The sequence below is a fragment of the Rhinolophus sinicus genome, chromosome 4 (genome assembly GCF_057876585.1).
Source record: "Rhinolophus sinicus isolate RSI-liver-muscle chromosome 4, RSI-T2T, whole genome shotgun sequence".
In the NCBI taxonomy this organism is placed as follows: Eukaryota; Metazoa; Chordata; class Mammalia; order Chiroptera; family Rhinolophidae; genus Rhinolophus; species Rhinolophus sinicus.
In genome coordinates this window covers 4,530,265-4,780,492 of record NC_142504.1, presented here as the reverse complement: position 1 = coordinate 4,780,492, position 250,228 = coordinate 4,530,265, and the positions used below count along the sequence as shown (strand labels likewise).

Below are 250,228 nucleotides of genomic sequence, written 5' to 3'. Positions count from 1 at the left end.
CCACAGTTATTAGTTGGCATTCTACTTTAAGGGAGAGCGTTTCCTTCTTTGTTTGTCTTATGTTGGTATGGAGTCATGAACTATTGGAGTCCGTGGGTTATAATCTGTTATGATCATCACTTATTTTATTATTCAGATTGTTACAGATTTGGAAATCTCTTGGAGCTGGTTCGCATCTGCTTCCTTCTGCCTCATTTTCCCCTCACAAGGAGGGTCTTGGCATCCTGTGCCTGTCACCAAGCGGCCTTGAAACAGCAAGGCCATGTGGACTCTGGGTCTACTTGTGTCTATGGATGCTCTCCCTGAAAGACGTCACATAGTCATATCGTTTCCTCTCTCACTCACAGCATTTTTTCAATCTTTGGCTTCATTTGGCCTTTCCTGGAATGGAATTAGGTTGTAATGCAGTCTTTCCAATCCAGGAGAGAAATCAGTATTTATGTCATTTGAGAATTTCAGCCCATAGACAACTGAAAATTTGTTTCCACAGGTTATTGACTCAACGAAAGATCTAGATGGAAGATTTTTCTTTGTGGAGGTGACAGTTCTAAGCTCTCCTTGATTTTGATCTTAGACAAGTTATTTATAATATATGAGCGGCCATATTTGCCAAACCGTCGCCATCCTCCTGGAGTCTAATCTGGCAGAGACGTGCAGATGCACAAAGAGGGAAAATTGGTCTTACTGTGCTTTCTTCTCATTCTATCTTTTGTTTACTTGTCTTTATTATTTATTCGTCACTGACATCTGAACACGGACAAGGATAAAGAAGTAATGACTAAGTGGAAACAGGGAAGTACCGTTTCAGAGCACTTCCTCGCGGGGCCCCTCACACACATGATTTCACGTCGTGGTCTCCACCAGCCGGCAACTCCTCCTGCTGCGGCTGCGGCTTCGGAGAACTTGGAGTCCACCCCCTGCTGTTAGTTTTCCTGTCCCGAATAAGAGCCCATGCGGTGCTGAGTAAAGCTTGTGTAGACGACAGCTGCTGGGACGAAGGCTGGCTGGGGGCAAAGCCTGTGGAGTGGGTCAGGCCACAGGGTCAGGAAGCAGGACTGGCTGAGCCTGTAAGTGGGAACCCTGTGCTTTCCTGGGTGCGTGAGCAGAGCAGGGCTGCAAGTCCATGTGCCGGAGCCAGGCCCCATCCCTGAGGCGCTCCATCTTCTACATGCTCAAGGACAGGCGAGAGGGACGTCACAGGACCATCAGTGGCAGCAAAGCACGGTGCGGTGGCTTCAGAAAGAGACCTGGCTGCTGTCACATCAATGACTGGGGGAGGCAGACATCCCGGACTTAGGATGACACAGCCAGCTGACTTCTCATAGAATAGCCTGTGATTCTGTCACACGTCACCGGTGGCATTATTATTATTTTTTTATAAGTGAGGAAAGCAAGGCACAGCGTGGTTAAATTCATTGTCCGTGACCACAAGACCACCATGCGGTTGAGTCAGAGCTCCGATCCATTTGTGTCCACGGCCGATGGTCTTCTCACTCTGCCACCCTGATGGAGGTGTTTTTTAGAGAAGAGACAAGCTGAGAAGTGTGGTGAGAGCACAGAAGTGTACCCAGGTGTGGTAGGTGGGAGTCAGAGCAGCAGGTGGGAAAAGATTAAAACGGGGGAGTGCAGGTGGGTGAGAAAACATTGCAGAAGTTCTCTCTCTAGGTGAAAAAGGTTTTCTCCACCCATAAATACAGGTGCACTGCTGCAAAGGACCTCAGCACCCATCTGCTCCTGGCACTTCCTCAGGCTGCAGCCTGCAGGCTCACAGCCTAAGGGCACTGCAGGCACAGCCTTGGCGGGGGTCCAGCGACACATAGCGGCTTCAGCCCAGCCTTCCCAGCGCCCCTCATCTCTGCGGACAGAGCCACCTGGCTCTCCTGTCACCTTGCTGAGGACTTCTGCCTTCAGAAAGTCAGCTAAGCTTTGTTCCAGAATGCCAGCTGGAACCCTGGGGTTTGGGTCTAGCACCCCCGGGAAGCCAATGGCTCAGGACTGTCCCAGGGAGTGTGGTCCACACTTTCTGTGCGTCTGCTCTTCTTTTCTGTACCACTCCTGCTTGTCTTTTATGGGCCAGACAAATGGAAGGGAGGGAGGGAAAGCAGGTGGAGGCAGCCATTGCATTCTGTGCTTCTCAGCTCTGGCGTACTCTTCTGTTGTCATAACTTGGCAGTCACTTTTCACCAGATTTTGAGTTGTTCTGTAAGATCGATACATTCGTTTCCCCAAATTGACATTCAGGTAGCTGTATGTTCTTTCAACTTGTACTTCTTCCCCCCTTATAGGGAAAGAGTCTAATTTTACATAATCCTGTGCAATATATTGCGGTCCTTGAGGGTTTGTGGCTTTCCTCATGTTTGGGAACAGACTGGGGCAGGTAGGCATTCTGAATTGATGAGAAAATAGCTGTGCTTGTGTATTAAAATGTCTGATTTCTTCTCAAGATGAGTTCTTTAAAGATAATAAAACACATTTCCATAAAATCAATGCATATTTTTAGATAGGAATAGAAACACCACAGACTGGTGTTTATTTCTTGTAAACTTGTAAAAGTCAACAACTGGACCCCAATTTCTTTCTCTGTCCATTGAACTCTTCTCAAATAGGTACCTGCATGTGTTTCTTTTATCGTAGACAGACTGTCCCCTCTTGGGGACTTTAGAGGTGTAGACCTCAGGGACACTCTGGTCCAACCTCATCACTGTGGGGCGGGGGGTGGATTCCTCCAAGGTCACACCCAGCAGTGAGGGCGCAGCCCAGATGGGCTCCTTGGAGGAGGAGGAGAAGCTGGGCTCCTTGTCCACCTGTAACATGAAGCCACACTTACAGAACGGGTGCAGAGATGTCTGTCACTTTCTCATTTTAGAATCTGTAGAGTCAGCACAAGCTCACGCTTTTGAAGAACCTTTGTTACTGGGAAATGCATATGGATGGGCTGGACCCAGACAGTAGATTTTTTTGTTTTGTTGGGAAGAAGGGAAAACCGAAGCTCCCATCACCTGCCAATTGGTCTTGGTCCTCCTCCAACCCAAACTTGCGCTCAGTGAAGCAGATTAACAAAACGATGGGGCGTCTCTGGCTGCTGAGATCAGTGCAGATTAAGCCCTGTCTTCACCCTGGAGTTTGCTGGTGATGTTTCTACTTTCTTGGGTGTTTTTTTTTTTTTTTTCCCCTCTTACATTTAAAGGTGCTAGAATCATAGAGCCAGAAGGGACGTTGGTGAAGACTCTCTGGTCCAGTCTCCTCATTTCAGAGATGAGCAGACTGAGGCCAGAGAAGAAAGCCTGCTCAGGGAATGGCTGGAAGACCCGGGACCGGGCCAGGTCATAGCTCCTGCACCAGACGACGCCCCCTGCCATAGTGCTGCAGACACTTACATTTTCTTGCTGAAGTTAGTTTATTAAGACCACGTGGAAAGCAATGAGAGGCTGAAGTTACGTGCATTCAGGACCAAGATAAATGGGACTCGCCATGAGATCTGTCTGTACGGGGACACTGAGCAAACCATGGGGTCCCCTCTCTCTTCGTAATACAGGCTATGACGATGCCATATTAGAACACCAAATTCATTCTTGAGAAATAACATGACCGTGTCTTTTTTGTTGCAGAGCTATTCTAAACCAGAGAGCAATCCCACGGTTTTGACCTATAAAAATTGTCCCTGGGTCACTTAGCAATCCCCTGGCCCTCTGTTACCTGGAGGGCAAACCTCCTGACACTGCACAGTCAAGAGGGAGCCTTCGCCAAACTCGTCGTGCAGGACAGAATGCCGCCCAGGCTAAAAGCAGAAGAAACAGAGTCTGGAAGCCTCATTGTCTCTTGCCTGAATGGAAAAGAAACCACAGCATGGAAAATAAATTAACTACAGTTTGACAGAACATAATACAGAGTAGCAAAAGCCACTCCAGGAGACCACCTAAACTGGGGATTTAGTTTTAGCTTGATGGAAATCAGGCAAAATGAAATAATATATGGTTTAGAAATGCATGCATTTGTCATAACATTTTTTTGAAGCAAGAGAATGCTTAAACACACTATTCAGAATGGTGGTTATATCCGAGAAGCCTACAGGGGGATGTGATAGGAGAAATGCAAGAAATCGGTGACGTTCTTATTTGTAAACTGGGTGGTGGGTCAAGAAAGCAGGGGAGGGGTAAGATAATGCAGCTTCTGACAGAACTTCTGACTTCATAGCAGTCTTGTCACCTTTACTAAGCAGGACACCTATTCCAATAATTTCAGATAATGTGCTAGCAAGAGGATACTCTGTCTTCTCTATTGTTTAGGAATGAAACCTCTGAAATATATGAAGCCCTGTGCCACGGTACCTCACTATTCCTTGTGCTGTAATAATGATCGTCTCTACTCATATGAGGTTATGCTAGATGGAGGCGCTGCAATGTGCAAGAGACAATGAAGTCATAAAAGCAAGTCTTTAGGTCACAAGATAAGTGCACACTTTCTGGTTGCACGATGGCCGCTGTACTCTAAGTCACAAGTGAGAATTCCAGGTAGGAAGAAGGGGGTGGGGAAGGAAGGAAAGGGGTTCTAGATCCCAGCTGTGTGGGGCCCGGAGCATACACAATTTGCGGGCTGTCGTGACTTTCCACGTCCTGGGTGATCCCCGTGGATGGAGCTCTCCTCTACGGAATGCTCTAATGATGCAAAAATAACCCAGAGCTTCCCCCATCTCGCACGACTGAGAAGAATCAAAACCCAAGTCAAGAGAACGGAAAGAGAGTCGTGGGTAGAAGCACGGAGGGTTGTTTTCCTCCATGTTTCCTCCAGAACCACAAACATGGATGAAGCACTCAGGGCAGACAGGTGAAAGAGAAGGATTGTCTGCTCCCTTACAGGGATGGATCCAGAAGAGGCTGATGAAGAACATGAAGGGGAATGGGAGCCATGAGGACTGTGTGAGCCCGTCTCCCGGGCCTTCCCATCCAGCCGTGGTTGCCTCAAGTCAGGTCAGCTTTCACAGCACCTGGTCATTTCCAGCAAGGACAGGGCAAGCAGACAAAGGGAGCCTCCCCCACACCAGTGCGTGGAGGCCACACTTAGTCTTCCTGCTTTAAACTGTGTTCTCAGCATTCCTGGGGTACATGTGGAGGCAACTCGGGGTCACCGTACGTGTACCAAGCCCCAGCTTTCCTCTCTAACGCTGCCTGGGTTCTATGATCAGCTGTGCCTCGACTTCTCGGCTGCTTTCCAGTTTCACCCCGAGGCTGACCCTGGACCTACTGAGCTGGGCCCAGACACCCTGATCCAGTTTCCAGTCCGTCTTCCATGGTTTGGACTCTGCTCTCAGATCCGCATCGGCTTTCCAGGGTCCTGCTCCACACTGGGCAGAATGTGCGTAACCCTAGGGCCCAACATCCCCTGCATCCCCAACATTCTAGAACACACCCCTGACCCCCGGGCACTCCCTACATCAAGCCTCCACCCTGCCCGACGGAAGCTGTGATGGGACCACTGGTCGCCACGCTGGAGAATTTAGACCCTTCCCTTAGGGCTGCTTCCCCACAGATTTCTCCCTGTTGCGTGTACTGGCTAGCATCTATCCAGCAGCTTCTCTCTCTCTTACTTGCCGCTCCAGTAGCCCCAATTGTTTAGGCAGTTGTCAGAACACCCTTGATCTTGGCAGGGCGAGTGGCTGCTCCAGCCTAAATGGATGAAACATGACTGCCCTGTGGGGGTCATGGCACTCTCCTTGCTCTTGCCCAGCCAGTGTTCTGGCAAAGATACACCTCGTTACCTCTTTATCCTTCCTCTCACCTTCTTACCTGGATTCTGGCTTGTTATCTGGAGGCACAGCATCCATCCTGCAAACTAGCACAACGACAAAAGCCAACAGGATAAGGATGGAGGCTAGGAAGGTCTTTGACAGAAGGGAAGGTCTCTCAGGAAAAAGGACAGTCGTCTGAAACTTACCTGGCTCCTCCAGGGCGAAGTGAGGAATCCTAATGGAATTTGCAGACTCTCTGAGTGGGAGGGAGCTTTGCTCTGGCCCTGGAAGGAAGAGACGGGTGATTAGTTATGTGGGTTGATTCTTTAGTGTGGAGGTGGCTGAGTACCACCGGGGCAACCAATAGGGTCCAAGAGCTCTTCTTGGAAAGACTGTCCAGGCTGTGACAGAATCTGCCAAGATATTCAGTTCCCCTCACTGCCACCCCCTCCTGCTAATGACTCTGCCAGGAAACACCAGAGAAGCATTTTTTTTTTCAGGGTTGTCCAGGAATCCCACATCCCTCCTGCTGGTGAAATCCCAGGTTTGCTCCTCGGTTTGCAGGCTCCGTGGGTGGCAGGGAGACTATGAAGTCGGGACTGGGAAACGGAAAGCAGCAGGATCATTCAGATTGTCTCCCTGGGCTATTCTCACCAAGAGCTGGGACTTGGGGCCATGAGGAGGTTGTGAGGGCGTGTGTGAGCAGATGGTGGTGAGTGAGGGCAGCAGACCTGGTGGGAAGGGGACTTAGGTCTGGAAGTGCCAACTGAGGAGCAAGCCTGGGGTAAAAGGAACAGCCTCGTCGGGAGGATGTGTGTAACAGACAGGGCTGATATCCTGAGAGTAGCAGGCTGAGAGTGAAAATACCCTGGAGACAGATAAAAATATGGGAAGACATTTTTACGTCTTTGCGGAAAGGGCCTTCTATCACAAGATGCCCAAAGCAAACAACATAAAAAAATTGATATAAAAATGTTAAAATTATGTTTCACCAATGATAATATTTATAATATACAACGTATTTGATTAGAAGGTTGAAAATGAGAATCCAGGGTACATAATGAACTCTTGTAATTCCATAAAAAGGAGACAGACATTCCAGTAGAAAAAGGTCCGACCCCTCTGGCAGCTGAGGGGAGGAGGTCCCGGCACATGACTCCTAGCCACCTTTATGGGGTGTGTGCACGTGCCTGTGTGCAGCTTTATTCATTCTGAAATGCTACCCTTGGTGTTTCACAGGGCCCAACCCCTGTATTGGCACAGAGCGGGTCAAAGTGTTTGCTGTCGTGAGCTGTGTCTCCTCATGGCGTGCTCGTTTAACTCTGTGGGGCTCTTCAATCACCCAGGGACCGGAACCAATCCTGTCTCAGAGTTGGCTGGTTGTGTGTTTGGAGCCCAGGCAGTGTGGTGAGTGACCTGCAGGAAAATACCCAGCTACGGAGGCTCTCGTCCCCGGCAAGGGTCACGTGATTTTCCTTATGTCCCAAATAGGAGTGTGATAGTGCACTGTACAGGTTTCTGCATCTGCAAGATGGGAAAGTAATTTCTCTCTCATAGTGTCAAAGTGCGTTCAGCACAGTGTCTGGTCTACATTAAAAAAAATCAATATGGATTATCAATTATAATTGTTTCTTTAGTTAATGCTTTCACGGTCCCACGTATTAATTAACGCTTGACTGAATTATTGAGTGTATTTCTTCCGGTTAATGTAGTGGATGATGTTTGGAACCATTCTTTCTCCTGGAATGCCAGCAGGCCTCTCAGCAAGGGTCCCTAGTGAGAATGAAGCCCTTTGGGAAATAATGTAAGAAACTATTGTTACTTAAATTATGTACCCAAGGAGGGTACATAACTAGCACAATTCTAGAAGGGTAGGGGAGACGTTATCAATTACATCCAGTGGACTTCTGCGTGCATCGGGGCTAGAGTCTCTGGAACTGGGACTGGCTTCGGGTGTGCTGCCTTAGGTGAATATATTTAGGGAAACTGCCTAACCCCTCCTGTTCTCACTTTTAAAAACACATTTCAAGTCTTCCTGTTGCTGATGCCTGTAGCCAATATGCTTAAAAATATTGTTTGGTTTCTTAAGTTTTACAATGTTATGTATTGAAACTTTGACCTATGATGACTGAGACTTGGATACATGGATCAGCGTCTCATTTAAAGAGACAAAATCCAAACAGAAATTCCAGGTCCTAGTTGGCGCTCACTGGACTCTCACGAAAGCTCGCTAGCCTTCCCTAGTCTCTCGCATCTTAAAATGAAGAAGGCTTTCTGTTATAGACCGAATGTTTGTGTCCCTTCACCCCCAATTCACATGTCAAAGCCCTAAGACCCCAAAGTGTTGGTATTTGGAGATGGGCCTTTGGGAGGTGATTAGAGTTAGGTGAGGTCATGAGGGTGGGGCCTTCACGATGGATTAGTGACCTTCTAAGAAGAGACCCCAGATTGCTTGCTCTGTCTGCCATGTGAGGACACAGTGAGAAGGTGGCCCTGTGTAGCCAGCAAGAGGCTGTCACCAGAAACTGAGCCCACCAGCATCATGGCCTTGGATCTCTCAGCTCCCAGAACTGTGAGAAATAAATGCCCGTTGTTTGAACCGCCCAGTCTGTGGTGTTTTCTTACGGCAGCCCAAGCTGACTGAGGCACTATCATTCTATGCCTGTGCGTCCAGCCTTCGCCATCCCAAGAACCTGAGCTCTTGGCCCCGAACGCTCCCTGCATGCCACATCCTCCTGCCACCCACGGTGCCCTGGGACTGCATTCTCCTTCCACCAGTGGCCTTCTCATGAGACACTTTCCCCAAGGGATTTTGTTCCAGAGACAGAGAACAGGAAGAAGAGAAAATGAAACAAGAAATTACCAAATGCTTTGTTGTGAGTGGAGGGATGGGAATGGCTGTGAACTGATATATATTAAATTTTGTCCCAGGATGATTGCCCAAGTAATATATATCCATTATAAACATCCAAACAGCATAGAAAACAAAGAATAAAATTCCCTCCTTGCCACTTTATTTCACATTTCACTCCCTACTCACCACAGGTCTCCCCCATTAATGGGTTGAAATTAGTATTTCCAGATTGTGTGTGTATGTGCACACACACACACTGAGGTAGGTATATACACAGATAGGAGCTTTTTAAAAAAACAAAAAGCATTATTCAGCAACTTGCTGTACTTTACTTGAAACTATATCACGGGGACATAGCCTCATAATTTTGCTTACGGATTTATTGTTCTTTTCAACAACTTCACGGGATTCTGTACTAGGATATGCCACAATTTATTTAATAATTTCCCTTTTGAGAGACATCAAAAACTTTCCATTTTTTCCCCTTTATTACAAATCATGTTTTAGTGAACATTCTCATTCATACGTGTTTGTATAGTTGTTTGAATATTCGTCTTAGGCAGCACAGGCTGCTGAAACAAAATGCCATAGGCGGGGTGACTTACACAGCAGGCATGTCCTTCTGTTGTGGAGGCTGGGGCTTCTGAGATCAGGGCTACCACATGGTCAGGTTGTGGTGACACCTCTCTCCCTGGCGCGTGAGGCCCGCTTTCCTGCTGTGTGCTCATGCGGCAGAGAGTGAGTGAGCGCTGGTGTCTCTCTTCTTATAAGGACGCTAATCCCGTCATGGGGTCCCCTCCCTCAAGACCCCTCTAATCCTGTTACCGCCAAAAGGCCCCACCTCCTAATACCATCACCCTGGGGGGTTAGGGCTGCAACATATGAATTTGAGGGGAGACATGTTCAATTCAGTCAATAACGCTATTTTAGTAGTTTATTTCTACAAGTGAAATTGCCGTATCAAAAGATACATTTAAAATTTTGGTTGTCTTCCAGAAAGTTTATGACACTTAATATTCCCACCAAAATGTGTAGTGAAAAGGAATTATCATTTTGTGTTCATTGGCCTTTTCTTGATTGATAGTGAGGCTGGACATATATTTTCAGAAGTATTGTTAGTCATTTATAATTTTTCCATGATATGTCCATTTATACACTGTCAAAGTTTTAGTGGCCCGTTTAACTTCTTTTATGGATCCAGTGGAATTCTTCGTATTTTAAGATATTATCCTTGATATATTTCAATATTTTTCTCCTCATACGAACTTTCCTACTGTGTTTTTTTCTTTAAAAACTAAAAGAAAAATGTAGGTGGCCATATTGCCAATCTTTGAATTTATGGCTTTGGAATTAGCATAACCTTCCCATGATAAGATTCCAAAACACAGCAGTTCCCTTCAGCACTAGTGGTTTCTTTCTTTGATGAGTCGAGGATGGCCTGCTTACATGGAACATAGCATGTAAGAGTTCCCGCTGCACGAGTCACTGGGGATGTGTGGGTGTGGGGGGGAGGTCTTCACAAATATAGGGGAGGTGAGTGAAGAGAGGGAAGTGGCCGAGTCTGAGGCCCCTTCACGCAGGTTGTGGTGCATTCGTCCCTCAGCATAACCACACTTGTTGGCTTTGGTGTTCTGAGGACACAGACCCTTGCTTGCCATAGAAAGTATCTCTTGCACCCAGGAATTCCCTCTTGGCTCTGTGGAGGAGAAGCTATGAAGGAAGTCTGGGAAGGAGGTGAGAACAGGTGTGAAGCGGCTGCAGGAGTGGAAGAGCTCGTGCACAGCACGATGGCGCTGAGAAAAACACACGGGCTGAAGGGCCGAGCGTCCTAATCCCACTCACATGCAGAGAACCTCCAAACATTCAAACGTCATCAGGTCACTTGGGTATGGACGGCAATAGTGGGGGACGCTGGCGGTGGGGGAGGGCAGGGTGGATATGGCAACTACGCACTTTCTGCTCAATTTTGCAGTTTTTGAACCTAAAACTGCTCTAAAAATAAACTTTATTAATGAATTAACAAAATGATCAGGAATGAACATCCACAGTAAGTCAGATATGATCAATAATACCAACAATGCATCGTTAACCAAGAATACAACATTATGTTTACAAGATACTTATGACGAAAGAACAAGGAATAATGTACATCTAATTGTTTAATACTCAATATACAGTCAACATGTTCTGATCAAAGATATAAACCATAGAAAAGAGAATCTTGCCTTTCATTTGTACAAATATTGCTTTCATCGTAGCAAAACTTTACAATATTAAAACGTACCATACATAGAAGCTATAAATGTATTGCTTGTTTCAAAATGAAGTCATTGCTGTCTGTTCAGCTAACCAGTTACATTGGCACCTCTAATTGATAGGATATCTTCGTTTCCAAGAGATTATATTATATAGCAAGATTATTTTGTAGCCAAATTAGGTAAAAAAAGTTCTCTTTTTAAAAAATATAAGTAAATGCATGTAAAATGGATATATTTAAGTTTTCCCTTGTAGCTTTATCTGCTAGGTGATCGGTGGGGATTCTTAGTACATCTGCTGACAATTTGGAAAGGACACATTTACATACTGTGGCGTGCTGTGGTTGTACAGTTATACGTGGAAGAGAAAACAATACTAATGGCTAGTTTCTATCCCAGATATAATCTGTGAAGAAAATATAACAAATGTTTTTTAAAGCAAGAATCCTCTTGTTGGACTCTCGCTTTGATACAAGTCATCCAATTACTTATGCAAGCCTCTTGATGTCTACCCTTTGACTGGAGCTGATAAGCCCATGTTTTCTTTCACCTTGGGAAATAAATGTCACTTGGTTGCTGGAGGGAGGTCAACAAGTGGGTTGCACAAGCAGCAACAATGCACACGATTTTTATTTTACTACCAGGCCACCTTTAACAGAGGAAATAGAAACAAGGTATCTGTTCTAGATTTCCTTCCCTTTCATTGACTGGTTAGATTGGGCAACTGTCCTGGAACTTCCGTCCATCCAGGTTCCCGACGCTCGGCAATGGACGCTGAGGTCTTTGTGGCTTGGCATTCTCTCAATCCTGAGGTATCTACATCAGCTGAATTTGCCTGCAAGTCCACGCACTCGTGGCTGGTCCCTAGATGGCGGTTCTCAAACTTAGCTGTACATCAGAATGACTTTCAGAGCTTTAAAAAGTGCAAATCCTGGAATATATACCCCCAGAGCTTCATACTGAATTGGTCTCGGGCGCTGCTTGCCTCAAGGTTTTCCCGAGCCTGCCCAGGTGATAAAGTCATTGGCATCACAGTCACATTAGTCACATAAGCCAACAAAATGCTGTATTATTTCTCTTCTTACAGTTCCAGGGTCAGACTGACAGATGAGTGGAGTGTGGTAAGCAGTTGGATCCATCCATCTGTCAGTGACAATGGACAGCAATTCTTTTCCACTAACATTGCCCCAAACGGACGTCACGAAACATGCTTCAGACCAACACTACTGTGTTTCCCCGACAATAAGACCTAACTGGAAAATAAGCCCTAGCATGATTTTTCAGGATGACATCCTCTGAACATAAGTCGTAATGCATCTTTCGGGGCAAAAATTAATGTAACACCTGGTCTTGTTTTCGGGGAAACACGGTAAGCTACATGTACTTTCCACCTTTTCTCATTTTATAAAGACACCATTCTCCTCTTCATCAGGACAACGATCTAAGCTTAGCTCTGAGATACACGTGCCTTTTTATTAGAGACAAGACACTTTTCTCTTGCTTCAATTAAATCCCTTTAAACAAAGATGTCAGTTTCAAATTTTGATTCTCTCGCAGTCTTTCTACAGTAAACTGTTTCCTTTAGTAGAAGAATGAGTTTTCCTAAACATACACCTTACAAAATTCAGTGCTACATAAGAGGATAATATTCCTCAAAAAAGTTACAAAAATAGATTTACATTAAAAAAAATCCTGACTGTGTCTTTAATAGTACAAAAGAGTATATGCCCCTGATATGGCAGGTGTGGTGGGAATAGAGGCAGGGGTTTCTATTTAGGCAGGTTTTACAGCCCCAGACGAGGAAATAAACAGAGCATGAACTTAGGTTGTAACAGTGCTTCTCGAAAGAAAGAAATGTGAAGCAGACATTACAGACAATTGCAACAGCTGTCCCTTTGAGTGGGCAGCTCATTCACTGGCAGAGGAGACGGAGTTTCTAACTCACGTCTTAGAAAATGGTAACAGTCCCAGGGCTTTATCCAGGCTCAGATTTGGGTACCTGCCACGTTCAGGATAAGTTAGCTGCTGGGGACAAGGAATTAGAGGCTTTTGGAATGGCCACTCGTGGCCAAGTCTCAGGCATATTAAGGACTGAAAATTGTTCAACCTGCTGCCTCTGGGAATTTTTACCACACGCAGTGTTCGATTCTGTCCTGACTTGGCATAGTATGGACACACAGACTCACACAACCAAGGGTGACCTTAGAGGTGAGGGCTTCAACTTGGGTTGCCCATGAGAGTCACGTGGGGAGCCCCCGAGATTCCAATTAAATTGGTCTGAGGGGACCCCGGCCCCCTCCTTTTTAAGCTCACCAGGTGACTCTAGTGGGCTGAGAGGGTGAAAACTTCAAATCACCATAACCCGACAGCATTGTCTACACTTCTGTACCCAAGGCTGCGGGAGAGAGTTATGAGCGGACGGCCATCAGCCGACGGGCAGGTCTCCCCGGCAGAGCCTTTCCTGGACACCAGTGGTTTCCACAGCTTCCCTGCCCATCAGATAACCCCAGGGAGCTCAGAAAAGTCCCTGGGTCCAGGCCACACCTCAGACAAATTCAATCAGAATCGTTTGGGTTGGGACCTGGGAGGTTCTCAGGGCAGCCAAGCTTGAGGACCTGTGCCTTTGTCTTTGTGCAAGTCATGGTTCCTTTATGTCTGCAGTTTGGGGGGCGGGGGAGGGAGAAAGGGGGGCTAAAGCTGAAAATTAAGAACTTTCAACAATCACCTAAGCCTTGTTATCAACTGGAATGCAGCACGATGCCTCCACAGTGATCTTAGCGATAAAATCGGCAACAACCTGGACTCGGCAAATTTGGAGTTTGGGAAATTCATCTGTTTTACTTCATGAAGTGACAAACGTATTTTTCATAGAGAACGATTATCGGTACTCCTTAGAGATCACTTTAGAAGATGTACATGAGGATGGTGGCCCATCACAAATATTAGCTTGCGATGCTTACTTTTCCCTTAATGGGTTCCCAAGGTTCTAGGAACTGACTGAGTACGAAACAGCAGATAGGCTCGGGGCAGGGTCTTAGGGACTGTTGTCCACGCGGAGGAACCAAAGGGACAGAGGATAAGCTTTGCAATGTGGCCCGTCAGGGCCATCATATGGAAAAGCTGGAGCTCGGGAGCCGCTCTCCTGACCCACCCACAGTGACTGCAGGGCCTCTGCTGTCTCCAGCTCTGAAGCATTTACAAACCCCCTGCACCTCCCTGAACAGATGTAGTGACACTTTGGGAAACACAATCTTAAAGTGAAGGGAATTTATCACCTAGATTTTATGCAGGGAAATTGAAATACAAAGGAAAAGAAACAGCTCGAATCATTTTTGCTGTTTTATTACCATAGTAAAATATTTCAAATTACAAAAATACTAATGTTTAACTGCTACAATTTGACTGGCTATAGTTGCCCTCCCTCGTCAATCACGTGTTCCTTGACATAAGCGCCAGTGGAATGTGAATCATTCTGGTTCCCAGTGCTGAGTAAACACCTACAATAGTTCCCTAAGGTGGGAGGTGAATGAATAATAAAAGTGGTTTCCTGACAATGGCGTCAAATTTCAGGTTCTTAGAAATGTCGTTTAATCTTCTCAGTAATCATTTTTAAATTCCTGATGGGGACACCAACATCCCTGGTGGGGAATGTAGGGAACGATGCCAGCCAAATTCCCAGGATTAAAGGGGCAGCTGGTTAACATGACTTAGCTCGGCCTTGAAACCTCCATTCTTTGCCGTTCCTCTGGCAGAAGCTGTCCTGGTTGGAGTTCCCTCTACTGGGAGAGCATGTTCCATTTCCTCCTTGACTCAGACCCTGGTCACCTGTCAGCCCCTGTGTGGCTGCCTTCTTGAGGAGCCTTCCCGGCCTCCTGGGTGGAACCCATTACTGCTGCTCTGCGCTGTCACAGGGCGTGGCTGGCAGGTCCTGTCTGGCACGTGCCACATTGTTTTAAGGTTAACATTTGTGAGTCCTTTTCCTTTGCTACACTGTGAGTTTCTTAGAATCGGGGATTATGTTTTATTGATTTTTGTATCTTTAGTACCTATGCTGGGCTGGTGGATGTGCCAAAGAGTATTTGAGAACATGATGGAATTAAACTGAATATAGTTTATGTTTCCATTGAGACAAAATATTCTGGTAACAAAACTATGGGGCCCAGCTCCATCTGAGAGCCCATAAATAATTCAAAAGGCAAAGGAAAACTACGTATGTGTGTGGTCAAACACATCCACAGGCCAAAAAACCGTCTGAAACATTTCTTCCTTGATAAAAATGGAGGGGTGGATGTTGACTAAAAGTGTGTAAATCCTGTTTGCAAAGCACTGCCACTAACCAATGAGGTATCCTACCTAGCTGGATCCTCCAATTATAGAGACTTTTTTTAAAGAGGGAAATTGTTTTTTTCTTTGAATATACCTGCAGACGCTGTGGAGGCGTTATCATTAATTTCAAACTCGAGTTTCATTATTTACCACTTGGATTCCACACTCTACATACGGTTACCTTTATTTCCACCTCTAAAGTGTGCCGGCAGTGGGGAGGGCTGTAAGTGCTTGCCTAGTTGCCCAAGAGCTTGAGTCCTTTTATTTACAAAGGGCAAGGAGGGCTCTGGGGACAGCTCACCAGGGAGGAGAAAAGTACCCTTCCAGTAAAAAACTTTTAAAGTGAAATAGAAAGGAAATTATCTTCTGTGAGTGGCCCAAACCGATTCTTTTTGGGGGGAAGGCTAAAAGAGTTTTAATGGCAGCTTCATTTTTGCAGTCTAATATATGCCTGCCCCCTGGCCCCCAAAGGACTTGATGGATTTCCTCAGAGACTCAAATCTGGGGGGATATGTTCTTGTCTGAGCTTTTGCATTGTCATCTTAATTAAAGGCTACTGGTCTGAATACTGATGAATCAAATATGAGCTGATCTGGGTTATTGTTTGATGTACCGTACCCTCTTGCTGATGGGGAAAGCATACTGAGTTTCAAAACAATGGAATGGAAAATAAACAAGGAAGTCTAATGCTTATAATTAGAAAACACTGGTCAACCAATGGAGAGTAAATACCACGGAGACATTTGTATAAAAATAAGTCTGAGGAGGAATTCTACTCCTCTGTTTCTTCCTCGCCCAGAGGGTTCAAAGTGGCTTAATGTCTTGTACCTGGTGGAGGAATCTTGAAGCAGAGCCAAGGGAATCAGGGTTAGCTGGAAGACGGCTCTTGCTTTATGGTCACAGTTGGGCCTGGATCAACTTAAGCAGCAATGGCTACATACGGGCAAGCTTCTTCTTCTTTGGAAAAACCCATTCAAAACAAAACCAGTAATGACAATTAAAAACCCCAAAGGTCCCCAAGCAATGAAACTCCATATAGATGTAGTTCTTTTTTCAAATATACCTCACTGACAGGTCAACTTCTGCCCAAATGGACAACATTCTTTCTGGATGTCCCTTGTGGAAGGCTCACAGGCTGAAGACAAAGGAATGATCTTGCAAATTCCCAAAGTATATCTGAGTAGGGGGCACTTCCGGGATGAAAGGTGGGCCAATCAGAGCAAATACAGCCAAACGCGTCCACAGGTCCAGGAGCTAATGTGGGCGTGGCTGTCAGCACTGGAGCAGCTGCTGGGGTTTGGTCCTGGGGGCTGCCGAGGCTGGAATTGTTATGGCTGGGGCTGCCGCCATGGTCATGCTCCAATAAATTCACTGCTCGGTGGTGCTACCCTTAGGTACTCTGCATTTTCAGCTGCAGGACCTTTAAAGAGGCCGTTTGACCTGGCTTCCTTTCGGAGGCAGTCCTGCTGGTAATCGGGGTTGTCCAGGCTGATTTGGTGGTTCTGCACCCAGGGTGCAGGCCCGTCGAGCCCACTGCTGACGCGGGCAGGATGGCTGGTGTTGAGATACTCAGGGTTGCCCACGGCATTGCTGTGCGGGTTTTGGTAGTGAGGGTCTCTGCCAGGAGCTGGGTTTAGGGGCTGATTGTGGTAGACAGGGTTCTGGACAGAGCCCGCGGGCCTTTTGGGAATGGACTGGTTTATGTATTCTGAAATTGAAAAGAAATGAGAGGTAATCAGCATCGTCCCAGCAGAATTCCACGGCTCCCTCTGAACCCTGTGAATATTCTTCTAGGAGACATCTGCTGACGAGAAGCCTGGGAAGACCATAGGCTCGCCATTGCTGCAAAATAAATGGGTTTTTTTTCGGCACTTCTCAGAGCAATGGGCACATTTATCTTCCTCCTGTTTAAGTGGCCTGCCTTGAGGCATGTGTGTGCAGGCAGGTTGGCATTGTCTGGGGTTAAAGCTTAGGTAAGGAAAACATATGGTCCAAGAAAATGCTTAAGAAAATACGGGCCAAGAATGAGGCCAGAATAGAGAATGGGGATTGAGTCTCTCTCTCTCTCTCTCTCTCTCTCTCTCTCTCACACACACACACACACACACACACACACACACACACACACATATCTGAGCTGTTTGCTTTAAATTCTAGAAAATCTGCAGATTCATTTTAAGAACAAATCTCCAACCAGCCACCTGGACATGACGTGAGCTCAACAAAGGCCGTATTCCATGCCCAGTCAGGTTGCATTTCTCTGCCTCTCACTTCCTTCCCTATGTCCACAAATTTACCACGGTGTCCAGTTCTGGGCCAGCCTGAAGGAAGCAATGGCCTGGGCAGCAGAGCATGGAGACTGGCCACTGCTGTATGGGGAGACTGAGGAGCAAGCCACTCACCAGGTGCCGGGAAGAAACTGTCATTTATGTTGTCCTCAGTCAAGGTGCCAGTGGGATCTGAGCTGTAGCGCTGCAGGAAACTGTCTTCTTTGAGGGGACAGCTCTGCTGGGGAGGAAATGAGGCAAGATTACTCTAGTGGGTTCCATTCAGACTCCAATGTGCATAAAACTTGCCTGAAATCTTGTCACAGTGCAGCCCTGGATTAGCAGGTCTGGGGCAGGGCCTGGGACACTGCATTTCTAGCGGGCTCCTGGTGACAGCCATGCTGCTGGTCCAGGTACCAGAGGGTGGTGCCAAGGTCCCGGCCAGTGCCGTCTAGCAGGGCTGTCCCCAAGGACAGGAATGGCCCATGAGCTGTGCTCTTCCTTGCGGCAGCCACTGGCCACACGTGTGAGCAACTGAGTTTTACATTTGAATTAATGAAAAGTTAATTTAAGTAGCCACAGGTGGCCAGCGCCTTCTACACTGGTAAGTGGGGGTCTAGACCGACGCTTCCTGTGATCACCCGTCAGCACCACCTGGGAGGCTGGTACCACCCGCACAGATCCTGCTTTGGAGGTCTGGGCAATGGCTCCACAGTTTGCATTTTTCTCACAAACTGCCAGGCGATGCTGATGCTTTTGGTTCCTGAGCTGCAGCCTTGACAGTGCTATGGTAAAGCGATAGCTCATGGCTGGCCTTCGGGTGGGGGTCAAGGAACCATTTCGTTGCTTCAGGGAAGCAATGAAACAGGAAGGAAAATCAGGATTCTTTGGGTTCAGATGGGCATTTTCTGCGACCACGAGAGCCCGGAGACAGCTGTTCCTGAGTTGTGGCGCCTCAGGCTTTCATACATACCCCGTTTCTGTCAATGCAGGCCACGGTGGGGTTGCCGCTGGTGGCACTCTGAAAAAGAATGGGACCTGTTGAGGGAGCTCAGGCACCTTCTCACCCATTTCCACAACGGAAAGAGGCGTCTCATGCAGTGGGTGTATTTAAAGGTGCTTAATTTTGTTGGGACCCATCAGCTTTAGAAAAACCAGGTTTAGTTCTGATTTAATTCTGTTCCCAAGGGAAGCTAAAGTGAGGACGTCGGGTTGTCGCAATGCGGTAACATAATACACTCAGTCGCTTCGCTCCGAGTTTGGCTTTGCCATTTGGTTAAAATGTACCTCTTCACCTCTATGTGAGTTCCGCTAGGAAGGTGTCGGTTTCTCTAAAGCTCATTCATTCAATCCGATCGACACAGCTTGAGAAAGAGCAAGACCTCTTACCAGAGAGTTCAGCAGGGGCGTCCGGGACGTGGAGGGGCTGTGGAAGAAGGCCTGCTGCGGGATGAGGTACTCGTCGGCGTCAATCACGTCCTCCATGTCGTCTTCATCCATCAGGGCGCGATAGAAGTTGGAGTCGGTCGGGCTGGGCAAGTTCATTCTCTCATCCCCCTGGGGCACAGATTTTGAGACCATTAGACAGGCCCACAGGGATGTTATTCCACGTCTAGGTCCACTGCAGGTTTGCCAATGTAGATATCAAAGCATGCCCACCTCCCTGTGAAGTACAGCTGCTTCCGCCTCTCCCCGCAATAAAATTAAAACATGAAACATTCCTTGATGTTTAAAAGCCTCCGAATGAAATGCAAACCGCGTAGGAGGGAAAAGAAAGGGATGAAGTAGTAGCATTTCTCGAGTGTGTACTACGCTGTTAGGTGCTGTGATGTTGTGATTTATAATCAGCAATACATATTTGGTCTTGTCTGCTATTCCTGGCACAAAGCTCCTAAAAACCTTGGCATTTCCTCCGTGTTGAGAGCCAGGAAAGTGTCTCTAGTTACGTGAATGGGGTGACTTTAGGCTCACACCTGAGGATGGGGGCTGGTTGCCAGGAGAACCAACCTGTGATTGGAGGGTTGGAACTTCCAGTCCCACCCCACTAACCTGTGGGGAAGGGAGAGGGGCTGGAGGTGGAATCAATCACCAATGGCCAGTGATTTATTAACCAGGCCCAAACAATAGAGCGTCTTCCATAAAAACTGAAAAAGACAGGGTTCAGAGAGCTTCCAGACTGGTAAGCACGAGGAGAGTTGGGGAGAGTGGCGCACCTGGAGAGGGAGGGAAACTCTGGGCCGCTCCCTTCGCCTTATCTTGCCCTATGCGTCGCTTCTGTAGGGCTGTTCCCAGTTACATCCATTTATAACAAACCAGTGATCTAGTGAGTAAATGAGTTGCTTGAGTTGTGAGAGCTGCTCTAGCAAATTAATGGAACCCAAGGAGAGGGTTGTAGGAACCTCTGATTTATAGACTGTTGGTCAGAAACCTAGACTTGCAATTGGCATCTGAAGAGGAAGGGGTGGGGGGCAGTCTTGGAGGTCTGAGCCCTTAACCTGTGGGATGGGACGCTATCTCCAGGTAGTGTCAGAATTGAGATGAATTGTAGGACAACCCACTGGTGGTGAGTTACTTGCATGGTGGTGTGGGGAAAACCTGCCTTTACTCTTTCCCCCTCACCCTTCACACACACACACACACACACACACACACACACACACACACACACACTGGATTGCTGAGCAGAACGTTTGGGTGTTATGCAATGTATTCTGCATATATTATTTCATCAAATGTTTAACACAGCTAGGGTTTCCAGGTGGGAATTCCCGCCTGTTCTCAGGAATTTTTTTCGCTTTCCTCTTCCCGAATCCTGAGATATAAACTGTTTTCTGTGCTCCACAATGAATCGTTTCCACAAAGTGACGACTGATACTACCAACCACCTGGGTTCAAGGAGCCGATTTTCCCGATTTGCTGACCAACTTTTCTCAAGATTCGGGAAAGGAAAAGCAAAAAAAAATTTCCCAAGAATGGGCAGGAATTCCTGCCCAGAAATCCTAGCAATAAATAGGAAAAATGTCTAAGTGATACATTGTGAGTAGTACGTTTATTTCCCATTGTGGGTATTACTGGGTTCAAGGAGCCGATCTTCCCGATTTCCTGACCAACTTTTCTCGGGATTCGGGAATGGAAAAGTGAAAAAAATTCCCGAGAATGGGCAGAAATTCCTACCCGGAAACCTTAAACACAGCTCTATGAGCTTGGTTTTGTTAACCGAAGGTGGTTAAATGGAGAATCAGGAATTTGAAGCCAGGTTTGGCCAACACCAAAGCCTGCTTCTCCATCAGACCCAGCCAAGGCTTTGACGAACTGACATACAAAGGTGATACCTGAAACGGAGTGAGGGAGGCTGCCTGGACACTAGAGTTCAGACGGGGGGTGGCAAATGGAGCTGGAGGGGCACCACAAATGAGCTCTGTTTCGTTTGCAGTGTGGCCTGTGCCTCCCCCAGAGCTTGTTCCAATGCACCGAGGATCTAATGACACAGCCAGGTGACAGTGTCAGCCCCTGAGTGGAGCCCAGTGACATGTGATGCTCATTGAAGGGACTTTTCCCAGTGAAAGTGCAGACTGAGATCTGATACCTGGATGACAAGGTAACGCTGGGGGTCTCTGGCCATTTTGGAGAATTCGACGATCAACTCACGGAATTTTGGGCGACTGTCTGCATCTATCATCCAGCCTGGAGAAAGAATGACAAAAAATGGTACAATCAGAACCCTGAAAAAAAATGATACAAATGGCATTGCTTAAAGAAAGCACTTATGGCGAGATCCTGTTACACAAATAAATGATGAAGAAAGACACCTAATCTTTGGGATAGGCAAACCAGCACTGATTCCTGTTTAAAGGCCATGATATATATGAATCAGAATGACAATAACATCTTCTAATTTTCTGCGCCTGCTCTTCCTAGGGCCAGCATTCCGGTGTTGTCACCTTAAGAGATCCAGCAGCCTTGTTACACGCTTCGCTCTTTGTGAACTGCTCTGATTGCAGGTGCCCTGGTGTCCAGGCTGACAAAGGCCTCACTCGATGGTCACCCTTCTCTACATTCACTCAACAATCTTGCAAGCTTGAAACCACATTCCATTTAGGGAAACTTAGGACCTTTCTTTAGGAACCTCGGGCTTTGGGAACGCCCCACCCTGGTGCTTTCATGGTGTTACAGGCTCGGGAGTCACACGTGCAGTTCATGGGGTACTTCAGTGCCTTCCTTAGGAGGAAGCCATGCCAGTGCAGAGTGATTCCAAGCCGGCAGAGCAGCTATCGACTGGAAACCCTCGTGCCTCTTGAGGGGTCACATTTATTTTCTATCACCAGGATGTTGGGCTATTTTAGGCCAAGCTGCTATGTGACCTTAGACAAATACTGTCACCTTTGTGCACCCCAGCTTCCTCAGCCCAAAGCGAGGAAGTTGAAATAGATGAACCCCGTGGTCTGTAGCTCAGAAAGCCATCAATGTTTACCTTAACTGTGCTCCATCACATTCCCTGGGCTACTTCTTGTGGAAATGCCCATCATACGTGTAACGTTACCTCCTTAGCCTACTGAACTTGTGGTTCTGGTGGAATAAACGCGTCAACCGAGTTCCACACTCTTATTTGGATTAAAATGTTTGCTTGCTACACTGCAGTCAGGCCTCACATAAACCCACTATTTGAAAGGTTTAAGTCAAAGCAGAAATGTTGATTCTATTCGCCTCACGGGGTTACTCATTGTTAGGCATTTCAAAACAGTCTCTCTGGTAACAGCCTTCAAAATGTGGGGCGGCTTTTTCATTGAGCAACTCAGAATAGGATATTTTGGTGTAATGGCTTATGGAGGGCTTTGATTTTATTTATCTGCTTGCAAACACGGGCAAATGTCAGGTCACAATGCTCAATGAGTCAAGGAAGTACTTCCTGAAGAATGTTTGAGGGAGGGTATTATTGGATGTTTCTGGACTTGACTGCCTGCTGTAAAGAATGTGACAGCATTTCTTTGGGGAAATCTCAAGTCTCAATTATTTGGCTGAAGGCAGCAGTGCCTTCTGGGCACAGAAATGCACTCGGAGTGCCAAGGTCCAGCTAAGCAAGTGTGGACGGCCACAGCGGTTACTCACACTTGACCATGATCATGTAGACGTCGATGGTGCATATAGGCGGCTGTGGGAGGCGCTCTCCTTTCTCCAGGACAGTTGAGATCTCACTCGCTGGGATTCCATCGTAAGGCTTGGACCCAAACGTCATCAGCTCCCAAACAGTGACCCCTGACAGGATGAAGGAGCCGCTCTGAGTTGATAATCAAACCTTGCCTTTAGTCATTGTTGATACTGTTTCTAGTGTTTAGAGACTTAAGTTTCCGTGGCCTTGGGCAATTTGCTTCCCTGCTGGAAGCCTCAGTTTACCTCTCTGTAAAGTGGGATAATGAGAGTGTCTGTCTCCTACAATGGTTGAGAGGATCAAGTAAGATAATACAACTGAAATTTTCACACAATGCCAGGAAAATAGTAAGTGGCCAAAAAGTGATAAACTTTAGTAATAAAAACATGGATAATGCAACCACGCTAATAACACAAATATTATTATGCTATGGAGCAGGAGTGACACACTCAGACAGCGGCCCTAAGTGACTTGGAAGTGGAAAGATGGAGATTATAAACAAGGACATCAACTGGGTTTTTAAACAGAGAGAGAGAGAGAGAGAGACAGAGAGACAGAGAGAGAGACAGAGAGAGAGAGAAACAGAGAAAGAGAGAGAGACTTGTTCTTTTGATAAACATAAAAACCCTGTACTTTTTGTTTCAAAATCAATTATCATGATTAAAAAAAAAAATCAAAGCAGTCATAATTTTAGAAGTGGTATTTGTTTTGCAGACCATCCCTGAGTTTTGATGCTCCTTCCATCTCTGTGCTCCTGTGCCTGGAATTCTCTGCTCTAGAAACATACGAACACCTTCGGGAGCTCGTCCCAACCTGGACAGCAAATGTGCCCTTGGTGCCACTAGAGACAACCTCAGTGGGACTGAGCCTGGGTCCCAGACTGCGGAGGGAGGGCTCAGACACAGACCCGGTGGTTTCCTGCTCTCTGGTCAGTCCGATGACCCATTCTTCAGAGTTGGCCCCCAGATACGGGTCACCACAAATCTGCTTGGATTCTCCAGAGGCCATCCCAAATGAAATGGCCTGAATTAATGTACAGGATGCAAAGTTGGAAAATGAGGGAAAGTAATGGTCCAGGCACCAGGAAAGAGATTCTTCTGCGTTTATCACCACTAGTCAACACGGAGTTGGTGAGAGAAGGCACAACCCATTTCTAGACCTCTGAGGTCAACTGATTCTCATCTAACTAGGTTTGAATGTTGTGTTTAAACGTGCATGATGGATCCCTGTGGAAAGGCAAGCTTTCCAGGTTTGGGAACAAATGGAGAAAGGGAAGGGAGTGTGTGTACCTGGTTGTGGGTCATGAGTGGGACTGGCAGATGGTTTGAATGCTCTCTCTTTTCCACTCCTAAGTGGAACGAGCACATGGGTCCTAATTTAGTAAACTATTTTGCCTTGACTGGGGACTGGAGGGTGAAGAAACAGGGGATGGTTTTTAAACTAAAAATTCAGGCTCATGATTTAACAATTGTCGTGCACAGCAGATTATTATCACTGACAACACAATTTACACCGAAATGAAAAACACGCAGCCACGACGGCGACGCTGACTCTCTGATGCTGGCTGTAACCTTTCAAAGGGACTAAGTCACTGAATTGAAGAGAGTTGTCATTTCCTTGACAAACGTGGGCCAGGTGTGAACTGGGTTGGCACAGGCTGACCAGAGCACTGAGGGGGGGCAAGGGGAGGGCAGAACATATGACAGTGGAGAAGCCGTAGGAGCCAGGGCACTCACGGGCTTATCGATACTGGTCAGGAGTTCAGAGTTTATTTGGGACACACTTGGAAACCAAAGAAGGATGATAAGCGGAGAAGGAAAAGTCTGATAGGGTTAAAAATATTTTTTCCTCGTTGTCTGGAGACTAGATGAGAGTGTGTAAAACAGGAAGAGAGAAGACCCATTAGCAGCCCTTGCTGTGGGGTCACTGAGGGAGAGAGCTGGCTTGGGCTACTGCCATGACAAGAAGGTGATGCTGGGCAGGTCCAGGAGTGGGGCAAAAAGCACGTCTTTCCACCCATGTTGGGGGTAGACAGACATCTCTTGAAAGTGACTGAAAATGAGAAGCATCAGAACAGTGTTATTTCCTTATCTTGCTCATTCATTGCAGACCGCTCAGCTCACAGGTAGGTACATGTAAAAATTCATTCATTCATTCACAAAGATCTCTGCCTTTGTAAAATTTGATTCTAAAGAGGTAAACAAAGACCCATGAAATTAACAAAAAGAAAAAAAGCATTTGCAATGTTAGGAAGTTAACAGTGCTGTGGAAAAAATATGAAATGGACAATATCCTAAATGATGTTGTTTTTGTGATAATGACTAAATTCCTCTTGGAAATTCCTTTGAACATTGCTCTCCCCACATACACATTTCTGTGGGGGTGGGGTGACCCTTCCTTTTTTCCCCCTGTTGCTTTAATAGCTGGGGATAGGCTGATATGTCACAATTAAACACAGTATGGAAGGTTTGCAGGCTTTCAGTAGATGGCTAGATGACATGTGAGAACACCTGGACAGCAGTGAAATTGTGTTAGTGACACTTTCTTAAAAGACGAGGCCCTTGTAGGCTCAGGAAATCCTTCGTACAAAGGCCGTGAGGCCAGATGGTGAAAGGCATGCTGGGAACAGGGAAGCTCCTCAGAGGATGGGGCTCAGGCTTGTACAGGTGACGGTGGGATTTGGCACAGGAATTAGAAGCAGACCCTGATGAGCTGGTCCTTACTGATGCTAGAAGCAGTGACCACCTCCCTTTCCTTATTGTGTTCCCACAGTGCATTTCTGTTAAGCCATTCTTAGCCACTGAGTTAGTTCATCACAAAACCTCGTTTCTCTACTGGAAACGCTTCCCCATGAAAACTCATTTGTCATCTCCCTTTGGTTGACTTCAAATTCATGGCGAGAGGTCGAGTTTGGTTTGATTTTGCAGGCACAGGCATTTCCTAAGTTCAAGTTCTCTCTCCCCCGCTATCCCCTCTTGACAAGTTCACTCATCTCCAGTGATACTTACTATGGTAGTTAGACTCAATTTCCTTTGTCGTGTTTTCTTAGTACAAAAGATAGACAGCAACTGTTACGTTATTATTGGTCATTGTCTTGGAAGAAAATACTTGGATGGCAGAGCATATAATGTAAGTCAACAAACAGTACAAGAGAACTGAGCCTCACTACAAAGTCATTAGCGCCAGGATTTTGACTCACCATAGCTCCAGACGTCACTTTGGTGGGTATAAATTCGGTGTAAAATGGATTCCAACGCCATCCACTTGATAGGCACCTTGGGATGACGAGAGATAAAGTAATAAGACAACTATTAGCTTCCCTCTGTTGAAAAACATTAAACCACGCTGGAACAAATTGCAAGTGACAAATGTGGGGAAGCCAGGCCACCGCCTCCCCCACCCCCCAGGCCTAGTCCTCGCCCAGCAGGCTGAGAGCAGGGCTGTTCTGTTAGGCTGAAGACTTGGCATCTGTGTGCAGTCTGGGGCGCTGGCTGCACATTCTGGCAGCTGGGGGCTCTGGTTGTGCCCTGTGGTCCTATCCACCCCGCGTTTGTGGTGTTTGCTGGGGCCAGCTGCTTGGAGCAACGCAGGCTAGAGTGAGACGTGAAAGCGGGTCTATACAGCTGATGGAGAATATTCCAGAGGGCCTAAGAGAACTGTGGCCCTCCCTGCTGGGGGAGAGTCCCGTGGAGAGCCCCCAAACCTGTCTGAGAGGGGGAGCCCACCCCACTGCTGCCAGTGCCAGGCGTGAGTCACAGACACCCTTGGGAGCTCCCGGAACTTGGGAGGTTTCTGTAGTTCTGAGATGTCCTCAACAGCAGTGTGCCACCAAATTAGCTGTACATTCCCCAGCTGTTCTTCCAAAGGGTGCTTTATCCTGCAGGGGAGGTTGAAAGCCACCCTTGGCTGGCCTGGAGAGGGAGCTGGACTCCTGTGTACTGTCGCTGGCCTCTGCACGCGACAGAAATGACAGACCCTCCCAGCAAATCCTGCTCCCAAAGCCGCTCCGGCTTGCACGGACAGAAGACCTCGCTAGACCCAGAAGGTCCCTGACGTCATTTAGCTTGCCGGCGGGAAATGCTGGCCGGCCTGCCAGCCTGCCCCTCACCTTGCCTCCTTCCGCGTGGTATTCCTTCTCCTCGGCACCCAGCAGCTTGGCCAACCCAAAGTCTGTGATCTTGACATGCTGTGGCGTCTTCACCAGGACATTCCTGGCTGCCAGGTCACGGTGCACCAAGCGCCGGTCCTCCAGGTAGTTCATGCCCTGCAAAAAGGGGCCATGCGGTGAGACCGTCACCCCGGGAGCACAGACCCGGGTTTGGGCTGAGGGGAGGCATGCAGAGCTTCTCCATGTCACGGACCAATGGAGCCCATCTCTGTCCTTCCCTTGGTGGACACAGGAACTGGAACGTGGTAAACGTGAGTAACTGTCTACTGAATGGATATAAAGGCAAATGAAATAGGACATAACCAGCTGCTGCTTTGTTAACTTTTCTCCATCCAGTTACTCGAGTTTCAAACCCAGATGAACCACGTAGAAGAGGACAGTGACAGCAAGAGCTCCGCCATCAGGCCGAGACCGGGCTCCTCACCTTCCCTGCACTTAGCCAAGCTGTGTGCTTCTCTGTGAAGTGGCGGCACTCTCTCCCCAACGACTTGTGTCCAGTGCTATTTTCTCTCTCTTTTTAAAACTGAAACCACATGGCTATTGCTTTTGCTTCAAAGTGCTCTTCCCCTCTCCCTCTCTGGTGGCCTCCGTAATTCTGTTGTAGTCAGAATTGCTGTTGTAAGAGAAAGAATGGAAAGAATGGAAAGAATGGAAGGAAGGAAGGAAGGAAGGAAGGAAGGAAGGAAGGAAGGAAGGAAGGAAAAGAGAAAGGAAGGAGGAAGGGAGGAAGGAAGGAGGGAAGGAAGGAAGGAAGGAAGGAAGGAAGGAAGGAAAAGAGAAAGGAAGGAGGAAGGGAGGAAGGAAGGAGGAAAGAAGAAGGAAGGAAGGAAGGAACAGAGGAACAAAGGATGCAGGAAGAAAAGAGGGAGGAAGGAAGGAAGGAGGAAGTAGAGAGGAAGGAGTTAGGAAGGCAGGAAGGACAGAGGAAGGAAGGAAAGAAAGAAAGAAGGAAGGAAAGAAGGAAGGGCAGCTGCGAAGCACCTAACAGTGCCCAACACATAATGAATTGCTGGAAATACTACTCCTGAACCCCAGCCCTTGCCCACGGTGACACTGTCACACGCACTGTCACTTCTGACCCAGCTGTGCCAAGCTCCCTTATACCCTGTCAAGCTCCACCTGCTGACATGAGTGGGCAGCCCTCCCCTCTGTACATGGTTGGGCTGGTAGGATGCAGGGGCCGTGGGGGTAAGCTCTGCAGAGGCTGTTGAATTTCCTCCCACCTACCCGCAAACGCACCTCTCCTCTCTCCAGTCAGGAGGGGGCGCTACTTCCAACTTGCTTTGGAGCTGACACTCCTGAACTCTCTAGTAAAGAGTAGGCACCACAGGAATGCTTCCTGAAGTGCATGAAATGCAAACAAATGGGTTTAGCCAACTCTCTTTTACTCTCTAGGTTGCTTGCAGCTGTGGAGGGAATCTCCATTTTAATGCAAAGGCAGGGATGAAATCCTCCCCCCCACCCCAAATTTTCTGGCAATTTTTTTGCTTCCTTTTGCATAGGTATTAGGTGAAAATGACTAGCTTGTCATATCAGAGTGAAATTAAAAATTTTTTTCTTTCTAGAGCAAAACTAACCATCACAGGAAAAGTAGAATCTTATGAAAACGCTACCAGGAATTAGTCTTTGCGGGCTACTTTTGAGGCCTTTCGTGTTTGTCTTTTCTTGGGAAAAAAGAAGTGATTGTTTCCCAGGTCTCCTTTCTCCCTTGTATTATCTAGAAAGCTCCTGAATTAACGTTGAAGACGCTGTTTGATTGAAGTGGTTCCCTGTCTAAGACTTCTCAGATGCTGGGGGTCGGGGGGAAGGTTAGCGTGGCTCATGTGTGCTGAAGAGGAAATTAGCAGGCTCTCCTCTGGGACAGCACTCGTAAATTAGGAATCATAATGTATGGATGACGTGTGAAGAGGCAGAGGGAAGGACAAGCTGAGAAAATGCTTCCAAACAGGACAAACTTGCTGCTCCCTGTCACCTCTTATACCGGGGGGTCCTTTCTTCAGCTTCAGTCTCCCGTTGGTTCCTGGGACCCCAGGACTGTGTTCTGTGCTGGGTCCCCCGTGTCTTATAAAACAGTAAGGCTTCTATGTATTAAACATGCTGTGCTCTTACCCATTCCAAGAGGATTAATTATGCGTGGCTTCTGGCCTGGTTAGACCAACGTCTGTATTCCAGGCTCTGTATTACCTCGGTGTCCTCTCTCTCTCCCGACCCCGTTGTTTCTTTCTTCCCTTCCACCCTCTGTCTCTGTCATTCATTGCTCCATCACAGACTTCCTGAAGACGTCCTCTGAGGTAGGTATTGTGTAGGTGTGGCAATACTCGTAGCAATAATCACACCTAAGTCCCTATGAGTAGGAAATAGCCACCCTTTCCGTCCCTCTCCCTTTATTTAAAATTCTTGTCTTTTGTGAGTTCATTAAACGCACAAAGAGAACCTCAGAGGGCGTTTCCAACTTCCTTTAACTGTCATCACCCACACTCGTTTTGCCTCTTTCGCGGCCTCACAGAGAACCCGGTGCACCCGACACATGTTTATAAAAGTTTGTTGAAGGGTGAATGAATCAATGATAATGGCAGCTACAGTTGTGAACCCGACGATGTGCCAGGCATTTCAAACACATCTGTGCAGAAGCTTCCAGAAGGCGCTGGCAGTCCTGGCAGCTTCATGACTGCCCTGACAGCCGACCCAGAGAGCCCAGGGGCGGGGATGGTGCTTCACAGACCAAGTCCTGAGTCCCAAGACCACCATCCAGACCGAGTCCTGAATTTCCTGCTGGGAACTCCAGCTGCCACTCGCCTGCCCGCCCAAAGGCTGCTTGGGTTGGAAAGAAACAAGACAAAAAACCACCCCCCAGCCCTTGGCCCTGTGCTTCCCAGTGAGTCCCTGTCTCCGTGTAAATCTAATAAATGGAACTGAGCTCCCCCCCCCTCCCCCACCTCACTGGTCTTTAAAGGACTAGAGCTACTGAATGAATTGGGATGTTTTCTCAGAACACCAGTCTTTGGAGCAGGCCTGGGAAAGGGGAGGAAAGGGCCGTTTACATATGCTGGCGCACACAGCTAATCAGCCAGAGGGGCTTAAATCAGAGACATTTGGGATGAGGAGATTAGACTCATTTGAACTTAGATAAAACTCCCTTCATCCGTCTCTGTCCCACACTACAGAGCAGTTTGAAAGGCCATCTCCATGCCCAGCAGAGTTATATTTTAACCAGTCACCAAAGATAAGAGTCATGATATTGCTCATGAACTCTCAGAATCTAAACAGAGACACCACAGGAAGCACTATCAGCAGAGCCTGGGGGGGCCTTTCAGGAATCTCATTTCCTGGTTCTTCCCCGAGATCCCCACTTCAATTTAGTCCCACGTATTTTTGCTGCTGTTGTTCATTACTACAGGCAGTTAGGACACATTCTGAAGTAATGAGGTTAAGGGGAATTTGACGAGCCAACCTGAAGCCTCAGCACACAGTAGGAGAGCACAGGGACACGCTTCACAACGCACAGTAGGAGAACACAGGGACACGCTTCACACCATCTGAAAGGTTTCTCTGGCACGAGCAGAACAAGGAAGGACTGGGGGTGGCTGGGTTTGACCCTGACATGCTGTCTTCCCCGTGGCTGCCTCATCCTACATCCTTGGGAGGGGTCCAGAGTGAGAGGCTGAGATGAGATTCTCTTTGTTTTATTTCATAAACCGCCACATGGCAAAGTCCAGGCACACACAGACTTAGGGAATATAGAAAGGGCAGAAAGTAGGAGGTGGAGAGGTTGGCAGATGGCGAAATGCTGGTGAAATAAAGTCAAAGTATGGCTTCCCTCCCACTGAGCCCCTGCCCTCAGCAGAGGCAGAAAAGTGTCAGAGATTCTCTTCCAGACAGAGATCATGTGGCACTAACATCCTACTGTGTAGGGCAGAGGACCACCCGGCTCACTGGCCTGTGGGTAACGAGCATGGACGGGGGGACACGGCTGCCTGGGGTCAAATCCTCATTTTGCTACTTACTAGCTTGAGACCTTGGCAAGTTATAAAAACCCATGCCTCTCTTTCCCACAGTAAAACGTACTTCAAACTGAATCCTTTGAAGTAAAAATTGTTTTGAAGTTTATCTTTACTAAGTTTTATCTCATAGATTGAACTAAGTGTAGTTTGGTGCTTTTAAAGTTGTGGTGGGAGAATGATGCCCATATATAAATTTCTTCCTGAGACCATCTCCCTCCCTTGTCAGCTATCTTCAAATCTCACCAGAGGCTGCTCCCAAGGATCTTAAACTTGTATCATTTGTCTGAAAACTCAATTCTGTGAGATCGTAATCTGGGTTAGGTGATAAGAACCCAGCTCTGTTGTTCAAAGGGCTGGGAACACGCTAGCTTAATCAGTCTAGATGGCTTTATTTATGGTAGGACTTTGCAATAACCTCCACGGTGATCTCTAAAGGGGAAGAGTGTGGCACAGCAACAGTGGTTTCCAAACTGAAGTGATGACAGGATCCTTTGGTTTGGGACACTTTATTATATTACTGTGCCTTGTGATATATTTGGGGGTTTACAGGCTGGCTTATATAGCCAGAAAGAATGGATATGCTTTCTAAAGCAACTAAGTTACTCCCAGTAGGTGAGAATCACCCATGATCTTATGAGCCAGGAGTTTAGGAAACTGTGTGTGGTCTTTCTGAGTGGTAGGCAGGTGATGTCTGCCTAAGGTCCTGAGTTTGGTGTTTTATATGGAGAACAGAATCCGTTTTCACCATTTATGGCAAGGGGGTATGGCTTCCTTCTGGCTCTCCCAAACCCATCCAGATCTCCCTCGGCCACTTCCACCTTTTTTCTTTTTCCTTTTGCCTGGGTAATATAATTTTATTTGTCCTCTTAGCAGTTTTGCCCAGACAGTAAACTTGCATGACAGTGGCCAGCTTTCCCGCAATATTTAGGAAACCTCCCAAGATAGCCCATGCCTTGTGAATCAACACAGGGCATTCAGAAGTCAATAAATCCCACTTTGAAAAGGCCAGGAGTTTAGTTTCTGGTCAGCCACGAAGTGTTTCTGGGTAGTTTCACTTTAAGCTTTTACAAAGAAAATTGTTTAATGCTTAGATAAATAGTCACTAAACCAAAAGCAAACTTCTCTCTTTGCAGCTGAGGAAGCCATTATTTTTGTTTCCCTCCAGGGACCACAGCTATTGAAATACAGTAGAATAAGGTGTCTCTTATGCATTAGAAGGCAATTTGTCAGACAAAGAGCTGACAGCCACCATGTGAAAGGACTTCAACTCAAAGTAAAGCTAAACCAAGTACAAGAGGCAGAACAGTGGATTTAAATAAGAGGTTGAAATTGTGAGTAGTATATGGAGGCCTCTGCTGGAAAACTTCCAGGCCCGGAAAACTCCACTCAGGAACTGTGGTCAGTGGGTGCTACGCGAATAGTGTCCCCTCTCCCCCCCGCCCCTGCCCAATTTCATGTCTACCTGGAACTTCAGAATGTGCCCTTATTTGGACAGAAGGCTCTGTTGTGGGAAGCCATCACACCTGTGGTCATTTGTTGTGGCAGCCGTAGAAAACGAACACAGTCGCACACAGAAACAAGAAGCATTTTCATGAAGCCAGGGCCTCTGAGATACACACGCCGCCTTCCAGGACCATTATCTAGTAACGACGATGTAAATCCTCTGCTCTGTGACCCAGGGTGAGGCCATGAGTGTGGCAAGCACACCAGGTGACTGTGGTGGTCAAAGAAGGAGCGGTCTCCACTTCCCGGGGTGCTGGGAGCCCCCAGTGGCTGCAGCTGAGAAGTGAACACCAGAGGGCCCTGGAATGGCCCCGTTCCCTGTCTGCTTCTGGGGGTGGGGGTGGGGGGTGGGGCTCCTGCTGCTTAGCCAACCTGGCCCAGAAGCTCAGTGTCAGGAGGGGAGCCTGCCTCACCCAGGTCACGGCTCCTGGCAACAGCCCGTCTTGTGGCATCATGGGCAGCTACCAGTGGAGCAGTACCCAAAACACATTTGTGTTTCTCTTAGAAGTCACCTGCCACATCTGGTGGCAGTTGAGTGAGCAAGTTGAGAGCACCCTCAGGAGTAATTGTGCAGGACCGAATGCCATTTTCTCCACCGGGGCTGACATGAGAAATGAGGAATTGGATGAGGCCAGGTGGATGGTTTCCTCCCTGGCACACCCCTGCACACCCCGCCCTGTTATCTGAGGGTGACGAGGGGCAATGATTGATGTAGACTCAGAGAGGGGGGCCCTCCCACAAATTCCTCACGTTCAGCTGAGTACAATGTACGTCCATGGTCAGAAGGACATAGAATTAAGCGAGTTGGGTTGCAAATAACTGAGGCAGAGGAAGGTTTCAGATAAAGGTAAAAGTCCTGAGGCCACCTGAGCAGCTAAGTACCTGCCTCTTTGTTCTGTTCCTGTCCTCAGGGCACGGGTGGGGTCACCTGGCCACTGCCTACACTGCCAGCTCCCCCCTCGCTCAAACCCCAGTGAAGCAGCAGAAGCATCTCTCCATCCTCCTGTAACCTACACACTAGGCCTTACACCCAGCACCTGCCCCCCCACTCAGCCATGCTGTCACCTGTGTCCTCCAGGCTCAGCCTGGTTTGCTTGCCTTGTTATCAAGTCCCTGCTGGGTGACTCTACCACAAATCACCACAGTATTCAACAGAAAGTGCACCAGAAAATAAGAACACGCACATCGAACCAGGCTGAGCATCCAACAAAGAGAAAGCTGCTCAAAGGTAGCAGAAGAATTAATTTTCCTCGTGCAGTGGGACCGGCACTGCATCCATGCAAAAGACAATCAATTCGATTTCTTCCAAAAGGAAGTGGGGCGCTCACTAATGACCATATGGTCCCGGGAGGTGGGGGGGGGGGGTTGTGCAGCTGCGTGTCCTGTTTGGTGGGACGCCCAGGGCCGGCCACCTACTCGGTGCCGCCCCATGGGCTGGGCTCCCGGCCAGTCCACTTACCTTGGCGATCTGCACACACCAGTTGAGCAGGTACTGGGAGCCGATGTTGTCTTTGTGTTCACGGACATAGTCCAGGAGACAGCCAAAGGGCATGAGCTGTGTGATGAGCTGGACCGTGGATGTCAGGCAGATGCCCAGCAGACGGCACACGTGAGGGTTGTCCACACTGGCCATCACATAGGCTTCCTGCACGGAGGAGAGGACAGGAAGCCGTCAGAAGGCTCGAGGGAGAGGCAGGCGGACCCCTTTTCAGGTGAAAAAGCATGAACATGATTTTGAATTTCAAAACGTGAACCTGTGCAGCACAAGCCAGCCCACAGGACTTCTAGTGCCATGGCTGTTCCCACAGGACCTTTTGCATGTCAGGCTGTGGAATGACCAGGCACTTGGCGAAGCTGGCACCTTCCTGAGTACACGCAGGGAGCCCCCACGCGCAGGGAACCCCAGGCAGCATCCACCACTGGTGCATGTTGGTTGAGAAAGAGACCTGATGTCTCAAGGCCTCGGCATTGCTGATGTCTTCCTTATGAAGACCTCCACCTCAGGGCTAAAGACGCTGCCGTTTCAAATGTCGTCAGGGTCCCCACACCCTGGATAAGGACTCGCCCACTGAATCTGGAACCCCCATATAGGTACCACGGAGACGTGATCATGGGGGCTCTAGGAGAGGTCACTGAGCAGGCAGGTGGCCGAGGGAGTCCTCACGTCTGCAGAGCACTGCTCCTCACTGTGCCATGGGCACTGTGTGGTCCCAGGGCCACCTCTGTGAAGTGGGCTAGAGGTGTCCTTTCGGTGTAGCCTGTTCAGGTTTTGACATGGACAGAGGGCGTTTCCTGGACAGTGACGGAACCCAGTTGGCTGCCCAGGAGGCATTTGCAAGAGAGGGTCTGTGCTGCTCCTGCCTCAGTCTTGGGACCCTAGAGCCATGCGGCTCTGCCAAAGGCACCCCGCCCCCACTGATCTGGCTGGCTGGCGGCTGCCAAGGCAGGACCCTTTGTTTCACACAGATCCATGAATATACGCTTTCTTTTAACCCTCTGCTGTTCTTGGGCAGAGGAAGCTGATTATTTACGACCATGCACAACGAGGCCCTCCCTTCTGTCTGGCTGAGCATTAGGGAACCCTCCATTTCCACCCATAAATTCTCTTTTCCTTTAAAAGACAAAGGGCAATGACTTTTTATTCGGGGTCCGCCATAGAAAGGCCAGAGGCTCCCTTTTTACATCTCAGCTACTCCTGGGGTCGGAGGGGCAAGCTGGGCTGTCTTTGCAGAAGGGAAGGCACCAGCAGGGGGCGCTCTGAGACGTGGGGGGAAGACCCGGGAAAGAGGCGGGGTGGGCGACCCATACACATCCCTAAACACATACATGATCACATCACTTTTCTGGCCTGAACCCTTCCCCTGGCCTCGTAGTTCCTGGGAAGCCTGGAGCCCTGGCGTTTGGACCCCTCCACCCACAGCACCCTGGGGTCATTAACCCTCCCGCAGGCCATCCCCCGCCCACACCCCTGGCCATGCCCATGGGAGGGCCATTATCTTGAATGCCTGTCTACCCTCTCTTTCCAGGCTGACCCCTCTTCAGGGGAGCCTCCCCACCCGACCCCTCAATCCGAGTTAAACTCTCCTGGCATTTTGGCGCTTTGCCTTGGGGGAGCAGGCTCAGCACTGCCCGGGAACTTCAAGTTAGAGCTGAGGCTCCTTGGGCCACACCGGGCCCACCATGTGAGATGCAGAGAGGCGGGCCTGCGATCTGTTTGAAGAGAGTGCTGGGTCACCTGCACTTCAATATTTGCATGATTTGAAAAACATCCTTCCCCACCAAGCTCTTTGAGGAAAAGACCTGCGTCTCAGCTCCCAGCACATGCCCAGTTGCGCTTAAGCGCTGTATGGCAGTTAACAAACGCTGCCATTTATTGCCTCGGTTTCCCCCACATACAAACGCTCCTGCTGCGGCAGCAGCAAGTGTGGTCCGCACTTTGGCAGGAGGGCCTGCATCTTCCTTTCCTCATTCCAGCGGTGCCTGTCATCTACGTAGGCACATAACGGCCTCAAACACTGTCAGGGCTGAACTACACTGAAATCATGCAAAGCCACAAATTCAAAGCAAAACCAGAGACCATGCCACTTCCGTTAACAACAACAACAAAAATCCTAGAGCTTTTAACTCTGGCTGCAGAACTTGTTGGGATGCTTTCCTGAGTGGTCAGGTGTTCTACTCTCAAGCAAAGTCTGCATTTCTTTTCTTTTATATTGTGAACATAATACCGCAACATTAAAGAGCAGATGTTTCCTACTTATGGACACTCACACATCTCTTTTGTCTTTGAGAAAGGCTAATTATAAAAACTTAGAACTGGAAAGGGCCTGTGAGGGCATTTCTTTTGAGGCCATTATTTGTCTAAAGAGGAAATCGAGGCCCAGTGAAGTGAGTGGCCGACCTGAGACCGCATTTACTCGTGTCACAGCTGGGCCCACAGGCGGGTCTCCTGTTGAGTGCTCTGGTTAAAGGTCCACCAGAAACCTCCAGACGTTATGGCACATATATAAATCTGTTTTGTATTCTCTTTCCACTGCCTGCCCTAAATTTAAACTGGAAAGTCCATGGAAAAATTAATAGGCCATGGGATTGCCAGAAAAAGCACAAATCACGTCTCTCCTCCGAGTCTGGGAAGCTGTACAACCATAACACCGAAGCAATCCTCTGGCTGTTCCTACTTTCTCAAGATCTGGTGGAGATTTGGAAACATATTGTGTTTATTTTAGAGGGGAGAAAAATCTGCAAACCAGAGCAGTTTGTGCAGCCCATCTGTTGTGGGTCCAGCAAGGAGCTGACCTGGCCCCGGGAATCGGGGAAGAGAGCAAGGGTGTGGGTGTCGGGCCACACAGAGGCTGGAGCCCTGCCAGGCCCCCGATCCTATTAAAATCTGATAGCGCACCAGAACTAGGTCATCACTTCCGCCCCACCCCCTCGGCACAATGGGGACGCTGTCTGGTCATGTGTCCTGATCTGTGTGCAGAGAAGTTAAAGTCAGCTTTTGTTCTTTGCTGTTTCTCTTGGAAACGCAAAGGTGCACTGTGACCCACACCAAGCATGCTTGGGATTCCACAACAATTTCTGAATTAGCCATCCCAGCCAGGCGTGCAGACGGGCAGGCAAATCACGCTCAGAGACCCCGGAAGTTCGATGCCTGAGTCACATGGTAGGGGGATCTCTGAGGCTTGGTGACCCGGAAAGTCTATTATTTTGTCTCTGTTGTCGAAATGCGTTGAGGTTCCTTCCTTCTTGCTTGTCCTCATCTGAGCTATTTTATGTCAAGAATTGGGGAACAAAGATTCCACTAGGTTTTAAACTCCTTCATCAGAGGCATGGATCCAACCTTAAGAATAATGAGTAGGTGCCCTACATTTTTGAAACTTTACCAGGTAACTAAGCCATCGATAGCAACTGAAGCCAGCGCTGGGTCTCAGTGCCTGACCTGCGTGGGGATGGGTGAGTGGAACCATTTCCAAGTGCCCGTGAGCATATGAAAGGTACCAGCCCTATGGGGCCTTTATTTTCTCTGTCTTCTACTTCCCTACCTCACAAAAACAGATTCCCTCCAATGTTAGGGATTTTGGGGGGCCTTTTCAGTGAAAACTATTTCCTTCCCAAAGCATAGCTATTGTCTTTAAAATTGCTCTTATTCTGCATTGTAAATATTGTTGTAATTCACATTTCAAGATCATTTTGTGAAATTTATTAGAATGTCTTGAATGAATAGAAAATGAGTTAAATTAGCAAATTCTGCAGAGCTTTTCTTTCTCACCGTAGAGGTGAGGGAGCTAGAGTTGTAAGGGAGGGGACTTTACCCATGGCTTGTCCACTCTATTTCGTGTGGTTACGTTGATAGGAGCTGACATTCTATTAATGGGACTTCACGTTCATTTGCAAACCATTCAAATGAAAGTTAATTTTGTTTGATAAGTATATCATCAATGCGGGAGATATTCTCTTGCACTGTATTCATACGTCATGTCTCATTTAGAAGTGTACAGTGTGTGTGTGGGGGGGTCCCTTACTTGTAATAAAGGGAGGGAAGGCTGCCCAGAGAAACTGAAGTGGACAGCATTTGCCACTGAAAAGCTCATTGTATCCAAACACATTTACTAAAGGTCCAGGTTGGCTCTGCTTACCAGACATTCTGTGGGTTAGATGTAGGAGTGGGGAGTATCATTTTGGTCCTTCTTGGCTGTAAGGTGAACTGAATTCTCTAGATCTTTGAGTCAATAAAGGCAGTCATTTTCCTCTTCCTTTGACTCTTTCCCTAAGCCACGTCTGAATCCCTTCACCCTCACCCCCCCTGGCTTTGCGTTGGGACAAAAGCAAGAGTTTTCATCAGTGCACAGTGGGCAGAGGTCAGGGTCATGAAGCAAGGACCCTGGAGGGCTTGCCCACTGGATCTACCTGAGCACCGACATGAAGTGGGCTCTGCCAAGCTCCAAGATGCCCCTTGCAGCTGCCTCTTTCTGAGGGTTTGCAGCCCCCTTTTTGACTAGTCAGGGTCCAGAGAAGGTGGAGAAAGTGCAACAGAATCGAAAGTGAAAACATAACAATAATCTGTGGACCATTCCAAAACTTCCTCCATCAAGTAACAGTCAGCAGACCCTGGAGAAGAATGCTGAAATTGTTCTTGGGAGAAAGTACAGAAGGTGGGCCCATTTACAGAGTTTATACAGCACCATATTGTTAATTCTAGGCACTTTTAAAAAGTCATTTTGAAGATAAGATAACTTGGTGGAGAAAAAGGAACATGAGTTTCAGAGTCAGAAGTGGTGATGGGCTGGAATCCTGCCCCAGCCATGTGAACCTAAGCAAGTTTCTTTCTACCTCCATCTCTTCATTGAAAAAGTAGCGAGCATAATACCTACACCAGAGGATCACCAGGTGTGATCATGTGTGTATAGCAGCTGGTAACTGAACCGACTGTCAGTTTCCATCCTTGTAGGAAAGATAATAGAATGGAAGAGGTCAGTCTTCTCTATAAGAGAAGGCCTGAGAGGAACTCATACCAACAAGAGCTAGAAGGAAAAAAGGCACGAAAAGTGACGATTTAGAATGCGGCAATGAAAAAAAGTCTAAAACCGAGCAACTTGCTACAGCCACGAGACCAAGTGGCTTCTGATACCCACACCTGTGCACAACTAGAGCACGAAGCAGAAACTCACATCGAGAATCTCCTTGTTGGCTTTTGGAGATGTGGCTTCTCTTAACTCCTTGATGGCCACAGGGATTTTAACCTTCTCGCCCTCTGGGATCCAGAGTCCCTGTGACCGAGAGAGAGGGAAGATATTAACTGGCAGTCATTGCACCAAGCAACTTGTGACTTGTGAGCTGGATGGACTTTATTAGTGACACCATGCAGAAGGACAAGGGACAAGGGGCACAGCTCTGCGCTCCAAGGCCCTGGCCAGGGTGCTGGGAGTCATGACGTCTCAGCAACTGTTCAGCTGTCATGTTCCATGGATCAGAGTAGTTAGATTAAAAAAAAAACAAAACCTAAGCTCGCAGGAGTGTGGGTCATTTCACCCAGAATTCTAAGATACCGGGTCTAGGCCTAACTGAATCAGACTTTACACAAAGAGTATCTACTGTGTTTCCCCCAAAATAACACCAAACTGGATAATTAGGTCTAATGCATCTTTTGGAGCAAAAATTAATATAAGACCTGGTCTTATTTTACTATAATATACGAGTGGGTATAATATAATATAAAACTCTGGGTCTTACATTAATTTTTGCTCCAAAAGACGCATTAGAGCTGATTGTCTGGCTAGGTCTTATTTTCAGGGAAACGGGATAGGAAAAAACGATTTAAGAGGAAGCTGTTTTGACCTGGGCTTTATCTGGATACTGTCACGCAGTGATATGCAATTGTGCTTCAGACTCCATCCGTGCCATTCACCCCTCTAAAAGGTCAATGCCATCTTCCATAAAAATGTTTTTGTCTGTGTACCAGTCTCACAGGGCCACTGATTTGTCACTGTGATTATAAAGATTTCCTCTTGACAACTTGGGAAAAGTGTTGGAATTTCCCAAATCCTCAGTGACACAAAGAGCAGATGAGGACAGGCAAACAGCAGCCAGCAGCTGAGGATGCTGGGTTCGCTCACCCAGACCTGAGGGGCCGCCAACCCGAGCCCCCGAAGCATCTGTGCCGTGTCTCTGGCGGTCTCACCTTGTACACTGTACCGAATGCTCCAGAGCCCAGCACCTTGATCTTTTTGAATTCTGTTTCCTTCAAGATCCTCAGGAGAGCTTGGTTGGGAGCTTCTCCACTGGGTGTAAGGGGCTCAACCAGCTGTGGAGACAATGAGGAAGGGTGATGCTCTCTCAGCCTCCGCACTCTACACCCAGGGTGAGGTGTGTGTCAGGTGGGTCCAGACACAGCCATGTGTGGTGGTGCCTGAGCACACAGAACTCGCCATGCTCACTCAGAAGGAGAAGCAGACCCCTTCTCTGAAGAGCTTCATAAAAGGAAGGACACCCTTTTCAACACATGCAGTTTCTATTTCTGTTTCCTGGCCAATTAGCTGAATTGAGAAGATTTTGAGATTGTGGTCATTTTGATAGGCTGTTGGGTCCCCTAACACACAAGTGCCATTATGCTACGAGCTGCCATGGGCCTCTCCTCCCAGGACTCTGGCTTCCGACACACAGTACTGGACACTAGAGACGCCAGGTGAGGACCCGTTGAAGGGAATCACAGTGTCAGTGATGCCACCAGTCAGGGGCAGAGCCCAGAAAGGCACAGCCACCAGTGTGGACAATGGCATTTTCCAAAGTAACATCTTCTCAACCACAGCACCTTCCCAGGAACTCAACAGATATACCTGTTCACAAGGCTTTCTCCTGTGCACACACATAGGTCCTGTCCTTTAAACAGGACTCCACACAGCTCTGTAACCATGTTGTGTGACTTAGCCTAGAAATATTTGCATTTCACTGGATAGACGTACCAAAATGGAACTAATTGCTTATAATTGGATATTCAAAGATTCCTACTGGTTTTTCCATTACAAGAAATAAAGCATAATGTTACAATCCCATATTTAAGACACAACATTTCAAATGGCAAGCCTGCACAGGAGTCCGTCTTCCTACCTGGGGTAGCTAGGGTTCCTGAAGGGGGCGCTGGTGGGGCACGCGGGGCCCGGGCGCCTACTCACCTCTCTCTCCTGCAGAAGTCTGCGCAGCGTGCGCTTCCGGACAATGTGGCGCCTGCGCAGAAAGAGGCCAATGCCCAGCGCCACCACCACCACCAAGAAGAGGCCGCCCACAATCCCAGTGGCGATGGATGAGATCTTGAGCCTGGAACGAGGTGGAGACACATAGGAAGAGTCAGGTTTGCTGAAAGATTTCATGACATTGGCATTCCCCAGATCTCCTGTCAATACACTGACATCACTTAAAAGCTATCTCAGAAAGTGGAATTACTGTGCAGCTTCTAAAGGGAGAAAAGAAAGCTGACCAACAGTTGTAGGGTAGTGTTTCCAACTCCTGTCCTCACCCCCAGTGCCCGGCTTCTTTGCATTTTTAAAACTGAGCTACTGTCTGGACCTCTCCATAGGATGGTTCTATTTTAATCTGTTGATCAAGAAAACACATACTTCAGAAAGTAACTCAGCCTTCAGTAATGCTTTTCATATGAATTTGTATGTATTCCCCCTCCGCCCCCGCGTCTCTCCATACATCACAAGCATAGCACTCCACACATGAGACATGTATTGTCTACTGGCCAAGCTGGGTGAAGGGACTCTTTCATTAATGTTGAGACTCCTTGAAGGGTCCTTGGCTTTCAAGCTGGGACCACAGCCACATGAAATGCTTTATGAGTGAGCTCAGAGGAGGTTATAAAACGATAGGATTTTGCATAGAAAGCATCACTGTCATAGATAAGGGATGTCCTCATGCAGCCTCAAACCTCTCATCTGCACCCCTGATTTCAGGGACAGCAAAAACTCAAAACTCAGCTCCTAAAGCTCACTGGGGGAAAGAATCATCTGAATTAATAGCTTCTGAATTGAGAATCTTTATAAAGTTATTATTTTTAAGTATCTATGCCATTTGAGCTCCTGGCAAACGTCATCTTTTCAGGTAGAAATGTTAACAAATATCAAAGATTAATTAGTAGCATCATTTGCATGCAAAAAAATAGGCCATTGTCCTTACAAATTTCTCATAAGTGGGTCAAATGTACTTCATGAAAACAATATTTACAACACTTCCTTCTTAGTGAGTACAAAAGGCATGTCCTGCATCATACTATCTCACCAATAATGCAGTTGCAAGCAATGGAGTTTTACTATCTTGAGGGGAACACTGAAATAACATAATAATTTGTTACAGAGTATGTGTTTCATGGGGAGCCATAGTAAGAGTGAGAGAATGAAAAAAATAAAAGAATAAATATAACAACAAAAAAGGCCACTGACTGGTTCCAAGGTGGGGAAGTGATGGAAAATGTCACCATACAGATACTAACAGTATAGCATGAAAAGGAGGAAAAAGTTTGCTGGTGTCCTTAGGCTTAGTGAAGAGGTAGGGATGGGAGGACATCTTTGCCTCTGAGAAACTGCCTTTTTTGTTGTTAGGTTTCCCTGATAATAGGAGGGTTCTGTTATCATGGCTAATTCTGGGGCAGAAGAGTCAGCTGACGTTGAGGGAAGGTTTCATAGGGCAGGGATTCTGCAGACATGACTAGAAATGGCAGCAGTGCCTGGACGTTTGGCTAATGTTTGGGGATGTTAGGATGGCAAATAGGTGTCTTGTGTATAATTCAGATTCCTCTCTAGTCATTACTAATTGGTAATAACCACACTTTCCTGATAAGTGCAAATAGGAACCCCCATTTCGGGTTGTCTCAGTGCAGCATTTCAAGCAACGATGGCAAATTGATCAGAATTGAAATGCTGAAGGAAGTTGTGTTTAGCAAAGGATGTAAGGTGAGAAACTCCACCCCCCCCCCCCCAAGCTGGAGCACTGTCATTGAACAGTAAGGTCATTCAATCCAAGTTTGTGACAGGGCCAATTGGGTCAGTGAGGGAAAGAAAAGAAGCTAAAAGAGGAAAAGGAGCCAACACAACTGGTGTGGCCAAGGAAGTCAGAGGTGGGCTACACAGAAGTGTGGGGCCCCGAGCACTGGGCACAGACCCGCACTCACATCCGCACCCTCGCCCCAGAGCAGGTCGGGGAGCGTCTGCTGGGACGCTCTCCATGCTGGCCCAGAGGAGAAGTAAGGACCTCACAAAGCTGAGGGCGATCAGAAATGCTGGAAAGCATTTTCTTTGCCCACCACAGGTGTGGTCTTTCCCAATAGGGTCCCTTAGACACAAAGGGGAACACTTACCCAGGTCCTGGGCAGCCTTCAAGACCTGGCCCAGAGCAGCTGTAAGAATTGAAAGAGAAATACACATTGTGATCATTCTCTTCTTTAGCATTCTTTCTTAGGAAAGTTACTGAACTGTCACATGAACAGACAGCATTTGTCTTAATGTGACTCCCGAGCACCTGGCAACATTTGCCAATGCACATGTCAACAGGAAAACAAAATACTCCGAGTCAATGGAAAAGACCAACATATCGCCTGGGCACAGAATAAACAGTGCATTTCAGAAGCAGTACATTTGATAACGTTGTACAGTGAAGAGGATTAGGGACGTTTGCTTGGCACGTCATCTGATCTGAAACATTTTTCTATCGCATTCAAAGGGCTATGATCTCTACATTCCATTCGTCTTGGTTCTGAGGATCTCGGCTCTTCCTCTTTTCCACGGAATCGGACTCTGCAGCTTCACCCCTGCAGTGCATTATGGGCCTTCATTCCCACACCAGACACACAGGCTTTTTCAGGCAGTGGGATACACAAACAGGTCTTGTTATTTCACAATCTTTCATTACCTCCTAGGAAAACCCAAATTGTCAAAGACAAAAAAACATTCACTAGTGGATGACTGCTGATCAAATCTGACCCTACTAGAAATATCCCTTCTCTGTTGCCTTTTTTTCCCCTCCTTTAGCCTGGTGGGGATACTGTGCCAAGTGGGTCCAAATGGAAATTGCAAATTTTGGACAAGATGCAGGGTTTTATGCGGCCCCTGAAAGTGCTGCTGGTAAACCACAGGGATTGTTAGCAAGAAGCTACTGACCAACAGGAAACTCAGAGGGAGAGATAGGCCAGTTTCCGTGGGGAGAGATGACTGACAAGGCTGGTGACAGGGCAGATGGTATAAGAGAGAAGCATCTGAGTATCAACAGAAGAGGTCCTTGGGAAAGCCTACCATGATGCCCTTGCATACTTTTGTGGAAATTGGTTATTGACTTTCAAGTAAAACAGGTTTCATGTTATAATTTAATTTTGTCAGGAAAATTATTCTTTATTCCTCCCCTCCACACACACTTGATTTATTCTTTTTGGTTACAGGTAATTAAAATAGGCAGCATTTCATTTTACTTCGTTTAATTTATCGGGATAAAAATTTCAAAGAAAACTTCCCCCCACAACGTACTATGAAAATATGGTTCTATTTAAAAACAGATTTGCTTAAGTTTTCCTTACTATTCTCTTGGGTAACCAAATCTGCCACGGTGGGAATGGCATGGCTTTTAAAGCAGGCCTGTGCCACGTCGGAATCTGAGCTCTGTCAGTGCTGGCTAAGACGTTGTGATTGCTAAACCTTTTTGAGTGTTCCTTTAACCAGACACGTGGTGAAAGAAACGACCACTCTGAGAAATCAATGAGACAATGCATTGGATGATGTCGTGCACATCACAAGTGCACAATAAACGTTTTCTTATTTTCCCTTCCTCCTGTCAGCATTGCGCCGTATCTTAAAAATTAAATCCATTTCTATCATGTGATTCCCATGTAATTAATGACCTTGGGAGAAGTTATAGAGAGCGATAACATGGCTACATACACCTCTATGTTCTTCTACCGACAAAAGGCTCAGAATAAAGAAGATAATCACATGTGTGAAAGATAAAATACTGATGAAACTCTACATGCCAAATGCAGAGCATCGGGATTTTATTTGAAACCAAAGGAGAAAGAGACAGAAATGGTGCAAGGAAATACAAGAGGAAAATCAACATTAACAATTTTTATGTAAACCTCGAGTAAATCCCCTCTTTCTATATTTGGCAAACGGTTTCTTAGACAAGATAAATTTACTGAAAATTCCAACTTCCCTTTCTGGCCCCCCCCTGGCTGAGGCCCGGAGACACACACTCACAGAGACGCTAACAGGTATACATGTTCACTTCCAAAAGGTACGAAAAGGGAGAAAGAGACAACATTTATTTTATACAGCTAATACAATTGTTAGAGAGAATTGGCTCCAAAATTGCTTATTTTGGGGGGAATATGAAAAAAATAGGCTAAGTGAAAAACTAGCAAAACATAATTTACACCACGCTTTGTAGAGTTTGCAAATCGGTCAACATAGCCAGCATGCTGATGTACCCAAAGGGAGAAAATGAACAATCCTAAGTTGCTACCAACGAGGTATTTGATAAAACTCGCCATTACCACCAGCACTGGCACCGATGCCACCTCTGTCACCCGCATCACTGTTTTTACTGCCTCATTACCAGCGTGTTACTGTCAATGCATCGCTGATTGAAAGCTCATGTATTCCAGGCACTATTTCAAGTACAATGAACGTATTAACTCAAGATCACAGAAATCCTGTGAGCTATGCAGCATTATTATCCGAATCGATGGACAAGGAAAGTAAGGCACAGAGAGGTTAAGACAGTTGCCCAAAGCCACATAGCTAGTAAGAGATGGAGGCAGAGAAGAAAGTATAACCAGTTACAAATAAGGCTGAAGATTATGACATATATACAAGGAAATGTGAAATAGTATATATGACACTCAACTTCTCTTTCTGATCACCAAATTTATCATTTTAGTAAATAAGATACAGACATGCTCATTGCAGTCAAAATACTTTTAATTTACTTAGCAATAGCTCAGCCAGCCATAACTAGCTAAAAGAAAAAAGTGTCTTTAAGCAACATTCCAGGAAATGCTACCTTCTATGAATGGCAGAACAAAAATAAAAGAGTCCCACATGAATCCCCGTTATCTGGAAAGACACGGAGGAACGTTGGAGACCTGGCAGGACGTCTGCTGTCATTCCATCTGTCACTTACTCTTATTTGAACGTGCTAGCATTACAGAACAGACCCCTGGCAGGATAAACATCATGACAGGCTGAGAGGCATTCCTACCAGGACCAAGAGCTGCCCATCAGCATGTTCTTGCTGCTGCCATGGCCCTAGGGCCAAGACATCCAAAGCACCTGACTCAGCTACACACCTCTTCGTGTATTGCCTGGACATATTGGAGCTATTTTCAATCTATGAATTTGCAAAAGAGCAAAACACACATTTCGTTCTTCTGCTTTTTTTCCCTAGGGCCAGAGCTTCCACTTACCCGTAGGTACAGTTTGGATGGCACAGGTGACACACATGATTGGCATCTGAAAACTTCCAGACCAGTGTGTTGTTTTCTCCCATGACCCCAGCCGGGCAGGTCTTGACACAGTGAGGTCCGTCAATGTAGTGGGCACACTTCACACAGTTGTCTGGTCCCTGCACCAATGTGGAGAAATACACTTATGTGTGTCGCTTTTCTTTGCAAAATGGAAGTCACTTTTTACCTAAAATACTTATTGTGAAAAAAAAATCAAATAATATAGAAGTTCTTAGAGTTGAAAACAAGTTTGCCTGTGACTGGGCTTGCCTGATATGACCACTGTTAACAGATTAGTATAAAATCTTCCTGACTTTAAATACATATAATATATATAGACATGGAAGAAACCAAACTATACGGTTTATTACTTTGGACTTAATACTTGGGCATCTGGCCTTCCCAAAACAATCTTGATTGGCCTTTATGTCTATTTATACCCGTATTGGTCAGACAGACTTTCTTGCACATCACATTTGATGTTAAAGGGAACCTCCTGGGGAATAAGACTTGTGGAAGCAAATTGAAGAAAACCTCCATCTATGTCTGTCCAGTGAGAAGGTGGCAAGTGTACGTGCAGTGGTTCCTGCCTAATTAACTGTGGATCATGCCAAATGTGATTCTATTTGTCAGACATGGAATGCTGAATTCTCACTTACACTCTCTAAAAGATTATTACGGAACATGTAACTATGAAAGTGAATTTCGAAAAGTTTTGCTAGGTGTTTCTTTAAAAATCCTTCAAGTAATTCTAAACTCATATGACGGAAGAATTTGGTGACGTTTGGTTAAAATGATAAGGCAATGATGACAGATGTCAGGAACAGCAGACACCGGCTGCCAGAACCCCCAACCCACCACAGGCTTCCTTGTGTTGGGGGGAGAGCAGTCGGCATTAAGTGTGAGGATGTGGGACAGAAAAGGTGACACTCGTGCCAGCAGGTTGTGTGAGGACTTCAATGCAATCGCAGCTCCTCTGACCCAGCTGTGAGATCACACGGCCTCTTGTTTGGGAAGTGGGCTGAGGTGGCAGTCCTTAGCAGCTACCGGGTGACATTGGGTCATCGCCGGGGTTCTACACCTGCAAAGATTTTTCCCTATGACAGTGAATGAATAACATCAAATGTGCTGCTCACGTGTCCCGTGCAGGTTACGTTCATGACCTGGGGCAGGCATTCCGGATGGCATTGTATGCACTCGGAATTCTCCACAAACTCCCTGGGTTCCCTGAGAGAGAGAAGAGAGGAAATTGATCAGTGCCGTCCCTGGAGACCTGGCATCAGAATGCTAGGTGGTTACAACAGCCTGAGTCGATCTGTTGGAAATTTCAGGTGACACTAACCACTTCTCTCAGAAATTCACCACAATTTCAGGTAAAAGGCCAACAGTCTGGGATCTGGACTATACCGTAATATGATAAACTGATTCTAACTGAATTCTTGGTAATTCTCTCCTGGATTAGACACATAAGCTTCATCTATAATCAAAACACCTTCCCTCCATTTTTCTACAGGCACAATTTTTGTATATTTAGGTCAGCAAGACAACAAATGGAAAAAAGAAAAGAGTTCTTGAGAGGGACCCCCTCCACTGTCAGGTTCATGGATATTTAAAGCTAAGCTGAAAAGAAATGGTACCCGCAGACTAATACATGCAGGAAAAGGCAGAGGAGGTATTCACATCTGCTCAATGGTTATCACAAAAAACAGTAAGTATGGAGCACAGGTGTGAAACATTTTGCTTGTAATGTGATGTACAGATCAATGGGAAGCAGGATGTCTGACTGAAAAGAAAACGGTTGTGACGGTTGTTAAGACTGAAATCTGACTGGTAATTCACTGCAGGGCTTCACGCCAGGCAGGGAACAAGGAATGTTGACACCCGCAAATGTGGTCCATGAGTCCTCCTGTTCAGACAAAGGGCATCACTTAAACCAAATATGCCACATTAGTTTTTTTCTATGCTGCTTTTTGGGGTTCTCATGCCTGCTGAAGGAGCCAGCCTTGCCCAGGGGCCAGTGCTGCCGGACACCAGGGTTCTCCAGCAGAAAGACACGGGCACCACTGATGTGGTTATTTTAATTACCTCGTCTCTTTAAAGACAAGTGAAAACTAAAAACACGAGCATAGTGTCTATTTGCAGCAGTAAGAATGGCACCAATATTCCTTACTTGTTGAAACAGCACTATTAATTATGCAAATTACTCTGGTTAATGAGCTTATCAGTTAAAGGCTTCCTACAGAACTGAAGTTGGTTTGCTCATCTTGCTCCTAAATATTTCTGGATCCAGACTGTGGCCGAAGTCCTGATAGTGAAACAGGAAGAAAGATTTCCTATAGCCATCTGTAATTCCACTGCCTCTTCCCTATCACAAAATTTCCCTTTTCCTTTAAAAAAATTTTCTTTAAATTAAAATTTATTGGGGTGACAATGGTTAGTAAAATTACATAGGTTTCAAGTGTACAATTCTGTGCTAAGTCTATATGTCACATTGTGTGTTCACCACTCACGTGTCAGTTCTCCTTCCATCGCCATATATTTGACCCCATTTTGCTCCTGCCAATCTCTATTCAATTTTACTTTCCTGTTAATCTGTTTTTAGTCATTATTTGTGGTCATTCAAAGCTTTACACTAATATTAAGATCCCCATAGAATCGACAGACTGTAATTCTTACTGATGGCAAATTAACTCAACAAGCATTATATGATTGTTTATTTCTTTGTCCATTGTTCTATTTAAAGTTATTTGTACTGCTCACTGTTTCTTGAACATAAAACAAAAATTAACCAGGAACTGTAATTTGTATGCTATATTTTGACACATCAGAAATAGTGTGCTGCTAAGGAAAGACCAAATGGCAATAGTCTGGGCCATATGGACCATTTATGACCGTTTATCTTGGGAGCTTAGTGCAGCTTAGATACATAAGGTATTTCCAGAACTAGAGACTATACATTATTGGATTGGATTAAGTAATGAAAAGAGTCTGTTCATTTCCTTTTGTGATTAACAGTTGTCAACAAACCAAACAACCAGGTAACAAAAAAACAAAAAAAACAAAAAAAAAAGGGAAAGGGGAAAAAGCAAGATTCAAATTGAATAACTATAAACCTATAAAACCAATCCTGCCTTTTTTTTTTTTAACCAAAACAAAAGGATTAAACAAAAGAGTGTCTTACCCCTCCAGAATGTTGCATTTCTCCACACATTCCTTGTCACGGCTGACGTTTCGGCAGGACACGCAGTCCTTGGGATCTGGGCCCCAGCAGCCCTCTGACGAGCACAATGGGTGACAGACATGGCCCATGGCCTCTGCGAAGACAGAGTGAGCCACCAGCAGTCAGTTATGCAGGAGAGACCAGTGGTGCTTGCCGATGAATGTCATAGCTGAAGGTGTCTGCAGGGAGGCTTTGCTTGTGGCTGTGTGCCACGTGTAGGCGCTATGCCAAGGGTTTTACACACAGACTTGCATTTAATTCCCTCAACAGCACTATGGTGTGGGAATGGCTATTGTCTCCATTTCATGGATGAGGAAGCCAGAGCCTAAAGATATTAAGTAGACTGATGAAGGTCTCAAAGCTCGGAAGGGCTAGAGCCAGGATTTGAACTCAGATCTGCTTCGTCCAGTGGTCAGGGTCTCAGCACAAGACGATAGCCAGCTTTTGATGGTTTTCAAAAGCTGGCTATGGCTCTAAACACAGAATAAGAACGTGAAATGTTTGCCCCATCATGTGTGTGTGTGTGTGTGTGTGTGTGTGTGTGTGTCAGCTATGGTCGTTAGAGGCTGAAATGAACAGGGAGGAACCTATAGCTAAAAGGTAATATAATTAATACTAAATTTAGTTCTGTAAATCACAAATAATTGATAGCTTAAATCTCAAGGCAGATTTATCCTATGAAATGAGAATGATCTAGAAACAATTCTGATGAACTTCACATGATAACTTTACAATGAGGAATATGCAGACTCCTTTTAATTGGCTTCTTCAGGAATGAGAAAAGTCATTTAAATGCTTGGGAATGGCCCTGCAGTATTCTCCATCAAAATAAATGACCCATTGGAACCATGTCCAGAATCAAACCAAAGTGATTACTCACCGCACTTATTTGTATCCTTATTGCCTACAATCTTGGTTTTCTGACTTGAGGTCCCAAAGAGTTTTTTCCAGTTTATTGTGTCTGCGTAGCACAGTTCTCGGTTTCCTGAAATGATCACATCTCCATCGCTTATCTCCTTGAGGGAGCGTAATCCCAAGGATGTTATGTGTAGGCCAACAACCGCAAGAGAAAACTGACCGCTACATTGGAGAGAAGAGAACTAACGTGAAAAATTATGAAAGTAGAATGCCACTAAAACATTCATTTTGTGTTTTCTGGATCACTTTTGAGTTACTACAAACTGCCTTCCAGTGGTCATGAGTCACATTATGAAAGGTATGTATTGGAACTTTTGAAAATTGCAAGAGTTTTTTCAGCTCCTCCAGGGAAAAGCTAGTCCCCTTGTTCTTTTAGTACCTTTAATCCCAGTGGCAGACTGGGGCTGAATAAAGGCCTTCATGTCATTTTATTTACTGCATTTTTATTTTGCCTGGGAATTGTGAACATGTTTTAACTTCTCAAACATTCAAATAGACTTCAAAAGTCATATGTCCATTTTTCCTTCCATCCATCCATCCATCCATCCATCCATCCATCCATCCATCCATCCATCTATCCGTGTATGTATTTATTGAACAAAGATTTGAAGTAGTATGTGACTAATTCTATGTAGGTTATATGTGTATATCCTACTCTCGAGAAACCCTTTGTCTAGTGGGGATACAATCACATGAGCAGGTAATTTTAACCTGGCCCCATGAGTATAGAGGTAACAGGCACCATGGAAGCAAAGCGAATGAGGATCCTACAAAGTGATCTGATCAATACATGTTCCTCGAATGACTAGATAAAAGTTATTCAGATTAAAGGGAGGGAAGCCTCAAACCACCTGCAGGAGCAGGAAGGTAAGAACGTACATGGCAGGTGCTGACATGTACTGTGGCGCAGCAATGTGGAGGCAGGGAGGCCCGAGAGAGGGCCCCAGGGAGGGTGGGAGAGGCCAGGGCATGGGACCTCGGTTACGTGGGAAGGAGCTCGGGGCTGTTTGCAGACATGGGGAAGCACGGGAAGGGGACATGAGTTCTTAGGAAGCTCACTGGACATCAAGACAGGGAGTGGGCCGGTTGAGACAGTGGTGAGTGAAGAGACTTCATTAAGGCACGAGATGACAGAAGCTCAGAGTATAATTTGGAGACTCCTGTCCTTTCTCTTTCTCTCCCCAACTCTTCTTTCCCTCTCCTCCTGCAACCTGGCTCCTGGGAAAAGAGAGGGGCCCTGAAAGGAGACCTACACCGCTGCTGTGAGGACTCCTCCCCCGACACGTGCCCAGGAAGCCAAGACACTGGGGACAGTGCCGGGGCCTTCCTTGCAGGGCAGGCCTGGCTTTGGTGAGCCAAAGCCTGGAACCGGTGGTCACCCTGCCCAGAAATCTGTGTGTCACTGCACTGCTCACGAAATGTGAAAAGGAAAAAATTAATCCTTCTCTTGTTTAAACCCTTAAAACGAAGCCTAAGGTACACACCAGTAACCCCCAAAAACCTGATCTAAACCTCGCATCTCTGGATGAACTTTGGACAAAAGAAGTATTTCTGAGGACGCAGCACAGAGGAGTCTTTTTGGGCAACAGTGTCAGCTGCGTGTCAGTGTCGGGAACGCAGAGCCAACAGTGTTTGGAAAGCGATGGTTAGTTAACATGTTCCGTGTTCTGATTTTCTTTAATAGTGTGCAATATTATGCAGTCCTTTTAGGGATCAATTATGGGGAACAGTTCTCAGAACCAGACTGTTTCCGAGGCACGTTTGACCAAGAGATTCCCAAATTCCTCCTCATCATAAAATTCATTATTATACTTATTATGTTGAAGATGCTTATTTGTGTGTGTGTGTGTATTTCACTGTTACAGTTGGAAATGTGGAAATGCTGAGAGACATTTAATGTTAAAAAGCCTCTCCAATCCTCCTGATATGATGTGCCAATAAGGACATGTCACCTCAGTGCTATTCTTACCAAAAATGCATAACCTCAATCAAATCACGAGAAAACATCCGCCATTTTACCAAATGCCCGAGAGTACTTTTCAAAAGCATCAAGGCCATGAAAGATAAGGACAGAATAGGGACAGTTACAGATTGCAAGGGGATGTAAATGTCGTGTGTGATGCTGGATTGGACACGGAGACAGAAAAGCTGGCAAAATCCAAATAAAGTCGGTAGTTTTAGGGAAACAGTGCTGTGCCAAGGCTGATTTCTTCATTTTGATACTTGTCCCATGCTTACGTAAGATGTGAACACGAGGGGACATCTGGTGAACTCCCTGTGGCATCTTTGCAAGACTTCTGTACGTCTTATTTCAAAATAAAAGTCTTAGAAAGAATCTGCCAGGCTCTGGCTGGGGTCAACTCACTGTTGCTTTGTCCTGCCTCGGATAATCTCCAGGTTCTCGAAAGCGTGAAGGTCAGTTCTGTTTTCCGGCCAGGCCTGAATCAGCAAAAACCCTGTGGGGCAGAAGGAAGGTTCAGACACACACTTAGAAACTTCTGTTTTGTATGAGGCATTATTATAGGATTCTCAGGAGACTGTAGCATGAGCAGAAGTGTGAACGTTTAATTCTTCTTGTCATCGTCACTGAGTATGTACACACACACACACATACATGCAAGCCAAGGACAACTGTACAATGGGCATCCTGCATCCCCCACGGAGTTCCCACCCCCCAACCCCCACCAAGCAGGCTGTCCCGTGTGCTGCAGCCCCGATGGCCTCACTAGGCTCTGTATTGGGTTCCTCCAAACAGCTTCCTGCTTGATAGTGATGAAGTGGCCGTGTATTGAGCTGTTTTTGCACACAAGGAGATTTGCCTAGTTTCCTTCTTTAGTTCCAATCCCGAAACCAATCTTGTTATTTGGGTCAAATTGTTCCCTTTTTAGGGATGAATGACGTGGGGCTCTGATCGCAGTCATGGACCTGAGACCTGTCAGTGAGGATCAGGGATGTGAAGTCTCGTCCACGAGTCTTGCAAGCCCTGCTGCCCCCCACTGTTTTACCTGCCTCATCCCTCACGGGCTGTCTGGACGGCTGGCCTGGGCTGGGAGGCAAGGCACTAGCCGTGTTCACACATAGTCGGGAAGGACCCGAGTCTTTGCTCGTAGTGTTCACCCGTCACAGGCAGGGGAAATTGCATTTTTGAAAACTATCAAAGAACTAATTACTCATTAACGGTAGCACATCAGAAGAAATGTTTTTATGCCAAAGAGAAGAAAAATGCGTCTAAAAATTCTCTCTAGAAAAGACAGATTTCCCACTGATGTTCCGATGACATGTCTACAGCACGCACCTGTGATTTCCTTCACAGTTTTTAGAATATCCAGTTCCTTCGGATCTAGGGGTGGAGTACGTGTGAAGGAGTCACTGAAACAAGTAACAGAATGGTGAGTGATTAACAGGGTACAAAGCACACTTTGGTTTTCTCTACCTACGCTGGTAACTCAGTCTGGCACTTACCCCTTAAACGCCACCGGGAGGATGTGAAGATCCCCACTGATGGCAGTGCAATTTTTGAAGTGCTTGATGTTTGTAGCGTTTATGGAAAGTGTGTCCTTAAATTCACCAATTCCTATTCCGTTGCAAACTGTGAAGAGAAAGGAGATGTTTATTCCATTCACATGTGTTGAATTAAGCTAGGGTTCCACAGGCAGAGAGCAGGAAAGGAGGTATAGCCGTGAGAACTGTCATCGCCATGCCGTCATTCATTCACTCAACAAACAGTGATGGAGAGCCCGCTAGGTACCCGGAGCCGTGGCGGGGCTTGGGGTTGCAGGGATTAGAGAAGGAGACGCCATTACTGTCCTCCCTGCACTGCGTTCTCCTCATTATTTCCCAGTCTAATGGCTCTTAGCAACGCTATTTCCTGTCCACAACAGTGCCATCCACCCGCTGCTGTGGGTGCTGGTCTCTGCACGGCTCCCACTGCTAGTTCCCTGACTCAGCCTTCACCACCTTTCCATCGTCCTAACCTGGGTGGCAGCTTCGTTTTCTCCTCAAAGAAAAATTACACATAGTTTTTTAAAATTATGAGTAAGATGCATTCATTTAAGAAAATGCTGAGAACAGAATAAAGAGGAACAAAGTTACCAGCAATTCCATTATCTACCGTTAGTATTTCAGAAAATTCCACGGTTATATCACACTAGATACGTAGTTAGTATTTTGTGGGGTTTTTTCCTACTTATTATGCTGTGAACTTTTGTCCTATCATTAAAGACATTCACATACATGACTTTTCATGGCTGCCTGATATTACATCCCAGGAAATACTGTAATAACTTTTATCAGATAATTCACCTGGTTTTCTTCCATGGTGTTTACTTCAGTCAAATGCTTTGATCTGGGTCCTACTGCTACGTCAGTCTCAAATACCCTTTCCTGGACTCCGAGCTCGTTTGTTAATTTATATCCACTCCTGAATTTCCATCTCAAATGTCCTCTATCCTAAACCTGTGGCCTAGTCTCTTCACAGCATCAGGTCACAGAAGAGGAAAGGAAACAGGGGTGGGGCGGGGTACACTGAGAAATGGTTCTTCATTAATGAAGAATACAGAGACAGGACATCCAAATGAAATCCACAATCCTTGACCGGATTCTGGATTGAAAAACAGCTAAATATGACTTACTGGGACAGCAGAGAGAAGTTTAAATTAATACTGTAAAGTAGTATTGAGTCGATGTTCAGCTCGGGATGAGTGTGAAACTGTCCTGCGTTACCTGGGAGAATGTCGCCGTTTGCAGGAAACTAGGCTGACATATGTAAGCGTGAAATGTGATAATACCTGTTATCATCCCATGGTTCAGAAAAGAACCACACATACACGTGGACGCATACACCCATACACATACACACACATATATAAACACAAACTTGGAGAGAGTGAAAGCAATGCGGCAAGATATTAAAAACTGGTGAATTTATTGGAAGGACAGATGGATGTTCATTGTACAATTATTGCCCCATTTCGGGGTGTTTGAAAATGTTCAGAATAAAACATGAAGTGAAGGATAAACAGGGATAAATTGACCAGGGGGATATTCCAAGAACAGGGCACAATATAAAGGAAGGAACAAATTTCTGAGCCTGAAGGAAGAGATTTACTCAAATCTGTGCTAAGTGAAGGCTGAGGGGTCTGGTGGGGCCCAGAGAACCCAGCGTCAGACCAGAGGAAAGCCTAACCCAAGAAGGCCGAGGCGCCTACCTTTGCGACAGGGCCCTTCGCACTTTTTACATTTGCGGACCCCATCTTCCTCCACCTCGTAGCTGTCAGTACTGCAGGCACGGACGCACGACCCGTGATCTGTCACCACGTAGTTCCCTGGGGGAGAGACAACAAAAGGAAGGTGGTGAAAGCAGTACCAGGTGTGGCTGGTGCTCATGTCCTGTAACGGGGCTGATGAAAAGGGCCCATGAGTCTCTGGCTTTGTTTATTTCAAGGACAAAGAACGAAAGGCTGAAAATTGAAAAGGATTTGAGTTCAAGAGTTTTCATAGCTTTCCAGACCATGATATGGAGGAACAAAGATATTTCATCACAGGCGGGAAACAGATGCGCAAGAGACGAAAAAAGCATCGTACCCGCTCCCAAGTTTGAAACACTTCTTTGCAGCTCACGTTTTCCTGTAAGGTTTACCTTCAGGACTTACGGTTAAAGCTTGGATGTTTATTAAAAACACTGTGTTTCCCCCAAAATAAGACCTAGCCGGACAATCAGCTCTAATGGAGCAAAAGTTAATATAAGACCAGGTATTATTTTACTATAAGACCCAGTCTTGTATAATATAACATAACATAACATAACATAACGTAACGTAACGTAACGTAACGTAACGTAACGTAACGTAACGTAACGTAACGTAACGTAACGTAGCGTAGCGTAGCGTAGCGTAGCGTAGCGTAGCGTAGCATAGCATAGCATAGCATAACATAACATAACATAACATAGCATAATAATATAATAATACCAGATCTTATTTAATTTTTGCTCCAAAAGACGCATTACAGCTGATGGCCCAGATAGGTCTTATTTTTGGGGAAACCAGTACATGAACCTAAACAAAGACACTCTTCGACCCATGCAGGGACATTTCAGGTTGCATTTAATTTCTGGGGCTGACACCTCACTTGCGTGGTCCCCTCCCGCCTGGTGGACCACCTGGTTTTGTGTCAAGCCTCCCCTCACTCTTGAACTAATTTGTGTTAATATTAACACAAACATTAACATTCTTCAGCAGGTGTCTATGCTCCTGTTTTGACCACCTCAAGTAGATCTTCAAACATAGTCCCCGGCCATTGTCTTCTGTGAGTTGTTTGCTTTAGCTCTCTTAGGCTCTAAGTGTTCTCCTGTGGATTTCAAAACTCCACGTATTAAGCACTCTCTCAGAGATTATATCTATGTCATAACTGTGATAGTTTTTCTTTACCTTAGCTTGTCATTTACCTTACAATGGCTTATTATTAGATCTCTGTGTTATTTTTTCTGTACAGAATTTTAAGATTTTCATCCCCACACATCTGCTAAGGCAAATCACCCCTCGTAATTGCTCTTAGAATTTTTTTCTTAATCTCCCATCCTAGAAATCAAGATGGGTTTCTTTAATTAGACAACACTATGCCTTCTCTATTAGGAAATAATTCATGTCGCCATTTCCATAAACACAGTAGCCGCCAATAGACTGCAAATACAAAGGCGCAAAACACAGCCCAAAGAATTAAAACAACAAACAAAACTCCCCTGTAGGGCACAACTTTCACCAGAATTGCAACCACTAAACAAGGCATGTCTTGTGACATACTCTCTAATTTAGGTCTATTAAATACCTGCTTGGTACAAGAGCCAAACAGTGAAAGGGTCCAATGGCCATGGTATGTGTGCCAATGAGACGGCTGAATATTCTAGACTAACACAGCAGGACCTCAGTTCTGGGGGCTGTACAACAGGTGTGTTTCCTGTCCTGGCCACCATCGCAAGAGAAATGCTAATGAACAAAAGACAGCAGCCATCACCTGTCACCTGGGGCAGCGACCTACCCCTCACATGCACTCGGATAGGATAGGCCCCTAGTTATATGCCTGACAATGAGGCAAACACACCGACACAAAGACTACCGGAGACATGGCCTCATGGATTCCAGGAGACAAAACAGGAAACCGATGCCTGATAAATAAAGGGTTTCCTATAAGATGCACTCACGGGGGCATTTCTTCACACAGGTGGCGCCAAAGCTGTATTTTCCCTCTGAGTTGACGTCCATCTGGTAGGTGGTGGGGTTGTAGAGCATAAGTGGTGGGCAAGTGTCCTTGCACGTGGCTTCATCTCGGAACCTGCGGCAGACCTGTGTAAGAAAGAATATGAACGGGAACACTTTAAAATGGAATCAGAGCTGCCACCCAGAGAACTGCCCTGCACGTCTCATGCCTCAAACCTTCAGGATGTTAAAACGGGGCAAAATAACCTCTGACTGGCCCGAAAGCAACATTGTGCCCCAAAGAACTGTTTGCAAAAAAAAAAAAAAATAGATATTGTAACTACTGGGCTGAAAATGAAAAACGCTGTTTAGAATGAGTGTCACTATGTTGTTATCTGCACCAATAGAAATCCTTCCTTCCGTGAATGCAACTGCCCCCCTTCCCTTTCTCATGAATATCCCTCGCCTTTGTCTCCTAATTGGGACACCGTTTGGGCTCCTGCCTGAATCATGCGTCCCCAATAGCTGTTCTTTCTTTTGATCGCAAATAAATGCTTGTTGCCTCTTATTTGGAAAAACCTTTGATGTTTAGTGTAACACCTGTCACAGGAGGGGCGACATGTGCTGGTCAAGCTGATCAGGGACACTCAGCACTGTTCTGATTCCGTCAGAAAGCTCAGGTGACAGTTCTTAAAGCTCAGATGTTCGGGTAGAGCTGGAAAATCTACCAAAGTACTGTCAATACAGTTGAAAGTCCTTTCTCTTTAAGCATGTTTTTTCCTAAATATACTCTCCCAGCTATGATACTCTGGATTATGATGATACAAAAATACATCTCTTTCTTAACTGACAAAATGAAAGGAGTTCTTACACTAGGGTGGTAACTATGGAGGGACATTATTTTTAAACTCCATTTACACTGGGTTCCTTTACAAAGAACGCTGGAGGATACGTTTTAGAATTGATTGCCAGACAGCAGAAAACCTTGCGGAGGAAGGGTGGCATGCACAAAGGAGCAGACCAAAGACAGTGGTGGCTGGAAGAATTGCATGCCATATTTCCCCTCAAGCTGCACCTTACAATCAGCCCAGATCAGCTGAGTCAAAATCCTGGGCCAGGTGCAGCCTTTGGAATTTAAAAACCTCCCCGTCTCTGAAACTAGTCTTTTGGCTTCCACCTCAGGTGGGCCTCCTTGTCTCGTCACACTCGGCCCTGCCTCCAGGACTCACATATGCCAGCCCTGGAGTCTCCAGGACTGCTCACAATCAAGGTGCAGCCTACGTGTGGCATCCACAGCCCACGTGGTGAGCAAGGCTTTTTCTGCAGAAACAGGACAAAAGCGAGTACTTCATGACCCTTTGGGGGGCAGGGGAGCAGGCAGGAGGCATCTGGGCTGTGGTAGAAAGAGCAGAAGTGGTGCATGAGGTCCAAACGGAGTCCCAGCCGTGCCACTCAAGATCTGTGTGGTGCTGGGCGGGTCTCTTAACATCTCTGTGTATATCTCAGGGGCCTTTACGGTGTCAACTCCCTAGGTTTGTAGTGAGAATTAAATGAAACCACAAATGGTGTGATGATGTAGCTACTGCCAACATCCCTGACAAGCGGCTCGTATTTATGCTCATTCTATGCCCAGGGCCTAGTTAGGAATGCCACACACGTTATTCCATTTAGACCACTTAACAGACAGGTACTCCATTATCCACCATTGTCAGAGGAGGAAACCGAGGCACAGAGCGGTCCCAGAATTTGCCGAAGGTCACAAAGTAAGTGGTGGAGGCAGGACAATAAAAGGTGCTTTGTTACCTGGCAAAGGACAACATCCTTGCTGCTGCTACTGCAAACGCTAATCGATACATTGCAACCACAGGGAGCTCCTCTGGACCCTGGGGCAGAGAAGCCCCGTACAGTGGTGGTTGGGGTCAGCGCCCAGCGCCTGCAGGCCCCACACCATGGAGTGGAGGCTGCGGGAAGCGGGTCTTACCAGGCAGTCGCTCTCCCGGGGCCCCGTGCAGCCGGCTGCACACTGGTTGTGGCAGCAGTCGCTGGGAGACTTGCCACGACAGCGTCCTGAACACTGCTGGGCACAGATGAGTTTGGTCACTGCAAAGGAGCAAAGGTCACTTGTGAGCTGAAGAGTGGGGACAATGGAAACGTCATCCCCGGGGACCTTGCAAAGCACTTGCAAACAGTGGATGAAAAAGTGAACAGAAGGATGGATTTAGTGATTCTGAGGCTTGTGAAAGTCCCGAAACGTCACATTCTGCCAGATTCAATCGAATCATGATTTTTCTTTATCGCGCCTCTGTTTTTTTCCCCCCCTATTTATTTTTAATCACTTAGGAGCACTGAGTAGATCAAGCCTAGACTTTCCGGCCGGCTAAATATTAGATACTGGTTAGAACTGAGTTCTGGGGTAACACAGAAAGCACATACGAACAGCAGAAATGCACGCCGGGAAGTAGTGTTTAAAGGGACGTCACAGTCATGTCACATAACAGATGATCTGTTAAGGACAGACGGTCAGCTTTTAAGCTGACGTGTCCCCAGATTCCTTGGCCATCCATGCTCCTACACTAGGATTCCTGAAGGAAAAAAAAAAAAAAACCCTCTTGAAAAAAGTGACTTATGCTTCTATGTAGCTGGGTATCAAAGGTGGGGAAGGGTGAGGAAACAAGACGTACAGTGACTCAGGTAACACAGACCAGTCTTCCATTTCCAGGAAAATCTGCCAAACAATGTTCAGAGAATGACTGGTAATGGGTCGCTGGCTTTCACTTACTGATGACAGGCTGAAGTGCCCCAAATAGCCCACACTGGATTAACCGCTGGCAGGGAGATTTGCAGGACTGTCATTCACAGGACAGACAGCTAACATCCAGCCTTACAGTCAAGAATGCTTTTTGGAGTCTTCAAAGGGAAAACCAACATAAGCAGCTAAGTGTAAGGGGGAGGAGGTGGCCACAGATTTATCTGAAACTCTGCTCACTGACTTACGTTTCTGACAGTTTTCCTTTCCCGCTCCCCAGCAGCTTCCATTGGGACAACTTGGGTCACACTTTTGGCCTAAAATATAAGAGTAATAGTTAAATTCATTATCTTAGTGAAAGGGAACAAATGACAAGAAACTAATGGCCCCCTTTCTAAGACCCTAAGCAAAGTAACATTTTAGGAACGAGGAATAGCTTTCTAATGTCTTATTCTCTGTTTGTTCAGCTGGTTGGTTTGTAAGATGATTTAAAAGCCTCTCATAAGAAAAAAAAAGACGAACCACGAACTGCTTTTATTTACATTTCAGCTGTGGAAACTGAGGCAGTGATGATGGACTTGTCACAGGCCACAAAAACTGAGATTTTACTGAACTCAAGGGTTCAGGTTTCAAACCTGCTCAGGCCTGGTGAATTTTCCAGCATCTCCCACAATAATATTGAGTATCTAACCTGGAGGGGTAGGCATGCACCCGCTACACTTTTGCTATGTCCCATCGTGAGTGACTGGATGGGTGAGTCGTCCTGCGGAGATGGGCTCCTGCAACTATAAACTCCTGGACTCTAGCCAGAGAGAGGCACAGATGCGGCACAAAGGGGGAAATGTCCACAGGGTGTACATGTTGTTGATTATCTAAAACCTCAGCTATTAATTTGCAAGTTACTGTCTGAAAATATTGATCAATTTTTGCAGTTTTTATAAATGATGGTCAACTACAAATTACAGCTACAACAGCATTTAATCTCATTAGTTGCATTTAGTTTTTATTGACATCGAGAAATCTGAGGACCAAAGTGTTCTATTGGTAGGTAGAGATCAGGCTGACCACCAAATTTGCTAAAAAGCGAGCAGCCTTGCCACTATCTCTCACCGCAAAGACACAATAACCTGAGGAAGTTGATCTGTGTCCCCAAGTCTCCCCCAATCAGAAGAATTTAGTCTCTGGAAGAATGTATAATAGATGTCAAGTGCAAGAGCTGATGATACACCGAGTGATTGTCAGACCAGGACACCCCGTGAATATGACAGGCAGCTTTGACAACCACCACCAGGGGTGGAGGGCGTGAATGTGAGGCTGATGAAAGACGGCGAGGCTGAAGCCTGAATTGATGAGACTGTACGTTGCAAAGGAAGGGAGACCAGAGAGAAAGGGACAGAGAGGAAAGAGCAAAAGTCATACATAGAAATGTTCAAAGTGATGTGTCTGTATAGAGCTGTCACGTTATTTTTACATGTTACCTATACTTCCCCATATTTTTCAAATTTCTATTACAGGCACGTGAGAAGCTTATAAAAGGAAAAGACTTAAAAATGCTTAATGGCACCTTTGTGTCACAGAGGAAAACATTTGCCAACCAGTGAATTCAAGGTCTGCCTATAACTCCGCCTTCAGCAGGTCTCCTCTAGTGGGCAGATCCTTTGTTTACTATTCTTTGTTTTAGATTAATGTGCCCTCTGTAACTTGGCCTTCTCTCCTGCCACCCCACCACTCTACAGCTCCGCCCCCAGCCCAGGAGCTGGAGGCAGCAGGGAGGCTTGTGGAATACTTACAGCTGTCCAGTTGGTTCTGAAAGTCCATCGACATATTGCTCAGAAAACTGCTGTCGACAATGTCCGACCACTGGATGGTGTCCATGTTGCAGAGGACAGGATTGTTGTTGAATCGCACGGCGCCCTGCAGGATTTCTGTGTGAGGAAGGAACCCGAGTGAGCACAACTGCTGTCCCTTCCAAGCTCTCGAGAAGCAGGCATGCATTTCTTTACATGTCGAACTCAGCTAAAAAGGTGCGAGTGTACAAGCGAGACCCCCCACAGAACTTCTGTGGGGCAGATGGAACATGAGATGAGGGTAGTGCCGTGGAGGAGTTCAGTTCTCCCCTGCATTGGGCCTTTGAACAAACAAATGACCAGAATGTAGAAATACAGGGAGAAAGGAAGGTAAACGCTTGAGTCGGGGGACACGGCATTCAGTGAGTTTGTGTTTCCTGGGAGGCTGATCCAGGCTGCACTGGAATGACCATATGATGTCGATATCTGCAGGGGCCGATGGGGCAGGAAGGGTGGAGGCCATCACTAGCATGGTGGGCTGGCAATGCCAGGAGACGGTGCTAATGCTGGGAGGGGTATGCAAGTGATGTGTGGCAAGAAGGATCTGTATGTGTGATGAAGAGATAGGGCAGACACAGGAATGCAAAGGACATGGAAGACAGAACGATTGTTTCAAAGGAACAAGTGATAGGACATGAAAAATCAAGGGTGATAAAAAACAAAAGATATCAAGCCGGAGAAAAGGGAGAGCATTGTATCAATGACGTGAAATGTAACTTTTACTGAATGACTTAGATGCACAAAATACTGTAGCAAGTTCTGTGTGGGGTCTGCAAACAGGAATCAGACAAGTTGGCTTCTAAGACCGGACATGCATGGGGAGACAGCAAGAACAGACAGTGACCGAGCTCATGCCCACAGAAGGCCACGGTACACAGTGGGGTGAGGTACTGAGCTGGTTGATTTATACGCATTATCTGTGTTAATCCTTGCAATGGTCCTACGACTGTCTGTAATTTAAAGACAGATACATAAATAGTGCCCACCAATCCGCAGGCAAGGAATGCATGTGCCACATGCACACAAAGCACCAACGTGGAAAATGAACGGTTCTCTGCAGGGAGATCTCTGAGGCTGCTGGAAAGAATGACATTTCCCGGGAGGCTGACAGGAGCTGCCTGTAGAGGGAAATGCAGGGAGGGTACCGGGGCCTTGAGGAAGCCAGAGTCAGGGCAGAGGCACAGATGCTGGAATGGTGGGCAGGTTCTTCAGTGCATGGTGTAGAATAAAGGAATCACAGAGGCAGGCTGGGAGGTCAGAAAGGGCTGAACTGTGGAGCTTTGGATGTGAAGTCAGAGATGACTGCAGGATAATCAAGTGACAATATTCACTTGGGACGGAGCCACTGTCAAGTGGATGAGACTCTGACAGAGAGGTCAGAACTGGAAATACAGAATAGGGATGTCAAGACTGCTGTGACAATTAGGACAACGGACCAAGATACCAAGAAAGGCAGTGTAGGAGGAAGGTTGAGGTGGGGCTTTACAGAGCACCTGCCTTCGGCACTTGTGAAAAGGAAAGGTGCTGGAGGATGCAGGTACCCCCACCTGGCAGCTCAGAAGAGAAAGAGGTAATCCAGAGGCAGCCATCCTTTAATTTTTACTTTCAACACTTAATGACTGCTCACTTTGTGACAGGCACTGGGTTAATTATCAATAACAGTATGTAACTAATATTAAATAATCTACATAAAAGAATTATTTAATAACATTATTTTTAATTTATACAACCCCCTACCAACAACAGAAATAGGTCCTACGTGCCTTATCTACAGTAATTCAGAATTGCACAGCACACGGGAACGGTGAGGGATCTGAGGACAGAGATTTACTTTTCTAACTAGTTTGGGGCCTTTGGAAGGTTCCGTTGCCACCATTTCTTTATTTGTAAAATGGCACAGTGTCACACCTGCTTCACAGGAAGGTTGTGGCATTAAATGAAGTGACCCATTTAACATGCCTGGCACTGCACTGTCCATAGAGCGAGGGCACAGTCACTTTTATCTTCAATTAAAAAAAAAAAATCAACTTCCTATCTCTTTTATCATCTTCCATATTTCCTTCCACACGACTCTCACACGTGTTCTAGTCACAAGAATTCAATTCAAACTCTCCTGTAATGCCTTCCCTCTTCTTACTCTGAACATGGTTTCAAACAGGAGTTGATTTTTAATGTATGTCCCTTACACCTGAGGTCAGATAATAAGACTGGTAGTTGATTCACTCCCTAGACACCCAAAGTCTGCTTTCCAGTCCAGGTTGTCTGGTCATACTCTCTTTTTCCCAGAACCTTTCTCATTTCCTACTAACTCACTGGATATTTTTCTGTGAACACCGGAGAACCAGTACCTGGCTTACGTCTTCCCTTCCCATCTCATTGTTTTCCATCTTTTTGGGAACTTCCACGTGCTGTATCTTGCACGTGGCTGGCACGCAATACATTTGTACTTAATGAGTAAAAGTCTTCTCTGAGTGGAATTAAGAAAAGTGACAGGTTCGCTGAATCTCAACCAACTGGCTGTCTGCGTTTACACATTCACAGCCCCCCGTGCCCCGGCCTCTCACCCTGTAAGTTTCTCATGGGCAGCTCCCTCAGTCCTGTTTTGTTTGCACCGTAGTTGGATAAGACTGATAAGGCATGGGTGTTTTCAAAGAGCACATTTCCTCGGATGATCTGCAGGTTTTCCAAAGGAATCCTCTCCACTACGTTGAGGGCAATGAGGACGTAGCCGGCAACCTCCTGGATGGTCTAGGAGACAAAACGTGAACATGTTATTTCTCTTTTGAGGACCTTGGGAAGGCAAGGTCTAAAACGGGTCCAGAGAGCCCAGGACACCTAACTGAACCACGCACTCGAGTGACTGACAAACGTGAAGCACGCAGATGGTTACAGCTGAGGGCACGGGAGGTGATGGGATTCATGGCGATTCCTGCGCTTGTGTCTCTCCAGCCTGCTGGCGGTAACGAAGGGCAATGAGCCTATTTAGGAACGCTGTGACTCGTTTTGCCTGGCGGTCAACACACGCAGATGGAAATGCAAATGCTTTATTAATTTATTTTGTATCTCTCTTGCCTGCTTTCTCACTGAAACACACACACACACCACACACACACGCACACACACCAGAGGTGGGCCAATCCAATCCGAAGTTCAACTACCATCAAACTCTGAGGGCTTCAGAGCTGGCTAGAGCCTACTGCAAATATTCTGGAATTTTGTGAACTGGTTGTTAAACTCCTTGTAGCTGGAAATCAACGATGGTGAGAGTATTTACACCAAGGAAATGGGCAGATGCTACAAAGCAGAGCTTTTACAAAATGTAGAGCCAGTATTCCAGGATACCACAGCTGAAGCAATGGTGAAATGATTCATATCAGTGTCTATGATGATAGTGGAAGGCCAGTCTAGCCTGTTTCTCTTTGATATTCTTTTATAACTTGACACTATCTGGGAAAGTGGCGTTCTTATAAACTTGCTTCTGTGGTTCCCTAGGACTTGAATTGCCACAGCAAAAGCAAATACACATCCACAGAAAGTCTACCAAGGCCTTTATTTACTTATATTTACTTCTATTATGTTTGGGTAAGACAATCACATTCATTGAACTAACCTTTAAGAAGGAAAGGTCATAATTCCTTTGCATGTAGGTAATTTCCAAGTTTCCGAGGACCACCTCACAGTTATTCAGCATCCTTTGGAGGCTCAGGAAGTGGTCTTCATAAGTGCCCAGCTGGGTAAGCTTGTTATTTGTACCTTGACAAACTGGAAAAAAAGAGAGAGAGAGATCACATGAAATGCCAAGTAAAGTGGCAAAACTAAAACAAAACAATATTCACAAACTTCAACTAACTTGGTGTGCTTCAGCGACTTACAATGTTAAATCTGGTCAAAGGTAATTTAAGGCAAACGTGACAAAAAAATGACTCAGTGTCTATAAGGTGCAGTTCATCCCTGCAGTGCATCGACTTGTTTAAAAATGTTAAAGAATCAAAGGGAAACAGATGGAAGTCTATGACAATCTTTAAGATAAAATAGTCTGTAAGAGCTTTAGTAGGCAAAAAACACACATCACGAGGCACATAAATAATATAATTACAATGTTGAGTTAATAACTATGTAATAAACTTTTTACTTTGCAAACAGACAGCATGTCACGTGTGTGTCTAAAGAATATTTATGAACGCAATACACACTAGGCAATATATTCTGACCACATTGTACAACCTAAAATCAATGACGAGAAGGTAAATTAGAACCCAGCTGGCTGGAGATTAAAAATATTCTTCTAAACGAGTGCCTCAAAGAATAAACCAAAGGTCTAATTATATAAGATCTAGCAAATAGCAAAATGAAAACGTACATTTAAAAACACGCTCAGCAACTGAGAAACCACCGCGTCCTCCTGTGTGTCCACACTCTGTGCAAAGCCACCCCACACAGGTGGAGTTTCAATTGCTTTGCGTCCCCTGCCAGTACACAACCTGAGCATACTCAACTCCCTAATGTTCTAAGGTAGCAAACTCAATCCAAAAAAAAAAACTAAATTAGGGGACAAAGGTAGACTCTGGAAATACCCTTGGTAGCAGTCTGTTTTAAAAGCCAAGGATTATAATAAAGTCATATTTACAGACCCAGCTCTTTAAAGGCATGTTTAGGCAGGCATAACAAAACAAAGAGGTTTGGGGCTTTTGAAGCAGGGAGCTTGTTAAGGGACTATACTTTGAACCAAAATTATCATCAGAGTGAAGAAATATGGCCTCTGGCTTTGGAGGTGAAATTCAGAACTGGCCGGGTCCTTCCGTCTGCACAACTGCAATCAGTAAGCAGGTGGCTGGGCACACAGACAAGGCCAAAGTCAACAGGCAGGTACTTTCTTCGGGAACTCTTTCTACTTTACGTTGCTGTGATATAGACTCCTTTGTTCTCCCTCTATGGAAATTGTTCTGAAGAGCGTCATCTGACGATCGGCCCTTGTCTTTCGGTGTCACAGCAGAGAGCACACATTCAGACACCACATAACCAACGCAAAGCATTCACACCAGCATTAGATATGAAGCAATCTTCATCTCCTCTTTGATTCTATGGGGATTTCCCTCTTCTCCCGTTTTGTGGTCTCATTCAAATTCGATGGCAGAGAGAACTGTCACATGGGAACTAGGAGAGTAGACAAGTCTCTATCTACTGGCCCCAAGGGCAGCATGGTTGATTCCATAATTCTTCCAAGCGTAACACTGGGCTGACCTAACACCTCTGGGCTGTTTTCTCCCAGGACCATGGGCTGCTTTGATGGCAGCCTCAAGTGGGAACAGTTGTACACAGTTGGCGGCAACGCATGCCGATGGGGCCAGGTTGGTTTCCCAATCCTCAGGTCCTTAAGGGTGCCACCGATATGGGCACAGGGTTTTGTCAATAGCGCATAACCTTTCAGTTGGCACACCTTGGAACACAAACTGCTTTCCTCGCTGACAGACCATGGTCTCTAAATTTCAGCCTAACGGATTGGCTGCGGTGGAGGTAGCCACACGTACAGGTGGACCTTTGCTCCAGCCAGGTGAACAGGGCCAACTAGAACTTAGGGCTGCAGCACACTTCAGTATACAGAGGGGTGGGAACAGTAACAGTGGCCTTCATTTTAAATGATCAAGGATATCAGCTTGTAAGTCTCTCCCAGCTGAACCAAAGCATTTGTATTATTAAACCTGTGAGAAAAGAACCTGTGTCAGTGGAAAAGGAACAGGTGCCATGTAAGTTTAGCCATTTCATCATAGAAAAAATAATTTCAAAAAGACTGTACTTGTGCTTTCATTCATTCATTCAAAAAGTGATTGGCTCCACCTCGTGCAAATCTAAAGACAAATTCAACGGAATCAAGAGCAGCAGGCCCGGGGACGCGAGCCTGACAAAGCCCTTAGCGTTTTGTCCTCAGATTTTATTGTGAAGACTCCTAAGGGTATAGAAAAGCTCAGAGAACGGTCTGCTGAACACCCTTATAGATCAGCATTTTGCTGTTTGTTTTGTCTTGTTTTTGATGCATTTTACAGGAAGGTACAGACATCAGTACACTTTACCCAGGCATGCCTCTGATTACAGTTCAATATTAGTTTAGGGTTGTTGAGGTAACATGCACAAACTGAGATAATCAAGTTTGCACAAATGCACACACCCACGTAGCCTGCACGCCTCGCACGATACAGGAGACCGTCACCCTCGGAAGCTCCTCACGTCCCTCCCCAGGCCACGCCCACCCCCACACCATGGCCCAGAGCTGACTGGTTTCCACTTAGAACAGACGAGCCTGTTTTAGGATTTCATGTGGATGGGATCACGCGGCATTGCCCTTCTGCATAAGTCCAGCTTCACAGAGCAGTGGTTTTGAGACTCATCCGTGTTGACATGTTGCACTCAAGCTTTTAGTGAAGATTCAGGCAAGCGTTTTGTGGGAAGTTACCTGCGTAATATCCTGGGACATCTAGGGCTGATCTATGGCCTGGTTATTCTTTTTCTCAAGAACACCCCAGTTTATCTTGACTGAAAAGAAAAACAATCTGCCTCCTTTAAGTCTTGAAGTGCCCTTGTTTTTACGGGGTAGGGCTGTCCTGTGTCAGGATGGGGTATACACCTCTCTGCCCACAAGCCTGGGCAGATCTGAAATGCAGATTAAGGTGCAGCGTGAAAAGACGTTGCTCCAGATTTCCCCCAAATCCACTTACACGCTTTTCGGAATTGCCTGAGTAAATTTATAATTGTTTTAATTTGTTGTTTTCTCAAACTACACATTAACGGTTACCAAAGTAGTCAGGCCCTGTGACTGTCTCCCCTTGGCCCCCGAAGCTGTCTCGGGCCATTTTTATCCTTGCCCCATTTTCTGCAGAGCACCTCGGTTTGACGCAGAAATCACACCCCACAGCAGCTGTCTCCTCTCAGCCCCCCTCACTGTCCCAGCCACACCCCGTTTCTCTCCAGCAAGCGCAGTGGTGCCCACTTCAGGGATGGCCCATCGAACAGCAGGGACGCTCTTCCATTTCTCCCAGATCTTTGCGTCTTTGTATCCCTTTTATACTGAGATCCCAACTCAAAGGGCACCCCCACAGAACGGCCCGTTCAGGAACCAGATTAGCTTAAGTAGTTACCATTACATTGTGTCACATTACTCTGCATCTTTTCCTGGTTGGCATTTACCACACTTAGCATAACTACTTGTCTGTGAATATGTAAATGTATATGGTTTATTCATATCTATAGTGGGGAGAGGTGGAATAGACAAACGTATATGTACACACACACGTATCGTTGGACTGACTGCTGTGATGTGTACACACACACATGTCATTGCATTGCTATCAGACATGAAAGCAGTGTTGGCCGAGTCTTGGATGATTTGACATGGGTCTCTGCCTTTCTTGTTCTCCTGTGTCTGATGGAAGAGGTGGCGGGGGCAGGATGTTTCAGAAGTGTGTCAGTCCCTACAACTGTCTGCCTGCTCATTGTAAAATCTTTCTAGTCTGGGTAACATATCTGATTAAGCTTTAAAAGCCAGAGGAGAAGGATTTTCTTTCCACTTTCATGATGAAAGAGTTTAAGAAAATCTCAAGTAAGATGATAGTTACATAATAGATTTAAAAATATTATAAGGAAAGACAGTGTGCCAGAGGTGTCATCGTATCAGGACTTACCATTTCTTTTGCCTTACTGAAATCGTATCATGGTGGTAATTTCAAAATGTGTATGCATAAACATCTCAACTATGCACAGAAAGACGACGGAAAGATAACACACCAAGTTGTTAACAATGGTATTTTATGAATAGTGAGGTTCTGGCTGTTTTTCTTATTTCTTCCTTATACATTCTGCATTTTTCAAATTTTCTATAGTGACCTTATATTTTACAATAAAAATTACTGAGGAGAAAGTTAAAAAAAAAATCTGTGTTGAACAAGGGCAAAAGAAGGATATTTTAATAAAATACATTTTGAAAAAAGAAAAAAACGGAAAAAATGAAACTACTAAGATCCTCAAAGTTTTGCCTTATTCATGATAAAAGCCTTTGTGATGGCATTTAAAAATTAGAAATAATTGACGAACAATGATGTACTACATACAGAAAGTGTTAGACGGGCAAGTAACCAGCTGTAGTTTATTCACTTCATTATTGTTCAGAATAGAGGCATATGGCAGCTCCGGAAAAACACTATGCATTGCACAGAGAGGGCTTCGCTTCAAAAGGTGACGGATTTGAACAGTCCCCAAGTTGCATTTTTCCCCCTGATCTATAAATACATTTTTTAAGTTGGTTTTGGGGAACACAGAGTGAATTTTTCCTATAGACCAATGTTATTAATTGTGATTACAGTACCAGACTAGCCTCTGAAACTTATTTAACCCATGCAACAGTTTGTAACCACAGGAAAGTAGAAAGTCTACGGTTGAGTCATAATGAAATAATTAGGAAAACAATAAAAGTAAACACAAAGTAGTATTTAAATTTTCACTATGGGTTGAATCAAAGGCTTTGTTGAGTGGGAAAAGCCTCAATATAATTGTGAAGATTTTCCTTGATTTTCCCAGGCTTTATATTTTGTCAGTAGTTCTCTACTGTATTTGATTTCATAAATAATAAATAGTTCTTCGCTTGCAGGTATACAAAACTAGTTGTCAAACTGAGTTTGAATCTACACTGCAACTTGGAAATGCACATGTAACAAATACTCAAAAGACCTCTTAAATATTTGATAATTTGCCATGTGCATTATACTATGTCTACTGGACTAGACATGCCAAGCTTTGGCATGTCCAACACAGCTGCAAACTAAAGTAACTCTAATTAAGTTAACAAGCAGAAGACTTTAAAATAACACTTCTTTTATTTCTGAGTTAGGGAAGAGAACCCCCAAACTGGTTTATTTCTATCCCCAGGATTCTCCTCTTAGCCATTAAAATAATCCCAACCCAAGTTTATGATATTTTAAAAAATATACCAAGTAGAGTTAGGGTATCTTTTCATCTTGTGTCCACTCTCTTGGGTATTAATTGGTTTTTCTGAGCCCAGAAAGGCCAGTGCTATGAGGGATGGTGGAATGTGTCCAGTGACATCATCAAACATACCCCTATGTGTCATCGTGAAGACTGTGACCATATCATTATGGGATGAGCTCCATCCAGCCTACCTCTGGGACTCAGTGATCTCCCTGGATGAAATGGGACCAATGTGACGTACGTGACGGTACTTGTGAGCCTTAATCAAATTGTAGGCATGGACGTGTTTCACAGACCACAGCTCTCTCTAAATACAAATGACGTCTGACACGGGCTTCACCACGGCAGCATTCACAGCCACCAAAGTGTCGCAATTGATTTCTGCCTACGTGTCTTCAAGGATACCAGCACATCCTTTCCCTGGCCCCCCAGGGATTTTTAAATTGTAAATGGACTCAGAAGAACTGATGAGCTGTGTTGAAATTTGGGAGACTTTAAAATTCTGAAATCAATGATATCACTTTTCATTATTATAGGATGTTCTCCAAAGAATAGTCCTAACAATAGAAATTAAAAATCTAATCACAGGACTGGCAATCTATTCCATTTTTTATAGGCAGTTGAATCACAAGTAAATCAGAAATGAATTAGGCTTATTATTGGACTATCAGCAACTGATTTGGACTGGAAAGCTATACCCATCGATATTTTTTTATTCATTCAAGCCAATAAATCTCTTTTGAGTACCTGAATTGTGCCTGGCAACACAGTTTGTCTTGGTGGCCAGTGTCTCTGAGGGTCTGTGTATCAAACACATGGACATGTACTGAACAAAAATTCATGGATGGGTGAATTACATGTAGCCGATTATATACCAGCCAGCGTCTGTCTCGGGTTATATAGAACCAGACCTAGATGTGGCTGGAGTATTCCTTAACTGAATATTGAGTGCTGAGCACACTGAAGAACAGAAGACTGGCTTTGCTTTACAACGTGTCTATGTGAAAATATAAACAAGAGTGAATTTAGTGTGTCTGGTTTTTCCTTTCTAGAGATATCATGACTAAGCTCCCCCTCTCTGGCCTGGGTTCTGTTTCCCTAATCTCTTAACTGGGGACTAATTGCTCACTCATGCCTAGGGACTCCTTCACATACAGGCATACTTTTCAGAGGATTCATACCACTTCCCTTCCAAAAGTCTATCGGCCAAACCGTCCTTTGCCTGAGCTGCAATTTTAGTGCTTCTGATCTATGTCTCCGGAGCTCGGTTGCTCTCTCAGATGAGTATCAGACCGAGCAAGGCAGGCAGGGGAGTGCAGAGCCAAGAATGACAGTCGTACCTGACATTCTCAGTCAGTGCACAGTTACCCCCAGTTTTCAAGGGTCTTCCTCAAGAAGGCTACAGCTGAACCCTCTTCCTTGGACATGCGAGAGGCTTGAAGAGCGAGTTGCTCTCTGTTACCACTGAAGAAGCCACTGAAATAAGATGGGTTTGCCAATCTGGACAGTTGGCTGCCACCACAGAAAGCCAGAAGACTGGAAAGAATGGGGCAGTATCGTGTGTGTGTGTGTGTGTGTGTGTGTGTGTGTGTGTGTGTGCGTGTTTAGGGGGCAGGAGGTTGGCAAAGACGTGGGATTGAAAACCAGGTTCAAAACCTGATTAAGTTTGATTCAACTCTGCCCTCTGTTTATTACCACCTTTCACATCTGCCTTAACTGGACCCCATTCAACAGAGAACCCGTGAGCAGAAAAGAGCATGAAAAGCTGCAGGTAGAAGGGAGCACGAGGCGAGAGGTCCAACCTTCCCATGGCCCTAAGCATGCTGGTTGGCAACTTGCTGTTTCTTCCACTGCTTCTCATACGACAGTTTAATGCTCTGTCAGGATGCAGCTTTGCTCTTCCGAGATACGCCCTCACTCTGTCATTCCCAGCACGGTGATGTGGAGGTAAAGTGAGGCAGGGCTGACAAGATTACACTTCACTGGGCTTGGTCCCCACCCAACTCACATACCTTCTGTCCTGTATTTTCCTCAGGCCCATATGACTCACTCCCTAGGGACAAAGGCTGAGTAATAGTTCCCATACTGGGCTGTTTCCTGCTGGTTGAGTTGTCCCTCTCGAATTCATCTGAGTGCCAATCATGGCTGAAAACCATCACAGAAAGGTACAGTCATCAGGTGTTGCTAGGAACACTCAGTAAGGGTTCATTCTATCCGTGCTCTGTGCTCTGCACCAGGGCCTGGGGAGGGCTGTTTGTTCTTTTGTTCTTTCACTTAGTCAACTAAAACATATTTAATAAAACAGTACATCGACAGCTGCCAAGAGTGAATCAGACGTACTCACTGCCCTGGAGGAGTAGATTAGCCCTTTGGGGAGATGACTTTACACATGAAATAATCAGAGGACAACCCGAAGCCACACAATGTAGAGACCTGCTGAAGGAACCCCAGTCAGAAGGAGGAGAGTCACCAACCTCGGGTTGTCTGGGAGGGAACTGCAAGATGCCTCATTACCGAGCAAGGGAAAACCCCATACTTCACGTTCAGAGTAAAAGAGTAAGTTGCCCGCCCGTGACAGGTGTCAGGCTCTGTGATTTCACCACACATGGTCCCACAATTTACCACACCAAGGAAATAGGTGTCTTCCATGTCTCTGTTTTGTGTCCTGCATCCCCTTTCTCCAGCTTACTGCCCATGTTCTGATTTGGGATACAAGGGATCCTTTCTGGGTTTGTTTGTAGTTATGTGTAAGAATCCCTTCTCCATCCATTCTTATTGAAGAAAATTTGGGGAAAGATTTCTAATGTGCAAGGAAATAAAGCTTTCCAGTCCAGAATGGGGGGAAGGACCTTTCCTTGCGAGTGTTTCTCTGCGGAGAGACTGTTCTACGAGGCACTGCTTGTCAACGCACCCCAAGACGGTTTACGTGTTCTTTTCAATGGTTTCTTCTGTTACCCACTTTTGAAAGTGGGTAATAATAAACAAAGTAATAATAATAAAAGTGGGTAAAAAAAAGTCTCTAATGCACAATTGTGTTGTATGGCCATCTCTCTAAGCAGACACACATTTAAATCAGTCTACCCATGAGCATTAGGAAACAACACCACGCACATGAATAGCCACTCTCTCCCCTACACCCCAAAATCCAAACCAAAGGACAACAACACAAATCGAAACAGGGGAGCAATCACTCAGACAGCAGCAGAGGGCCATTGCTCCAGTGTTTTCTTCTGAAAACAAAACCGCTCCCAGCACCCCTTGCTGTGCTCCCCCCGGCTGCCCCCACGCTGCTCAGGCCACATCTCCATCTAGTTCCTTATCGGGATCCATTCAGGATCCCGCCAAGCCCTTGCTGTGTGCAGACTTTCCAAGGGGCTCCTGCAGAAGCACAGGAAAGCCTGAGGTAATGTGCTGGGATGTCACAGAGGACGTGTGACGCTTTCCACGGCGGAACCAATAGGAGCAAGGGCAGGTCTGGAATCTCCCCGTGAGCATCAGATGTGGACCCATCAGTCCTGAAGGAGCAGGAGAATGAAGTGAAGCCCGTGGGAGGCAGGAGGATGCTCAGTCACTCTCTGCGGGTACTTGGGAAAGAAGTGGCTGTGGGGCTGGGGGTGGGGTCAGTGCAGGGACAAAGCTGACACCGCGGGTTTCCACGCCGCCTGCATTCTGCTACTTCAGGCGGGGGTTTTCCCTGTGTGGTAGTCACCGCATCCTTTTTGCCGCCGGAACAAACGAGAAGCAGGGAACAAATGAAAGGAAGACAAATAATCTCCCTAAAGAGACAAGTGCTTTCATCATTTCACCAATGAGCAGAGTGTATTTCTTGCTTTTTTTTTTTTTACCCCCCAAGGTACAGAAACATGTCAGTCCTCAGCAGAACTATTTGAACTAACACTTCATGTTTTTTGTCATCTAGGATTTCAAAAATAAAACCAGGAGGTGGAAAAGGTAGAAAGCTAACTCCCCAGCTGTTCTGACTATAGAACAACGAGCAAACTTTTATTGGCATCTGTCAATGACCAGGGAGTGGCCTTGGAGTCGCAGCAGCGGGGCTGAGAAGTCTGGTTCTACCACTCCTGAGGCAACTTCTCCCTCACATGGCGTCTCTTTTTTCTTCATCTACAAAACAGGGACATACAACTGCGGGGAGGACTCAGTGACATGGCAGAACCTCTGGTCAAAGCACCTGACACATGGCAGACCCTTAATAACCACCATTGTGACCTGAATCTGAATGCAACATGGAGTGGGTCCCAGGGGAATGAATTGTTTCCTTCCTTCCAAGCACTTTCAGAGCCTGACCCCTTCTGCCCTCTGCTCACACTGCTGTGTGTGGGCCTGGCGAGCAGCCATGAGCTCTTGCCACTTAGGGAGGGACAGCTGGCGCTGACCACAGCTAACCGGCATGCCTTGGTCCCAGGGACAAGCTTATGGCTTGAAAGGAAGGCAGCTGGACCCTTTTCTGACCAGGGAGCCGTGCCGGGCACTTAAAGCAGAGGAAGCCACACCTATCGTGAGCCTTGTAGAAGAATTCCCTAAAGAGAACTCCCAGGTGGCTGCTTAGAACATTCTCTACTGTTGTTATTTTTCATTTAGAAAAAGGCCTCTCCTGACCCTTTGTGGTGGTTTCATAAGTGTAGTTAGATTTGTGGGCTGTGTGTATGCACATGTTTTTACTTAATGCTTGTTTTAAAATGAATGGGTTGTTGTTTTTTTTCACTTATTCCTACTTCATTTTAATATTCCTCTTACACTTCATTTTAAAATAGGACAAGGAAGTCGCAGGGCAAAGAGCTGACTTGGAGGACAGACCTTGTCTTCAAGGGAGAGGCCCGAAGCCTCTCTCCCTGGTCAGCTCTGGACCCAAAACCCACTTCCTGGCTTTGTTGACCAGGAAAGACTAACTCGAAAGTCACTGACAACTACTCGGTTCACTCAGGAGTTGCTGAACCAAGTTCCTGCCACAGAAGAATCTTAGTTTGGGCTCAGAAATACTGTTTCTAGAACACACTAGCCCCTCCACGAGGAGAGCTTTCAATTAAAAGTAACATTTCTCATACATCACCATTTTTTCTTAGAGGCTCGCCTGCCTGAAAAAACAAAGTGAATGGGTAGTGCCAACCAGAGCTGGCCCCTTGCTGCCACAGGTCAAAGTCTAGGGAACAGAGACCAAAGCCTCCTTTATGACGTTCCAGAGCAGGGCTGGCAAACTTTTTCTGAAAAGATCCGGGGAAGACATATTTTCAGGTTTGTAGATCATATGGTCTCTGCCACAGCCACTCGACTCTGGTGCCGTAAGTGTGAAAGCAGTCAGACAAAAAGCACATGAGTGGGCAGGACGCTGTCATGTGCCAATAAAGCTTCAGTTGCAAAAACAGGTGGCAGCTGGATTGGACCCTTGGGTTGTACTTTGCCAACCTCTAGGCCTAACAGCAGGTCAGGAGCTACAGACAGTGCCTACCTCACGATGGTTCAACTTAGGATTTTTTAACTTGACAATGGTGTGAAAGCAATGTGCATTCAGTTAGAAACCATACTTTGAATTTTGAATTTTGATCTTGCCTCAGACTAGCGATACGGGGTACATACTCTCTGGTGATGTGGGGTGGCAGGGTGAGCTGGGCCACCACAAGGGTCAACGACCGATACCCTACAATGTGCTGTGTTGCCAGTGTTTTCGTGGATATTGTGTTCTGAGCCCATTTAAGGTGGGCCCAGCTAAGCTATGATGTTTGGTAGGTGAGGTGTATTAAATGTGTTTTTGACTTATGTTATTTTCAACTTATGATGTATTTATGTAGCCATAATCCCATCGTAAGTCAAGGAATATCTCTATAGGATTAGAAGTCCCTTTAGCTTACACTTTCTAGAAGGTAAACCTGGTTAAGTGATTCGTTTTCCTTCAAGGCCAAACTCCAGAAGGGTTTTATTAGGGTTAAGAGCCTCCTACTTCATCATCAGCTAAACTGAGTCATTGAAGAGACAAGCACTGACAAGAGACAGGAGGTGCAGGGCTGGGGGCTGTTACTTAGGTGTGTTCTGTGTGCGAGGCATCATTTACTATTAGAATCGGCTATCTGACTCTCCATCCCCATGATACCCAGGAATCCTGGCCTCCTGCATCCATGACAAATGGTTGTCCAGTCCTGGTTGTCCATCCTGAGTGACTAAGAGTTTTAGTCTTGCTCAGAGTGTGGCAAGCAGTCCACGCTTGTACCGGGGGTGCCCCCAAAATGTGTCTAAGTAGACACTTTGGTCAACGTTGCCCAAGCAGTAGTTTGCCATCAGCAGAAGTGTCTGGACGCTGATGGTAACCACTTTGAGCACCTCTTGCAGAAGTAGTTGCAGAAGTCAAATGTGACTTGTATTCATCTTTTGTTATCGGTATAGATTGAGTATTACAATTTTAATATAGTTTTCCTTTCTTAAAATGTGTGTACATTGTTTGGGTACCCTCTGTACTTACAGCTCTGTCACAGAATTATTCCTTACGTTGATCTGAAGCTAGTCCACTGATCGTTTCCTCCGGCTTAACAGAGAGGCATCTGACTTCTCTTCCACCTCACAGCCCTGCAGGTACTTGAAGACAACGTATCTCACCGCCACCCTCACCCCAGTGCTGCCCCGTGTCCCCCTCCTCCTCTACACTCTTGGGAAATCCATGTGACAATCGCCAGAGAGACACCCATCCAGCCCCTCTCCCTGGCTTCCTCTGCCCTGTGGCTGCCTCGTATGGATGTGCATTTGCTGATTCTTGGGGGGTGACAGCGTTCTGCTGTTTCAGGGCACATTTTGTCTGTTTAAAGAATAATATGTCATTTGAGAACAACAGCAAACATTTTGTCTCCTTTGGCGTCCCTTTAGCTCATTACACTGAGAAAGTCAGCAAGCCATAAAAGATGAGTAAACGTTGCCAAGTTACTGAAATAACTGCATTAACATCATATATAAGTTTTTCAGCAGACTTGGTTCACTTTTTTTTAAGGATTAATAACTAATATGGCAGTTGAGCAATGGAAATGGAATCCCACTGAGTCTATTAATAGTAGGGCTGACGGTAAATTCCTCTGAAGCTGGATGAGAAAGTATTTTTCCTTGCTCGGTCTCTCAGGTTTTAGTTTCTATCACACCCTGCTAGCCTAATAGAATTAGATTTGCTACTGACTGGAGATACAGAATTCTGTTGTCCAAAGCCCATTTTCCGATTGAATGTATTTGGGATTTACCCAGAGTGATGTCTTCCAAAAACGTGAGTCTGTTGGAATAGCAGACAAGAAAACACATCACTGCCCTGTTTCATGATTGATGATTGTCCAAGAGAACACACAGAAATAACTCACGTAGGTGATTCGCAAAACATACGCCCTGTCTTCTTTTGGAAAAAGTCCTACCTTCCACTTTCCTCTTTTTTTAATCTTGCTTCCAGAAAACATTCTCTTCTTCGTTGTGCTTTCTTTTAGCGCCTTCACATTCAAGTGCAATGATGATGGTAAAATGGCTCCATCATGACAATAATTCTAGGTCAAAGAATATGGGAGTGGATTTTCTTATCTCTTAGCAAGAAACTGTTTGACTCCCCCCCCCCCCCCCGCCCCACTTTGGGCACAGTTAGAGCCTAATCTCCAGGAGCCATCCATGCTGCTTGGGATCAACAGAAGTGTCTCTCAAAATGCAGCTACTGTTAAGTTACAAGGCTTTTACTACGATGCTGTGCAATGAAAGATGCCTCATCCGTCTGCTGTGACTACATCTAGGAGACTCCAGGTAATTAAAGGAGAGGAGTGGAGTGATGGGGCCAGAGCCAAGTCACTGGGTCTAGAAAACCACTACAGATGAAAGCTGCTGGCCCCTACTGCTGGTATGTCTGAGCACCAAATCCAGGCACGGCAGTTCACTCCAGGAGATGGGAAAGTTTTTTATTTGTTCTTGTGCCAGCCCTGGCTTCTCTGGTTGTCCCATTCAATCTGACAGAACATGTTGATGGAGATAAAGTCATTCCTGGCATGCTGGGGCTCTGCATGTCCCTGCACGGCCAGTGCTGTGTGAGGATGGTGTCCCATGGCCTCTTAAATGGCTGGGAGGCCAAGGCCTAGTGTGGTAGATGTATTTCAGAGGGTTGGCAATCTGTAGTCTAAAGTGCTTTCTTTGTTTGTTTTGCTTTTTAAGCTGCCTATCTGGTTATTGAAGCCAGTAAGGAGAGAAGTGAAAACGGTAATGTGTGCTTCATGTCTTAACTGAACGTGTCCTTGAGCTGCTTATTCTGGCACATGTCAACTCTTCAGGGGGCGGGAGTGTAGAAGGGGTCAGTCCTAAGGGGCCGTAGGAGTGTCTTCCAGTGAACTAATTTCTACTCTGGTGAATGGCCACTCAAACCAGATTTTTTTCCCCCCTTGAAGCTGAGAAAGTTTTCTACACAAGCATTTCTTTGTAAGCTCAATTAGCTTCTACAATAATTTGTGCTTTTCGTTTAAGAACTACAGATGTTGTGTGGGTGGTGGCGAGGGTGAGGGGGTGGGAAATGAGAGGATAGAGGAATAAGGTTATAGATGCCTCCCCCTTTGGAAAATGTGGTCACACTTTCTTCCATGGAAAAAGTACATCAATTTTTAGGATTACTAAAAAAAATGTAAATCGTTTGTAGAACAAATAGAGAAAGCCATGGCTGCTGGGATTGGGGGAGGCTAGGCTGGGCCATCTCCCAGCTTCCAGAGACCCGGATCTTTGGGACATGGTTATCTGGAACTGGAACTTTGTGCTTGGAAACTGTCCAAAAGTCGGGTAGCAGAGCCAGGCCACTCATCCATGCGATGCTAGCTCAATTTGCCAAAGAAATACGAAACCCAAAATGTTAAATAACAATTAGGAGTAAGTAGTGATGTGCCAAGGAATAGGGGACTCTTATTAGCTAGACAATAAGTTAATTTTCACTGGGGAATGGTTTTTACCATTAGAAACACACTAGCACGCCTCTTACCCCCGAGTCTATCCACTGATGGTTTAGTGTTGATTTGAGGTTAAAAGGGGGCATTTGGGTCTTGCTGGATGTTGTGGCTATTTCATAGGACAATTCCTAAGCAAATTTTATACCCCAAATCCCACAATACTTTTCATATAATAAACGTCATATTCATTATACATCCATTTGCTTACAAATAAAATAGCATTTACAAAATGCTTTATAGTTTACACTCTTAAATAATCTAGATTTTCTAATTCATGTCTACCTAATACTCAAGCTATTTGAAACAAAATAAACAAAAACAACCTAATGGGGAGTTAGTGAGACTCAAGCCCATAAGACTGAAGCCTCTTTTGATCTTTGTATGCACTTGACTTCTATGCCGGGAGTTAACCAGGGCCGGCCCAGGGGAGAATTTCCTTCATCCTTCATCCAGCAAGTGTTCACTGAACACCTTCCCAATGTGCATGGTGGCCAAGTGCACGGAGGCTGGCCGTGGGGACAGAATGCTGTCGTGTTTAAGCACATGGGTTCCAGCTCCAGATGTCCACCTGTGAACCAGCTCTGCGTGACTAGTGGTGTCACCCCGGGCAAATTATTTCTCCTCACTGAGCCTTGCTCTCCTCATCTGCAAGAGGAGGGTAAAAGTGTCCCCTTCCTGAGGTCACTGTAAGGATGAAGTTGTTAATATGTGTAGAACAGTGTCTGGCTCATGTAAGCGGTTGCTGTCACCACCACCACCACCGTCGTCATCGTCATTGTCATTTTAATGTTACTGTGTGCCAGGCAACATGCAAGGGCCAGGAACATGGCACAGGTGGGACGACACTGTTCCTGCCTCAGGAAGCTTACAAGCCAGTGGGGAAGACTGACATTCACCAAATCATGGAATGATTTGGTAACTGGGGTGCAGCTGTGCTCACGGCTGTGGGGTGCTTTCAGAGTGTGGAAACCTGACCTCATCTGAGAAGCTATGGCAGCGTTCCTTGAGGAATGGCCGTTCAGCTGAGCTCCTCAGGACAGGAGGAGTTTGGCCACGTGCGGGACGGGGCTTGGGGCTTTCCTGCAGGAGGAACTGTGATTATAGAAGGGTCCACGGCAAGGCGGAAGTGTAGGAGAGAAGCTGGGAGAGCAGGAGGAAATGGGAAGCTGAAGGGCTTGTTGCTAAAGACTTTAGATTGCATTTTAAAAGAAACCGCTGACAGGTTCCCAACAAGGAGAAACATGCTCAGATGTGTGTTTTAAAAATACCTGCTGCGTTTTGGAGAAGGACCCAGGTGGCACCCAGAAGTGGGTGTGTCTGGAAGAGTGAGACGCCAGGGGCCCTTGTGATGATGGAAATGTGCTGTGCCCTGCCTGTATCAATACCTGGTTGTGACATCGCAAGACGTTCCCACTGGGGAAAACTGGGCAAAAGGTACACGGGACTTCTCTGTACCATTTCTTACAATAACATGTGAATCGATACTTTTCTCAAAACAGAAAGGTTACATAACTTATTTAGGAGCACAAACTGTAAGGCAGAGGCCTTGCTAAGAACTGCGATTGCTAGGTGCGCGCGAGCTTTGTGGGAAGAGCCAGCACCCTCGTGCAGGAGCTCCCATCGCTAATGGTAATGAACTTGGCTTTCGGCAGTGTCCAGGTGACAGGTGACTCTTCTAAGTGGAATGGGTGGAGTTAGGCACAATAGCTTGTAAGTTTCAAATACTGTGAACTTTTTCCCTTATAAAGACAGAAGCCATTATTTTGTTTTAAAGCATGTGGTTTCAATGGTGCATAAATCAAGTGATTTACGACTAAGAATTATTTTCCTCTATACCATGTTACACCTTTGTAAAATTAAATACTCTCCCTCTCCTAACTTCTTTTTTAAAAAGGGCTCTCTACCACGTGGAGAAGGGCCCAGAAGGCCTTGAGAGGGAGCGTGGAGGGACCAGTTAGGTGGCAGCAGGTGGTCTCGAGCTGGGGGACTCTGAGTGTGGCCCTCAGACTAGTAACAGTGGCCTCGCCGGGGAGAGCCTGTTAGGAAGGAGGAGTCCCAGCCCGTCACGGACTCGCAGACCCGGCCTCTGCATCTGAACAAGATCCCCAAGAGAGGTCCCCGCACTGCACTTTCCCAGCACTGCACCAGAATGATGGCAGCATCCCACACAGCCCGGTGGGTGTTACAGAGTTGGAATCAATAGACTTGGGATGGCTGCATTACAGAAGAATAGAAGAGGGTGGTGTCAGGAGCCATCGACCTTTGCAGGTAAATATCTGGAATGTTTGAGTCAGTCATGGCAGAAGGGAACATCGAAGGCCAGATCACGGAGGTGGCGGGGGGCGGGACTTTGAGTTCAGCCTGGACAGGGCAGGAGGGGCTGCCAGCCTTGGACAGTGTGTGGTGTCCTTGCCAGGGCTGCAGATGTGAGCAGCACAGCCCAGGGACAATCAGGTGGTGACGGCTCCTGACCCCTCTCCTCTTGGGCTCCAGTCAACCAAATGCATTGCCCACAAGGGGGCCATCCTCCGAGTCAGGTATCCCTGGTCCAAACCTACATATAATGACAATGCAGGTTTCACAAAAATGCCAACATCCATGGTGTTCGCATAGGCTCCCCTATAGTTTTCCATCCATAGGTTGCAGCCAAAGAATATCATGAACACACCATAATTATAGAGCTTATATTTGCAATTTTGAAAATCTGAAAACACGGCAGCAGAGTCAAGCAAGTCTGCAGATGGCCCATTCCTTGTGCAGTACTCAGCCTACATTTATTACTCGCCTAATATTCAGCCTCCATTTTCAATGATTACGTCAATTTCAAGCCTAACGGGCCCATACTAAAGCGTGGTAGAGATTTTAAACATATTGCTATCAATCAAACATGCCGAAACAAAGCTTTTAGATTGGATTGAAGTAGTATGCAATGTCACAGGGACATTTTGTGCCAATAGCACAGGGGGAGAAACATCGACAAGTCTGGACATTTTAAAACCATGACTGATCTAGAAAGAAAACCTTTTCCTGTAATTTAAACTATAACTTTCTTGTTCGTATCTCTATTTATGTATCCTCCCTAATTAGACTTTAGAAAGACACACACACAGAGTTTTAATTCCATATGTGAGATGGGAAAGGTCACCTACTCTAGTTTTTCATCATGTTTCCCCCTCATTTTGATCCCTCTCTGTATCTTCTCCTATAGACTTCCTTCTCAAAAGGTGCAACGTGGATTTGCACTGATACTCATATTGATGAGACACCGCAGTGCTGCCATTCTTACAACGCGGCAGGAAACGAAGCACGTGATCTCTGAGATGCAGGGCTGCAGGACGGTGCCCGCACTGCCTGTGTGCACAGGGAGACTCTGAAAACATTTCACAAGGAGGGGCTTCAAGGATGAAGCAATGCATTTTCCCACAGACTCTAGACTAAAGGGGAAAGAAAGACCAAAAAGCTTGTAAGAAAAATACATCCTTTCTGGAACACACAACTTGGAGCAGAAATATGCAGTATTTTTAGTTGTTTTTGTAGGTTTGTTTTTTAAAGGAATGATTATGCTAATTACTATCAGTAAATTTTGAACATAAATTGTTTTAGTTGCTTTAACAGACATCTATGTGCCCATGAAGGCCTCTTTTATTCAACGTAGCTTTCATCACACTGTCACCATCGTTCTGTGAATTAACCTGAAACTTACCAGGTCACACCAGGAAGGTCTATAGCCACACATCACATTTTTTTTTCAGACAAGAAATTTAAGACACAACCTGGTAAAATGAAGGAAGCAGGGGATCATTTTCAGTGTGTTCTATAGCCAGCCAGTAGACTAAAAAAGAATTTATGACCTAGTCTTATGAGTTGTTGCTGATCAGAGACCAGCATAGTCATCCTTCTAAAATAACCCAACAAGTGCCTTACTTTAATGAGAGCTTTGCATGGATAGTGTAAACTATTAATTAACCAATCACTTCATCCATTCACCACCATTCACTGAATGCAAAGCACTGTGCCCTGAGGGAAAGCAGTCAATGGCAGAGGCAGAATGTGACATCCTGTAAAAGAAGTTAAAGCCACTGCTCAAACTGCTCATTGTCAGTGAAGAGAGGACAGAGGGCACGTAAAGAAAAGCTTCCTGAAGGATCCAACGCTTGAGCTAGTCTGTGAAGAATGATGACGTGCAGGGGTGCAGAGTGGAAAAGAGTCAGAAATAAGAGAGAAGAGACAGACTATGAGAGGGCAGAGGTGGCGGCAGTGGGAAGACACGGGTACATGTGCTGAGTCAGAGTCACAATGCTGGTCCTGGAACAGCCACCCTAGGAGTTAGCCAGGCCCGGATTATAAAGAAGGAAAGGGCCACCCCAAGGCCTGGAAGCGGCCTCACCTGGGGCAGTGAGAGGAGAGGGAGCAGCCTTCGATGAGCTCAAGACTGTGGCATGTATGCTGGGTGACTGACTAGGAGGGAGTTGTTCCGTGAACATCCACCTCGTGGAAGGCTGGATGCAGGCGGTGCGGTGAGCTCCACGGGAGGCTGAGAGCAGGGGGCAAAGGCGGTGCTGGGGCAGGGTGGGTGTCTGAGCTTGTAGGTGGAGACTTCTGGGTTCTGGGCGGGTCTCAGAGGGCTTTGAGGGAGGAAATGCCTTTAGTGAGTTACATGCTTTTTTTTTTTTAAAGGATGACTAGCTAAATTGGTATCATTTCTTCCAAAAAGTGGGCTCAGGTCCACCCTCTTTATCTTTTTTGGATAGTAAAGAGCTCCAAATGTGGATTAAAGAGACTCTGACGGTCTGAATTGACTTTGAGGGAAAAAAAGTAGGCAGTGTGTCTATTTAATTCTTAAAATTCTTATGTGGTGAGACACTTAACACGAGATCTATGTTCACAAAACGTTTTAAGTGCACGAGCCAGTGTTACTCGAGGGAGTCGGACAGAGAGGAACCACAAGCACAGAACAAACCCCACAGAAGACCCCCACTCCCAACAAAGTCACCAGTGCCACCAGGAGGGCAGGTGACTGAACTAGTTACAGCACACACTTGATTGCATCCCTTAAATGCCTTTTTATTCTCATGAGGGGACGTTCTTCTAATGTTAAGTTCAGGTAATTGAACTTATCCAGGAAAGTTTGGTAATCTAAAACAAAGACAAAAGACCTATTAGACTGCAGAGCGGTCTTTCTCTCTAGTTTGTTCTTAATGGTAATTCTCTGAACCAGGAGTTCCTTGGAGAGAAAGCAAACCATGGGCCGGGGGATGGAGAGGGAGACAGAGGCACAGAAAGCATGGTTCCAGCTAGCTGGATCTGAGGCAAAGGAAATCTCTAGAGGGGTGGGATCTTCCATTCTCCCATCAAGGAAAACGCAAAGACACTAAGACATGTTTCTAATGGCTAAGCCATTACCTGCGAAGACGGGGGACACAAACTTCTACTGTGATGACGTGTCACCCTGACATGCTCCCATTCTGGGGGAGCAGTGGTGTCTGTTTTGCACCCCGTCTTTGAAATGACTTCTGAAAGAGCGAAGACAAGAGAAGGAGCAGCCTATCCCTGTGAATGCTGAAGAAAGTTCACGTCTTCTCTGGCTCCCGACCAACTTTTATCCCCAGACCTACTCATGGCTGTAAGCATCTAAGCACTCAGGGGTTCAAACTGTGTGGGTTTTCCAAAGAGAAGAGCCAGAAGAATTTTTGTTTGAATGTTCAACTGGGGGCTTCATCGCCCTGCACGGCCTGAGACATTTCGCTGTATCACTTGGATGTGGTTCATGGAATCTTCCCCGCTTTCAAAACAGATGACCTCTCACTAGAAGATTCACTTATCTCTTTCCCCGCTGGCCCTGTAAACCAGTCCAGCAAAGTCCTAACTTGCCACAAACAGGCAATTCTCTCTACCAAGAAATACAGTTATCTAATCTCTCAAAAATGACACCTGGCAAGTTTCTAACCATAATGCCATTTGACTCATTTCCATCAACATTTCTTCTTACAAGCAGTACAAATAATGCCTTTTAAGTCTGAAGGCACCCTAACCCGTGGAAAATAAAATGCTGCTATGAATAATATGCCGCCTGATGAGTGGCCTCCAGTCCCCATGAGTGTTTGAAGATGTGCCCACAGTGTCCCAAGGAGAACAAATGAGTTCATGCATCATTCGTCAAGTGTTTACTGGGCCCGGATATGCTCCAGGCCTTGGGCTGTCTGCCAGCGATACAAAGCAAGGGTCTGCCCTCAGGAAGCTGACCATCCAGGAAAGAAGACAGACTCTAAATACTGCAGGTGAGTATTTCCCACACGACTGCTGAGAAGCTGATTCAAAGGCAAAATGAGTAGATGCCTTTTCAGATGGCACGCTTCCACGTAAACGTCCTCTTTGTTGTCAAACATTCTTTTCTCTACTAAAGTGAATAACATTCAGATGAAAGGAATAGAAGCAATGATTTGTCAAGCGAAGGAAGGACCTTAATAAAGTTGCTCAACAGCCACGTAGCCAGGGAAGTTATTGCTACAGAACCAGGAAGTACAGACTAGTCACAAATGAGCCAGGCTTTTTTATTTTTTGCCATCCATGTGTAGACAGACACGTCACGTAGGAGGGTGGGGTACTCCAGCCTTGGAGAGCAGGCTTCTGTAGAGTGCTACCAGGAAAGGGTGGAGTTTGTCCTGTCTGGGGTCCCCCCGGCAGGGAGGATGGTACCTGAACTCATAAAGAGACACAGCAATGTGAGAGAGACACGGAGAAAGTACAGCCTGCTCCGTCCAGGTGGATGGTCTGGGTCCATCCATGCTTGCAAGAAACAAAAAGATTCCCCACTGGTGTGTAGCTACCCAATCAGAACACTGACCTCAGCAGTATTTGTACTTCAGGAGCTCACCAGGCCACTCCTGAAACCCTAATGGGCATATGAATCGCCCAGGATTTGGTTAGAAGGCAGATCCGGAGGTTCCCAGGGGTGTGAGATTCTGCATGTCTAACAAGCTCCAGGTGAAGGTGACACAGGAGGCTGATATCAGGGAGGTGACATAGCCTCAAGAGCAGTCCCCGATTCCAACAGAGTGAGTCCTCTCAACAGGAGAGGCCATCAAAGACACCGAGGAGGAGAGATCAAAGAGACAGGAGAGCCAGAACAGGGCGGGGTCCCCAAGCCAGGTGACAGAAGCAGACACCATGTTGGCAAATGCTGCCAAAGGTTGGGAAGATCAGAGGGAAAAGCATGTACCAGATTTAGTGACAGAGAGAGTGTAGAGGTAAGTTCTTTGAACCTTTCCCAGATGAGTTTCAGTGGAGTGGTTAGAACAGAGATGTTATATTCCAAAGAAATTCAGACATTGAATACAAGGACAAAATGCACAGTGAGATTCTCTTCTTACAACATTTGCTAGGATAAGGCCACCTCTGGTCACACTGAAATTCTAGTTTCCAAGAATTAAACATTTGTTAGAGATGTATGACTTCAGAGCCAATGTTATTCCCATATATTTTCCCAATCATTGAAGTATAATTGACAAACAAATATGGTATATATTTAGGGCGTACAATGTGATGATTTCATATACATATGAATGATTACCACAATCACACATCCATCACCTCACATAGTTACCATTTTTTAACATGTGCTGAGAACACTGTCAGGCTCTTATGCCAATTGTATTGTATCAAGCAAAGCAAGAGTCTAATTCACTTCTGGGTCTGTAATCTCACCATGTTACGTCTCATGGGAACAGGAGCTGTAGACCATTATATGTACTGTGTATGGAGAACAAAGATGACTCAGTGTACAGGTGTGATCAAACAATATGGTAAATGTTTAACTAAAAAAAATTATTACAGTAAAAGACACATTGCCATTAATCCCCCTCAAAATACTACCCCCTCACTTCGAACACACTTATCCCATCATTCCTGCCACTTTCTGAAGCAGTTCTGGAAGTCCTCTTTCGTGAGTGTCTCTAGTTGCTGTCATGACTACCTCAATGTCCTGAATCATTTTGACTTCGGGGAAGAGCCAGAAGTCACACGGTGCCAGATCCAGTGAATAAGGTGGATGAGGACACACTGTAATGCTTTTTTTTGACAGAAATTGCCATGATGTGTGACATGAAGTGTTGTCATGATGGAGGATGAATTACCACACACTTTAAAACACATCTTCTCTCAACCGTGGCTCACACCTGACTGACTGCACTGAACAAGTTGAAACTTGTCACACATTGTTACTAAGGTTCGAGGCACCACTTCCCGTATTGAAGATCCCTGCCTTTCCGTTGGATGGCCCTCGGCAGCAGCATTCACCATATTTTTTGGTCACAACAGAAAGGCTCAATGTCACACATCACTTCTGATACAGCAGTTTCTGTCAAATAAAAACATTACAGTGTGTCCTCATTCACCTTATTCACCAGATCTGGCACCGTGTGACTTCTGGCTCTTCCCCAAATTCAAAATGACCATGAAAGGTAAATGGTTTGAATTGATTCAGGACATCGAGGCAGCCATGACAGCGCAACTAAAGACACTCACGACAGAGGACTTCCAGAACTGTTTGAAAAAGTGGCAAGAACTATGGGATAAGTGTGCTCAAAGCGAGGGGGAGTATTCTGAGGGGGATTAATGGCATGTGTCTTTTACTGTAATAATTTTTTTTATTTAAACATTCACCGTATTTTTTATCACCCCTTGTATTATTAAAGAACTCCTTCTAAAGGCCTGAACGTATAGCATTCATATTCTTATCAGATTAGACAATATTGTAAAATTAAGGTCTTTATACTGATATGTTTCTTCAGTGAAAACACAGTAACTGTTTAATTGTAAAACGAGCAGTGGGGGGCAGGCAAGGGGTTCAGGTTTACTTGGTCCCCATGACCCCTAGTCTTTCCTCCTTGACTTCAGAGGAAAGATAGGATTTGTTAACAACAAAAACATTTTTGGAATGTATTTTTAAACTCCAGCTTTCCAGCCTGAGTTTTTTAAATGAAACAACTCGAACCAATGTTCCTGCCGGTTTGGCAAGGAGACAACCCTCATGGGGAAGGTGTGGGCCTTCTAATCTGTTACTTCAATATACAGCGGCCCCTGGGAGCCTTCCCGAGAACCCGGCAGCTCACGGCCCTCCTCGATTCCCCACGCCCCTCATCCCAAGGCTGTGACTGACTCTCTGACCTGTCTGTGTGCCTAGTGGATGTGACATTCCTAGAGGGCAGGCACGGTGCCTATTGGACTAGTCACCGTCACGTAGTGGGAGGTGGACGAATGTTTGCGATGACCAATCCAAAGGCGATAGGCTTTCAAGCAGCTGAAGGGGGTGCGTGGTGGGGGTGCTGGGCTGTCCCCACTCTGGGCTCTAGACGATGTCCTCAGTTACCTGCTGGGCCCAGCAGGAAGGGCTCTTGCATCTCCGCTTAAAACCTGAAGCGGTCACTTCCTTGTAGGCATTTTAGGAAGACAAATATAGGATTCATTAACAAAAATATGACTGGTGCTAGAGACTTTTGAAGCTACTAATAATGAAAGAGTATAACTGTAATGCAATTCTGACGAGATTAACAGACGTCGAGTCTGGGCGGTGGTGCCAAGCCCCGCTCGGGTCCTGGTTCTCTTCTTTCTTCTTTCTAGGGTCCAGTCGGCACAAGTCCTGACCTCAGTCTCCCTGGCATCAGCACTCAGGTGCTCATGGCAATACCTTCTCAGTTTTTCTGTCCGCAAAATGCCATCTTTTGAAATTTCTGAGACCTCACATATACCTCACTGGTGGTTTTCTACAGCCTCCTCAGTCTCCGTTGCCCGAACATGCTCTAATGTGGAAACCACAAGAGACGTGGTTTTCCTGCTCTGGTGAGGGCATTTTGCAGAGTGTCTGGGGCCAAGTCTGAGAAAATGGTCTACGGATCGCTCTCAGCAAGCGCCGGTGGCTGCCTCTCTGGGTCAGTTTACAGAGTTCTTTTAGTGAGGGCAGGGCTTGGAGCTTTCCACCTCCCCTTCCCAGCCCTTTGTCCCGGGTTGCTGTCGTTGCTTTCCTAGGATCAAATGTCCTGCGGCTGCTGCAGCCATGGCCCAAAGTCCTCCCATTTTAACAAACTGCCTTGTTTGTTTTTTGCAGCTTAACTGTAACACGCTTCCTAAATGTGGGAGTTAGAAAGTATGGATTTTCCCAGAGGAAATTCTCCTCCCTTCTAGACTGTTCCATCTTTCGTTGGGCACTATGGTATCGCCTCCATTCATGCGTTCATTCAATAAACATTGACTGATCTGAAAAGGTGGCAAGAAAACCTTTAACCACATCCCTATCCCGCTTTATAAGCCATTTGAACCAAAGAGCAACTAAGTTTCCCTTTGAATTTGCTGAAGAGAAAGAAAGTCACTGGGGTGGGAGTCTTGTACAGCAGTCTTTGCGGGTTTATTGTGAACAGTTTGGAAACTGTAGTAACTGCATGTATCAGAAGTTATCTTCATTTTCATGACTGCTTAAAAACAGCCTTTTTTTGTAATTATTAGAGGCACAAAGGCTGTGGAACCAGCTAGAGAGCTAGTCAGAGGGTCTGTGTTCTAGCCGCGCGTGGGGTCTCAGGAGTCACCTGACTTCTCTGAGACTCAGTTACAGTTTTAGTGAATCGTTGGGCTGGAAGATTTCCAAGCTCTCTTTTAAGTGTCATCCTCTGTGATTTTAGGAACGGCCATGGGAACACTATGAAAATTCATGTTACCTAGGGAGAGAACAAAGCAAAAGGGACCCCATGTCAGTTCCTCCCCCTGGGTCATGGCTGAATGTGAAGCCTGGCCCCACACCACCCTCGCGCTTTGCTGAAGGAAGCAAGCTTTTCTGTAGCAAATATAAATTTGTGTTGAAAAGAAATAAACAACAAGCCGTGACTGAATCTAGTACGCCTCAGGGCTTTCTGTTTTCAGACATTATGTCATTCAATCCTCGCTCAATCCCATCCGTTATTCCACTTTCACAAAAGGAGAAACCAAAGTTTGGAGACGAGGTACTCAGGGGACACGGGGCAGAAGCAATATTCAAGCCCACCTCTACCTGACTCCGTGGCTTATCCACTGTCCACGATTCCAGGCTGCCTCCCTGGTGCAAAAGGCTATCTTTATGAATTTAAGAGAGTTCATTTTTAATTAAAATTTATTTTCATCATTAGATTCCCAGGGAGCCCACTCCTCAGAGTAGGTAAAATGAAACAGTCAGGTAACACGTGTGTTGTGGGAGGTCCAGAGCCACTGACTTTCAAACACAGCAGGTGGAGTATGGTTTGCTAAAACCCCTTTTTGGCAACAATCTACTAACGCTGAGCAAACCCATCCCCGCTGACCCAGCATTTCCACGCCCAGGTCCCCCACAGAAATGCATACAAAAGAGCACCAAGCAACATGGAAGACAATAGTCTCAGCCTAGTAATTGCAAAAAAAAAGGGGGTGGGGACAGGGGAACAACCCAAACATCCATCAGTGGCAGAATGGATCAACACGCATGTGGTATTTCTCCCAATGAACTATACAGCTGCCAGTGAAAAGAAAGACGACTACATAGAAAACACGGACAAAATCTGAACACACAATGCTGAGCGAAAGAAACCAGACACATGAGGGTGCTGAGGGGCCTGTTATCCTGATCTGGGTGCTGGGTAGACTGGGGCGTTTGGTTTGTGAAATAAATTCGTCAAATCTCACTCCTCTGATCTGCGTGCGCTCTTCTGACTCCGTGTTATACTTGAATTGAAAATGTACGTGAAAGAATTCTGGGGAAGCTGCTCGCTATGAGAAAAGCTGCCTGGGTGGGACAGACCCCCTGCCCAGAACTCAGGTTTGCAGAAGAGAGCTGTGCATGGGGCTGGCAGAGTATGTGGATAGGAGGGCACTGACCCCACCTGGGACCCTCACAGCCTCTCATTACATTAGCTGCAAAAATGAGGTGTGTGTTGTGACTGGACTCCTGTGGCGAGCTGCCAGGGGTGGCGTGCAGAGCGCAATGTGGACACAGATGTCTCAATCACCTGCTCGAGAGAGGAGAGGGAGGGGCAGGGCCTGGGCTCCCTCATAGTTTATGATCAGGGACCTACCTGCATAGAGTCATTCAAATGAAGGACGCGCATGACTTTCTTGAATCCGTGCTATCAACTCTTTCTTTTCCTGGGGTCACCTTTCTTTTCTAGCATGACTAAGAGACATTCTCAGGTGTTAAACAAGTACGGCCCTAACAAGAACCACGAACCGACCTGTCCTGCCCCTATTCCCAGCTGAGTAAACAAATGAAAAACACTGAACCCTAACCCTAACCCTAACCCTAACCCTTGCTTAGGAAGACTGTTGTTTCCAACTTCCGATGCTTAGCCACGTTACTTGGGAAGTGTGGTGTGTATTTGCCTCTTCCTACACATGACCTGCTGTCATTTGAAACGTAAAATTATAACAACAAATGACTGCCCAGAGGATTATAAAATGTACTGAAGTCACTCTGCATTCCACTTACGCAGTGCAGGGGCCAACCAGTGCAAAGTACCCTGCAACGAGGCGGGCACATTGCTGTACGATTGTGATTACACGGGAGAGGGCAGGAAGTTCTCTACACACAGGAAGTTCTCCGTGTAATTGACTGGCTTGATGTAAATAAATTACCGTTCCTGACAGCAGCAGCCTGAGTGTCTGCAGAAAACCTGTGGGTGAGAAGTAAAACCTGTGACGAGCCTGGGTCCCTGCTGTCCCAGTGGCCCCCATGCCTTCGAGCCTTGACCTTTGAGAAGTCTTCCAGGAACGCCCTGAGGTTTAGAGATCTGTGAGTCACTCTTCCATCCTATGATTGATTACAGAATCTATTTTTAGAAGCTAGACTAGCTGAAATCTTAGGTAATGATAGACATGACTTCTTAAATGTGATACAGGACAATGCGTATCAGATCTGGTCAACAGAATTCATAAGAACAGCCACCACTGACTGAATATTTACTTTGTGTGGGTAACACGAGGGGCATTTTTGCAGTAATCCTAGCAGCTAAGATTCTTATTCTCAAGCCTGTCATGGGGTGACAAGACATCATGCCTGTGAAGTGCCAGACACACTTTTATTGTACTTTTGTATAAGCAGAGTCTTGGGGATATTTGAACTTACGGTATTTTTCAAAACCATCTTAACTTTTCATGCAAGCTTAAAGAATAATAAATAAATGCAATGTTTCATTCATTCTATGTAATTTCTTCTCTCAAAAGCTGATCTTTACAGAGGTTGTAATAATATATTTCATTTTCTTTTTGGTAATACCAGGAAAAAAATACAAAGACACATATTAATCCTTTAAATCCTTAAATCTATTGGACACGGGTACCATAGAAGAGAATGAATTTTCCAATTACACCAAAGCCAATAGTTCCTTGTTATAAAAAATTAGAAATGTAGAGTTTTTTTAAATAGTACTTTTAAAAAAAATTGCTAACTGTTCAATGTTAAGGAACTATTAAATTATTGCACATAGATGTAAAATTGAGTGATCCAACAATTAAACACCTTTTTAAAACATTAAGTGGCATAGAAAAACCTCACGATGTACAGTTAACGAGTAAAAGCACAATACATACTAATATGCTAATAACGTTTGTCTCTGGAGGACAAGATGATATGACATTTTTATTTACTACATCATGCTTTTCTGTATTTTTCTAATATTCCAGAATGGCCAGGTCTTACTTTTTAAATCAAAGAGAAGGTATTAAGTACGGAGAAAAAGGAAAGAAGCCATTAGTTACGTCCTTTCAGAGCAGTTTCCTGCCCTGACCACACATTGGGGTCCCTGGGAGCTTTGAAGCCCCTGCCACCAAGGCAGTGCCCAGACCCAAGAAATGAGAAGGTCGGGGAAGGGCCTGGGCAGTCAGTGTTTGTTCCAAGCGGCTCACGCGGCCCGAGGGCCACTGCAATAAGGCTTGTGTCCTGCTTCCTTGAGGCTTGTGGGCATTTGGACGAGACTTGAACTCATAGTAAAACATTCGAAAGCCCAAATACAGCCCTGCTTCTCATCAAACCACCTTAATGTCTTGGTCAAAGCTACATTTTCAGGGATGTTTGTGTCAGAATTAAAGTTCTGTGAACTTCCGGTGCAAGGCTGTGGAACAAAAGCTCGATTTCTGAGCTATGTGTTTGGATCAATAGTGAACAGAATGGAAGCTTTCAATGAATTTCCCCCCATCGACTCCTCATTGAAGGAGGTCCATTGAAAAAGTATTGGGAAAGTGAAAGGAGGGGAAATACTTTTCTACAGGGCAATAACATGTTCATACACAGCAAAGACTTGTCACACGATTAGAGGAAAAACCCAAACCACCCTCCTGCAAATACACGTTTCACTTGGAAAAGAAGAAGAAAACTGCCTGGGTGCTAGGTGATGTGACCAGAAATTTTTTGATGGGGTTAAGATGTTTATGGGATGCTTACAATACAGTCAGCACGTACACTAGCTCATTGAGTCACCACATGAGACTCAGTCAGCAGGTTATCAGCCCCTGTGCCATCGTTGGTGAGAATGCTGACGGAATGCGCTGTTCTACTCACTGAACTGCCTATTTAACCAAAGGTTGAGTAACAAAACCTCTTTCCAACTTGACTTTTGAAAAAATGTTTTGCCTGCCCTGATAGTCCCCTTAACGCTTGTGATTCCAGAGTCTGGTCCGGGTATCTTCCTCTTTTGGAGGGAAAATTATATGGACACCCTGAGTCTACAGGGCAAAATGTTATGTTCCTTCAATAACTATCTCAGGATCACCTTGATACAATGGACACCGGTTGTAGACGGCCACCAGAGCTGGCATCCAGGAACTTGGGTGGCAGTTCCAGTGACGGTAAGGCTACGTGGTATCACGAAATGTGCACAGGGCTGGAGGTGAGGAGACGGCTCCCAGGGCTGGGGCAGTGCCGCTAAGTGCCTGTGTCACCTTGGCCAGTTACAAAAGCCCTACAGATGGCAATTTCATAGCCTACCCAAGGACGGTCAAGATAGCACATTTCAAACAGTGCTCCCATCCATTGTTTCCTACTTTTCAATTCCAATAGTGAGACTGAGAAGCACGGAAGAGACACCCCAACCCTTCCCTTTTCCTGTGAGGCTATTAATGCACAGACGTGGTGGCCCAAGTCACTTGGAGCCAGCTTTCTGCTTTGGACATGCTGCCCCCACCGTCTGCCTTGGAGCCGGCCAGGGAGCCCCGTCGGTCTCATTCTGAGGCCATGTCTAGACGAAGCTAAAGCCCTTGATTCAAAGTGACAGCCTCCAGCTAATCATCTGTTTGTTTTGACCCCAAATTACAGGTTTGAGCAATGAACCCGTCCCACCAGCTGCTCAGTCGCCTGGTCGCTGTGCTCTCACGGTTGGCCCGGACTCTGTCACCTGCCACACAGGACTCTTTGATGGTGGCACTCGGATCATCAAAATTCCAGGATGAGGGAAGAAGCGTGAGCTGCAGCAGTTAAAACACTGTCACTAAACCACCCTCCAAATAGTGTTGATGTCAACACGAATACCCATGAGACCCAGAAGGATGGAAAACTATCACTTTGTCAAGGTTTTTTTCATTGTATATCAGGGAGTCAGCTGGAAGCACAGGGTAAATTCTTATTATGACTATGCGGGGTTTTTCCCAACCTGAGAAGGAGTACGTAAAAGGCAGTGCCTGTGCAGAGGGAATGGCCTTTGCTGCCTTGTTGCCTATGACTCGTGCACTGACCAGGTAGGTGTTTAGGTGAGGTTGGAGAGCCCAGGGGTTGGCGCCAGTCACACCCTGAATTCCACGTCTAGTTCTGTCATGTATTGACGTCATGTCTCAGCCTCTCCCAGCTCCCCTATCTCCATCCCAACATCAGTCCAGGTGACCCTTGGGTGAAATGAGATAATGTGGACAAAGGCGTTTGGCACAATGCCTGGCAGAGTTATGCTCTTTACCTCCTTGCTGATTTAAATAAATTTCTGTTCATCGGCACTGTGCCAAGCCCCCTAAGTGTGGTGCTCATATAACCTTTGCCGGGTGGGCTGCTAACTGAACTCCAGACTCCAGGTCCTGTACAGAAGCGCTGTCTAACGCACAGGACTGCAAAACACGTCTCACGTTAACACTTGTCTACTTGGATCTTATCTTAACTTATTTAACTGAACTCACTCACTCCTGAGGCAAAGCCAGCTCACTTATGCTTCAAGTCAAGTAATTCATTTCTATAGGATTTTATTCACTCTGAACAGTAACAATACTCTCAGTGTTGTTTTAGACCACATTTGGGCAATTGTAAACCTTTTCATACATGCACTGCTGCATTGTACTCAAGACGGCTGGTAGGTCCTGCCCGGAGCCTGTCTCAATCAGTGATAACAACAACCTCAGGAAACTGAAATCCAAAGCTAATTAAAAAAAAAAAAAAAAAGGTGTGAGGGGGAAAAAAAAATCCAGCAAGCCAGCAAGATGAAACCTGCCTAGTTGGGCAGCTGCTTCGAAACCGGTTATGTGGATTACAAATCATACCCTGGTTGATTAAGCCCCACATCAGAAAATGTCTAAAGAGTGGAGCAAAACATTTGCCTTCTCCTGCACTTTGTTGTGAGATGTGAGTCCAGCAGCGTTCGAGGACTCAGCCGGGCCAGCCCCAGAGAGCAGGCACCACGTGATACCCTAGCCCAGCTGGCAGGATTTCTTGGGAAGAGTGCAGTCAGCTGTCTGCTAGCATTCAGCAATTCCAAATCCGATTTCTATGGTTTCTGAATCAGTTCCTGGGATATAAATGGAAGGGGGGAAAGCAACAACGACGCTTCCAAGAATAAAAGCCTTGGAAGTCTGGAAACCCCCCAAAACTCTACTCACAGGGAGGAAGCTTTTCTGAAGGCACTTGAATCCATCCCCTTCATCTCTGCGGAGCGTCAGTGGAAAATGAAATCACTCCCTTCTTGGCTTCCAAACGCTTCTCCAGCTACTTCACACCTGGGTCCAAATCTGCCAGGGGCCAGCTGGTCATTGTGCAAAGTCCGCTGGTGGAGGGCCAGCAAGAGGCAGGAGAAAGGAAAGCGGGGCTAAAATGGGTCCCAAATAGAGTCTGAAAAGTAGTATTTGAAATTCAACGTCCGGATATGAACACGAGGCAGCATGGGAACTCAGTAATTAAAGAGAGATGGCTGCTCAGGTCCTTGATTCTGTTCATGAAGAAATTGTCTCAGGAATTTCTTGGTTATGGATACATGCTAATTGAGCTATAAATATAATTTAATAATCTTAAAACGTTTAAGATTGAAAACGAAGGCCGCAAATCATTGAGATTGGTGCCAATGAAAACCCTGGGTTGTGCCCAACCTCTGCTGCCTCTTCTGGTGGTGGAGGGCAGGGGAGGGCTGTGCCACGTTGAGGGACTGTCCCCGGAAGTCAGGGCAGGCTTGGCTGCCCGCTGTGACCCGGATGCACTCTTCTGTTGGTCATCTCCTAGGATGAGTGGGGATCACTTCACAGAGACTGCTATCTCCAGAGAGGCTCCTTTTCTTGTGCGTTGGCTACATACCTATGAAAGTTTAAAACTTCTCTCTCTTTGGAAACTCTCATAAGATTCATCTCTCCTCCCCTGCCTCCTCTCCAACAGAATCTTATAATGACAATATCACACCTCTTACCAACATATGCTCGTATTATTATATCTCAGAATTTTCTCTCTTTTTATGCCCCGTAACATATTTCACATTTGGTTATCTCGTTTGGAAGTCATGCAATGCAAAAGCACAACCGACCTTGAACAGGACCTGGATTTCCTCTCCTTTCTGAAGTTCACTGAACTATTTTGGTACTGCTTCAAAAAGACAAGGATTTCATAGGTCTTTTGTTGTTGTTGTTGTTGAAATGCAAAATGGGCCTTCTTGTCATGCAAATAAACCCATGCCCACAGTCCTAGGCCCAAAGGAGTGACAGAAGCTGCCCTGGGAGACAAAAGTTTACAGCTAAACCAGGAGGAAGCATCACTCTAAGGTCTGACACGGAATTAAGCCCGTCTGCAAAGGTACTATTCTGACTAACAATGACTCATGTGGGAAAGAGAAGGAACGTTTGAGTTACTGCTTCAGGACCTGTCTTGTCACGCTCTCTGCTTGGTCTCTGGCAACAGAACTACTCACAACCAGTCTGCAGCAAGCGTTATGCTTTGAGCCTTGATTTTTTTTTTTTTTTTTTAAAGATGGCTATGAGGCTGCAGCTCAGGGACAAAATCAGCCTGAAGTCACTGTTACCTGGGAGCTCATCCGGATGCCTCATCTTTCATGTCTCTCAATAGGCCTTACAATTTTTCTGACAGAAACAGCATCCTAGGTTAACTGGAGTAAAATTTGATCCTCACGAAGAATATGAGCCCTTGTCGATACCTTCGGTTTGGATGACATCAATATTTTATGTGGAAAGAGACTTAAGTGACTTTGCAGATGGCATAATTTAATCCTACATCCACATTTCCCACTTCCAAGGCTGCGGCATTTACCGCCTAATAAGGCAATCTGTCTTCACTTGGGCCTTCGCCGTTTATCCAGTTAAAATCCCTCCTTCCTTCTAGTCACCTTCTATCACATTACCCTGTTTCTTTTTCGATGAGCATTGACCACCATCAGAAATTTCCTGGGTTTTGTTTTTGTTTTATACATTTCCTTCTGCATCTTCTGTTACCTTTCCACTAAAACGTAAGCCCCACAAGAGTAGGTGGCTCGTCCAACCTGAGCTTCTGCTGCCAAAGGCACGGCCTGGTACATGCCAGGCACGGAGTCCATTTGCTAAGTTCAAATAATTCTCCGCCTAAGGAAGGTGTACTTTAAGTCAATGTTTGGTACCATTTCATAAACCCCTAGTCACTGCCTGTGTCTTGCCACCTGGAGGTTTACAGGTCAAATCTCATCCTGCATTTGGAGGACAGTCTCTTGAAAATGTGACTATCTGCAATTGGGTCCCCATCTCTGCTGTCCTGACTCAATGGCTTTGGCCCTTTTCTTATTCCCGAACCCAGGGCCGGCTGCTTTCCTCCAGTCTTAATGCAGTCCCGCTCCTCCTTAAAGGGGAACACTTCACATTCTCACGGATCTCTGACCCGAGATTTCACCAGAATTATCCATCGGAGACTTGCCTGAGTGCGACAACGTGTAGGGAGAAGGATGCTCACGGCAACCTTTTAGAGAAATAACCCAAACATTCAACCCTAGATGACTGGGCAAATTAGGGCCCATTCACACACTGAAATAAAGGGCAGCTATCAAAAGAAAGAGATGGGCCTTGAGGCAGCGAGATGGGAATCGGCTCAAGTTACAGTGTGAAGTGAAAAAGAAAAACAGGGACTTCAGAACACCGTTATGAATGTGCGTTGTGAGCTCTAAATTATGACTTAGAACATGAACATGATTCTATTTTTGTTGATGTTATATGTCCATCCACCCATCTATCCATCTATATTCATATACACACATATTACAGGCAAAAATTTGGGGGAAAGCTATAAACTTGTCATTTCTCAGTTGTGAGAGTGATAGATTTATGGAGATTGTTATTTTGTGTTATGTAGTTCTGCAATTTTTTAAAGTTTTAAAAACATACACATGAAATATAATGTTACTTTGAAGATTAGAAAAGCAAACTGTGACTCCAGAAGTGGGCTGGCTGCAGAAAAGCAGATCAGGAAAACAGGCATCCTTCCACAAATCCGCAGGAGGTGCTCACGGGGTTTTGGAATGCCGAATGTAAGCGTGTATTGGTTTTGGGGTGCACACGGGAGCAGCCCTGTATGACCTTCTGTGAAGCTCGCCGTGAAACACGATTGCTGGTCTGTCCCCCAGGTCTCCAGACCCACACTTCACAGAAGAGTCTACACGTGGTCATTTCCTATCACTTGGGGCTTTTCTAGTCTCCTACAAGGACCAGCTCAGGGTCAGAGAATTTTGCATTTGGAATGAGTCACAGTGCAGCTAAGAATCACCTTTCAGAAGTTCTGCCAACTTAAAAAGAATAGAACTTTTTGTTTCAACCTCATCTGTCAAGGATAATCATTGAAGAGGAAATGCAGATCATTCTAAGAGATCCAGCGGGATCCAGTAAGGGGATGTTGCATTTACACAGCCGTGGGGATGTGTATGAGTTGGTCCGTGATTACTGACATTTCTATGCATATTATAATATAGCATAACCATTTACATGGATTTTAAATATTCTTCTTAGTTTGAAACCATTTACCATACAAGTAGGCGGGTCTTTTCAATCGTTTGTTTCAGCTCACAGAGGGAAAAAATGCAGAGTGAGGGGAAACTCTGTCTAGACGATGTTCAGGCACTTGTGCAAAAAACATCTTTCACATGCAGACATTGTTCCGTCTCCAAATCTGTGGCCTCAGGAATGTGAAAGTCAAGCTCTGGACAAGCAGGATTCACTTCTGTGCTTTACAACAAGCTCCGTCTGGCAGGACATTGCTGGGACATCACAAAGTATGAGACGATAGGAACTCGACTCATTCCCCACTCCTTGTGACATCCATTCCTCACATACTTCCTTTGTTTTGGGTCATACCGCCAATATTTCACATGACATTTATTAAACACAAATACCTAAGATGATAGATTCTTTTAGATAACTTAACGTGATAGGTTCCACAGCAAACAAAATAAAACAACTGGGGGGAAAAAGGTCTATGCCACTGAATTAACAAAACCTAATGGGAATTTTTCTTCACTGAGGGAATAATATTCTTCTAGTGCTCATTTGCTTGTCCTATGGCTTGCCAATGGAAATGGGAAAAAATATGTGCCTAGTATCAGAAAATAGTGGAGAAGAAGAGAAGGTAATAGACAGAAAAGAACAACATTTGTTGTTCCAACATGAACTATTATGTTTTGTGCAGACAATGAGACTGTTTGGGCTTCAGTAAACCAGATGCTGCCAAGTGATGCTTACTATTTTTTTTCCCTGACAAAACAGGTGGACTGTTCCTGCATTGTAATTTTGCTTGGAAAGGCCCAATGTTGGAAATGCACATATGCATCTACTTTTACATATACATTGAACATATTTGTCATGAAAATGAATTAAAGAACATTGGAGTTATGACAGCCGAGGACAACTCCATGGGTCAGAGGGTAATATCTTGACTCTTCGATTTTAAACAAGATCTCTAAATACCATTTTAAAAACGCATATTTTATAGTACAGGTTTTGGGGAATAAACGATAAACTACTGCATTAAGGATACATGTTGATAGGAAGTAACAAAATTCTAGAGTTCAGGGAAAAATCGGTTAAAATTAAAGTCTGGAAAGTCACTTTATATATTGATCAGGTCTAGACTTTGGCGGGAAATAATTGACTTGAATGGTTTTTAGATGAGTCTCTACCTCAGAGGGAAATGTTCCTTTAAGCCTGTGGACTGTGGAGCAGAGTGCATTGCTCGCCTTACAGCGTGATGTGTAAAGGAAATATCACTGAGGACGGATGGATCACCACTGGACAATTTGGTGCCCAAACAAGCTAGATCAATTTCAAGTTAAAGGAGCGGGGTAAACTCATTATAAAATACAGTGATGCAGCTCCAAACGTGAAGGTAAGAAAAGACGGGGGTGGCCCACTGGAGGGCTAGTGGGTAGGAGGACAGTGTCAGTGAACTTGGGATCTAGGGTGAGAAGCGGCACAGCTCTCACTCCTGATCTGGGAGTGGATACCACCAGCAGCGAGACACTCGGCTCACATTAGACCGATAGCATTGGGGCAGGATGATTACGCCTTTGCTTTTATTTTTAACATCCATCTACATACTATTGGAATTACGTAGTCTTTGGGCGCCATGCTCTGGCATGACGTTTCTATTTGCTCTTTAGAATAGCCGGGGCCGTGGGTGTCTTCTAAAGGGGTCCAGCATGCAGCCTTTGCAGCGCGTTCCCCAGACTTGGGCGTCTGGACCTCCTGGGACCCTATGTGCTACCTGAATACCTCCTTCACCAAGTTCTTGAATTTTGTTGTTTTCGGGGAAGAACCTAGAAATCCATGTGTCAGCCTTTCTTATTTCATGCTTACAATTTTTATTACTTATCCTCACCATCTTACTTCTTTCCAAGGAAAGAATAAAAATAACTCATATTGCAAACACTACTCATCACATAGAACATTTATTTTAAATGATGTCTCGTCTGCCAAATAGACCTTTTTACCAAAATTGCTAAATAAAATAGTTTCTACATTTGGAATAATGTTTACTATAAATGAACTTTGGAATTAAATCAGGATTCTCTTTCTATACATAAGCTTCAGTTAGAATAATTTCTGTGATGGACCCTGGAGGTTGTGACGCCCTCTAGAGTCAGATCTCGGTGGTCCAGGTTTGCAACAGGCTTCCAGAGCTGTGCTCAGGGCTATTCACCATGTGCATCATTTATGCAGGAGCTGCTTCCATGATGACAAGGAGAGAAACAATTTGTGTCTGTGCAGGGCACTGAAACTTACTAGGTCCAAGTTCTCCATTCTCTCCCCAACTTTACTGAAAAATAATTGACGAATCTAATTGTGTGTAATTTAAAGTCTACAATGTGATGGTTTGATACACATTTACAATGTGAGATGATTGCCAAGATCAAGACACTTAACACATCCATCACCTCACATAGTTAACTCCATGAGTGTGTGTGTGCGTGTTTGTGTGTATGTGTGTATGTATGTGTGTCTGGTAAGAACATTTAAGCGCTATTTTCAGCAACTTTCAAGTATGCAATACAGTACTGTTAACTACAGTCACCATGCTGTACATTAGATGCTCAGCACTTATTTGTCTTATAACTGAAAGTTCGTACCCTGTGACCTACATACCCCACATCCCCCTCCCCTGAGACCCAAGTTCTCTCTGATCGTAGACGATACCGCCAACACTCCTTCATAAGAAAGTTAGAGTATATCCCTCTCTCCTAACAATAGAAAACCGTTTTTGAAACTTAGGACTGACTAATAAAATCACTTAGAATGAGATAAAAAAAAAATAACAGCAAATCAACTAGGTTCATTTAAAGTGCCTGAAGCAGTTAAGGACCAGCCTTTCTGCAGTTTCCTATGTGTATAGTCTCTCTTTTCAGCCATAAACGGCACCAAAAAGTAGATGGCACTTTTCCAAAGGAACTACATTATAATTGAATGCATTATTCCTGCCCGAGGACTTGACGTCACGGAAGGTGGGTAAAAATAAGCAATAAAGGCTAAGATGCAACAACCACAAACTCATATAATAACAATAAAAGTATCAATTATACTGAAAACTCTAAAATCAAAAGCAAGCATCCATTGCACAAGTCATTTTTAAAGGGGCATCTCTGTAGTATAAATTGACTATATTAACGCAAAAAAGTTGTTGTTAATTATTAATAATATTTGTATCACTGAAAAGGCTACTAACCCCAATTTCCCTCCTTTTCTTCCTGTTGAGTAGTGTTCTGAGAGCAGCTGACCTGCATTAGATCAAATGAAGTCAAAGTATAAACCATAAATGATTCGAAATCGCTTCCTACTTTACTGGAAAGCAATAGAAAAAAAAGTGGCTTCTTTCACTTAGTAATATGAATTTAAGTTTCCTCCATGTCCTTTCATGGCTTGAGAGCTCATTTTTTTTTCTAGCACTGAATACTATTCCATTGTCTGGATGGACCAAAGTTTATTTATCTATTCACTGAAAGACATGTTGGTTATTCCAAGTTTTGGCAACTATGAATAAAACTGCTATATCCATCCATACACAGATTTTTTGTGTGGACATAAGTTTTCAACTCCTTTGGGTAAATACGAGTACCACAGAGCACAAAGGAATTTCTTGAATAATTTTAAAAATCTTAAGATACATAAATGAAATGGGAAAGTGATGGGAACAATCTGAGCCACAATTGCTGAGCCTTAGAAAATCCTAGAAAATATAGCATGCTGTGGAAAACTGTTGACAGGCAAACTTGCTTTAATGTTCAAAAAGGGAAAGAAGATAAAGATAAATACCCATCCTAGGAAAGAATACTGTAGTTATTAAAATTTGATCTACGTGCATTTAAAGACAGAATTTGTTACTCGTCCATCCAGGGAGCCTAGTAAATGTAGATGGCATGTGGTTACCTTGTTTCATTTGGGGCAGCATTAAAAAGTGGACAGATCAGGCAGCAGCTGAAGCCGCAAACTATACAGATACAATGTATTTGGCAAGTTTCCCCGAAAGAGGAGAGATGCAGCGCTGATAGGATTCAGGGAACCTGTAGGGTAAACAAAGCCTGTTGATAAGTGGATTGATTTCTAAGCAGAAGCGGCCTGCTGGAGTGAATACTGTGTGGCTCAGCCCGGTCGGACATTTCCATCAAGATTCGGTAAATAAAGCAATAGAAAGCGCGATGAAAACACGCCAAGTAGAGCTGTGTATGCCGGATGACAGAATCGGACCGGAGGTGACCTCACGAAGCTAGAATGAAGAAGTGCTGATAACAGAATTAAGTTTAAAAGGGACAAGTGACAAGTGCTTTACTTAGGTCCTGAAACCCGATTCTACAAGGGGAGATGGCAGGAATAGGAAGAGTCGTAGGTCTTGGTTGGCATCTGCCACTCTGGGCTGCTCAGGAAGCAGCGGGTCCCTATCTAAGCAGCCCGAGCCAACTTGCCACTCTGTCACCGTGACGAGAGCTGTCAGCTGGGTGCAGGCAGGGGACTGCTCAACCTCAGGAAGAGGAGAATCAGCTGTCTTTCAACGGAGGGGTGGCACAAAGGAAAAAGCCTTAGTATGTGGCCTCAGAAAGCCAGAATAAAGGTGAGGCAGAGAAAGAGATACTGTCTTAATAAGAACCAGTTTTTACAACATTAGAGCTATCAAAAAAAAAAAAAAAAGGAACACTGGTCGTCCCTGGTAAGTTCCCTGTCACTGGAAGTGTTCCGTGGATTTAAAGGCCAGCAGTGCTCGGTGCTAACAGTGACGGGGGTGGGAGGGGCACGTGAGCCTCACACTGACTGGAGAGGAGGGGGCGCCTGCAGAGGCTCGGGTGGCTGGCTGCCTGTCGTGTGTCCCAGTGGGTGTAGGACCCCAAGGTCGTGTGTGGGGTGACAATGAAGTCCCCTGCGTGGTGCTCTAGGAAGGCGGAAGCTGACATCCCCCTTCCAAGCCTCACGTAATCCCAGCTGGGAGCAGGGTCACTCTGCAGCAAACAGCTGGGGTGACTCTATGACCATCTAGAAAACAGGCAGCTATAGGAGGGAGAGAATTTCCTGTAGACGGTTCTTCCTGGAGAGCCCTCCACCCACCTCAGACTTCACCCAAACCCGGGGCATCTGGCCAGGACGATGTTTTCAAGATGTAATTAATACAGCTGTTTACACAGAACATCTGCTGGGTCACAGAGAATCGTTGTGTGCACGACACAGCTGTGACTGCTGCAAGCTCATGGTCGTGAGCTCACGATGCACCAAGGCAGCTACTGTGTGTGTGAAGCACTTGGCATAATGAACATGAGCAAACCAGGTCAGGCGAGTGACGTGAAAGGCTTGGTGATCTTCTGGTGCCCCCCTTGTCCATGAGCACGGTCAGGTGTCCCGGGAGGGACATGGGCTGGCCCGAGAGCCTGCTCGCAGGCTCCACGAAGAAGCAGGCCATTGTGGGAGGCTTGGAGATGCTGACATACCCTTCAGATGGGCCCCCAAGCCCACTGTGAACACTGACTCCTTCCTGACGGACTGTCAGCCTGTTGGATCGCATGGTGTGCTCCCAGACCCGTGTGTCTTAGAAAAATTTAGAAAAGGAAAGAGAAACCATACAATGCAGCCCACCTTGTAATACCGGGAATACTATATCTGTCCCACCTCTGAGATTTTAAACAAGTCATTCGTCTATCCTCTTCTGTCCAAAATGTTCCAGTTACTATATTAAGATGAGAAACGAGGTCCTTTGTCCTTTTTTTGTTTTACTTATTTTTGATTCCACATCTGTTCATAGGAGTTGGCAGCAGACTTGGGAGTGATTGTGAAACCCACTCTGAGCTTCCTCACGAATCAGATCCCGGGAGAGGACTCTCAGAAGTGCCAGCGGGACAAGGGGATGGTGGCTGCAGTCACAGCCTGATGAGACCGCTCAAAGGGGAGCCACCCCTGGTGATAGCAGGGTCCCCTCGAGAAGGTGGCTTTGGACGCGGCGGGTCCTGCAGTGTCTGACTGTAGTTGTCAGAAGTACACGGTACCAAGTGTCTGTTTCTCTCGCTAGTGCCCGAATTCCCCCTGTGCCTCTGGGATCAAGTTTCCTGCCATTTCAAGCAATTACTTCACCTTTTCATAGAAAGCAATACTGGCCTCACTCTTGTGGCTTGTACCATCACATGGCACCCATCTCTGGCAGCCAAATGGTAGGTTTTAAGTTGTAAAAGAATATAGCATTAAAAAAAAAAAATCCCCCATCCCATGGCCCCAAACAAAACAAGTCAGATGGGGCTGCCCTCCCCGAGAAGAGGGACCTACTAGAGCATGTGAAATTTCTGTGTATTTGACAAGACATGGGGGTACATCAGCCGCCGTCACCACAGCATGCGGGGCAGGAAATCGCACTCCCCTTAGCTCTAGAGAATAAATCAACAGAGGACTACAGAGAAAACCACACCCCACACCATGTGAAAAGGACAGGCAAGAATGAGAGCATAGGAGTATTTTAGAAATTGATTTTCATTTCCTCTTTGAGAAAGAAAAGTGAGAGAGAGGAGAAAGCCTGGGCATTTATTCAGCGCCTGCTCGTGGCATGTGTCTCAATGCTGGTGAGGCACTTTGACAGGCTGTGTCATCAGCCCCTCCTGGAGACAGACAGCAAGGCAGGTAGGAGGCTTCGGCTGGGCTCACGACTGCCGGGAAAGCAGAGGACTGGGAGTCAGGAGTCAACTCACTTCATAAACTGGCTCACAGACAACACTTGAACATCTACAGACAAACCGCTTATCTCAACATGATTGTCACGGTCAGTTACTTGCACCCAGGTGTCAGTCTTCTCCAAAAAAACCACGATGGAGGGTTGCAGTGTGGGACACCTGAAGAGACGATGAAGACAGAATGAAGAGGTAAAGGAACACCAGAATTTAACCAGGAGGGGCGGAGGGAGGCTCTCTTCTATGAGGGAACAAGAACTGCACTGTGACAGAAGGAAATAATACGAGGTCCACGCTTTTCAGCACCCCACCTGCTCAAGTTTTTCTTTTAAACAACTGGGTTTGTCATAGGAGGCGTTAAGATGTCTGAGGTGAAACAGCTCTGACACCCTGGAGTAAGTAGAAAGAGTGACCTGGAGCTGAAGAAGTCTGGGGCTCTGAATGAGTCGCCCTCACTGGCACTGACCGATAAGCCTCAAGCATGAGGAAGGGGACGTCTGCGAGTTATGAACTGACATCCATTCCTCTGGGCACCTTGGAATCGCAGCGAAAGTCACCGTGCAGCTGTCAGGGAGCGCTTCAGGGGAGACCCAGAGGAAGTGGTCAGTGAAGAGGTTCAAGACGTACGAATACAGAGCCGGGCTTCACGGACACAGGGAAGTGGGTTAGGGCAGAGGCTGCCTCTGGAAGGGGTCAGGGCTGTGGAAGCGTACAGCAGCGAAGGCCACAGCAGAGACTTGGGGCACAGGCGAGGGACAGACAAGTTACTGGTTACTGAACAGGGTAAGGACCCAGCCTGCAGCATCTATTAGCATTTAAATCGCACCTAGGAGGAAAGTGAGCCTAGGGACCAGCTGAGGTCAGCAACAAGCAGGGAGCTGACAGGGCTCGTCATGACACTAACCCCCAGCGCCTGGATCTGTCCTGACAGAACACACCAGTGGGGGCAATGAGAAGGCAGGGCTGGGCCTGCTTCGTGTCTAAATGCCCAGATGTGACTGACAATCAATAAACACTGAATGGACACTTGATAGACGCTCATTGAGTAAATGAGTGAGTGAGTAAACGATCCTTTAGTAGCCATCACTAATAGTAACTCAGGGGATGCTGACACATTTTCTGAATCCAATGTCATGGAAACGGTTTAGCAACACAACGATTGCACAACAATCAGACAATTGCAGTCAGTCAGAAGAAACGTATTCATACACAAATTCGCCCTTCAGGACTTGCTGGGGAGGCAAAACCCCCCTACATTTTTCTAGAAAGGTGCCACAGTTGAATTCCGATTGGCAGAGCCCTCACCACTATAAAACAGAACCAAGAGTTGCCAGACCTACAAGATACCAGGCAGGAAATTTGCATTTATACCCAACAACATTAAAGGGAAATAAACCTTACTGACTGACTGAATCACACACTCATTAAGTCATGGGAAGGCACTGGAAGGCTTCTAAAAATATATGATTTGCGAAGAGTCTGAATTAAGCATTCTGGGGCAGGCACTGGCGTATTGAAGCTCTCCAGATTGTTCCAGTAAACAGCTAGTGCTGAGAACCACTGAACTGCGGGTTGGCGAGGGGTGCGACCTGCCCAGGCACAGCGGCCTGCTTTCTACCTGCCCTCTGCCTGGCTTCTGTCCTAAGCGGCCGATGCCGTGTGCTCCCCGCTGCCAGACACCAACACAAACTCAGGCTTTACACGGGCTGTCTCGCTGTGTGCAGATGCTTTTTAATTATGGAGACAGAGGGGTATTTTATGCGTGCAGTGCCCTGCTGTGCGTAAGCCTAGCCCTCAGTGCCTGGTGCTCTGCTGGGTGGTCTTGGGACTTCTTTCTTTCCAATTGGGAGATTCTGGTTCTCAGATGTTGGTATGTTTGTTTTCTCCACCTTGTCTACAGTCCCTGTGAGGTAAACTGCAGAATTATAATCATTTCTTGCTATCAGACCGTATAAGACTAAGAATTCTCCCCCATGCCCCCAAAAGACATTAAGAATATGTCAGTATGTTTTTCTGAAATTCAGTGTGAGAGAAAGGTTCATGAAGAAAAGCTTAGGTGGGGGCCTGGGATTCCCTTTTCTGCTTAATTGGCCTCAAACTGAGTTTTTACTTTTCCTTCTGGAAAAAGGGGAGAGAAATATCACTTTACGTGTGTGTGTGTGTGTGTGTGTGTGTGTGTGTGTGTGTGTGTGGTGTCCCTGCATATGTGTGTGTGTGGGTGGGGGGGGTCCATGCCTGTGGATGTCTGTGGGTGTGATCCTTTGAGTCAGGTATGAATTCTCTCGCTGCACAAATCAGGAAACTGAGGCACTGAGGCTAAGTTGGCCCCAACGCCCCTGAGCAGGGCTGTGGTCGTTGGAGCAGAGGACAGGGCTGACACAGCTCCCACCCACCAGAACTGCTGGAGTGAGATGACTCCTCTGCGGCCTGCCTGTAACAGGGAGGAAAGTGACAGCAATACCAGCGGCTGCTGACCTTACAAGCGCCCATCAGGTGGTGCCGCTCCGCACTTAATCCTCACAACATTTCTCCCACTTCAGAGAAAAGGAAATTGGGTTTTAGAAAGGTTAAGTGATTTGACCTTCGGAATTTTGCGTGGTGGAGACTGCAGAGAAGAAAGACAAGACATCCCCATAGGGGTGGATCCACGTTTTTGAGGCCTGAAACTTGCCAGTGTGGGGGTGGGGGCGTAGGAGAGGAGTGCTGAACTGCGAATATATTAGTATAACAGCTGGGCCATGGGTTGTATCGGATGGACGAGGTAGGCCATGGCGTGAGAGCCTCATTAGCGTCAGAGGGAAAGCTGCCTGTGTCACTGCTTTCTTTAGATGATACATATCTTTTCTCTTTTATTCAGAGAAATACATGCCAGAGGTAAGAGAAGCTAGAGATAAGGGTGCTGGTGTAGGTAGCACCCTGGGTGGGGAAGGACGCTGGGGTGCTGCCGCCCAGCTGTCTTCCATGGGATGTGAGGGCGACACTGGGACAGGTCACCCACCTCACTGTTTTTCTGCCTCCAGCACTTAACACTTGGAACTGCTGACTCCCTGGGTACCAAGGAGAAAAGCTTGGTGCTGGCGGGCAGGCAGCTTGGTGCTTTTCCCAGGACCCCAGCAAGTTCTTTGAGGTGGGTTCCTCGGCTAACGGGCTCCCCTGGGGTGGAGTCTATCCTGTGTTTATGGAGAAAACCGGGATTTCAGCAGAGAACCCGAAGGCACATCCCAGACGCTGGCAGCAGGAACAGGGAGAGCAGGGAGCAGCTGGGAGGACTAAACAGGACCTTTTCGCAAAAAACGGTTGTTGGCGCTGTAAGCACCCCCGGGAATTGAAAATGAATACATTACATTCTCACAAGGTGACGTCATGAAGGCTGTTTAATAGTTTTTACTGAATCACGAGTAAAAGAAAATACAAAGTTTAGTTTTCAAATACAATCTTCTCCTTTCCCTGTATCATCTATTTGACCAAATCTTCCAGAAATTCCGCCCGTAGCAGTAGTAAGCGTGGGTGAAGCCCCAGGATCAGCCTGCATTCACCTCTCATTTCTCTGTTTAGCTGGAGATGATTCTAAGTTCCCAAGGTCAAGAATTCCTGGCCTCAGCGTTTCCCAGGTGTGTGTCCCTATGACCCGTGGTGACCGCTCAAGGGCACAGAGATGGCCTGGAGAGACCACACCATCAGCGCCACAAGTCGGGGCACCGAGGAGAGTTACAAAAGAGGAAGATTAAGTGAGTGCCCTGAAGGAAATGACCATCGTTTGCGTCCATACCTTTTAAGGAAAGGATACCAGATGGAATGATCAGGACATTGAGCCTTCATTGGAGGAAAGGACTTGAGTCTTTCCAAGTCTTGCAAATCCTTCAAAGCAGTTTCCCAAGTCTGGATGTCCCCAAAACTCTGTTTTGTTTTGTTTTGTTTTGTTTTTTTCTTCACTAAAGTGAGAGACAATGAATTTGCACTACAATGAGTCATCTCCTAAATTTGTTGGGGCCTTTCCAATATTTCAAACACATCTGCTTTATCTGTCAAAGAGCAGGTCTCTCTAGAGCCTGCTGTAGAAACACTAGTCTTAAAGCACTACACATTGCTTCTTTTTAACCTCTTTCCTAATGGATCTGAGATGATGGTGTATATACAAAGCCTTGGAGTATCGCACAAAAGTGAATGCTGAAGTTAGAAAGGAGACACAGAACGCTTTGCAGTAATTTCCTCTTCCTGTATTCATTACAAACTCTTAGTAGACAACTATGACCTAGATATCGGTCTCCAACTTAAGGATTCTCCAAACACTGGTCTATCGATTGCCCCAAAACTAGGTCCTTGAAAAACCTCTCTAGGACTGGGCCTCCTGATGGGACAGTCCAGTTTGTCCTCAAATGATCACGTTGACAGTGGGAGGGCCACGCTTCCCAGGCCTGCTGTGTGCTCAGGACGCACGGAGCCAAGTTCAGACTTGGCACTCGTACAGGGCAGCTGCCTCTCATGGACGACCGAGAGCTGTCTCTCCTGAGGATAAGAAGCTGGATGCTGGGTGAGGCCAATTCAGTTTTCTCCTCACCCACCAGTGAATGGAAACTCGCTTCTAAGGTTCATTTCCAAATGAATAAATGTTATCACCAGATGGTATCCTGTCAAGCAGCCCCTCTTGAGGAAACACTTTTGCTTTGTAACGGGGAAAACAAAACGTCAATGAGCCCATGATCAGTTTTGTACACTAAGTTTCATTCTTTTCTATGTCACACACGCCTCACACTGACTGCATTATTCTTGGGGGGAGGCACTTCCTGTCCCTTGTATGGTTTTGCTATCATCTGCAATTTAGCTGATGTTTTACGAAGCCAACTGTTCCGTGTCCGTCGGCACCTTCAATCTCCTGTGCTTCCTTCCTCAGCAATGCCCTGGGCTTCCAGAAAGTTACAACATGACGGGAAAACGTGATGCCTCCAGCACGCACGGACTGCACTCAAACGTTAAGCATTAAACTACACCCCCTAAGAGACACGTAGACAAGGTAGTTCTTGGCTAATAGACACAAATGATGTCTTCATGCCCCTCAGTTAAGAAAACTCTCATATGCAGAAAACAAACAAACACAACCCCAGACTCGAGCTGAAAGTTTCCATCGAAATTAGAATGGGTATAAATGCAGTTTCCTCCTTGAAAAAGAAAAATTACTTGTTCATTCTTGATTGTCAACAGCTATGAATAGAAATCACTGCTTGCAGAAGAGAAAACTGTAACGTCACAAAACGACAAGGACAGTAGTGGAGAGGGGCTGCACGATGGCAGTGAGAAATGCATTCCTTGTGTTTCCCAGTAACTACTGTGTTCCCCGAAAATAAGACCTAGCCGACAATCAGCTCTACTGTGTCTTTTGGAGCAAAAATTAATGTAAGACCCGGTCTTATATTATAGTATAAAGTAAGACCGAGTCTTATATTAATGTTTGCTCCAAAAGACGCATAAGAGCTGATTGTCCAGCTAGGTCTTATTTTCAGGGAAACACGGTAAGACAAAACTGGGAAAGGAGCAGTGGGAAGGGTGTCTGAACGCAGCTACTACGGTCATGTCTGGGATTTATTACTAACTGGATGTCACCAATTTGGGGCTATAAATTAGCCAGGCGAGTGACTCTAAAACCAAGTGGAGTAAAAATGACCAACACAACTAATTCCAGTTAAAAAGCACAGAAATATGATCTCTACAAGTTCAACCACGAAAGTAAAGTTAAAAGAGTAGAAGGCAAAATCTGTTATAACGGACCCTCTTGACAAAAGTGCACTGAAGGCCCGATCGCACACGAGCAGTGTACAGGCACGGACGTCGGAGGGGCACACTAGGCCATCCAGCTCTTCTTCTCCTCTCCGGATGTGATTTGAGGAGATCAAGACACACATAGTCTAAATGATTTTTCAAGGTCCCATTTAAGTTTGGTTTCTTTACATTAAAATTAAAAAGGCCCATGTGAAAACTTTGGACAAGTAAGAAGGATGGGACACATAAAAATGACCAATTGAGTGAACTTTGTCCATGTAGGTTTTCATGTCAGGTTTCAGGCTAGAACTCAATATTCTAATGGGTTATTCATAGAAATGCTAGCAATAGATGCCCTCCAAATTCCTAATCTCTAATTCCATCTCGAAATTCACAGATCTTTAGCTACATCATCAAAACCACATCTGTTATCTGCAAATTGCTGGAGCGGTACCACCAGCTGGTCCTGTCCTGTGGCTGCCACCAGGGCAGGCAGCTGTAATTAGCCTGGCACTGGAATGACTGACATTCATCTGTTTGTCACTGTTCTTGGTGACATTTGATAGGATGGCTTGTTTTGAACTAACTGGTGAGACACGTATATAAAGTTGATTCCATAAAGATATTTTATGTGATACAAAATTCGAACACTTTCTTTAAAACCAATCTCTCTGTAATAAACACAGGAAAAGCAATTGTACGAGACGAAAACCAGGATCATCTCATTCACGGCATTTGTGGGGGTGGTTCAGCCCTACGAGCGGTGGCTGTACGTGCTGACACTATGGAGCGACAAAGCAGCCGGGGCCTCAATGAGACGCGCTTCACGGCAGGGCCCCAGGTGAGGCTGGCACCAGTCCCAGCGGTGTACGTCTTGCCGCAGTAATTAAGGTGACGGCCCACCCTGACAGGGAGCCACCTAATTGCACCCTCTAGGGCATTTCCGGCCTCCTCAAAGAAATGTGCAGGACTCAGCATCTAATTGAATTGCCAGGCCAAACGCAAAGGGAAGCGAGGGACAGTTACAAAATGTCACCCCCAATATTGCGTGGCAGGCCATTCTGTTCTCAGCAAGGCAGGAATCACAGCCACGATGGGACAGCAGAGGCAGCTCAGCCCCCAAGAAACCCTCTTAGGGTGGCACCGTTCACCCAGCTTCCCTCGTGTGTATGCGTGTGTGTGTGTGTGTGTGTGTGTGTGTGTACAAAGTTAGGGCTGGATCATGTAACATGCGTGTGACTCTTCAGAAGACTCAGGGGCCTTGTCTGAGGAAAACTCTGCCCTAGTTCAAGTTCTGCTCACGGCCTCTTACTGGCCACTAGTCAGGGCCAGGTTCAGAACACAGCAGGGGCTCTGTTGGCCAGCAGCCTGGGCATTTCTAGAATTGTCCCACTCTCCTTGGCCCTGCTCTCTGCTGGGTGACAAGAAAGGCATGTATGTGTTAGAGGCAGGTTGGAGGGGACAATAGCTGACGACGGGCCTCTCCCCAGCCATGAGTTACATCATTTCCCTTTCCCGGACACGACCAGTTTTCAACCCACGTATCTTTCTCGGCATTCAGAACAAGTATCACCGGGACCTTTCAAGATGGTAACTGTCATCACTTTTTACCCCACAATAGATAACCACAGGTCAAAGACTCATTTATCACATTCTGTCGTGATGGCTCTTTTCCAGACTTTGCTGATTCCTTTAACTCAAAAGGCCAATCTTGCGAAGTTGAGGGTGTCTGGTCTTAGAACATATCACGAAAAGAACACTGATCTTGAACTCGGAAATTGGGGTTAAAATACTGGCCGTATTATTTATCAGACTAGTCAGCTGGGCAACAGTACTGCTATAGCTATGTTGCTGAAAAGGCCCAAAGAGATTACGGAAAAGCACTACGCATACAGCCTGACATTTAGACTAACATCATATATCTTGAGAGGAAAAAAATTCACATTAAAAACAAAACAAAACATGTCAAATACAAAAGTATAGTTTGTCTTTTATAAAACACCCAACTATAGTTTAGGTCCTTGATAATCAGAATGCTCTTCTCTGTTCTTCAGCGTTAAAGTGGGATTTCTTCCGCAAACAGAGGCATTATTTCTGCCTACAGATACAATATCGCCTTTTATTAACTTATTTCCTCTAAGTCAGGATGGTCATCTTTAAAAGAATATAAAAAAGAAAAGAGAGATACACATTTTTAAAAACTTCAGGGCTCACAGCTAAATAACATTTTCTATTTCTCTGGTGCTAAACAAAAAAATTCAAACAGTCACGTATTACGCTCTCAACACGCCTGGCTTATTACCCGTTAGTATCTCTGGCCCTATGTCTGGGTTAGGCTTTGACTTTTAATCAGGGCTTACCACGTACTTTTTTAAAAAAAAATTGGAGACTCTTTCAAGATAAATGATGCCTGGTTTTAATAAATCACACGCTTTCCACCGTTTTAAATTCCTCTATGTTATGCTTTGTCTTCCATGTGGTCATCATATCTGACTCCTAAGTCATCTGGCTAATGCAAGGAAAGCTGGGTAGGAAACATGGAAGAAAGGACTCCTGGTGGCACAGGGAACGGGCCTGGGCCTGGTCTGGGCTTCTCGGCTGTGCATCCCCTGCCAGTCGCCTCACCCTCTGAGACGCCAGTTCTCCCAGCAGCCCACAGCAGGATCCTCTGCAGACTTTTTAAAAAAAGAAAACAGACACTCTTACCCTGATGCATTACGAAGTAGAGAGTATCACCCAGGCAGAAATGAGGCGCAAAGGGTGCAGTGTGCATCTAATCATGCTTGGGGACACTTGGAGTGACAGGAAGTAGAGAAGACAGCCTAGCGAGGTGGAGGAAAGTGTGGTGAAGCAGATCTAGCAGGTGGGGTGTTTCGCAGCACAGATGTAAAGAAACCCACTGGCTTCCACAAGTCGGACACACACACACACACACACACACACACACACACACACACCATGGATTGGGCACTGCTCTGGAGTGAGAATTAGAGATGATAATAAAAGGCAAGGCAGGGCCTAATTTTTGGATCATGATACCAACAAACTACCAATTAAAAGACATTTTTGAGGCAATTGGAGAAATGTCAATGAGACAGGTTGTTAGATAACATAAAAGATTGTGGTTCATTTTTTACGTGTGGTGATGGCACTGTGATTACGTAAGAAAGTACGTGCTTTTAGAGATGCATAGTGAAGTGTGGAATGGCGGCATGATGTGCTTTCATAGATCTGATGTGATGCACTCACAATATTTCAGAAATGGAAGGATAGATGGTGAAAGGAAAATAATCTTGATGCTTTCTAGTTGATGATTACAACTTCTGTGTATAAGTGAAATTAAAGAAAAAAAATGTATTGAAAGATCTGTTTAATGGTACCTTCCCTTCCAGACATCTTCTAGAAAAGCCCTTCCTGTGTCCAAAGAGAAGCCTGTGCAACCATGTCCACTGCGGCTCTCCGTGTACCGGCTAACAAATGCAGAGCAATCTAACTGCCCATCAGCAGTGCCAGGTCACACGGAGGCCTAGGCAGACGCATGCTGAGGGAGCTGCTGTACACAGCGGGCCGTGCGGAAAGCTCTCCAACGAAGTTAAACAAAAATAATAAGTGGCAAAACAATATGCATTATATGAATTCATTTGTATAAAAATATAAACAAAACCTAAACTATTCTCATTAGTACATATATTTGTATATAAAATACAGAAAGCAAATTTTGGAAGGATCCCTCCTAAACTCTGGACAGTGGGAGTGGGGTCTGAGGGGAGCTGAAACATGGCTCTTGCTTTTCACTCTCTTGCTGCAACCAGTGGACATTTTACAGAGGAGGTAGTTTTGTATCCTGGAATTAAAATACAGCCAAATAAATATATAAATGGAGGCAGAAAAGAAAAAAACAAACGATGGAGGGAGGGAACGTCAAAGGATAGGCAGAAGACACAGAGGACTGAAAGAAAGCAAGCTGGCATGTTTCCAGAGCTGGCTGTTTTCACATTCAAAAGGACAGGAGTGCCACACATGCTTCAGTTTATCCTCAAAGATCTTTCATTCCAAAAAGAAAACAGTGTCAGCATGAAAGTAATGGGGTTGCTAGCACGGCGAGGTCCCCATTAACAGAATGGAGGACGCTTTCATCATCGCTGAGGGGCGAGGCTGCCTGCTCCCCGGTAATCACAGGGAAAGTCGAGATGACTGGAGAGGTTGCATGCCCACAGGTGCGCCCCTGTCATTTGTGTCGTAATGAACTATTACCTGAACGAAAGCATGTGCGAGGCATTTAATTTGCAAGTGCAGGTGCCTGGCAGTTGACTTTGAAATTACTCTGAAATTACTCCCTGTGTAATCTGCACAACCACAAGTGTGACCAGGGTTTGAGTCAGGGGGAGCTGTATGTGGGGGAAACTGAGGATGGGGAAGCCCAATTTCTGTCGCAGGCGTTAGGTGCACCTGTGTTGACTCACAGACAAGTCCTGGGAACATTTCCGCCTGTTTGGCAGTTTTACACACTGGAGTTCGGGTCCTTTCATGGGGTCCGTGGTGCCAGGGGTCCCCCTGACTCATCCCTCCTCAGAGTTGCAGCAGCTAGAAGCGAAGCAGAGTTTCAAGCAGGGTTTCCTCTCCCTGGAGGTGACCACCCCATTCCTTTTCTGGTGCCTCTGGCTTTGCGGGGCTGTTTCTCTGATGGGCGACGAGTGGGCACTGGGCAGGGGTGGCAGAGACCAAGGGCGTCCTGTCAGCTCCCCTGCATTAGAAAGAAATCACCACTACCACCTCTCACCTCCTCTGTGGGCCCCCCTCAGTCACCGACACACACACACACACCTCTTTTCTCTTTTGATGAAACAATCCAGACGACCCAAAGCTACCACTGTGGGCTGTTTTCTGTGGCCTGTGACACGGGGCGGAAGGAGGTGAGGAGGGAGGGGAGGCCGTGGCACAGGGGTACTGGAATGTTCCTCGCTCACCTGCACAGATTCCTGTGAGCCCTGACTCACGGTCATGTGCTGGGGACAGCCTGCTAGAGGGCTGGGCCTGCACTGGCTGCATGGCTGTCAGGAGCTCACACGCCCACTGGGGACGCCTCCAGCTCCTCACAGCATCATAACCAGCATGCGAGGAAATGCCGCTCCCTCCTGCCTCCCTCAAAGTTTGAGTTCGTTATTGATGCTCCTAGTAAAATCGTAAATCCTCCGTGTCAATGAAACACGTCTTGCCGTACCTTTTAAACGTTTGGCACGCTTCAGGAGCAAGCCACCTTTCGTTAAAGCAAGGGCTCTTCCTTTTCCGAGAATCCAGCTTAGAATGAACATTCCTGAGACACAACCTCCCACAGTGTCACCCAGCAGGCAGGACCTCAGACTGTGCATTGCTCACAAGTGCCCTGCCAGTATCAATCAACTCTCCCCAATGCCGGGTGAAATACAGCTCAGAGCACAGACTGAGAAAAACACAGTGGAGAAGCTTCCTTGGATGAATATAAAGTGGTCCTGGCACAACGGGCCGCGCTGGGCACCAGCGTTGGGCATCACTGCGCAGCTCGGCGGACTGTGACTCTTGGTGGAAACTCGCGCAGCGTCTGAGCGTTTGTGGTCAGATGGAAATAGCACACTCAGGGCGGTGGGGGAAAATATTTTTCCTTGTTTCAAGTGGGCAGTGGAAGCAGTGAAAGCCTGAGTAAACTCTGGCCATGAGATAATGGGCCATTATAACTCTGGACGACTTCCTGAATGGCCTTACAATAATGGGCTGCTCACTTCCTGCCCAGAGAAAAGAGAAATATTAGGATAGTGTTGTGTGTAAAGAATGCAAGCCTGCAGCGGGACGCACGTGGGCAGATGGAGGAGGGGAGCAGAGGAGGGTGCAGAGCGAGAGAGATTGGCTTAGAAGGAGAAACAAAAAGAAGAGCAAAAGAATCCTGTCCTCTCGTGGGCCATCAAACCCCCACAGCCCACGTGTCCTGTCCTCCAGGCTCGGCTTGCCAGCTGCTGCTGCATCCAGCTGTGCAGCCGCGCCCAGTGGGAGCAGAAGCTGGGCGGCCCAGGGAGCCCCGGACCCGAGTGACCGCTGGACCTGCCGGGTGACCGAGAGCTGCACAGCAGCTGGGTAGGCTAGGGCCTAATATGAACGGGGTGAAGAAAGGGCAGAGAGATGAAAGCATTAAAGAAAAAAAAAAAAAGCCACCCTGCAGCTCATATTAAAACAGAAAACTTCTGCACTCATTGGTTTTATTCCAAGACGCTGCCAGGAAAGAACTGGCTCACAGAGAAACCACGCTTCATTTTTTCCCATTTTTTTCCTTGATACGTCTTCCCAGTGCTCGTTTCCCTCCAAGGAAGAGAAACAATCTCACTTTTTTTGGATTATCAGAGACTGCCATTTTTTCTTTTTTTTTTGGTCAATCTTACAACCTGCAATTATTGGTGTTAAGACATTAGGGGTCTGGGGTTGGAAACCTGTGAGTCTCTACCGACCAGCTGTGTGAACGCAAGTGAATTATCCAGACTCTCTGAGCTTCACTTTCCTCAGCTGCAAAGGGGAGATACTAAGCAGGGAAACGGCAGCGGCAATACAGGAATTAGATAATTCATAAAAATTACATAGCACAGGACCTGTACATGGTAAGCACTGGACAAACAGCAGCTATTATAATGCCATTATAATGGTTTTAAACTATGTAGGAGACAAGAAGGAAGTGGAGGAGGGTCATCTGCTTCCGGGGCAGAGGTCAGTTCCAACACAGGTCATGAGTATCATGAAACTTAGGGCAATGTGTGCAGTGGATGAAACATGGAGCCAAACAGACGTGAGCTTGGATTCTCCATCTGCCCTGGTACCTATGACGGGGGCCATGACGAACCCATTCCCTTATTTTTAGAACAGAAAGTGAATAGTCCGACAACCAATGCAAGGAAATGCACCTGCCAGGAACCTGGAGGAGCTCGCAGGAGGACCGTGTGCTCCAGAGGAGAACCCGGCTGGGTCGCAGCCTTGGGAGGCCCTGAGACCCCAGGCGTGGAAACAGCGCGATGCTACACGTGTGTGTTGCTTTAATCCATGGCATTTGTGGGAATGGGTTACAACCTCACAGTTTGGGCTCTTACATCATTATGATAAACCAAACTAACTGTTTTTCACATTTATTAAGCTAGCTTTCTTCCACCCTCTAGGTTGGCAGCTGTCTTTGCCTTGACCTTGCTTTTAATAAATTCCTTAATTCTGTTCTGTTCATCATCGTCCATGCTTTAGGGTCCTGACCTTTCCGACCCGTGTATTCTAATGTCTCCTCATTTCTTGTATTGAAAAACCTGGGTGCTCACGGAAGCTGGATACTCATTTCCAGGACGATGTCTTCTGGACCTTGTCAGTAACATACAGAGACAGTGGCTTTCATTTCACCAAAGACTTCTCAGCGTATTTAAATACTAATGACTGGCTGCATTATATTAGTTCACATATATTTAAAACACAGATTCAATTAATGAGTCGCAATGTGAGGGGGGTGAGGGTGAGGCGGAAGGGAAGAAGAGGATCACTGAAGACCTGGCTTTTGTCAAGTCTCCAACACACGCAAAGAAGGAAGCCGGATCCAGTCAAAATGAGACTGCGTCGTGCCAGCAGCAAGAATGATCAGGAACAAGACGCATTCCCTGTGCTCAGCATCGCGCCCCCGCCTGCTCCTTGCAGAAGACGAGGAATCAGAGTGTCCCCAGCACTGAATACGTAGGGTATGTGTCCTGGGCCCACACTGCATCAAAAGACAATGCTCCCGCTGCTGCCAAGAGTCCACAATGGACAACCGCCCTGTTAATCATTTCCATTTCCTACCTGCAAGGCACCCGGGCACAAGCATGGGTCACAACGCTTTCTGTTCTGCTTAAATTGCTGTTGCTTTACATGCGGTAAACCGCCACCTGTAAAACTGTTGGACATTAAACGTGGCAGTCAGGTGTACTTTTCAAGCATTTAAAATCTGGGATTGAGATTTTCTTCTCTGACGCACAGCTTCTGTAGGGCGTTTTTCCAAGTGTGTAGTGGCTAAGGCAGGGGGTATGGCTTAAATCACCACCTGTACCCCATCCTTCCGATAAATATTGATGTCACTGAGTCACCCTTAGGTCGTAGTCAACACGGAGGAATGCCGCACATTTGTCCCCACCACGTCTGTGCCACAGTGACTGACATTTATTGGAAACAAAGCAGAAAGAAACAAGAGACCCTGATTACTATAGCTGTACAGTAAGGTCTTGAGATCCGGTAGAATCTCTTCTACACATCGAGCAATTGGACATCAGAGGCAAAACAAAACGAAACAAAAAAAAATGAACCTCAACTTAAACCTCACACATTCTATAAATATTAACTCAAAATGGATCATAGATTTAAGCCTAAAACAAAAGACTATACTTTTAGTAGATAACATAAGAGAGAAGCTTCAGGATTTAGACTTTGGCACCAAGTTCATAGATATGACACCAAGAGTATAATCCAAAAAGAAAAAAAATGTGCTAAACTGGATTTCATAATTAAAAACTTCTGTGCAGTGAAAGACTATGTTAAAGGGTTAAAAAGATAAGGTATAGATATGGAGCAAATATTTGCAAAGCACCTATCTGACAAAGGACTCATATAGAACACAGAAAGGACTCTCAAACTATATAAATGTTCACTTTGGCAACAGCCTAAATGTTTGCAGCTGTGCTGAGATACCTGGCCGGGGGCGGGGGGGTGGGCGGGGGGGGATGGGTCTGTGTTTTCACCAACAGTTGGGCTTCTTTCCTTTCTTTCGTCAGGTTTTAAGGTGCTATGTCCATGAGGAAAAGTAGGAAGCAAGCAAGACCTGCTCCTTTTGCATAAAATTGAAGGGGGCACCAAAAGACTCCATAATCAGTATAAATAATACTTGGTGCAATATCTTTAAAAAATCCAAATTAATGTAATGACATACATGCTAAACCAAACATCAAAATTTAAATGCAGATAGGACCCAATGCCAGAGTGACTGCCACTCAGGGCAGGAATGAGGGAAGGACCCCTGAAAGCTGAGCTGAGTCTCTTCTTTCCCTTCGAAGCCAAAACGGAATATAAGCACCTTGGCTGGTGCCTGGAGGTGGGCAGAGGGAGAGGAGAGGGTGTGGTGCCCTGTGCTTGTACCATGTCCCATGCCACACAAGGATTTGGGAGCACACAGAACACTGGGCTCCTGACCTTTGCTTTTCTTACCCCCACATCTCGGTGGAGAAGGCACAGGTAATGGAGAGATACTCTGGACCCAGAGATCCAGTATTGCCCACAGGCTGCCCAAACCTCTGTCCTTCTGGGCAGGGCAGGGGACGATCGTGGTGCCCAAGGTCTTACCACACCAACCCCCATCGGCAGTTACTTAACTTGACAGATGTGGCCCCCAAACGGGCAGGTACAGATAAAAACTGTCTGTAGGTGTGGAAAGCCCCACACTGTGTGTTAAGATAGTTCTCCTCACAGTGCTGGGATCAGAGGAAGGAGGAAGCTTATCAACTCTTTATAAGAAGCTCTTTAGTGATGAGAAAAATAAAGTAAAAGGTTATCTTTCTGAATGTGCGTGGCACCTCTGGAGACAGTGTGGTACCTAAAGGGATGGCTGTAAAGAGGGACCCTTCTGGCACTGTGGGGGGCTTCAGGGAAGGTACGGGGCATGGAGGGCAGGGTCCTCATCCTCATGGCCACCCTTGGTTCCACAGCTGTCACCCTGGTCCCCTTCCTCCCCCTCCCCACGTGCCCACAGGCAACAAACATCCAGGGAATGGAATATATCACAAAGGAAAAAGGGTAAACACTCCAAAGTTTCTAGAAAGCCATGAGGAAGCTATGCAGCGTATTCTAGACTGCGTCTGCCTATGGAGGAAAGCCAGCCACCGTGTACTTTACCCCAAGAGAGCCAGCTAAGGCGCCCGCCCGCCTCCTGCCCCCTCCCCCACTCCACACCCAGTGTCAGCGCTCAGGCTCACTACCGATAGCGTCTAACCGGTGAAACATTACAACCGTGTGAAGCCTTGCCAGCCACACAAAACAGAGCCCGATGGCGTCAGAGCCCACTGTCCAGTCACAGCCCATGGGACAATGTCCAGCTCTCTGTCACTGCCTTGTTTAAAAGAAAAGCTGAGGCTTCATCTGGAAAAGCACCTGTCCACCGTTTCTTTTCTATGAGCATGTCACAAACTCTAGCACCAAAGGGTCTGTGTGGCCTCCCAGAAGTTTCCATTTTTCTGGAGGGACCTGCTGTCCAGGTCTCCAGCAGGCCTGGAGCTTCCGGTGTGCGCCCTGCTCTCGCCTGGGTCACCCTGGGTTAGTTTCCACTCGGTAGTCAACATTTCTGACATTTAATCACATCATAATCACGCTGGAAGATATTAGACCAGAACGAGTATGACAGGGCACACGTACAAATACCAGTGAGTGTATTTGCCTTACTGGTAGAGAAAAGAAATACAGAAGCACATTTTTACTTTCTATGCAAATGACGAGACCAAGATCAGAAAATGCAAAGATGAAATTGTACTGCAAATTATGTACTGATGGTTTTAACCATCGAGGAGTAGCATTTCATAGTCTTAGTGTGATCTTTTGGATGGTGGTTATTAGGTTTCTCTTTAACCAATGCGACCAGCTTTTACCGGGATCCCTGAGTCTTGGTAACAAAACTGTCTTGTATTATTGCCCCTTAGCTTGAAGGAACTTACAAGTCTTTGTTGGGTTTTAAGGATATTGAACACTTGCTACCATTTCTTTTGATATAATTATAAGAATCATATTTCAATTCAGAATTTCAGCAAGACATGGCCACCTGAGAAACTCGTAAAGCTCACATATAGTTTGGATTTTAATACCTTTCTAGCGGATGAAGCAATGCTCATGGAATGTCATAATAAACAGTGGCAATACCTTAGGAGATGTTTTCCTACCAAATGTCCCCTTCATTACTAATTACTCGTGGATAAATGCTAGGCTGGACAAGTGGACAAAGACAATTAATCGAAGTAAACAGGCTTGAACATTTCCAGTTGAATGAAAATTATCATGCAATGTGCCTGTTTGTCTTTTTTTAAAGAACTGCTCTGCAGTTATATTGTGGTACCCCTACCAATTGAAATCCAGCCCATCTAATTTAATGGTCTTTTTAGCTCAGCAAATTCTGATTTGGACAGTTGATTTGCATGGATTTTTGTACAATCCTATTTACAAACCAACTGAAAGAAATCAAGCGTTCCAATCCCAGAGTACATTGTGTAGCCGGGAGCTTGCCAGGGAAGGCAGCTGTGGGACAGTGAGATGGTCCCGAGCATGTGTGTCCCCAGTGCTGTGGCCAGCTCTGCCTCCTGCAGCGTCCACATTGGAGGAACCTGAGATTCAGGTAGCCCCCTGCCATCAAGTTCAAGAAGACGTGTTCCCAAGATGAAAGAGGGACACAGCTGTGTGTCAGCTGTGATGTGAGTGACCAAATCTGCAGGAAACTTCAGATTGACTAATTTGTTCCAAAATACATTGGGTTTTTCATTGGTGTTTATTTCTGTTGCTGTTGCTAAGCCCACTCCCCACTGAGTGTGTTCTGAAATTACGTAGTCACTGTTTCTATTACAAAAGCCCTAAGACAAGAACTTCTGCCGTCACATCTACAACTCAATAGAGAACGTGACCTCCACAGGAAGGGCTCAGAGCAAAATGAACATGGAGGCAGCAGGGGCTTTGGTCAGCACAGTGCAAACGCGAGTAAAGCCCATGTTGTCAGATGGTGTTCTCTGGTTGGTGAAATTATTTAACACATTTGTTTTACTTAGCTCTGCCTCTACTGAGCCAGTTTGCTCCTCCCTTGAGAAGGATGCAGACTAAAGCAGAATGTCTTGGCCCTGCTCTAACAGCAAGATGATGGTCTCAGCCTCCCGTTTACTCAGACCTTCTACTCAGTTACTCACAAATGTTCTGTGAAAGTATTAAGAGGGTGACAAAGTGATTTCACTAATTTTGTGCGATGTTTTCTTGAGGTTGTTCTTCTACTGATTTTCCATTAATGCTGTTTTGCTAAGAACCTTCTCCAAAGACACCTAAAATAGACATCTGAAGTACCTTACAATCTCAAGGTTCAAATTCTGGATGAAAGTGTTTTGTTGAAACACCCTTCCAAAGAAAACTGTTTACTTAGTAATTAGAAGGACAGGTTAGCCATTATTCCTTAGCTATCTTAAGAAAAACTAATCATGATTCTGACAGCTAATCAGCTTGCAAACTATGATTATAAGTTTCTTTTGACTTCAATGAACAGCAGTTTACAATAAGAAAACATGTATTCCTAAATATTAGATAGCCTTTAATAACACTATGCACTGTAGGCAAAAGCGTCAGGTATTTGGGGGACAGGCAAGAAGATGTTTAGAACAATTAGATGTTTTTTAAAAAAATCCATATTAGTCCCAAAAATAATTCTGGAAAGACTTTCAGTGGCCTTTCACATTGAATGAAAGAATATGATGTCAGTACTTCCACTTTCCATCTCGTATACACAAACCAGATGAGGGGAACCAGCTGTGAACAAGTGCTTTATCTGATGACCTTGTCACAACCTCCACTTCTAACTTGGATACAGCCAGGATGTAAATGGAACAAGAGTACAGAGTCATGAAGTAATTGATCAGCTAGGCGGGGAATCAACATGGGATCTTGTAGTCAACATGGGGTCCTCCCAGAAGTTTTTCGTGGGTCTAGATGGGGACTCCTCATCAAAACAGGTATTCTGAAATTTCAGCTTCACTCAGAACCCCTGGAAAGGCGGGGAGCCAGCCTCTCTGCTTTCTCCCTGGTTTAACAGTGTGCACCTTACAACGAGCCCCAGCACTGCAGGAGAAACAGAACATGGCTGCATGCTCCCAGAGAACCAGAAGCCGTGGATGAGAGAGCCACTGGGGTCCCCTGGGCCACTGCCCAAGGTGCCGTCACAATAAGCCCTGCACCACATCAAATTGTCTGGGTGCCCCATGCATACCTTTCCATACGTGGAAAGGTAACAGGTGTGGCTTACACTCACTTTTACTCAGAAAAATCTATTTTAACTCAACCTAAGAAATGATTATTTCAATCCTAGAGGGAAAGAGATGTAAACAGTATTTTAATTATCATTTGCCTAAAATTTGTTTCTTGTAGAGGACAAACAGCCCTGTAAGAATGCAAAGTCTTGCAAGAAAAATACATGTTACAATAGCTTGAGTAAGTGACAGAGTAAACTGCATATTTGCTCTTTTTATATACAAAGCTGATAACATCTTAAGAGGTGGGGAAAGCCAAACCTGATGTAGGTGTGAAAGTCTCTGTGTAATTAACAGGGTGGCAAAAGAACAAGAATGGGATCAGAAGACTCTAAAAAGCTTTAATTTCGGTTCCTCAGTTTCCTCATGCAAAAATGGGATGAAGTAGACATAAATGCTCTTAACAGCAGCTAAGAGCCAATATCAGTATGTTAATTCAAAACTGAGTTCACACTTGAACTTTATTTCCTGCACATACCTCATTCACATACTGTACTAAAGTCTTCAGTGAGTATTTGGTGAGTGTTCTCACCAAAGATCCCACAAGAGAGGCACATACTTCCACCTATTTCACAGATGAGGAAATAGGCAGGAGGTGAGGTACTGGAGGCCACACAGCTGGTTAGCAGACTCCACCGGTCTGATGGGGACGTAACCATTGTAGTAAGCTGCACCCCAGTATCCTACCACCCCTTCCTTGATCCTGGGCAAGTTTGTATTGAGGGAAATCCTTTAGTATTTGGAAAAGCCATAGATAATTAAATGGTTAAATAACAGAAAAAAGACTGAGAGGTTAGATATTTGCATCATTCCAAGGGAGGGGAAATGAAAACTGGTCAGGTCGTCAGCTGAAGGCATGGCCTCCACAGGTGACGACATACAACAAAGCCTGAGTATGTATTATCTAAAAGCAATGAGACATGAACATGAAAAATTGTAGGCTGACTGTCAGGAAAACTTTCCAGATGGTGAAATGAACTGAACTATAGCCATGCACCTAAAATAAAAATTATTAATAATGAAAGTCATTTGTTTATAGCATTTTAGAAACTGTCAAACACGCAAGGAAAGAAAACAGGTTTACTTGGAGATATCAGAAGAACTCCTGATACTTTTGCATCTGTACTGCCATCTTCCAGGGATCTTTTTAAGGACCACAAAAGGAGACAAAACAGCAGATTATTACAAGCATTTGTCAGTATTTATCCAAACACAATTGCTTAATTGTGATTGTGGTACAGCCAAAAGTCCTAAAATGACTGAGCGACCCTTCATGGCCCTACCAGTGGAAACAATTAATGGATAAATGGATAAAGGACATGAAACTGTCCTATATAGTTCGTGCCTTTGCAAGGAAAAGTCACTTCCTTAAAAAAAAGAAACCATTCCCAGCACTTCTAATGACAGCAGCCAACACATCATGTGCCACACATGGCTCCACGTCACACCCACTAGCAAACCTCATCCACTGCACGGTCCCCACAAGAAAACACAGGGACAGATGGCTTGAGGAACCTGCGAAAAGCCCACAGCTGAGAAGAGGAGGGCTAGGATTTGCACCTCATTCGTTGGCCAAATGGATGTGTTTTCCCACCTTGATACAATGCCACCAAGTTCTAAAATCCACCATTAGGTTATATGTGCAAAAGGTTGTAAAGTTCCTTGAAGAAAGTCCCAAATTGCTTTGCTAATAATATATGACACTTACACTGATACTATGCAAATTAACATTAAGTTTGCCTTGAACTTTATGAAGTATGCACATTTCACTCTCCTGTAGGTCACTTGCCCAATGACAGCTGCAGTCAAAGTCCTGGTGGTGGGTTTGGTAACATGTATGTGTTTTTGTGGGGTACCTACTGGGGGCAGCACTGATCACGGGGCTGCAGAAGCATGTGAGGCTTCCTCCACTGGTTCCTCTGGGGTGCTTTCTGATCCAGCGCAAGAGAAAAAAATCTGCTACAGTATTGGCTCTATGCTGTTTATGTTGCTAAGCTACTGAATATTTTCCCTTGCCTTGCTCAGAAAACTGTGCTAATTGTCTTTAAAGAGATAAGCTACATTCTGGAATATCTTTGTATATGTGACCTAAATGTGCGGAGCATATTTTTGTAAAATACATGCTGTTGTTTTTCTTCTCTTTCACATACAATTTGGAGAGAACGATGTGATTCTGTACTGAGTTGAAATGAAGATTCCAAACACATTAGAATGTAAGCTGAAATGTGTCTGTTTGAGCCCTGGTGAGCTACACATGAGCTCTCACAGACACACACATACGCGTATTGGCAAGACTGCTTAGAAAGGAAGAACATTCACTCTGAAAGAGACAATGAGACTGAACAAAGCAGATGAATTATCATGACTCTGCCAGTATATACAGGGTGGGTTGTGAGGGAGACAGTAACCTGGGCCCTGGATGTTAACAGACTCAGGCTATCTGTTTTCAATTCTCTTTTTTTTAAAAAAAAAAAATCTGAGAATCTGAGAAAACTTCATTTATTTCTGAATTTTTTAAAATTAAATTTATGGGGTGACATTGGCTAATCAAATTGTATAGGTTTCAAGTATACACTTCTATAATATCTTATCGGTATACAGCATTTTAAAAAACTAGGTAAGCCACAATTATAAGTAACAGAAGGCAAGGTAACGCCTATATTCAAAATGATTGTGTCTGTCTTCTTGCCCCTAAAGCCTTAATACAAAAATACACAAAGTCGATTTTGGAAATAAGCATACACATTTATATCTTTTATGAGTCTCCCACTATCGCATGCAATTAATGGAATTCTCCCTGCTTTGGAACATAACACAAATTCTCCAAATGCCTTTCTCCTGTCTTCCTAACAGGGTTGGAAGCTGCTTACACAGTATGTACTCTGCTTCAGTGGTTAGTGAGATCCTTCAGTGGTTAGGCAGATTTTTCTCGATCGCAAAGCAAAGCCAACATACTGACGGAGGAACGAACAGAAGCACAGCACTGCATCCCGGGGCTCGTGTTCCACCGGGCCTCCTGCTCCAAGAACCTGGCACGGACCTTCCCTTCCCTGCTCCAAGCTACTGAAACTCTAGTGGGATGAGTACATCCACGTTGCCATGGAACAAAGCAAAACTTTATAAAGCTGGGATTCAAGAAGATTCTTCTGGGAAGAAAGCCCATCGGCGCCGTTCATTTCTTTTTCTTTCCTCCATCTCCTTTCCCTTCTGCAAGACTCGTAGAATGGGAAAATGAGAGAAATGCAACAGCTGATCAATTACCCGATCTATGGGTAGGAATAGCGAGGTGGGAGAAAAGACAACCCTAGTTATGTGTGATTTCTTCTTGCATGTGTTTGCATGTTTGCTTCTAAGACCAAAACTAGCTGTGAATTATGACACAGACTGGAGGATTTAAGAGGATCATTTGCAAATTGACAGCTGTGTATGCCTCCATTCTCTCTGTAAAAGGGGACCACTGAGCTGGAGGTGCAGAGTCCCATTCTAACACCAGCATTTCGGCAGTTTTTTAAAGGCTGCCATTACGTTGATTTGTTTGTGCATTTGTGTGTGTATGTGTGTATCTGTATGAGTGTTAGTGTATAAGCAGTCCGTGTGTGTGTGTGTGTGTGTGTGAGTGCGTGTATGTGTGTTCACATCCCAGCACTCGAAGCGGAATTAGAGAAGTGCGACACTGTTCCTTTTCCCAGTCTACTTCTGGTGATCCTTTCAACAATGGATAACCTCGCTCTGTTTTAGGCAGCGGAGGTTCTGCTTGGGCCGGACAGTTGGTGATTCTTATGGACAGCTAAAAGAGAATAAGTTGATGCTATAAGGGGACTCAGAAGAGAAAATTTGAGTTACCGAAAGCTCTGCCTGTCTACCGGAAATAAAGGAAGGCACTGTGCACTGAAAACATGGGGGTAACTGGAGTTTCCTTACTCAAAAAAGACATAGCATACATATTCCCTGTCATTTTTCTTAGGTGCAGCCAGAGACAGGGGAGAAAATGTAACCTTTGGAGGAAAGTGAGATAAGGCAAGTAGCATTATTCTCCTTTTAAATAGTTTGATACCTGTTCTTCTAAGTATATTTGTGTTCAAGTGCTTTTCAAATGTGGTGTTTGAGAATCAACACGGCCTGCTCTGCTCTCTACGAGATCTAAAGACACTTAGATCCCATTTGTAGTATCCCATTTGGGTGCAAGACGTACGTATTCCTGAAAAGTTTTCTGCAAGTAGCCTACTGGAATGTAAAGCGACAATACTCTGTGTGTGTGTGTGTGTGTGTGAGAGAGAGAGAGAGAGAGAGAGAGAGAGAGAGAGAGAGAGAGAGGATATACGCTCTTGTGTGTGTGATCAAACCTCTGTGACTGGTGGAGGTAGCAGGTAGTATATAACTTTTTGGGGTGCCCTATAGGGATTTTGGCCTCAAAACTAGGGAAGTCTATTCAGACATCTTCTAGGGTTCACTGCACCTACTGAACCCTGCTGACAGTGGTCTAATGTTTAAATTTCTGTCGCAAAGTAGCTGAGGCTGTTTATTATTTTACTGGACGTTCACACACTGACACGCTCATCCTGCCTTTGTGAATCCACAGCAACATGTGTAATGGAAGCCTCAGCGTGAACTCAGTCCGCGACCCAGCAGGAGGAACCATTTATCTTATTTTCCTAATATCAATCTAAGAGTCACAGTGTGTGACCTGCCCTTTTTTGTAACTTAGCAAACCAAACTTGACAGGGAGAAGAGATGCCTCTGTGAGATGCTAAAGATAATTTGTTACAGGGCGTTCTGAATGAGTCGGCTTCTAGAAATCCTGGTTTTATATTGGATTTACTCAGAACTGAGATGTCTGATGCAGGGGACAGACCCCCTTGGCCAGCGTGCACCTGACACTACGACCTGGGCCCTGGGGCCTGTCTCCTCTGAGACAGCATTTCACATTGAACACGTCCCCAATGTCAAACTCGATGACAGTGATTTGCAAACATTCTATTTCAGAAAATGAGAACAACACCTGCAGAAAGGTAAAAGGGTCTTTGCTAATCGAGGGGAAAAGGTAACCAGCAAAAAAAGAGAAAGGACTGTTTCTGCTTTATTAGGGTGACGTCTCGCTCCAAGCGGGGAGCCCTGTCAGCACCTTGTTGATACAGATATCACACCTGTGACCATGTCTTCATTGCTAGGAAAAAACATGCTAGAAACAATTTGCCGCTTTGTAGAATAGTTTACCATTTTCATAATACGTAACAGGGAGAGACTTCAGGAACTCCTCTCGGGGTGATGAAGGGAGGCAAGACCGCAAGGAGTGGAGTGCAGGGTAGTGTGGAATGACAGAGGCTGCATGACTCAGCTTCACTCGGTACAACATTATTTCACTTCCTCTGTTGTCTGCAAGTGCCTCCAGCTCTGGGCCTTACTTACATCAAAAACATGTTAGTGGAGAGGAGAAGCCAGGAAACACGGTCCCGGTCCCCTATCTGGCCCACACCATCTAGTGATGCTTCATCTCCCCATTGGCTTTCTTCAGACCTCTCCCCAACCAGAGTTAACATGTTTATGATATGGTTCGCGGTGCCATGATCCCAAGCTATTTCTTATTCCCTTTGCAACAGGGATGTTTTAATGAATACTCTCAAAAATGGGAAACTGGCTGTCAGTGTTTAATGACTTCCCAGCTCTTGCTTTGTACTCTTCATCTTAAAATAGAACTGATCTGTTTAAGGCTACAAATGTGTTAGCAGTCACCCAGATACATCCAGTGAGTAAATTACTCTTCCGGGATAATAAATCAGAGGCTTTGGAAAGTGTGTTAACTCTTTAGACTCACCCAGTGTACTCATTGGTACAGGGAATTTCCATACGGCACATGAGTCACCCGCAAAGGTTACTCCTCGTCCACCCTTCTCCTCCCTAGGGAGTCACTTACTTAGTACATCTAAGTGTTTATGCATGAAAAACCCAGAAGGCAGCAAGAACCTCCGGAAGATGAAGGAATTCCAGAATTGCACTTCTGGGAATGTGGAGGGGAAAACCCTCACTTTGCTGCCCCATTTATGAAGGACCAAGCCATCACCAAGAAATACCCCCTCTGGTTGACTTTTGAAAGCCTCAAGAATGCTTATTTAAATGCTCTTGGATAAATATTCCTAAAACAGTCATTAGATGCCCTCCGATGTTATTATATCTGGTGTGTGGTACGGCGTGTAAGTGAACCTTTCCACGGGGGTCCAGGGTGCTCATGCTGACACACCCATCTCTTGGGGCTACTGGTGTGGGTGGGTTGTTTGCTGCTACACAGATGACCTGGCCCTACTAGGTCTGTGTCTGCTTTTCATGTCCTTTATCCCCTGACCTTTCCTTTGCTTTAGAGTTTGATACGATAATTTCTAAAATTCAGACGTCTAAGATCAATGAGAAAAGCTATCCTCTCGTGTTATTAAGCAGCCTTCACTTCACTACATAATTGCTTCACTGTCTCTTCTTGCTGTTGTCAAGCTTTTTAAATCCCTTGTGGAAACGTAATAGCTTCCGGTTTCTAACTAGGTTTAAATTATACTCAAAGTATGAGCAAATGGGCACTGAGTAAGAGTTTGAAGGACCCAATGAGGGGGGAAAAAGTGCATACACATCATGGAATCTCTTTAAAATCTCCATTTGGTTTGCATCTGTTTTTGTCTGCACTTCAAAAATGGGGAAATGGACTCTGAAAAGGTGAAGAGCCCTTTCTGGATGTCTGGATACTAACCTATCCTCCTTAACAAAGCAAGACAGGCTGCTCTGAAAAACATGCACTTCTGAATTTGTGAAATTGCAATGAGCTCTCCATTAAATTATTTTCCACGTGTGGATGGCCAGGCAGGCATAATTGGCTTCCTGGTGGGGAAGAACATGATGCAATTATTATGAATTACAATTCTATCTGACAGTCAAATGTGGCTTGTGACTAATACATACCATCAGTTATTAACATTCATCCTATATCTATAGGTTTGTATATCAACCTGCATTCATTTTTAAATTAAAATCTAAATATCAAGGACACAGTTTAAAGAAATATATGCTGTTGTACACCCAAAACTGATGTTTATTTGGGCTTGGAAGTTGCCCTTTAGTTCATGGAAGACTCATCATGCTAGTCTGAAAAAAGAAAAACCATCCGCTATTTCGTTTAGGCCAATAAACCTAAAACGCCTGAGACAATTTTTCCTGCCTTTAGCACATCACACATGATGGGGCATTGCTGAAGTACGAATGTTTAAAGGAACTGTCTTTCCATTCGCAGTGAAGGACAGGCGTTCAAATGATGAAAATGTACTAAAACTTCTCTTTCTTGTATTCAAGCTTTACTACCTGAGGGTTGCATGCAGAGGTGAAAAGCCAGGAAAAACAAGAAAATCGTGTGGCACCAGCAAAGAATCCCAAGAACTAGTGCACTAATTTAGCTGTATTTTTAGTTCAGGAAGAATGGAGTTGGAATTTACATTTTGGGGGAAGAAGCAGCTCCATCTTGGGGTGTACTGGTCTGCCTCCTTCTGGCGTCTGCTTTGTGATAACTTACCTTCGTAAATCGCTACCTCTGCTTACTGAGCTCCCCGGACTGCACAGACCCAGTACTGAAATCAGTACCTACTTCCATACTGGGGGCGGGTGTTTTGCTAGCCTGGCTGATGCTCTGTGTAGCCCACTTGGCGTAAAGATGGCCCCAGCTCATCAATCTAACAATAACCTCTGTATGTGTCAATGGTAAAACACTTTGAGAGGGTCTCATGGGAAGAGACCTCTTTTCCTAAGTGTAGTATTAGTCTTCACTTTTAAAAAATCTATTTTTTATCCATTATATTTCCTCCCCCACACCTGGTCTTTTCATCCTAAACACACACACTCAACCCCTCTACAATTCTCCTGCTGTCCAGAGAATTCCATAATGTTCCAATCACATCGGCACATGTGGTTCCATCTAAATTATGGACCGAAGTGAAATAAAAGCTTGGACCTTAATGACTTCACCAGGGAAGAGGTTTCAAACAAGATCAAGGAGGAAATGTGGGGGAGAGAAAAATCTGCCAAAAGGCAGAAAAGGATGGAAAGGAGAGGAGGGGAATGGAGCCAGTCCTTTTGCTTCCGGGCATAGATTCCTTAATTTCTCTTATTGTTTGAAACTTGACCCCGTCTGTTCTTTCCATCTGACCCCAAATGAAGAGGATGGAGCTGCAGTGTGGTGCCTTGGAGCAGACTCTGGCAGCATACAGCTCTGGGCTCAGGCTTTGGCTCTGTGAGTTTGGGGAAATCACTCCACCTACCTGGTCCTCCTTTTCCTCACCGGTGAAAAAGAGCCGTGACGTCTCTCTCACAGGCTAATTTTAAGCACTAAAATGATGAAATAATGGGCTTTCATGTACAGTGCCTGGCACGGCACAAACACCCACAACGTGAGGAGACTCGTCTGAGCAGTAAGGGCTTCATAAACTTCATAATAAAAGTGCGTTTTCCAACTCTGGGCAGGGCATTACATTTTAAGTAGCCTTTCAAAGATGCCACAAGTCAGTTCCTGCTATTTCCAAAGAACTGGGAAGAAAAAAGAAGGCAACTGGGAATTCAAAACAACCCCCCCACCACCTCCATGTAAAATAATACTGTGAACACGCAGTAACACATGGCTGTTTGCCTGTCCATCAAATACGATCCAAATGGCACAAATACAATGGAAAGGAGCTCCACACAATTATACTTAGAAACCATGCACACTTTTCCATGCACATGAGCATGATGATCGAGAAAACATATGTTCACTCAAGCAATAAGGTACCAAGCCAACATGATCAACAGCTAATTGTTTGTAAATTATTTCTAGGGCTACGATCTGAATTAAAGGGTCACGAAAGGGGTACTGTGGGTACAGAGTCCCCCACTTCTTTTCTGTTTCACCCTTTCATGTCCACGTAGGACTCCAACTGGAACTTGGATGCTTTTGAAGCCAGAACTTCTGCCTCTCCCTTGGAGGACCACAAATGCAGAGATGAGGTGCCCAAACGCCTCGCCATGTCTTGAAAGACTAACCGTAATTCAGAAGTATAGGTTCCTTCTCTACCACGTCTTGGGAGCTGCCCGTGCTGGGACTGAGACCTAGTTCTAGAACACTCTCTCCTTCCCATCCCCATCGTCCCCCCTCTAGCTTCTAGCCTCTGGGCTCCTTAGATTTCTTCCTTTTCACTTGTCTCACCAGCATATTTCCTGTCCTGGTTCACAGGGTCTTTTAGTTCCTCCTCGAGGTTCAATTTCCCTGGACCTGAGGTCAGAGTTTACAACACTGGGCGATTAGACATGTCCTCCTCATCACAGCCTAGAATGGCAGTGGGCACTGGCCACTTGATCTTCTGAGGAGCAGTCAGACCAAGCCACTCATCTCCAGCAGCTGGACCCATTGAGCGACTTAGGTGTTCGCCATGCTGAAATAGAGTCCTTTCTCAGATGCCGTGTAAAGTCTATCGATCAAGTTATAAACTGCCTAGTAGGTTAAGGAGATCAGATCCTTGTTGGTCTACCTTTTTACGTCTCTTCGCTAAGTTCCATTTGTCTTGGTTCCAAAAATGCACATATGGAAAACGAAGTTTCATGCAGAGAGATGCTTATTTGTATAGTGATTTATATATGACATCCTGTGAGACCATCGTCCACGGGAAGGAAAAGTTTTTCTCACATGCAGTAAATCTGGTTTGTGAAGCCTGCACTTAATCAGGGCAAGAGCTGCCATAAAGGGAGAACTCTGTGATAAAATCACAGCCTTTGTTGTCTCCTCTGGTTCTGTGGTTTCAAATTTGCACTGACATGGGAGAATTGTTGTGATAAAGACACAACCCGGGGTTATGTATATTGGGCCTAATTGGAAGCAGCTGAGAACAGTGGGAAGAAACTTGATCCCCACTCGGACTTCTGCTTTCTTTTTTGTGGGTGGGCCCTGGAACCTGAGAGCTGCGCTGCAACACACATCCTACCTGAAGGGCACAAGAGACCCCCACGGCCATCACCAGGGGGCCTCGTCAAGACAGCGTACAAATCCATTGCCGTCACTTTAAGTGATTCACAGTGAGTTGTGTTGTTTTTCAGCCCAAACATCGCTAGTGGAAGGTGGTCGAGAGCAGTGGGCACGGGTGCTGGGGCTGCCATGTGTGCCTTGTTTCAACAGCACAAGGAGCGTCTCCCAACAGACAGTTCACCTTCTGGAGGGTCACTCTGAAGGAGAGTGGAGTCAAAGGATAGTAGATTTGGCCATGTCCATGCAACGTAATGGAACAGCACAACAATTTGCTGAGCTCCCACTCTGCTAAGCGAGCATGCACATCATTTTCAAGGCTCACGAGGTTACGCAGTTGGTAACAGGCACCGCTGGGATTGAGCCCATCTCTCCAGCCCCAAACCCCAGGCTCCTTCTCCAGGCCACGCAGCATCTAGAGTTCTAAAATCCCACTCGGGGACTTTTCAGAAGGAATTGTGTTGTTCCACTGGGGAAAACACACATCACGGTGTCTGTCATACATACAGCCAGTCACCTGTCCATACCACCCAAGGCTCCCGAAATACAGTATGAAAAATTATAAAATGCTTTCCTGAAATGGAGGCAAAATATCTAGAAACCTCTGTGGCCATACTTATGAAGGGATATTTAATTGATCTTGGGTTCTTGAAATAATCTGGGATTCTACATACAAAGATGGATGGAAAAAATACTGAGAAAAGGTCAACTTCAAAAAGGTATTTTTTTGTGTGTGGCTCATTACACTTGTCTTATAGAAGGTGGGACTTTGAAAACTCAACATTACCCTGTGAAATTCAAACATTTACCACAAGACTGAAGTAAATTTACTTCTTGAACAATACCCCAAGGAAATCATCCAAAAGAGAAAAAGAATTTGGTGTGAAACTACTGAAACGCTGGAGATGACAGACATACCAGGAAACCACGCAAACTGGCCCAACAGAAGAGGACAGACTGGAATACATTCATTTAAAGAAATAAAGTCATATGGCTTTAAATGACAATCCTGTGATTAAAAGTACATACAGCTGCTCACTTGGAAAGGTAAGAAAACTTAGAACACTTAGAATTACATTATTTTTCTATAGGGTGTGGGGGGGGGGTTCCCCTGCCAGTGTCGCTCAGAATCACCTGTGTGTGTGCCTCAGGTGGGGAACACAGGTGGGCCTGTAATCCGCTGAAGCCACCAACAGATGCCCAACATATGAGGATGCCCCAGTGTGCCTGCAGGTGAGCCCTGGCCTCTGTGACTCCAGCTCAACTTCCATCCAGACTTTATCTGGGTCAAGAACACATCTAGTGTCCACTCAGCACATCTCTGTGAGAACATTGTTTCCTCATAATAGTGATGTAATCTATAAGAAACCTCGCAAAACTAATGGTGCATTCATGCAAATATTATTCAACAAATATGTACAGAGCTCCTGCTATAGACTAAATAGCTGCCCATTAGCACAAATGGTCAGCATATGGTAACGCGGGGTGAAAGAATAAATACATTTGGGAAAAGCTCAGTGGTTGCCAGCGATTGGAGGAAGGAGGGACGAGTAGTGGGTGTGTGGGGACTTTTAGGGTGTGGCGTTCTCCGTGTGACACTGTCATGGTGGATGCATGTCGTGGTACATTTGTCAAGCCACATACGACGTACAACAGCAAGAGTGAACTGTGCATTTATTGAATAATAACGTATAAATATCTGCTCACTAGTTGTCACATGTGCACCTCACTAATGCTGGATGTCAACAAAAGGGGAAGCCTGGGGTGGGGGGAGGTAGGAAGAGGGAGTGCCTTCTGCTCAATTTTCCTGTAAACCTAAAACTGCTCAATAATAATGATGATGATGATGACGATAATCATAATGGTACAGTCTATTAGCTCATAAAAGAAAAGGTTCTTTCCCTCTTCACCCCGACGCTACCCTTGAGGACATACACGGCTGGCACTGAGGAGACGATGACAGGAGGGTGACAGTAGCGAGGACGCGCTCGCTTCCTGGTCTTTGTGGCTGGAAGACTCATACCCCAGAATTTCACAGGTGACATTGAATCTTTTGTTCAATTCAGTCTCTTCGATTAGTGCTCACGTGAGCCCATGTGCACCCACAAATCTGAAACCTCAGGAGGCAACACCAAGCCCAACAGAAAAAGGGTTAAAATTCAGATTCTTTGGATTTATTTCGGCCTTAGCATCACTGAGCACCTTATCCTTTCTTTTTTTTCTTTTTCTTTTTTTGCAGGCACATTTGTTTTAGCTTACCAAATCAACATTTACTCCCTTCAATTCTTAATTGAGATGTTATGTATAACAATCCTGCAGCTCTTGATTGGGTTAATAACAAAACTACTACTTGCTTTGAAACAACTCCCATCGAGTATCTTAAAAGAATACATGTCTTTAGTGAAAAGGCCTTCAGCGTGTCAATGTGACAGATTACTGCAGTCCTCAGGCGGCAGCGTTGCCCACAAAACAAGAGGTTCTAGGTTCTGTTCGGGTCCCCTCCCCAGGCAGGACGCCGCCGCCAGGTTTTGCTGAGAGGTGAGCAGTGCTACACAGCTACTGAACCAGCGGAATCCAGGGTGCTGGCCATGGGGACATCGACATTTCCAGCTGCACGGTCACTGATATTACAAAATCCAGTACCAGAGATGTCACAAGTGACTTGGCCCAACCACGGAAGAGAGCTGGCAAAACTGCATTTTGCATACAAGTGTCAGCGCCAGGTGAAGTCCAGTAAAACGCTACAATGGAACCACACCCACCACACACTCTTTCTCCCAAACTTCAGTTTTATCCTAAGCAAAACTCGTAGAGCTTTTTGTAGTGTCTGTGCAGGGGTGGGAGGGTTTGTTTACCAGTGTTATTGAGAAATCCAAGCCACAGACCTTCACCTGAGTTAAACGGCTTCTCTGAAATCCTGAGCTTTGTTAATTTATGATATGTTTGTAGCACGAGGTGCTTGGTGGCCAAGAAGCCCAAATTTCTAGTGAACGCCAGCATCTTCTGTATGGCGAGGGGCCTACCAACAAGTGCCCATCCCAACTTCACTTAACCGCTTCCAGGGTGAGGCATGTACAAACCCAGGAACAGTCAATTCCATTTTAGGATTACTCCAGCCGTTTATGACGGTCTTTCTCATGTTGATCCAAAATTTCCTCCCTTGAACTTCGCACCATTTGTCTTAGTTGGGTACTCTGGAGCCAGAAGAGTAAGTCTACCTTCCTTTCCACATCACAGCACCTCAAATACTTGAGGACGGCTGTCACAGCGCTCCTAATCCCTGTGCCTTCAACTAATCTTCGCATGGACTCCAACTCGTCCCGTCTTGGCGACACGCCATCCCACAAACACCAGCTCACTGCGGTCCCTTTAAAATGCGTCTTGAGTTACACACTCCACCCCACACACCTTTGACCAGCATGGGCCACGGCCACATGACCACCTCCTCGATTCAGGACACTGTACTTTTATTAACGTACTCTGCCATCCGCGTCACACGCTTGTTGGCTCATACTGAACTTGGAGCCAACCAAAACACCCAGATCTTTTTCACACTTATGCAACTGGTGTTGTTTTTGCATTCCATCAGTCACTCAACAAATACTGCCTTCAAGAAAATTATTTCCACACCAAAAGCTGACGATTTTCCATATGAGGATTGGGCGACAAATAGACTAAGGAAACATGAACTTCTGGCCTACAGTTGAACCTGAAATTAAAAATTTTCATGTAAATTTAAAAGTGAACCATACTATTTATCAGTGAGTTGTTAATGGCAAAACCACTATGCAGAATTCCAGTAATATGTGAAATAGGAACGGCAATAGACAAATGAGGTAAAATTCTACCACATCCCACTTGCGTGTTCAAATGAGTTTGTCAAGAGAGGCGCAAAGTATATTTATGATAAAAATGCAGGTCCTATCAGCAGTTTGAAAATCAGTGGAAATCACATCTTGAGGTCAAAAATGTTATTCTTAGAAATTGTGTAAATAGCCGTGGTAGCTGCTTTCCTGACTGTGACACATCAGACAAATTCCTTAATTTTCCAGGTGCCACCCTCCATATAAACACAGGGCAATTTTACTTAAATATTGAAAATACTCATGAGTTTATGAGTTTTCCATGAAACTCTTTAACTGCCATGATTGCTATAGATTCACAAAATGGCTTTATTCAGTCTGCCCTCACCTATCTGGTTTTCCATGTTCTGTGAATTAGTTGTTAGCAGCCTTTTGTATTTGCTTCCTAATGGTAACGGATGCGGCCCAATGCGGTGCTCTACAAACCAGGATACGGAGGCTCATGGCAGTTACCCATCACTCATTCAGGTGGGTTGGACACACAAGGCTCAAGAAACTGACCTCCAGTTGGTGGAAATCTGAGAAAACCCAGGTAAACAAGAGAGTAAATAACTCAAACCCAACTGTGTTCAAGAGAATGTTCCAGGGACATGGCACTCATCTGGTGTCTGTGTGTGTACGGTGGGGGGTGGGGGGAGAGGGGGAAGGGGAGAGTGTGGGGAGACAAAGGAGAGGGAAAGGTGAGACAGGAGGGTGGATGACTAGATGTGGGCCGGTTCAAGGATGGACCCACATGTCACGCGTTTACGAGGGAAGCAATCATGTGCACTATTGTGCATAGAATGTGTTACACACAACTGCAGTTCCTACACAGGCTGAATGTCTTAACGCACACGTGTAAATGTGCATACTGATTCCAGATAGTTCTGATTCTGAACGTCAGATAAAGGGAGCTACCTATAAGATTTAAGGAGCTAGTAACACGATCAGATTGGCATTTTAGAACATGTTAGAACAATCTCAGCTACATATTACCACCTGCAGAGCTTCCCAAAGACACATACAAGGCCCCATTCCAGACCATGTAGAACAGACTCTCAGGGTCTGGGGCCAGTGTTAGCATTTTTTACGGCTTCCCCAGCGACTCCAACATGCAGCCAAGGTTGGAACCACTGTTTTCGAGATTGCTCCGGCAGCGATGGAGGGAAGGTCTCAGACAGAGCAGGGAGACAAGGAGGAAGCAATTCCCTCCATTCTGAGCGATGGTAAGAGCCTTGAGAACCAGAAGCAGGGGAGGGCCAAGGATGGAGCTGGGGGCCCTGGAGTGGCAGTAAAAGCGGAAAGTGCCCGGACCCATAGCCACGTAAGAAATGCCAGTGCAGAGGCACCAGCCTACCCAGTGCCCTGAGCTATGTGGCCAGGGACGGGGCCACCAGGTGCTCCAGACTTTCCTGAGTACATTTCACATATTTGGGCTTGTTGTCAGGCCATGTTCAGGTTGTAGCCCAATTTTCAGAACAAAAGATGCTCCCCCGTGTTTAACAGCCTGGAGGACCACACTGACTGACCCACCAGGAGCAATGCAGGGCCACTTCCCTCTTCCTGAGCCCCAGTCTCGGCAGGCGAGCCAGGAAAGCAGGGTCATTAAAGGAACACCCGGCACGGCTGCCCAGACCCACGCCACTCCTGTCTGCACAAACGGCTTTTCCTGCTGTCCGCAAAATCCTTTTCATTCCTCACGTGTTGTTTTCTAAACAATGATATCTTCGTCCTGCACACACCAAAGGGGGGACGGCTTGGGGGTGAAATTCTGAGGCACACGCTCTGGGTCGCCCAAGGTTGAGCTACAGGTGGAACTAGAATGGCCAGGCTCCTGCCACAGGCGGGGGCACTCAGTCCTTTCCTACGGAGACAGCTTGGCCCCGGGGGACCTGAGGGACACGAGCTGGGTGGGTGGTGTGAGGGAATGAAGTGAAATGCCAGCTGGCAGTGGGACCCGTCCAGAACAGGGGTGGGTGGGAAATCCGGGGCAAAGAATGAACAAGAGCAGACAGCCAGGTAAGCAACCTTTTCCTCTTTAGGGATCGACAGAAGCCCCAGGTGGGGATGCACTCAGCACCTGAGTGAACGTGTGCTCTTTGCAAATCAGGGAAAATGAAAACTCTTCCTCAGGTACTGAAGACCAGCACTGCCCCTTGGGGATCAAGTTTGTGTGCTTCAAACAAAACTAGTTCATTGTAAAGCAGATCAGTCAAGAGCTAAAAAAAAAGTGTGAGTTCATGTGAATCACCTGAGGGGAATGGCTGGGAATCAAATGTCCTCCTAGGAAATGTGCCACTGACCGAGGTTACCTGGGACGCGTGGGGCTGGGCTGGGGAGAGGAGTGGGCAGGCTTGCCAGGCAGGGAGGTCGGAATTCTGATTCCGCCACCCTTTGCATTTTAATTGTAACCTTTGCTTTTTGGCCCTGGGCAGCTAACAAATAATTACATAAGCCACATTCCTCCCAGGCCTACCAGCCCGGGGAGAGGGACAGGCTCAGGATGCCGTGTGTCCGGGCTCCCAGTGTGCGGCCCTCCAGTGGGCAGCTGCCGCCGGCTCTGGGCTGCTCCCTCCCAGCCAACAGTGCTGTTTCGAAGTGGAAAGCAGTGTAAACTGAGCTCTCTAATGAACCGGGCGTTGTTCTGTAATCGCTTTGTGGAGCTCCTGGGAACAGAAAACGCGATTAGGAGGGAGCAGCTCCAGTGATTCTGCAAAGTGGAAAATCTCACAGAGGCCCAAAGACACCCAAGTGGCAGAGTGGTCTTGACAAGGTGCCATGAGCAGGCCCCAGGCCATGGAGCGTGCATGCGTGTGCACACACATACACACACACACACACACACACACACACACGTGCGGATCAAGCACCATCCTTTGGAGCTGAGACCACGCGTGTGGTTTCACCGTCAGTGACATTGGCTGCATGGCTGGTCTCATTTCTACAGATGCGACCTTTCTTCCCTGAGGTCATGAGGTTTCCCAGCCCCTGATGCTGAGAAGTGAGTTCTTGCAGGAATCCGGCAGTGAAGTCTTATTTACTCAAACACGAAGTTATAACATTGAAATATGTCAAGGAACCACAGGGATTTTCCTTAAATAAGCAAAACACACATAAAACTGGTAATAATTAAAATAGTCTGCCCTGAAGAATGTGCAGTGGGTTGTGTTTTCTCCCTGACCTAAGAACGCACCGTTGCTGTAAGAGTTAGAAAGCTAAAACAGCTTCTTTCTCATCAAAAGTGTATCCCGGAAATGTTAGAAGGGCACTGTTTCAGAGAGGGGGAGGGGTGGCTCCCAACCAGGTTTTCTCGCCTCCGTTCCCCTCCCTGTCATGACTTCACTGTCTCCCTGATCACTGGAGAGCTGAGCTGCTGGGAGAAGCAGGAACAAGTCAGGAAGACTCAAGAGTTATCCAAGCTCTCACCTGCTGTGTTTCCAGAACAGCTCCCCCACTTCTGTCTGCTGCACTGCAGTGCACGGCTGCAGGCCCCACCCTCCCTCACAGGCCTCCCAGTCCCCAGGGCCCTGTCCACCGCCACCACTGGCTCCTAGGCCACTTACGGCAAGCACACCTGGCTGCACCTTTCCTTATTCTCTCAGGGGTCCACACACCTGAGCTTGACAATCTCCCTGAGGTTTCTGGGGAGAGTGGAGTTTAGTTTGCTTTCAGTGGAACACAGCCAGCATGAGGCAGGGTGACTCTCCTTATTATTATTGCTCACCAATGATTGATTGATTCATTCCTGAAGCTGTTGAAAGGCCTGAGTTCTGCAGAATAGAAAGGGTTACAGAGTGGAAGGGTCAGGCCAGGGCACCAAAGACTCAGGTATATAATCGAGGCCATGGGCACATCACTTCCTGAAAACCGTTTCTCAATACACATTTAATTAGTGAATAAATCGTGTATGAGGAAGGAATTCTGCGTGTCTTTTGCAAGGCTCAGGCTGATTGTTTCTTGTCATACGTGTGCAGGCACTGGCTCCACACCCTTCCTGGTGAGGCCACCCAGGCATTCCAGAGAGGGAAGCTAAGACCCAGGGAGAATAAGGGACTCAACTGAAGTCACACAGCTCGAGAGGACTCCACAGGGCTGGGATCCAGGCCTTCACGCTCACGTGATGCGTTTTGGATCTGTCAGTCAAACTGCCAAACAGTGCTGGGCTCTGTGAGTGCACAGGTGAAGGAAGCAGAGAAGAGCGCTGTCCTCATGGAGGTGGCAGTCTATCTGGAGGGACATTCAAAGAGCAGACAAACCCTCCTGCAAGGTGCGAAGGGGCCTACGGCTAAAGATCCGGGGACTGGCTTCCAGGCAGAGGGAGCAGCTTGTGCAAAGGCCGTGAGGGAGTAAGGATTTCAGTATGAGAAACTAGGCAATGCCCAGGGTGGCCAGAACTAAGTGAGCCTGCACACAGTGGGGTCCCCTTAACCTTGCACCCATTCAGAGGTTCGTGACCCTAACTTGACCAAAGAAGGCTGAATGCCATCTTTGTGTAAAGGGTGCCTGGGTCCATGCCTGCCACATAGGTCATTGCTCTGGTGACCAGATAAACTCATGCAAAGAGCTATGACCTTGGCAGCAACTGGAGCCTGCAAAATAACACCTTAACAAGGGCTCCCGGGGGGTCAGGAGCTGCCACACCACTAAAAGGACTTTCTAATAAGTGGGCCCTTAACTGGAGACCAGCATACACTTCAGAATTTCCAAAATGAACCAGATGTTGTGCCCGCCCTCCAGGAGCTCAGATTCTCAAGGTGGGACAGGTGGTACATAAAAGGTGGAGGGGAGATGGGGGGACGGGGGGGGCGGACATGTGCCTAAGGCTACGCAGAGGCCAGGACTCTCTGGATTTTTTGGGTTTTGCTTTTTTTCCTAAAGAAACAAGATTTCACCAAGTAGAGGCATTGCAATTGAATCCTAGCATGGACACAGGCAGAGGGCTATGGAAATGCAAGGCCAAGCCAAGGACCATGCGCAAGAAGACAGCGGGGTGGGGGGAGGAGATGGGGCAGAGAGCTCAGGAGGCCCTGGCCTTCATCCACAGGCATGGGGGGCTGAGGGAGAGTTTAAGCTGGGAGCTGACCTGATCAGATCTGGGCTGGAAAAGAGAACAGTGACATCCATGTCCATAGTAGAATTATTCACAATAGCCAAGAGATGGGAACAACCAAAGTGTCTGCCGATGAATGAATACATCACCAAAATGTGGTAAGTACGTACGATGGAATATTATACAGCCTTGAAAAGGAAGAGAACTCTGTAACGTGCCACAGCACGCATGAACCCTGAGGGCACCATGACAAGTGAGAGAAGCCAGTCACAGAAGGGTAAATAGTGTGCGATTCCACCCGTATGAGGTCCCCAGAGTCCCCAGATCACAGAGACAGGAGGTAACATAGTGGTTGCCAGGGCTGGGAGGATGGAAGAATGAAGCAGAGTTATTTAATGGGCACAGGCTGCCAGTTTTGCAAAATGAACAAGAGTTGTGGGGATGGGTGGTGGTGATGGCTGCACAGCAGTGGACATGTACTTAATGTCACTGAACTGCACACGTAAGAATGATTCAGATGGTAAATCTGTGTTATGGAATGAGAGAGAGAGAGACGGAGCTCATGGGAGGGTGCTGATGGGGAGGGGCTGTCACAATGCTCTGTTCACTGTGACATGGGGGGCAGTGAAGGGACAGATTCCAGCAGCACTTCCAGAGACAGCGTGGGAGTCTATGGATGTGAGGGTGCGAGCGGGAATCTGCAGTTAAGACAATGGCCAGATTCCAGCTCGGGCTCACTTTAAAGGCTGCCCTCTACACCACATGGACGCTGGGGTGCGTGCTCCTCTGATCTTGTGGACACGTAGTCCAGGTTCTGTTTGAGTTTGTCATTTTATAAATTAAAGAGTCCTGCCTGCTCCCTGCTGGCCTGTTCCTGAGGCCGGCCCTACTGGAGGGACTCGGTTGGGTTGGTTCCATGCTGCTCAGAGGCCCGGCTCCTGCAGCCCCTGGAGGGGTCGTGACAGATGACCACGGGCGGGAGCCGCATGGAGCAGTGAGTGGTCTCGGCTAGGAGCTGACGAGGAGCAAAAGGTCTGGAGGAGGAAGAGAGGAGAAAGCAAGCGCCTGATGTAAGGAACACCTAATCCCCGATTGTCAAAAATGAGTTATGAAAGAAGTATCAGATGTCCTTCTCTAGAGATGGTTAAAGGCTGAGACAAGCACGTGTGTGCTGGACAAGCCTAGGTCTAACCGGGCGGGGCAGGGTGGGGTGGGAAAGGCCTGGGGAGCTGAGCTCCCCACGGATTTGTGCTTCGGGTGAAATAACGACCTGCAGGAGGTTATAAGCCTGGGCAGGACTTTCTACGGAGAGCTCAGTGATCATAATTCCTGGGGCCAATCTATACAGATAGCATCATCATTGATAATGTGGATGGAATTTACTTTTACTAATTTGAGTATAAAACGCCGTGTAATGTTGTATTGCATTAGCAAGACTGGAATACCTCGTATTGCTCAAGCATACTACTAAACGTAAGCAACACTTCCATTCATTTTAAAGGACTGAAACTATTATTTAAAAACCACATTCTGAGCTTCTAGTTCTATCTTTGATGTACTGTAGGGACTCCGGGAGTCTGTAGCCGGTGAAAGTCTTCCTAGTGAAAAGCAAGCTCGTTGTTTGCTGTTGTCCTTACAGCCTGAGGTTTTACCCAAACGGCTTTCCTCCTTCCAGGGCTCCAGAGGCAATTGAGGTCTAAGATCAAAGCTGTGGTCCTAACGCTCCACTAACCTGTCACACGGTCTTCTGAGAGTGTTACCTTTGGGACACCAGTACCAGTTCTAGCAAAGCCACGGACAGAATGCCTGAAGCAACTGTGTGTGCCACTAATCATTGACGATTAATAAAAGTATTACACAGTACTTTTCTTCTGACTAGTAAAAGAATTTCAAACTGCTTTGCAGACTTATTATTCTGGTCAAATGTGTGTGTGTGTGTGTGTATGTGTGTAATTATTGAGACTTGTCGAATATCTCAGATCACAAAAATAACCGTGCTTGCTTACTTTTAAAATCATGGGGAGCGAGGTGGATAAGTATTAGACATAACACACATTCCTAACAGTATCTTCTATTTTGAAAAAAATATTAAATATAGATTAAATTTTTCAGAAAGGTAAAGCTGACATAGTAAGCATTTATGTGGAGAAAGGTAATACGACTCCTGTAAAACTAAAACTCAGAGAACAATGTCAAGCAGCTCAAATGCAGCCAACACGACTCGCCCCTAACAGTTTGCAAAGAGTCAGGTGTCTCAACAGGCGAGGATAACAAAACCGTGTTTGGGACTGATTTTTCATGCCACGTCACCCATTGGCAGCCAGACTGTAACCAGCATCGGCGGTACGCTTGTGGAAAAGATTTAACAGCAGTGGCTCCAAGTTGAGGCAACAATAGTCTGATGGTTTTATTTCCGCTTTCTACCATAATTCAAACACCCAGGCCTTAACACCAAAGAGTCCCCTCTGGGTCCAGGTGCCTAGAAAGCAGTCATGTCGCAGGGGAGACAACCAGGGCTACTCGGTGTCTGCACTAAAAATCAGAGTGGCAAGTATGGGAAATATTCTCTAACAGAGGAGGGAGAGGGGTGCTGGGCCTGGGTTTGTTCACAGCATTTGTGTGAACCGTCTGGATTTCCTTAATTAAGAGACAGCTCATGTGTGATGTACAGCTCCTTCCTGAGAACCATCAACGTTTGGGACTATTTTAATTCTTAGAATCATTCAAAAGAAGAAAATCTGTTCTAGGTCATTTAGTTTATTTCTCTGCTTTGAATTCTGAATTAGCTGCTACTGTGTTTTCACCCAATCGGACCAGGGACGGTGCCATAGAATCGCCATGAGCACCCATACTAAGCTGCCCCCACTGTCCAGTCAGGGCTCTGAGTGAACATAAAGGCTCTCCCCTTATTCCTAAGCTGTGGACTCTGTCGCTGGATCCTGCCCAAGGTCACACGGCCACTGAGAGATGCAGCCCCAGATTGAACCCAGTCTGTCCATAAAGAGATGCCTTTAACCAGTATATTCTATTGGCTCCATGAAATTGTGTTAACAACCAACAACAACAACAAACAGACAAAACCACTGTAAAGGCACCACGGAAGGTTCTACTGTGCTAAAAAAGATGGACATTCGTATCTCCAATGATACGTGACGGTGACATTCAAGGTCACCCGAAGGCCATGGGGCCGTCCCAGCTGTGTTTACCTAAGCTTTGCCAAGTTCATCAGCACTTACAACTCACATTCCATGCAGGGCCCTGGACCCAGCGTACACAGCTTGTCACCTACTACTCACAGCGTCACTCCAGCGTCAGACACGTGTCCCTCATTTCAGACTGAAAACCGGTCACTGGACTAGCACAGGAAGGGATAAACATTTTTGGTCATCATCCCTGTTAGCAAAAGACATTTCCAGAACACCCTCTCATAATTGATTAGTTATTTAATTATAACGTACATATATAGTATACTGCTACATGTTGTGTGTTAAGAAGTAGAAAATGATGAGATAAAAATGAAATGGTTTCTGCTCCCCAGTGGAGTATTTTCCTAGCTGATGACTATGTTAAGAAAATTTTATTTGACTTACTATTTTCTAGCCATGTCAATATGTGTTTAGGTGATACAGCACACGTATTTTTTTAAACCCGTCTATCCCCTCAGAGTTACATTTTGTGTGTGTGCTGAGAACACCTGAGATCCCCTCTCTTAGCAAATGTCAAGTATACGATACAGTAGTGCTGCTAACCACCTGCAGTCACCGTGCTGTACATCAGGTCCCCAGAAACTCTTCATCTTAGAACTGAAAGTGTGTGCCCTTTAACCAACATCTCCCCATTTCCCTCACCCCTTAGCTCCTGGCATCTGACTTGATACACCGGAGGCAGACTTAGGCTTAAATAGTACCTCCCCTCGGCCGGAGGAAAATGGTCCAAAAGCAAATTGCATCCACATTTGCCCAGACGCTTATTCTAGTCAATCTATGAACGCCAACCCTTCAGCAGAATAAAGGCTGACAAAGTAAAAGATTCAGGCCCCAGATGCAAGACCTGGAAGTGGAGGAGACTCGGAGGCACCAGAAGGTGGTAAGAAAACATGCACCGCACCCCATCTGGGGGACGGACCCAGGGCACGGACCACCCACGGTGCCACCCAGTACTGCAGAGCAAACCACTCACCCTTGAACGCTTGCTGGTTGCCACGTGAGTAAAGAAGTAAAAAGAAATAGCTGAAATTCATTTTAAATGATAATATATTTTATTTAAGGCAATATACCCCAAATAGTTTCATTTCAATGTGTACTTAATTTTTAAAAACTACTGATTACATTTTTTTTACATATTTTTTTCTTATAAAGTCTTTAAAAATCCAGTGTGCATGTTACACTCACAGCACATGTTCGCTAGGACGAGCCGCATTTCAAGTGCCCGGCAGCCACCAAATGTGGCTGATGGTCACCGTATTCTATGGCAACATCTAGAAACCAAAGCATCAACAGCAGCAGACGCAGGGGCAATAAAATAGTTAGTGCTTATTGAGCACTTTCCACACGCCAGGCACTTTGCACACATACGTTGTATACCTGAGGTGCCATCATGGTGGCGTGTGACAGGTGAGGATCCCACAGGCACTGAGCGATGGTGCTGACACAGGGGCTCCCAGACCCCCCGGGAACACTGTCCAGAACCCTCCCTTGACGCCATTTTTCTTAGACTTGTAAGGTCCCTTCGCCAACCCCATGCGGTCTAACCCCTTCTTTGTACAGACGAGAAAACTGGGGTCTTTTATTGGAAAGACATATCGTACACAAATTCAAACTAAGTTCAATTAGTTACGTCACTTGCTGTTGTACTTAATGTGCGAAAACGTGTCTAATTTACCAGAAAATGTTCAGTTTGTTTCCCCAAAACTTATTAATTTACAGCGAGAGGAACAGTTGCATTGCATTCATATGGACAGCACTGCTGCGACCTCATATATAGGACAAAGTAATTTTTAAAAATCTTACTTAATGGAGTCGAACATTTGAAAGTGCCCATTTTATTGTTTTAAGACGAATAGTTATGTTGAGGTTTTCGACCCCGTGGCCACTCATTCTTTTGGTTTTCTCAAGTGGGAGCGATGAAGAGTTTGTGGAGCTTTAAGCAACTTCGGTGTTGCTTTCTCAGAAAGCGGGGAGCAGGACGGGGGAGGGCGCTTGTGCAAGCAGGTGGCCTCTCACATGTTTTGCGTTTGCACCTGGCTCACAGGGCCACACAAACCACACAGCAACCCCATTTCTTTGGCAATGGTAGGACCCCTGTGGACCTCAAGTTTCTCTCTCTGTTCAATGAGAGTTGGGCCAAGATCCCATCCAGTTCTGAACCTGTTTATTCACTTGACAAACTATTTATGGAACACCTACTGTATGCCAGGCAGTATCACAGGCGTGACTCTACAGTTCAAGAAACGATTGCATTTTATGATATGCATAAATTATGGGGGGAAAGTGTTATTGAACTCAAGCTCACAATCAGATTTGTTTTCCCAGTTGGCCTCTAATTCCAACAAAACCCTCAGTCACCTGCCCTGCAATTGTCCAGGGAACACCCCTCAGGTATGCGGCTATGCTCCTGGGTTCTGGAAACTCCCTTCAGACACAGCCAACGGCATCCAGACTTCTCAGCTCTCTTGGGGGTGTCGGGCTGCTGGTGGGTTGGGCCCCTACCCTGATGGGTGATCTCTGCCTGGCAGGAGTCTTTGACTCTCTCTGCTAGGCCATTAGATGCAGTCATTGAAAACTTTAGCACAAACGGCAATGTTTTAGGGCACCATAAAGCAGAAACAGGCATCCATTTACATTCAAACTATTACGCACATTTTTACCCTTGGGCAGGCTGCTATCAGAGAAAGGAGACTTCAAAATGGAGTAGTTGCCTTCTCTCCTTGACAACGCTGGGCTAGAACGAGCTGGGTTTTCTTCTGGTTCAGAGGGAGAGGTATGGTGAAAAGTTTTATAACCCAGTGGCCCACTAGCACTGCCAGGAGGGAGAAGAAAGAAGGAGAAAGAAAAGCACATATTTTGTGTTAAAATTATGTTGTTTCTATAACAGTGAAGGAGCCAGTTCTCTCTCCAGGCCTCGCTGGTTGCTTTTAAAGCCAGTTTGTGGGTGGGTGTGATCAAGGCGTCTTCACATGCCTCTTGCTTTCACTTGCTAAGTTTTCAGGTTGGACAAGCTGGAGCAGGTGAAGCTGGAATGCTGGCCCAGGTGTAACTCCTCAGGAATGCCAACTTTCCTGCTGGCTGTTGCACTTCTGTGCACATACAAAAAGCAGGCAAAGGAATGATTAACTCCAAAGCAAGAGGAGTAAGGCACATGAGCATGTCGTAGTGTAATATTAAGACGATAGATACGTCACAGCTGACTACGGTAGGCTTGGCCTAGCCCAGGGTTTCTCAACCTCGGCACTAATGCCATCTTGGGGGGGGTGAGGGGATCATTCTTTGTGGTAGGGGCTATCTTATGTATTAGAGAGTGTTTTCCAGCTTCCTTGGCCTCTACCCACTAGATGCCAGTAACACACCCCCATGTACAAACCAAAACTGACTCTAGACATTACAGGGGGAGACAGTGCAAAGTCGTCCCCAGTTGAGAACCTCGGGTCTAGACCTCCATGTCCCTGAAATCTATTGATGCAATTTGTGACTTAAATCCTAGGCAGTATTTTAAGTTGTAACATAACACCTTGCATGTAGTAACAGTCATTAAATGGCAGTTTGAAGAACAGATACACCTTGATTTGAAATAGGTAGAATATATACTAATAGAGAGCGGCAGTGCTTCATATTTCTAAAGGATGCCAGTTTATCGTAATATTTGACATTCAATGTGATTGTCTATTTTGAAAGCAACAAAAGGAAGTTCATCAGCAGCTTCTCTACCCCAATAAAGTCACTTGCGATGCTAATTTCCATTTCCAGAAGTAAAATGAGACAGAACTATTTCTTAAATTTTTATGTACAGAGTCAAGACAAATAGTCGTGTTCACTCATGTGTGGCAGCAAAGTCTGACCTGCTAACATGACTCTGTTTCAATATCTTTTGACTCCCTCTCTTTCATGTCTTCTGGTTTGAAGATTCGAAAAATCATCTGGTGGATGGTTCAGAATTTTCCACCTTCGTAAATTCCTCATGCACTTACACAGAGTAAATTACATTAACCCGTCCTCTGTAAAGAAGACTCTCACCCACGTCCATGCCACATGGAAATATAAATCGGAAACTGGGAAATCTTGCACTGCGTGTTAAAAAGTATGTGAAACTTGGGATATGACTCATAGAATTAAATGAACTTTGCTTTCCCTGCCGTTGAAATTCAATTGTACTTCATGAATAACTGCTCAATTAGCACTTGCTGTCTTCTCACCGTGGTGCCAGCTCTGGGCAGATCTGGACACACAGGCAGATAGGATGTGACTTCTGCTTTTTATCACTAGGTTTTCACCGCATTCTGGTGTGGGGAGAGCTCACTCTTCACAGTGTTTCTTGAGGTTACAGTTACTAGTTATTTCCAAGGTAAATGAAAGTCAAATTTATTTTCTTTGATGTAATATTGAAGAGTTGTCATGGTTATGACCTTTTAGTATGCTCTTAAAATCACTTTATCATATTCCATGCAAAAATAATTAGCTTTATTTTAATTCCTAAGGGGACTCTGAAGATCTGATGTTACTCTGAACTGCCTGCCAATTTCTACTAATTTGAATTTAAAGAAAAATAGAAATCTATACCCCTGAGTTGTTTGGATAATGGTGAATAGCGCCAGTAATTCTTGGACCCTCCGACATGAAGAGACTGGATCACGATTGCATGAAGTTAGGATGAGCTTTTCCTTGATAATTCAATTTTAATCCACCTACTAATGCCTTAAAAATACTTTTAAACCAATGCATGTTCATTATTTAGGAGGTGAATTCTGTGAAAAGAAAAATAAGTAAGAAAACACTTGTCACACTCCTTCAGACGTGCGTGCTTTTCTCTGTACTCTGAATCAAGGCCATGAGAACATTCATGAATTGAGGTCACTCTAACCTAACAATTTGCTGGTTTAAACAAAGCCCCTTTTCCCCCACTTTTTAAAATACATTTGGGTGGCCAGTTTGCTCAGTGGTTAGAGCACAGTGCTCATAACACCAAGGTCACCGGTTCGATTCTCACATGGGCCAGTGAGCTCTGCCCTCCACAACTAGGTTGAAAAGGACGACTTGACTTGGAACTGATGGGTCCTGAAAAAATACACTGTTCCTCAATTTAAAAAAAAAAATGTTTTTAAATAAAATACATTCATGCTTGTCCGTGAATAAAGATGTGTTAGGATTTCTGAAGTTTGTGTGAAATGTTCCTACCTTAGACATGTTCAATACAGGCAATCGGTATGTATTTAGTGCCTAGTGTGTACAGAGCTGAATGAAGCACACCACTTCCGTCTGCACAGGACTTACAATCTGGTGAGAAAGCTCTACCAGAACATAAACAGCGATCATGCAGTTCAGAACATCGTGAAAGAAGAACAGAATACCTCGGGCTCACTTCGCGTTTCTACGTGTAACTTCCGCCCGTAATCAACGACTCTGCCATCAGGTGTAGTTTCCACAGGACCGCAGCAAAGGCCCAGGCGGAATTTACTCAGGGTTGTCCACTGTTGTGACCAGTCCCCAGCGGCCTTGGTAAGTGTGACCAGTGAGTTCACTCCATGCCAGAACGTTGTGAAAGCCCAGTGACGAAAGGCAGAAGTCGTGTCCTATCTGCCTGTGTGTCCAGGGACAGACCAGGAAGCTGGCAGGGTTTCTGTCACTGATACAGAGACGTCCAAGTAGAACTAAACAAATTCTTTCTGACACAGCTCATTTGAGTCCTAGATGAGTAGCAAACATCTTCTGAGACAGATGAAGCAGCCTTCACCTGACAAGCCTAGAAGTTTATAGTGGCATTTAAATGGTCCAATGGCCTCTTCCTGAGTTAACAGCGTCAAGTGTATACAAAGGTTACTGCATTTCTCTGCTCCTATAAACAAGATCAGATAAACATCCAGTGCTATTTATTGTTAACCTGAGATTTTCTGGGAAAAGGAATGCTGTCCCCAAAACACAGTAGTTCAATAAACATGTTTTATAAGTCGACACTGGAAAACAAAACCAAAGAGAGTCGCTCTCCATTTACTTAGTCGTGGGATGATGAAATGAGCAGTAAAGACTAGTTTAGGAAAGCACGTTGAAATGTTACTTTGCAATATTTCAACTCAGTTTGGAAACAAAAATAGCGATGGGTGAAATGAATTGCAAAGGCCTAAGTCACCCATTTTTGTCTTTACCAAGGCTTGTGTCCAATGGAAAGTTTTTTTGATGACATCAAACAGAGGACTTAAATAATTATGCAGACCTTCCAACCGCACCTTTTTCTTAAGTATCTCTGACTTTACTTGACTTTAGCTGTGGGTCTCAGGATTAATATTTCTTTGAAGAAAGGCAGGACCTGTATCCAGTGGTTCTGCACAAAGTTTATAGGTAATATAGCTATAGAGATGCAATCTGCTTTTTATATTTCTTTTCCTGGGGGCGGGGGTCATTCTTCTGACCTCCACATGGCCAGACTCCAAGCTTGATGCAGAAAACTCAGTAAATATGTGGGTAAATATAAAACAGCAGTTTTCCTTTTCTTCTCTTAATTTTTTAAGATACAAGTGACTATTTAAGATATCATTCTTAGGTGGGACTTATCTTACACACACACAAATGACTGTGATCTATTGCTACAAAATGGTTCAGTCTGAACATAAGTTCAAAAGAATTTAAGATTATACTCAAAGAGCATAAACAAATTTTTTAAATCTTATAAAATTCTCGGGCCCTTCCCCAAGTGTACATTTGGGGCTTCCAGTTTGAGAAAATGACTTTAGAGCAGTTTTGTAATTGTTCTACTACTGCTTAATAACCTCCTTGAGTGGGGGAGGGGGGACAAAAATATATATGTTTGCATTCCGGAAGCAAGCACGGGTTGTGGCACATAGTAGGTGCTCAGTAAAAGGTGGTGGACTAACCGATGCCCCTCCAGTGTGATGGGATCCTTTCAGCCGCATTCACTACGTGTGGTTTTTACTCTGGCCCAAGCTTTTCCTCTTTAGGAAGTTTCGTTGTTGCTGAAAGGGTCCAGGGTTGTGTTTCCTCCAGCTTCCTTTCTCATTCGTTTCATACTACGGCCTCACTGATGTCCTTACACTCCAGTTAGCAGTCTCCAAACCAGGTAAGTGTCCGCTGTGGGCCACGGACTCTCCAGGGAGAGCGAGCGCGGCAGGTCAGTTTGCAGGCTGTGCTCGTCCCCAAGCTGACCACCAGAACGTGCCATAGGCTGCGGTTCTCCTTCCCTCTCCCTTTCACAGTCACCCTTCAGCCTATCTTCCACCGCCAGTGTTTCGGGCCTCAGTACAAACCCTTCCGGGGGACAGCAGAGTGCAGCTGCCTGACTCAGCCCTGAAACACTGCAGACAAAGGTGATCAACTCATAATCACCTCCTGGCCCCGTCTTCCCATCCAAAGGCCCAACGTAGAGTTGGCATTCAGAACTGACATAGATCTTCTGAAGAAAGTACTAATACGTTTTTTGATCAGAAGTCAGAATCTTTATGGCAGAACAGGAATCCGCGTTGAGCAGCCGCTGTACCACGACTGAAATGATATCTTACAGCCATTAAACAACTGTAGGTGTCAGCTGAGCAATGTGAAGAGAGTCAAGTACATAGCTTTTTAGAGCTTTAAGAATTAAGTCCTGTGAGCACAGAAGCTCCAGGCTTATCTACTGCACCGCCCTGATGAAGATCACAGAGGGAGATGAGGTGACTCTCGCGTGATTGCGAGCAGAGACTACATTTTCTGTCTACATCACCCAGGTCCCAGCAGCTCTCTGGTCCCTGGTACCCAGTCAACATTTGGTGCTTGCCTAGTGAGGGCAACTGAACTGAAAACGACATGTGCACAGAAGACTCTGTCCAATTCCACCCAGGTACTAAAACAAATGGTCTGTGTAAGAGTCAGGGCTCAGAATGAGGGAGAGTGGGTAGGTTCTGGAAACTCGCACGAGAGGGTCTGAGGTGTGAGCACGCACCTGCATGTGGCTGGGGGGCGGTCCTTTCCCAGGGGTGTGGCTTTCTCCTCTAGCCCAGTGATGGTCGGAAGAGTCCCGTACCAGCCTGATACTGGCCGCCCACAGGTAACACGGAAGGAAGCTGTGCTCACCCCAGAAGACACTGTCTTTTTACAAAGAATAGATTCTTTGTTGGTTAGTCCCTTAAGGATTTCCTCGGAGGGATTTACTTATGTATAGAGGAAAAGGTGGAGGCGGCCACTTTGTGGTGACTCATTTACAACGCTACTTTAAAAGTAATTTCTAATCAACTCAGAATAAATTGAAGTAATAGGAGAGGCGTCCCACTTTGAGTTTGAGAGATCTTTTTCCTATTTATACCACAGGACAGAATGGATGCCTTGCCTTCACTCTGAATTGGAGGTCCTGAATTTTCTAATAAAATCGTGGCTTTCCCTGTAGGTTTCTGTCATCTCTACCTAGTGCCTGTGAGTCAAGGATTTAAGACATTTATTACAGTACAGCATACCTGTAGAATAGTGTACAAATGGAAAATGCACAGCTTCATGAATTTTTTCCACCAAATGACTACATCTGTGTAACCAGCATCTAAATCAAGAAACATGACAACACCAGCATTCCAGAAGACCCTCATCTAAGGGAACTATACATAAAATAAAGAAGACAAAATAGACAAAAATAAACGGGGTGAATAGAATGGTACACACACAAAAACCTAACCACTTGTGACTTGAACAGAATATAAACTTAGCACGTGCAAATTAATCCAAAAACTGCAAGAGGGCATTGGTTTGTCCAATCAATCAATCTCTGTCTGTCTGTCTGTCTGCCTACCTATGCTCTCTGTCTACCCCTCATTCCCTTTTCCTCCTCATTTCTTCATGGCCTCCCACTGTTAAAGACCAAAAAATTTCATTTAGAAAAAAAATTAACTTCTACACAGTATTGTGAAAGCTATGATTTTTATAATATCACCTCACTACCCAATTAAAACGGTGAGTGTTTAGCCTAGTTTAATATTAGATAAAAATGTCAAACTAAAACTTTACTCCTAAGACATCACCATGGGAAAGGGGGGTGGGGTGTGCACAAGACCTCCCTGACACTATTTCACAACTTCCTGTGGATCTGTAATTCTTTAAAAATAAAAAGTTAGCAACAAAAAGCTTTGCTATCACAGCAAACCACCATTCATATTTACATAAGGTGGTCAGTGTTTTTTGTACTTTTTTTCCCTAAGAATTTCAAGAGTTTACAAAGTCTTCTTAACTTCTCTATTAAGTAAAACAATACTATTGAGAGAAATAAGATCAAAACATTAAGTTCAAACAAAAACCTACCCTAAAATGTGTTTTGAAAGTGAAAACCTTAATGCTTTAAACATTATCATGCACGTACAACAGTTAACAGCTTTCCTAACCACACATTTCTTTTTCTCCCCTTCTAATATTAACAAAAAAAATTCTACCCACAGAGTTAATATTCAAAGAGAGTAAACATCGGCCTCCCACAGCCTCACATGTCAGGAGCCACAGTCACTTTCCCTTGTCTTCCATGTTTTCAGATGGACACTCCCAAGCATGTCACATCCCCACAACTGTGCCATTAGGACTCCAAAAAGTTCACAGATGGAGAAACCCAGCACACAGGTTAGACCACCTTCCTATCCGTTTGTGAATTAAATATTTCATAAATCTTCTCACTCTTTAAAGCCACCATGCCGCCAGTAATGCCTGCGAGATAAATTACCATCTTTGAACTGTTAGCTTTTCCATTTTTGGTGTTTCTTGCAGCAAAAGCAATTTATTTTTACTCACGGATTTAAAACAACTTTAAAAATAACTTTTATATGCAGCTGGTAGGAAAGAGCAAGTCCCTAGCATGTGTTAACTCATGACCAGTCCACCGTGTTTCCCCGAAAATAAGACCTAGCCAGACCATCAGCTCTAATGCATTTTTTGGAGCAAAAATTAATATAAGATCCAGTCTTATTTTAAAATAATAGTAGACCGGGTCTTATATAGTATAAGACTCGGTATAAGACCCAGTCTTATCTTAATTTTTGTTCCAAAAGGCGCATTGGAGTTGATGGTCTGGCTACGTCTTATTTTCGGGGAAACACTGCACTAACTTGCCAATTCAAAAGCAATGATAGATGGGTATTTGGTGCCTTTTCAAGCAGTCCTTCTTATTACAAGCTAAGTGAAGATTAGGAAAGCTATGAAAGGTCTGAGGCTGGAGGCCCAGGGGAAAGTGGCATTCCCTGGAAGAGACGTGCAGTGGCCAAAGGCCCACCACAAACGCACTAAGTATTACCAGAAACAGCTCAATTAACTTCAGATCATATAATAACTGAAAGGAGGAATGCAGATCCATTCTTTTCTCATTTGGAAGCTCGACTGCTGCTGAAAGGACCAAGGGCTCCAGGAAGGGCATTTGTCTTCCTCCTGGTGAGACGGTCTGGGCATCCAGGGCACCATGAAGACATAAGGCTGCCTGGAGGGCAGTGTGTGGCCATCATGGCCTGTGTGCTTCAGTGACAAGCGGGGAGGAAAGATGAGCAGGACAAAGCAGGCAAGAAGTGGGGCCTTCACCGAAGCCATAAGGAAAGACCTAACATGAAAGCAGCACAGGAGCAAATCGTCAGGTTGCACAGTGAAAAGAGGAGCATTTAAAAGGCTGGCCCTGGTGCACTGCTGAAGCTGAACAATAATGAATGTCAACTACAATTATATATATATATATATATATATATATATATATATATATATATATATATATATTTACAAGAAGCGGAGCACAGCATTAGGAACAGAGACAGTGGAAATGTAATGGCTGTATGTGATGTCAGAGGGATAGTGGATGGGGGAGGGGTTGACACTGTGTGAGGGATATAAATGATAAATGTCTATTACATTGCTTTGTGCACCTGAAACTAATAAAAAAAATGTTAATAAAATAAAATAAAATAAAAGACTGGCCCCGGGCTCTGGAGGAAAAAAGGAACACAGTTCTAGCGAGGGAAAGTAAGGCCCTGCTGTGGAAGGAGGGGGTCAGCTGGGGGTGCCCTGGGAGTGCTGCGGTAGGTGTGAGGCGAGCTGAGCTGTCCCCTGCCTGGGTCCTGAGGCCTCCAGAGGACCCCTGGCGGGGGGTGGACATCTGGGGCAGAAGTGTGCCTCCGCTAAGGGCACAGGCTCCCCAGGGCAGAGGCCAGGGCCCACCTCGCCGAGGCGGATGCCCTTGGGTACATGACGTGAACGTGCCAAACACCAGGTTCTTCATGAACAGCCGGGATCCTAAAGGTCGTGCTGAGGGCTGGCAGTCACAGTGTGAGTCAGCACGTCACACAGTGATACTATCAAGCTTCTGGAATATGCCCCAGGGACAGGCCCTGGGCTCCGACCTCTACACAAGACATCTCATTTCATCCTGTCCATGGCAGCCCCATGCAACAAGCTCTGTGATCATCTTACTTCTGCAGACGAGGAAACCAGGACTCAGGGTGGTTACTCAGCATGGCCAACGTTGCCCTGTACCCAAGGTGGGGCCTGGGTCTCACCCTGGGACCTCCCTCCTCCACGTGTGGAACAGGGAAAAGCCTCAATAAATAACTGGGAGCCACACAGCAGGTCTAGAGACTGTTTGGTACATTTCCTGTTTTGTATATTGATATTTTAGCCCCCTGTACACGTTTTGTTTTTCCTACTTATAAAAAATATAACATCAAATAGGTGCTACGGATAAGGAGGTTACTGTTGTTGCCTTTTCTAGAACTCAAAAGTCATCCATTAAATGTAGTGGTGATTAGTGCTCAATCACCAGTCTAGTGCATGCTTCAGCCCATGAGTCGGACAATTAATTTCGCGAACTTGTTGCAACAATGTTGCTAACCTTTTTTAATATCCGAGGGATACTTCATTATGCATTTGTACCAACTGGACAAACAGTTAACCAAGTTTACTATTTGGAAGTGCTGAAAGGCTGCGTGAAAAAGTTAGACAAAAACGCCCTGAACTTTTCGCCAACAATTCATGGCTCTTGCATCACGACAATGCACCAGCTCACATGGCACTGTCTTTGAGGGAGTTTTTAGCCAGTAAACAAATAACTCTATTGGCATACCCTCCCTATTCATCTCATCTGGCCCCCAGTGACTTTTTTCTTTACCTGAAGATAAAGGAAATATTGAAAGGGAGACATTTTGTTGACATTCAGGACATCAAGTGTAATAGTATGACAGCCCTAATGGCCATTCCAGAAAAAGAGTTCCAAAATGGCTTTGAAGGGTGGACTAGGCACTGATGTCAGTGTACAGCTTCCCTGGGGGGGGGGGTCCTTTGAAGGTGACCGTAGTGATATTCAACAATGAGGGATGTAGCGCTTTTTCTAGGATGAGTTTGCGAACTTAATTGTGACACCTTTTATTATAAAAATGTTTAGATCGGGAAAATTATTCATAGACAGGGTAATTTTGGACACAGTCAGAATGAGTGGAAACTCAAACAAACATCCCCCTAGAGGCAGTGACCTTTGTGTTAAGAGCAAAGTTATTCCAAGAGCCCTGAACAACTGGCACAGGCGGCCTTTTGACCTCTGGCTTGGTGAATCCCCTCCACCCCACAAGTGTGGTCAATCCATGGGCAACGAAGTGTCTCATTTCCCAGTGTGAGTCAGGAACCCCTGAATATACCCTCATTTCTAACAAATGACATACACATTCCTCTTCACAGCCAGAAAACATGCAGAGAGAAATTCTTCACGGGACTCAAATCTATACCGACTAGCAGGCATGTACCATGTTTCCCCGAAAATAAGACCTAGCCGGACCATCAGCTGTAATGCATCTTTTAGAGCAAAAATTTATATAAGACCCAGTCTTATTTAAGACTGGGTATAATATAGTATAATATAATATAATACCAGGTCTATAATATAATATAATATAATATAATATAATATAATATAATATAATATAATATAATACCAGGTCTTTATAATATAATATAATATAATATAATATAATATAATATAATATAATATAATATAATATAATACAATACCAGGTACAATATAATATATACCAGATCTTATATTAATTTTTGCTCCAAAAGACGCATTAGAGCTAGGTTTTATTTTCGGGGAAACATGGTATAACCAGTAGGCAACCAGAAGCGTCTGCTGCAAAACAATACTAACGAAGAAGAATGCGGTGCAGTCGGAAGGCCACACAGAGAGGCAGTCGCCAGCCGGGAGAGCGACGCGCCCCAAATCTCTGGAGTCAGCACGTGCCCACCTGCGAACATCTCCTGGTTGCTTATGTCATGATGCTCGTTTCCCCCAAAATGTTAGAGCCAATCAGGGTCACGCCAGGGCTCCACTTGCTACACATTTGAAGGCTCAGTGAAGTGTGTGCAGGTGAAGCTCTACTCAGAGACCGAAACTTGGCTGGAGCAAATGTTCTCTGAAAGGAAATTCATCTGTAGACATGCTTTTTCCTGAGAGACACAGTAAACTTCCGTCCCTCCAGGCAAAGCCACTCCTCAGGCAGAGACATACATCATGATTCCATCGTTCTTTCTCCATCTCTAAGATGATGCCACCAGGCTGGCACATTTGGTGGCTCGTTTCAAAATCGCCATATTGTCTTTACTTTTATAACTACTCTTAAACCTAGCCTGGGCCTTTTTGGGGGGCTTGGCAGAACATCTTGTGAATAGGATGTGTGACCATCATAAGCTCTGGACTACTGTTGTTACTTTATGTGGTACCTAGTGGTTCTCTTTTAATCAAAAATCAACCTTGTAAATAGAAGTCACCCGGACTGTTAAACGTCTACAGACGTGCATCCAGCCTCCCCCAGCCTCCGGTGCTCACCACCACCGGTGCCTTGCACGTGTGTTTACCACCCGCTCTGTTTCTTCCCTTATCGTCTGGATGAGAGGAGGCAAACCTAGAAGGGAAATACAGTCCAACCTCTTCCCAGCACAAAGTCCCAGGAGGAAAGAAAAACAATCCCCCAAACTACAAGAGCATAATACACTCCTGGCTCCTCTCCCCACACCGGCACCCCATTCTCACTGGCGCCGGGGGCACAGTCAGACCTTGAATTCATGACTTCTTAATTCCCTGGCTATAGTTTGAATGTTTAGCTTTGGCAACTGGGAAACATTATGAATATTTAGTAGCCATTGCCCAACAATCTAAAAGCCTAGCTTTCCTAGCCAAGACGGGAAGAACAATGCATGTACTCTTTCACGAGGGAAGAGGGACTCAGAGAACCACCCAGTCTTCCATACATCTGAGGCTCTTCTCAAACCAGAGACATCATGAAGTTTGCACTTAAACAAGAGTCTCTAGAAGCCAAGAGTGAAATAAACAGCTGAGGAGCTCGTCTACCTGACAATTCATGTTGCCCGTTTCACTGACTTGCTCAACTTTCTGTTCTCTGGGCAAACATTTGTTGATTAAAGGTGAAACGACACAACTTTTGCCCAAGTTAAGTTTTACAAGACGTAGAGGCCCAGTTACGAAAGCCACCCTGAAATCGATATACTAGCTGCCTGTTTCCTAGCAGAGCTCACCCCTTCAACAAGACAGGGGTCATCTCAGGCTCTGACAATCAATGCGTTCTCTTACAGGCTCTAAACGTGCAGTCCACAGTGACAAGTGAAAGTCCATTACTCAGCTTACACGTGGGACTTGCGCCCACTTCACTTGATAATTATGAAATAGAAACATGCTTTCAGGGAATTCTGCTTAATTACTGGAAAGGTTCCACTGTGTTAGGAATAAGCAATAACAACAACAACAAAAGTTCTTTCCTTTTTAATGGAGGAAAATGAACACTGTATCCTCAAGTTTCTTTGGGAAAAGGTGTATCACCATCCACGAGAGCTACTGACTGTCACATTCCACGTTCCATTTGTTTAACCAAGAAAGCTCCGCAAAGTGAATAATTTTGATTTTTGCAATAACTTCTCCTTAAAGCTAATGCTTTCAAGTACAATCCCAGTCGGAATGGCTTGCTAGACAGGATGTGACATAGAAAATGAGCAGTTCTGGAATGCTACCCTATTTGCTAGGTTTGTCTCTTTCCGTGATAGCTGTTTATACACCCTAATGAGTTTAAATGTGCGTTTCATTCAAATCACAGAAATGACTCCCCACAGATCTGTGTAAGTGAATTTCCACATTTTGCCACAGGCACTGATAACTGACCGAACTGCTACAACAAGTTGTTTTCTCCCCTTGTTTTTTCTTCAAGTATTTATAGGTCTGGCAAATTTACAGAGGCCTATGATACAACCTTTAAAAAGTCAGACTTGTAATTTCTAAAGTAAATGTTTTCAAGGCTCATCAACTCATTGCCCTATGTCTTCTGGAATGGGTAGTCATAATACATAGGCAAGAGACTTCACGCTAAAAAAGACTTCGTAACAAGAGAACATGTGGAAACGGAACAAAAGTGGAACAGAGCACACAGAAACTGTGAGGAGCATGGCGTGTAGGTGAGAATTACATGTATGTGATAGAATTACAACAGAAAACTGAGGGACACAGAGTCTTTTGATTCATGAACACGGTTAACGGCGACCAGGAGGCATCAGTAGCTAAAACTATGGCGTCTCAAAGAAGGAGGAAGGGGAATTCTGGGGACCTGTGAACTGGTTCTGGGACACAGTGTCTGCTGCACAGCAGGAAAGCTCCTGGCACCTAATGCTGACCAGCAGTGGGGTCCCGGGCACACTGCAGAATTGCTGGCAGCCTGGGTCCCTCACCTTCAAATGCGGGTAATTACCCCCAGCCTGCGGGGCTGTTAGGAGGCTCAGAGAGAGACGTGAAGGCATTGGGGCAACTGTAAAGGGCAAGGTATTATTATTATTATGACATCAGTGCTTTAGCATCTAAATTACAGGGCCAACACACTCATTACCGACATGTTTAAGTACATATCTTGCATGCATTTATATTTGCTTTTAATTTCATAGATGTTTCAGCTGGAAGGGGCCTTGGAACCATCTAGTTTACTTATTTTATGGAAGTCGAAACTGGGAAGGTAGATTCTAACCTGTTTACTCTTCCTATTGCAACTAACAACAGGTTACAGGGAAAAGCATTACAGTAAGCTATGTCCTAAGAAAAACTCCTTTAGTAATACCACTCTGTAAGGAATGAGACAGGCATGTGCATAGTGTCTTAAAAATAATTGGAAACACTGACTGCCTTGATACTTTCTACCTTTAAAAAGTTACATAGTAGTGGATGGCCAGTTAGAGCACCTGCTTTAGCAACAAGGTCGCAGGTTTGATCCCCACATGGGCCACTGTGAGCTGCGCCCTCCACAACTAGATTGAAACAACTACTTGACTTGGAGCTGATGGGTCCTGGAAAAGCACACTTAAATAAATAAAAGTTAAACAAAAAAAAGTACGTAGTATATTTTTGCAGTCATTTGTCAAAGTTTTCTTTCTCAGTGAAGATGTACTCACAGCAGCTTGCAAACAAGAAAGAAAGGGAAGAAAGGAGGGAAGGGAGGAGGAAGGAAGTGAGGAAGGGAGAAAAGACAGGCTAAAGTAATACATTATTCTCACTCATAAATGTGCTCCCTGCATACAGTCTGTTAAAGTACCAGAAAATGGCAGCAGAGATAAAGAAATCGAGAGGTAACTATGATTCTCTATTAACTTTGCAGCCAATCGAAGCCAAGAAAAAAGTTCTGAAATTCATCATATTTAAAAGCCCCTGAAAATCAATACCTTAAAAACCAACAGGTACCATAATAAGTCTTCAACAACCACCTTTTGTTTTTCTGTCATTCATCTGGACTTAATCAAAAGTAGAGGAAATCCAGGGTTCTGTTTTGTTTGTTGTTTTTCTTTTAAAAGAGATGATAGTTGTTTAACGTTCTAATACAATGTTAAAATACACTTTAGTAAAAAAAGAAAGGATCTTGCAAGTTAGTACTAGAACAAACTTAAAATAGTTTGCCTAATTGATCTTGCTCAGAACAATTTTAATCCCCTACGATGGCTTATGATGTGAGAGAATGAACTGGGAGATACTGCATACGTGCAGGAAGCCACGGCGACGAAATCTCCCTCCAGTTTTCAGGTATTCAGTGGTTGCTAATGAGCATAACCAGGTTGTTGACAGTAAAAGAATCTTTTTGAAGCACTTTCTGAAATCCCATGTACCATGATAAGACATGTTCCTGGCACACTTGCCTGTCCGTAAGGACCTACACAGACTCAATAAGTGACAGGTTTTAATTCCAGACACGAAAATACTGACAAATATAAGAGTAGGGGCACAGAAACGAAAACATGCACAGCTGTCACATACAAATGTCAGTGTGTCACATTGGAGAGACTACACGCAATGCATCAACTTTCTTCAAAACCTGTAGTGAAAGAAAGGAACTTGAGCAAACGGCCATAATGACATCATGCGTAAGGAAATACAACTGTTAAAGCAATTATGACATCACCCACATGTGCAGGCCTGTGTGTTCGTGGTAGTAAAACCTTCAGGTATCACATTTCTGCTTTTAAAATAAAACCTTTCAGAAATGCTCTTCACACAACTGCTAAGTAAACAGTGGTCTGGACCCACTTCTCTATTTCATTTTACATAAAAGCAGGCTATGGAGGTACCTTAGCACCAGCAGCCATATTGTATCCTTGGTTACAACTCTACATGTTTGTTTCCCAATAATGTCTGCAAATAAACAGGTAAATCTGTGCAATTTTCAACAGTGAACCAGGAAGTAGAGGCCTTCTAATTCACATATGGCAGTGGCCCCATTAATTAGAGGGGTTTTCTGAGTTTAATGTCATTTAACATGTATTTATTGTGTCTAGGATTATGCAGATTTGTTTCCTTTCTCCCTTTGCTTTCTGTGGTAGGGGTCAAATACAGGATGTGAAGTAGTCATTTTTCTCATTCCTAACGAGTTTTAGGGACAAAGCACGGTATTGGAGAGAATGTTCCAACTATCAACTGTAATACAGACTCTAGTTCAATTCTTCATGTCTGGCTGTTACTTACAGAAAAAAAAAAAAAAAGACCAAATGACCATTTTGACTTTTACATGTAAAATGTGTCACCTCTCCAGCATTTTACTTTTAACATTGTAAGTTTCCTCGTGATTATTTGGAAAAATCAAGCGGGAAATTTCTAAAACCTTAGCATGAGCTGTAACCAGACATTCCCATTTACAAAAAGACATGCAATGGCAGGCTTGCTGCAGGAACACGAGCCCACAAGTACCTTCTCATTCTTTTCCCTTTGCCTGGAGCCTAGGCAAAAATCTCATTCTCTGAGATCCAGCTAAATGTTCTCCTTTTGAGAAACTGGCCCCATCACAGAGATAGAATTAGCCGTTTTTTCCCGGCTCCCGCTGAAATCCCAAATCACACTTATTATAAGGAGTTGCATTGCAGTGAGTAGTTCATGAGCCTCTCGCCCGCCTCAAAGATGTTATCTTCAAAACTCCTATCTTGCCCCTTTAGTGTTCCCAGAACCCAGCACGAGGACATGCGGTGTGACTCTCTTGTATTAGTATCTCCAGGAGGGCTCGTGAGCCCCGCCCCCATAGGGTCTCATTCAGAGGCTCAGCTTCTGGGTCCAAGAATGTGCACTTCTATCTATCGAGTTCAAGATGCTGTCGCTACCTTAGAACCAAACACACTGAGACAGCTACTGTAGTGAACTTTTCATGGATTAATTCATGGAAAAAAAAGTGCAACTTTGAGGCTGATTTACCAACGAAATATAAACTGTTCCTGGATCTTGACAAAGCTCATACCATGAGTAAGAAATGGGAGTCAGAAAAAAGACAGAATTTCTTCTCCTCCGCAAGCTGCACATACCACTTACTCCACTCATCAGAACTGCCCAAGGAGTTTTAAAAAATGTGTGTGCGGCTCCCTCCCCCAGATTTTGATTCTCCTGGTCTGGCGAGTAGCAAGGCATCCTCTTTTCCAAAAGCACCTTGGATGATTCTAAGGTATGTTCAAGGTTCAAAAGCTACCACTCAAAAAAAAAAAGGAACAAGAGAAAAAAGTCAGCTCCTAGCCTTTTGGTTTCGTCACTCATGTACAACACCGAGTACTTGGGTGGTATCGAAATAAGAAATGCGGGTTCCTGTCTGAAGCTTTGCGGAGATATACAACGCAATTCCCAGCACATGTATATGTCTGGTGCATTATTTATCAGTGGCTGATAACTGCCAACCACAGCCACCTGGTCCAGAAGGCAGCGGGGAACCCAGAAGCCTGCCTGGCTCAATATGGATGGTGACAGTGAACATGTGACAGGCTGGTGGCAGCTTGCACTAGGGCCAAAGTCAATACCTGCAATTGAAGCATCTAAGGAAACAACAATGGAAGGCCATGCTGCTCTCTTGGGCACCAGACATCTATGTTCTACTGCCTCCTGGACTTTTCCATCTGAGCACTTCAAATCCCTCCAAATATTCACAGCCTCCATGAATGGATTTAGTGTTTTGGGGGCTGCCAAGTCAGAAGCCTGAGTGTCATCCCGGGGTTCTCTGTTTCTTAGACTCCTCACCTCCAAATCAGCCCGAGCCAGTCACCTGTGCTGCACCCTCACTGCTCTTGCTCTGTCGTCTCTCCACACCTGCACTCATCTCCCCGTTCCCACTGCAGCCTCTGCCACCCCATCCCCACAGGGCTGCTACAGTCATCTTTCTAGAACACCAAACGCATCCCGCCAGTTCCCAACTTAAAACTCCACAGGACCCTCCATTCGCACAGGAGCACAGCGAAACGTCCCCAGCCACTCGTTTCTCTTCCCTTCGCACTGAATTACCAGGGCTCTTCAGAACTGTGCCACTGCTGGCACCTCTGGGACATCCCTCACGTCGTCTTCTGGGGAATACCCACAGCTCTTTGCAGGCTCAAACGAGAAATCCCTTCCTTCCAGTTGGGGCTATAGCTGGTCCCCTCTCCAGGTAGAATTAAAAGCAAAGACTATACCAGAGACTTCTTTATCCTGTACAGAATTCGAGCATTGCTTCTGTGACATTTTCACACCTGTTATCTATAGATCTCTCCTCCCCTAATTGACTTCCAGACACTTAAGGGCAAGTACCATGTCTGACTCATTCCTACAGCTCAAAATGTGGACGGAACAGTGCACATTGCTCACCATGGTTTGAACATAAAGGAAAAAATGCAAACAAAAGCCTAAGTTGTAATAGGTAGCAATATTTGCCCTTAGACTAGAAGGACAAACAATAGTGGTTAACATACGTCATTATTTATACTAAATCAAGGCCATGTGTGCTCACTAGTCCAGTAGTAACAGGTTGCAATTGCATGTGTATTAAGTACAGTGGACAGGCATTCTCATCTAACCATCAGTCCCATAAATTGCAATTCAGGGCTCTTATTAATGAGAAGTTCCAGGTATATTCAGAAAAGACACTTTGACTCCAGGTCTTCCTGGGACAATTCACCAGAATAGGGTATAATGTGGAGCCAAGAAGGAAATTCTACGGCCCACCCCATGTTTTACATACAACTTTCTTAAGCAAGCTGCTGACACTTGGTAGGAGTAAAATTTATTTTAAGCATATGCAATCCACAGATGCTCAGGCAACAAGGTCAGGCATTTGATATCACACTTCGGTGCCTTCAGAGATTCAAGTGTCAAATCCCACACTTAGCTTCTAACTGGGCTCAGTAAACAAGCCAGCAGTGCTCAGCAGCCCCAACTACCTCTCCTGCTCAGGGAACGTTCTCGACAACTGCATCGAGCGTGTCTATGTACATGTGTAGGAAGGAAGCTGTACCTAATGACTCTGAAAAGGTGAAAAGAGAACAAGCTGAGATTTATACTCTATTCCATTTGTGTTGATGGTTCAAGAATAAACTAGTCATAATTAGCTAAGACCAAAGATGTTCCTTATTATAATTTCAAATGTCCACACGTGACAGAAGGAAACAAAATGGAACTCGTTCAGTACAGATACGAGGAGCAGAACCTAGCATTCAAATTGCATTTATGTGGAGACAATGCATGGATGAACCATATTCTAGAACCTCGACTTTTCCTCAAAACAAATCCCCATCAGTAAAATCTAACTTTACATAAGCCCATTTCTACTGTACTAAGTCCAAATTAAAACACAACCACAAAACACACAAGTACAACTTTCACAGCAAGCCACAAAGCAAGGGCCAAATGATTTCTGAGGTGGGTCCTTCAACAAGCTGGGGGTCCCCAGCATTCTGGTCCCATCTCCATGTCAGGGCCTGGGGCACCAGTTGTGGGGCAGTCTTCCCTTAAACGCCCATAGTCACCCATGCACTATTAGAGCTGGCTTGCTGCTCTTGCCAAAAACGTTTCAGACACTAGCTGCTGGTCCTGGAGCATAGATCAAAGGAAAAACAAACAGTATTTTCTTTTTAAACAGGGAGAAATCCTTCATCTTTACTGTCAGTACCTCTAAAAACATTTCAAAACATGTTGGCGCTGTCACGTGGACCAAGTCTCATTAATGTAGCACCATGGATGTTGGCAATCGGCTTCTTTAAACTTCAGAATAAGCTTTGAAGCATCATGGACTATGAAACAAAATACATGGAGCCAGAAACGACCATCCAAAGTCAAGAATGTGTTCAGAGGTGGGGCAGGGAGGCTCGCTGGGTTGGGAACTCCTGACTCCTTGGAACACACACCAGATCTCTTCTAGAACAACATTTTCTGTACCTTTCCATTTTGCAAGAACAAGGTGCTTATTCAACATTCCTCGAGCGATCTCCATGTTCATTGCTGGGTCGGTGACTGAGATGCCACCAGGAAAGGCAGCCAGAGTGACTACTGAGTAACTATGAGCAGGGCTCTAGACTGCTGACCAGGCGGCGGTTTGTTCCAAGTTCGCAGAAGGGACCATCCTAAGAAGCCCAGTCCCTGGTCCATTCCCTCCCCCTCCCAGCAGCTGACATTAGACACTCACACACACCTAAACGGGCTCTCCTGAAACCACAACTCACATAAAGCAGTGGAGACAGCTGGCTACAGAGGGCTCTGGGCAAAATGGCCTAAGTTTAAATCCTGGTTCTGCCTCTCACAAGCTATACCAAAGTCACTTTACTTCTCTGTACCTCAATTTCCCCTCATATGCATGATGGACGAGTCACAAGGATTGATAGGACAGTTAAACTAGTGTCTGACAGTACTAAGTACAAGAAGAAGAGATTATACCATACCTCAGAGCCAAACAAACCTAAAATGAGCACATTTTCTTGAATAAAACTCACTGAATTTGATTGATACGGGTCTTTAACACTTTTTGTAAAAAAAATCTCATTTTTGATAACTTACCCCTTAAATTTTGGTCTTTAATGTTACTTTCACTGAATGACATTTGTTCGCCTACTCTCACCATCTTCTTTTTCAGGAGCATTCCGCTTTAAGCAAGTACAGGACCAACAAGCAAGTTAAGTGGTATTTCGATTTTTCTCAGAAACAGATCTCCACACACTAATCCTGGGGCTCAAAGGGGTAACAGCGACGCACTGGGGACATTTCTGGAGAAAAGTGATGCGTGAGGTGCTCCAAGAGTTTAATGCAAAGGATAGGCGTCCCCTGCAGCGAAAATAAAGAAAGACACCTGCCCGAGGGGCGGCCCTGGTCAGCTGATTCAGGAGCAGGACCAAAGGGACCATTTCACAGCAGGGAAGAGGGGGCGTCAGACTCCGGAGGAAAAGCTTTCGGTGAAAAAAACCAATCCATTATTATTGAAATCACCTCCGTCTCCTCTTACAGTATTTGGCAAGGCTGGTAAAGCTCCCGATGTTCCGGAAGCGCGTTTTACTTGGGCGTCTCCGCCAATCGCCCCTGATTGCCTGGCATCCCTCACACCTGCGGCCCAACAAAATCACCTGAGGAGCCTGTACAAACCCGGAAGGCCAGGTCTCACCCCTGACCGAGGAAATCCGAATGTCTGGGGGGTGGGAGCCAGACATCGTTTTTTTGTTTGTTTGTTTGTTTGTTTTGGGTTCGGTTTGGTTTTAAATCCCAAGTGATTCTAATTTGCACCCAAGTTTGAGAAGCACGGCTTTCGGCCCTGACGCTCCCCCAGCGAACGCGCTCAGGACCAAACCCCACTCCCTGCGCCAATGACATCAACTGCAAGTACAGACCTGACTCTTGGAACCCGGCTGCAGGATTTTGAAATTGTGCAGTTAAACCTTCTGAGACATGTTTCTTGTGTCAAGTGGGTTTATGGTCGGTAGTCACGAAGCCAGACTCGCTCATGTTCGCTCTGGACACTTGGCACCAAATCCGGTTTTCTTTTTTTTTTTAAATTAAGTTTAATATTTTGGTTGGCCCCAAGTCAAATTTTTCAAAAAGCTAAAAGAAATGTCCCAGAGAGAAAATCTCGGGATTTTCAAAATAGGAGCCCTACTTTGAAAAACTGTGGTGTCCTGGTCCCTAGGAAGGTGAGCACCGGGACCCAGCTGTCAGCTGCAGCCGGTCGCACCGCTCTGTCCGGCTCCACCCCGAAGCCCACAGACGTGACCAAAGTGCTGCAGGTGGGGGGCAAACCTCGGAGTTCCCAGGAGGGACAAGGGCCGCGGACGATCGGGAGGGAGCTCGGGGGTGGCGCGGGGGGGGGGGGGCACGCCCCAGTGGCCGAAGAGGACACTACGTCCCTTGCCGGGAGCCACAGGTAGTTAGCGACAGAGGCGAGCTCTCCGGGCCTCCCACTTCGAGGCTGCAGCTCCACGCCCGGGAAAGGAGCGAGCCGGCTTCAGTGGGAGACCCGGGAGGTCCCCCGAGGGAGTCCCGCGTCCTGGGCGTCCCGAAGCCCTTGGGGGGCGCGCCCCGCGAGCCTGGCCCCTTGAGTGGGCAGCGCGGGCGCACGTGCCCGGACGCCGGCCGGCACCGCGGGGACCCGAGCGGCCCCCTGCTCCGCACCAACTTTCGCTCTAGGAAGCCAAGCCCGCGCAGGAAGGCAGGAAAGTGACGGGGAAAAGTTGCGAGCGCTCCGGGAGCGCCCCACACCCCGCCCGCAGCCCGCGCCCGGAGCCTCCCCTCCTCGGGCCGCCGCAGACTCGCCCAGCTCAGAAACGAAACGTCCCGTTCCTCCCACGGTCCCGGCCAGAAGCGCAGCCGCTCCTCAAGGAAGCAGGAAAGGAGGGCCGGCTGCGGGGCCGGGCGGCGCGGGGCCGCGGACACGCCCTTACCTCTCTTTTCCTCCAGCGCCGGGCTCTCTGGGAAGTGCGCAGCCAGCAGCAGCAGGAGCGCGGCTCCCACTGTCCCCGAGGGTCGCATCGCTGCCCCCAGGCGCTCGCTCCCGCTCTCCGCGATTAGTCCGAGACGGAGTCGGGCGGCTGTGCGTGGTGGCGGCGACTCCGGAGGTGGCCTGTCGTCCGGGCTGGGAGGTGGCGGCCGCCGGGGCAGGATCGCTGGGCACTCGCTGGGGACTCGGGCAGCCGGGGCCGCGGGCGTGCACACGGTGCGGGGGGCGGAGGCTGCTGCCGCGGCGCAGCGCTCGGAGCTGCCCAGACGTCTAGCTCGCGGGGCGGGGGCGCGGGGAGTCTGGGCTGGAAGGAGGAGGGACCAAGAGCAGGGGGAGGGATCGCGAGGAGCCAAACGCCGGGAGGAGGGAGGAATAACCAGCAGCGAGGACCGCAGGCAGGCAGCCGCTCGGAGGGGCAGACAGCGGTGGCCCCCGCGGGCCCCAGCGCTCGGGTGACGGCGCGGAGCGGGGAGTGGGCGGCGTGCGGGAGCCAGCGGGTGTTCCTGGGAATTCGTTTCCGAGAGGCGAGTTCCCAGCGCTGTGCGTCAGGACCCAGCCCTCGCGGACTGGCACTGCTATCTCGGTGACCCAGCCTGCGTCGAGCCATTCTCCCCACCCCTTCAACTTGCAGAGCAAACTTGTACCAGCTCCGGTGACCTGGCTGAGCCTTATGCCCAAGGCTGGATAATGGCACGGATGAGGAAACCACCCCTTTATTCTCGCCCAACTCCCCCGAAGCACCCGGGGACCCTACTGGAAGCCGAGACTGGCTTGGCAGCCAGGTGGTTGGTTCCTCGCTGCGCCCGCGGGCCAGCCGGCTGAGTTGGGGCTCTCAAGTCGGAGGGTCCTTCACAGCCCGTCAAGCATCCTCAGAATCGTCTGAAATGAGGGCACCCAGCTCCTGGCACAGAGCCGGACCTTGGGAAATGTTAGTTGAATGAATGCATGAGTACCGAGGGAGCCCGCAGCTTTCCTAGGCCGGGAGCCAGCCAGGGGTACTTGACAAGCAAATATTCACGGTAAATTACTTTGTAAAAGGCAGGCGCTTAGATAAAGGCTTGATATAAACACTAGAGATGCTTTTATGCAAACTCGAGGTGCCCAGTGCCCTCAGACAGCCATGCGTGACTCAAGCAGGAGAAACACCAGGGAAATTGGCTAAGGATTTGGCCAGAAGAAATTAGGCTTTCTTAGCTGCAGAAACTTGTGTAAATTCCTTTAGCAAATTCGCTCCTTCACTACAGGACAAACGTCCTGGGGAGGGGGGCATTCTACAGCCAGACCCCCTCTGTTCCTCATTAGACCCACTGCTGACATCAGGCCTGATGGGCTCTGGTGTCCCCCTATTTAAGCAGGAGTCACAAAACTGAAGTTAGTGGAGTTACAGCCTGACCTTTGGTGTCACCAGAGAAGGAGGGTCATCTTCCCATCCAGCAAATGCAGGGCACAGGGTGCCTCACTGTCGGCACAGCCTGTAGTGTTTACTCTGAATTTAGAGTCATTTGTGTTTGTCCCTTTGTTTGAGGACACCAAGACGGCCCAGAGCCCTCCGAAGCCCTTTCGCCCGGATGAAGACAGCTCTGAAGATTCTGCAGGTGGTGTGCTGGGTTCCCTCCACATGTGCCAACAGGGTTACATGTTACATGTAATATTTAACAAGGCAGCCTGTGAAGAAACACAGCTACAGAGGTAACACACGTCAGAGAAGGGTAAATCAGAGACGCAACAGTGGGACACAGCACGAAGCTGGGGTGAGTCTTACAACGGATTCCGTGCATTTACTCAACAAGGCCACCAAGTTGGCTCCAGAGCCTTCTGTCAAGGAAATGCCATGGCTGGCACAAAGCATATTGTCCGTTTGTTACAACACCCATCAATTGAAACGGCAGCTAATTTTGAAGACTGCGCAGGAATTTCACCCGTGAGTCCACGAGGAGAAGACAACGTGTGAAGCCCTGCGTGTTCTCAGAACCACCCTTTTCTAACAGGAACAACCTGTGCAGCGAGCGCTGTGCTGTTATCACACCCTTCCATAGGATCTGATGCCACCGCAAGAAGCAGAGCTGTGTGAAAGCAATAACTCGAGGAGGCAGAGCTTCTGGCGCACAGACCCACCCTGGCTGGATCCATCCTCCCGGGGACACCTTTGTAAGGTTTGGCTTCCTCCTTGGAGTTGGCAACTTAAGAGGTGACATTCAGGGTGACAGGTCGCGGGGTGCACAGGTACCTGTGGTGCTTGTTAGGTACAAAACTGTGACCGAGCTGGTGGAAATGACGTCTTGAGAGCATGGAGCTTTGCCCAGACTGGGTCTTGCATAGCTGCTGCTCGGGAACGCAGTCTCTCTGCAGAGAGTGATCCCAGGTCACGTCCCAGGCCACCACCACGGGAACAGCGGGAGCAGCCTGACTCCATGTCACTAAGTCCTGATCCCCTATGAGCGAGGGTGCACTTTTGTCTGCCTTGTATAGCAAGATGAAGCCGTGGGTTGGAAAGGTCACCCGTGGAACCTGCTCAGTGTCCCAGAGCATGCTTCCTGGTCACGAGGCCAGCCTTGAACCCAAGTCCCAGCCACGTTCTTCATCCCTCATCACTGAAACTTTTCCATAATTGAGGCAAACAGACTTCAGGATCCCAAATTCGATTTCAGAATATCTGGAAACTCTCTAGAGAAGGTACAACCCAAATCTCGCGTTGGCCAAAAGGTTCCCGGAGAAAGCATCCATGGCACCAGATTCACCAGGACATACCGAGGCTCCGGTATTTCCCATAGAAAACCTCACGTACCCATCAATTTTCCTAACATGCGCTGTTCTTTCTCTTCTCCACCGACAAACTGGAGAACTTTTTTCCTCCTCTGATGAGCAGTTTTCCTCTTAGAAGAGGTTTCTGAGCATTTTAAGTAGGAGTTTAAGCCTTTCTAGAAGGACCATGGGAGTAGTCCCCCAAAGGGGACGAGAACAGGGCTTTGTGGCGGGGTGAAGACAGCAGGCCTTCACATATTTAAAGTTCCATCTTAGGCGAGAGGCATTTGACCACCTGTTTTCTCTGGCCTTTGAGGTCAAAGCAAGAATTGATGAGGAAACACATCAAAGTGGCAGATTTCAGAATTTTTAAAATGACCTTTCATACACTAGTAGAGCTGTTTGAAAGTGGAGTGAGCTGCCACCGAGTGGAATGGGGTGCTCCATCCCTAGAAAGACGTGTATGCAGGAGAAGTACTCAGGGAAGTTGTGATGAAGGACTGAACCAGGTCCCTTCCAATCCTAGAATCCTGTAAGAACATGCATTTCTAAAACAGCCTTCCATTCCAATATATTCACATTCCACAGCTCTTCTAAAGACATTTTAAGAAGACAGAAACATGTGGTAACAGGGTTGCCCTTGGGAGGAAAACTAGGTAGCTGGGGGTTGGGATGGAAGGAGATTTACATTTCAATGGTCTGTCCTGTTGTACCTGTATGGGCAGGCATCACCTATTTCTGTAAGTGAAGGACCAGTGACCTCGGTAGGTCCCCTGGCAGAGGGTCCTGGGCAGTTCTGATGGTCCTGGGCAGTTCTGATGTGGGCTTGGTTTCCTCAGCCCTTTTTCTCTCCCTTTGAGTCAAGTTATTTGCATTTGACTCTGAGTTGACACTTATCTCTGGCAGAGTATGGAAGAAGCAGCTTCTTTTTCGGGGATAATATGCTGACCCCAAACGGCCAAGGCCTTCATTGGTCATTAGTATTCATAGTAGTGTAACATGTCTTGGATGCGTTGTCTCTGGGGCTGACGGTTCTGAGATGCCTAGAAGGCAGGGCTGCATTTGGGGATGCTGGTTGCTGGTGCTGTGCTGTGGGAATCACTTTGCACAGGGGTCTTGGAGGCACTTTGGGGACCACGCATAACGCTTTGCCTCTGCTGAAGGCTGAAAACTGAGATTGCATAACTTTGTCCGAGGAGTCACTACTCGTTTCAGGGGTGGTTCTAACTGGAAACATTAGCCTCAAGTTCAGGACCAAGTTCAGGATACAGACGTGGTTCTATGGGCCCATTCAAAATTTATTTTAATTGAATTAGTGGCCATATTTACAAATCAAGAGATTTCATGTTTATAATGTGGACTCTTGTGTTTCTCTTCAAAAACGGGAAGTGCTGGCCAGCTGGGTCTGCTTTCATGCAAGATGGCAATTGGGTAGGTGATAACTGTCTCCTTCAGAAAGAACGTTAAGGCTCCAGCTCACCACCAAACGTGATTCTCCAGTTCACGGGAATGGCGTGGCTGCTGTAGACATTGACGTTTGCAGCCTCACCCTTCCGGGTTCATGTACTAGTGAATATTCATAACGAATATTAATGTTCATAATGAATATTAATTTATGCCTCCACATACGGTATTGTTCTCATCATTATCGTATACCTATAGAATGTCAGCCATAATAATGATAGGCTATAATAATGATAATCATGACTTGTGATAAACATTTGTGATTTTACATTATTCCACATTGAAATATGCTCATTCAAAGTGAAGGCTATCATGGTGGAGATGTGTTATATATGACCTCTGGACCAAAACCTATCAACAACTACACGTGCACACATATGGTTCTCATCTCTACTTTTCCTCTTGCCTTTATCTTCCTTCCTCTATCAGACTCATTCTTGCTCGTCCCCTGTATGTCCAATTGAACGGAAAATCAGAAATTATTAAAGTTGTTAACTTTGTAGAACTGAGCTGCAAGAATCCTGAGTTGTAACTTAGATGAGGGAGGGACCTCAGAGACAGGGCCCTGACAGTTTTACAGGTAATAGGTGAAGTGCCTGGTCCAAATGAATTGCTTCAAGAAGGGAGACAGGAATAATAAATAATACTTTGTTTATAAAATAAAATGCATAGGAGTCTTCAAGGTTGTTAGCAATTTTATTAAAATTCAGAGTAGGAATAAACAGCATTTACTCAACACTCAGTTACTGAGTCTAAAGTAGCTGGGAGACAGAGGTCAGTTACCAGTCCTGCCCTCCTAGAACTTAGCCAGTCTGCAAAAGGTCACCCAGACCAAGCAGGTGTGTGTGTCAGAGTAGGAACCTTTCCAGTCTTCCTAACACCAACCTCATTGATTGCTAAACAGCACCATCAATCAGATGTTTGGCTATTCTACTACAAAAATGCATGTGACTCATAACTAGAATTCTCAGTGCTTGCGTTTAGGGAAGTTACTATGTCATTGGAGATCAGAGAGTTATTCTGACTGGCATTTTGTTTTGGCACTTGGTCAGATTATTTGGCAAGTGTGTGCTGCCTTTCTTCCTAGGAATTTTGCTTGGGACCCACCTGTTAACTGTAGCCCAGCGGGAAAATGTAGTGTGTGTCTCCCAGGGTCTGGCTCCTTCCACCCCCATGGCAAGATGCAACTTTCTGGTCCCCGGGAAATCAGCCTTGGACTTGGACCACGTTAGTGCAGGGACACATGTCACTTGCAGGCAGAAGCGGTCAGGAGCAGCGCACGCTTCCGGGGACACCTTTCCCTCTGGCTTGTTGGCTGGTCGTGCTCCCGAGAGTGGCTTCCTCCTCAGCCTGGGCCTGGAGTGAGGAAGACGGGAGCGGAACCCTTCAGCGGGACACGTCGGTGACGTCTACGTGCCGGACATGAAGAGAGAGAGAAACACCCCCTCGTTAGGCGACTGGGATTTTCAGGGTGTTTCTTGCTTCATCATACCCTCCCGTACCTTAACTCAGACAAGAAGTTATCCAACCCCCTAGTTCAATAGTTCAATTAATATTGTATGAATACTTTATATTAAGCTATTTATTTTATGTTTGATATATAAGTATCACACATTATTTCTGTAACATATATATTTGTATTAGGTACGTATTATGCACCCACACACTTGGAGGGGCAGGGCACGGAGTAACCAAATGAAAAGGGATCTAAAACTTGCCATTAACTGAATGTGACTTTGAACATGTTTTATTTTTTTCAGTCTTTCCACCCAAAAAGCTTTGGTTTTCTCCTCCGTGAACTGTCATAAGTGCTTGCCACGCAGGACTGTTATAACTTGAAACAATGTCGGGAAAGCACGTAGCACATAGCACTCGACAAACAGTACTGAGCACGTGTGCATTTGGGAGCTGTGCTGTGTCTGTGACACTCTCTCACTGCCCTGGATGTGGTCTAAGCCTGGCCGGGGGCACACAGGGCAGCAAAGCCCGATTCTTTGTCAGCCCCGAGTCCGGTCAGCGGAGCGCAGCCGGTCAGGCGTACCCTGTACTTAGTCTTCACCGGCATATGAACAATCTCAACATAGAATCAGTCATTAGACAATTAAAAAAAGAAGACCCCTTCAGCCTCTCCACCGCACAAGTTCGCAACAATGATTTGTTTCCCTCTGAGATTTCTAATTATAAGCTTTGAGGACCGGCGTTGTCCCTTACCTTCAAAAGAACTGCTATTTGTTATAGCAGCTGCAAGGCAAAAAGGGCAGCGAATGCCCCAAAGCGGGCTGGCACCCGCAGCCGTGCCCACGCAGCCTGCAGATGGACTCGCTAATAGGAGCCACGCGACGTGTGCCATCCACTGGCACTTTGGGCGCCCGGCTGGGGAGACTTGCACAGCCAGCACCTCCAGACAATAGCCCCCACCCCCACCCCGTACCCACGCCCCGTTGCCTGTCTTCACAGGTCGCTTTGAATCCCGCTGCCCTTCACGTGGGGTGGGGATGGGGGTGGGGAGGAGTCCAGACTGATATTGGGGTCTCAGAGCCGCTGTGAAGGTGAACGCAGGGGTTTTGAGGCCACTTAGCGCTCCGCGCGCGTCTGCAGAAACTAGAGGCAGGTGCCCGGGGAGAAGCCAGGGCCGCCTGCTCTCCGGCGCCCGGCCCTGGCTGTGCGGGTACCGCCTGGTTGCTCCCGAGATTGCGGGGAGCCGGCGCCGCACCGGGGTCTGCGCCGTAGGACCCCGTGCTCGGTGAGGCGCTCTCCGACTTGGCGCGGGCTCCTCGCCGGACCCTCTACTGTGATTTTGCTAATAAGGATTTGTTTCTTTTTACTCTTTTTGCCGCCTCCCCCGAACGTTTCTGTCTGTTTCTTTTTCATCTTTTGCTTTTAAATGAAGACTTGAAAGCACGTCTGGCTGAGAGCATTGCGTTTCCCCTGATTTCTGCCGGACGCCGGAGGGACTGCTGGTGGCTTTTCTAAGATTTGGAGGTGTTCCTAAAGCCTGATTTTCAAGTCGTCCTTAGATTTCCTGCAGCGTCTGTACCCAGCACCTGCCACACAGCAGGGCGGTCCTGAAAGTCTCCAGGGAGACGGGCCTGGGGGGTGGGTCCTCCTGTTGGCGACAGGGAACCGATGGGTAACCAGCCCTTGGAGCTCCCAGCCCCCCACGGGGTCCTGACCCTCCCCCGTCCAGGTCCAGGTCCAGGTCACGTCCTGAGGTGCGTTCCTCCCTACACATGTCGTTTGTGCAGCAAACTCCTCAGTCGTGGAACTTGCACGCGTGCACTTTGCTGGGCGCTGCTTCCCGTTCAGTCCCCACGTGGTTAGAACAGTGCCCAGTACATTCTGGAGGGTGGAGCGCTGCCGGCAACGGAGATGGTACAGGACACGTGCTGTGCAGAGAAATGGCGGAAGGAGCACACAGATCAAAGCACTTTAAATGAGATGGTGTGTGGGAGGCTGACTGCACCGACCAGAGGCAGTGAGCCGGGCAGGGCCTGGGAGGAGGCGGCTGCAGGGGCCGGGAGTCAGCCTGTTTCTACCGGGAGCCAGGAGGCCAGTGTGTGTGTGTGTGGGGGGGGGGGGGGGGGGGCGCTGCCCCGCCTTGGTAGGGCGTTGTAATAGTTTCAGCTTTTACTGAAGACTAGATGGGGCCAACTGGACGGCTGAGAACAGAGAAGTCAGCCCCAGGATGGATTGCGGTCCCACCTGGACCCCTCTTGCTGCTGTGTCCACAGTGGAATGAAGGCAGGAAGAAGAGGCGATTGCACATCCAGGAGAGACGCGGGCCTGGCTTGGAGCTGTGGAGGTGCTGAGATGGGGTCTGAAGGATTCCAATGAATTGGATCCGGGCTGTGAGAGGCCAGAGCCAAGGGTGACCCTCGGGTCCTGATGAGCAAGACGGTGCTGCTGGCAGCCCCCGGGAGAGAAAACGGGGGCGGAGAGAACGGAAGGGGGCGATCCCAGAGTCCGGTTTGCACTGGCTGTGCTTAGGCTACTTCGAGACTTTCAGGTGCAGAGAACGGCAAGTCGTTGGACATGGGATTGAGCTTCAGGAGAGAGGTCCGGGGAGAGAGGTAAAGGTGGGGACCATCGTGGTGACGGAAAGAGCGCTGACTCTGGGTGGTGAACACACAATGTGCTATATGGATGCTGTGTTACAGAATTGTACACCTGAAATCGATGTAACTTGACTAACCACTGTCACCCCAATAAACTTTAATTAAAAGAAAAAAAGCTGGGACCCTCAGTATGCACTTGCTACTTAAAGTCTGGGTTGAGATGGAACGAGATCAAAAAGGGATTAGAAGGGATTAGAAATGGCAAGAAGTGGCCAGAGTCCTGAGTTCTGGGGCCTCCAATGTGAAGAGACCCAGGCGGCAAGGAGGAAGAAGCAGCGCAGACTGCGACGCTGTGGCTCACTGATCTGGAGGCCGGTGGAAAAGGGTTTCAAAGAGGAGGGGTGATTCAGCCACATCAAAACCTGCGCATCCATCAGTGCTCTTCCCTGGAGGGGTGGGGCAAGCGTCCCACCGGAGTGGGGTTATAGCTGGAATTTTCTTAAATGTGTAGGAATAGTTAGGAAATACTGACATCTTTAAAATATTTTCTCTATCTCCTTATAGTATTAAATCTTCACATTCAGAAAAGTAAAGTCTTCCCATTTATATGTCTTCATTTTCCCCCCCATATATTCCTTAGGCGGACATGAAGGGACCGTTTTGCTGTGCAGGGATCTGAAAGGTCTGTGGAGGGTACAGCGAGGGGCCGCTGCCACTCCAGTGGGGAAGGCAGGTGCCCAAGGACTCAGGACAAGGAGTGGCAAGCAGGTCATCACGTCCACTCAAGGAGTGTCCGAACCTGTAGGGAACTTTCAGAAGAGTCGGTCTGAGCTGCACTGACGACATGTGCTGGGGAGTACGGTCTCAAGTGCTCTGGAGAAGGACAGTTTTGCAGCTTCTTTGATGCATTTGAGATGAAGGAGGTCGGAGAAAGCAAGGGATCAGATTACAGGATGGTAATGAGATCATATGCTCTCTTGAATACCCCTTTTGAGGGGTATTACTTCTGGTGTTTCAAAGGTGCGTTAACCTAGATACACAAGAACAATGCACAGAGCTGGCTGAAACCTTTCACTAAACAAGCTATAGGCCTGGGGCGTGACTACCCACCATGACCTGCCCAGTTAGGAATTTATGACCAGATCACCCTGGGAGATTACTTTCCATAGAATTCCGCCCCCCCCCCCTCTTTTTTTTCCATCTACAATCGAGGATCTAGGAAGGAGAAAGAGGGGAAAGGTGATCTGCGCTCCCTGAGACTTGGCTGCAAGGCAGTGAGAGTTCCAGGGACCCTGAGAAAAAGCACCAGCTTTTGATAGGCTTACGTACTAAGTATTAAGGACTAAGTATTAAGAGGTATGGTGGGCTATTTGTGTCAACATATTTTAACTTCATTCAAGCTTACAGTATTTAATAAATCAACATGGTTCAAAATTAAATAGGTTTGAAAACATGTAGAGTGAAAAGATTCTTCCCCTCCCTGTTCTCCCAGCCACCTAGCTTTCCTCCAAGGAGGTGATCTGGCTCTACAGTTGCTTGGGGGTTCTTCCAGACACACTCTGTATATACACAGTGTTCTTTCTGCACCATATATATATATATATATATATGAACTCATATATATATATATATGAGTTCATTCCATACCAGTATTTAAAGGTTCCTTGTTCTTGCTCTAGCAAATGATTCCCTTTTATGGATGTAGTATAATTTATTTATCTAGTTCCCTATTGACGGACACTGACAGTATTTTCAAACATGAAAGAACTTTAGTACCGATTTCACACCCTTGCAAGTGGAATTTCTGAATGTTTTCTGATTTAAAAAGAAATTTTATTTTTATTCTCTTTTTAAGGCCTGTACTTTAAAAATTAAGGTATAATTGACATGCAGTAAAATGCATGCATTAAATGTTTCTATGTGGTTTAAATTTGCATTCCTCTATTATCTAATGGCGTTAAGCTTTTTTCATATACTTATTGGCCGTTTGTAAAGTATCGGTTTTTAATCTTTTGCTAATTAATAAACATTTATTATCAACTTGACAGAGGTATAATTTATATATGACGAACTGCATCTCCTTAAAGTGCACAATTAAATGGGTTTTGACACTGCCCGCCCCCTTGAGGTCACAACCACAGTCAAGATTCTGGACATTTTCATCACGTCCCAAAAGTTTCTCAGGCTCCTTTGCAAACTCCTTTCCTCTGCCTCTTGCCCCATGAAACTACAGATGGACTTTATGTCACTATAGACTCATTTGCCTTTTCTAGAATTTCAAAAGGAATCTGGATTTTGAAATGAATTATATACAGTATGAAGTATTTTGGGTCTGGCCTTTTCCACTCAATGTAATGATTTCGAGATTCACCCACGATGTTGTGTTTATCAGTAGTTTGTTGTTTCTGTATTGCTGTGTTAGTACTCCATCGCATGGCTATGCCACGTGTGTTTGTCCACTCACCAGTTGATGGGTGTTGGGTTGTTTCCAGTTCTTGGCTATTAATTACCAATATCAATAAAAGTGCTGTGAACTTTCATGCCCAAGCCTTCGTGTGGACATATGTTTCTATTTCATGTGGGTAAATGCCGAGGGGCAAGATTGCTGAGCCAAGGGCAAATGCACCATTTACTGCTTCTCATTCCTCCTTTGCTGCTGCACCACGAATATCAAGGAATAGTAAGGATTTTAAGGTAAATCAGATGTTGTGTAGACACAACATTGGAGAGCTGTTATAATTCAAAGCATTCAAAAACATGTGTTAGACTTACCTCTCTTTTCTCCAGTGACAATATATAATGTACCTGGAGCTAAGCAAGGGAAGACGTTGGTGACACAGTTCTCTTTATTTTAGCAAACTCTACAAGCTTAGTTTAGCAATAATTTTTGTTAGTGTTTCAGATGTCCTAAAATTGCTCTTGGGGTAGGACCTAGAGATGGGATTGGATATAATAATGTACCTGGCGTTAGTAAGAGAGCTCAGGGCTGTGCTGTGTTTTGCTGTTTCCTTACCGTGAGTCAACCTGCATGAGATGAAACAATAGATCATGAGTTCCTACTGGAAGTGTCTCTGTAACCAAGTAGACTCTAGTCATAGATAACATGAGTCACCTAGAATTTACTAGAAGAGTGAATCTCTTGCCTAATACTCCATTTCAACATTGAAAATGGGTGTTAATTAGTAAATTTTAAATCGGACGTCAACTTCTCTTGGGAGGAAGGGTGCTTTTTCAGGCTTCTTGGGAAATCATGGGGAGACTAAATATTAGTGAAATCGCATATCTATTTCTCATAAAACCACTAAAATGACTTACAAAAAAACGTTTAGCTGTAGCTGGAAGGAAAATCACAGAGATGTCAGAATTTCCAATTAAACTAACAAAGATTATAAAAAGTACACACAAAATACAACACTAATTACCAACCTACTAGGATTGCTAATATCTTTGATTAATTAGACACATAAATTAATTTTGCAAGAGCTTAAAGTAAATACGTGTGGTATCATGAACTAGGATGTTTGCCACTCATCTGAGCTGAAGGCGGAAATGGACCACAACCCCCTCATAAAAACCTACAGTGGGAAAGGAGAGCAGAAAAAGGCGACCAGAAAACGATGAAAACAGAATCATACACGTCAGTGAAGAGCAAAACAAAACCCATCACACTAAATGGACATAAAACATGAATGTGTAACCTAAAGAGCAACAAAAGAAATAGATACAAAAAATATATTTTTCTTTTTAGGAATCAAAGAAGAGAGAACTTCAATAACCCCTTTTCAGTGAATACACTGTATATATAAAATGCTGGCAAATCTGGAGCGAAACTGGACCTTTACTCTTTTCTAGTAGCATTTTAAAAATTTTGGAACAATATGGAAAATACTTCAGGATCTTTAAAATTACTTATACCCTTGGAGCCACTGAGTTTACTCTTAAAACAACAATTCATTATGTAGCCATTGTCCAAATGCCAAGATGTGGGATAAACAGACAAACACACCGAAGCTGGCTGTCCTGTGCTTTCTAAGCTCTGAGGGAGAAACGTCCATCTGCTCCTTAGGAAGCTGGTTATTATTCAGAGAAAGGATGCAGTTCTCTGTCTAACAGGACGTGGGGACCCACCTGGGCCTTCTTGGTGTGGGATGAGGCCTAGTCTCCCAGATTTCCCGGCTGCTCAGGGTTTGTTCCCAACTCCTTTCTGAAGAGACGACAGGGGCTTGAATCGTTCTGCAGAAACTATAAAAGTGACCCAGGGAAAGAAACTGTAGTATTTATGAGGTTCAGGGACTATGGCTCCAGACATCAGCTCTCAAGGCTGCTGCTGCCTTTGCTGGCTGCCCTCCCAGCTGGAGGTCTGACTATTCTCAACTGCAGGGCAGAGGAGAGAAGGGGGAGGGGAGGCACTTACTAAGTCCTGAAGCCTCGCAGGCTGCCATCAACCAACCAGAGGCCCTGGGCTTGGATGTGTCTGCTGCTCTGGTTGTAACAAATGCCTTTAGTTAAAGTAAGAAACCCATGTTCAGCTAAGGGACTTGTAACGAAATTGCTACTTTTGTTTTTGGTTTACCCACAGAGGGGATGAACAGACCTGGAAGGGAGAGAATGAGACAGCTACGGTAGTTAACTAAATCAAGAATATCCAAGAAGGAAATGGTAAAGGAACTCTCTACTCAGAGACCCCAAGAAATAACACACATCTGAATATTCAGTGAAGCATTTTCTATAACATCAGGGAAGTACAAACCATAAACCATATTTCTGCTTACTAGATAAAGGAACTGAAATATTTTGTAGTGTAATCTAATCTTGCCAATGAAAATGGTCCCTCTGAAACTGTTTAGAAACAGGAGGCAATGCAGAGAAACACCAGGCAATGCAAAATTTCACTGGCAAGTTAAAATAGAAACATAGTAACTTGGATGCAATGCTTGCAACAACGTTAAGAGTGAAAGGCATCTTCCTGGGAGATACCATGTGACAGGTAGATAGTGATTTTGTTAGGTTAGAGTAACAAAGAGTAACATGTCATCATTAGACATTTTTTTTAAAGTGAAGACTTTGTCAGTGTTTCAACACATGATTTAATTCTCCTCTCATCATCACTTTGCACATCTGAGTAATTAAATTTTCAACTTTAGGGTGTGCATTGTGGCAACAAATCAATTTCCTCTTCTCAGAAGTAATTTCTAGCACATAGTTGTTTTCACCAACATGGGTGAGGGTGTTCAAAACACTCTCAGCAATATTTCTGGGTTGGTAATAAGTTCCACCTGAGGCAATGACCAAATATTAACATTAAAGTCTAATATGATACTTTCTGGTCATGGGAGATCAACCGGGGAAGGTCAAACACAAATATGCCATTTTCAAATAAGTTCTTTTCATCAAATTTCAGGCTTTTAAGTTAGTAAATTTATAACTAACTGCTTTGCTATTATTATTTATGAATTTTTCATGTTGGCCTTGACTCAAGTATTCAGTCCCAGCATCTCATCAACTGAGATCTCATCGGACAAGTTTTTTCTGCCTTAGCAAACATGAAAAGGGTTTCTTAGACATTCATTTCTGTTAGCTCTTTTAGAACTCCTAAGCCTGTTAGGTTAAGAAGAGAGAGAAACTAAATCCCAGGTCAGGACGCTTTCACTTGCAAGTGACAGAAAAAAAGAAAGAAAAAACCCGCCTATAGATTTAAAGCAAAAAAGAGACTTTACAGACTCAATTACTGAAAAGTCAGAGTGAGCATCGGCAAGTCCAACCATGGGCCAGGTCTGGTCGATGGGCTGTTGTAAAGCCAGCAAGCTACGGATGCTTTGTGTCCTTTTTACATGATTGGGGGGGGGGGGGGGGGCGGGCAATCAAAAGAATAATAACATGTCAAGGCACATAAAAATTATGTGAAATTCAAATTTTAGTGTCCAGAAATAAAATCTTTTTGGCTCGTAGCTCTGAGGGCCATTGAGTAATCACAGCAGAGAGTGTAGGCCCACAAAACCTGACATATTTTCTCAATGGCCCTTTACTGAACAAGTTTCACCTGTGCCCTAGAAGCACGATGGCACCAGCATCCAAATTAGGCTGACGTCATCTCACGGTATCTCACTGCTTTTTCTGTGTGTTGGCTCCATTTTCGTCTTGTGAGGGCAAGAGGGCAGAAAGCCATGACACATTTACTTCCTATCCTCTCCACCAAGGAAAGAGGAAGGAGAGTTTATCTTCCCCACTCGGCCCAAAGGGCCAGAACTGAGTCCCACTGGCCTGACTGGGTCCATCTGTGTACCAGTCACTTTGGCCAGGGGACGCTCGGCTCTGGCTGCCCAGATTTGCATCACAGCCCCCCCCCCCCCCCCCCCCCCGGAGCTGCAGGTGGATCGGCCCCACCCCAACCACAGGGATGAGTAGAGGTGATACTGCTAAAACGGTACACTGAGGGTACGCTTACGTGCTATCCACAGGAGTGTTACACACTGGAGCAACCCAAGAACTCTGAATCCACTGCGGATGGTCTTCAGGCCCTGGAGAAATCCCTCTTATTGGAGAAGGAAAAGTTGGAGGCCAGAATAGGAAAGGCAGCCTTGAGCTGTGAAATTATCTTAGCTCTGTGCACAACTGCTTTCAATACTACAACCTCTAGCTCAACCTTGGCTGCCTTTTTTTCCCACTCTTGCCCAAATTACACAAAACTAAAAAGTTTACTGCAGATTTCTATAATGGAAATATGTCTTAAATTCTGAATTGAAAGTTAGTGGTGAAATGCAATATACCAAAACAGCAACGATCCCGACAATACAAATTTGTTAGCAATAACTCAACTTTGTAAAGTCAAAGAAATCTAAAGATGAAGTAAAACGCTTGCTGCCATATAAATAAATGACACATACTCTCCACTGATAACACCAAGTCACCTGCCTTTAAGGCAGCCGTACCTGGGCTCCGCCTACACATCACTGCACGTGAGCTCTGCATGCTCCCCAGCCCCTCAGGACTACTTCCCTATTTCCTTCCTTCATCTGACAAATACTCACAAATGATCTTTGTGCAAAATACTGTGCTGGCCCTTGGGATTTAATGATGAGCATTCTCGATGCCCGTTCCCCCCCTCCAAGGACAAAGAGTTCATTGCGAAAGAGAGACATTATTCAAAGATACAATATATAGAGAGCTATGAACAGGTATATTAGGTGTTAGGGGAACTTGATCCAGTGTGTGTGTGTGTGTGTGTGTGTGTGTGTGTGTGTGTGTGCGCGCGCGCGCATGTGTGATGGGGGTTCAAAAAGTACAGGGATTCCTGGGGAAGTAACGTTTGAGTTGAGCTTGAAGCATTGACCAAGTAAGGGGAGGTGGTAGGGGGTGAGCACATTCCAGGCAGAAGGATAGAATGTCAAAACCTGGACACCAAGAGCATGATGTGTTCTAGAGACTGCGAGAAGGCCATTGGTGGCTGGACCCCAGAAGCAGAGAACGTCCATGCTTGAGATGGTCCTAGAGATGAAGGCAGAAGTCAGATCATTCAGGAATGTACAGAACATATAAAAACATGGAGTTTTATTCTATGGTTAGTGGAGTGATGTAGTCAGATTTGTGTTTAAAAAGACATCTCTGGTGGCAACATGGAGAATGAACTGGAGGGCACCAGGGTGCAGGTGGAGAGAAGGAAAGAGAATTGGTAGGTTTGTAGGTGAGGATTGAGGGCAAGGAGATGACATGGATGACACTAATGCCCACCTTGCTCAGGACGGTAGGTGGGCTCATTCATCAAGATGGGACTGCTGAAGAACAGCTTGATTGAGACGATGAGTTTCTATTTTAACGTATTCAATTTGAATTGCCTTTAAACTATCCAAACAGCAATGCCAAGTAGACAACTGGTGAATCAAGTCTGCAGCTCAGAAGGACTGTAGGATGGGAAATAAAATTTCAAAGAGTCATCAACCGGTCAATAATCTGTAAAGCCATGGGAATGGATGAGTTTACCCAGCGAGAGAGAGAGTAAAGACTGAAAGACCTGAAAGACACAAGAGAAGGAATCTCCCTTGATCTCGAAAAGCCCCGCATTTATTGCCGAGGTGGAGGAAGATGAAGTAGCAAATGAGACGGAGATGGAGCAGACAGACAGGTAAGAGGAAGAGCAGAGAGTACAGCAGGGGAGCTGAAGGTAAACAATGATTCACAGAGGAGGAAACTGTCAGGATGCCAAATGCTACCAAGAAGCCAGGAACAATAAAGAATAAATACTCCCCCCTGGATTTGCTTATGTCAAAGTCATGGGTGACATTAGTGAGAGCTGTTTTGGGAAAGTTTTGGGGGTGGGGGTGGAAGCCAGATTTAAGTGGGCTGAAGGATGACTCAGACCCTGTTTTCACAGGCTGCTTGATTTTGATTCTGTCCTTTTATAATTCCATGCCTGCCCTTTGGACCTGGTCTCTCTGACTTGACACTCAGACTTGACTGAGCCCCAATCTGCATGACCTTCACCCTGTCCTAATTAGTCCTTGTGGAACCCCAGTTCTTGGTTCTGGCCCATTCAGTACCCAGACAATGCACGAGCTATTCTGCAAGTAAAGGTAACTGAAGCTTTATCCACCTAAGTAACGAGATGGGGACCTCAGGCTTGAATCCAGATTTGATCACTAATTGCATAAAACTGGAAAGTTGTTTAACTTTAGTTTCCTCATCAGTCAAGTGAGGGCTGTTCAGACCTATCTGCTGTGTCATTGTGCGGACGAGGCTCAGGATGGTTGCTCAATAAATGGTGGTTAGCTTCCCCCAGTTTCCCTGTCCTTTCAAGGTATAACATCCCTTTAACCATATTTCTCAGGAGCATTCCTAAATTTAAAGAAATGTTCCTAAAGCGATGTATTGTAATCAAGGAATGTCAATGCTTCCATGGTGACATTGCTGCTTTCATCCCACGTTTATTTATCAAGCACCTGTCATGTGGGGCTACTTTAAGCCGTCTTCACAGGAAGGTTTTTCTGAGATTTTGATGTGTAATCTGTCATCCAAAGGGCACGGAGGAACCAAGGACATTCCCCTTTCTTGTCATGCACTGAGAGACGGGCTATGATACTGTGATCCCCGATGAAGGAATGTCGTGCGTTGGTATCTCAGCTCCTAAGCTGAACCCACAGCTGGGTGAGTGTCCATTGATCAACATTTAGTATTTTTTCTTCTCCTTCACCATCCTCAGTTGATCAAGTCAATCGCATTTCAAATACTAGCTATTTCTAACCTGTTTGAGAGCTGAGGAATCTCACAATCACGTTGGTTAGAAATACATAAAGGTGAAAATGAAATTGGCTCTGGATGAGGCCTCTTCCCTTAAATCAAGCACCTGAACATCAGCGCCTGAACTGTGCGTTGGCTCATCAAGTTTCCTGGAGGACAGTCTTGCTCCTGGGCTCTAGGCTGAATTCTAACAAGTGGGGTTCAGGGTAAGTGACCTCTGGCAAGTGAGGTGATGCTGTGCAATCCTGAATAATTATGATGGGTTATCTTTGTAAATCAGGTGACCGGTTGAATCTGCGTGGAGCCCTGTGTGCCCAGGATTAACCGTACACTTGGAAGGGTGCTGACACAAACAGACTGCCCAGTTTCTGCTCTGAATTTGTGGTTTTCTGTCTCTCTACTGATGGCTGTCACTTGTGCCGCATAGTAAGGTGTCCCCTCACTAGGACCTCTATCTATGCATTCCTCTGGACAGAAAGCTTAGTTCAGGAGAACTGTGTTTGGAGTAAGAGGAAGTAGGCTGAGCGGGATGCCTGCGTGTCACGTTCATGGCTGCTTGCTCAGTTGTTTCAGACACTCAGAGATACCTTCCATATATTCAAATTTGCGTTTGACTAGGCACATAGAAAGGAGAACAGGAGTATATTCTTAGCAACTTCTCTTCCAGGGTCTACATAGCTTCATCTGAGATTAACATTCTCCTCCTGCAAGAGTTTGATGAGGAGGTGAGTGAAAAGGGAAGCACGTCCTAAACTGATTTTCTGTCCTTAAAGAGAAATAGGAACGATTACAGTCCTTGCGCCTTTGTTACAATATCTTCCATGCAGGATAATTTTTTCTTAGTTCTGGATTATCTCCCCTACTCCAAGAATACCAACCCTGCTTCAGGTAACAACTAGACTCAGGGCCAACTAGAGAGACATGGAAACAAAGGATAGATTCGATTTTGAGATTTTATTTTTGCTATTACCGTGTTTTTCTCAGCTGTGTAGTTGAATATCAGACTACGTCTCCCTCTTCAGAAAATGAAGAGTTCAGGCTCAGAGATGGCTCGAGAATTACAGGACAGGTTTGCAGGAACAATACATGAATTCAACACAGAAGGGTAGTATTAATATACTCTTTCTGTCACAGCTTTCCAAAAAGCTGACCTAGCCCAAAAACTTAGACAGAGCCGGGAGGGGCGGGGAAAGCTCCGAGAGCCTCCCCCACTGGATACTAATTTTGGTGACAAATGATTGACAGGCACTGGGTAATGTCGAAAGCACTAGAGAGTCATCAAGAGGCCCAGTGGAAATGGTTGATCCTGGGACTAATTCACTGTGTGACTCTGAGGAAACCACATCATTTATCTTGGTCCTAATTTCCTCATTTTAAAAATGACATGGCACTCAAATAATTGTTCTGGACCATTCCAGCTTGGAAATGCTGCTTTTGTGCATAAATAAGGCATTTCTAAGATCCGTCTAAATCTACAGTGAGCTTAGGAAGTCGTAAAAATCCGTTTAGGTATTTTAGCAAGCATGCTGAAGCTGACATGGCATTGAGTAGGGTGGAGGGTTAGGGAGGTCAGAGGCGGTATATACGAGGTGGCCCCTCCAGGAAAATGCTCCCCACCGGTGGTCAGTGTTCTTGCTAGTGTTACGGTTCTGATCGAAACAATTATAATTGAAATTACAATATTTCATAGAGAATCAGAACATAAATTACACATAGAGTCAACGATAACTGTGGAAATAAGACCTTTCCACATAGGGAAAATGACTGGAAAGAAATGGAAGGCACTTTCAAAAACATAGTGATATTTGGATAATGGAACTAGGAAGTGGTTTTTCTTTTTTTTTTTTCTTTTTTCTACTTCTTAGCATTTTTGTATTTTCCTTTGAGTATTAACTATTTAATGATCGATATAGTAAACGTTATTTATTTTGAAATATTTTGTACTTAAGCACAGATAAACTTCTTCTATGTTCAACACTAATAGTGGCGAAATTATTATGGCATGCTGGCCAATTTAACGAACCTTGAGAAGTGCTTCCTATCTATTTCCCCACACTTGCATTAGATATTCAATTTCTATGCGTAAACTTACTTCACATAGAAAAATCCAAGGCAAAGGCAGCACTCAGCTTTGTAGCTTTCTTAGAAATACTTTAATTTACATGACTTGTTTGAATTCCATAGGCCACAGTGATAACGGAGGACAAAACAAACAACAGAAAAACTCTTCCATTAGCAGAATTTAGGAACTAGCCTTTTGGAAAAGAAACCCTCTACACTTAGAAAATGCAGCCGTTGAAATGGTTTGCTGGGATTTTGGCATCACACATTCCACGTATTAGTTTCCTTTGTAGGACGAGAAGCTGGAAAAAAGACACAGCTCTTTCTCGCAATAAAAGGGTCATTAAACCCTCATCTTGGTTTGAAAGTCCTGTTTTTGCTATTTTCATTGGTTCTTATTCAGCACTTCTCTCACTCTATATTTCAAATAGTCAGTTTCTTGTTATTCTATTTTTAGTTCTAAGCCTTTTCTCCCTGGCCCTACCCTCCACCAAAATTTGAAGGCTGGATTTCATTTCAAGTGTGCAATTCCTAGCTGCAGGCCCACTGAGATCTTCTTGCTCCCTGGTTTTCGGGGGGGGGGGGGGGGGATGTGTTTTCTCTCTGAGTGGGGATATCACGAACGTCTTCTCTGCCTTTCACACAGGGTTTCAGAGGAGACGCCATTTAGGAAGGAGCGCGCCCATGCTTTCTGAGCAGCGATGGCAGCCCAGCTGGTGTCCGCCTCATGCTTCTCGTGGCGAGTCCCGTGATGCGAGCTGGCAGCGGGAACCTGTCATCAGCTCCATCCAGCAGGGCCTCCGAGCACTTCCTCCTTGCACACGCAGCTGTTCCCAAATTAGTGTCATTTATGCCTCTGCCATCATGGTTCCCATTGGCTGCTAGCAGGAATTCCTTCAGTATCTCTTACTCCAGACGCTCGTGAGACCGCCCAACAGCTATTGTCATGTGGAACTTGATAGGTTCTCCGTGTTTCTCCAGGCACTCTTACCGCTAAGTCATTTGTGACATCCATGGATACCTAGAGAGCTCAAGGCCGCTCCAGAGGGCAACCTCAGCCCAGTCCCAAACAGCCCTGTGGTGGGGGTACCTTGTTACCAAGCTCTTTTGATTAGTATCATTTGTTCATTCATTCTTTCATTCAACAACTGTTCACTGAATATCAGTTATGTGTCAGACACTGTTATGTAGTAGTGATTTCCAAAAGAATTTAAAGATTGGCTGAGCCTCTGAGGAGACTTGTATGAAAGATCCAACTTCAAATAAAAGCAAAACAAACAATAAACTTGGTTAGGCAGCATCAGAACTGTGTTTAGACAAACCATAGAGGACAGAGGAAGCAAAGATTAATTCCTGCTCTAAGATCCTGTCAGTCTTCATGGAAGAGATGGCTGTCTGGCCCTTCTTTTGGAACGAGGTTGGAGAGAAAGCAAGGAGAGCATGGCCCAAAGCCCAAATGTATTGATCAGCCGGCCAGATTTTCAGTATTGTGAGAACATAAGTTTCCAGGGACAAAGATGTCGTAGGAGCTAACGCTGGAGAAGACCAGGGTTGTGTTGTGATGGGCGTTCTCTGTCTTCTGCTGAAAAATTTGTACGTATTTTATGAGTACTCTCCCTGCAAGAAAGAAAGAGGAATATTGACTCTGCCTCAAAAAGATAAGTCTGAAAGCTAATTCCCTGGCAATGTGGAGGGTGGGCGGGCAGAAGAAGGCGCCTGATGTGAGTATAAAATGGGTGGGTGCATGGAAATAGTCTGCACCTTTGGAAGTCATGGCGGAATGCCCTGGATTGGGCTTCATTCTTTCAGAGGAACAGGGACTGAGGGCTGGTACCTGTGAGACCTGGGGTGATGGGGGAGCAAGTGAACCCCAAGAGCCACAGTGGAGGTTGTCAGTGATATGTAAAGGCTGGCATCCAGGTGAGTGCATTCTTGAGCGTATATGAATTAAACAGGTAATGGTGATTAGGGGTGTGTTGGTAGCCATTAGACTTGGATTGTAAACTCTACCTGCAAGTTGGGAAACCTTGGGGGGGTTGGCGGCTGAATTTCTGTTCTGAGATCTAGACATAGTATAAAGTGAAGTGTTTGTCACATGGCAAAGCATTTAATGCTTTAAAGTGAAACGTTATTTCTTCCTGACAAAGAAAGGAAAACTCAGAGAGGTTGGGTAATTTCCCTAATATCACAGACTCGCCCACTTGCTGCCTAAGAGACAACCTCAGCATCTTGGATTCATTTCCAATTCTGTCTCCTATAAGAACTTGTTGAATTTCTCCTGGGAGCAGAGGAGTCACTTGTGCTGATGAAATTCAAATATTGTCCCTTAATGAACAAACACAGCAAGTTTCTATGATAATATTTGTATAAAAATGTGGTTTTCAGCAACCAGTCACTTTAGGGTGAGACAGCTCCCTGTTTCTGTTCCCACCCCACTCTATTTATTTTTCAAAACCATAAAAGAAATGAAAGCATATAAATTCCAAAACACAGACACATTTACACACACACATCAGGAAACACAACATGAGGTTTTCATAAACATTATTTCGGCCACGTGATATGTATTCTGAGTTAAGTACTCCACAAACATCATCACATATGATCTTCAAAATGACATTTCTTTCATGTTGTCTGCGGGCAATTTTGCAATTATATATTGCTCATGTGTTATTAACTTGTGAAAGTGGTTCAAACCATATTTTCATTGTTACAAAAGTGGCATTAAGTGCCCCCATGTGCAGAGAGTGTGCCATCCCAGACACCGGGAAAACTGTGGACCTAATATAGGCACTGCCAGCTCACAAGCAGTGGCTGTGTCTAGCTAATATTCCACTAGGCAACAGCAAAAAGAGGAAAATCAACTGAATCAGCAAGATTTAAGGTTTCACAACAGACACCCTAGTAGAAATAGGTTGATGTGTTCTCCCTACCTCTCCTCCCTGAGAGCTCATACGCGTCACTGGCTGGTCACTGTGCAGCTACCAGCTCCCGAGAGGCCAGCGAACTCTTTAAATCTGTTTCGCTTGGATTAACACAGAGAGAGGTGTGTAGTCCGGGGTTGATGGCTGTGCTGCAGAGGGAACATCCATAAACTCCTAACGTCGAGATCCACAGGCAGCAAAAATCCCAAGGACTGTTCTGTGTTTGGTGGTGGCGGTGGTGGTATTTCCTGGGCTCTATTGTTTATTTCAATACCCCTTCAGAGAAGAACCCTCATTACCCCCTTTCTTCTTTTTACACGTGGTGGAGATGGATTGCGTCATTTACAACCTAAGAAGCTACTTGAACACAAACAGAGATCAGTATGAAATATACAAGGTATGAGGTCAACCTATAACCATCTGTTTACATTGTGAAGAACTTTGTAGTCATGGAAATAGACCACCTGGCAAGAGATGAGTTTCCTGAAACTGGAGGTGCTTAGGCAGGAACCGAGTGACCATATGTCAGGATGGCTGGGACAGTGGGCAAGATGGGCTGATGAATGCCAACTCCATACTTTTATGATGGCCAATTATGCTATTCCACAATGAAGCCCATGTAAATAGATGGTGACATGCATGGTCAACCATACAAATATTAGCCATAGATGCACTGAGTGATTCAGAATCTGCATCACCAAAAACCTTTAGGACAAGAGTTTTTGGTGTGGCACCAAGTCCAGGGTGAAAATACATGCATTGTATGATCCGAGATTAAGATAAAGTGACAAATTAGTATCTGCTCCTTAATGATTGGGAAGATTTCCCATGAATCGTGAACATTAAACATCTGAATGTAATCTGATCTATAAATGAAGAAAGTAGTTACTGGCACACTGCAGTGTTTGGCTTGAAGAGCTTCTTTTACAAAGAACACGATTGTCGAAATGATGAAAATGAATTAAGTAAGGTCCTAGTTATTCAAACTATTCTTTATTAAAATAAATAACATCTTGGCCTCCAAGTCCATGCTCTTCCGTTTTACGGTTTTCCACCTTTTACAAAGTCATGTCAATAAGTTATCAAAACTAACCAGACAGGATTTTACACTGGAAAGTCTGACCTGAAACCGTTTGTACCACGGTGTGCTTTTTCCAGACAGAACTTGTAAAATTACTGAGAAAAATGAATGTTTTACAAACAATATTGCAAATGCTTCATCACCCCTAGACAGTCTTCTTTCGTTCTGGGTCTCGGGTCATGTTAGTTTCTCCCTTCCTGGTGCCTCATGGGAACTTTGTTCCTTCCCTTAAATCTTACTTACCTCCTGTAATCCGTCTAGACAATGACCTCTTCAAGGTCAGGTGCTACTCTTTTATTATTTATTTGTTTGTTTTGGTAATTTCTGGCTGTTGAAGATTTAAAATGACGCATATGCACAGTTAAAAATATCATATAAAATATAAAAAAAATTAAAAAGCTTACCTCAAATCCCATTAATGAAAAGAAGCCATTCTTGGCATGAGGTGCATATTTTTCTTAATATCTCTTAATGTGTGGTTGCAGCTATAAAATGGAAAAAAATTGGCAGAAATAATTTTAGAAAAATAGAATCCAATTACATATGCTATTTGAAAAGAAATTTCATTACATTTAATTTTATATGAACTCAAGTGAAATTGAAAGAACTAAAATTTATTTTTATCCCAATTCTAAATAATCTCTTTTAATTAAAAAAAAGATTGCAAAAAAATTTTAAAGAGAAAAGTGATTATTTGGGTTAACCAAATGTTTCAAAATTAGGCCTTATTTATTTTTCCGTAACCCCCAATTTTTCTTATTTTTCTTAGTATTTAGATTAAGTAAAACTTTTATTCTGAGATAATTGTAGATTTGCATTTATGAAGACATGTAAGAAATAGTGCAGAGAGATTCTGTGTACCCTCCCAGTTTCCCTTAGAGATAACATCTGAGAAATGCACGTACATATTACAACCCGGAAATCCACATGGATGCAATCCACCAAACTTATTCAGATTTCACCGGCTTTATTTGTAGGGGTGTGTGTGTGTGTGTGTGTGTGTGTGTGTGTGTGTGTTTAGTTCTATGGACTTTTATCACATGTGTAGATTTGTGTGACCCTCCACAGCAGTCAAGATACAGAACAATTCCATCACAAGTGTCCCTCAAACCTTGCACCAAGAACTTGTTTTCCATCTTTGTGCTTTTTGACATTTCAAGAATATTATATATACATGAAATCGTACATTATGGGAAGTTTTGATACTGGCCTTGTCACTCAGCATAATCCCCTGCACACCCATCCACGTTGTTGTGTGGCTCAGTAGTTGGTTCCTTTTCATTGCCGAATGGCATCCTGCTGTACCGATGTACCCCAGCTTGTTTAACCAGTCACCCATCGAAGGATCTTTGGATTGTTTCCAGGTTTGGATCATCACAGATAAAGCTTCTATATGCTTTCATGTGCAGGTCTTTCTGGGAACATAAGTTTAAATGTCTCTGGTATAACCACCTGAGAATGCAATTGCTAGGACGTATGGGGAGCCCACACACGGGAGTATGAGTGGCCCAGTTTCTTGGCATCCTTGCAAGCATTTGGTAGTACATCTTTTTTAATGTGTCCATGGAAATAACATTTATGTCCTTTCTTATAATTGCTATTTACTACAATGATTTATTCCCACACTTATGTACTTAAATAGAATGAATACTCAATACCAATGAATACTGTATTTAGATTGGTGGATGGATTTTATTAAGCACTTTTATGGTTGTGCCTTGTGTGTAAACATCATATTTAAAAATCTTACTAGTGTAATAGTTTCTAGATTCTTACATGGTTGAGAATATTTTTGACCTTTATATTTGAAGGACAACTTGAGTGTGTAACAGTTCTGACAGCCGTTGGTCCATTGTCTTCTGGCATTTCTGGTTATGGTAGAGAACCCGACGCCCCCAGCCCCCAAATGTAACTTGTTTTTTCCTACCTGGATACTCTCATGATTTTTTATCTTGCAATACGGTAATTTCGCTGGCTGTGTCTTGCTGTGCATTTTCCTCAAGGTGTTTCTGTCACCTGCCTGGGAATAAGAGCAGTGGCTCAAGCTTATCTCTCCCCACCCAGGTGTGGTCAGGACCTGTGACCGACCTTCATGTACTAGGTCTTGGTTTACACGCCAGATCCCATTGGAACGATGTTTGTTGTTATTGTTGTTTGTTTGTTTTTTAGCTCTCTCCCTGTATGAGTTCTGCCAGATTCTTCTTGTGCCTGGACTCCAGTATTATCCCTCAGAGAGGTCAGGTGAACCTCCTTTTTCTGGGCTGTGAATGTTTCTCAGATTTCAAGAATGGCCACTGCTCCCTTCTCTTCCTTGTGGTCAAGATCTTGGCGGGCAAATCTGTGGAGGTCAAACATGGTCACATCCACTGGACGTATTTAGGCTTTTGGAAATCATTATCCTAGTAAGGAATAGATCCAATTACTGTTTTGCCTGCCATCTCTAAAAAACTCTAAACTGGACACTGTGGCTTGTCCCGGGTCACCTATTTATTTAGGTTTGAGTCTTCCATCAGAATCATCCTTATCAGTGGGTATTCACGCCTTACCTGAGAATGAATGGACACCTGAGAGTCTGCAGCTGCTGAGCATGTCCTAGCGATGGGACCAGGGGCTGTTTCGGTTCTTGTTGCGAAATGATACTTGTGCTGAACTATGGAAACATAGCTGGAATAGTTGGCATGCGTTTGCGGCTTGTACATTCCAAGGACACGTTCAGGTGTGCAATCACCTGGGCTGCTGCAATCCATCAAAATGGAGTCAGAATAATCTCAAACAGTACAAAGTATAAACTGCTCATGAACTTGAAATTTTCTCTGGACTCCCCATGTGACAAATGAAAGCCCAAACCTTCTCCCCGCGAAAAGCGAATGGATTAAGTCACGGTTATAGGTGAGTCGCCATGACCGTGCAGCTCTGTGACAATATCGCTTAGGATTCAGGTGCTGGTCTGCAACTTGGCATCTTAGAACCAGAAGGGGAAGACGGTGAAAGCAATGCTTCATTTGCTCCAAGCAGAAATCTGTAAACGTGGCATTTTGAACAGTCTTGTGAATTAAACCCTTATGTCTTTTCAGCCACGCTTATGCCTCTCAAAAGCAGCACCTATACACTTCACTTATTGAAAATTATTTATTGAGTTGCTTCACTTGTCCTTTTAATACTATAGCAACTGCTCCACGTATGGGCCAGACACTCAGCTGAGCAATTTAGAAGGTTTTCTTCGCTTAAGCCTCATGACACAGTTATGATACGTACTATGTGCATTATACCGCTTGGAGAACTGGGACCTGGAGAGGCTTGTTAACTTGCCTTGCAAGAAAACCTTAGGAAATGCTGAGGCTTAGTAAGAGGCATGGCTCTGCTTGGAACCCAGACAACTTAATTCCAGAGTGCACCCTGTACTTAACCACCGCCCTGTGTGATGTACGACCAACACAATCAAAACTTCGAAAAGTCAAAACAGATGTCCTGGCAAGATAGCATGAGCGTTTATACCCATTTCTCACGAGCATCATCCCATGTCTACATTCCACTCTGTCCTCTGACCTGCCTCACACCGTCCTGGGGAGTGAAGATGTCACTGAAGGGACAGGGTGTTTGTGTGTCAGTGGCGGAGTGGCATTGCTGAGATGTTTTTCCTGGCTACGTCTTCAACACTGTCTCGGTGTTAGTCCCAATGCTTGGAGTCTAACAAACACGTCAAAGGAAGCTGATCATGAATAGAGGACACAGTTAAGGCCCTGGTGCTGAGTGCTAACCCTTCTAAAGACAATAAGGTCAAGGTCTCTAGATCAGGTTGAGAATGAATTTTCAGTCCTCCCTTGCCAAGAGAAGTATCCCGCAATGAAAGTTTAAATATAAGAAAAGCCTGTAACTAAGAGATTGCTACATCTACCTTATCTCAAATCGGTCATCCAGAAAACAAAAACTCTCATCATTTAGTATCAGTAATAGATTACTGAGTACAAGTTCCTGTTTGGAGTAATGAAAAAGTTTTGGGAATAGATAGTGGTGATAGTTTCCCAACATTGTGGACACTCAGTGTCACTGAAATATATACATAAACATTGAAATGGCAAATTTTATGACATAAACATTTTATCAAAGTAAAAAAAATCAGTAATAGTGACTTCCTCAAGTTGTCTGATAAAAGCAAAATGAGACAGATATTAGAATGTGCTTTGGTTCTGCTCAAAGGTACCACAACTACCAGAGGGACAGAGCAGTAAGGTAAAGGCTGGGATGGGCTGTACCCCAAGAGAAGGGTCCAACAGTTCAAGTCATTTAAGGTCAAGTTGCCTTAAGTCTTCATACAGGGAGGAGGGTCTCCTCATTCTCAGGCAGCAAGACCTTGGCTTTAGTGTCAAGGGGGGATGAAGCAGGACTCTGACGGGTAGGTGGGGGGCAAAAGGGCAGGGCTCGCTGCAGAATCAAGGCCATGAACAGCGTGAGGTGCAGGACGGAGCTGCACATTCAGCAGACACCTAAGGGCCAAACGGACGTTGGCACAGAGCTCGTGTGGATGGACGAGACTGAGAGAAGAGCTTCAGTTTGGTGAATGTAGCCAGTGGGTAGCATTAGCTGCATTTAAAGGTCAGCCTTTGCCATGGAAAATACCTGGGAAGATGGAAGCCCAAACACACCTGTATAACTAACATCTTCTGGACTCCATGCTTGCGTAAGCTACAGGCCCAGAGGGCCATGTGGACAGATTTGTGGTTAAGACAGAGCTCCAGTGGGTCTGTGGTCGTGGGATTAAAAACTTGGGTCCAGGAGTCAGGGGTAAGGCTTGTCTGTCTGGGGAAGACTCGTATTTTAGGGATACCCGAGAGATACCAACCAGGAGACTGGATGGGAAATGGTTTGTCGTATGGAATTCTTTAAGGGGTGTGGTTTCCCTGTCCTGCAGCCCTGCAGCACTGAGCTGACTTCCTATTAAGTCAGGTGATTATCAGATTATTGCCTCTCTCGCATTTGTGCCAGGAAAGCCTGAGAACAGAGAGCTGCCTCCACAACCCCAACGTCCCCACACTTTATCTGAAGGGTCCACATTTTCACACTGCGGTTTTAGCACCACCCCCAAGAGAATAATATGGAAGGCAAAACCATAAGTGTTTTAGAAGAAAACAAAGTAGAACACCTTCAAGACCTAGAAGGCGAAGATTCCTTACATAGGACAGAAAAATAACTAACCATATAAATTCATCACGACACCATTATGGGAACAGAAATGAAAACTACAGAGAAGGGGAGATGTTTGAATTACATATTTTCAACAGAGAAATTGCATCCACAATATACAGAGAACTATAGATCAATAAAGGAAAAGATAGATATCCAACTTTTCAAAATGATGGTAAAATTTGGTCAGGTACTATGTATATATGTAATATATATATATATATATATATATATATATATATATATATTCTCTTTTATAAGTTTTTATGGTATGTAAGTTACCTATTGCCATGTAACAAATCACCCCAAAATTTAGCAGCTTAAAATATTTATTTTCTTATGTAATTTCTGGGAGTAAGAAACCCAGGAGCAGGTTAGCTTGGTGATTCTGTGTCGGGGTCTCCAGTGAGGGTGCAGAAATGACAGTGGCCAGGGTTGCAGTCGCCTGGAGTCCAGATGAGCTGGAGGAATCACCTGCAAGGTGTCTGACTGACACGGCTGGAGCCTCAGGTCCTCTCCAGCCGTTGGCAAAGCCTTCGGTTTCTTACGAAGGGGACGTTTTCACATGGCGGCTTGAGTAGCGTCACTACCAAGCTGATTGCACAGTCTTTCAGGGCCTAGTCTCCAGAGCCAGGTACCGTCACTTTGTTTTATTCTATGAGTTAAAAGAGGGCCCTTAAGTCCAGCGCACACTAAGGGATGGGAACTATGCTCTACTATTGAAGAGAGGAATCGTTAAAGCATCAGTGGGCATGTTTTAAAACCACATGGAGTGGATTATGTTGAATATCCTTCAAATATGAAGCTGCCCTTAATTTCCTGGAATAAATTTACTTGGTAATAATATGTTATTGTTTTTGTATGTTGTTATGTTTGACTGCTAATTTTTATTTAACAGTTTTGCATGTGTATATTTTATATACTGTGCTAGTGAAGTTTTGGTATCTATTCTGGCCTCATACAACATCTAAGAGTTTTAATTTCTTCTTGTCTTACTTTTGGTTAGTAGTATTTTTTCAAGGAATTTGCCTATTTCATATAAATCGTCAAATTTGGAGTTGCAAAGTTGTTTCTATTGTACTCTTGTTATCTTTCTAATATCTGTAGGATATGTAGTGATGTTTCTTTTATCATCCTTGATATTGGTAATTTGTATTTTCCCCTTTTCTTTTCCTTGATCAGTCTTGCTAAACTTCATTGATTTAATGAACTGTTTTAAGGAAATAAATTTTCTTTTTAAAAAGAGCATGACTGGGGTATAATTTACATATCATAAAATCCACCCATAGCAAGTATACCACTCAGTGATTTTTAGTAAATTGTAACCAATGTCACAACCCAGTTCCCTGGCCTATTTCTTCTGTTCAAGCCTTCACCGGGAAGGAGACTCTGCTTTACTCAAGTGTCTGATACAAATCTTCATCATGTTTAGAAACACCCGCAGAGACACGCGCAGAAATGGTGGTTACCTCCATAGCCCAGTCAAGTTGACACACGAAATTAACCACCATGGTGATAAGGGCACAAGCGTGGAAATGAAGTGAATAGGATTCAAATTCCTGCTTTGCCCTTTATTAGTTGTGAGACCTTAACAGTTACCTTTATTTACTTTACAGATAACTTTTTATTAAAAACCATATCCATAGTCATATTTTGTTGGGCTTTAATTCCCATCCTGAGATGTTAATTACTTGTGTTCTTTTTATACTAGGAGCCCTGCTGCTCTAAGAATTCTGGCAAAGTCTAAGGTCGTTGGGAGAAATTTCTTACCTCTTTGGCATACCAGGTTCCACTGCTTTGGAAAATTCTTTGGCTTACCCTTTACCTACTTCCTGGTAAATGCCATAGGAATAATTTCCAGGTTAGTACATGGCTTCCAAGATCAATACGAACACCGATCAAACTGCTGCCAAAAGTCTTTTAAGGTCACTCTTTGGTTTGAGATTTCTAAATGATCTTGTTGCTAATTAGGGAGTGAGCAGGCTAGAAGGAAGAGAATAAATGATTTTCCTTTGTTGCTTTTGATCCTTTTGCAATGAATCTCTTTTCTTAGAGCTTGGGGCTGGTAAGTGCTACGTTTTTGTGCAGCTCACTTTCCAGCTGGCAGAGATGTTGCCACGGCCCCAGATATCTGCCAAGAGTTGGGCAGTCTGAGTGTTGCTTGTGCCCTTAACACTGAGCCCAGGAAAGTGTGGCAGCATGATGGTGCAGGGGGAACTCAGCGTCAGGGCCAGGTATGCGGAGTTTGCAACCTGCCCAGGCATTACCTGGTTATATGACCTTACGGCTGGTTGTATCAACTTTTTAAAACTCTAGGATTAGAGTTTTTGTTATGGATATGGTTCTTTATTATAGATAGTTTAAAATATATTCTTACTTATTCCAAACACAAATTAGGAGATGGGAAATGCCTTCTCTATTTTACACGTCTTATACAAATAATAATAATAATAATAATAATAATAATATTTTTAGAAAAGCTCGGGTTTAATATAATTTGCCTTAGTTCATCCTTTTGGTAAGAAGCAGAGCTGGGTGTGGAACCCGTGTCGTTTTCTGGTCCTTGTTATGTGGGAAAAGGTTCATATTACTGCTTTAAATTTACTAAAATACTTAATGGGATTTTTCTTATTCACCTTGATCCTTTCTATCGCACGACTACTTTTCAACAGGCAGTTTTCGAATGGCCTGGCAGAGCCTACAACCCACCCTCCACCCCTGGAGCCCACGGCAAAGTGGCCCCTGTCTGGGCACTTAGAGCCGGGCGCTCACCAGACGCCTTCTTCAGAGGGTCCTGTCTCAGCCTCAACTCTCAACCACCCACCTGCTTGCTGTTGTCTCGCTGGCTGACACTTCATTCATCTGGGATTTTCACACTCAATATCCGGGTCATTTTGGATCATACTTCCCTCCCCAGGTGGGGATTCTCCACCTGAATTTCAGGAGGCTCAGTGGACTTCACAGTCGAGACTGGTCACACAGCCCCAGTCACCGCTTCATCATGGAAGAGCTGGAGTCCATTCTGCCGCGTTCATTTATCCCTGGAAAGCTCAACGCCCTGGGTCTGAAGGCACCAGCCTCATCCACTCGCCTGCTAAGTCAGTGTCCCTCGTGGTACAGGCCCTCTCAAGGAAGCCATTTTTGGAGGGGGAGGTGTCGATTCAGGTGCTAAATAAACATGATCTCCTTTTGCTTCCTCAAATACAATAATGGGAATTGTGGTAAAGAGCATACTTTCATGCTGTTGTTTCTAAGTGATGTTTTTCTCTCCTTTATCTATTTGATATCTTTGTGACATCTGGTACTATGAATTCCTCCCTATTTCTTGAACATTTTCTTCTGTGCTGGTTTCTTTGATGGCACTCCCCACCCTCTCAGGAATTCTATTTTCCAGGTTCTTTTTCAGCTCCTCTTTGTCTCGTTTTTCCCAAAATGTTGCTATTCCCCAGGGCTGTCTCTATATCCTCCTCCTGGATGACCTCATGCAACCTGGCGCTACAATTTCTTCACTTATTCTTATCTCTTCCAGCTGACAAACACGAGGAAGGACTGACGGAGCTAAATATCAACATCGTTTCACCTCTAATGAAATAATGGATCCAAGCACTGTCTGCTAATTTCAAACACAAGGGAGGCCAGTGGACGCTGTGTGCCGAGTACCACCGATGGATTTTCTTGCTAAAAGTTTGAGCTTGGATCTGATCGAACATCTAGATTTTTAGGAAATATAGAGGAGAATGTACAATCAACAAACTCCAGAGTATGTAAAATTCACAGGACAAACCACTCACTTTCTTCAACAAATACATTGGGAAAGAGGCAAGAGGAAGGGAGGGAAAGCAGGAGGGAGAAAGAAAGACAGAGAGAGAAAACAGATCAAAACAAAACAAAACAAAACCATAAGAGGGATTCTTGTTTGAATTCTAATTGAAACAAAATTAGAAAACATGCATTGCACATTGGGGGAAATTTGTACACTAAGTGGATATTGTATAACATTGAGACATGATTGTTAATTGTTTAGAGATGATAAAGGTATTGTGGTTATTTTTTTAAACAAAATATCTTTACTTTTGAAACATGGGTGAAAAGATATACTGTCTGAGATTTAGTTCCAAATAATGCAGGTTGGGGTGTCGGTGGGGACATGGATAAAACAAGATCGGCAATGGAGTAAGAATTCCTGAAGCTGACAGAGAAAGCCTCCTCGAGACAGTCACCTTGAAGCACAAGCTGAAACAAACCAGTAACCTGGGTGACTATCGGAGGGAAGAAAGTTCCAGGTGGGGACGGCAAGTGCAGAGTCCCTGAACTGGGAGCTCCCTGGGGGAAGACATGTTGGGGGACAGCTAGGAAGGAGGGTGTGGCCGAGGTCAGATAGGTGACAGTGGCCTTGATCCTGTAAGGCCTTGATTCTGTAAGGCCTTGCGGGCCATTGAGGAGACTTCACTTTTACTTCTCATCAGTTTGGGAGCCATTGGAGGGTTTTGGGCAAGGGCATCACATCACTGACTCACATTTTAAAAGCACCTGTTTGGGCTGCTGTGTGGAGAACAGAGAGGCACACAAGTAGAAAGAGGAGAGTGGGGGAATCGTTCCAATAATTCACACAGGAGAGGCCAAGGGCTCGAGGCAGGGAGGTGGAAATGGTGACAAGCAGCAGTAGATTCTGGGTGCAGATTGAAGACAGAGCTGACAGGACTTAGGGGCGTGGGGCACGCAGGAGTCAAGGGCGCATTGGCCTGTCATAGGCTGGCACGTAACAGGTGCACCAGACATGTTTGTTCAATGCGTAAGTGAACATCACACGCACCGTCTGCTTCTCCATGAAACGGAAATACCCTGGGTGCTGGGATTCTGTTACTTGGCTTTACACCTTGACCTCGCACGCTCCTGACTCGTATCAGGAGCCCACCAAATATTTCTGCCGTAATTGAATGTTCATATTATCCAGAACGATTGGGCAAGAAAACTGTTTTCAGGAGTGACTGGAACGCGCGGCCTGTCTGCTGACGGAAGCTCCTGCATGTGGCCCTGCCAGGCTCTTCAAGATGCCATCGCCAGTTCCCCAAACTCACACAGCTGTGTGACACGCACATCAGCTATGGAGCTTGTAGTATTCAGTCATGAGCCGTGAGTATAGTCGATGCATTTGGAGACCTAACGTATGCGAAGAAAGTGAATTCAGTGGGAAATTAAGAGCCCAGAGGCAGATGCCCTGCTTTTAGTAGGTTGCCAAGAGCTCAACAGAGAGGAAAGGGAGCACAGCCATTGTCTTCGGAGGAACAAAGATGCATCTTGCCCAAAGTGAAGAATAGGCAGAGCTCTAGTTCTTAAGGTCTCATTCAAATGGCCCCATGTGTGTGGTGGGTACAGATGAAGGGCTGAGTGGGGATGGCAGGACTGTAACCTGACCTACTAAGACTCGTCTGGGATGCCAGCTGCTGGGGTTGACTGCAGTCCAAAGTGTTGGACCCAGAGAAAAGGAAACCACAGAGGCCAGGACTGGCCTTTTCATTTTTTTTTTATTTCTGCATCCCAGAGTGGCAGAACCCACAATTGGCAAGACTTGCAATATGCCCGCTGCTTCTTTTTTCTCAGTGTGGTAGCAAGAGCAGCCACCTTCAGACGCCCTGTTAACTGACAAAATTACCAGGCTCACAAGGTGAGCCTGGAACAGCTACTGTCAAGTCTCAGGAAATAAAATAAACATTTTCTTGTATCCACGGCAAAATACATCAGCAGATAGCTGATACCTATTAGTTGTAAAAGGGCTAAATTTGGTGGTATGACTGAGAAGGTGGGAGAAAAATACTTCATATATTTTGTACAACTATGCTGTACCACAAGGACAGCAGCAGACACCAAACCCAAACCCAAATATACTTGCAGAATCTCTCTTTTCCTCCCTCCCTTCTTCGCTCCCTCCCTCCCTCTCTCTCTATATGCAATATGTATGAAACATAGATACAAAATCACACACACACACACACACACACACACACACACACACACACCCCCTCATATTGTAATCTCACACAGAACTTGAAGCTGTTTTCAGTGCATTTAGCTTATTACGTGAATAAACAAGTAGGACTGTGAATAACAAGTCACCAGTGGAAAAATCAAACAAATTCAATGGGTCCAGGAGACTTAATAATTTGGCTCAGATACATAAAGTGCCACATCCTTATTGGGAATTTCACCCCTCTTTGCTAGCATGAATTTAATATTAAGGAAGTAAAAGAAAAGCGATGTTGGTACATGGTCACCTTTGTTACAAAGCACAGCGAATCAACGTAAGGGCATTTGAATGCACTTTAAGTCAATTCTACGTCCCGTTTTATTCAAGATCTTCATGGTTCGTTTCATTTGGTTGGTTGTTCTTTCATTTTGACACATCAAAGTCATAAAGCCTAGAGATTTGTTGACTAATATGAAATGATATCTTCTAATATGTGGGTTAACAGTCAGGGAAAGTCTCAGATAAAAGCCTTCCTGCAATGGGCCAAGTCATGAAGCACCTGATTCTCTTGCTTAATTCAGGCCTCCTCAGCACGTCTGTGCGACCAGCCCTCAGGACACTGGTTCGTGAGAGATCCAAGGGCCCACTCAGATGCCACGTATTTCTATATCTTGAATCCCAGCATCATGTACCTATATTCATTGGACCCATTGTGACTTATGAGAGAGAAAATATAAACCTCTCATCCATTCTTTGCTGCCTCAGGACCCCATGTGTGTGGATGGCACGTCCACCTGTGGGGTCAGAGAGGGAGGAGACTTTTACTGCTGGCACTGGGATTGGAAATCTGGGAATTGAATGGCTTGACGTGGACCTTTAACTGGTAGAATTCAGCAGTAAAGCCATCTGGATTTGGGCTTTTCTCTGTGGGTAGTTTGTTTGTTTGTTTGTTTGTTTGTTTGTTTGTTTGTTTTACTAATTCACTCTCTTTACTTGGTATAGGTCTATTCAAATTGTCTTTTTCTTGTATAGTCAGTTTTGGTGGTTTGTGGTTTCCTGTAAGTCTGCTCATTTCATTTAAGTTAACTCATTTACTGGCATACAACTGTTTATAGCATTCCTTTATAATCCTTTTCTCTCCCTGTAGGTTAGGTAGTAATGTCCCCTCTTTCACTTGTCTTTCTAGTAATTGGAGCCTTCTCTCTCTTTTTCTTGGTTAATCTATTTAAAGTTTGCTAAAATTTTGACCAGCTTTTGGTTTTGCTGATTTTCTCCATTGGTTTTATATTCTATATTTTATAATTTCCATTCCAATCTTTACTATTTTCTTCCTTCTGTTTGCTTTTGGTTTAGTTTGCTTTTCTACTTAGGTGGAAAGCTCGGTTATTGATTTGGGATCCTACTTCCTTCTTAATATAGGTATTTAAAGCAATACATTTCTCTCTGAGCACTGTTTTAGATGCATCCCCTAGCTTCTGGTATGATATGTCTCTATTTAAGATGTGCTCATCTCAAAGTATTTTCGAACTTCCTTTTTGGGTTCTGTCTTTGGTTTTTGACAGTTTGAATATGGTATGTATAGGTGCGGATCACAGAAATGATTCTAGTTGGAACTCGTTGAACTTTTGGATGCATAGTATTTTTTTAATTAAATTTGGAAAGTTTTTGACCATTAGTTTCTCAAATATTTATTCTGCCTCTTTCTCTGAAATTCCCTTCATGTGTACGCTGCTATCCTTGATGGTGTCCCACAGTTCTCGGAGGCTTGTTAATTTTTATTCATTGTTGTTTCTTTCTGTTCTTCAGATTGGGCAATTTCATTGGACATGTCTACAAGTTTGCTGGTTATGTCTTCTGCCTGCTTAAATCTGCTGTTGAGCCCTAATAAAATTTTTATTTCAATCAATGCAGTTTTCCGCTCTAGAATTTATAGCTGATTTAAAAAAATAATTTCTATAATGGAATTCTCTATTTGGAAAGACATTCTTTTCATATTTTACTTTAATTCTTTAGATACGGTTTCCTTTGGTTCTTTGAACATATTTAAAAATAGCTAATTTAATTTTTTCCCCCTAGTAGGTACAATGTATGGGCTTCTTCAGGGAAATTTCTATTGAATGCTTTTTTTCTTCTTCTTTGTGTTTGGGCCATACTTTCTTGTTTCTTTTCCTGGCTCATAAATTTTTGTTGAAAATTGAATATTTTAAATACAGTGAAGTGGGACTTTTAGGGATCAGATTCTCTCTCCTCTCTAAAGCCTGTTTTTGTTGCTGTTGCTATTGTTTGTTTAGTTACTTATATGAGCTAATTCTGTAAAATCTGTATTTTGCTTGGTTAGCTTGGAACTTATTCATCTCCAGGTTTTTTCCAAGGGAGTGTGTGTGTGTGTGTGTGTGTGTGTGTGTGTGTGTGTGTGTGTGAGCACATCGTCCACACTCAGCCAGTACCTTACAACTCTGCCTTAGCCTTGATTTTTGCTTGGCAGAGCCTCAAAACTAGCCTAAGGTGAGAGATTAGGGCCTCTCAGATCTTTCCTGGGCTTGTGCATGGCTATCTATCTGCTCCGGAACTTGTTGAAGCTTCTCAAAGCTCCCATGGACATCTCCTGCCCCAGATTTACCCTGGTAAGTTCTTTGATTATCCTACTGTTTACCCCAACTCTTATCTACTGTCTCAGCATCCACAAGGTTAAAATTTTGACTGATTGTTTTGACAAACATCCCTGGAGAAAAGCCTCTTTGCACTGGGCAATCTCCAGGTCAGGAAATAATGACAGCCTTGCGAGTAGGGCCTTCCAAGGAACCACTAGGCAGGTCAAATAATGAAAATCCAGGTCAAATAAGGGGATCCAACCATGTTGTTCTCCCTCCTTTGGCCGCCAGACTGCTGCTTTCCACCACGATTACAGGCTGGAAGTCTTCCAGCCTACTGCAGAGTTTGGGAAGTGGAATGGAATAGGGCACGTTCAAATGCCATATATCTTGCAGTTTGTCTTGAATAAATATTTCCTGGATTGCTGAAAAATGTTGGTTAATTTCCTGAGTTCTGAAAATATCAATTGTGGCAATATATTTTTTGCCAGTGTTCTTGTTGCTTGAATGTAGAATTGGAATTTTGGATTTCTGTACTCTGCCAGTTTCACTGACATCACTCACTAAATTTATTTTTTGATTATAAAAGTATACATTTAATTACAAATCTTTAATGGCACAGATCATTAGAGTACATCATTAGACTATTATTTGTATGAAAGCCACATAGTTTTAGAGGCTATGTTTGTAAAGTCTTGGTGTTTGAAGCATTACAATAACATTATAAATGGTAATTTTGAACAGTTGATGTGGCTCATCGAAATGCTGTGTGAAAATCAGTGAGCTAGAAACTGCATATCACATGCTCCCAACACCTAATCACACATCTCTATGTGCCCCTCCTCTAACGTTTCCAGAACTGGGTGCATTGCAGGTTTAGGCTAATACCCTACAAATACAGCATGAGCTTCAGAACCCTGAACAACCAATGAAGGTCAAGGTTCTTTTGTGACCTGGTTACTGCCTCCCATTGTGATGTGACTCTGGACCAGAGGGAGAGTTTAAAAAACAAACAAACATATTGCTTCACTTATAAATGAAAACATACATATGCACACACAGAGATGAAAATAAAGGTTACATAGATCCCTGTGTATTCAAGCAGGAAAACAGAAAATGTACTCTATCTGGTTTCAGTTGTAAGACAGAACCTATTTTTAAATTATAGTTGTCAAATCATTTTGATTTGTTCAAAGAAAGAAATTAACTCCCTGGATACGAACATGCATTTTTCCTCTTCACCTTCCCACCCTACCTCCAGAGTCCTTCCCAGACACACCCAGAGTTTATGTATATAAACCTTTTTTTTTTTTTTTCTATTCAGTCTCCTGCTGGCAATTGCTGAGAAAGAGGGAAAATGGAGTTTACCACATGGTGAGTGAAATGTTTCCTTTTAGACTTGGCTTAAACCTGCGTTTTTGGAGCAGTGACTTTGACAGGGGTTCGGAAAGCGTCTTTGCCTAGACGCATCCTGGGACACTGGTGCCACACCTGCTTCAGAGTTGCACAGCCCAGGTATGTACAAGGTGTGGCATGCAGGCCTGATCTCAGGTGAAATAATAAATGGCATGCTCCCAGCCTCCTCTTTGCTGCCTGACTTTTTTTCTTATTGAAACATCTCTATTACCTTGCATTTCCCCATCTTTTTAGTAAAACCGCTTCCAGTAAAAAGATTTGAGAAACGCATTAGCTCCTCAAAATTGACCACCGGATCCTAGTAGATTTGGTGGACAAGTGTGATGAGATGGAAAAGTGCGGTTGATAATAAATAATAAATTCGTTTGTTCTTCTGGTTACTCGAAGGCAGATACGAGTGGTTTATATCTCATGCCTCACTGAGTGCCTTCTCCTCACCCTCCTTCCAAAAGAGCCACAGGTGACGTAACTTATGACACACGGTATCCAGCAAACAGAAAGCGCCTCAAAATTTCCTCAGGACTTCAACACTTGGGTTTCTCTACTTGGTTCTACCGCATAAACTTCCAGCACTTTTTTGATCAGCTCTACCATTTTCTTACTTTAATTCAACTTTGTTTCCATTCTAATCAACAACCTCTATGCTAGGCCAGGCATGGACTCTTACCTGAAGTGATTTGCTTCTTCTGACGCAATCACCTCTCCTATTACTGCCACTCCCCCCATTTCCTTGACTTAGTGCTGCCATTTTTAGAATCTCTAGGAATTCGGTCTTTGTTTATGATTATATCATCACATCCTGAGTTCTTCCTACATTGCCTGGTTTAACTAACATCCTAACCTCTGTCTATAGACAAACCTTGCACCATATTCGCCTGGCCAATCTTAAAAGTCTGAGGTGGAAAGTCATGAAATATGTGGTCTTTTCCCTTTTGAAATTAACAAGACCTAATGCAGCTTGTGTCTTGAATTCATTCTATATTTATTTGTTTTATCCCATCGTTCATTTGCTTCCAAGTTCTCACACCCACTTTATTCCTCTTAATTCTAGCAGGTACTTTTTTCTGAGTTTTGCCATGAAACTTTTCGTACTCAGAACAAAGCCATCTGACATGAATTTTCTTACTGTTTCTTGGATACAGTCACATTTTTTTCCTCCATTATCTATTCTATCCTCCATTCCTTCCAATTTAGAGAAATAAATGTCTCTCATTTACAATTTTAATATCTGCACCTTGACCTGAGACACTCACATTTCTCTTCAACTTCTAGGCCATGAATTATTCTTGGATTCCTATTAATTCTTTCAATTTTATGTTCATGTTTCCTTTAAAACCTTGGTACAATAGTTGTTTTAAAATCCTCATTACTCAATTCCATCATCTTTTTCACTTATGGGTCTGTTTCTGTTTTTGTTTTTTCACTGATTTTCTGTTGGTTATGGGTCATAGTTTCCTTGCTTCTTTACATGTGTAGTGCTTTTTAATTAAATGCTGTACAGTGAAAACTATATTATTACTATCTAGATTTTATTGTCGTTTTAAAAGGGTACTGAGAATTTTTTGACAGGCAGTTAATTTTTTTTTTTTTTTTTTTTTTTTAGATCAGATGGATCCTTTGACATGCTCTGTTAGGGCAGGTTTAGAGTAACCCCATGCTAGAGATAGCTTAGTTTTACTAGGAAGGCTTGAATTTTCTGGGCTCACATCTGCCAGAATGGCTACCTCAAAAAAATCAACAAATAACAAGTGTTAGAGAGGATGTGGAGAAAAGGGCACCATCATGCACTGTTGGTGGGGATGTAAATTGGTGCAGTCACTGTGGAAATCAGTATGGGGGATACTCAAACATTTTTAAATAGTAGGATCCAGGTATTCCACCTCTGAATATTTATCCAAAGAAAACAAAAACACTAATTCACAAAGATATATGCACCCCCATGTTCATTGCAGCATTATTTACAATAGCCAAGATATGGAAACAACCTAAGTGTCCATCGATAGGTGAATGGATAAAGAAGATGTGGTGTGTATATAAATGGAATATTATTCAGCCATAAAAATGAAGGCAATCTTGCCCCTTGCGACACGGATGGACCTTGAGGGCATCATGCTGAGTGAAGTAAGTCAGACAGAAAAAGACACTGATCCTGGGAGAGACAGATCAGACTTTCTTATCCTGGAGCCTTTGCTAATGGTGGTACAACTGCCGCTTCCTGAGATAGCAACTTCTAAAACATCTACGGGGCACATTTATCACATATACGTGTATACATGAAAAAAGCACCCATGAAACAGCAGAAGGGACTCGTGGAATGTTCATCATCACAGTGGTTACCTTTGGAGGGGTCAGAGGAGAGGGACAAATTCAGGAAGGCCTTTCTACGCTCCAGGTAATGCTCTATCCTTAAACCGAGTGCTACGGACACGGTGTTTGTCTAATTGCTAGCCTTCAAACACACACAAACATACAAGCCAACGCACATCATTATACGTTTTTTCTGTATGTAAGATACATTTAAGAACACAATTTTAAAAATTAAAGTCCTTTTGAGACCCCAAAATAGGAAATTGGAGAAGCCCTAGCAGATATCTCTGGACTCCCCAAAGGCTCCCTGAAGCTGGGATTTGTGGGCTCTGCCAAGGAACTTTTGTCCAAATGTTATTGCAGTCCTTTCATTGACATTGATCTCTCATTTTAAAACATAAAGCCTCTCTAGGCAAAAAGTAAGTACGCTAATACAAAGTAGAGGAAAATCAGGTCAGAATTTGAATAGGGGCATTTAATTTCATAAAAAAATCAGGTCGTTGGTTTCATGCTAAGAACCCTTGAGTAGCTCTTTCCTCCAGGGACCTAGTCTATATTTTCTTTCATTTTCTTTTCTGGTTTTATGGCAGTCTGCTCACTGTAGCAGTTTCTTTCACGTAAGAGTTTGCTTCAATTGATCAACATCTATTTTTTTTCCCTAGTAGATGGAATGGAAGTAAAGGAGAAATTTCATTCTTAGACAAAAATAACACAGATGACAAAATCAATGGCGGTTATCTGATTGCAGCACATAGGAAACAACCTACTTAATGTACTTGTCTGTATGGAGAAACATACCCAAAGTGATGAAACACTTTGAATTAATTATCCAGAACGTTCCGACTTCTACATGATAGAACAAAATGGCCATTAACTTCAGTTGTGAAACACTCTGTGTGTTCATTACTCCCTTTTCTGACCGTCTTCCCTGAGCTCTGTTCTCGGGAGAGAGTTTTATTTTCTGTGTTGCATGTGGAATTCATTTTAATTTTGTACAAATAGGAAGCCAAGACTGTGTCATGTAAATCGTTTATTTCCCAAGTTACTGCACATGTGCAACTTCTGTTTTCGTGTCCTGTTCTATGTCAATGAATAAGGAGACAATACTCCATTATTCAGAAATAAATTAAGTTCCGGAGTATGTCCCTGATACTGCAAATTTGTCTCTTGAGAGTTAACTCAATAGGATGTGTTCACTAATACATCAGCTGACTTACGTTTTGGAGTCGTCTCATTTGCTAAGGAGATTGATTTGTGGATTTGCATGAGACTTTCTGCAGTCTTTCTAGCCTCTCAAGCAAGAGGTGATCACCTTATCTAATGTGTTCATTTACGATCACATTTCTGTACTGAGGAGGCAGAGATCAGTGGATGGGTTGAGGGATCATGAAACTTTAAAAGATAAAATTTGAATGATACCTCTGAAGAGAGACTCATCAAAACCTTCCCCTGATCTTTCTCGCTAGTGTGCCCATTTATTATGAGTGAGAGGTGTTATGGTGATGCAGGCATGATGACATTTGTGCTCATGACTGTGACATATGTACATTCCATGGTGCCAGCAGTATCCCTGCAGGAGGCACTGGACTGGTTCTGTGTACACAGCCCTTTGTCAGAGAGCCTGTCCCCTTGTCAGAGAGCCTGTCCCCTTGTCAGAGAGCCTGCCCCTTGTCAGAGAGCCTGTCCCCTTGTGAGAGAGCCTGCCCCTTGTCAAAGAACCTGTCCCCTTGTCAGAGAACCTGTCTCCTTGTCAGACAGCCTGTCCCCTTGTTGCTCCTTGGGCAGTGTTTCTGTTCAGTTCGAGTTGCCTGTGAGATTGGCTATATTTTCTGCCCTTAAATTCATTGAGATACCCTACTTGCTGTGATGATTCCATTAGCTCTTATGGATTTCTGCTTTCTGAAGTAACATGATTCTCACCTAAGACAAAGCTTGAAAGAAAGAGAAAACTTATGTTGAGCTTTAAACGTATGCCATGTACTGTGCTAGTAGATTTATTGTGTGTGCGCACACATGTGTGCACATGTGTGCATGTGTGAGCTCGTGTCTGAGGGGGTGACCCTCACAACCACCCTGTGAGATTACATGATGAAGGTCATGCAGCTAAGTGACCCACAGTCTGGAAGAGACGGCCTTAAACATGAATGGACATATGGACACATAGTAACCAATCAGTCATCAGTATTAGATGATGGTGTAAGACAAGCCTGGCAGGACAAAGTATCAGGGCAGAGCATTAATGATGCTGGAGCTGGTGCCAGGGTTTGAGGCCACACTAAGGACTATTTCTGGTACTTCTCTCTTAGTCTTGCTGCAGTTGTCTCGTTACGCCCTTCAGCACCATCTGAAAGGCAGTGTTAAGCGTTTCCTTACTGTTTATGAAAGTCTTTTATCTACAAAGAATATTAGCCACTTATATTTTAAACAGATTGCGTATTTTCCTCCGTTTATTTTCCTTTTAATTTTGTAGATGGATTTTGTAATATACATAAGATTTAAATGATATATGACTATATATGTATGTGTATATATAATATATAGTAATATATAATATATAATATGATATATAAATATATATACATATATACTCATATAATTTAAATCTTACGTATATCATAAAAATGTATTACATATAATATATAATATACATACTATATTACAGTTTTGTCTAGAGTGTTTATTTTCTTAAAAATTTTTAGTCTATTTGGACATTAGTTTATAGTTGCATATTCCTCTTATTTTTGAGTGCATTTTATTATGTAGTCGTACATGACAAATGCTGCTTTGAGTACCTTTTGGAACAAGTCTGAACCATGTATGTATAATTTAGTAAATGAATAAATAATCAAATAGAAAACTGGATAAACACTATGTTACGCCAGGCGCCATATCCCTTTTACACTCGGCACCTGCAGGGAGGGCCGGGCATAGCTCCGAGCTCAGTGGATGCCAGCGGAGTCAATAGCTGGTGAGTGGTCGGAGCTGTAGGCCCGGGGAGGGTGCCTCTCCTGTTCTCAAAGCCTGGGGAAGAAACGTCTATCGAGCTGGGACTGCATGCAAGTCATGAGGTAAACGTTCTCTCTACTGTTTGCATCGAGCCCAAGAACACCCATTTTTCACATATGAAGGAGAGAGGCAGCTTCTTTTTCCATTATTGTTTGTATCTAAGTGCCTACGTAGAAAATGTCTTATTGGCTTTCCTGGGGACTTCCGTTCCTACCTAGAAGTGTCATACAGAAATGAAGGTTTCAGTCCTTTCCATATATCCAAAAGGTAAAGTTGCCATATTTAGCAAATAAAAATACAGAATGCTGAGTTAAAAAATTGAAACATAGCTTTAAGTATGAAAGTTTTGTAATTTATTGACAAACACTGAATACAGGATATTTGGGGCATCCTGATGAAGTCAACACTGGTGCAAGAGACATATACAGGATGCCTGGAGAACCTACCAGAAGACTGCCTCCCTCCTGCAGCCCTCCCCTCCCAGGAGAAGGCGCTGTGCACAGAATAACACCCATGGCCCCTCGCCAGCCCTGATTCTCCTGTGCACCGGCCACACTAACACATCCTCTAGCTGTTCCAGAATGGTTCTTTTTGAAACATTCCATAGTCATACTTATTGAAAACTGACCCTATAGAAAGGATGTGCTGAGCTCTGAGAGCTCAAATGGCTGAGGAAATAGTGTTGCTATAGACGGAATGTCCGCGTCCTTCCCAAGTCTGTAGGTGAAGCCCCAGCCATCAATGTGATGTGCTGGAGGTGGGGCCTTTGGGAGGTCACCAGCTTTAGACAGGTCATGAGGGTGGGGCCCCCACGATGGAATTAGTGTCCTTACAGGATGAGGAAGAGAGACCAGAACTTTCAACGCACACAAGTAAGAAGTCATGTGAGCATACAAAGAGATGGCAGCCACCTACAAGCTAAGAAAACAGGCTTCAGAATGATATCTACCTTTGTCAGCACCTGGATTTTGGACTTTCAGCCTCCAGAACTGTGAGAAATAAATGAGTGAAGTTTCAGCCCCACAGTGTATGGAATTTTTTATGGCAGCTGGAGCAGCCTAGTATAGCATTATGCTCAACAAGTTTAAAAGGAGACAAATGTATAAACACACTAAGGTATCATAAAAAGAAAACCATATGTCGTATTATGGGTGTACTTATTAATTTTTAAAATTTTCTCTTTTCCCACCTCTACATACTTATAAGATTGTAAGCTCTATGGTATGTGATTTTCGTTTTGTTCACAGTTGTGTCCTCAGAACCTAGAATAGTATCTGGCACATAGTAGGCACTTTCTAAATGTAAAACAAAGGGTTCCGAGTTATAAAAGGGTACCGTAAATGAGTTCTAGTAGAAAGGATTAGACATTGTTTCATAGAGAAGGGTTATACAGTCCTGCACAGTGGAGGCAGAAGCATGGCTACTTCCGTCTAAGAGAACAGAAGTCAGGGGTTTATGGGAAGTCTGAAAACAGAGAAGGTGGTAACTGAAGCACAGAGATTTAAATACTAATTGGGATTCGTGCTGCAGAGAAACTAAAGTTAAGGTGAAGCGTTTTGAACTTCATTAGTTACTATTTCGTATGCGGTGTTCCCTGGAGGTAAGATGATAATAGGTGTTCCATGAAAATCATGCTCTGTAGTACATGAATTTGGAATATATTGTTTTTTACAGGCCCCTTCTAGAGAGCAATGAAGATACAAAGACCCTGAGGATGCCTGCAGTAAAACCAACTAACCAGCTTACCTACCAACCAGACACAAAAATCTGTTTACCTCAAGGTAATTTCAATCAATTCTCAAACTTACTTGACTATGGGACCTTTTTCTCAAGGGCCATCTTTTAAATAATACGCTAGGATTCCAGTTTATCACTGGTAACTGGAATCTGGTAACTTCGGTTGTGGCATGGCGTTACCCTTTCTGTCCCTTCAGTCTGACACTGAGTTCATAAACCCAGGGTTTAATGCAGAGACCTGCATATTAGTCTAGCTTTGCAATCAATTCAGACTATTTACTCAACCTCCAAGAGCATTTTATTTATTTATTTTTAAGCTGTAAAATGGAGAGATTAAATGAGACCATCTTTAATTTCTACGGTTTTTGCTCAACTATTCCCTTGGGAAACCTAAACTTTAGTTCAGCAAGAAAAATGACCTTGAGATCCGAGGACAAGATGACCTCAGACATGGGATGATGTTGCAACTTCCTTAGCGACCCCTTTCCAGGCTTTTACACTTCTTCTTCCTCTCCAGACACATTATTTTTATCCTGACATTTAAGAGTCGAATCTGCCTTCCATCCTGTCCTCTTTCCCTTGAAAAGCAGGTGGAGTTTTCTGGTATTGCCTTGGTCATAATATTTTGCCAATAAGTTTAGAACAAAACTGCTAGGGTCAAAATTCTTCTCCAGATGATGAGGTATTTCCACACTGCAGTCCAACCTTTAGAATCTTTGCGGGTGTTCATTCCTGATTATCATGATTAACATATACATATGAACATGACAAACACTCATTAGAGGAAATAGCACTAGACATTTCAGTCAATTGTTTAAAATGTGATGGATTTAAACTGCTTAAAATTAGTAATTATGCTTGATAATATCATCAGACATGAAATAGTACAAGAACACTGATTTTTAATATTCTCTATTCCTTTTAATCCACCAACCTGTCAAAGTGTGAATTTTGTATTTATCTACACGTATGTGGGTCAGTAATATTTCACACTGATCAAAATCCAAAATGGATGACAGGTAAGAGAGTGACAAGTGTCCTTCCTACATCATCCCTCCAGCTACCTATGTTTTCTTTCCAAATAAGACTGGTGCTTAGTTTTGCCTTAGATAAAAATATCTTATACTTGTATATACAAGCAAATACCTATTTATTTTTCCTACTCTTCGCCCCAAACCACCGTTTGTCCTGAGCCTTGGGCAATGTGCACACTGAGACTTTTGAAAAGGTAGAGGTCACGACACTCAAGGTGATGGTGCATCGCAGAGCCATCTAGAAGTCTAACCCATATGTCTACTGACCTGCAAGCAGCCTCATGTGCAAGGGTGCCGTATTAATACAGGTAATTGCTGCATGCTACCACACAGGAGGTCGGGAAGGTCTAAAACTTGGACTTTTCCAAATCCACTTGACTTTACTTCTTTCTCTTTCTCTAGACATGTGGCTCTGTCTTCACGCTTCTCTTACTTTCTCTCTTTGCACACGTGACTCTGATGTATCCACTGAAACACAGGTCCTACTCTGTCTCCTACAGGTCATCTGTCCCGAGTCCCCCCAAATCCAGTCTGGTTTAGGTGTTCTTCTTCTGGGCTCCCATTGCAGCTGCACCCATCTTGTCACGCGATTGTCACTGTCTTTTTACTTGTCTCTGATCCCCACGCGACGGATACATTTGAGAGCATGGATTGGGCTTTTCACAGTTGGATTTTTATCTAACTCAAGGCCTGGCAAATACATGATTATTTGAGAAATAGTTGATGATGGAATAAATGAAATTAGAAACTATTAAATTGTCCGTGGAGAAAATGGATTCCACTATCAATTTATTTGCATGTAAAATAAACCCAAGACTCTCTAGTAAAACACAGACACACACACACAACTGAGCTACCTGCCTAGAGGTGAGCAGCATGGTCTGTAGAGTGAGAGTCTTCTCTCCCCTGAACCAGTGCTGACTCGCTGTGGGTCCTTGAGCAGTTTACCTAACCAGTCTGTGCCTCTGTTTGTAACACATAAAATAGAATTCATCATAGTGCCTAATTCATAAGGTTCTTATGAGGAATACATATCTATGTATATAACACAAAATTTAAAACGGGGCTTGAAGAAGTATTTTATGAATGCAATTATTTATTAAGCATTGATAAAGATTTGGAATCCAGAGAATTTGGCTCAGATAATTTGATGTAATTAGCAAATTCATGAATAAATAAACGAATAACTACTCTTAAGCCTGTCTCTTCCATATTTTAGTGAAAAGGCATAACTTACTCATTTGCTCAAGGCAAAAATCTGAAGATTATCCTTGACTCATCTCAGTGTCTCACACGTCCCCTCCCTCCATGCAATCTGTCACCCTGTTGTGATGATTCCATCTCCTAAATATCTCTCACATCAGTTCATGGTCTCCAACCCCCTTGCCAGCTGCCCGATTCGAGGCCATGCTGTGTCTTCCTTGGGGTATCCGGGAGCCTCTAATCTAATCTCGCTGCTCCCAGGCGTGCTCCTTTGCTATTCCATTTCCAGACTGCAGCCAGAACGGGCTTCCAAAAAGGCTGTTTTTATTATGTCACTCTCCAGATGCAAAACCTTCCACGGTTCCTCCTGAGGTCTTGGCTCCTTAAGTTGTATTGCAAGACCTGGTGATATGTGGTCTGTGCCAGTCTCTCCAACTTTCTGTCATTCCCGACCTTCTGCTCTAGGCTTCATCCACGCTTCCCGTCCTTACACTGGGCTGCGACTCCTTCTGAGTCCAGTCTCCTGCTGAAACAATTGATCTTTTCTCCTCCACTCTACAGGCTCTGAAAATCCCTTTGGACTCCTCAATACCTTTTACAAGTGTAAAGAGATCCTGATGCCAAAACATGGAAGAGCTGCTGCCTGAAGGCAGTGACCTGGCCAGGACAGCCTGGCTGGACCCACAGTCACTGAGTCTACTGATGCCTCAGGGCTGCTAGTCAGAAAGAAGGAAACCTAAAAGGCACTTACCATCAATGTCCTCTGAGAAACAAAGAAGTTACTAAATGCATGTAACACATAAAAAGAGATACTATTATAAAATAAAGATGAAAAAACAGAGGATATTCAAAGTATAAAAAGAGCTCTTAGGAGTTAAAAATGTGACAACAAAAATGAAAGACAGAAAGATGGAAAGATAGAGCAGAGGAACTCTCTAGACAGCAGAATATAAAGAAGAGAAAAATGTAAGAGACCAGACATTTAGAAGACTTTTCCGAAACATCCAACAGCTGAATAATAGAAATTCAAAAAAGGGAAGAAACCTATAAACCAAACTGGTATTGTATTTCTATTGTTTCCGACCTGTTGTCATAGTAGCCCATGGTGGGGGCAGGAGGTGAAAAAGATTGAAGAGAGAAAGGAAGTGATTGCTCTATTATAATCTACCATGCATATAAACAGCCAAACTTGAAGGAGATGTACTCAAAAGGCAATAATTGACTTGATGAGAATGGTTTCAAAAGAAAATACCTGAGTCAAATCTTTGGATGCTCTTAGCTCCATCAGTGCCTCCTTCACGCTGAAACTGTTATAAGCAGTGAGCTGATGTGAAAAAGTATCTGGTAGAAAGGAGTACAGTAGTCCAGCTGTGCACCTGAAACTAATATAAAATGATATTGAATGTCAATTGTAACTGAAAATAATTAATTAATTAAAAAATAACTGTTGAGTAACAGTGGTGTACACTTGGATCTAATACAATAATTGTATGTTAGGGTATTGTAATAACAATCTTTAAAAAATAAAAAAAGAATCTGCAAATCAGTTAACGTGATAGACCACATAAACAAAATGAAAGATAAAAATCATATGGTCATATCAATAGATATAGAAAAAGTATTTGACAAAATCCAGCATTCATTTATGATAAAAACTCTCAGCAAAGTAGGAATAGAGGGAACATATCTCAACATAATAAAGACCACATATGACAAACCCACAGCTAATATCATACTCAATGGGGAAAAACTAAAAGCATTCCCCTTAAGATCAGAAACAAGACAAGGATGCCCACTTTCACCACCTCTATTCAACATAGTACTGGAAGCTCTAGCCACAGCAATCAGACAAGAAAAAGAAATGGAAGGCTTTCAAATGGGAAAGGAAGAAGTAAAACTGTCATTATTTACAGATGACATGGTATTGTATATAAGTGAATCCCAAAGATTCCAAAAAAACCCCTATTAGAACTGATAAATGAATTTAGTAAAGTAGCAGGACAAAAGAATTAATATACAGAAATCAGTTGCATTCTTATATACCAATAATGAACTATCAGAAAGAGAAATTAAGAGAACAATCCCATTTACAACTGTATCAAGAAAACAAAACAAAACAAACAAGCAAACAAAAAATTAGGAATAAATTTAACCAAGGAAGTAAAAGACCCGTATTCAGAAAATTATAAAACATTGAAGAGAGAAATTGAAGAAGATACAAATAAATGGAAACATATACCATGCTCATGGATGGAAAGAATTAGTATAATTAAAATGTTCATACTACTGAAAGCAATATATGAATGCAATGCAATCCCTATCAAAATACCAATGGCATTTTTCACAGAATTAGAACAAATAATCCTAAAATTTATATGGAACCATAAAAGACCCTGAATAACCATGGCAATCCTGAGAAAGAAGAACTAAGCTGGAGGTATCACCTTACTTGATATCAGACTATACTACAAGGATATCGTAATTAAAACAACATGGTATTGCCATAAAAAAACCAACAACAAAACAACAAAACAAAGATCAATGGAACAGAATAGAGAGCCCAGAAATAAATCCATGTTTATATGGTCATTTAATCTATAACATGGAAGCAAGAATTTACATTGGGGTAAACACAGTCTATTTAATAAATAGTGTTGGAAAAACACTATTTGCAACAACATGGATGGACATAGAGGATATTATGCTAAGTGAAATAAGTCAGACTAATAAAGACAAATACCATATGATCTCACTTATATGAGGTCTGACAATTACATTCGCGAACTCATCCTAGAAGAGCTAAATACCTCATTGCTGAATATCCCTATGGTCACCATCAAAGTATTCCCCTTGGGTAGCTATGCACTGATGCCAGCACCTCAGCCACTCTTCAAAGCACTTTTGGAACTCTTGTTCTGGAATGGACATCAGAACTGTTGTCATATTACTCTTGATGTCCTGAATGTCATCAAAATATCTTCCTTTCAATATTTCCTTTATCTTTGGGTAAAGAAAGAAGTCACTGGGAGCCAGATCAGGTGAATAGGGAGGGTGTTCCAATATATTACTTGTTTACTGGCTAAAAACTCCCTCGTAGACAGTGCCGTGTGAGCTGGTGCATTGTTGTGATGCAAGAGCCGTGAATTGTTGGCGAAAACTTCAGGTCGTTTTCGTCTAATTTTTTCACGCAGCCTTTTCAGCACTTCCAAATAGTAAACTTGGTTAACTGCTTGTCCAGTTGGTACAAATTCATAATGAACAATCCCTCTGATATCAAAAAAAGTTAGGAACAGCATTGCAACAAGTTTACAAACTTAATTGTCAGACCTTGTATATAGAAACTCTCAAGATACAACTGAAAATTAGATAGAGATCGAATAAGATCAACACATAAATATCAATGGTTCTATATAGTAACAACACAAATATATTATAAAAATGTAAAATAATTCAATTTACAATAGCTCTACAAAATTTCTAAAAATATACACAAGAATTGTGTATGATGTCTGTGTGAATACCACACAATTCATGGAGAAAAATTAAAATAAATAAAAAGTGTTCATGGAAAGGAATATTTCACATTAGTTAATCTGGAATTACCCTGTAAAACAAAAATCTTGAGAAAGTTTGTGTGAAAACTAAAAAACCTGATTATTTCTATTTTATGTGTTACAAACAGAGGCACAGACTGGTTAGGTAAACTGCTCAAGGACCCACAGCGAGTCAGCACTGGTTCAGGGGAGAGAAGACTCTCACTCTACAGACCATGCTGCTCACCTCTAGGCAGGTAGCTCAGTTGTGTGTGTGTGTCTGTGTTTTACTAGAGAGTCTTGGGTTTATTTTACATGCAAATAAATTGATAGTGGAATCCATTTTCTCCACGGACAATTTAATAGTTTCTAATTTCATTTATTCCATCATCAACTATTTCTCAAATAATCATGTATTTGCCAGGCCTTGAGTTAGATAAAAATCCAACTGTGAAAAGCCCAATCCATGCTCTCAAATGTATCCGTCGCGTGGGGATCAGAGACAAGTAAAAAGACAGTGACAATCGCGTGACAAGATGGGTGCAGCTGCAATGGGAGCCCAGAGGAAGAACACCTAAACCAGACTGGATTTGGGGGGACTCGGGACAGATGACCTGTAGGAGACAGAGTAGGAGCTATGTTTCAGTGGACACATCAGAGTCACGTATGCAAAGAGAGAAAGTAAGAGAAGCATGAAGACAGAGCCACATGTCTAGAGAAAGAGAAAGAAGTAAAAGTCAAGTGGATTTGGAAAAGTCCAAGTTTTAGACCTTCCCGACCTCCTGTGTGGTAGCATGCAGCAATTACCTGTATTAATACGGCACCCTTGCACATGAGGCTGCTTGCAGGTCAGTAGACATATGGGTTAGACTTCTAGATGGCTCTGCGATGCACCATCACCTTGAGTGTCGTGACCTCTACCTTTTCAAAAGTCTCAGTGTGTACATTGCCCAAGGCTCAGGACAAATGGTGGTTTGGGGCGAAGAGTAGGAAAAATAAATAGGTATTTGCTTGTATATACAAGTATAAGATATTTTTATCTAAGGCAAAACTAAGCACCAGTCTTATTTGGAAAGAAAATATAGGTAGCTGGAGGGATGATGTAAGAAGGACACTTGTCAGTAATGCACCTTTTATAAGATAAAATAAATGAAAAGTAGGCTTCCCTATAAGTGTGTGTGTGGGGGGTGGGGGGCGGGTCAGTGGTATCAACCTTTGGTGTGGACCTAGTGTGTACAGGACTGGCTTGGGTTGGAATTCTTTGTTTACGCACTGCAGTGACATGGAGTGGGAGGGTGGGTACCTAGCGAGGGGCATTCATTCTCTTGTCTTCCAGCTTCTTTCGGGATATTCTTTAACGGAAATGGCTTATGCTTTTCTTGCAGAAAAAAAAAGGTACTTTTCCTTTGAAATATGATTTTGTACTTCATAACGCAACAGTGGGAACTTTTCTTATCTTATTCACTTATTGCCTTCAAAGAACTATTTTTTCTTGCTATAGAGTCCACTGAAGTCCCATAAAATGTTATAATACACATTTTTTAACAATTGCGTTCCATTGAACTGTAATATCAAACTATCGGTCTGCCATTTTCTACCACCTGCTATACAACCTGTATGAACGCTGTTGGTATGTATTTTTACTTTTATTTGCATATAAATATTTTTATTTAGTGGAAGTCACAGTGTGCTTATTTTATACACGTATCTTTGTTTGAAATTTAACAGCACATTATAAGTGCATATTTATATGCTCCTATATGATTTTTAAAACTATAATATTGCAGTGCTGCAGTCTATGTTGTACTGATCAGATAAGGTTATAAGAAACTTCCCTGGGTCATATTCAAGGCAGGCCCTCCCTGCCTGTGCCCTAAAAGAAGGCTGGTTAATTCTGTTGAAATGTTTCCAAGATATCTGGAGACACCACTACCCAGTGTGTGCTGATGGGTGTTTTTTGTTTTGTTTCTCTCTCAGTTAAATAAGAAATCAAGTCCAGGGCCAAGTTCAAGGCGTTCCTCGCTTGGCAAGCAGCCCAGCTCGTTGGTCTGTGGAAATGGGCTCAGGCTGGGTGAGGGACAGCAGGCGTTGTGCACAGCTCAGCTGGGACCGGGGCAGGTCCGTCAGGCGGCTCCCCTGTAGACCCCCCTGGCTGGTGTTCGTTGCCAAGTCCGTTTGTGCTCTCTCATTGAGCCTGAACAAGGAGTGCAGTGCAGCTGCTAATGATGTCCTGTCAACACTGAAGAGAGGACACCATAGTGATGAGAGGTGGCTGCCAGAGAACCCCAGGGTGAAATCCTGCCTGAATGGACAGGAAAGTGACACTAACAAGTTCGTGCCCAAATGCCCATTAGGTGGAAGACAGAGTGTGTTACGGATCAATATAACAAGAGACAGAAAATGCAAATCAGTCGTCCTCGAGTGACTAAACAAATTATATTAAACCAACAAATAATTACCGGTCCCCAGCATTCCCAGCACACTGTGCTGAGCCAGAGCAGGTGAGGGGAAGGAAGGAGGAAAGCCGAGCGCAGACCCTGAGGTTGGATGCAAAATTGGGCAACCTCCCGTGCTTTTCTGTGAATCTGTGACACATTTGTAAACTATATAAAATAATGTTTGCCTTGAAGTGTGGAGAAAAGTAATGAAAAAATCAGGTGTGAAGTGCTGGGGGCCTAAGGAACAAGGTGGCACTCCCCAGGGAAACGAGAGCAAGTTAATTAAGAGATTAAAACACTTGCTAGAATGATAATCGATGCTCGTAATTGTTCCCCTCAAAAAGTGTTAACAGTTGATGTGCCTCATGAATTGTAAGAGGAAAGCTGATTTTTTTCTGTTTGTGTAGTTTTGATATTAGGTTTATTTTAGTATGTATTCCTCAAAGGCACTCTAGAGTGTATGTCATATCATAAATATTTAATTATCTGAAAATTGAACTAAGCAGCCTTCTCTACATTATTCTGGATAAATAATTTACTATTATTAATTCTAATTAAAAGCCAGTTCCTTTTTTTCCTGGTTACTTCTGATTAGAAAAGAATTGTATGCTCAGTAGAATATTTAGGACGCAATTAACACTGTGAAAATGCAGAGAAAAACATCTGTGACTCCACATCCGGGAAACCAATATTGCCAGCCACAGCTTCCCTGCGTTCTTTCCCTCTCTCCTCGTGTCACTCCTCCTACCCCGCCTTCCTGCTTCCTGGGATCACCTTCCGTGTAAAGCACTAGTGTACAAGCTTTAGTCCCAGCTCTGCCTTGGAAGAAACCTAGACTAATTCAGTTGGTGTCAAAAGGAATCTCCGAACACAGATCCTCAGGATGGAATTTTACAGCTGGATCACTCACTGGTCAGATGGAAACAAGACACCATTGCTGGTGGGGAATGAATAGGTGATTGCCCCTGGCATAAGTTCCACGGTGACAAACGGTTCCATTTATTCCTCTTTTGGTCCGGGGTTTGGGCTTAACACGGTCACTTCCCAAGTAGTCCAGAAGCCCTCTCTTCTGTCTGAGGCTAAGAGTCCAGACTCTCGCCAGGGCTTCTCTGTACGACAGGAGCGTGTGCGGTGTCTCAAACACTGACCAGTGTAAGTCCAAAGGAGATGTATGGTGGGTGACCAGTGACTGGCGGACAGCCCTCCACAGGTGGCCAGAAGAATGAGAACTCAGCCCTCACGTCTCTTCCCTGCACTCCCAGGAATGGTTCCTGATCTGCTTCCAGCACTGAAGAGTGCAGTGTCTTCATTTCTTCCTCCCCGTAATCCTTACAGGCTCTGCCAGTATTGTTATTTTATCTTTCTCCTCATTATTTTATCTTTCTTACTCTCCAAATATGCGTCAGAGTCACAACCTTTGTTTCTGTGTTCACTCCATAGACTCAGTTCTCGGGCACAAGGTGAGAAGTGACAGAGAGGAGACCAGGGAACATTAGAAAGAATTGTATGTGTTTGTGCAAAGGGAGACATATTTTCCAGCGACATTTGGCTTTCCGATCCAGAATTTTCTTCTGCCCTTTAGAAACATGTATTGAACTCTGATGTACACCATGAGTGCCCTGCAGGAACTCACAGTCTTCTCCTTTCAGGGCCTCTGTCCCAGTGACTGACATTAGGCCTATTCAGAATAGGCTGTAGTTGTGTGTCAGCTCTTACTGCGGAAGGGGGATTAGAATGCTACTGTCAACTTCTCTTTGAATCATCTGAGTGCAAAAGGGAACTAAACAACAACTGTAGTACTTGCTGTCCAGAACGTTGTTTTCAGTGATGGAAAATGAAAGACACCCACAGAGAATATTTTTCCACTTGAGAGGATTCATGTGTATTTTACTCATCTCAACTTGCAGCTAAGAGTATTAAAGGTTCTTATTATAACGCTCTTCAGTGACTACAGCCAGGATTATAGTATGAGGCTATTTTGATTTTTAGAGGTAAAAGGAAAGATTTGCCATAATAAACATTGTGGTGATCGCCACTTAGCTCTACTTGTAACTCATCCTGTTGATAACATTAAAAGTCACACGCATTTACAGATTTCAGGAAAGGAATGAACCCTATTAGAAATTCTATCCCCCAAAATAAATTAAGGACATTTCCACATTGATTTGGTTTCTGCTGTGAATTCTCATCTTAAAATGTAATCAACACAGTAGTATAAGCTGGGAGGGCTATTTGAACTTTGCTTTACTAGCCCTGGCTGAGGACCACTGTCTTTGGTTCTGATACATGAAAAACATCCTGTAAACAAGATACTGTAAATATAAAACATGTCACACTAAAGGTGTGCTGGCCTCAATGTAAAGGTGACAAAACAGAAGAGTTTGGAGACACACTCCGTCAGAAACTTGTATTTTGCTCTTTAGGCACAAACAGATGAAAAGCCAAGCAAATTTAAATAATTGCAGTCTCAGATGAGAGGAGGAAAAGGATTGGTACAAGAAAATATTTAAAGAAATACAATTGAAAACTTCTGAAATGTACTTAAATATACAAATTGACTGATTCAAGAAGCTCAGCAAACCCCAAGCAGGAAAAAGTCAAAGAACACCACGCCCAAATACAAAGCAGACTGTGAAATATTGGGTGTCTATATTGTGATCCCTAGAGTAACAGCTGAAATAAAAAGACATGTTGCCAAAATCCAATATATAAATTAAAATTAAATACTAAAAATATTTAAATTAAAAAATCAGAAAAGGAGTAACAGAGAAACCAAAACAGATAATAATAAATGATACACTTATATCCAAACATCAATAATTACGTTAATTGTAAATGGTATAAACATACTAAAATTAGGTTGTTGAATTTGATTAAAAAATCAAATAAAGAGTTATATAGACCTAACTATATGCTCCATACAAGAAAGCCACTTTAAATGTAAATATAAGGTTAGGATAATTGTGAAAGGATGGAAAACACATACTATACAAATAATAATAAAAAGAAGCTGGAGTGGCTATATAGTATCAGACAAAGCAGACTTCAGGCCAAGGACTGTTATCAATGATAGAGGGATGCTGCATAATGATAAAAGGATACTGCAAGAAGATAGAATAATCCAAATATATAAAGTAAAACTAGCTATAACCGAAAGGAGAAATAACAAAATCCATCATCATATCTGGAGAATCCACTTAGAGTTACCAAGAATTTTCACTACACCAAGTAGACAGAAAATGAATGCGAATAGAGGAGACCTGAGTAACCAACTATCAACCAACTTGACCTATTTGATATAATGTAATAGAACATTCTTCTCAAGAACAGTAAATTATACATTCTTGTTAACTCCATGTGAAACATTTACAAAAGTAGATGATATACTGAGCCATTTAAAATGCTCTAACAAACATAAAAGAAATGAACTACTACAAAATATGTACTCAGACCATAAACGTCCTTTGGGTCAAAGATATCACAGGGAAATTAGACGGTATTTTGAACCGAATGAAAACAAATATTTTGGGGTGCTACTAAAGCAGTACTTGAGGGAAATGTATAGTATTAAATGCCTATGTTATAAAAGAACAAAGGTCTTAAACCAGTGACCTCAGCTTTCACTTCAGGAAATTAGAGAAAGGACAAATCCAATCCAAAGTAAATATAAGAAATAAATTTCCAGGCCCATGATGGAGCCGCTCCTGCCCCTGGATGCCATGTCAGCAAATCGAAATTTAGATCCTTTTTCTGTCCTTGTAAATACTCTGACCAGAAACACAGTATGTATATCCAGCCATCCAGTCCCTAAACACCAAGCTGACTCTGAGCTCTATACTTATTTTATATTCTTTGTTCCTTACTCACGTTCTATTTTTTTTTTCTTTCTTGGTCCTTATTCATTTTCTTTCTTGGTCCAATTCCCATGCAACCTCAGAATTCTGAGGGATCCTACAATTCTGAATTTTATCCTGGCCTTCAAATAAGTATGGACGTATGTCTGTCATGATAAACGAATAGAATGTATCTTATTTAATAGTTAACTTATATCTAATTTAATAGTTAGCTTGATTTATCACTTTAAAACATTTAGACGTGTGCTTCTTGGGCCGCCATTTGTACTTTTCCCCTGGGCCTGGTTATATGTGACTCCATAAGCCTATAGAAGTAAGTCTCAAGGTCCATTGAATGTTACTCCTTTAGTTTGTCAGCTCTAACCATTACACTGAGCAACAACCAGGTCTGACAGAACTTGTTTCTGCGGTGAGGCTTCCTTGTGAAGCTGAATCCAGTTTATAGAAACCAGTTTACTGGACCTCACCCTACTCACCTTTAGCAGCAAAGGGTGGAAAAAACCAAACTTTTTTTAAACATCTCTTTTTTCCTGGTTATAAAAGTAATTCATACCAATCGTAGTCAGAACTATCTAGAGAGAAATAAGTTAAAATAGCCTATAAATTCCCATTCCAGATGATCCAGACACTTTCTTCTGGGGGATATTTTTATGTACACATCCACATATCCACACAAAGCATAAACATATTGGATACCTCTTCCTCAATAAAAATTTGTTATATATGGAATCTGCTGTGTAACTAGAATCATTTTTAGATGGAATTTTGCATTCAAATGTTTTTAGTCAACATCAATATTTCCTTCTGTCATTTTAAAAATGTGCATTTAAAAATGTATGCAGCTGCTTAAAATATCATATTAATGAATAATAATATGTTCTGTATGGCTGTATACTTGTTTTCAATTACTCATTATCATAAATGAAGCAGTCATGAAGATCTCGGTGCATAGGGTTTTGCCACCTCCTTAATCTCAGAGTTTACATTTGAAGACGTTTCTCGTCTAACAGTTTTAGACTGGGGAAGAATCACCAACCTACTCCCAATGGGGCGACCAGACACATCACCTTACAAGCCCCAAAGCTGCTTCCCTGTTTAGTTTCATGACATCTGAACCAAGAAAGTGAAATGCAGAGTTTGTGTTAGCTCACTTGAAAAGTTATCTCCTACAAGGGAAAGTAGCAAGGCTTTTTGGTCCAGGCCAGAGTCGGCTCTGCAATCTAGTCTGTGGTCTGGTCCGTTCTACACATTTGCAAAAGAATTATCTCACCAAACTGCAAGTAACATTCAAACACACATGCACACACAAATTCAAAGATTAACTCACAGTGCAATATATTTACTAACAATATTGTTTGATACTGTGTAAAATATGTATTCCTGTAAATAAAGAAAGACCAAAAAATATAGATGGCTGTTTTCTTATGGCGGAGGAATCATATGACATTAGAAACAGTTGAATACTATTACTTACAAGAACTATTATACATAGTCTTACGCACTGTTATTTCTTGGTAAATTAATTTTCTTTCTTAATAGAAAGCAATATGGTAATCTCTCTCTTCTGTTGCAACTGCTAGTTGATGACTATCTCTGTCATCCAAGAGTAGCCTCTTACTTAAAAGGAAACCACATATTAACTTTTAATGATACATGATTTCTATTAACAATATGGGCCTGCCTCGTCTCCACGCTTTGCTTGGAGCAGCTGTGTGTACAGAATCAATTAGTCATTTGCCAGTGGCAGGGCAAGTAGGTCACTGCAGCTTCTAATTCAGTCCCTTCCCTGCTGTCAGAGCTTCGCTGTCCTCAAAATATTTGCAGTGACCTTGAAATCTACCTTATTTTACTTCAATACTGAAACCCAAGAGGCCTGAAGTTGTCAGTAAACAAGGAAAGAAATTCCAGCTTGTGACTGAAAGGAAGGTCCTGATTCATGTTTGATGACTCACTCGAAGAAACGTGTCGCATTCCCAAACCATCCATCAGATGTATATAAAACGAACAGCACACTTATTTTGGGAGCGCTCTCAGAATCGGCCACTTCCAGCCTCTATCTGCCCTGTTCGCTGAAGGAAGCCATGTGGTATGATGCATGGTTGTAGCAATGAACTAAGTATCAAGCGATAGGTCTGACTCTTTGTTGGATAAGAGGAAACTGCGAGATCTTGGTGAACCACCTTGTCTCACGGTCCTCAGTACTTTCACCTAAAAAACAAGGTAGTTCTATGAGCTGGCCTCTAGGAGCAGAGGCCTTTCAAGCTGGCGAGGGCTTTGTAAAGAATGCTGCCAATGAATCCAACATGCGGTTCCCAACAGTAGATCCCTCTCCTTGCCATCAGTCACCTCAGCCAGCTCTGTCAGGAGCTGTACCCCCAGCTACCTGTTGAGCCAGGAGGAGGGAGTGACAGGCTCTTGATGGAGCTCAGGACTACAGGCCCTAACAGCTTGGATTAATAGCTATGTTCTTATACACAAAGGAAAGGCTTTGTTTGTTTGTTTGAAACACTGCCTTAAAGGAATCTCGGTGTTCCTTTTGTGTTAAAGATGGGAGAAACAAGGCACAGAGATAAATGCAGAAGAAATGTAATTCAAGAGTACATTTCTGAATAACACACTTGACTTTAAAAAAAGAAAGAAGAGGGGTTTGTTCTACTAGATATTGACATAGTATTAAAACACTAGGTGTTGGCACAAGAACAGACAAGTAGATCAATGAAATTGAATAGAGACCTAGGACAAAGGAGGTTGTATAAATGGGAACTTAATATGCCATAACTCAAATAGAAAAGAATGGATGGTTTCATAGATTCCATTGGGAAAACTGGCTCAACATATGGAAAAATCAAAACTAAATGATTCCTCAACACCATATGAAAGTGTGGGTTCCAGATGAATTAATGACCCAAGTGTTAGAGGTAAAATTACAAAGTCAATAGAAAAAAATATATAGAAGACATGTCATTTCAACTAGGGACAGAAAAAGTCTTGAACAAAATTTTGAAAGGACAAACCCAAAGGCAAAAATTGTGGTGATGTTTTGACAGATTAATTAACGATTCCTGTTCAATGGAAAGTAACTATGGGCATTTGAAACAAGACAGAATAAGATATTTATGATACCTAAAACTGACATGCGACTTCTGGTTTCCAGTGCAACACATAAAGATATTGCAAGTCATAACTCCTGTCCTCAGAACAAGAAAAAGAGCTGAACAAACTAAAAGTCAACAGCTTTTCTTGGGTCTTTCAGAGAATTGAGGTCACAGGGCAAACGAGCATCTTCCAGAACTGGAGAGACAGCCAGGCACATACAAAGAATCACAGTTTACTGGGAGCAGAAGCTGCGGCCAGAAAGAGCAACTGGTAGACCAGAGCTTAAGCAGGACCAGCCTGAGAGATAAGAACGCCTGGAGACCCAGCCTTAATTTTACCTCCAGAAGCATCACCAGGTTCTCAGGGTAAAGCCATGAGAAACATCCACCTCATGCTTCTGGCAGGGGGAGTGGAAAAGTTACCAGTCTGAAACACATTCACAGCGTTCTGTTCTGCTTAACAAAGACTTGCCCTCAAGGAAAACTATTCTGACAGAACCCCAACAGCTCGGGTTTTACCAGAGCCTAACCAATGTGGGAGGAAGGAAATACCCAACTCCAGTCCTCTCCAGCCTCAGACACGGGAAGGGAAATACCCAGTTCTGGCTCTTTCTAGCCTTCTGTCATGCTTAAGGTCTTAAGGATGGAGCAGGGGAGGAAGCTGAGAAGCATTCATGAAGTCACGGTGCTGGAGCACAAGCTCACTAAGAGACTGAGACAGAATAACAGAGTTCTAGAATATTCTCCTCCCCTCTACACCATGTGACCACATCGATAGGGCGCCTGTATAATAACAGGATTACAACCAAAATAGGTGCGAGGCTCAGACTATTTAAGAAGAAGTATCTAGAGAAACCCAGAGACAACCGGGGAGACAAAAGCAAAAACGCTAGAGAGCTTAGCCTCTGACCTCTACAGCTACAGCAAACACCAAACACGACCTCCCCCTTAGTCAGATAAATATAACGCCTCACACTAAAGACCTCTTTACCTCAGTTCCTTTTACCCAGCTTTTTTTCCTGTCCAGCTTTCAACAACAAAAAAATCACAAGGCATGGCTAAAAGGCAAAAAACAAACAAACAAAAAACAAAAACAAAAACACAGCTGAAAGAGACAAAGAAAGCATTAGAACCTGACTCAGATATAGCAGTCTTTATGGAATTATCACACTGAGAATTTACAATAACTATGATTATGCCAACGCCGAGAAGAATGTACCTGCCAAAAGGACTCCTGTGGTTAATTGGACTCATATTCACCGCCAGAGTCCAGCGGCCATTGTTTGCAGACGTCCCTCATGTGTGCTGCATTTCAGGGAAGAGGTGCAGACTGGGCTGCTGAGCTCCTGCTGGCAAATTGACCCTTGTAAGTGAGCTCCTAGGACTGAAATTCCACCAATAGGACTGAGACTTTGCCCTGTCTAATTGGAGCTGCACCTCTATAGCCTCATTTGCATCTTCACTGACCAATCAGAGCAGCTCCATTCCAACCAATCAGGACAGTGTTATTTGGACCAAACTTGGAGGATTTGGAGTCCTCAGCTGCATAGAAGTGGACCAATAGGGGGCTAAGTGCGGGCACTTTTCCCTATAGGTTAGCCTCACGTGTGTCTCAGGCACTCCCAGCTTCTATCAAAGACCGCATTTCCCAGGATGGAGCTGCTAGGTCAGCTGAGCACAAGATGGGAGCTGTGTCACTGAGGCCTCCTTACCTGGGCTGCCTCACCTAGGCCGCACTGCAGCCCTGCTGTTCCACAGCTGAGCTGCCTCATGATCGAGCTGTTTTCACTAAATAAAGTCTCTCCCCTCACTGCACCCCAAACTGGGGACTCTTATGGGCATTGAATTGGCAATGCTGATCTTCAGTTAATCATTAATATGCTAAGGACTGTAATGAAAAAATGGTCACAGACAAGAATCAATGAGCAATATAAGCAGATAGATGTAAAGAGTTAGAAAGACTCAAACGGAGATATCAGAATCAAAACCACTCTAGCAGAAATGAAGAGTGCCTTGGATGGACTCACTGCAAAATTAGGGGGTCGTAAAGGGAGTTTGGGCCCAAGTACATCTGTATCAAATCATTTCCGCTCCCCGTTTTTTAATGGGCCAAATTTACTCACATAGTGGGAAAAGGAAAAGATGAAAAATCTCTAAAACTCAGCTATTAAGGTGATTCAGTTCAGTGCTGCCTGAACTCCAAACATGTATTTCCAAGAACCTACTGGATGTTGTCACCTGGGTGTCCTGAGGTAACTCCAGGTTCCCCAAGCCCAACACTCATCAGCTGTCTTGTGTGTCAGCGCCGCCCTCACTCATCACAACTCTTCCTTTCCCACGTGCAGTCCACCTGCTGGAGGCCACTGAGGTCCCCCTCCATTGCTCTGTCCTCACTGCTGTCACTCTCAGAGACTCCTGGGTAATTACCAGGGCATCCACACAGGCTCGCTAACCAATACGTTTTAAACCAGGTTGGCTCATGTCTCTTTCTTGGTGAAAAACCCTCAGTGGGACTCCATTGCCTGCGGCTTACCAACATGTCGAAGAAGAGAAGAAGACGGTTACACAGTTTGACCCCACCTCCGTCACTGCCCATCCATAGCCATGGGGTGGGGGTGGGGCATTCCCTGAAAACATGATGCTGGTTCCTGGCTCTGTGCCAGCCATCGGTACAGGGTCTCAGTCAGGGCAGGCTGGGGTGCCAGGTTCTGCTGTGCTCACAAACCTGAATGGGTTATAAGCACAAGGGTTTATTTCTCACTCATGCTACACGTCCTCATGGGACAGCCGCAGCTCCGATGCACACCATCTTCACTCAGTAATGCAGGCTGTGGGGCTGCTTCTCAGGACCCTGTCGGGTCAGAGAAATGAGAGCACGACAAACCACAGGCTGGCTATCAAAGCTCCCCCAGAAGTGCCACGTCTGTTCCCATTCCCTGTGGTCCAGCCGTATTGAATGGGATAGGGCAGTGTGCTTACACCCCAGAGAGAGCTGCACGTGCTTGAGATAAACAATAGCCTCTGGCACACAGGTGATTTCCTTCTGATTGGGATAATCTCTGCCTGGTGAATACCTAGGCATTCTTTAAGACAGAGCTTACCCTTCACTTCCTCTGCGGGGCTCTCTGACCGGGCAGGTGGAGCTCGTTGCTTCCTTCCGCTGTGTTCCTGCCACATTTGGGAGACGCTTCTATGCTGACACTTGCAAGTTGTACGGTACTTGCGTATTTCCATGTTGGTCTTCCCCATTAGACTTGTAACTGCGAATGTGAGGATGCTGTCTGTGCCATTTTTGTGTCTGGAGCACAAAACACATTTTTGTGTTTGCTTTGTGTGCTGGGCATGGTACTTGTGCCTTGTTGCTCGACAATTGATTGTCGAATTCCTACCTATTGAGCACTGTGGCGGCTGTGAGAATGTGTCCGGCAGACCAACTACAGAGTGTGCAACTGACCCAAGGGCTTCAGTAGTCATGCTCTGAAATCCATCGCTGAGTTTCCATGGAGGTGCCCTGCCCATGACTGAGTCAGCGAGGGCTCTAAGGCCAGTCAGATCCTGGGAGATGTACAGCTCCTCCCTGGCCGAGGTGGACTCCAGGACTTCCCAAAGGCCTTACAAAACTTTACAAGTACTGCCCAGCATTCTCGGATGCTTCCAACCCCTCCTTCCCTCTCTGCTTCACTTAAGGTAAGGCTTGCGTCATGGTCTGCCCACGCCCCTAGACTCTCCCCCAATTTCTCTCACCGGTGTTTCCCCAGAACAAAATTCTTGCACGTTTAATCCGTTCTTGGCATCTGCTTCTTAGAGGACCCAAGCTAACACAAAGAGCTTTCATTATTGTAATCGATATTGACAGAATATGATAAAACGTCTTGGGGAGTTTAAGAAAATAGATGCAACAGTTAAGGAAATCAGGACATTGCTTCATGGCGGAGGCTTTGTAACCTGGGTTTGCTGGTGGGACTGGTGGTGCTGGTGGTGCTGGTGGTGCTGGTGGGAGGTTTGTGGGGAAGAGCAAGAGGAAAGGGAAAGAAAAGCCTCTAGATGAGTTCTTTCATCCAGGCATAATGTGCTGATCTTACTTTTTAAATCCCCTGGCTCAGATTTGTTTGAATATTAGGGAAAGATTCCTCTTTTTCACGTTAAATTTTTTTCTTTACTTTTCCTTGAATTATTTATTCTGTTCCTTTGTTCAGCTTTCTCCTTTGGGAAGACTAATTCTTCACAACGTGGGTTTGTATAAACTTTCCTCCCTCTCTAATATCTTTCCCTGTCATCATTTTCACTCCTTCACTCCATATTCTGGGATTACTTCTCAAATTTCTTCCCATTTTCAATAATATGACAATCCACAGTATCAAATTTGCTATTCTGCTGCTCCAACAAACATTTCAGTTTGGCACTTAAGATTGTCTTTTCTTGCCTCAGCTCAAATTTGTCTTTTTTAAGAGTATGAAGCAAACCTATTTTAAAATATTCTCCTGTTTTCTGCAGCAAATCTACTTTAGGGAAGGTTTTCCCTTCAAGTCCTTCAGCATTGCTCCCCTTCTCGTGTCATAGATCTCGCGTTATCATCCTGCTTTGTGTCATCCTTCCCAGTATCGGGGCCTATGGCTCTGGAGCTGGACCGAATGCAGACAGCAGTCTGTGAGAGTCCCTGCGACGAAGCCCCTGTCATTCACAGACTGTGGTGCATGGAGCCAAAGGAGGACATCTGGGAGGACATGTGAGAAGTCACATGATGAAATGGGTCACTCCTACCACGGGTTAGGAAGGAGGGGCATCTGGTTAGGAGCCTAGGGGCAGGAACCAGCAAAACCAGATGAAGGAGCAACAGAGAGTGGGAGGTGGAGCCTGGAGAGCTCTTCTGAGCCAAAGAGTTTGTCAGCAGTGACTTTCCATAGAGGGCTGGCAGCCTGGCATGGGCAGAAAGGAAGATATTAGGAATACCAGTCTGGTCTAGACATGCATGTTGATTATTGAGGTTTATTTACCTTAGAATGAAGAGAAACTCTTCCAGATTTTTTTTTTTTTTTTTTACAGTCGGCACACACTGAGTCTCCTTAGCTCTCTCACAGGCCACTTGGGTGTGGCTGAGGCCCTGGCAAGTATTAACCAAACGTGAAAGGATTCTTTAAGGCATGCAGGCAGGTCCACTCAGGTCTAAGCAGAGAAGGGAGGGAGCTCACCACAGTGGGTTGTGGTTCAGAGAGACAAAAGCAAGGGGACAGTTCCCCAGACCGCATCCAGGGCAGGTACAAGATCCTGACCTCTGCCATGCCCACCCCACCCCCAGGTATGCAGAGACTTTCCCGGGGTGCCCCCTCCCCCACTTACCTCCACTCCCGCCTTGCACCTCCTATATTAGCCCAGTTCCAAATAACTTAAACTTCAGTCTCCCTTGAGACCCACTGCCTGGTTGCCAGATTACTTTAGCTCCTTGTTTCAACAGAGTTAGAAACATTTTGCTTTTTAGAAAACTTGCTACGTTTATATTGACAGCAGGGTTTTTATGAGACTACTTTGCAGAGACAGAAAGAGGCCCCAAGAGCTGTGGAATACGCCCTCTGGAAGTCCAAGTTGCCTGCTTCCCAGATGGGGCTGAGGTCCGAGTGGTGGGTTGTCAGGCCTTCCTTCCGGGTTGCACTGCTTTGGCTGACGAAGCGAAGCACATGTTGTCCATTAACTGTGTTCTTAAATCTGGCCCAACCGGTGATATATTTAGCAAAATGGCCTCCAATGTTTGGTGTATGCTGACTGTTATCTTTAATTTTCAGCCCTGATGTAAACCTTTTCTTATTTGTTTTCCTGGGTATTTAATGGAAATTGAGTGACACCTTTTACTTTTGTTTCCTAGGATTTTTTTTTTTTTTTTTTTAATGACAACTAAGAAAAAAGTTGACTGCTTTGAATTTGTTTTTTTCAAATGTGTTTTTCAAAGAACTCTCACTGCTTTGTACTGTTACATTACAAACTCTTTGGAGGCAAGGGTTGGTCCTGGACAACTTACACGTGGCAGGAAGACTCCTACTCATCACCGTAGGAGACTTAATGCTAATCTCTGTTGTAAGAGTCTTAGTTTCCTCAGGTGAAGAGTAAAAGGAAGGAGATAAAGGGCCTACATTCCATCTGTTAAGTTTTTCTATCAGACTGGCTGTCAAAGCAACAAAAAGAAAAGATTCTTGACAGAAAGTTATGTAATAGTCTATTTTTATTAACCCTGAAGAAGAAAAAGACCATAAACTAGTCTTGTGGTTCTTAGCGTGTGTTCCAGGGAAATTAGGGGAGAGGGGAACCTCCTCTGAAACCTCTTCAGAGTCCACAAGGTGAACATAATTTTCATAACAGTAAGATGTTGTTTGTTTTTTTCACTCTCATTTTCTCATGAGGGTACAATGGAGTTCTTCATATGCATGATGTGTGCTATCACAAAAGGTTAATGCAAAAGCAGGTAAAATAATTCAGTTGTCTTCTATTAAACAAGACATTAAAGAAACAATACTACTCTTCTCACTAAGTTTATTTTTGTTACAAACACAGTTTTTTAAATAAAAACGTTATTTTTAATGTGTGATGGGTTTGTTATTGATATTTTTAATGAATTTTATAAAATTCTGTTTTTATTTTGAATATGGAAAATATCAATAAATATAACCCACATAAATATAGCTTCTTTGTGGGTCCTCAATAATTTTTAAGGGTATAAAGGAGTCCTGAGACCAAAAGGTTTGCAGACCACCGACCACAGCTCTCAGGCTTAGTGTTAACTAAATAAGAGTTATGCAGCTTTCATCCCTGAGATTCTAAAAAACTTGTCCATGTTTTTAAAACTAATATTCATCAGGCATCATTGATTCAAAACTAATTGTTTATAATAACTAAGAGGGGATGTTTTCTCTTTCAGATGGTTCTCAGGTTGTCTATACGTTAAAAAATTTATTGTGTTTATTATTACTATCACTAATTGTTGTTTATTGAATAATTATTCTATATTAAGCACTTTCCATGTATCAAATGATTTAATCTTATTTTATTACTATATAAGTTTCAGGTGTACAACTTTATAATTCAACATCTGTTGAATTATACACTACAAAGTGATCACCCCCCAAAGTCTAGTTACTATCCATCACCATAAAATTGACCCCCTTCTCCCCTTTGACCTACCCTCCCAAGTCCCTTCCCCTCTAGTAACCACCTATCTGTTCTCTGTATCAATGTGTTTGTTTTTTATTTACTTGGTTCATTTTCATTTTTTTTCAGATTCCACATATGAGTAAAATCACATGGCATTTGTCTTTCTGACTTATTTCACTTAGCATTATCCCCTCAAGATCCATCCGTGTTGTTGCAAATGGTAAGATTTCATTTTTTATGGCTGAATAGTATTCCATTGTATATATATACCACATCTTCTTTATTCATTCATATGGACACTAAGGTTGTTTCCATATCTTGGCTATTGTAAATAATGCTGCAATGAACATAGAAGTGCATATAGCTTTTTGAGTTGGTGGTTTTGTTTTCTTTGGATAAACATCCAGAAGTGGAATGCTGGGTCGTATGGCAAACTTCATGACAACCATATGACGTAAGCACTACAGCTTTTACTATTTTACATGTGAGAGAACTAAGGATTAGAATGCGAAAGTGACTTGGTAAACAGTGGAACAGGAATTCTAACTATGGTTTAGGGCCCATTTCTACCATCATAGCTTAACTTTAAAGACAAAATTGCTGATTCTTAATTCCAATTCATTATCTGTGGTCATTTGCCTTGAGACCAATGTCTTGCACAAATATTGATTGAATTGAATGTTCATGTTCAACTACAGGCATGTGGTCCATCTATGAGCATTAAATCATTCACTTACTGTTTATTGAATGTTCATTCAATAAACATTCATTGAGTGCCTACAATTTGCCTGGTAGTGTTATGTTTTGTTCAAAAGAGAGCAGACAATAACCTCTGCTTTCTTAGAGCTTACACTCTAATCAGATGAAATAGATCATAAATGAGAAATAATAAATAGATAAATTGTGTAGCACCTTGGAGATTAAATTCTATGGAAATAACACAGCAGGCTAACGGGACTTTTAAGTGTGGGGGCAAGGGTGCTGAGGCATCCCTGGCATATTTTAGCAACAACCAGAAGCCCATGGGGTTGGAGTGGAGTGAGCCAGGACAGCACAGAGGGGATAAAGTCAGGAACGTCACAGGGACCCGAGAACCCACTGACTTATAGCCCATGGGAAGTCCTCTGAGTGACATTAAGGGAGGGTTTTGAGAAAGGGATTGCCATGAATTACATTTTGTAAAGGGAATTACATTTTCTAAGGATCACTCTGGCTGCTGTGCTGAGAATAACATTGACAAAAATCAGGTGACGAGCTGAAATCCAGGTGAGGCATGATGGTACCTTAGACCAGGATTTATACTCAGAGCCAGGGGTTTTGTTTGATTTCAGAAGTGGTGGGAAAGGGTTGGGTACTAGATAGATATTAAAGGTAGAAGCCACGGCATCAAGTTCCACCAAGGGACAATTCCAGGTATATAGAGTCATTGATTATGACTAATGTCATTCTTGTCTTATGTCATCTACGAGAAAATAAAAAGGAAATGTCTCCTTTCTATTTGCATTGTTTTACTTTTGAAAGTGCTCTAATTAAAATCACATAGAGCAGCAGCTCTGAAAAGAATGGGAACTGGTAAATAGCTATCAGTGAGTAATCCCTACATTATTCATAGATTAAAATGACTATGTGGCTTAGGGCCACTGAGCTAGATGCTAAATGACTAAATGGCTACATGCATACAATTGCCAACAGATTTAGGAAACACTTCCATCTGATAAAGTACAACTATATGTGCTTATAGTTATGTGTTTAGCTCTATAGTGAATGTCAGGGCAAGCATTTTTTCCATATGCTGGGAAAAAACTTTATGGAACCTAGTTAAACCTTCCACATTTGCTTTCTCTTTGAAAGTATTCTTTTCTCAAACCTTGTCAGCTCAGAATATAATTTCTGGAGGAAATCTATAAATCTTTACAAAGCAAAAACAGATTCTTTTCATATTAGAATTAGTTGTAATTTTTCTAAAGTTTTCTTTTTTCTGCTTGCATAAATATTGTTCACCCAAAACAACAGAGAAGACTCTAAATGAGACCACATATTTACATATGTTTAAAAATTTTTAATTCCCTGAAACTTCCTAAGTGCTTATTTATGACTGTGTGTATGTTTCTGCTATAAATATTTTACCCAGCTATAACACAACTCGTATTATGTCGACATGTTTATATATAATGTCATTATATATGTAGCAATCGTATTGAAATTATGCTTAGAAAAGAAGAATAGCTAAACAAAGACAAAAATGATGATTATGAATGATTAACACACTCCTCTGGGGCCAGAGAAGACTGCAGCGTAGTCAAATCCTGATCAGGAAAGAAAGCACATCCGTCCTGAGACCCGCTAATGCAGAACATCACGGCTGGATATCTTCTTTCAATTAAGGTTGGTGCCATGAGCCAAAAGATTCCAAGTTTGTTTGAACAAAGCCACAGAGGAACTGCTGGTGGGAATCCATGTCAGGCTCTGGAGAAAGCCCTTCAAAAGCCAAAGAATTCGGTCTCATGCAGAGTATGGGATTTTGAAGGCATATTTTGTAGTGTGGGAATGATTTTATACTGACATGAAGGAAACGGGGAGCAAAGGGAAAGTATTTTTCCTGTGCGCTGGCTAAAACGTCAGCAACCCAATGCTTTTACAAATCAATCAGATGTAGCATCCTGTTTCTTCATGTGGCTGTTTCTCTTAGGTGCTTAGGCTCCTGGACCAAGTGGACTTGAGCTTCACAATGCAGTAAAAGTTAAGTCAACTCAGTTGCAACAAAGCAGACTTTTGTGACTGTCTGAACCTTGAGCTCAGCCTTAGTTAGTTCCTGGTTCATTTTGTCGCAGTCCTGCTCTTCTCATTGGGAAAGACAAGAAATCCGATACAAGAAAGTTCAATCTTTTCTTTTGCCTAGGTGGTTATCCTTTGAAAAAGTCAGTCTCATTTCCAAGAATCACCATTTCCTCTGGGTGTAGAGAAGACTGTAGTTTCTGAGACTCTCCTGTCTCCCTTTAGGTTTTGACAGACACCCTGGTTTGTTTTGAGTCCCCAGTATACTTAAGAAAAGGAGAAAAGAGAGATTGAAGTGATTCTGTTAAGGCCACAGAAACTAAGTCCTGGGAGTCACTAGCGTTGGTCCTGCAGCCCTCCAGTGGGTGTGACATACAAATTCCAGTGTTAATGACTGATTTGCAATGTTCATAATTTATAATGTCCCAACTGCATTGCATGCATGGGGCAGATATTAAAAACTCCCTTTAAATGGAGTGAAAACTAATTGAGATATTCAAAATGACCATAACATGTTACACTAGTGACCATTTCTTCCTCTGTAGAAGTTCTTAGATATTGTAAACATTCAGACAACAACTGGTGGTGTTTCCCCCCAAACCACAGACTCCTTCTTTTCTGGAACATCATGAGGGACTAATGTCCAAGGAATAATCTTTAGGAAACACTGTTTTCAGAACGCATGGCCTTAAACAATGAATTCAAATGAATACAATGCAAAAGTGTTTCTCTAAGTATATTTTTCAAGAAATGAGAGAAAATCTCCAAGTGAAATAGTCACAGAGAGACATAAAACAAAACATTGGGATAACTGTAAAAACTCACTGAAAATATCTCTTTCCCTTGTGATCCTCTAGACAACTTAATTTATACAGGTACCAATTTTATGTGAAATCCTTCCTCTACTATCACAAACTCTATCTTTCTGTTCTGAGTTAAGATGAAAAGTAGAATATTATTGGATGATGGAAAACTGAACTGCTCAAGCTACCTCCATCCACCACACTAAATCCTTTAAAATACTAAGTAAAATACCTGAAGGCATATTTTCAATGATAAAAATAGAAGCACAACATAAAAATCCCATTTCAGGAAGTGAAATCGAGAACGCAGAGAATGTCAGATGGACACATAGCCCACTCCCCCTTAGCTTGCCTCTATACAGGTGTTCTCAAATTGAATTATCACCGTCTCTTGGAGTATGAGTTTATAATCTTGAAGTACTTAAAGACTTTTAATTTGTTCTTCCTACTTTATTTCATTTTTTTCAATGAACATGCATTTTGTATAATCATATGTAGAGTGTATTTCTTGGAAACATCATATAAAATGTGTGTTACGACAATTTTATATATCTTGGTTAGGTACTGTGTCATATGCCAAAAAGTAAATCATAGCTCTCTGTGTGGTGGGGATATGGTTGAATTTTTTAAAAATGTTTTTGTCATTTTGTCGTATTTTATACATTTGTTCATCTTAATTTTTTAACAGAAAAACGTATGTTAGTTTTTAAACATATTAGTATCCTTGTGTGGATGGGCTGTGAAGCTCAGATTGCTAGGGTTTGAATCTTGGCTTCTCCACTTCTTCCGTGTGGCATCTTGGGCAAGTTATTATAGTTAAACCTTCTGTATCTTAGTTTTAACATCTGTAAAATAAGGCAAAATACTAGAACGTACTTCCATGGTCTGGGGCATGGGGTAATGAATCAGTACGTTAAATGTACCTGGAACGTGGTCAGTACTCTGAAAATGTTAGTTATGACAAGGATTAGTATTTTTAAATTGGCAAAGTGTTTTTGTGGCACACTTGGACGTCTGCCCTGGATGGAAGGACTTTTCCATCCTGGAGGGTCCTAAACCCTAAGAAAGACTGGGCCTGGGAGTTCTGATTCTGTTTGGACTTCGCTCCTTTGTCTGCCTTTGTAGGACACATGCTTTTTAAAAAAGTGCTTTTGGAAGACAAAGTTTTTCTCTAGTCAACTGCCCTATGTTGTGATACATCACCTACTGTCTGGGAATACCAATATATGAATGGGTACTGTATACGGGCACTCTATGTGAATGACAACCATCAAAATTTACAGTTACCATAATCCCAACCTCGTGAGAGCACCTGGACACTTCCTTGCTTCGGATCTTAACTTGGGAATGACTTCCTGCAGAAAACCACCCCTGACTCCCCAAGGTTGGAGCGGGTGCCCTTCCGTCTGGCCCCACAGGTTCGTGAGGAAGCACAATTCAGTGCATTGCAATTGCCTGCTTCATATCTGTACCTCTGTCTGACTGTAAGGCCCGAGGGGGCTGCTCAGGATTCTTGGTCCCTACTGGGTGGCACCTAGCATTGTGTACACAATCATATTTGTTACATAAGTGGTCCCGAGGCTACTACTCAGTTTTTCAGGGGACAGACTTTTAGCTCTGCCCCAGTGGTTACATATTCGTGCGCCGTAGCCCCTCTCTGTTACCTGGGTCCAGAGCAGCGGTTCTCACAGCGGTCTCCACCCAGCACTCACACCACCTGGGAACTTGATAAAAGTGCAGATTTTCAGTCTGCACCCCACACCTGCTGAATCAGAAACCCTGGGGGTGGGGCCTGGACAGTCGGCATTTTAACGAGTTCTGCAGGGGATTCTGACCCACTTTATGCTATAAGGAGTCTGATTCCGCAGGTCTGCTTGGGGCCCTGACCGAGTGAACTGCCAGGGATGGACCACTGTGCCCACCAGAGGGAAGCAAAGGGCAGCAGATGTCCTTAAACTCAGGCTGAGCAGACAAGGGAACACCCAGCGGCTGTGGCCAAGGATGTCCCAGGCCAAGTGCAAAGGCAGCTCTCAGAGGGGAGGTGATAACCAGGGTGGGGCCCGATTACTCATGGGTGTTGGGTCACGCTGGGGACGCAGGGTGTGGGTGCACCAATGCAAGCACAAGTCTGAATGAAAAAAATGGAGCTGAAGAGTAGACCAAATTTGACGGAAATGTCAGCTAATCAAGCAAAGCACAGTGATGATAGACGGACGTACTTGGGACCCAAGTCAGCGCTTCAGTCTCCTCTTAGGGGTCACCTTACAAGACTCACAAACCCGGTGGTAGGACTTGTGTTTCCAATTCTTAAATTTACAGCTAATATGGGAGCAGGGTTTTGCAGTACTGTTCCGTCTCCCGTTCGTTCTCTGTCACCGAGTCCTTTATTTGTCCCTTAGTTTTTCAGCACTAAGAATTGTGAAGGTTCTGAACAATGAAGAGCGAAATCTGAAATGCTGCATTCTGTCCCTTAACAGGTCACTTCTCTAAGCCAGGGTACTCACGCTTTTTTTACTGTCACGCTTATCAAATGATGTATCTATGTGGAAATCCTAAACTGTGCACACTCCAGATTGATCTATTTTTACTAGGGCTTCAGTGACTAGATTTTGTGGGCCTCCATCCCCAAGATGGGACCATCGGTTCTCTGGAAAGTTTCGTTTACTTTATGAAAGGTGGTGTGGTTATAAGAATGGGCCTGGCCTTTGGAATATCATAGGTGGGTTCAACCCTAGGCTGGTTAGTTACTTCTATTATCTACATGCTTCTGGGCTGAGTAGTGGCTTATCCCCGATAGCCTCTAGAATACAGTTGAGATTCTACACCTACCCCCAGGATTAAGAGAAACAATGAGCATCGTAGAAAATGTGTGTCATTCCTTTGTTCAGAATCCACCGGTGACTTCCCGTCTCAGATAGAGTGAAAGCCAAAGTCCTGACAATATCCTGGAAGGCCACACTCTTCCCCAACTTGGCCCTGTCCCTCCCCTTACTGAGTTGGAAACTTCCATACCACCTTCTGTAAAATTCCAACCCTCCCCACATTGCCTACCTTCTTTCTTGCCTTATTTTCTGCCTTGAGCGTCTTATTATCAAAGACATTTATTTCTCTTATTCATCTTGTTTATTTTCTCGTTCCTTCACTACAAGGTCTGTGAGGTTACGAATTTTGTGTCTTTTGCTCACTGTTCCAGCCCCAGGGCCCAGAATGCTGCTTCGCATGTGGTAGGTATCACTCTGTTGAACGAAAGAATGAAATGCAGTCCTTATGAGTCCAGACTAGAGCTCTGCTGACTGGAATAACAATTAAGGTTTACACAGCTCTTTGCATTGATGGGTGTGGCCCATGTACCATCTTGTTTTAGCCAAGGGCAGATGTGCAGTCATTTTTGTACCGCTGTGGGCAGATTCGGTGTGTATTGTTTTTCCCGAGAACCTTCCTAGCGATGCCCAGGTTGCTCTGATGGGAGGAACATGTTTGAATGTTCAGGTATAACTTGCAATGGTTTCTGGTGTCTTAACTTTACTGCAGAGCAGGGTGGGGCCCGCTGGGCTGTCTGTGTGGACCAATGACAGGCACCCCAAAGGATTTGGGAACAGGCATTCACTTGAGGCTGGGTGCATGAGCCTTATTGCAAATCCCTAACTCTGCACCATCAATGTGGCATCAGGAACATGTAACCAGTGAAGTATTAATGTAAATGCCCTGGACCCCGCTCATCTGAAATCCTGTTACTCACGAACCTCTACTCAGCACCAACCATTTGATGTGGGCTTGGAAACCCCAGCTTCCCCTTGGCCTGGACGCCATTGCATTCACTGAGGATCTGTAACACCCACTACACGGAGGGGAGGGCAGCGCCCGGCGGCTCTGCTAAGAAGCACAGTTCTCAGGCCACGAAGATGGTAAAGGTCATCTTCAACTGGTAGAAGCAACTATGCATTGGTTTTGCTTTGACTCGGAGAGGTTTGTCTAACTGAAATATCCCCAAATAGCTGGCTCGCTTTGATCTCCAACATTGTGAAAAGGCAAAGCAAACTACCAAAGCCAGACAGGCTTCCTACCTCTGAACCTGCTGGCGAATACCATGTTAGAAACTCAAAATTCATCATGTGCTGTGGAAAGTTGTGCAAGATCCCTCAATTAGACTTCCCTTGCCAGGAGTTCTTTCCTGAGAATTCTTCCCCAAATTTCCATTGCTCATCACCGTTGCAGAGTCCCACGCTTTGATGGGCCGCTGGCGGGTTGCCACAAATGCACCCTGGGCTACCTCTAACACAGCTGCCCCTGCCAAGGCCGCGCTCCCGCTGCCTCCGCGGAAAGGCCCGTGTCTGGGCGCGGCAGCTCTGTGAGCCACCACTGCTCGCACCTGGGTTTCATCGGTGAACAGAGGAGGTGAAGACCCTTCATGCAGGCCAGATTCTAGCTAATTAGAAATTCTGACTTTTTTTTTCTTCCCTTCTAAAAAATATATATATACCAGGCAAAGAGGCTGCTTAGTGCTGTGTGCATGCTCCATTCAATACCTCTGTTTGAGGACCCACTTTGTGCCAGGCAAGGTGTCAACCGCTGGAGTGTAAGAGGCACAGTCCCTGCCCCTTGGGGTTTACAGTCCAGCAGAGGGACAATCCAGAAACCTCCCAAGGACAATGTCAGCTTCCAGAAGTTCCATCTGTGATAAGCGGTATGAGACTTTATAACCGAGAGGCTTGACCGCCCTGAGGGGTCCGAGATGTGAGAACTGAAGCGGGGCGCTGAGCAGGAGGAGGAGGAGATAACTGGGAACAGAAACGAGGGACGACGCAGGGTGCGGATGCAAAGCCTCTGGCCGAAGGCAGCACAGTGAGCGTGGGGACCGCAGGACGGGCCACTGTGCCTTTTCTTCTTCCAGCAGAAGATTTTTGAATTTCATCCACACGGTGTGGGTGGCGCAGGGGTGGGAGCAGAAGTGCGTAAGGAGAGTTGGGTTCTGAAGTGACTAAAGCGCATTAATACAAGTAAACCAGTTCTGAGACTCTGCCTGCTGTCAAACCATTGTCTTTCAGCTTCAAACTCACCCATCTACGCTCTGTACTTGGGTGACTTTTGGGCAACGTGCAAACTGTTTCTCCTTTGCCAGTTGGTCCTGCTAGGTCCTGCCACTAAGGGGCACAGAAGGGAAACTGGAGGCAGGAGGACGGCTGAAGGGACTCACTTGCCCTGCCTGACAGTGGTACCCAAGCAATGACACTGTGCCCAGTGGCAGCAGTTGGCACCAACCCTCTTCTTCCAGCCTTCCCAGACGCAGCGCCACCGTAGCCCCTCAGAAATCTCAGCCCACCAACCTGGGACGTCTGAGCCCCAGCTCAGGGTTGGCTGAGCGAGCGCGAAGGCAGGAGCTCCGCGGGGGGCCAGACGTCCAACCAAGGTTTTCAGCCCTCCCTGCACGTGACTATCCTGGGGGCTCTGGAAACTCCCAACGCCCCGACTTCTCATGGCCCAGAACCAGACTTCGGGGCTGGGATGTCCGATGACTCAACTGCCCCGGACTGAGAGCTGGTCTCATTGCAAATCAGAGGTAGTCTCACTGACACCAGGAGAGATGCTCTCATTGAAACCAGGAGAGATGGTTGGTCTCATTGCAACCAAGAGGAGAGATATTTTGAGAAGGTAGCAGTAGTCATCTGTGTCAATTGCTTCCAAGAGATCAAAGGAACAAGAAAACCAAAGTGACCACAGGCCATAATGAAATGTGGTGCACTGGTGACCTTGACAAGAGCCACTGCAGTGCAGTGGGAAAATGGGGACAGAAGCTTGACTGGGGATGCTTGCAGAGAAAATACGAGAGAAGGAAGCAGAAATGTCAGTGTTCAATGTCACTAGCAAGGCGTTTGCATGAAAGGATTGCATGAAAATGGAGCAAACGCTGATGTGGAATCAAAGAAGGTTAATTTCTTTCTTTGTTTTTTTTTTGCTTGTGTTTTGTTTGTTTACTTTAGGATTGAGATACCAGTCTCTAGACTGGGACAATCTAGTGGAGAGAGGGGAAAAAAGTAGATGACGAACGAGAGAATAATGGCAGAAGAAAATGGAATGGATGTGCAATAATCTGAAATTATTTAAAAATTCACATTTTTCCTTTTGATTTATTGATTACTCACCAATTGCTTGTTAATAAAAATATTGCACCCAGAATCCTCTCATCACTCATCTACGAGGATTCACTGAACAGAAAACTATGCTGGCACCCCTACTGCCCAGAGCAGTGCCCAGAGTTGGTGGTAACTGTGACTTCTTCCACTCATGTCACCCGCATTGGCCTAGATCCAAGGCAATATAACTTCTGGTGTTCAGGAAGGTGGGTTGGCAGAGAATGGAGTGGGCTGTGCTTCCATCCAAGGATGCATCATCACGAACGGCACTTGTACCCAGGGACAGGAGACTGAATGCTGGGCAGGGCAGGCTTGCAGAATGACAGGCTGCCTCGGAATCAGTAATGGTGTCAGGGAAGCTGGCAAAGGGAGGCCCGGGACAATCCCATGGCATTCAGCACGCT

General features: G+C 44.8%; 1 protein-coding gene across 2 annotated transcripts; it reads right to left on the bottom strand.

The window, feature by feature from the left end:
* Nucleotides 1-14,160: 14,160 nt before the first annotated feature.
* Nucleotides 14,161-172,326, bottom strand: EGFR (epidermal growth factor receptor). 2 transcript variants are annotated; one of them, XM_019726357.3, is made up of 28 exons: nucleotides 172,005-172,326; nucleotides 65,758-65,909; nucleotides 64,712-64,895; nucleotides 62,091-62,225; nucleotides 60,549-60,617; nucleotides 59,536-59,654; nucleotides 57,560-57,701; nucleotides 55,569-55,685; nucleotides 53,824-53,950; nucleotides 53,657-53,730; nucleotides 52,727-52,817; nucleotides 50,324-50,523; nucleotides 49,405-49,537; nucleotides 47,360-47,450; nucleotides 46,185-46,342; nucleotides 43,092-43,130; nucleotides 40,912-41,053; nucleotides 39,921-40,043; nucleotides 38,911-39,009; nucleotides 33,705-33,890; nucleotides 26,682-26,837; nucleotides 25,773-25,848; nucleotides 22,534-22,680; nucleotides 21,014-21,111; nucleotides 18,817-18,984; nucleotides 18,401-18,448; nucleotides 17,563-17,665; nucleotides 14,161-16,868 (listed from the first exon to the last, which is right to left on the bottom strand). In XM_019726357.3, the coding sequence occupies exons 1-28, from the start codon at nucleotides 172,090-172,092 to the stop codon at nucleotides 16,513-16,515; spliced, it is 3,621 nt and encodes a 1,206-aa protein (XP_019581916.2). In that variant the 5' UTR covers nucleotides 172,093-172,326; the 3' UTR covers nucleotides 14,161-16,512. The 2 variants fall into 2 exon arrangements, with proteins under 2 accessions (XP_019581916.2, XP_019581915.2); XM_019726356.3 differs by having other exon boundaries at nucleotides 17,563-17,668; nucleotides 172,005-172,325.
* Between the last annotated feature and the right edge of the window lie 77,902 nt (nucleotides 172,327-250,228).

Coding starts and splice junctions, on each gene's coding strand:
- EGFR (XM_019726356.3), bottom strand. CDS start 172,092: ATGCGACCCTCGGGGACAGTGGGAGCCGCGCTCCTGCTGCTGCTGGCT. Junction 57,702..59,535: donor CCCGGGAGAGCGACTGCCTG/GTAAGACCCGCT, acceptor TTTCTTACACAG/GTCTGCCGCAGGTTCCGAGA. Junction 33,891..38,910: donor CCAACAAGGAGATTCTCGAT/GTGAGTTTCTGC, acceptor TCCTCCGTGCAG/GAAGCCTATGTGATGGCCAG.